This window comes from Excalfactoria chinensis, chromosome 22 (genome assembly GCF_039878825.1).
Source record: "Excalfactoria chinensis isolate bCotChi1 chromosome 22, bCotChi1.hap2, whole genome shotgun sequence".
Taxonomy (NCBI): Eukaryota; Metazoa; Chordata; class Aves; order Galliformes; family Phasianidae; genus Excalfactoria; species Excalfactoria chinensis.
Window position 1 is genome coordinate 1,376,230 of NC_092846.1, and position 242,344 is coordinate 1,618,573.

Here is a 242,344-nt window from a genome sequence, read left to right on the forward strand (position 1 = left end):
AACATCTCTGCCACGGGATTGCTGCTGGGTCTGGGGGTGCCATTGCTCAACTGAATCGTGCTTTGGGACTGACGTGTCTCATATCTGCACTTTGGAGCGGGTTCATACCAAGCAAATGGGCTCTGCAGCACCTCCAGGTATGGTGACTTAAAAGCTGCTCGAGCTTCATTGCCCCCATGCTCTCATTAATTAGCCTTGCACAGGCCTGTCCCATTACCACCACACTCAACACCGTCTCTCCCTCCCTCAGCTCTTCACCTCAACATTACGTGACTTCAGGGAAGAAGATGGAACCAGTCTTAGAAATACCAAATTGAAATGTTCTGAGCTTGTTGAATTATTACATGCGTTTAGGGAGGATGAGGGCAGCACCAGGCCCACCTCCTGGTGGAGTCTCCGAATCAAGCTCTATCAGACCAAGCCCAGCTCTCCTCATTCCCATTGAATTCCATCACACTCCATAAGCATCTTATCAAGAGCTACAGGAGGCCCTGACAGCTTGACATGACATTTCTCTAAGTGCTGCTTGCTCCAGAGCTGCAGGCACAAAGAGGAGCTGAATGCCTCCCAACCCCTCACCAAACACCATTCAGAGAGAAGGGCCACACCACTTTGCTTGAGTGCAGGTAGGAGTGATGCTCCATCGGGCTGCAAGGGACAAAGGAGCTCGTTATGGAGCAGAGCTCAGCGCTGCCCCAAGGGTTAATTAGCAGCATCCTTTGCCTTTGGAGGTGTTCATCTAAGTGCTTCCTTGGTGAGGGGCAGCCCGTCTTTGTTGCCTGGATACAGCCGTGCTGGGGGGGTTGGGGTTGGTACCTGGAGCTTCGTTAGGGAGGATGGCAGCAGGAGCTGAGATCTGACTGCGATGTAAATGATCACCCGGGGCAGCCCCGAGGCAGAGCGGCTGCCTGTTACCATCAGCCACACATCACATCCAAGAGCTGACAAGACAAATAAGGGTAATTGCCTCTCTCCCCTTAATCAGGGGGACGTGATTAGGTGGTGTGGGCCTCGGCCAGGTGCTCCCCAGCACTGCAGGGAGCAGAGAGTCCCTGCAGACCCAGGGGATGGAGGAGAGGATCCAACAGCCTTCAGCTGGAAGGGAGCAGCAAGCAGCACTCTGCCGTGCTTCAGAGGGATGGAGAATAGAGTCACAGAATGATAGAATCATGAGGGCTGGAGAAGACCTCTCAGATCCCGCAGTCCAACCCCAGCACAGCCCCACAGGACAACAGAGCAAAGCCTCGTGCCCTGCTCACCTCCTGCTCAGCATCTGACCTAAACTCAGACAAAACAATGCCTAGGAGAGCTGCCAGTGATGCAAACAACCCTCCTTGCTCTCTGCTCTGCTCCTTGCAGGAAGGAAACTGTGCACTGCAGCCTGACTTCGGTTGGAGGCTTCCAACAGGGGTGGGCAGGAAGCAGAGGCAGATAAAGCAACAACCCTTTAATTAAAAGGCAGAGCAGATGATTGTGATGGTGATACACATTTCCATTAGAAATGAGGATGTTGTGCAGCTCGTCCTGGCCTGGCCATGCAAACCCTTCCAGGTGCCAGCGAGGCAGTGGCACACCTTCCATGTCATCCCTTGCACAGCTGCAAGTCTTCATGCTGCCTTCTGCTGGTGGTGGCAACGCGCTTTAAGCAGGGACAACTTCTGCTATAAAAGTCCGAGATATTCCCCTGCAGATTATGGGACTTCTGAGCACTGGCCGAGCAAGCAGTGTGGTGATGGAGACTGATCGGCAGGGTTAGACTTGATTTAAGACATTTACCCTAACGTTTCTTTTTTCTACATTCTGTCCTCCCTCTTCTCTTTTCATGCTCTAATACAACTAATCTGCAAACCGATTGCCCTCAATTGTGTTTGTTGGGCAAGACAGAACTGAGGCAGCAGAGACAAATGAGCTCCATTATGGTCTTAATAGCAATGCGTGGTCTTAATATCAATGTGGACAACGTCTCCCTTGATGCTGCTGAGGCAGAGAAGGAGGGAAGAGCAAGATTCCCTTGGGGGTGGCATAGTCCATTAGGGCACAATCAAATAAGGCAGATTTCACCCCATCCAGACACTCCTCTGAGGGAAGAGTGGCCCACAACTTAGGAGTTCAAACCAATGACAAAGAGCAGGGATTTCTGCAATACCTGTTGGCAATGAGGCCAAGGCCACCACAGACCATTCCAAATCAATGTTTACTGCAGCTGTTGAGTACTGTTCATGAAGGTTCAGCTTACAAGAGTATGGAGAATGGACATGGCCCCTCCAATTCAATTGGATCACACACTAATGTGGGACCAGAGCAGCCATTCTCACAACCTGGTCAATAAAGAGAAGCAATGGATGGGGAGGCTATGCTGCAACAGTCTCATTGGGAGATGGAACGATGTGATTGCTCATTGTCACCACCAGCCAGCTCATCCTGGTTGTAAGCAGCCTCGTAATCACAGCATCCATTGGAACACACCTGGAAAGGTACGCCTGTGTTTAGAGAGAAATCCAAGAGGCAGATTTTGATTGCACCTTCACAGACATAATCGTTGAATACCATGATCTCATGAACTGTAACGAGTGCTTCCTCACCCATTTGTCCATAACTTCCCTCAGTGGGCGGCACAGTGCCTGCCCAGGAACCAGTCCCTCCATCCCATCCAGCAGCACATGTCTCAGAATGGCTCCAGCACCACCATGTGATGCAAACATGGCACCCTCTGTTATCTCTTCTCACCCAGATGAATGAACCCTGAATCAGACATCAAGAACTGCCTGACATTCCTGGAGATCTCTGCATGCTCGTGAGTTTATCTCCATACAATTTCCCTATTGAGAAAGCAACCGAGGGCTCCAGCAACAGCTGCTCCATGCAATAGGACATTGTGGTAGAGGTTGAGCAATCCAAGGAATGCTTGAAACTCCCACTTGAGTTTTGGCTCTGCAGCACCATCTTCTGCTGCTTCTTGGCTGGGTGCGTGCTTCAGCTTCTCACCTCCTGCCTCTTGGCATCACTTTTTGGCATCTCCTTCAGAAGCCCAGAGCTGTGTTTGAGGAGCAGAGTGCACAGCATGGAAGCAGATGGGCAGCAAACATGGGGATGCACATCACCAACTTGCAGTGGCCATGACACGAGTTGTAGTGGCCACGACATGAATCATAATGGCTGTGACATGAATTAAGTTGTTTGGGAACAAAACAGTTCCATGACAGCACCTCATCCCATACAGATCTGCATTCTGTCATGATAACTAACCCATTCCTTCTCAGCCATTTAAGACACTCAGAACATGTGGGCTTGGTGATCTGTGGCTTAAAGCATCGATTGTGCTTCTTTTAATGCCAGCAGTTCATTAAGGCCAGATGTTGGGAGCAGAAAGAGAGGGCACGCCTTGCAGCTTCTGCATCGGATCATAAGAAGGGTCCCATCCTAAGAAGTTTCATTCCTAACCCCGATCTTTCTGACAGCCATAAAACATGAACCTCATCTCTTTCTGAAATGCACTTTAATCTTCGAGGATAAAAATTTAGGAAGATTCATAGGAAGGACAGGAAACGTGTGTGCACGACTGCACTCCATTATCATAATGGGCAGGAAGGAATACGGAAGGGGTGTGCAAGGCTTAAGTCTATCTCATTTAAGCTGATCTTCAGAGATTAGACTGAGGCTTAATGCAGAAGGAAGTGTCCTGCACCTGCTCCTGCAGTGTTCTGCACCTTCTGGCCATCGTCACCTCAAGGAACAGGAGCCATGAAAGCATCAATGTAATGGCTCAGTCATTAGAGAGGGTCCAGCCTTCAGAGGATGGAGCCAACAGCATCACCAGTGGGAAGAGAAGGGGAAAAGGGGAGGGATAAGGGGAAGGGGAAGGGAAGGGGAAAGGAAATGGGAAGGGGTAGGGAGGGGTAGAGAAGAGAGGAGAGGAGAGGAGAGGAGAGGAGAGGAGAGGAGAGGAGAGGAGAGGAGAGGAGAGGAGAGGAGAGGAGAGGAGAGGAGAGGAGAGGAGAGGAGAGGAGAGGAGAGGAGAGGAGAGGAGAGGAGAGGAGAGGAGAGGAGAGGAGAGGAGAGGAGAGGAGAGGAGAGGAGAGGAGAGGAGAGGAGAGGAGAGGAGAGGAGAGGAGAGGAGAGGAGAGGAGAGGAGAGGAGAGGAGAGGAGAGGAGAGGAGAGGAGAGGAGAGGAGAGGAAAAGCTGATCAGGGAACTCAACAGATGGTGAGGGTACCATGAGAACAGAACTTCTCTAAGGAGGAGGAGGAGGGCAGAGGGCTGGCTGGAAAAACACAGGACGAGGTGATCTCATGGCTCTCCCTACAGCCTCATCTGGGTGGAAAGGAGTGTCCAACAGCCTGAGCTATGAGATGGTAAAGGTGGAATAAACGAGGACTAGCCTGGGCAAGCGGTGCCATTGGGGATGAGGGGGACACTGGCACTGAGCAGGGATATGGGCTGGCTACAGCAGGATCTGCTCCCCTCCAGCCCCACACTGTGGGTCAGGGAAGAGCAATTCTCAGAGCGAGGAGAGGCACCAGAGGTGACTGAACATGAATCATTCCCACACTCCTGTTTTTTCCTGCATTATTATCCTATTTAAAAATTAAAGATGGTAATAAGTTACTGTAGTTGAAAGTGAGATAATGGGAGATGTTAGGGAGATAAAATTCTAATGGTACCCAGGGAGTGAGAAGGGTAGGGAGAGAAAATTGAAAGGGATTCTTTATGCACATAGCCACACTTATCAATATTCCTCCAGGTTAGGACCTTACGGTGTTAATAATTAACCAGAATCTTATGAAGGCTAAAATAACTGCAACACGCACCAAGATCATCGCTTCAGTATTCAGCCTGTGCACAGCCCCTCAGTTACTGTGGCAACAGTGCATCTGCTTTCCACAGTATCCTTCATTAATCATTTACACGCAGGATAAAAAGAACATATCTGTATGTCCTGGAGGAATGATGCCCCACACGCTGCTTCTGCTCAGCTCCTGACAGAGCATGGGACCAACTCTGGGACCTCCCCTCTGTAGCCCAAATGCTGCCCCACGCAGCTCTGCAGCTTCATACATTTGCAGCCCTGGTGGGTTTGGGTTGTTGGGTTGTTGCTTGGATGAGCATCTCCCAGCTGCAGTCATGGGGATGGGGACTGTGCTCACCTTGATGCTCATCTCACTGCTCCCACAGCTTGGACTGGAGCAGCTGTGCTGAAGGCTGTAGATCAACTGTGTATAAAATGACTCATTTATAATCTTTCCTTGGTTATCCAAACTAATGGAAACTGCCTGTTCAATGTGTAATTGATACTGGAGCTTCATATGTACTTCCTATGTAAGAGTTCCGTGGTGTTTTCCAGTTCTGTCCAGCGAACCTCTTGGATCTGGGTGACTTTCATCTCCAAATTTATTGATGGAAAAAGCTCTTTCAGACACATTTCCCAGCCAAGGTCGGGCTGGAGGGGCTCTGAGCACCAGGTGGAGCTGTGGGGGTCCCTGTTTGTTGCAGGGGAGTTGGACCTGATGGCTGTTAAGGTCTCTTCCAACTCCAACCCATCTAACATGCCCTCGTTCTGGCAGCTTCAAGCTAGCTCAGTGCTGTTCTTTCCCATCTGCATTTCTTCCTGCTCCTTCGTGGATCCCATCACAACAGATGGGAGAGGACCTTTGGAGGCCTCCAGGCACCTCTCACTCAGAGCAGGACTTCTACAGCCACTCCATTTCTGCCCTATAGAGAGAGACATGCTCAGCACTGCTAGCAGATCAAGGGCCTGGTGGGATAAGGAAACTCTTTTGGCTACTGCCATACAACGGGCCCATGAGAGCTCTCTGCTATAAGCTGTGAAGCACTTGCCATTGACCAGAAGGTGAAGTTCCATATGCACAGTGCCATCCTTCTTTTCAGAAGCACTGCTCATCACAGCATCTCAGTCCCAGCCCATGGTAATGAGCAAATTAGACTTTAAGTAACCAGGATCCCTTCAGGAAAGAGTAAGATCCTCAGACGGCCTGATCTCCATTTAATCCCTGCAAACAGACACCTCTGATTAGGAGGACGGGTTTCCTCTGGTGGGGGTGGAGGGGGGTTGGCAGGTGGAGGGCTTTGCTGGGCAGCAGTAAGGCTGACATCTGCTTTGTTTGCAGACTCTGAGCCCCTGACTTCTGTCCCTGGCCAAGTTCTCAACCTTCTCACTTCTCCTTGTCATCTCAGCACCAACTCCTTCCCTTTGCATCCAACCTGCAGCTCCAGCGCCGGCGTTCCTCCATCCAACAGCTTCGTCTGCTAACGTAATTACAGAGCCACGTCACTGATGTGGAGGTCTTGGTTAATAAGCAAGGGCACTAATGAATCTGTGCGTTATCTCAATGCATCCTCTGCCTCTAGGACAGCCCTGGGGCACTTTGAGCAAACAGATGAAGGAAACGTGGCTAATAGGGCTTGTCATGCACCAGGGCCCCCCCTGGCTCAGCTGTGTCTCCAGCAGAGCAAAGCCCTGACAGAGCCCTGCTGTCCGAAAGTGACAGAGCACCTTTGCTTTACAAAGGAGCAGAGAGAATACCCCCAGGCAAGGAGGGCAGGGTCTCTAACCCTCTGGGAGGCAGGAGACCCACTGGTTTACCCACCAGCAGGTTGAGGGGAGGAACACATTGGGGTTTTTAGACATTTTCCTCCATCCTAACCCAAAAGAGTGGTTCTGAAGATGACCTTCCGGACTGGGCAGCAGAAGAGAGAAATGAAGGCATGCTAATGGGGCATGAGGCTGTGCTGGGTGCTGAGATATTTGGCAGTGGGGCAGGCTCAGGTGGGCACCTGGGCACAAGGGATACCTGGGTCTATACACAAGTCTAGGGTAGCACCTTTGCAATGGTTCATCTCCAAGGGGCTTTGCAAAGAGCAGGAGAACCAAAGTTGTGTGTCATGGGTGGAACCAGTGGGAGGTGATGTGACGAGTCCATTGGAGCTGCCACAGGACCCCATGGGAACAGACCTAAAGGTCTCACAGCCCACAGCCCAGCACTCACATCAAGCAGATGAACCAAGAGGTGAAAATCAGAGCTGTGGGAAACACCAGGGCCATTGGCAGAGCAGCACAGCTACAGGAACCCATGGTGAAAGAATAGAAGAGTAAGAACAGCATGACAATTGCATTCCAACCCTGGCAACACTGACAGGCTCTGCTTAAAGTGTTCCTTCTGTAGGGGAAGGAAGGACTGAGGTTTTGGCGTCTGGCATTTGTTCACCCCAGACAGGAAGCAACAGCTCATTTTCTGCCATTAAATGTTGCTCTAAGAAGGAGTTATGCTCTAGAATATCCTTTCTTCATGGAGCAAGTAGATAGATTAATTTATCACCCAGATGATGGACAGAAAAACAGGCCATCGTCCCCCAAGGTTGGGTGGAGATCAATGAGACGTGCTGTTGTAGCTATCTCATGTTTACCTCCATGCCGTGGGGCTCTCATGTCCTTTCTTATGACCATTTACACAGAATTGTCCATGTGCTGGTATCACATTCAATGGTGTTACCAACTGGTTGGAGTGGTTTTGAAGAGTTTCCTTCTCAGTGCCTCAGTGTCATAGAGAACCCCTGGCATAGATGGATGAGGTCCATCAAGATCAATGCTCTGGGGAAGGACAAGGACATCAGCAATGGCTGTTGGAAGCATAGTGTGCAACCAGCTCCCACCCCTCCACCACTGACCAGCTGCCCAGGAGGGGATTTATGGGACATGGTGTTATTTCAGGCACTGGATACAATGACCCAGGAGCCTCTCCCAGGTCTGTGTTCTTAATTAAATCCTTGTCAAGTTTAACACCTTCCAAACTGAAAGAGACATCTGCTATGTCCGCTTGTATCCAACAACGCAGAGAATGATGTGGATGGATATTAGCACTCTGGAATCCCCAAATGTGGGATGAAAAGTATGGGGCCAGGTCTGGAGCAGTGCCTCTGCCCACATCCCCCTGCCTGGCAGCCACGAGCTGTCTGTGTATGTTACACCTTTTGGGGGGTGGAAATAGCTCTAAACACCACGGAGGGGAATTAAAGTGTGTTTTAATGATATGTGTCTTATGTCTGAATGAGCATCTGGGATTATGGTATCGCCGGGGCACACGTGATGAGATCCAGCAGCGAGAAATCTCCCATCACTGCTATGCACATTAATACATGTACCGATGTGTTGGAGTTTAAAGCTAACAGTCACGTTCTTTCACAAGTAATTAAAGTAGGCTTCAAACGAGGAAATAACCTCATGTGCTCTCTGCCCCTTCAACCGCACATGGATATGAAAGGAAGAGGCTGGAGACACATCTATATGTGAAAAAATACATAGATATCAATTAATGAAATGCAGTTTTCCTTCCCTGCAGCCTCATTCAACCTTTACACCAGAGAAGAATGACGTGAAAGGCATCTGCGTTCATCTGTTAAAACAGATCCTCCGAACGCATTCCCATCGCCATTGCCGTGCAAGAAGTGACTTGGAGCAAAAGCAGAACAAAAAGCCTTCTGTGCAGGAATACAATGAGTAATGAACTTCAAGTCGTATCTGCACGAAGGATTGCCGAGATGGGTATTGTTTTTCCATATGACCTGTTTTTTCCTAATGATTGTGTTTCTCCTGGCTCTGATTCTATAAACAGCAGCACCTCTCCCCTTTGCTTGCTTAAGAGGAGGTTTGTTTAATCTTTGACATTTCCTATCTCTCAGGGTTCTTCGCAAGCGTCGCACAATAGAGCCTTGTTGGTCTCAGTTTAATTAAACACAATTACTTTGCTTTATGTAGCAGAGGAAGTGACACTTTAAAAAGTTCCAGCTCGGTCCCTTTTCTACTTGAGAAAGCAGCACAGCGTCAGTGAATAATTAAAACATACACGTCGTCAGAATTAATTAGTGTCTCAGTGCTTTCAAGTGCTTAAAAGTCTTCAGGATGTTTCGTTTGAAACGCATTTGGAGGCAGCTGGAATTTGCAGGCGGGTTTTGTGCTGTTCTCCAGGTCATGGATGGAGACCTCCACCTTCCCTAGCACTGTTAAAGCCCTTCTGTGTGCCACGAGGTCACCCATGCTACCAAATCCTCCACCCCCTTCCCTCTCTTTTACACAGTCAGGTGGAACTGGAGGAGCCAAGACTGGGAACCATTGGGCTCCACCACTCGGCAGCAGGATTCCATCCTGGCCACTTATTTCTATGCCATTCACACCTCACTTGAAGAGCAGCCATCTGCCAACACGCAGCACCATTCCCGTGCAGCAGCCCATCAATATTTATCACAATGATTCCCTCCCATCTGAATAACAAGAAGTGGGGATATAGAAGGTAATCATTGACAGTGACAGGGAGGAAATGGGGCACCGTGGTCTCAGCTGAGTGACTGCAAGAGGTGCTCTCTGCTTGAAACATAGCTCTGTGCCTTCCGTCCCATCACACCTACTTGCTCCAAACCAGCTCTTCTTCCTCTTCCTGAGCACACTTCACAGATGATAATGGGCTGGTAGCATGACCTTGCTGAAGCAGAGAGCCGTGCTAAAAATATTAATGCTTTTCATTTCTTCTTCCAAGTCCCAAATGGTTTTGCTGTTTTTTTCTCTGAACATTTCTAACATATTGATGTCATTAGAGAAATGAACTTGCCCCTGTCTGGATATAATATGATAATCCACAGCATATGCATGCAGATTTTGATATCGTAACAATTTGGGCTGTGTGGAGCCCAACCAATCCTTCTTCAGAAAGGCTGTGTCTTCATGCAGCAGATCTGGTTAGTTGCCATATCAATAATGGGCAATATTGGTGGTAGGTGGATGGCTGGACTAGATAATCTTAGCAGCCTTTGCCAACCTGAATGCTTCTGTGATGTGATTCTATCATAGAATCGTGGAACTGTAGAGTGGTTTGTGTTGGAAGGGACCTTTAAGATCACCTAGTTCCAACCCCCTGCTATAGGCAAGAACACCTCCCACTGTGTCCCACTTGGTCTCCACCCCACTCTAAGTGCACTCTCTACCCTTCACCATTGACTTCAGTCTTCACACACCAGCCTCATTTCTCGGGCAGACTTTCTGCCCCTTGTGATTCCTCAGTGCACCTGGAGCAGGGATATGACCCATTAGGAGATCAACACCGACCTGTACAGCAAGATAGAGAGAGAGCAGACCCCAGTAGTTCCAGTGTGTTCAATGGAAGTTTTGGCAAGGACATGGCTGATCTGGCCGAAAGGCTCATGGAGGATTGATGGGGTAGAGAGAACACACCAAGGACCTGCAGTGTGGGCTGTAGATGAGCAGTTCTCTGCTTCCTGCTATGGCAGAAAGCTTCCTGTGATGGCAAAAGCTCTGCAGACCCACCCCGAGATGTATTCTGCTCTAAGCATGGGAAGGAGCAGCTTTGCCAGGAGGGCTTTGTTCGCTGGGGTGGTGGCAGTGCAAGGGCTTTTCAGGTAGTGAAGGTGGACATCAGTGTCTCAGTCACCCCAGATGAAGTGGGAGATACAGAACAAACAATGAAGTCCTTGTCTACCACAGACACAGGCAAAGAGCTTTGAAAAGGGTGCAGTGTTCTCCCTAGCTGACTTGATAACGCTGTGCGTAACGCGCTGCCAATCCAATCCATAGCAGCTCTATGTCTCCAGCAGGTGTTTGTTTAAGAGAGATTTCACAGCACAGAGAGAGGTAAACAGCAGATCTCTTCCTTGAATGGGCCTCAGGCTCATTGAATGACATTTTTCTTTCTGGCATATAACATTTTTCTTCACTCAAAGGGATTCTCTCTGTCTTCAAGGGCACAATCTTCTCTTTGGTTGGCTGATGGGTTGGGAGCTGCACACCTGGGCACACCTAAGTTTTGTGGCTCAGCCAACAAATGAGTTTGTAAAGCTCTAATGGTCTGCATTCATACAAAGTCTTCGAGCCTGAGTGGTGGATGCACAGAGATCTCCTCCTCCTGAAATAGTTCCCATGAAATCGTCCTTGTTTGCTGTGATCCATGTGGGCAAGTCACACCACAAAGAGGGCTCACATCATGACCCAGCCCAAATGCTGGGAAATACCATTTGCTTACTGGAGGAAGCCCTACAAAGCAGGAACCCTCTGCTTTAGAGACATGAAGCCACCTGTGATCCAAACCCACCTCACCAGGAGATGTAGCCAAGGTGGGCTGTGGGGTTTGCAAGGCCAGCAATGGCTGTGGCAGCTCCAGAGGTTCAATGTCAGAGATCTCTTAGCAAGGCCATGACACAGACTGCAGACTGGCCATGTATTTTCCCATGCTTGCCCCTGCTTTTGTCAGGAAAGCACCACGAGGGTTCAGCTGCATCGAGGAAAAGCCCCAGCAGCAGAAAGATATTGCTCCACTTGGGAGTGCCTCTACTTTGGGAGGATATTACTTCATGGTTTCTCTGTACTCACCCACATCAGACCTCTGAATTTATAGGATGAAATACTCCAGTAACCAGGAACCACTTTAAATAGACACAAAATGTTGGAAGTGATGAAATCACGATGAGATACACAAGAACACACACTCTTAATGGTGCTCCCCACCCTGACCCCTGTGTCAGATAACTCAGAGGACCAACATGACCTCACTAGTCACGCAGTGCTCGGAGCATCCACAGGAGCTTCCGCAGCCCATATCAGCATCACCGCTTCTGCTTTTCTGATGGAGTTCCTGCTGGTAATGCAGGGAAGGCTGCACTGAGGCATTGGGTGTCTCCCTCCTGGACAGCCCGTTTTGGATATCTCCAGCAGCTTGGGGGATATTTGCAGGATGATCATGTTGAAATCTCCTGATGTAGTCATAGCTTGCAAGGCTAAAAGGGAGCGTTGGGCCCAGATGGCCTGACCCCTGCTGGCATTCACAGCATTGTCTCGAGTTATTTTAAGTAATCTAGAGAACTTCTGACACATGATTTACAGCTGAAGACCAGAGGTTCGGGGACCGTCTATTCTGAGTAACAACTTAGGGGTGAACCAGATGCAAACTCTACAGCAGGCACACAAACTGCTAAAACAGAGTGAGCTGTTTGAAGCTCTGAGGTTCAGTACAGCTGCTGGTCTCATTGTGAGGAGAAGGAGAAGGCGTTTGAGTTCAAACAGCACCTTCCTGCCTATGTGATGTCTTCAGCTTCCTACCAGGGGCAACCTTGGGAAAGCTTTAGATGCTTTGACATACAGACAACAGTGGAGAAATGGAATTGTAAAGTCTATTTGAAGTCTATTTGAAGAAGATATATGCTCTGAAGTCTCATGAGTCCTTTTTTTAGGTGGAAATCACTGAGTGGACGCTAGCAGAAGGAATTCGGTGACGTTTTGTTACAGCATCTGCATGATGGGAGCTGCTTTACCACCAAGCTGAGATAACAGACATGTCTGCTCCACCACTCAACCACAGAAGGTGTGAACCAAGGGGATGCTGTACGCTCACCTGCAAAGTGAGCTGTGGGTATTACAAGTGCAAGTAAACATGGGAGGGCTGAGCTTGCCCCATGGTGCTCCCTACAGTGGGAAGGATTGCAAGGCTGTATGAGGTGTACTTGACTGGTTGGGTTCAGGGGAAGAACTGGAAGGATCTGCGGGTTCCAGGCTGTCACATGAGCACCATGAGCCATCTCTTCTGGCCTTGGCATCCATGGGGATCTTCCAGAGCTGTTCTGCACTGAAAGGTTCATCAGATCTCCAACAGATCTGTTGCAGAATCTGAGAGCTGTTTGTGCTCCATATCCCAGTGCAGCACTACCTTTAAAAATACACAACCCAACCATCCTCTAAAGCTACATTCATTACGGCGACTTATCTTCAATCCACACAGAACCCACAAAAAAAATGAAGAGATCGTCACAAGCTGATGACACAATTTATTTCTTAGGAAGAAAAAGAAAACCCAAACAAATAGTTTGAACTGCTGAGAAATTAGAGAAGCAGTCATGGTTTCTGGTTGCTCCCAACTTACAGCCCCTTAGCAATGAAAGTGCTGCTAGTTCTGCATTCACTGGAAAATACCAACTCACAGAGCTCTACTTTCTTCTTGGAAATATCTCCGGCTGGGAAAGTTGACCTCTAAGATCACCCAGTCCAACCCAATGTGCCCACATCCTTCAGTGCCACATCCCCACAGCTCTGCATCACCTCCAGGGATGGAGACCCCACCACTCCCTGGGCAGTGTGTGCCAATGCATCACTACTCTTTCGGAGGAGAAATGTTTCCTAACATCCAACCTGACCCTCCTTTGGTGCAATGTGAGGCCATCACCTCTCCATGGGATTTCCAGGTCTGCGAGGCTGGTGGGCAGCATTTGGCCGCCTGGAAAGTTCTCCATTCAAAGAAAAAGCAATAAGTTTCATTTTCAGCCTGTTTCGGACTGAAACCAAATGTCAGCTGCCCCAAATACTCATTTTCTTGGAAATCTCACTTCCTGATCAAGCACTGAGTTCTTTTTCAGCTTGTCTCCCCAGCGGTCAGCATACACAGCTCTCCCAAAGTGGAGCTGCCCAGTGATGGGGACCATCTGGCTTTCTGAGCAGGTGAAACGTGGAGATATATTTGGATTCTTACAAGCGAGAAACAAAAGATTTGCATAAAATCCTCTTCTTCTACACCTGTGCTATTTCTGCCCTGAATGATGAAGCATTGCCCTGTTATTGTCACAACCAAAATGCTTAAATAAATGGTCCAGCACGGCTCAGGACTCAGAGCAGTTGTGACAGCGCTGCTAGAATCAGCAGGACGCATAAAGCCTTGGGGCTCGGAGAGGCCAAGCAAAGGGTTTCTCTATCTATGCATTCCTTTGTGTCTCCTGCTGTATTTCTGCACCATGAGAAATGCCACCTTCCTTCTCCAGGGTGACATCAGGGATCAGAAGCCAAATCAGCACAGGATCACATCACTGCTAGAATGGGAACTACGTTCAGCTCCAAGAAAAGGAAATAAAAAGAACAAAACCAGCAGCAAGAATGACACTGTCAGAGTGCAGAAACTCATCTCAGCTGTCAGTGTACAACACAGACTTCCACTTTCCATGTAGATGGGAAATGTCCCCAACAGAGATATCAGAATGACCCTTTGCTTCCTGGAGACCCTGCTTTGCTGGCCCCGAGTTGCCCCTTCTCAGAAATGCAATATAAGAATGTAAGAGGAACAACAGGAAAGGAAACAACGCTTTGCTGTAGCTGCTCTCAGCATTATAGATGGACAGCAAAATAGGAATGAAATGTGTTTATTGATATTGATATTGTGGCTCAACCAGCATGATGTTGATGATGCTGACCCTGGACAGTGCTGATTTTTACCCCTGATGCTCTGAGTTTGTATATCAGGGCAGCATATGGAAAAGACAGGGATCAAAAAGACCACAGGAGCAGGAAGCAAAGTCACTTGCAGGGCTCTGTGATCAGGACACAGAAGAGCTGGCATAGCAGCCAGGAGCAGGAGGTTGGGTGCTGCAGTTGCCAACCCCAGTGCTGCATGGCTGCAGCTGCAGCATTCTGTGCAATTGGGGCATGCAAGCTGTACTGCAACACGGAGGCACAAGAGGGCACAGCTATGGCTGTGTGTGCTGATAGCATTGGGGCTGCAACCCACACATGCTTTGATCCTAATTTCACTGTAGCAGACAGACGACACAGCATTTATCCTGATAATTACCTTCACATTTATCTCTCCAGTGTCCCAACTGAACACTCATGCTTCAACAGCTGTTAACACAGTCCTACTGAATACCTCCCAATGGCTAATTACATTTACTACTAAAGTCTGCACCTTGCTTTGGGTCTCAGTATGTTTAAACCCCCACTTTCTGCTGTTGAACCTTGCTGATTTATTACTTCTTTCTGGTCTATCAGTCTATTATTGATAATTGGTGCCTCCTGGGTCTGCTGGTCCCCAGCTGTGCAGTCAGCCCCATGAAGTCAGTTGTGACACCAGATCATAGTTAATACTGCCGATCACATTCCCAGTTTTGCAGCCCAGGTCACATCTTTTGCTTTTCCTGACACTGGAGATGAGCACAGCAAATGCTTAAACTCTTTGGAGTCGTGGGAACATGGATCATGGGACAGCTGATGTTGTATAGGACCTCATGAGGCTTTCAGATGAAAGGCAGCATTGCTGTAGGCAGAACTTCTGGGCACCTCTTTCTTTCCAAAGATTGGGACTTGAGATGCTGGGCTGTCAGAGTGAAGTAAATGGGTGGTGACAGGAGGTGAAGCTTTTGGAAACAGGTTACCTCCAACCTACTTTGGGTTTTTAGCAGCATATCCAAGCCTGAAATGCTGTCAATGGAAAAACAGTTTATGTCCTACCTCGTGTTTAACTGCTAGCATAAGGCTTCTGCCTCCCACAGAGCCTTGTGTTAAATAGAGGGGACAGACAAGCTGAGTGCTTGTAAATTAACTTTGGGGGGGGGGGGATACATCATCCCTTCCTTCCTTCCTTCCTTCCTTCCTTCCTTCCTTCCTTCCTTCCTTCCTTCCTTCCTTCCTTCCTTCCTTCCTTCCTTCCTTCCTTCCTTCCTTCCTTCCTTCCTTCCTTCCTTCCTTCCTTCCTTCCTTCCTTCCTCAATTTGGGAAAATTACAGTATTTAGAGTTTGGCTCTGCCCTGTTGTTTGTAAGGATGCAAATGGAACGCTGTTGAAGCTTGCCTGGTGCTGGAATACACCAAGCCTTTGTGATACGCCGATTTCTCACCCTCCTGCCAGGGATGGAGCTGCCACCTTGCTCTGTTCCCAGGCAGGTGGAGGGTGTGGTGCCACCAACATGTTTTTAGTGGCAAAGCCAGTCTAAGAAATTCGTGCCCCCACCCCTTCAGCTGTGTCAGTACAGCTGCTGGGGAGCTGCATGGCAATGGGGATGGCCAACATGGTCACATAAGAAGACCAGTTTGGGGGGAGTAACTTTTATACCTGTCTGATAGCACTGCTTTGCTCAGAACCATCTACAGGTGTGGGGGTACCAAGCACCAGCAGGAATAGGCAGATGAGATGGGGGAAATCCTTAATCCAACCTTGCCAGCAGGGAAAGCTCCATCAGTTCATGCATTGATGGATGCCCAAACTTCCATGGCATCATCAGCTCATGCATCAGTGGCATCCTAACCATGGCTTCCCAGTAACCTCTAGCTTATATATTAGTTGAGCATAACCTATTACAGGTTCAGGGTCCTCTCCAGAGAGTTGATCTCCACAAGGGAGCATTGGGATTGATATCAAAACTGGTGGTGTTATTGGAATGGATTTGGTATGTCCAAATGGAAGACAGGGAAAGGAGCTTGAAACCACAGTGCAGCCCAGCAGTTTGATGCCAGATGCTTGTGTCCAAAGGAGAATCAGCCACAACCATCACAAAGCAATAGGTCAAACAACTCATTGGTTTCTCCGTGGACAAAGGGAGCGGTGCCAGGAGATTTGAAATTAACACAGAAGATAAAATGGCTGAGATGAGTGAAGATGAGAGAATACAGCAGGCACAAAAGAAGCTTCTTCAAATGGGTCATCTTAAGCAACTACTTAAAGTGCAACTGAGATGCCTGTCAATGAGCTCGGGGCTTCTGCTGCTTGCTTAGAGAGTGGCTGATGAAAGTTTAGTGATGATTAATACTTCAGCAGCAATGCAAACCGGTTCCTTCCAGGGGAAGGCTGTGGCTGTATTTCCAGGATGCAGAGCAGCAGCCTTTCATTCTTAGCTGCCAAGAATCACCCCAACTGTCCTTGTTGAGCTCTGGGGACAGCAGTACCCCTAAGCAAGTCTCATTGCAAACTCAACCCATGTGACATTGCAATACACTTCAGCTTTTAGCAACCAAGTCTGAACTGAAACAAGTTCTTCTCAGTCTCCCACTGCTCCCAGGATGGGTGCTTCTGGTCATTAACATGACAAACCTTCCTGATTCTTCATGCTGATAGCTTTACTACCTATCATCTCCACACCCCACGGGCTGTATTTGTGCACCTGGAAATCAGTTTGAAGATGTCTGTTGTTGCAACCCCAGAGGAGAACCAAACGCTTTGCAGAACCTATTTTTGAGACTCAGAGATGGTGACCCTCAGCACCATCAGTCCTTCAGCAGGCCATGGGCCAGAGGGGGTCAGCAGAATGACATCCAGCAAGGAAACTGAATTAGAAGAGGTTTAGTATGAGACATCAGCAAGACCACACCTGCTTGAACTCCAGGGAGCTCCGGCACTGGAGGGCTGTGACTGCAGTGATGGGGATGAAACCCTTTCCATCGAGCAGGTGCTACACGGGGCTGACCTGTCTCACCTGGTAAGAAGACGATCACAAGGAACTGTGGATTTCTGGAGAACGTTACGTAGTCTGGAAGGGAAGAATTCAGATCACACATCAGCTGCTGAGCAGAAGAGGTTGTCAGCTGGGCACCACAGCCTTGCCAATGGATTTGCTGTGCCCATCTGCCTGGGATGAGCTGGCAGCTGATACCGAAATTCACTGTCCTTGGGGATTTCTGTCTTTCTCCATTGATTATGGAAGGACACAAGATAACGATCCTGGACCCACCGCCAGATGCCTTCACAGCTGGAGTCAGGTGAGCTGGATTTCCCCAGCGTGTGCTCTGCAGCACAGGTTGGTTTAACCCGTTTAACAGAACCACCCAGTGTGTCAGCGTTGGAACATGCAGGTGCATCCAGGCTGATAATAGCAGCAGGCAGGCAGAGGAAGCCAGGCAATGAGCCTTAATGGGATCTGGGTGCAACCACACCGCAGCACATCCCAGCCAGGCTGTGGAATCTGGCACGGGCAGTGCAGCAGCTCTCCAGGCTGCGTCCCGGCACACCCACAAGGGCACTCAAACAGCAAGCAGCTTTCTGAGCACTGAACATTATGGTGTGTGAGTATGAACGAGGAAGCCAAAACCCATCAGCAGCATGGAGTTGCACTGACTGCTCAAGAAACCCAAACCACGGAGGTATTGCTGTTTTGGGTTGTGTTTCCAATGTCTCGAATGCGAGTAACCCTCCAAATGTGTGTTGCAGCCACTAGATGTGCTCCGCTGCCCCAGCCTCCATGTCAGTATCTCTCAGCATCAGGCTAAGGCATGCCTGCTCTTGTTTGACCAGGAATCCTTCTGGGGCTTTGGCTGAGCTGAGATTTTACAATGAATGGATCCTTGCCAGCGTTCAGCCCATGAAGGATCTTTGCCCACCTTCAGCAGCACGCTGGTGTTTGCGATGGGAACCACTGTCAGGAGTGAGTTACATCTCCTGCCCTGAAGGGAGCAGGAAGAGATGAGGCAGGGAACATCCATCCAAACAAGTTTGTACACACAGAGGATTTTGTAACACGCTGCCTAGAAGAGACGTGAAGACATGGAGAAGAATATGGAGACTACTGTAAGGATCACAGCCCTGCCTTGCAGGAGGATGGGAAAGGCTGCACAATGCTTTGCCTAGGGATGGGAGCTGAGAGGTCATCTCTAAAAGAGATCTTCTACCACCAAAATTCCTGTTGATTTTATTTTATACCCTACTAATCCCAGGCCATAAGGGTAGGATGAGCTCAGAAAGAAATTCAGGGCATCCTTTCCATTTGATTGATAAGGAGAGACAGAGTGAGAGACTCTTCATCCCAGGGAGTGCATGACCAAGAGCAGCACGGAACAGGAGAGCTTCAACAGCTTGTGTGGGTTCAGAGAGGGGAGTGATCCACGATCCCACACATGCTGCACAGACACGAACCCCTCCTGGTGCAGACCCCAGATGAGCTGCCCTCTGCAGCAGCAAGCAGCTGCAGCACCAGCCCAGTTTGGACTGAATCTCCTCAGGAGCACAGGTTTGCACAGGGTCCCTCTGTGGTCCGGGTTTGCTGCTTGAGCCCCTTTCCCCAGAGGATCCTGACCTGGGGCAGGGATGTGAGGGCTGCCCAGTCTCACTGCGATGTTCCTTCTGCTGGTGAACCAGGTCTGACACTGCTGTGCCTGAAAGCAAACCTGCAGAAGAGCTTTTCATGTTGGATGCATCCCTTGAGCTCTCTTCCCTCTTCCTTCCCCAAACAAAATCTGTCCTCCTGCTCCCAAGCACTGCATGTCTCAGCACAACAGGGACCCGTGTCTGGCTGCGATCTCTGGCTCATAACAGCAGCAGGAGGGAGAGAGGATACAAATCCCCCCCTAAAGAGGACGTGGCTGAGCACCGCCAGCTTTCTGCACAGCCAGACTCTCAGGAGGAATGGGTGCAATGGGACTGGCAGCAGCACAATGATGGCCACAGGGCTGACATCCCCCCAGCTGTGATTTGCCCTATCCGGGACCGGGGGAAGGATCTGTTCTGCTGACAGAGACACATTCCTGAGCAGTTTCTGGCACACAGTGGTGCTTCCACTCCTTTCCACTCCTACTGGTGTAGAGTGGAGAAAATCAATGCCAAATCAGGTGTAAAACAGGAGGATCCAGCCCGGGCCATTTCATTCTCCTAGATTTAAGCAGGCTCCTAATCTTCATCAGTGTTGCTTCCTGCTTGAAATGCTTTTCATTAGCTGCTCATTCAGTGAACACAACCACTTCTGCTTCCTCAGCAAAACGCGCGCCGCACTTCTTGCTCTGCAGCAGAAGGAAAACATTTTATTGCATTTTAATCACCGGTGGTTTCAACATTTGCTTCCTGGCCTGTGTGTTTCTTCTGCCCATCCCACTGAGCAGCCCTTATAAGCTCTGATTGCAGAGATGTGTGTGACTCGAAGCTCCTCAGGCTCCTGGTAGCCACACAGGGCTGCAGGGTTTGTGTATCTCCAGGGGGAGAAGTTGGGGGCTGAGTGCTTGCTTAGCACAGTGGCCTCTGGTCCACTTGTGGAAGAAGTGGGATAACAGCACAGCTGCTTGGTTATACATATATATATGTGTGTGTATATATATACATATATATATATATGGACTCTTGCAGACTGAGCTGAGGAGTTTCATACAGCGATGTTCTCCTGACACTGATGAAGCCTGGAAGATGAGATAGTTGGGAAGAATGAATCGTTTCAAATGGGAAAGGGAAAATGGGAGAGGGAAAAGGGGGGAGGGAAAAGGGGGGAAAGAGCACAGCCTCACTGCTGTCCTCCCCCACCTCCCCCTTGAGAATAAGTGAGAGGATGGATCAGAGAGGCCTCAGGTTGCACTGGGATGGTGCTCAGTGTAACATCCAAAGCTCAGGATTTCCTTCATCCACCCTCAAGATCACACGGGGAGTTTTTGTGATCTGGAAGGAAATAGAATCACAGTGAGATGAAAATAGATCCTGATCTGCAGCCCCACTGCATGGATCACCCCATGCTGTCCTGCAGCATCGCTGCCTGCACCCACGATGCACTTCAGGGGCCATTATGAAAGGAATGGTGCATTCAGGTATTCTAAGAACGAGCTGAATCTTTTGTCCAGAGAAGAGCTGGGAAACCTGATGCCTTATTGCCTGCTCCTTAAGCGTGGGATTGTGCAACCCTGGCACACTGCAGGGCTCCTGCTGGCAGGTGATGAGGAGCTGGGCAGAAAGCAGCCTTTGAAAGGCACAGCTGGGGGGGGAAGGGCCTTTCTAGGCAGCTCTGACCCTCCCTCACCCCACTTGAAACCATACGGGAGATGCTCAGAGATTTACCAGCAGCCACAGCTTGAATTTGTGTCGGTGATTTAAACACGTCTGGAATTTTTTCTGGCCCTGAGGCCAATGGCACAGAGCAATCTATCTATGTAACTTCCTCATCTTCCAAGCCAGGATGGCTGCTCTCACATTGCTGCACACACAGCAGTGATCCCAGCAGTCCATGCTGCCCTTTTTTCCAGGAACTGTTTCAAAGAGCACTACCTGGCTTGGCCCAAGATCATATCAGGGTCCCATGCAACCCTATGAGACATGGGGATGTTAATGACAGCCTCCCAGCCCTCTGCCACCCCACCCCCAGTGTAGCTCAGGGCTCAGCAGGAGGGACGGCCCCACAGTGCCCTGCACATCCTCACCTGGGCAGAAGAGCAGCAGCCCCTGGCTGAGGTGTACACCAGCAACTCCATCCCCTCCTGAGCTCCCCCCACCACCAGCAGAGACCTGCAGCTTTCACTGCACCCGCTCAGCTTGCTGCTGCTGACACAGTCTTGTTAGGGACATGAGCAGCACGTGGCGTTTTCCCATCTGATGCTGTCACAGACACAGCTCATGTCCAGCTGCATAAGGAGGATTTGCTTTCAGTGTGTCTGTAGCTGTCCATAGCCACCAGAAAAAGCACCAGGGTGGGATGCAAAGCCTCTCCCCATCCCCTCTCCTCAGCCTTGGCTCTGCTTGCCTGGGAGGCTCTCACAGCAGATTTCATATGAAGGGATGAGGTTGAGGCACCTGCAGCATGGAAGCAAGGCTGCACACTTCCCTGATAATCCCTGCTACTTTTTGAAGCACTCTCCTTGACACCCATGGGTTTTTCCTGCCTCGTTTCCTAAGATCTATGCCACAAGAAACTGCAAGAAACCAGGACCAGTGTTGGAAAGATCACACTTCTTCCGGAGTGTTTTAAATGCTATTGTTAGCAGCAGTAATCCTACAGTAAGAGCACTGTCGGGGATTAGGAAGGAAGAGCATTTTCCATGCATTGCAGTGATTGCACAGTAAATTTCCACAGGTTGGACTGCACAGAGCTAAGGGTTGAATGAGAATTTAGCATTGAGCAGCAGCATCACCTGGAGCCCAGGTGAGACCGAGGGGGCAGCGCCTTCATTTGGGAGCAAAACCTACTGGGGAGGATGGCATTTTTGGGTTCTCTATCTCTTCCATAACAGACATTAGAAGTTCTCTGTCTTCACAAAGGAAAGGATGGGAGGAGATTCATGCATTTGCATCCATCCGATGCCATGGCATTTCTTCCCCTTCCATATGGGTGTCAACCTGGCCCAATCTCCTTCAGCATGACCAGAGCTGCTTATCATGATCTGCAGCACAGTGGGGCTGTGAGAGGCATGGCCACATGTGACAGACCGATTTAGGCCTGGGTGAGAGGATGTTTACAGAACTGGGACAGCAGCGACGTAATGCATGCAAGCAGGATGTCTTTGCTCCTATAACACTGTGGATCAGCTGAGCTTAACCTGTTTGCTCCTTCCATAGGTGTCCCAAAGTGCCCAGATCCTTTCCATCTGCTACTGCCACACACTGTACATGTACCTGTGGTTTCCTGTTCCATCCAGGTGCAGAATCCAGCACCTGCCCTTATTAAACTTCATGCACTTGGTGATCACCCAGCCCCTCCAGTTTGTCAAGGTCTCTCAGCGAGGTCTCTCTTTGATGGTGTCAAGGCACAAAAGGCAGGAAGTGGAAAAGTGCAAGACCTGTTACTGAGAGAAACACCCCTAAAAAGCCTGGCTCGTGCAAATGCTGAGGGTAATTCAGTGGGGATGCTCATCAGCACAAAAAGACAACAACTGCTCCACAGAAGGCAGAAGGGACGGCAGCCCACGGGGTGGGTGTGTAAAGGGAAACTGCAGCCTGACAAGTCTCATTAAGAAATGCAAAGAGACAAAAAGGTGAAGGTGAGCTGCGCTGAAGCAATAGAAGTCCTGCCGGCAAACAGAGACCAGACTGACAGAGCAAATGCTGATGCTCAGTGCCTTCCCTCAGCCTTGTTTTGTCCCTAACCCTCCATAAACAAGGAAGATGAGGTGTTCCTTGCAGACACTCAGTGCCAAACACCAGGCACTTCCCCTCTTACCTAAATATCAGTCTTATCATCCTTTCCAACACTGCCCTCTCCCACCAGGAACTGTTCTGGGCCCAGCAGGACCTGGGCAGTGGGAGCTGGGTCATAGTGAAGACCCACCAGGCTCCATCCCAGCCACAGCAAAGCAGAGGCAGCCATAGGCAAAACCAGCATGGAATGCACTCAGCCTGAAGGAGGCGAAGGCATTGACTGGGATGGTGTGCCATAAAAAGGCAAACAAACAATAAAATACAGGGCTGGAAGCACCACAAGGCGCCATTTAATGCCCTTCCAGCACAGCAGTGCTTCAGTCTTTTACAACAAGAATGAGTCTGACTTGGTTTTAAAATCCTCTCATCATCCTGTCTCATGCTGGAGACACGTTTTCCCTACAGCATTTCCCCAGCATTACTCTGCATTCGTAGTGAAAAGGTTTTCCACTTGTGTAAAACCAAAACGTCCTTTGCTATAGTTTCACTTCCCTTCTCTTTGCTCCTGTTTCTTGTCATCTTCGTGCAGATCCCTCACATGCAATTGCTTGTCAGCTGTATAAACTCTGTCTGCCGTTGTAAAAACATTGGTTTGGTAATGTGTATGTCAATGGTTTTCCAAAGGCTCCACCTACACGGGCTCATTCATGAGCGCACGCAGACATGCTTTCACATGCCAGCATACTCTTAATGTTGGCACGTGAAGACCTTTTGTTCCACATTGGGAGGACAAAACCTCTGGAAGCTAAAAAGGGAAAAGAAATTCCACCTAGGAATCAAAAACCAAAGCTCAGTCCTCCAAATAGGAAGAGCATGAGGAGCATACACAAATGCAATGACTGCACAAGCAGGGGCAGACTGAAGGCAGGCAAATGAAGGGGAATATCAAAGCCAAAAGCTCTTCTCAGTGTCTCCACGTGTCTCAGATCCACCCTTCTGCTGCACCTCACTGGTGAATGATCTGCTTGGTCCAAAAGTGAAGGGGGTACATTTGGAATAAATGAGTTGGAGCCCAAAGCTGAAGTGGGATGCATCTCACCTGTAAGGCAGCCCATGGGCAAGCAAATGTGACCTGAACAGATGTGGGGGACAAGAAGGAAAGTGAATCCAAATGGAGAAGCTCCAGTGCCAGAGCCCAGCTCTGAGCCATGAAAAGATGGGGGTCTTTCCATCTTGCAACTTAGAGAAAAAAATGATCTATTTCTCCTTTTTGCTCCTTGATTTCTCTTTCAGTGTAACCCATTCACATGGAGTTCAGCCACATGCCTTCAGAACACCATAGAATCACAGGAAGGTTTGGGTTGGAAGGGACCTGTAAGCTCACACAGGCTCTCAGAGCCAGATAATCTCATTTCATTTACTAATGAACTGGCTTAGCCCCATCCTGATTGGCAGGAAAAGCTTAGAAATGTGGATTAAGTCAGTTGTCTTAGGAAGCATGGCCCGGGCTCTTGCTTTTTTAGTGTCTCTGGGAAAGGGATGCCCTCCAGCATGATTGCAACTAGGCTTTTCCCAGTCAGTACAGCCCATGGGTGGGTATCTCTCCAGCATGATGCACTGGCCAGTGATATCCTGGAGGTCCCTTACCTCTCCCAAGGGGCTTATGGAGCTATCCTTCAGGCTTGCCTTGTGTGCACAAGGTGACACAGCAGATCCAACCTGTCTAATGGGACAGGTGTCTGCACTACAAGGAGTCCCAGAAGTAGTTTGGAAAAGCATCAGCTGGCCCAAGCAATCAGTGCCCACAGCAGCATGGGCTGCTCCTTAGCACTGCTCACTCAACCACCACAATGGTGCAGAAAGTGGGGTTGATCATTAACAGCAGCTCTTATTTCACACCAGCCTGCTGCAGCTTTTTGCAACGTGTGGGGCTTGATAATAAAAAAAGAAAGCCCACAGCAAACGTAGCCAGCAGATCTTCAAGTTGAACTGCCTGTCCCTTACAGTCGATGCACAGCACCATTTCCACACAGGGAAGCAGCCACCTGCTTGAAAAGGAGAAGGGGCAGCAGTAAAGAGATGCCATCTGCCACCGAGCTGACCCCGAGCCCCTCCACCAACAAAGTGACTCCAGTATCAACGGCAAAGCTCTGCTTCCAAGGTTGAAATGCAGAGCAGCTGACCTCCGGGTGACAGCTTATAGAATGCCAGCTCAAATGACACCGTGAGGAGGGGTGTGGGTGTTATAGAGGCACATGAGAGCGCCCACAAGCAGGAGAATAGCAAGATGTCCCCTGGGAGCAGTGATTCTCCTGACCCTCTGCTGGAGATGAGAGCCCATCTCCAGGATACCTGCATGTCTCATAAAAGGCAGATTGCCTTTTAACTCCTCTCCATTGCGTTATAGCAGTCCTACTTAGACCTAATGATGTGCAAAAGTTTACCAAGCATTTTCAGATGACCCGGAACAGCCTGCCAGCTTGTGAGCAGAGCAAATAGCTTAGCCAGGATAACAGAGAGGAAATCCATGAATAGCTCAAGTCATTAAGATGTTTGCCTTTGATGAGACAACAGCTACCAAGGGCTGGGGAGACACAAAGGAGCAGTGCTACTGCTGCAGGGTGCTGCCAGGCATGGCTGCCATGCACCCAGACAAGAGGTGTTGGGCTTCTGCCCTCTCCCAATGTGCCAGCACGATTGATCCCCTGCCCAGGATCTTGAATGGCTCCAAATTGATGCTCAGCATTCTGTAGGCATGCAAATAAATAACAAATTAACCACAAAGTGACCACATCTGCGTCCCTCCAAAGAGCTGTAGGGAGGGGGGGGTTAGGTTAAGGGCTGTGCTTCACTTGTGCTTGCTTAGGAAGACAAAATCAACTCGAAAGTGCAAAGTGGACTTAAAGATCTCTTCCCACCTGTCTATATTGTTGTTGTTTTCAGCTGTGTTTTACAACTGTAAGGAAACTCATCAACTTGCAGGCATAGGGCTGTGTTTCTTGTTCAGCCCTTTGCAGCACCCCAGCGTGGAAAGCAAAGCTGAGACAATCACAGAGATATTCACGCAGATGTAAAGGAGAATTTTATCTTTGTCATTCAGCCCCGGGGACAAACGCACACAGAGGCAGAAGGGATCAGCACTGCCAGTAAACACGAGCTGTTGTGCACTGATAGCCTCAGGAAGGGGGCTGGGGGTCAGGCACCCTCAGGCAGTGTGACATGATGACAAGGGCTCTGCTTGTGTCCCCATTCCATTGGAGAAGAGACCCATGATTACCATCAAGACTTCTGTCCCTTTGTTCCAGCACACCCAACTTTCCTCCTGCTCCATCTTCCAGTACTTTGCTTTCTCCCCCTGGACTCCAGGTTCTCAAACAGGAATAAAGGGCTGTGGGGAAGTGCTGGGAGATGCTGCTTTTGTCATACCCTGAACTGTCAGAACTCAGTTTGAGAACAAACTTGAGTTGAAGTAGTTGAGTTGAGTTGAGTTGAGTTGAGTTGAATTGAGTTGAGTTGAGTTGAGTTGAGTTGAGTTGAGTTGAGTTGAGTTGAGTTGAGTTGAGTTGAGTTGAGTTGAGAACCTGAGCTGTTATATGAGAACAAATCCAGATTAACTCCTTGCTTTTCCTCTTCAATTGCCTGTGGCATCTCATCATGTCCAAAGGGGGTATGTGGAGGGATAATGGAGAACACACATCACTCCAGCAGGATAATCAGTTGTTCTTAATTGGGTTCATTGGACGCTCACTCCATATGTGTCACTGCAACAGCTCTTGTGCCTCTAAAGAGAAATTAATGAACTGAGAGCAATTGCACACACATACAATCTTTCCTCAAGCCTCATTTTCCTTTGTTGGGGTCTCAACACCTCTGGATTTTGTATTACCAGACAAACACTGACAGCTGCAATTGTCTGCAGTAAAGAAACTGAAGGCAAATAGATTTCTGCACAAGGGCAGCTCTGCCCTTTGCAATGCCATTGCCCTCTGACATGACCCTCCTGTGATGCAGTAGAGGTGTTGTCCTGGGGCATCCGCTCCTTTGCTCTGCCAAGAGCTGTGCTCATCTCTTGTCTTTCTCATAGCAGGAGCACCGACCCAATCCTGGGCACCTTTGGCATGGCAGTTGCATGGAGATGGGTCCACTCCAGGATATTCCTGCAGCGTTTTGCCCCATAGCTTTGCTCACCAAGGGGGGCTGTGAGTGAGTCTGTGTTGAATATGATGGCAACAAATGAGACAGGTAAGATTTACCCAAAGCCTCCACGAGTCTCAGTCCTCTTTCCAGTGCTGATGTGAATGTTTGGCTTCAAGAACACAGATGAGCAACAGAAGTGACCCCAGATCCACAGAAAATGTTCACCTTTCTGCAGCTAGAAGGCGTGATGTTTCCAGACAGGCAGTCACTGTGAGTCTGCAAAAAGTGCATTAGGATCAGTTTCATGGGCACTTAGTGAGTGCTGGATTTGCACATATCCCCCCTCTCCCCATTCATAAATATATGCACAAGAATCTTTTTATTCACACGCATTTTGGCAAAAGGCCCATTGAATTCAGCAGAGAGAAGTCCATTGACTTTGGTAGACTTTGCACATTGTGGGTGAGAACAGATGGAGGCTCCATTCACCAGTTGCCACTCATTACTTAAAGCTTATTATTGTCAAAGAGTTTTGTTAATACATTCACAAATGAAGTGCAATCCAAGGGTCTACAGCAGAACGTGTAACCGCCGCCGAGTGCTGCTGAATGGCAGACACGCCATTCACTGCCAGACAAGGACGGAGTGAACAAAGGACACCTCTATAGACACAGAGCTCACAAACAGGAGGATATTGACCCGTATTATCTCCCTGCTTTCAGAAGGCAGCACACATGCATGTAGGTAGTGCCAATGGGAAGGTCCCCTGGGCTTCTGCAGGAGCTGTACTGAGCCTTTTCATAACCAACGGTTACCAGAGTGGGAACTCTCTTCTTGCATCTTAAAGTAATCATGTTTCTTAGCGCAGCAAAGGGAAAGGAAGTCTTCTAGAGCAAAAGATTTCCCTTCACATGGATCCTCCAGGGCTGCACAAAGCAGGTTTTAACTATACAGCAGCAGAGGTTAGCAACAGACAGGCTTGAGGACTCCTGCAACTGAAAACCAAACAGGTTTCCTGATTCTGTCATCCTTTGTGGGCTCACAGACATGTTGTAGGGCAACGAGATGGTGTGAAAGTATCTGGGCCCATCACAACCACTGAAAAGCTTCTTTCTAATCCTGGGAAACAGAAATCCTGCCTAAAATAACAACAACAAAAAAAGTTAATTTAGTTTTGCCCTTTGGTGGGCTTTCATTTCTTGTGTCTGTGGTTTGGGGTTTCCAAGATGGGGAGCTGCACAATCTCAGGCATTCACAGAACTGTATTCATTCTTCTGCTTTCCTTTAGAGAAATGACCTTCAGGGAAAGGTCTTCTCAAACCTCTTGCCAGGCTCCGCATCATTGCTCAGCACTGGAAAACCAGGCAAACAGAGACAGATGTCTGTGACACACAGGGTGCGACTTCCCTGAGAATAACCATCTGTAAGAGGCCATCAGGTGCACCAAGAGAAGTCTGCTTTTGTTCTGGTGTGCTGGTGACTCACTTTGAGCCAGCTAAGCCTTGGGATGGGACAGAACAAATAAACCCATTGAGAAATGGATGTATGGAGAAATGGAACCGTCCCTCGTATGCTATGAAACCATCGCAGTGCAGGCAGGAGCCACTTCCAGAGCATGACGAGTGCTTCAGATCTTCCTGTTGCTCCCAAAGAGTCTAGATGTGGTCTTGTGCCCCATCAGCTGTCAAGACTCATTTCTGTGTGAGCTGCAAGGACAGACAACAACCCAAGCAGCCCAGCACTTGGCATGTCTCATTTCCTTGATGGAGAACCCTTGGACAAAATTATTCTCCAAAGGAGCAGTGATGCAGTGGCACAGCTGCACAGGGAATGATGGGGTCACCATCCCTGGAGGTGGGGATGTGGCACTGAGGGATGTGCTCAGTGGGTATAGTGGGTATGGTAGGGTTGGACTGGGTGGTCTGAGAGGTCTTCTCCAGCCTTTGTGTTTCTATGATTCTATGGCACTGCAGGCCTACACAGTGACAAAGGACTCCATTCTGAAAACTGAACTTGCATGGGATTCTCTCAAGGCAGAGTCACAACGGGGTGACTCCAGCAGGCTCTGACCATGGAGGCTATATGGGAAATGCAAGCGTGTCTCCAGAGGACACAAGACACCCACAGTTTCCAAGCAGACAGTCTGAAGGATCGTCTGTTTGCAAACTTCCTCATGAGATTTGTCATCACGGACACAGCTGCTGCACACACATCAGTCTGGACCTGAGACGTGATAAATTCTGCATGAACACAACCATTTTCAGTACCATGAAGGAACACCGTGACTTCCTCAAAACAAGCCACAGGCTGCAGGGACCTTTTGTTTGAGAAGAGTTATCATCCAACTATATCACTTGGTTTTCAGTTGCTCTGTACACCAAGGCCAAACACTGCTCAGAAGCTGTCTGTGTCACATTTGTCTTGGCATGATCTCACATGATTTACCTGCCACCAGAACCAGACAAAACATCCTTTTCATATTGTTTTGAGCAATGGTAGGCCAAAAAATATGCCAAAGTAAAATGAGCTTTTGCAAAGACATTGCCATTGTTCCATCTCCCATCTAAATTTCACACCATTTCTGGTTTTTTAGGAGCAACAGATTAACAGATCTAACCTTTCAGGTGGTTGCTTTCTTCCATTACTCATGGGGAAATATTGTCCACATTTACATTTTCTTGGAAAGCTGAACATGGAGAGAAATTGGAGAGGTTGCAACTGGAATGACACAGATTATCTGTGAAGAACTGACCCATTAGACTGCCTCTACAAAGCTCAGAAGACCCAGCAGGAGCTTGTTCAGTGGTCCAGCTCATGGAATGGCGGCCCAGAGAGGCCATCTGTCCTTGAAGATTTGCAGACCTTGCTTGAACGAGACTCTAAGCAAACTAGTGTTGAAGTTGAGCCTGAGTCATAGAATCTTATCATAGAATCACAGAATGGCTTTGGTTGAAGGGGACCCTAAAGACCATCCTGTCCCAACCCCCTGCCATGAGCTGGGTGCCAACCAGCAGATCAGGCTGCCCAAGGCTTCATCCAGCCCAGCCTTGATTGCCTCCAGGGATGGGGCACAAATCATGCTGTAGGCTTTCAGTCCATATCCCAGCTGTGATGGAGGACATCAGGGATGATGTCCTTGTGTGGAGCAATGCCAGAGTCATGTCAGGTAAATAAAACCTGCTGCTTCTACACGTCTTAAAGTGATTCAAGGAAGAAGGTGAATGTGTATCAGTTACGGAGGAACTGAGCTCCTCCAGTCCCTTCTTTCTCTTTCTACTTCAGGTTTCTTTCCCAAGACTACAGCAGCAGCATCTCTTCAGTCAGAAAGTAGCTTGGCATTTTTGTTCCATCTCACGAATATCTTCCTAGGGCTGGACTGTTCTCATGGTGGTTTTAGCAGCAGTTATTGAGGACACTGCTGCAGAACCAATATGGGTGCAGTGTCCTTCATACAGTAACTGGTGGCTTGCCAGGAAAGGGAGATGTACGTGTCTCTCAGACAGACTGCAGCTAACCTCATTGCACAACACAAGGTCCATGTCCTAGACAGGTTGCCTACAGCTCAAGTCTCCTCATTGGCGAGTTATTTTTGCAGCACCTTTTCTTTAACCATTGGGGTCGACCACGTACCTGCTGCCTTCCTCTTTGTGCTAACCCACGCATCATGTTGCCCACAGAGACACATCTACACAGCATCTCGTTTCCCCATGCAGAACCACCCTGGGAGGTTGTGGAAGTCTCTCTCCTGCTTGTTTGACACCTGCGGGCAAGTCCAAATGGACTGAGCTCCTAGCTTTTCTTCTTCAGACTGCAAGACATGGCATCTCCCATGGCAAAGCTTTCCAGGAACATGGCTGCTCCAATCCAAGTGTCTGCAAGGCCATGCTTGGCCCAAGTCACATTGCTCTGCAGCCACTTGCGCTCTTCTGCACCCAGGGGAGCTACATAAAAACAGCAGTTCCTTCCACTCAAAAAGGAAGGGAAAGAGTGTTTCTTCTAAATTTCAAAGCTAATTCTTGAAAAATAAAACAAGGGAAAACTACAACCCTGGCTGCAGTCCCACCGGTCCAGGCAATGAGGTGTTTCTCTCCTCGGAGGCATCACTTTGACATGCTGAAATCCAAACAGTTCTCAAGCTGCTATGTTCAGTGGTTGGATGTTATAACTGGCACTGCCCTCCAGCTGCTCCCCTCCGTGGAGGTGCTGCTCTGTGCACCCAAGCCTGGACTTACACTGTGCTGGTGCTGGTGTTGCACAACAGCAACCCAGTGCTGAACGGCATCTTGGCTCTGTAGCTGGTATCAGTTAGTGTGTGCAGAGCCTAAAAATAGAGACCCTCCGCTCTCGCAATGACTCAGAGATGCAGAAGGGAAACCCGCAGGCTCTGTGCTTGGCTGTCCCTTGGGCTGATTGAAAAGTTGTCATCTCAAACTTTGTTTTGACACAAAACGGCTCTCTCTTTTTTTTTTCTTGCAAAACAAGCCAGCCAGAAAAACAAACCTCATCTCTCACCACCAAAGCTGCTGGGAAGGCTTCTCATTTTGTCTAAGTTTAGAAGACATCTTGGCCAAAAAATGTATGACATTACATTTCTTTTTTTCTCTTATTTAACTCAGTTGGCAACTCCGCCCAAACTATTTGCCTGCTAAGCTCTTTCTTAGGGACTTTCGTGAGCACACGGAATGGCAGCGACAGTGAGAGATGTGAAAGTCCCCCTAAACTTTCATGGGAAATACAGTATTCTTTCCAGGCAGCTCTAACTTCATCCCAGGAAGAAAATCTATCATCTGTTGGCCTTGATGAACACACATAGGTGTGATCCTTTGGTCCTGCAGAGTCAGGCAGGGACAATGTGGGGTCGTGAAAGTGGTGCTGAGCCCATTAGCTGAGCAGCAGAGGGGTCACAGCACCAGGCATTAACCCAGCCTTCTCTCCAGGCCTCCTCTGCTCTTTCAGTTCCAGCTGGACTCGTTTTGTCCTTCCTCGTTTGGAGGGGAGGGGAAGAGTGGCTGAGCTGAAATGCTCTTCACAGGAGTCACGGCTCCAGGACAAAAGCACCTTGTTCACAAGGCGTTCCCAAGCCACGCTGCCAACTCCACCTCTGCAGAGGGCTTGGGCACCAAGCCAGGCTCTTTCTTTCCATACCCAGTCCCCAGCAACTGAGATGGGACAGTCCATGTTGGACTGTGGCCATGAAAGTGCTTCCTCATTGCACGTACAGGGCTGTGAAGGTGCAACTCCACCAACTTGTGAAGGCTTGGATGCTGCACAGTGAGGAAGCCAAGCTCCAACTGAGAGCAAACAGAACTGCTGCCCGAGCTGGTTCACTTGGTGTTAGCAATCAAGCAAGCACTGATAGCATCCTGCACTGTGTGTACCCTGCCTTCTCTCCATGGGGTTGGAACTTCATGCTGGAAGCACAACCTGGAAGTCCCCTGCATGACAGCAGTCACTGCTCCCATGGCTTTGATATGGGCTTTGTCATCTTCTGCTGAGCTTTAGTAAGTACTTTGGGCTTGTCTGGGATAAACACTACCCAAATGGCAAGAAATAGTTCACTCCTAACTCAGACCCCAGGACTGTGTCCTAACCATTCATTCCTTGCCCTGTTGGACCACAACCCCACTGCCAGTGGACACTGTGGACTGACAAGTACTTCCTTATTCACAAAGCAGAGAGGACTGAGAGTCTCCCACCCCGCTGCTCTGCACACCCACAGCAGGACAAAGGCACTGCTCAGCTCTTCAGCCATGGGAATACGGCCCCCAAACATTTTTATTCAGAGCAAAAAGTCATGTCCCATTTCCTACAGTCACCTCTGGCATTTCCACCAATACCACATTCACTGTGAGAAAAGTCACTCTCTGTTAATACTGATACTTGAGTTGGTGGAAAACACTGGGAGTGAGGTTTTCCCCCATGAGATGTAACAGCTCTGTTTTGATCTGAATCAAGATTTTGATGTTATTCTGCAAGATATTGGAACCTTACCCTCCCAAATCTGGACTGCTTTCCCTTCCAACCTGCCATCTGCCCAGGTTCACTGTCTGAAAGCAGTACAAGGCAGGAAACACACTTGTGAAAGGTGAGAACACGATGCTAGCACAATGCTTTTCTCCCTCTGCAACCACCATGTGTTTTATTAACGATAACGGTGTTGAAATGAGGCTGTGTGCTCTGTTACTTTTTGGCTTTGTTGTTTTGGTGGAGGGGCTTCTGTTTGTTTCTTTCTTTGTAAATAAGTAACAATAGGAGCTTCCTATGGCTGCTCACCAGATCTGGAAGTGACCCCACATGCAGCATCCCCAGCAGGACCAGCAGATAGGCCCAATCCTTCTCCTAAAATTAGCCCAGGAAGCTCAGAAGCTCTGATTGGTGGCTCTGAAGTCATAGAATCATAGAATGGCTTGGGTTGGAAAGAACCTTAAGGATCATCAAGTTCCAACCACAGGTAGGGCCACCAACCTCTAGGTCTGGTACTAGACCAGGCTGCCCAGGGCCACATCCAACCTGGATGAACACCTCCAGGGATGGAGCAACCACGGCCTCTCTAGGCAGCCTGTTCCAGCACCTCATCACTCTCTCTGTGAAGAACTTCCCTTCTGTGCATGGCTTCCCCACTGGCCCATTGAGTTTACGACCATGAGAGCCTTTGAGTGCTGCTCAGCAATGCAGTAGTGCCAGTCTTCCATTCTACTCCTTCCATCCCAATGCCACAAGCAGAAAGGAAATATGACTGCATCAGCACGGAGAAGCTGAGATGAAGCAGTCTGTGGCCACACTAACTGGACAAGCAATGGTATTATTTGGCAAAGGTCACATTCTGGCACTGAGTTTTCCTGGCTCTGCCATTTCCAAGACCAACTCCTCCATCCATAGGCGACTCATGCATTTAGTAACTGCACTGGTGGCAAAGGCCCAACCTCCAGGATGTTGATTCAGACACCCAAACACTCAACCACTTCCTGTTTGGATGTGCTAAAATTATTTACATCGCTGTCAGAGTGGTGTTGGTTGAGGGAAACAAAGCATTACTGTAGAGGAGGCTGCATACCCATGCACAATGGAAAAAAAAAAGCAGAACAAACTGTCTGTACCTTCACATCCCAACAGCAGCACACACACACAGGGTACAGATCTCTGCCCTTAAGGCAGTGGGTAGTGAGTGTGTCTGAAAGCCGGGCTGAGTTCTTGTCTCATCACCTCTCTGTATGTAAAGTCTGGCCCTTAATGTGCAAAATCATCCCTTCCATCCACAAGACACGAATAGCTGATAACGCCCTTGATATCTGACTCAGTGCCCACACCTTCCCTAACCCCCAGAGTCACACCAAAAAGCCAGACCCACCCTTCCGTCTCATCAAGGACCGAGTTACCCCAGAAGCTTCACATCCCACCTCCAAATTATGAACAATTTGGCCTTTCTTCTGTTTTTTTTTTTTCCCTACCCTTATTCCCAATGTCTAGGAAGGCTGATGAGTCAAGAGCCTTTCCCCACAGTGTCTGAACCAGGGATGTTTATGACACAGCTGCTAGATGGATTTACCTCGACTGCCTTCTGTTATGCTGAGATGCCATTAGTCATGAAGACCAGGATCTGTGAAAGTGACTGGAAATCTTATTGCTTCGGCTTTTCATTCCCTCATCAACAAAAGAACAGCTGAGCACCTAAAAATGAAGGCAACCTCGTTTCTCTGCCCCTCTGAGTAAAACCTTTGCCAAAGGGCATTTTCCAAGCCCATGTCAGACCTGTGCACCACAGGAGTAAAGGCGGATCACAAACAGCAAATCAAAAAGGTAGGTTCTGAATCATCCCCAATAACAGAGGCTGTGCAATCAGAATTCAGATCACAACTACATTGCTTTTGTATGTGCAAGAATGTCATCTGGCGCCCACCTTGGTAGCTATGTTGAGTCAGCAAGGAAAACGAGTCAAAAATAGTCCAAATCTTGGGTTTTTTTCACTGCATTTAGTAGATCCATTTTGGGATATCTGTCATGGCAGAACAAGCTTGCAAAGCCACAAGGTAGGCATGGCTGCCCTACACTAAAGTTGCAAATTGATTCTTGCAACGTATTTTAAACCTCAGGTTCTCAGCATACGGCATCTCAGAGTACTCCGTGTTTGAATGTACTTTTTGGTTTTATCATCAGACAGCAACCTGCCAGGCCAACAGCAGTCATAAAGAAAACCCCATTTGGTGTTCCTGCAGAACTCCCATCTTCTCTGTTCACTTTGCTTGCTTGAGGTTGACACGCTTCCCTTCTGCCTGCAGGACAGTCACAGCATTTAGTAACCCTGAAGGAACCTGTATTGCCCTTCCCCACCTGCAGTGCTCTCCACAGCTCTTATCCACACCCACACAACAATATGAAGAGCAGCTCTCCCAGCCAAGAGCCTTTCTTGCAGCAATTTCCCCTTCGTTCCATCAGTCTGGGGGGCTGCACCATCCTGAGTGCATCACTACCCAGCAGGTTCAAAACCCAGGAGCCAGGTCAAGCAGTTAAGCCAGACATTGGCTGTGCAGTGCTCCTTTGCTCAAGGCAGCAAGAGAGAAGCCAACAGTGCCCACAGCTCCCCATGGTGTGCAAAAAACCCAGTTCTCCCATGAGAACACACCCAGAGGCCAATGCACCACCAGGCCTTGGCTCTGGCAGATATTGCAGCATTATCCCCCACTTGGCCAGAGCTGTGCAAGCTGTAGAGCATGGGCAGATTACCTGCTCCGGGGCCTGCCCGGTTAATCTGCTCTCAGTATCTTTATCCCTCCTGTCTAAAGATAACCTCCCTCCTGTTCACCTGCACCCACCAGCTGGGGAGCAGGAGGAGCCACCATGAGCCTTGGGCATCCCCACAGCCCTCTGTGAGCACCTCAGCCATGGGGCCTGGCTTTGTTAGTGTGTACAAAGGAGAGGGGCAGCGAGTGGCCCCCAGTCCTGATCCCATAGGGAGGGATTGCAGGCTCCTTCATGGAATCATAGAATGCTTTGTGTTGGAAGGGACCTTTAAGATCATCTGGTTCCAACCCACGGCTGTAGGCAGGGACACCTCTAATTAGCTCCCTGTCATGGCTGTATATTTTTGTTGAATTACCAATGACCTTTGAAGAGAAACACCTCAGTATGGTGGAGCTGAGATGGGTATGGGGCCATCCATACCTCCGGCATTGTATGGAAACCAGAGAGGAGACGAGGAAGCCAAGCTTAACATAATGGGGGAAGTCATCTCCAAATAAGAGCTCTGCTCCCAGGGTAGTGCCCACCTTCACTTCCATCATGGGAGGATTTCTTGCACTGTGGCCTTTTCTCTGTCTTTATGGAGCAGCCAGACAGACCTGCATGTAGGTCATTGCCTTTGTCACCCCTCCCACATGACATAAATGGCTTTGCTGACCCTAACGCTTCGGAGCTTATGGGTCCTGATCCCACTCATCCTGGGACAGCTGTCCTGCTCAGTTCCTGCTGGCAGGGTCAAGTTAGAAAAGCAACGTAGGAGTTCAGAGAGCAGAATGGCTCTATGGCCTTATCCTGGCTCCCATCTACCACAAGCAGAGCACAACAGGGTGGCTGTGACTCTTTCTGCAAGACACCATCTCTGCTTCCTCCCTGGCTTTTCTGGAAGCAGGAAAGTCACACACTGACCTGTGAGCAAGTGCTGGGTGAGGGCTGAGCAACACACACTGACTGTGTCTGCCTGGAAGCCAACAGGTAAGTCAAGAATTTCCTCTGAACATGCCTCACACCTCGGAGTGCAGCGAGCCACTGTGTTGCAACACCTCCTAAGAGCTCAGAAGACCATTTTAAAAGTTCTTAGGATAGAAGCACTTCTAGGCCTGTTGCATAATCCAGATAAGCAGATAAGCCTGCGGTATTTGCACAACATTGTGTCCCTTCTTTGGCCTTGTTACCGGTCTCATTTTGCAGGACTTAATTTGGAGGATCTGATAGATTGAGGACACCTTTCAGGTCATCTGTTCCCTGGGAGGCTGCTCTGACCCAACTCTAGTGTTAAAATGCTGGAGACACCTTGCTGACAGCTGTACATAATGCATTGCAAATCTGTCCCCAAAGACATTTATGAAATGGTGCTATGACACCTGCAGAAGGTACTTGGAGAGCTTTTCTTGGAAGGATGATGGCAATGCAATGCAACGCAATGCAAAACCACCGTGGGAAAAAGAATCAGGACCTGCCAGAGACAAAACAACCTTTGCACAAACACAGATGTATGTGGGTTGGGTACATTCTCAATCAACTCTTGACTTGACCCAAAGGCTGCATGATGTGGCGGCTGAGCAGTGGCAGGTCTCAAGTGTCAGGGAAATGGATGGGGTATAAGCAGACACAATTACTGAGCACAGACATGGTGTAGGATCTGCTCTGAAGTATCCTGCTGTGCTAATGGTCCTCTCTGATATTTTCCAGAAAGCCTGAAGGAAAGTCAGAGCACAATCTTCCCTGCAAATGAGTGGCATCAGCTGGTCCTTCCTTTTGGTGGGCACAGGATGCAGTCTGCCAGCGGGCAGCAGGGATGTCCCCATGCAGAGGGGACATTGCTTTGATTTGCTCCCAGGATGCAAACCTTTGGCTGTGTCCATTCAAAACTCCCCTCTGGGGTGTTCACAGCCAGTGTGGGACTTGTATGGAAAACATGCATCACTGGCAGGGACACAGGGTCAAGGGACAGCATGAGCAGAGCCAGCTCAGCCCTGCTCCCTGGGTGAGTCACTGCTGTGCTGTTTGTAGCAGCACTAAGAGGAAGAAGAGATGCCAGGACCCAGGGAAGGGTTTTCCCTGCTGTGCTGCGTGCTGCTGCCAGGGATGGGGACCTAATACCTGCCCATAAAGTCACATTTGTTGCCCTTTCCTCCTCTGTCTTAGCCATGAACCATTGCTTCTCATAGGCATAGTGTGATCCTGGAGAGATACTTTCTCCTCTTCACCCAGCCTAGGACAGGACCAGCAGGAACCCACAGGGATGAAGAAGGAAGGCAGGGCAGCCTGACTCATTGCTCAGGATGAGAGGAGGGAGCAAAACAAGAGCTACCTCATGTTATGGATGCAGATAGCTCCACATCTTCCCCAAAATCTCCTCCTCGGGGAGTAGCACCAAGCAGCCAAGCAAAGACTGGTCAGAGAAGAAAGGGAGGAGTTCCCTAAATGATGGTAAAAGTCTTTCCATTCGTTGCTCTTTTTCAAATCCATGCCTGGCTTATTTTATTCTCAAATGATAATTTTGAATCTCCAGTCTTGAGCTGTCCAAATAGGGCCGTGTTGGAATAGCAAAGACCATTTGTTCTCCTTGGGGGGGGGGGAATCTAGAAGCTCGTTTCAACATCAGAATGTCAGATCTTGTATTTTTGATTGGAGAAGACCAGGTGATTTTGTTGGATTGGAGGCAGCAGGGAAGTGTTTTCCCATTGCCTCCGTTGTATCAAAATGCTTAAACATCTTCTGCTTCATTCAAAGAGGGAAAAAATAATAAAGAAAGAAGGGAAAAAAACAGCAGGGAGAAAATATTCAGCCCCTGGAGTTTCAGTGCTCATCAGGGAGGGTCAGATGAAGCCCATATTCTGCATGTGGGTCTTAACAAGTCCTGCAGGAAAACCAAGAAATGTCAAATGTGACCTTCCTGTCAAACCAAATGTGAAAAACAAGGAAGCTCCGCTAGGCAGGCTTTTTAAGGAAGCAAAGAAGGACACAGCCCGTTTATTTTTCCTCTGCAGATCCTCTCTGAGGTCACTGTACTGTTGTAAACTATATCTCTGGCAGATAACAGAGTTTATTTCTGGCACTCTGCTGCATTAGCCCTGTGTAGGTCTAAATTCATCCACAGGAGGAGCAGAACCTTGGAAGACAAGCAGTGAACCTGCAGTTGGCCGTGATCTGAGCATTTAATCACAGCCACCTGGTCCCAGCACACCCAGACCCCAAAGGCACAGCATCCCTAGCAAACCCTGGGGGTGGAATCTAGATTAAAAAGCCCAAAGCTGTGCTCAAAGGAGCCAGAAATTTGTTATTGATCTCCTTTATGAGGATCAAGTTTCTAGCCCACAAGTGTAGAAGGGCACTAAGATAGTCTTGTGGCAATTGTTTGCATTGCCTCCCCTCTATGGGATGCTCCTTTCCAAAGCCCCTGTGGCACATGGGGAGGTGACCTAAAGTCTTCAAGGTTGGTGTCTGCATCTCAGAGGTTACTCAAAATCCAACAGTCAAAAGACAGCATGGGCTTTATGCACTGTTTGCCAGGCCAGAAAGACATATCTGGATAGAAGAGAGGGACTGTGTCCTGTTTGACCTACCTGTTGACCATGGCCACCTTTGTCTGCACTGTCATATTTGCCTTCATTTACCGTCTCGATTTCTCCAAGTTTTGGTCTCGTTTTCTCCAGCTTCTTAATTAAGAATATTTGTGAAGGCTAAACCTGGGACTCCTCCAGTTGGAGAGGTTTTTATGATAGACAAGCAGTAACAAGATACACATTGCCCATGTTGAGGTGCATGAAGCTTCACCATAGAAAGATTTGGATCCCCAAATGGGAAATAAATGACAGTTTTGTTGTCTGGGCTGATGCAGATGAAAACTGACCAAATGGAAGGAATAATAAAGCAGGGATAATGGTGCACTGAGGTTCAATAGGCAGCACCAAGGCTTGTCCTCAGATTATAGGGTAGCTCCATGTCTTCCTCCTGTGGCCACGGCCATGCTTTTCAGCAGGAGCCAGTTCATCATGAACCAAGCCAAACCAAGCCATGGCTCCCATACAACCAGAGGGGACATTCCTGCTGCCTGCAGAAGCTCAGCAACATGCTTTGCTCCTGTCACACTGCAGAGTGAAGAGTTAAATGCTCTTCCATGGAGCACAAGAGGCATCTCCCAGTTGCTGCCATCTGCTCTCATTTGGATGTGAGCTCTGTGCAGGCACTACTGAGTTCTCCATTTATTCCCTCTGACAACACCAGAATTGCTGAGATATTGTCTCTAATGAAGGAGATGAGTGGAGGAGCTGTGCTGGTGTGCACATGAAACTGGACTGGATGGAGCTCATGGTGAGGGAAAGCATCAGATCTGAAGAGAGGATCCTTCATCAGGAGGGTACAGAAGGAAACATCTTAGGAAGAGCCTCACTCAGCTGAACGTGGCTGCTGTACTCTCTGTAAACTGGAAGAGAACGTGGTGTTTGTAGGTTCTCCAAAAGAAATGTTGGATTCATTCAAACCAAGCATTTTTTCAATGGCCTCTTCCATGAAACTTTCAATCACTTTGTCCTGATTCAATCAGGAAGGGCTTCAGATGCTCACAACCCAATGGAATGGAAAGTGAGATCTAGTGAAAATCATCTGATAATTGCTCACCAAATCACTTGCCAAGTCCTCATGAAAAAAAAAAAAAAAAGAACCAAACAAGCCGTGCCAGAGAGAACCAAGAGGGGAAATGAAGCCAAACACATACCAGTGAACTCAGCCAGCACTGAACTGCCTGGTCGGCAAGGCCGGAGGCTTTCGTGAGTCATGGGCTTTTCTACAGGAGAGTGATGTTTCCTTCCTCATTTCCCCTTTTCTGGTTCATGCAAATACAGCTTTTGTGTCCTTCCCCTGCCTACAGCTTGTTTGCTGGAAGTCCTGGCTATTCAAACAGCTGCAGCTCCTCGCTGGGATGCATAGCACAGTGCAGAGCAGGAGCCCTTAGGGCAGGAGGTGGCATCAGGGACAGGTAAGGGTTAGGAAGGAAACAGGATGTGATGGGGGCAGGGGATGCTGCGTTGCTGCTTTTCCTCTGAGCTGACTGAGGCCCACCTCTCTCAGGCACTTGAGTTATAAGTAAAATCAACCACAGCAAGAGCTTGAAAGTGGTCTGAAATCATCTTGACTTAAGAGGGCCAGACTGCAGCCTTTTGAAGGACCACAAAGAGTGCTGGCATGGCGGCTGAGAGAGATGGAGATACACAAAGCCCCGAGGAGATGCTTCCTGCACTCCTCATGGTTTCAGCATTTTTCAGTTAGTTCTGGCAGCAGAGGGTACAAAACTGCAGGGACACGTAAAAATGAAACCAATCAACCATATGTTTTTAAAAAGGACGGTATAAACAGTGAGTGAAAACAAAAATAGCTTGCAACTCCTTTGAGGCTGAGGAGTCAATCTTTCAGTGCTGGCACCCAGGGAGAGAGCAGAGATAGATGCTGGCTGGCATCCAGCCACCCCCATGCTGGGGGATGCAGACCCAGACAACAAGCTCTCAAGGTCCCAACACAAAGACCCTGAGTGGTCCCAAACCATTCCCAGATGGGTGATGCTCACACAGCCCTCCAATGAGGGACTGTGAGCCATGACTTACCAGCTGCTATCTCACATAGCCAGCTCTGCTGGCCTGTTACCAGGGGTACCAGTGGACCACTTCTGGATGTGAGCAACTGATGGAGTTGTAGGTGTCCCTGTTCAGTGCAGGGGAGTCAGACTAGATGGCCTTTAAGGGTCCCTTCCAACTCAAACCATTCTATGATTGCATGGATGAAGATGTAGTCCTTTTTGTCTCAGACACGGGCCAAACAACTGCATTTTTCATTACCTGTGGCACCATCTCTCCCAGCTGATCCCCTGCACTGCTCTTGTTGATGGGATGGAAAGGATGCAGCCTCTTTTTCTGCACTGAGAAACCTTGGGTAGGGAACATCTGCCACCCTGGGTAGGTGAATGTCAGGACTACAAAGGCCATGACATCAGACCTAAGACAAAGAACCAACCAGTCATTCTTGGGGCTAAAAAACAACAACCTGGGTTTCAAACAGCTCCACAAACTCGTCTCTCCAAAAGGGACAGCCTGGCTCAGTGCTCCATCTCCTGCCCTTTCCTCTTTTTCAGATGTGGCATAAAACTCCAAAGATGAAGTAGATAATAAGGATAATAAAAGGAAGGTTTTGGTCACATGGAGAAGGCTGTGGGGCACAGCTGGTACCAGATATTTTTCTGTTGGGGCAGGTGTGCTTAGAAAAACAGAGCCCATGTTTGTGCACTCGTAAGATTGTCATCAAGCTGTGTTTAGGACCCAGCAGGAAACTGAAACTCTTTTTATGGTGTTGAGGCCACTAATGTGTAAGCAAATCACATTTTATCTAGCTAATAACAGCAGAGCCTGGCCAGAGACTGCAGGCAGCTCTGGGTTAAAGTTAAACAACTCAAACTGTAATATCCATATAATGACTATAACGTTTGCTAATGCCAAGGCAGCAAAAGGTGAGGAGAGGTCATGCATGGCTGAGGGCTGCACGGAGGTGGCTTGCAATGTATGCAAGTGCAGCCAGTGCCCCCCCAGCAGCCCAATTTAATCTCTATGCTCAAAGGGCTTTGGTCAGTGCCTCTAACCTGGGAGCTCTGGGGTTATGAGAAAACACCACCATTGCAAAAATCCTTTGCAACTGATCATGCCCCTGTAGGCTGCTAGAAGACGTGGATGTGGCTTGTGGCTGCACACATCCAGTCCAGCACTCAACAGAGCTGCCACTGGAAGGCATGGCAAACAAGGGAGAACAGCTCTCAGTCCCTCATCACCCTGCTGGGCTCTTCATTGCTGGTGGCTATGCCTTGGGGTTGGATGTGCCTTTGGAATCCCTCAGGAACTGAGAGCCATCGTGATCTTTTGCCTAGTGAGTCATTGGGAGCTGCTGATGTACCCAGGCTGGTTGGGCTCCTTTCTGGGTGTAATCTCTCCTTTGTTTTAGGCTGCCCTTTGTTGCACAGCCCCAGATGTCTAGAGAAGCTGCCTGTGGATTGCTCTGTTGCTGGAGATCTGCTGATCCAGCAAATCAGCACATGCCATTCTTTTAACCCTTCCCACTGCTTTCCCTGCTGTTTTCACATGCAGACATCACCATTCTGGACAGCTTTGAGTTCCTGCTCTACTGAGCTGAACTCCTAATCCCTGGCATCACATCACACCCTAAAAAGCACAGCGGGCTTGGGTTTGTCACTGCATCATTTAGCACAGAAATGACAACATCCTTCCCTCTTACAAGCAACTGGCATCAGCAATAAAGCTGGATTTAGCCATCAGTTCTCTCTGGAGACTGATGGAAAGCATCATGAGGTTATATCACACTTTAGTCTAGTTTGCCATCATGTCTCCTTAGAAATCCATCCTTTCTCCAGCTCAGTAGATCCCTGAAGGAATCCCACATCTGCTTTGTTAGTTTGTGGAGCCCTGCAGATTTTAGACCAGAGCTCTGTCACATCTGGTTGGATTCACACACAGACAGAAGATCTGGTTCATCTAAAGGAGATGAGGCTTAACTCAAGGTGCAGGGGGAGGTTCTGCAGGCTCATACGCAGCCATTGATTCGGTAGAGCTGGCAGTGGCACAACTCAGGGATGCTCTGTGTGAAACAGACAGCCAGGGAGCAGCAGAGCTGGCCCAGCAGGCCGGCCCAGGTTGCAAATCTGCATCTGACAGGACAAGCCCTGAGCAGCCAGTCCAGCATTGCCAGGTTGCAAGCACAGCCTGCGGCACCTTCCCGTGAGCTGTTCTCAAGGGGATTATGCTTGCAAATACACTCTGCCAGCCGGGATCCCAAAGCTGCACAGTACAGCTCTGGGACCATCACCTACTCCCATCCTACCACTCACAGCCTCAGGATGGTCCCACAGCCCCCCAGCCATTGCCCTCTAAGGGGGCTCATGGGTGCCATTCTCCTCCCTTGCCAAAGCTCTGCCAGGTGTTCACAGGGCTCAACTTGTTTCTTCTTTTATTAAATAAAAAAGAAGTATTTCCCTTTTTCCACTTAGAAGCTGCCTTGTTCCCACAGAGCTCACAGAAATGGCTCCAGCCCTTATCTGCAGCCATTAGCTGATAGCAGATGAACTCTGGCAGATCCTCCAGGAGGGTGTGTGTGCAAGGTGATTTCAGCCATAAAGCCCTCATGGGTGGGGGTGTCCTTTTCTTTTACCTTCCTCCTTCTCCACTTCAGCACTTGCACTGATTTACAGATTCCCATGGGCTCACATCTGCCTGGGTCTGGCTGCAAACGTGACTGCTGCACCCACGTGCAGGAGGGCTATCCTGGCAGCCTGGCAGCTCTGAGTCCAGACAGGCAGCCCAGAATGACACTGCAGTTTCTCTCCACACCCATGGGACGCTGCACCTGACCCTGACATGGGGACAAGGGCACCATCCCAGTGACATGGGACATCCCTGCTGGAGGCACTGAGCAAGCTGTGGGACTCAGAGGATGCAGCCCCAAGTGATTCAGGGTGTTGTGCCAAACATCCCAGGAGGACAGAGGCACCATCCCTTTGCTCCAAATACAGTTTCAATTAGACAAATAGCAGCATAATCCCAGCAAACAATCAGCTGGGAGCTGCCCATGCGAGGGGCAGGCACCAAAATGGGATCCTCTGGGTGGGCACCCCCTGTCTGCCCAATCCCCTCCACCAGAGACCATCTGCTGCCAGCTGCCCATAGCCAAGAAGGAGCAAACAAAGGCAGAGTGCATTGCTGGTGCTCTCGGACCAAGGGGATGAGGAAGAAGAGGGAGTGTGAGCTCTGGGCTGTCCCACATGCTCTGCTCCTCAGGGCAAGGGGTTTTGGGGGCACCAACATGGGGTAAGCACATTGTCCCCCCCCACACACCATGGGATTCCACCTCCAGTGGCAGCAGTGGGACGTGGGTCAGAGAGCTGTCATCTCTTCGATTCTCTCTGGGCTTTTGGAGGGAATTTCTTCTCACACTGAAATTCTCCCCAGTGCCAGAGGAGGCAATTTGGGGAAAGTCTTGAGAAACCCACATTGTGCAACCAGGAGTTTAAAGTGATTTTCAACCCACAAAGCAACTGACAACGTTTTTTTTACAGCAACTATTACTAAAACCCTCCAGCTTCGCTGTTACAGCAACCCCTGCCCTCTCTGTGCCCCTCCTCACACCATCATCTGCAGCCACCCCATGTCTGTCTCACTGGGTTTTTCAGTTGCTCCCCTGCCATTCAGGGCTGCCCACATGATTTCCAAATACCCACAGCTGGGCAGGGGTTGCACTGTAGGGCTTCACTCACTGCTCTGGGATAGCTGTGCTGAGCCAATGAGCACAAATCCCTCCAAACATAGGATCACAGAATCATTTGCTCAGGGATATGATTTAGCAGAGGGTTGTTAATAGGGTAGTACAGTTAGGTTATGTTTGGACTCAATGATCTTTAAGGTCTTTTCCAACCTGAGAAATTCTATGATTCTTTGGAGGGGAACTTTAAAGTCCATCTGGTCCAACTACCAGCAATGAGCACAGACACCCACAGCTCCATCAGTGCACAGAGCACCTTCAGCCTCACCTTGGGTGTCTGCAGGGATGGGGCACCACCAGCTCCCTAAGCGACCCATTCAGCATGAATCCATCCTCATGTCACTGCCATAAGGACAGATGGGAGAGGCGGCTCTGCGGCTGTGGCACATGAAGGAACAGGACCCAGGGCTGTCCAAGGGGCAGCTTGGCAAACCGTGCAGGGTGACAGCACTCATTTTCTTGCTAAAGTCAACAGCCCTGAGCCTGAATACACACAGCTGGGCACAAAGCGGCTGGAGATCACATCTGCTGAAGAAGAAGGGGTCATTGTTATGCTTTGTCACCCGTTTTAGAGCAGATAGCGCTTTAAAGCCATTTGGTTTTGCACTCTGAATAGTTAAAAAGGTCAGGCACTGAGCATGGGCAGTCGGGTGTTTTCCCAGCACTGGAGCGTGATGTGAATATTCCCAGGTGTGAATATTTGTCTGAACATCCGCTGCCTTCCCAGTCCCTCCACACGGCTTTGATCTGTCCCCAGCTGAGCCCGGTGCACGCTGTACTTTCCCTGTCCTCGTTCACCCTCCAACTTGTTGCTATGCACAGGGGTTAAAACCACAACGCCGCCAACAGCAGAGCTGGATGGGCTCGGGGAGGGCCCAAACCATAGGCTGACATTGCAAGCAACGCCTTCAGCTCACTGCTATTCTGAAGTCCAGCCAGGACACGCTGGTGAAACACTCATTACTGGTTGGCAGTGAAAGCGGCACTGCTTTCTCCTGCTGAGCTTTGTGTGTGCTGGGAGCACCCGGCTCCGCTCCCCACCACGCAGCTCCCACAGCGCGGTGACAAACCCAGACATCAATCGTGGTTAACCTTTGCTCTCTCTCATCTGTTTATCCAGAGGCTGCAGGAGCATTGCATGAGGCACGTGACAACATGGGGAAGCAACAATAACTTTTATTAGACTATCCCAGCATGGGAAGGGGGAGGGAATCTGGGGGAACTCCGTTCTTGTTGCAATAAAGGAAGGTATTGGGGAGAATAATGCAAACGAGGTATTGGTTATCAGCAGTTAGAGGGACGTGTTCAGGGCTGGAGAGGGACAGATACACACCCTGATGACTCACGTACAGTAGGGCTCTGTGCTCCGACTTTGACGTCTTGTTTGCTCTTTTCAGAACCAAAACAACTCACTTTCCCACAAGTTCAGCTCTTTCCAACCACCCCGACTTCAAAACTCTTCCATCTCTCCTCTCCCTGCTGCAAAAGGAAGATGAACAGACCCTCATTCCTTGTCATTCCTGATTGCCACGGGGACAAAAACCTCACGAAACCCCTTTTAAATTGCAACCGAGTTTAAATGACCAGGAAAACAAACACGTTGCCATGCTGAACGCAGAGCCAGTTAAGAGATGTTTGCATCGACCTGCAGATAGAGCCATCAACCAGCTGTGCGTGCAGTTGTGATGCTAAAAACTGGCGTCACAAAGGCTGATAATATTGGGAAAGAGCATTCCTGTAGCCATGAAAGGAGGAGGTGGCAGAAAAGCCCAGTGAATATCCAGGCTGAGCCTTCTGAAGACAAATCATCTATACTAAAGCATGCAAATATAGCCTCATGCATCTTTTGTATCCTCTTTGCACGAGCCTTGGACTGAATGAGTTTTAGTAGCACAAATGTTGGAGGGAAGTGAAGTTCAAAGCTGCACGCATGAGTAACCATGGAAACTGCATTTTAAATCTGCACATGCAAGTATTTGTATCCAAAGTACTTTGTACAGCCGGCCAATGCGGAAAGAGGGACACCACCATGTCACAAGTGGCCAATTGGAACTTGGGAACACAGCTTGAATTTCAAATATCACCTACTTACAGCAAACCTCCGTCCTCGGAGCAGAGAAAAAAAGGAACGTGAAAAAAAAAACCCCAACAACCTGCCTCGAATTGCCATCTGCTCGTGAATATTCCACAATTAGCGGGGATGGATTCATTGGATACATTATTCATCGTGGATTATTCGCTCCCGATCTAAACGGCAACAGAGCAGCGGGTATTTAAACATTGTAGCGAGGAACCTTTTCAGACATAGAAGGTGTATGTATGAATATGGATGTGCTGCTGTCCTGCAGGAATCTCTGGGAACAATAGCTGCGTGGCAATACCTTGTCCTCTGCAGAAAGCTCAGAGCTCCCTTATAGACTGCATTTCTGCTATCCCTTTTTCGTCTTTATTCGTCCCCTGCCCCGACCCCTCCTCCCTCATCTGGGCTGCCAGTGCACCCAGATCAGCTGCCATTTCAGCCACAAAGGCATTTGCTTTGTTCCCTTTGCTGAGGCTCAGGTAGTGGGAGAGGTGCAACGCTGTGTTTGTGAGCTCAGAGCATCGCACAGTCCCGGTTTGCAGATGGATCTGGGGGCCTTTCTGTTTGCTTTTGTTGCATAGATCCAATCTCTCCATGGCCAGACTGACCCTTGCAGTCTTGAATCCCAAAGTCATGATTAAGCAGACGGCCCAAGCTCCTTCAGTTGGAAACGACAACCAAAAGAAACAGCTCTGAGAAGTGAATGGGATTGGGGAGGATCATATTCAGGCATGAGACTGGGAGAGAGCCAACGTGTCCAGCCTGTGCTAGGGTTTCTTAAGTAGAAACAGCACAGAGAAAGAAAAGGGGAAAAATGATAAGGAAAAAAATATCCTAACAACAAAGGAAAGAGTCCAAAGTGGCACAGGATGGAGTTATGCAACTCCAATTTGTCCAGTGCTCTTCACAGACAAATACTCCCCCAAAGCAGCGTGGACTTGTGCAAGTGAGGGTTGTGCAATCCCAGCCTTGATGCCAGACATTGCCCAACTGTGCCGGAGAGCAATGCTGAGCTGCACAGAATGAGCCCTGCTCCTAACAACACTGCAGCAAGGCTCTGTGTGAGGTGCACACAGACCTGGGCCATGCTGGGCTGCAGCAAGGCAGTGCTCTGCCTTTCACTGGGGACCCAACAAAGCCAACCTGAAGTAGGGCACGGTCAAGGATGACTAGGAAAAGTTTTCTGCTCTTCTTATCCAGGGCAGCTCCCAGGTTGTTACTGATGTGGAAGATGAATGGGCTCTGCTGGGCCATCACACCCATGCAGAAAGCCTATGGATGACTTGGATGAGGGCATTGAGTGCTCCCTCAGTAAGTTCGCAGATGACACCAAATTGGCTGGGAGTGTCGATCTGCCTGAGGGTAGCGAGGCCCTACAGAGAGATCTGGACAGGCTGGAGAGCTGGGCCGAAGCCAACGGGATGAGGTTTAACAAGACCAAATGCCGGGTCCTGCACTTTGGCCACAACAACCCCAGGCAACGCTATAGGCTTGGGGCGGAGTGGCTGGAGGACTGTGTGGAGGAAACGGACCTGGGGGAACTGATTGATGCTCGGCTGAACATGAGCCGACAGTGTGCCCGGGTGGCCAAGAAGGCCAACGGCATCCTGGCTTGCATCAAAAACAGTGTTACTAGCAGGAACAGGGAGGTAATTGTCCCCCTGTACTCGGCATTGGTGCGGCCGCACCTTGAGTACTGTGTTCAGTTTTGGGCCCCTCACTGCAAGAAAGACATTGAGGTCCTGGAACATGTTCAGAGGAGGGCTACGAAGCTGGTGAGGGGTCTGGAGCACAGGCCTTGTGAGGAGAGGCTGAGGGAACTGGGATTGTTCAGCCTGGAGAAGAGGAGGCTCAGGGGAGACCTTATAGCTCTCTATAACTTCCTGAAGGCAGGTTGTGGTGAGCTGGGGGTTGGCCTCTTCTCTTGTGTAGACAGTGATAGAACTAGAGGGAATGGTTTCAAGCTGCGACAGGGGAGGTTCAGGCTGGACATTAGGAAGTATTTCTTCTCAGAAAGGGTAGTCAGGCATTGGAATGCACTGCCCAGGGAGGTGGTAGAGTCACCGACCATGGGAGTGTTCAAGAAACGTTTGGATGTTGCGTTGAGGAATATGGTTTAGCTGGGAAGTATTGGTGATGGTTGGACTAGATGATCTTCTAGGTCTTTTCCAACCTGAAAATTTCTGTGATTTTGTGATTCTGTGAAGCAGAAAGGTACAACAAATCACAGCTCATACGCTCTGAAACTCTGTGGCAGGCAAGGAGAGACTATTTAAATCCTGGATGAAGATTTGCCTGTTCTAATTGATGTGGGAAGAAAGCCTTTCCAAGCCTTGGGAAGCGCTGTCTCACTGATGGGTTCCCACCAACCCGCTTTCCTGGACGTTCCTCTTGATATTTCAAAGGTGACCTGCAGTGAACTCTGCGCTCTGTGCCTTGCTTTGTGAAGTCTTTCTTTTCCCCTGAGGATGTCTGTCAACTCACTGGTGCTCAATGGGCCCAGCAAACCCTAATGGGAATATACAAGGGAGGCCCAGCAATGCTGTCCCAGCACGGACTGAGAGCTCTGAGTGCCGACAAGCTTCTGCAGATCATTCACAGATCCTGGCTCCTTACAGAGTATTTCAGAGCTGTTCCCTATGGGTTGCATGGATGAAGGCACCCCATGTATGGATCCTGCTGCAATGCCCAGTTCTCCACTCTCAGACATAACACAGCTTGTCCTCCCAAAGCCCACACCTGGACCTGTGAGCATCCAGCACTAACCATGTGCCCTCTGGGACCAGCCTTGTCTTTTCAATTGTGTCTATACAGCACCTAGCACAACGACCTACTAATTATAACAGAGGCTAAATTACTGCTAAAATTAGGTGCTTATTAACATCGTAGCCTCTGGGCAGCACCACAACACTTAATGATTCTGCATCCTGACAGTAACTCAGGACCCATCATAATCTTCATGAAAAACTGTCCTTAGGGAGAGAGTTCTTGTACAAGGTCTTGGTTTTCCATTAGGTTGCATCTTTACACATGGAACAATAAAATCTCTTCAGATGCTCAAGGATTTCAATTCAGTTCAAGGCTTTCAGCTCCAAAATGGCGGTGTGGTTATGTTGCCATTTCTTAGCTTTACTTTTAGCACTGAGTCATAAACTTAGAAGTCATTGACACCCAGCATCTGCCTGGGGGCAAATCAACAGAGCAGAGCTTGTAGGAACAGGGATAGGGATAGGGACAGGGATAGGGATAGGGATAGGGATAGGGATGGGGATGAAGACAGGGATATGGGTGAGAAAGGAGGTGGGGATGAGGATGGGGACAGTCCAGAACATCCTGCACCAAACAGAGCAGCTCTCTCGCTCTTTGCCCCGGGTGAAGAAATCCCTTGTATGGCCCCCAATGAGCAGCCACAGGCGAGTCCCAGCAGCGTTAGAAGTCAGATAAAGCTATCGCACAGCACACCTCTGTTGCTGACTAATGGGGATGAAAAGGAAGAACTGGGTGGCTCCTCCAAGCCCTGCCCCTTATGCACACCCCCACAAGCACTCATATTATCTGTATCAAGCACATTTTTATGTAAATGCCCTAACCATCCCTTTCAGAGGTACAATGCCTCCCAGACTAAGCCCCTGAATGGCATCGGCACATTTCTCGTGCCTCAGCTGCTCACCCAGACAAACAGAAGCGTGGCTCTCCACAAAGGGCTATGGTAATGCCAAGCACTTGGAGAGCCGAGGGGCGGAGGCAAGCAGGGGCCAAGGCTATTTAAATAACAGAAGAAAAGCCGGGCTCCTGCTATCTGGATGAGTCCAGGCAGGGACAGGACCCACAGATGGAGTCACACAAGGCAGATGTGCAGACAGGAGAGGACGTTTCCCACATTCTCCATCAGGACACCTCATGGTCATCAAAGGTCCACCATACAGAATCATTGAACCATAGAATGGTTTAGGTTGGAGGGGACCTTAAAGATCATCGAGTTCCAACCCAACAATCAGGCTGCCCAGGATCCCACCCAGCACGGCTTTGAGTGCCTGGTCCAAGGCACATCTGGGACCTTCTTCCCTCATCTCTCCTAAGACAGGACTCTACAAGGCTCAGCACCATGGGCATAGAAGTTATGAACCAGGAAGGGTTTCAAGGCTTCCCAATGGCACCTTTCAAGGCTGGTGTGCCACAGAGTTGGCTGGCCAACACCACACCAGGTAGATGGGCTTTCTAGGTGTTCTCTGCAGATATTTGGCATGACAAAGTAAATGTATGTCCCTCATAGGTTGAATTTTCACAGCCAAAGATTAGAGAAACGGCCCCACAGTAGTCCCAAAGGGTTTGCCGGTGCTGTAGTTTATCCTGGCCTCATTTTTGTGCTGTCTGCCTTGTACTCAGAGGGGCAGAAGTGGGGCAAGCCAAGGTCATCCCTGGCTGTGTGTGGGATCCTGCTTCTGCTGGAGGGGTCTGGAGAGGAGGGAGGTGAGATTTGGTTTATGCAGTTGTGAGACATGGCAGGGAAAAGCCAGCAGGGCACTGAGAAAGTCTGTTTGGGGGGACAGGAAGCAGCACAGCATGGCTTCCCCAGTGTTACTGCAAGCCAGAACACTGAGCAAGCTTGACAAAAAGGTCAGAATCTATGCAGAAAGCCCAGGGCAGTATTTCCAGCTGCTCCTCACAGACAGAAATCCAGGAATCCAGGCTGCTCCAACACATGGCCATACTCTTGCTGCCAGCCAAGCCATGCACTCAGCACATTCGTCTCATGCAAAATCAGGCCAAGGGTACCCAGGCTTTCTCTCTATTAATGTTTTCACTCTGCTTTGATAATCCACCATTTAACTGCAAGTAAGTTTGCAGTGAAGGACACTAACTGCTCGGATAGTCATGGGACAAGCACTGGACTGGTTCCCTGTGTTAGGGAGGACATGCTGATGTGGCCAAGTGTCCCAGTCCCACTATATAGCAGTGCCCAGGTGAGGGTGGAGCAGAGGGAGATGGCTCTCAGAGGGGACCACGCACATGGCAAGTGACTGAGGCAGCCTGGGACACCAAGTCCAGCCAATGCCAGCTCATGGGTTGCAACGACCTTCCTGACTGCAGCTTGGCTTCTCCCTCACTCCTTCCCAATGCTGCTTTCTGGTGTTCCCATACCGAGGGCCCCATCCCACCCACCAGGCTGGGGGCTGCAAACCCAAACAAAGTACAGCTGGGGTTTGGGTCAGCTCAGCAGCTTTGTCCTGGAATGTGGGCTTTGCAACAAACAATTATGATAATTGCCAGTGACAATAACAGGCAGAACATATTTGTGTCATGGCAACATAGGAAACAAACTCCAAGCAAAGCCTGTGTCTATCAGCCATCCCTGCAGGGCAGCCCATGCTCACAAGGTTGCTGATGTCCCTGACTTCTGTAGCAGCCCAACTGCTGTGCTGAGCTCCAAAGTAAAACCAGTATAGGTTACCTGGACATGATCCCAGACCGCTCCTGACCTGGAGATGGTGGGTACAGGGACAGGTAGGACAAGTTTGTTCAGCCAGGGACCCCTGCAGCGCTCAGCCCAACAGGAGTCCCCACCCTACCTCTGCTCATCCCAAACAGGGATGCACAAGGCAGCTTCACAGTCAGTAGCTGCTTTGCAAAGGCCACTGCGGGTTGTTCACATCACAGCTCGCTCAGGCATCTCTCCAGCTCCTGGCACTGCTGCCCAGCCTGGGCGCTGCAAATGGGCTGCGTGCCATCCGCCTCAGAGCCTTGCAAAGGTCACAACATCCACAAGCAGAGGCCGTGCCTCATTATTCTGTATCTGGTTCTCCTACAATGGGCCGGTGGCAGAGCCAGCAGCCAGGGATGTCTGTGCTGACCACCCTGCTCCTGCTCGGAGCCATCACTTGGCATAACTCAGCCACGGCTAACGAGACTTCCCACCAATTTTCCAGTCAAAAGAAATAAATAAATCACGCCTGGACTCAGGCCAGTGGGAACAAAACTTTGCCTCCACAGGACAGTGACGCAGCAGTGTGTAGCTCGGGTTATAATTGAAGCTGCACTTAACATGGTTTGGATGCTGGCACAGCTCAGCCGGGAGCACCAAACCACAGCAGGTCAGGTAACAGGAAAGGGCAGGCCCAGCCCATTCCTTCCCCCTGAACTGCATCCCATTCCTTGCCAGCTCTGTGGGCTCCCCATCCTGCTCCTCATCCATCAGCAGCATCGCACTGACGTGCTCCAGGAGCTGTGGAAGGTTGGCTTTGGAGTCCCAGGCTGGGGAATGGAAAAGATGAAGTCCCAAGGTGCTGTCACCTCCAGAGTCACAAAGCCAGACATTGCTCCACTTTCTGTTTGCTTTACAGAAGGTTGGGCAAGCAGCTCTATTGCTGCTCACTGCCAGCTCTATTGCTGCTCACTGCCAGCAACTCCCGAAGCCCGGTGAAGTTTCCAAAGAGCAGCTGAAGTTCACTCTGGCCAAATGTTTATAAAGGGGAGGAATAATGACTCAGATGCCCTCACAGGCTCATCATTTGCCTGCGATCCCAGGCAGAGGAACAAGCAATGCACTGCTCTTTGCAAGGACTTAAAATAGAACAATATAATTAAGAGCAATTACAGGACTTTACAGAGATGGATTTTGCCAGACTAGTGCTCTGTTTCTTGAGATTATAAGATTGGGTGTTAATGGAGAAGCCCTCCCAGGTGAACTTCTGACAGAGGCATCTGCGTTCTTGCCATAGGACAGCTGTGGGATGATGGGCACAACCCATTCTGCACCCCACAAATGGGTGATCTCAGAACCAGGATGGAACCACTCTGCTGTTTTCCAGGCCAGGTTTCAGCTTTTCACATTTCTAAGTGATTTCCTGGAAATAATCAAATGTGGGATGTGGGAACACAGGGCTCTGCATGAAGACTTGGTGCCTGCTCTCCCCAAGTGCCTGGGCCAATAAAACAGCACTGGGTTCTTCAGTGGTGCAGGGACAAGGGGAGAAAAGCCACTCTTAGTGCTAACAGGAGGGTGAGACCTGTTAAGTTTTTATCAGGACACGAGGCTTGTTGCAGCAACTGAGCCACGAGTGGGGAGCATTTGTCATACAGGACCTGTGCAGTCACTGCGGACAATGCAGAATTCATGGTCTGGCTGCTCGGTGAAGCACACGTGTATCTGGACAGATGAGGAGCCCACAGAAACCACAAGGCACTGCTGATGTGCTGATAGGTGGGGAGCTCAGCCTTAGGCATGCTTAAAGTTTTCACTGGCAGCAGGACAAAGCAAAGCATGGAAGGAGGGTTTGGCAGAGGTTAGCAGCATTGCTTTCCTAGTGTTCATCTCCCAGCACAGAGAGCAGCACAACAAAAAGCCCAAAGCATGAAGGGCAGCTAAAGGAACCCAGTGCATGAATGACTGGCACTGGGAATGGACTCCAGCTGGTGTTAGGAAGAACCTGCAAGTAAGGCACTGCCTGGACAACAGGGGGCTAGGAGGATTTTTCACTTAGAAGGTGGTGACGCACTGGAACAGGTTGCCCAAGGAGGCTGTGGATGCCCCATCCCTGCAGGCATTCAAGGCCAGGCTGGATGTGGCTCTGGGCAGCCTGGGCTGCTGGTTGGTGACCTGCACACAGCAGGGGGTTGGAACTGGATGAGTATTGGGGTCCTTTTCAACTCAGGCCATTCTATGAGTCTATGATTGCTGGGACAATGCTGGTTCATCACAGGAAGGACTGAGGGTTGGTTCTTCTATTTCTTCTATTGCACCCAGCATCATGTGGGAGGTAATCTGAGTGCCTTGACCAAAGGAAGGAGACCTTTCCCTCATGGGACTTTCAGCAGGGCTTTGGCTTTTGCTATCTGTCCCTGTCAGCTCTGCTGGCTGCACAGCAGTGCATTTCCCAAGTCCTGCATATGTGTCATCCATTTCACCCTGTATCTGTACCCCATTGCAGTGAATCCTCACCACGTTCCTCAGATCTGGCTGCCCTAGAGAACCAGGAGCCATCAGGACTGCAGCCATCAGGTGTGTGCTTGCTTGGGTGGGCTGCAGGGATCCCCCAGGCTACACTTCCACCTGTCCTACACAGCTCAGCATCGGCCCCACACACAGCCCCACATGTAGCTCAGCTTTGCAAGGGGGGCAGCCAGAAAGCAGAGCACAAATGGCTCAGTCACAAGGAGATGGTCATCTCTGCGAGCATCAGGAGACTGTTCAAAAGGCAAGCAGCCCTTCGCCTTGTTCTCTGTCTTCCTCTCCATTTCAGCACACACACAAAGAAAAAGAAGAAGAAGAAAAGAAGGGGGAGGAAAGAAAAGAAAGGGGCGACTTCCAGCCAGGCAGTAAAATGCCATCTGTCCGCTGATGGCTCATGTGACACTGACAGACGTCCGCTGCAGCCGGAGCTGAAGGCACATGGCAGCTCTGCTCCCTGTCCCAGCAGCAGGGCAGCACTCTGTCCAGGCCTCCAATCTCACCCAGACAGGCCAAAAGTCTCCATCACACAAAGCTGTGATGCTGCTCCTCATTGCCCTTCCTGTAGGAAACGTGCCCAGGGCAGTGCTGGACTTCGGACTGCAGCCGTCCTGCAGCAGAGCTGCGTTCCCCTTCCATCCACCTGTTTCCCTTCAGCAAAACAAAGGAGCTGAACAGCAGGCTGCCCGCCTCCCCCACGCAGCCCAACTGCCTCATTGCCTCCAGGGAAGGAGCCTTGCTGACCCCAAGACCCTCCTGGACCGGAGGACCAGGCAAAAAGAGAGCTTTGTATGGGAACGAGCCAGCAGCCCGCCTGCTGCAGGCTGTCCCAACACACGGCCCACTGTGGGGCAGCCCTACAGACGCTGCCACAAAGAGGGGGTTGCAGCTCATTGCATCCCTGAAGCACAGATGTCTGCAGGTGATATAACAGCTTCCATGAAAGAACTGTGCCTGCATCTGCCCCGGAGGAGGCGGTGGGCATGTCCCTGTGTTCCCAGAGCAGGATGGTGAGACAGGTGGGATGGGAAAGGCTCTTTATGTGCTGTTTTCCCTGGGTTCCCAGCAGCAATGTCCACACTACCCAGCAGAGCAGCCCAGCACACGCCTGGACCCCATGCCAGTTACACCCCAGGGGTGGTCTGTCTGTCCTTCTGCAGCTGTTCCTCACCCCACACTCACCTCATGTGGCACCTTTGATGGCTCCTAGCCCTGCTCTGCTCCCTGCAGCGCTGCCCTAAGCTGGGGCAACAGGGAGAGCTGCAGCTACACGACGGGTCTGAGCCCAGACAGACGTCATCACAAGGTGCACAACACTCAAGAGAGACTCTGAAGGGTTTGCTACTGCAGCAGAGAGAAATGCTCTGAGTTTGTTGTGAAGTGCTGCTTCAGAATGGCTTGGATTCAGCCATGGGAGGGCTGGAAGCAAATGCTTCTGCATGTGGGGCTGGGAGCTGTTGCAGCCCTGCAGGAGCTGCCATCCAGCCCATGTAGAGAGAAACACTCTGAGGCAGCCTGGCCTTGCTGTGTTTAGCCTGGCTAATGATTATCTACATAGGACGTGGCCATTCAAGGGCACAGGGTGAAAACAGCCCTTCTGCCTTTGCTTACACAGCACACACAGCTGGGCCATTCCCACAGCCAACACCCAGACACAGCGAGAGCAACAGGAGAAATGCCAGCTCTGGAGCAGCATCCAAGGGCCTGGGCTGGGAGAGAGACCCAGTTGGTGCTGCCCAACTCAGCTCTGCTCAAAACTGACCTAAATTAAACAGCTGGGTCTCCCTGCAGAGACGTTTATGCAGCCAGAGGCTTTACCCATCATGGACCTGCAGACCTGCTGAGATGGTGCCTGGTTGGATGTGTCTGTGAGACCCATCATCAGAATGAGCTGGAAGGAGCAGTTTGCCTCTGGGGCCAGAAAAGGAAGGGATGTCCCCCATTATTTGGAGAATAACCACAGGACATGTTGTCTGTTTGGTACTCATCGCACTTAACGTGGATGTTGTAACCCCTGGGCAGGCACTCAGGGATGGGGTGGAATCTCCATCTTTGATGAATTTCAAAACCTGAGTAAATTGGCCCTGAGAAACCTGTTCCAGATTTTAGGCATATCCTGCACAGCTGTAAGTACAGTTGAGTTTAGAGTGTGGAGTTTGCTTTGTACAGCTCTGGGAAAGCCAAGGCTTTATGTGTGTCTCATATATTCCTCCCACTCAAGTTAACATTCTTCTTGTGTTGAGAGAAAACTGCTTAAAATTGCTCTCACAAGTGCTTCTCATCAGCATGAGTGAGCAGAAAGCGAATATGAACTGATCTTATTTAAATGAAGTCCACTTCAATTGTCAGCTGAAATTGTTCAAAGCCATTTAATTAATGCAGTTTGGCTTCACCTCCCCGTACAGATACGCTTCCACTGCTCAGCAATTGAACAGCACTACACAACCCAAAGGATATTTGAAGCCACACAGATCCTTGTGGACTTCACCTCAGACCAAAACCCTCCTCAGGTCCTCAAATTGCTTCCAGCATTTCCTTAGCTCTTCCCTCCACAGCCAGAAGACAGCATTAGCTGAAATGGTTCAGAAGCAGCAGGACACCCTTCCTTCCTTCCTTCCTTCCTTCCTTCCTTCCTTCCTTCCTTCCTTCCTTCCTTCCTTCCTTCCTTCCTTCCTTCCTTCCTTCCTTCCTTCCTTCCTTCCTTCCTTCCTTCCTTCCTTCCTTCCTTCCTTCCTTCCTTCCTTCCTTCCTTCCTTCCTTCCTTCCTTCCTTCCTTCCTTCCTTCCTTCCTTCCTCCCTCCCTCCCTCCCTCCCTCCCTCCCTCCCTCCCTCCCTCCCTCCCTCCCTCCCTCCCTCCCTCCCTCCCTCCCTCCCTCCCTCCCTCCCTCCCTTCCTTCCTTCCTTCCTTCCTTCCTTCCTTCCTTCCTTCCTTCCTTCCTTCCTTCCTTCCTTCCTTCCTTCCTTCCTTCCTTCCTCCCTCCCTTCCTTCCTTCCTTCCTTCCTTCCTTCCTTCCTTCCTTCCTTCCTTCCTCCCTTCCTTCCTTCCTTCCTTCCTTCCTTCCTTCCTTCCTTCCTTCCTTCCTTCCTTCCTTCCTTCCCTCTCTTTTTTCTTTCACTGTTTTCTTTATTTCTTTCCTTTTTTTCTTTCATTTTTCTTTCTTCCCTTCTTTTCTTTTCCTTCTTTCTTCCTTTCTTTTCTTCTTTCCTTCTTTCTTCCTTTCTTTTCTTCCCTCACTGCATTCATTTGAATGACAAAGGTTTCTGATTACAGTCCCTCTGGAGAGCAGAGCACCAAGGCTGCAGCTCGCTTACTGACTGGCAGATTAAGACAGATAAAGGGAGAGATTTGTATATTGACTCTGTGTTTATGTAACTCATGTGCAAGGCCTAGCCAGGAGCAAAGGGAGATCTGACCCACATAAATAATAACGAGCAGCATTTTTAAACTAAATCATCTGGAAAATTCACAGACGATTCCATCGGTTCTATTGTGTCACCGGAGGGTCATAAATAATTCAGCCTTGCTCAAATATTTATGGAAATCAATTTAGCCCTCAGTCCAACGTCACCTCCCTAAGAAAACATTTTCCCTTCGTATCTCAAGTGCAACCCAACTGCAAGGCTCCCCAGGGCTGAGGGCACCTGTAGGCTCCCAACAGCACACCTATGCCAGCTCTGGGGCCGCTGTTTCCAGTCTGTGCTGTGTTGGGAGCAGGGAAATCACCCGCAATGAGAATCCCTTGAGCATGCCATTGGCTCTGCTGGGAGCTCAGCATGGGTTATTCCAATCTCTTGATGTAAAACTTACTCCAAAGGAACTGTGAAAGTCTTCCGGCACCTTCCCAGCAAACAAAGAAGCAGGATAAATCCATGGAGGCAAAAGCTTGTCCCTTCTGCACATCACCCAGGCAGGAAGATCAAACCTCCTGCCAGCTCAGCCACCAGCACTGCTAGCTGGGGCAGCCATGTTCACCCCATGGAGAAGAAACACCTCCTATGACCTCTGTGATCCCTCACAGCTCCTATAAGGGTTACCTCTTGGTCTGGCCTCTCCCCAGATTTCTGCACCCATTTCTCTTCTCTGCCTGGAACAACACAGATGAGTTTCCAAGGGGCACGTTGGCAGGTGAGATGTTGATAGAAAAACCCCATGTAGGACCACATCTCTCCCAGCCAATGGTATAATAAGCACCCGGGATGGGAGGTGCTTTCCTGCTATGGGGAAGTTCAGGGCAGACTTTCCAGACTATGGCCACAGTTGTTGACAGCTACATGGTGGAACACGGATGTTCCCTGCAATATTCAAAGTGTTTCTGATCCCCAGTTGCCAACAGTAGGAAATTCATTGCGTTGCAGGATGAGGCAGAAGGAAGGTGTGGCTGGCAGCCTGAGCAGGTGTAGGCACTGGTATCACTGGTGGCCAATCTCTGCTTGGGCATGGGAGAGAAAGAGATAAAGACATGTGTAGCTGCTTCGAACACAAAGGAGATTCGTGGGAAATAATTAGCTCTTGTTAGGAGAAAATACAAGAGGAAAAGAATGAAAATAAAAAGGGAGATAGAGTCCTTGTTTGGTTGGTTGGTTTTATTTCCTCTTCCTGGCTGGAAGATTCTCTTGTCCCGCAGTTATGATCCGGGGCCTTTGGAAATGCACTTTTCTTTCTCTTGGCAGGTGACTCATAGAATGGCTTGGGTTGGACCTCAAGGATCACAAAGCTCCAACCCCCCTGATGCATGCAGGGCCACCAGCCTCCCCATTTAATACCAGCTCAGGCTGCCCAGGCCCCCATCCAGCCTGGCTTTGAGCACCTCCAGGGACAGGGCACCCACAACCTCTCTGGGCAGCTATTCCAGCACCTCACCACTCTCTCTGTAAAGATTCCTTCCAAACTGGGCTGAAATATGGATGTTCCTGGGCTGTGGGGTCTTGAGCTGCCCAATATTTGGGATGCCACCTAACATTGAGCCTTAATTCATAGCGCCATTGAAGAACTGCCTGGCTCCGCTCAGCACAGGTACATTGCCTGGTCTACCTGCAGAATTCCTTCCTGAATGGCTGTGCTTTTAGCTGAGTCTTATTCAGAAAGGGTTAATTTGTGCCCTCTTCTCCACTGAGCTCAGTAACACAATCAATCTCACAAGAGCGGCTTGGCTTTCCCTTCTCTTCTCCAGCCGTCACTTCTTGGCTTTTAATAAATTATTCAGCTTCCCTAAATATGCATAGGGGTCTCATTAACAACTAATTTTGCTTATTTAAAACAACTGCATAATCAGGCCGCTATAGTGTTTCGCCTTTCTTATAGCGATGAATTATTCATGCGCTGGGAATCTGCATATAAATGTATTGATTCTTAAAAGGATGCGTTATTATTCGCAGCCCGGGCAAGGAAAAAATAAATATAAAAACAAAAAAAAACATGGTTATTTTGGTTTATTCCCCATTTTAAAAAGTCATGTGGTGTTTTCCTCTGGGCAGAAAGCAGGCAATGCCATGGCATCATGGAATGCACCTGGAATTCCTGAGTGCAGCACAGTGAGGGCTTTCCATGTGGTAGTTCATCACTTGACTTACAGCCCGTCCCCAGAGTGCTGTTGCTGGACTGATGTTGCAGCATGTAATTGTGTGCTGGGTGCTGGGTGCCTTTTGGTGCTGCCAGTTGAACTCCTGAGCAAGGAAGGGACATAGAATTATTACATCTTGCAAGGGTGTGTGAAGCCATCAGTACCACTGGATTAAATCCGGGTTTATCCCACAACAAAAGCACACACAAACATGGGTTCAATAAGGAACATGCAGCAGTGCAGACAGTCGGCGTTCAGGCCTGCTCAGCTACCACCATAAAGGAACGCAGGGCATTTAGCACCCCACACACCCCCACACATGCACACCTATTGCTTCCTGTACTGGCTTGCTGCATTTTATCTCATTCCATAGATTTGCATACAGAGATCCATCCCACACCCACAGATCTCTGAGGAGCTGGTCCCATTCTGCTTAGGCTCACAGCACAGCAGAGTAATTCCAACCTGAAGGGACCTCTGGAGGTTTGTAGCTTCAGTTTGCCTTGTATCTCATCCTCTTGCCATGCACCACAACGGAGACCTCACGTCTGACTTTTTGACCAGCTCCTCTTTCCCAAAGCACTCCTGGTTGTCCTTTCTCAAGCCTCCAAGACCTGCCCCAACCTCAGGCTCTCAGGTCAGGTCTGTTCAAGGCCTGAGATCCATGGAGGTGCCAGCACACTGTGCCACAACAAGGTCACTTTGGAGCTGGCAGCGTTACACCGGTTATAATGCACTACTGTGAGTCACTTGTGGCTCTGCCAGATCTCCTCACATAGCACTTGGAGAAGGTAATTGCACTCAGGGTGACCTCCAGAGACCAAGGCACCAAGGAATGGGTTCTATCAGGCTGTTCTGGTTGTCTTCTCAGAACAGAGAGACTGCTCAGGTAGGGGCTGCAGCCCAACGGGATGGGTCACTAAGCAGAGCTCTGTCCTTGTGTGGGACAGATTGTATCTTGCTCCAGGAGTCACAGTTCTGTGTGTAAAGAGCCTCTGTGCAAAAAGGCCCCATTCACTGCCTTGCAGATTGGAATCTACCTCCCATGGCCCCGTTCCACCTTGAAAGGAAAGGACAGAGATACAAGCATGGTGGGTCCTCTTTAAGGTCAGCCTTCAGTCACAGTTTCTGTGCCTTTGCCTGTTCCTCTGTTACAGCCCCCTGCACTTTATGAGAGCTAACTGCATTCAGTGATTGCAGTGCAGAACTAGTAACCAGAGAAGGGGCCATCCTCAACTTGTTGCTGGGTGGGAATGAACCAGTCCCCTTCCTCCTTCGCACTTCCATTTTCCTTGCTGGTAAATGGAGATGGTTCTATTTACCCACGTTCATAAGTATGGCTTTATAGCCGAGGTTAGTGCTGAATTCCACGTGACTGCACTAATAACTCAGGCAGTCCTTAGCACCTGCTCAGTGCTTCCCCCTTTCCAAGTGCTTCACAGGTCAACTGCAAGCAACGCGTGCATCAAGAAGCTTACATTGAGGGTATCAAAGCTCAGCTCATTCTTGTAACAGCTGTTCATCCCCTGGGACAAACACAGCACCCAAGATGAGGTCTTTTATCCAACCTTTACCATGGAATCATAGAACCCTTCAGATTGGAAAGACCAATAAAGCCATACAGTCCATCCATCAGCCCATACCTGTGACTGCTGTAGATCACATCACTCAGTGTGACATCCACCCTGTGATGACCTGGCAGAGCCCAGCACACATGTACCCATTCCTCACCAACCCATGGCTTGGTACGACCAGATGGATGGTGCAAAGCCTGGCAATGTCATGAGAATAAATACACCAAGAGGTCGTTAATTGCTTTCATCTCTGCTGCATGTGTCTGAGCAGCTCCCTGCTGGGCCCAGCGGACCAGTACCCACCAGTACCATCTGCTCACAGCCTGCTGCCTGCCTGCATCCACCACTGCCCACCCCATGGAAACTGGGAAGGGCGGAGAACGTCTGGATTCCTTAAGAAGCTGAGATGCTCATCTAGACAGCATTAATCACAATGTTTAACATCTGATTATAGGTTCTCTGGGTTTCCGCTGTATATTTAAAGCTGAAAACCCTTGCTAATTGCATCCACGTCTCCATAGCTCAGATATGAACTCACACTCTAGTGATGGCGGAACCACTCTGCCCATTCCAGACCATCTCGTGATGTTAACAATCTACCACTCATTTACAGGCACCTAGAGAGAGCTGCAAGGAGGAGCTGGTAATTCCCCACTGACCTCAACCCCTGCTTACAACAGCATGTCCCAATAATGGCCTCAAGCAGTCAAGGACAAGGAGAATCTCCTTGAGATGATGGAAGAACAGACATCAATTGCAAAGCTGAACCTATGGGGGCCAATGGATGGAGGATGTAAGTGTCTGTGATGCAAGCAGTGTGGCTTTAGGCCTGGGAGGGCACACAGGGAGCAGCACCAAGAGAAAGGAACATCCTTGTTTCTGCATTAATCCCAACACTCTTCCAGGACCTGCAGATCCAAGCCAGCCTTTGGACTTGAAACGCCCGCCTGTGAATTAGAATCTACTATCTCTGCTGTGCAGAAAGCTGCTGCTTCCCCCAGCCAAATTAGGGATTGTGAAACCCAGGAAGAGAGCCCACAGTACGTGTTGTAAGGTTACCCATTTTCTCCTGCACATCCTCCCCCAGTGCTTGCCAAAGGGACAGGTCCAACTGGACACCAGACAACTGCTCCTTCCCAGAAGCAGGTGTGAGCAGTACCAACACACCCTCCCCAAACAGAGACAGGAGATCCCCTGCTTCCCAGCAGCCATAGTGGGGACAGGAACGTTGTGCCCATGGGAGCTCTGCTTCATCATGGCAAGGAACAATGAGCTGAGCCCAAGAACCTGAGGGCAGGGAGCAACCTAGCATTGGGCTAATGCTTGTCATCACTCATCTCACCTGGAGTAGCTCCCTGCTGTCTTTTCCCATGGATTATGCCAGTCCTGGCCATAGGGGAGCTGGAAATCTTCTGCCTTGTCACATTTTAATGGGGACAGCAGCAAAATAACCCTGGGGAAGCACAATTTGCAGACACAAAGCAATGCCTGAGAGTGTTGGTGCTCTCCGCTTGGCAGTGCAGTCCTGGCAGGTCAGAGCAGCTGTGTCACCATGAACCTTCTGCAGGCTGCCCTATAGAAGGACCCACAACAGCCCTACATCTCCTCACTCTGCAGGCAGCACCGGTGCTGCCAAATCTCTTCCAGCACCACTGGAAGGGAGGGAGGATTGTGGTGTTCATCTCAAGGAGCATTATCCCCTGGGGTTCTGGGACCTGCAATAGTTTGAAAGCCAGCACATCACAGAACCAGAGCTGCAGTGACAAATGTCTTCATTTCTGCAATGGAAGAATGAAAATATGCCCAGAATATGATAGAAATGGGACCGTTCCCTCCTGCTCTGTGCCCTGCTTGAACAAGAGAAACCTTACTGAATCCCTGCTGATTCTCCTGCTGTCCTTGTGCTCAGGCTAGCACTCTGTACACAGTGACGTCTGCATCAGCTTAATATCTGCAGCTAAACAGGGCTGGCCTCAGGAGAGCCAAGAAGGCTCTGGCTTTGCAAACTAAAATCATCCTTCCCACCACACAAGGGATTCAGCCTCTCTGAGATGCCCTGGGGATGAATCGCCACCACTGGGCTCAGCAGTGTTTGTGGGCAGGTAGGAATGCAAAGCAATGGTGGTCAATGTGGGCCCAGAGATTTTGGAAGTATGGGTTGATGGCTGGACTAGATGATCTTAGAGATCTTTTCCAACCTTATTGATTCTTCTCTTCTGTGGCCAGTAACACAGATGGTCCTGCAGTCCACCTACTGAGCTCACAGGGGACTACCTGGTCCACCTGATCACAGCACCTTTTCCCAGCCATTATCCCCCATCATAAGCATTAAACTCCTGCCTTGTGACTCAGCCTGTTCACACTCACTGTCACCACACCTTTCAAGCTGGCTTGTTACCTAACAGCACAGGAGATATTGCTTTGTATTCTAAATTGCAGGATGCTTTGCTAAGCAAGGTACCACAAGGACCTCTGTGGCCTTGGGAGGATCTGGATGAGTCCTCACCTGGCTGTTGTGTACCTACAAGCTCATTCTCTAGTTAGTCCCAAGGGTTTTCCTTCCCATTAAAGAGAATTACCACATTTTCTGTGTTTGCTACTGGCATCAGAATGAAACTTCTCAAATTCCATTTTAATGGGAAATTGCCCCTAAGGGACTAAAACCTTTCCTTCACAGCAGTCTCTATCTGAGCCACGCAAGCACTTGGAGCTCTTCCCAGTGTTTACTGGGAACCGCAAGTAGCTGCCATTCAGCTGAGCTGCAGGAATTTAAGGTAGAGGTTTCACCCTTACTAGAGATTTTGCCAGAACAGAAGCTGATCTCCTCTGGGTGGGCTCAGCCCCCTGCGTATCTCCATGCCCACCCCACCTGCCCAGTTTATGTCATAGAATCACAGAATGGTTGGGTTGGAAGTGAACTCAGAGCCCACCCAGCCCCAACCCCTGCCAACCCCACCAGGTTAGGCTGCCCAATGCCCATCCATGGCCTCAGGCACCCACAGCTCTGGGTAGCAGTATCAGTGCCTCATTGTCCCCTGAGTGAAGAATTTCCTCATCCCATCCAACCTAAATCTTCCCTTGACCAGAGAGTCCCTGCAGAGGATAAAGGATGTAGAGTCTTTGACACTATACATCTTAGACCTCTGCATTGCTTTGGCTTGAGGAAACTCCAGACCATTGAATTAGATGACACACACTACTGCAAGTGGTTTTCTAGAGTGATAAAAGGGAAAATTATGGGCACTGGTGTAATCCCAGTTGATCTGAATGCTGGAAAATGCAGGAGAGCATGTATTTCATCACTCACAGCTACAGGACAGAGTAATTGTGAATGGAGCTTACAAGATCACAGAGGAATAGGGCCAGAGCACCATGTGGTTGTGACAATGGAGAACTGTTCTTCATGGCCAACAATGCTGTCCTATAGATAGAGAAGCCCTCACAACAGTCCAGGGGCTGATGAAGCAGTGTGTGATCACTGGTCCAAGAGCAGAATCACAGGGTTGGAAGGTGTCAGGCACCTCCATCCAAGACAGAGCAAACTGGGAGTGCCCATGAAACTGGGACGGCTGGTCAAGGAGGGGCTGTAGCCTGCTCTGATCAGTGGTCCTGCTCCTGAGCAGGGGGCAATGCCACTCTTCCCCATTGCCTTGTAACCTTCCTCTGCCACAAGTCATTGCAGCATTACAGTTGGGAAAGACCTCCAAGATCACCCAGTCCAACCCCAGCTCACCCCCACTGTGCCCACTGCCCATGTTCCTCAGTGCCACATCCCCACAGTTCTGGAACACCTCCATGACCCCACCATGCCCTGGGCAGTGTGTGCCAATACATCACCACTGCTTCAGATTTTCCTAATACCCAAACTGACCATTCCCTGGTGCAACTCGAGGCCACGTGGTTTGGGTAGACCAGATCCATGCCTTGCTCTCCCCTTGCTCTCTCCCTGCTCACAGAAGGAGATTGGGCTGCAGGCAGTTGCTGAAGGAGCTGTGGTTCACTGCCACAATGCAGCACATCATCCTGATCTGGAAGGAGCCAGCACTTGTGGGAGGCTACAAGGAAAAGTCTCTTCTTGTCTCAGCCTGTGCATCCAGGGATAACACCTCTGGGGTGTGCTTGGCTGACTCAGTCTGTAATTGCAAGTTATCTCAGGGTCAGGGTGCAAGCTCCCCATGGAGCAGCAGAGAGTGGTGTAAAGGGCAGAGCAAAGGGACTGCCACTCAGTGCATCACCTCACATAGCTGCAGTTCCCTAAAGCCTGATGGAGAGACCACATTTCAAGAACGTTTTTCCATAAATAAGGGACCTGGCAACCACTGCTAGCCCTCCTCCTGCTTGTTAGAGCTGAGCCACCCCTTCCTATTCCCAATTAACACAAAGCTACAGCAGCGTCCCTTCTCTCTGGGCTGCACCGGATTGGTGCTGAGTGCTGCAGAGGAGCTTTGCTTTTGTTGATGAGCCGATTATAGTCTGTCAGCTTCCCCAACCACTTCCAGCAATTAGATGGAAGGACTTTCTTGCTAAATTTACAGAAATTGCTTCCTTCCCTCCTGTTCCTCGGAGTAGAATCAGCAAAGCTTGATCCCAGATCTACCCACTCGCATGGTCAGGACAAACAGTTCCCAACGCACCGGGGCCAAGCTGCAGATCCAGCCCTGCAAGCAGGAAGGCAGCCCCAAGGGCAGGAGCCACAGCGGGGTCACACAAACCTGAGCTCAGCCCCAGCCTGTGAGGTAGATGCATGAAAGCAGATCCTGTAATGGACAGTTCAACCTCTCTGCCTGCACTCTGTGTTCTCTCTTGTCACTCTTGTCCTTGGTATAACACAAACTGTACCTTTCAGAGGCAGGCACGTCGTTCTTTCCTCTTGTTTGGACAGCCCCGTGACACCGGGCAGGAGGCAGAATCTGCACCAGAGCCCTCATCTCCTGGGGGGGTCCATCTGAGCAGATAACCTGCAGAGCACTGCGATCCGCCAAGATGAGAGGACCTTCCAAAAGGACCCGTCACAGGGGCCCACAAAGCTGACACAAATGGCTGTGCAAGGTTTTGCATGTAGAGCTGGGCTACATCGACGTGTCATTGGGCTCAGTGGGAGAGCTGGCCAAGGAGAAGGCACTTTGTGGGGAGCAATTAGCTGACACGAAACAGCAGCTGAACAAGAGCTTGCATCTATAGCTGGCTGAGTACAGTATGCTGAGCAAGCACAGCCATTGCTTTCACAGGGATCCTGCAACTGTAACGTGTCCTAAGCTTGCAAGGACTACCATTACCTCAGCACCAATGTGAACTGTTATTTATGGAAGTAGATGGTTTGTCATTTTGCTTTCCAATGATACGAAAACATTTGCATTCATCCATGGGGCAGTACAAACTTCATCTCCAGGGGCTGCTGACCTGCACAGCTGTGAGCTCCCACATGTTCAGGCTGCTTCTCATGCATTCAACTCCATCGGGGTAGAAGATGGAGCAGAAGGAGGCACTGAGCTCTCTTGCAAGAGCCCAAACTGCTGGATTTTCCTGGGCTCATTAGCAGGGCTCTCCTGTGATTAATGTTTCAAGTTATTTCTTGACTATTGGGAAAATCGCATCCTCACATCCTCATTCCAAACAGCACAAGCCAGAAACTACAGGTTCTGCAAATACCTCATCACATCAGCATCCCCCACACAGCACGTGTCCTCATTCCCACTTTGGATTTGTCTTGCCTTTGGAAAGTCCCTCTCATCAGAGCTGACACACACAGCAGAGGTGTGAAAAGCTGCCTCTCTCTTGGCTGGCCCAGAAGTGGCTCTCAGAAGTTGGTGGCTGGTGCTGCTTCAGGTCAAAACCTGCTGTCCCATGTGGGGGTTTCCTCTGACATGTCCTGCCTCTTCTTACATCACCCAGGCAGCGCTCAGTGCTGGGGCTGCTCCCCCCAGGAAGATATCTGTGCTGCCCAATCAAGTTCTCTCTTGGCTCATCCTTTTTCTTGCACGATGATGGGGAACCCAGGGCTGAACTCCCATGGGCTGTTCTTCCAATTCTTAACCTGCAAAGAAGAGCCAGCAACTGAGCAGCCAAACAAAACTCTGCCGTATCAACAAATTGGCTTAGAGATCATTTTAATGATCACTTCAGGGCATGGTTATCAGAAATCATGAAGGGAAGCAGGTTGGTGTGCTTCTCGCTCTGAGTCTCAATGTGTTTCAGTCTGAGTGCCTCCACTCGAGACTCATTTTCCTCAGTGACAGCAAAGATTCTGCCTGGCACCTCCTGTGAATGGAGCTTCCTCTGGGACCAGAAATTGCACGAGTACCCATTTTGTTTTCAGTTTGAGCCCTGGGGCTTCCCAAATGCAAAACCTCAGGCAAGTTCCTCACAAAATGACATGCAACATCAGCTTGGTGCTTCCGTCTCATTCAGGCTCTGCCTTCCACAGCGAACCACAAACGAGAGTGCAGCAGTTGAATGATGCCCCATGGGCTGAGGGGAGTCAGACTGGAGAGTTCCTTTGCAAGGCTATACATCACCTAGTGCTCAGCACGACACAAAGCTTCCAGCCCTCCCCAAAGTGTAAGGAAGCAACACAGCCGTGTCCCTCATAGGTGCTGTCAGGTCCTGTTGGTTTCCCAACCTGCAGTGCTGCTCACTGGGGCCATATTGCAAAGGCAACAGGGAGTTTGGAAGAGTTCAAAGCCTGCACCTTTGAGCAGTGCCCACTCTTCATGCTCTGTGTTCAGCTCTTGGCAGTCACATCCTAATGCTGCAAATCATCTTTATGTGACCCAAATGCATTTCCTGGTGAATAAACCCTCCCCGGTCCCATCCAGGATCACTGGGAAGGTGTGGCCCATCCGCTGGGCGCAGCTCATTCCCTCCACTTCCCCAAAGGACGTTTATGTTCCTGCATCTCTCCCCACAGAAATAAACACAAAAAATAGCTCTGAAAAGAGAAGATATTTGGAATGGAGACTGACAAAGGAGACCCCATAGAGGGCCCAGAGGTTGGTTGGAGGTTTCATGCTTCTAGATAGCCCACAGGCCTTGCAGCAATCTTGGAGATCAGTGCATGAGGTGCTTGCAGGTGCCTCACCATCCCCTACCTGTGGGTCAGCCCCTGCACACCTCTCCTTCCACTCCAGGAGCTGGGTAGCAGAATGACAGTGGTATGAGAGGTCACCTTTTCCCCTTATCTCTCTTGAGATCCCAGTGGATGCAAACCCACCGGATCCACTCCAGAACTCCCTCTCCAGGACTGTCAGTGTCTGCATCAGCAAAAGCAGCACTTTAGAATATTCTCATGCAGCAGACCTCGTTCAGAAAGGAGCGATGGGATCTCACTCTCTTTGAATGCTTCTCACACTCCTCACCCTGCCCAGCATCCTGCCACATTCTCCCCACATCCTGCTTTCTAGAAACACCAAAGCTAAATCCAGCCTGATGCAGAGCAGCTGAGCTCCTCCTGAGCATCCCATCCCCAGCCCAGGAAGAAGGGTGCACGAGGAGGACCCCCTCCCCTATAACCCCAGCACACACAGCTGCCTGCACCCACGAGGACGCCCGCTGCCTCCTTCCCCTGCTGGGGAAGCAGCTTCCTCCTCGTAGAGCCGCACAGGAAGCACTGAGGTATTTATAGCTCTCTCTGAGAGCATCTTGCACAAACCTCGGGGAAAAAAACCTCCATTCGGTGAAAAACAACCTCAGGGCTGCACCAGGAGTGGGACATGAGCTCAGGCACATCCTGGGGGGAGGCTGTAGGACAACGTCCCCCATAGCAACGGGACTGGGATCCTTTCCCAGGATTACTGCTGTTCTGCTCCACGCTGCCTCTTCACTCGCCTCCTTCCATGTCCATCTCATGCATTCATGGGCCTCGATCCCATAATTTCTTGGTAGATATTTTGCTCAGGCTATAGAAGTCCTAGAGAAGTATTCCCAGCCAGTTCTGGCCCCAACATAAGGTCATTTCTGAGACCAGTAATGTTCACTTCCAGTTCAATTCCATCTGGCCTGGAGGCACAATCACCTGTAGCCATGTGCTGCAAGGGGAAAGGAAGGGAAGGGAAGAGAAGGGAAGGGAAGGGAAGGGAAGGGAAGGGAAGGGAAGGGAAGGGAAGGGAAGGGAAGGGAAGGGAAGGGAAGGGAAGGGAAGGGAAGGGAAGGGAAGGGAAGGGAAGGGAAGGGAAGGGAAGGGAAGGGAAGGGAAGGGAAGGGAAGGGAAGGGAAGGGAAGGGAAGGGAAGGGAAGGGAAGGGAAGGGAAGGGAAGGGAAGATCTGCCCGCAGTTATCTGCACTTCCTCCTCAGTTATTGTGAATGGTCATTGACTAAGAGTGGCCATTCATCTCTATGGGAGCACCCAGGGCTGTACACACACCTCTGGAAGCACAACCACAGGGAGCCCTGAGGGCTCAGCAGCTCCTCTTGCTTCAGGGAAAGGAGCCAATTGATGACTAAGTCCACCCGCTTGCTCTCCACTTACCTCAACCCTTCTCCCTTTCTATCTTGTGTCAGAGGCACCAATAAGGTAAGCTAGAAGAACTTACACCAAACAGCATTTTAATTTATAGGCACAACGGATGTAGTCCTTGTTAAAGCTGTGTATGTAAGACCTGTAACGAGCCAAGTCACAGCGCTCCATCAGAGAACATGGGAAAGGTTATTGCTGTGAAAGGATTCAAAGCTGGCATGGATTGGGCCATTTTGCTGGGGTCATTAAGCCTGCCATGGCCTCATTAAGCCTGCTGCCCCTCTCTCCATGCATTCCATGCTCCTTGAAGGATCCTGCCTGCATTTGGGAGCTGAAGAGGAAAGCCTGGAGCACAGGAGGCAGCTCTCTATGAGCTGGGACCATCTGCCCCTGTAAACCATTATCTCTGCATCCTCTCTGGGAAAGGCCCACACTGAGGCTGCATCTCAAAGATAGCTGCTAACATGGGAATCTTTATGCAGGTCTCTATGCTGGAGCCAGGCCAAGCTGCCTGTGGTTTGTGGCCCACAATAACAAACGTTACAGCAGAAGACAGTATTTGTTTAACTGCTTGTTCTGTCAATACTGTAGCTTGCAAAAGCCTGGAGTTTGCACAGCCAGAGCTGGTGACATTTTGGAAATCATCTGCTTTTGCACCAAGAGAAGGGTGTCCAGCCTCAGGGAGATCAGCTACCCTTGCACTGTCCTGTTTGGAAGCTGAAGGGCTGTCTCCAGACAGGAAGATCTTCCCTGGATCTAATAGGAAGCCTCCTTCCTGCAGCTGAAGCCTCTGGATCATCTGCTGGGCTCCACAGACCATTCTTAGCCAAACTTCCCCCCTCACATCTGTGGGGGTTCAGCATCACAACTCTGCTGGCCCTATTAGGCACAGCCCCATCTCCTACCACAGGGAAGGTGCAGCAGCACCAAAGTCCCAGTACAGATCTGGCCCAGTGGTCAATACCAGGAAGATATCCAGCACAGACTCCTGCATGCAGTTCAGCTCCTGATATCTTGTTGATATCTGGCCCCAGCCTGGTGACAAGAGCAGTATTGCTGCAGCCCAGGGCACTGAAAGGTCCCAAGTTGCACAGGCAGAGTCAATAATCTCCAGTGTGCATTCTGCAGCAGCAGCTCTAACAGGCAGCTGCATCTGTGGGCTTCTCCCAGGAGGGCAGGTTCCCTGGTGAAGCTCCTGATAAGCACAGCATGGAGTCAGCAGAAGCAGAGAAGGGAGGAAACCCTTCCAGGACCCACTTCCACTGCCCCTTTTACAGCCCAGCCCCACTTTCCTTTCCTGGCTGCGAAAGCGCAGCTTTCCTTCTGGAGTGCCTTGAGCTTCTTGTGAACTAGAACTGAAGTGCTGAGCTGGGAAAGCTGCTGGTTTCAGTGCTTCTCAGAATAGAAGCTCTATTTTTTTTCCTTTCTCCTTAAGCCTTATATATAAACTGCTGCTGTTGGGGGTTTTCATGACAAAGCCGGCGAGTCCAGGAAATCAGCAGTGGTTTCTGTTATCTGGAACACAACCACGTGAGAGAGGGAAAAGGGTGTCACACTCCAGGAGTCTGCTCATGGAAATTAGTATCTCACTGCTTTGCCCCTTGAGAGCTGGATATTTATAACCCCTCACATCTCCTCCTGCTCCTTCCTGACACCAGCTTCAAAACTCGCTCGTGCTGTTAACCCCGCAGCAGCAGCAAGCAGGGGACGGTCACACTTCTACCTTCCCCCATTTCCATGTGTAATGCTTTACTCAGCCAACACAAGGCCAAACACCACGGTTGCAGTAGCTCAGGGGTCTCCCACCTCCTGGCATGCTTTATCCTGCCCATATGGCTCTCAGAGAAGCAGCACTGTGCAAACTGCAATGCAAGAAAGATATGGGCTTGCTGGAGCAGGGCCATGGAAACGATGCAGGGAATGGAGCATTTTAGTTATGAGAAAGGCTGAGAGTTGGGGCCTTGGAGAAGAGAAAGCTGACACGGAGACACCTGTGTGTGTCAGAGCTGCTCTTCTTGTACCCCCACCCTCTTTTGCAGTGGACAAAGCCTTGATCTGAATGGTTTGAAGCAAGTTTCTTCTAACAGAGTGCTGTGACCAAAGCCCTGCAGCCCACTTAGGGATCAGACAGACTTCACCACTCCCCCAAGTGGAGCATCTCAATGCAGCTGCCCTGGAGGAAGCAGCAGAGTGGACACCATGCAAGAGCAGCAAAATATTCAGCTACCCCAATGGCTGCCACCACGGGGCCATTCACCTGCACTGCCTCCTCTTCTCTCATCACAAAGTAACCCGGCTGTCCTGCCACGGCCCCCTCCACACCCAAATCTCAGGGACCCAAACACTGCACAGGCAATACCTGCCACATTCCTGAGCTGTGACACTGTCTCGCCCCATCAAAGGCTTAAAAGCATTCCCCAGTGACCAAAAAAATGGAGGCTATGAAGCACACACCAAGATCTAGATGGAGCCATGGAACACGTGCATCGCTCGTGCTATCAGCAGTGAAGGGTGATCATTCCAGGAGTACCTGCAGTGTTTGCGTGCTTACTGTCACCTCCTCCTATAACTCAAGAAGCAAACAGCATTGCTCATAAAACACTGGGAAAGAAGAGCTTAACTGGGAATGCTGGGAAAATCTATGCAAAATGGATCAGCTCTTCACATGGGGGGATCAACAGCAGATTTGTGCTCCCACATGGTACTGTGAAAGCATCTTTCTAGCTGGCAATCTCCAGCTTCGGTGCCCAGAAGAGAGCCCAGGGATCACTGCCCTGGCTGCAGTTTGGCTCCTGTTGCTCATTCTCACCCTGCTCCCATCAGTGCTCCGCTCTGCTTAGTGCTCAAGGAGCTCAGCTCCTGGGCTCCCAGAGCAGGGCTCTTTGAACTTCTGCCTTGGGGTTTTGCTGGTTGAAGTATAGCTGTCACTTGGTTGTGAGTGCACTGATCCAAACTGGTCTCCAAAGCTGAGGGTGTATCTCATGCGATAGACTCATAGCCAAACTAATGCCGCATATCCACAGCAAGAAGGAAATCTTGCTTCCCATCTCAACCAATTTCCTTCCTGCTCACACAGTGCCATTTCCAGCACCCAGTGCACCCCTCCCTGAAGCAGCAGAGAACTGCCCCAGATGATTCAGCTGCCTCCAAAAATGCAGACACGGAGCACAACCCCCCTGGCCAAACAGGTCTCCCAGGCACAAGGTTTGCCACAAACTCTATCTCCCATTCTCCTTCCCTTCACCCCATTCTGTGACCCCTACTTCTGCATCCCGCATCAAAGCAGGAACCTCCTTGCACCCACCAGTACGGATTACCTGTGATACCTGTACCTATCTGCCTTTGCTGGGACCCAGATTGAGGGAACAGAGGACTCAAAGCTCCTCTCCAACGCACACAGCACAGCCTCCCTCCGCCTGGCACTCTGCTACTTTCACCAGCTTGTCCCTTACACAACAGATGCCTTCAGCAATCAGTGTTCCCAAAAAGGGCAATTGCATTTTAATCCCAACAACGGCAGCAGCGACTGTTTTCCTGACATCACATGTGCCAGCATCTCCCGTGGATTTCAATGGATTCTGGCCAAGAATCCGCATTTGAAGCTATAGCATCTTTTTCACTTATTCCCAATTAACTGATAAAACTCCCCTAAGCATCCAGCCCGCTTTCTTCATGTAAGCAAAAAATGCATCTACATGAACACCGAGCTTCCTCTGCAAACCCCCCCTGCTTGGGGTGACCTGGGGCAGCTGGCACACACCCACAGTACTGCTCAAATCTGCTGCCTCAGCCCTATTGCCGACACAGGATTGCTGAAACCCAGGTAGCAGCGCACCAGTGAGAGCTGGATAGTGGTGGTTCTTTCACCATAAATACCAATAGATGCATTCTGCTTTGTTTTTGATGGGGCTCCCTCTGAGCTCTTACCAGGACTATGAGAGAATTCTTTTCTTTCTTTCTTCAAAACAAAACAAACATGTTCATGTCCTGGCTTGGGAGGAGGCTGCTCTGAAAGCAGCTCCCCATTGCACAGCCCACAGTGCTGCTCCTGCAGTGCCATTGCTCTGCTGGTGGGCACGGCGAGGCTGGAATCCAGCTATGTAAACACGCAGCAGCTCCCACAGGACACAGCCACGCTCCGTCACCATGTGCTGCCAATCAGCTGACAACAACACCATTTGTTTTCAGGAATACTGAGCTGATGAGTAACAAAAATAGGAACCTGAGAAACAGGTCTCTGTGACCTGGATCCCAGGCAGCTCTCCCAGGACAGAACTTTCAGTGGCCCTTAGTCACGCACTCCTCCTCCCCAGCCACACCAAGCAGAGCAACCAGGCACCCAACCCACCCACAAGCTCACATCTTCCCAGGGCTTCTCCCTCCTCCCCCCAGCTTAGATTGCTTAGTAGACAAAAAGCATTCGGGCATCCTAATATCCTCCAGGGCATGAGAGGAGCAGAGGGAGGCAGGGAAGTATCATCATAGCCACGAGGGTCCAGAAATACACAGAGAAGCATCTGCTCCCAGCTCTGCTGTAGCCCACCCTGTGCCCCATGAGCACTGATTATGCCATCCTTTGCTGGGACCTGAACTGAGGGAACACAACGCAAAGGACTCAGAGCACCTCTCCAATGCACACAACACAGCGGGCGGTGGACAGGAGGCGGTTTCTCTTTCTCCCTCCAAAGCCACTTTGACCTGGGGAAAAACAGCCACTGCCTGTTGAAAAAGAGGTTGCATAACATGAAGAAAAGAGAAGGCAGATAAACAGCAACAGCTCTTTCTGGTGAGAGGGCAAGAAACTCCAGCCTAAGCCCCACAGAAAGCCACAACTATGGCCACAGCTGCCCCATGTCTCCAAATGCACAACAGCTTCAGTGGAGCAGAGAAACTACCAGCACAGTGCAGTGCCATATGGGCACCAAGAGACAATGAGAAATAACCTCCAGGTCTCTGACTGTTCCATGCAGAGTGAGGAGCACCCCAACCATTGGGAAAGGAAGCTGAGCTTCCACAGGCCAGATTCCAATAGGATGATGCTACAAGGAATGGGAAGAGGGGTCCCAAGACGTGGCCGTGCAATGGGAGCCCTTACTCAACAGGCTCAACGCCAGAGAAATTGCTGCTATGTGCTTCCAGCCCAGCCTGAGGGGGACCCCATTGACCAGGACACCCAGCAAGGTCCCGTGGCAGCACCCAGCAGCAGCCAGGTCTTGGGTTTCTTAAGCTGACATAGACCTACAGGTTCCGGGCATAAGAGGGGATCTCTCTTTTGGCTTGGCTTGTGCAGGGGAAGGGAATGCAGTTGGTAGTGGGCAGGATGATCATGGGGGGCAAAGAGGAGGCCATGCAAGAACAGCCCCATGTTATTACAGAAGGACAGTCTGTCTGTCACCAGAGCTGGCTTAGAGCACTGGGTTGCAGCCCATGGAGCAGACAGCAGGCTGAAAACCACAGGCACAGAGCAGGGAGAGAGGGGAGAGCAGGCAAGAGAAAGCAATGGGGGAAGCTCGTGTCTCAGTCGTGTGCGTCTCAACCAAAGTCCAAAGCAGGAGGCGCTTGCAAAGGACACTGGAAAGATTCCAGTGATGTTATCTGCCCCCACAGAACATGATTAGCCCAGAGGGAAGGGAAAAAAAATGTTGTTTACAAGCTGGGCCAGCAGCTCAGTGTCTGGAGCACACTGACACCAAGCTCAGCTGTTGGCCTGGCTACGTCTGCGCCTTTGGAACCTAATCCTAACCCTAACCCTAATCCTTCAGCATGTAGACACTGGGGAGAGGGAATTTGGGGTTCGTAGTATCGTAGAATCATAGATTCATAGAATGGCCTGGGTTGGAAGGGACCTCAAGGATCATCAAGCTCCAACCCCCCCACTGCAGTCAGGGGTGCCATCTCCACATTTAACACTAGACCAGGCTGCCCAGGGAGCTGCTGCAAGCCAAGAGAGTGCAAGGGGAGAGCCGTGCTGATGCCTGGCATCTTGTGCCCTTTAGGTAAAGCAGTGCTTCGGGAGTCCTTTGTGATTCAGACAAGGAGTTAAGCTGATGTCAAGGTGATTTATACACACTGCTGCCCCACATCTGCCCACAGCCACGGACCCATTGGCAGCTGTAGCTGATGAATCTCAACATAGGTCACAGCTCCGAGGACTTCCAGCCTTCCACTCCACATCTCTACTCTCAGCCTTTGTCCTTCAATGAGTGGGAAGCTGCAATGGGATTTGTGGGTGTCCATCCCTCAAAGACAAGCCTTTCCCTTAATAGGTGCTATTTCAAATGGCTTTAGTTTTAGAACTTGCAGGAGCTCTGCAGAGCCAAGCATGGAGTCAGACTCCAATCCAGGCAATTCTGAATCATGAGACTCCTCAGATCCTTCTGTTTACACCCAAATACGTGGCTCACGTGGCTACTCGAGTTGCTCTGCAGTCTCCCTGCAAAGGTGAATTACATCCCATAGCAGCTGGGTGGGTTTAAGATGAAGTGAATGGTGGGAACAGCTTGGTCAGAAGAATAACCCCTGCCTTGTCCCCATCCACCAGTACCTTTTACATCAGCTGTGTCTCTTGTCCCCATAGGTTTGGGAACATGCAGACTTTACTACAGTGATATCACTGGAGCTGTTCAGTCAGTTCATGATGGATAAAATATGAGGAGGGGAAACCTATATGCAAAAACACAAGTAACACAGTGTAAGTGTAGAGCAGGCTGCAGGCACCCTCCTAGGAGGGAAAAGGTTTGCAATGTCCTGCTGCTCAGGTTGCTGAGCTGATGAACCTACATGTGTGCCTTGACCCGGGACACAAATACAGGTGGTACTTCCAGATCCCAAAGTCATGCAGAGCCAAACCGGTGCCTCCAGAGCAGCAATCTCATTAATTCCCAGGCACGAAGCATGAAAATCCCCTCCCTCTTCACGCCAGCTAATCTCACTTCTCCTTTGGGAAGGAGAAACCAGATCAGCAACTCATCCAGCCTGAAAATAATTCAGCCAGAAACTGAGCTCTTCTGGCTGGGGTCAGCTCTCCAATCTGTCCTGTTATCTCCTGCATGTTGCAGCATTATCACCCCGCTCTTGAGAGCAGTGTTGATGGCACCAGAGCAGACAGACTGGGGAAGCCCCACATCAGGAAGCTGTGAATGACACCACATGCTCCTGGAGGTGGCCTCTGCGGTGACTTAAGGCAGAGGTGACCAACCAACAGCCCCCAGGGTCAGAGCTGATATGCAAACTGTTTATCTGCTTTCCCAGAAAGGCTCCGCTGTATCCACAGGCTGATTAATGGCTGTGTGGACCAATCTCCCTGCCCCTTACCCCTCCTTTTCCTGCATGTAATCAGTTCTCCAAACACTGCAGGTTATGCAGGTAAAACATGACAAGACGACGATCAAAGAGCTGACCCCGACCACGAGAGATCCATCCCTGGCTGGATGATGCTCAGGATGGATGAGATGCTGATCTGGCTTCTGCTTCCCAAAGGAGAAGGGAGATAAATTGGTGTGAAAAGGGAGGGGATTTTCTCTCTCATCTGCCGACTTGTTTGCAAAGTGAATGAGCCATTCACCACCCCGGGGGTCTTCTGCAGTTTAAACATGGAGAGCCCCTTCTATCTGCTGCACTCACTGAGGAGCTCCTGCCCTACACAGAACTCACACTGTGCTCTGGCACACTCTCCTCCAGGTGGTTATATGTGCAGAGCACGTGTTTGGGAGCCCTACAAAATGCATTGGGGAATATCTCCAGCGTTAAAAAAAAAACAACAATCATTATATAATTACATTAAACAATTAAACAACTGATTCATCGTTTAGAGGCTCACCAACAACACCTGAAACTCATCCAGGACACTTAACGAGGCAGAAGGTGACACAAACAAAAGCAGCTCTCAGAACATCCCGGAGGTCGATGCCCTGAGCTCTGTCCATGCCTTTCTGATGGGAAGGTGTTTTCTGCTCCTGGTTGCTCAGCCATGAGAGCAAACCTGCTGGTTTAAGGCGTTCCATAGGAGGAGCCCCTCAGGTCAGTGCTGTGTGATGAGGTGCTCCCTCGCTAAGTCTGTGCTGCCCAACTTCAGCCCCTTTGTAACAGTGGGCCTTATTTCTGAAGTAACGCAGTTAAACAACTTTAGCAACCTTTGAAACACACTGTAAAGCACTTCCTCCTCCTCAGCAGGGTCTGTGAGCACGAGGGTTATGCAGAAGACATGAATGCTGTCTAGTTCCATGCAACTGCCTGCTCTGAGTCTGCAGAAAAGAGCTGTTATTATCAGAGCCGTGATCTGTAATGCTGAAGTTAAAGGCCGCACAGGAAAGCACACATACAAAGGTGGAAAGGAGCTGGGGAAGCAAGTTTAGCTTTGCCATCACCTGCCTTCCAAGTGGGTAACCATGCAGCACTAATGCCTTCAGAAGGAAATCTCTGGGTTCCATCAGAACAAAAAAATAAAGGGGAAAAATCACCCCTGTGCTTTCACACACTGTGGGGAAGAATCAGGTCCTGCAGGGAGCACCAGTGTCTGCCCACGGTAACATTACCTGGCTAGCACAGCTCTGCAGAGAAGCAGTTGGGTTACATTGGGGCACAGTGAGCAAAACTGCATGCAGAGTAAACATGCTGCTGCAGGAAGAGTTATACCAGCAAATCTCTGCTGGGAACAGTCACCTCGCATGCACATCCTTCAGTGTGAGCAAGAAATCCAGCACAGCCACCACAGTGTGATGGGGTGCAAAGGCTTTGTCAGAGCAATAGTGGGGAAGAGGAAGACAAAGGTGGGTGACTCCTCCAGAGATCTGATGCTGTTTGCAGTATCAGGAGTGCATGACGTCCCTGCTCAGGAAGCAGGAGAGGGCTATACCAAACATAAGAGAAGATAATGTATGGAAGTGCAGTTCAAAATTAGTATTTCACATGAACGCACCACCATTCCCTGCTTGCATGGACTGGGAAATGGCCTGCCAGTATTTCTCCAGCATCCCAGGCCCACCCTTACATGAGCCCCTGAGTCCCAGGAGAGACTGCATGATGCAGGCTGCTGCAGGGCTGTTCTACCCCCCAAGCCTGCCCAAGGAGTCAGAGATCTCGGACCCGGGGGTGAACCTGGTGGGGATGTTCCAACTTCGTGCTGAAGGCAGCCGGCCCCCTTCACAGCGTAACTATGACACGTCGTGATAACAGAGAGCCCCACCAGCCGCCGCGTCGGGCCGTGCTGGGATAGAACCGCCAGGCTGGGCTTTGGGCAGGGCATTGTGCTGTCGGGGGCCGGGCAGCACCGCGCCGCGCCTCCAATGGGTGGTGGGGGGCCGGGCTGTGCATCCCGCCCCTGCCAGCTCCTCTATAAGTACAGGGAGCTGCGCGCCGTGCAAAAAGCTGTGCCGAGCAGTGAGGTGGTGTCGGTGCTCGGAGCCGGTGGAGCCCCGGATCGGTGCGTACCCGGGCGGGCACAGCCGGGCTCCCCTCTGCGGCCCCGGGGCGGTGCGGAGGGGCGCCGCGGTTCGAGTCGCGCTGGGCTTTAACCGGCTGCGGGCGGGCGGGCTGCAGCTCGGCTCCACGGCAGGGTGCAGCGCTGCGCCTTTCACCCGGGGCGAAGGTGGGGGTTGCTTCGGGAGCCTCGGTAGAAGTCGTCTCGGACGGGAGTGGGAAGCGGTGCTGTTTCCGGGAGCCTTTCGCTGAGCCGCGTGTCGCCTTGCAGGGGCCCGGAGCTATGGGTGAACACATGATGATGTCCATGAGCCACGGTGGCACCGGGCTGCAGAGCTACCGGATGGGTGTGAGTGGGCTGCAGGGACCACCGCAGCATGGGCAGCACGTGATGAGGACGCTACCTGCAGCGGGTCAGATGATGCCGTATGGAGGGGCCGGAATGGATGGTGCAATGAGGCCCAGACCCAACCTCAGCGGGCAGATGAGCCACCACCAGATGCAGAATGCCATGATGTTCAATGGCCCAAATCAGCAGCAGCAGCAGTACATGGGGCCAGTGGGCACCCAGCAGCTCATGGCTAGTATGCACCTACAAAAACTCAACACCCAGTACCAGGGGCACCCGCTGGGCATGAGCAACGGGCCCATGGGAGCTGGTGCTCAGCAGTACAGAGTGGGGCCGAGCCAGCACCCAGGCATGCAGCACATGCCCTCACCAGCTCTGACCTTGAACGTTATGGACACTGATCTCATAGACGAGGAGGTTTTGACATCCCTTGTCCTGGAACTGGGGTTGGACCGGATTCAGGAGCTGCCAGAGCTGTTCTTGGGACAGAACGAGTTCGACTTCATTTCAGACTTTGTTAGCAAACAGCAACCCAGTGCCATCAGCTGTTGAGGGGCTTTGAGCTCCTCCTTGTGTCTTAGTGGTTTTGAGTTTGTTTCTGACTTCCTTCTCCACCTGCAGTCCTCCTTCCTTCCCCTGCCTTACCCTGTCTGGATTCCTGACCTCCCTAAAGAGACAATCATCGGACACTGGCTTGCAATGGATTGCTTTTCTCTTCTGTGTGGTTTTTCACTTGGGAGTTCATGGGGTGGGGGGGGAAAGTGTGTACCCCAAACAGAGCAGATCAAGAGCTCTTGCTGTAGAGCTGCCTCTAAATAGCACTAACAGGATTTCTGGCTTAAATGGAAGTAATGGACTTACGACTTTCCACAACCAGGCTTTGAGCACAGGGAGCGGTGGGCAGCTGGCTGGATTTGCTCAAGGATTCTGCAGTGCCAGCAAAGTTAAAGGGTCCCCCGAGAGAGAGGATTGGTCTCCCCGCTGCATGGTTTGAACCAGTTTGCCCTTGCAGACATGGGTGGGGTTAGATTATTTCTTGGGACTTTCTGCTGTGACAATGAATAGGTTTCCAGCCGTGTCTGTTCAGCTCAGAAAGGGGCACTTCCCCTCCAGCAGGCTTTTTTTTTTACCCCCCCCCCCCCCTGAACTGAGTGAGCAAAATAAACTATGCCTTGGGGAAGGGTGTGCACAGGTGCCTAAATGTTCATCCCTGTGGAACTATGGGTCTCCAACATGTACAATTAGCAATCGACTGTAACAATTTACCCGCTGTTAGAGGCCGATTCAGGCACAAGGCTTAAAGCTGCAGTCTAGCTCCACTTTTTTTCCACCTCTGAAACCAAATAAAGACCGTGCAACTGTATATTCCAGAGCTAATCTTATTTATTTTTCCTATGATTATTTATTTGCAAAGGGCTCCTTTTGTTATTTGGCTTTGGGACTGCTGGGAAGGATGCGTGGAGAGCACTGCAGCTTTAAGATGCTGGTTTAAGGAAAAAAAGAAAGCCTGGGATAGTTTTCAAGCTGCGTTTCAGGTGGTCGATGCAACCCAAGGTCTTTGTGCTGAGCACACAGGGCGGTGTAAATCTAACACCCTCGGAAAGCGATAAAGATGACTCGATTCCTAATTCCCTGACTCGGGGAAGGTGAACTGTTAAAAGCCGGTGGGGTTTTGTTTCCTCCGCTGTCTCTCGTTTCCAGGCTCTATGGAAAGCTGCCGGTAACTCCTAGTTGCTGCTGCCCCCTGCTGCTGACAGCTCCTGACAACGGCCGAGAGGGAATGTAAGATGAACTTGCAAATAAAAGCTGAAACGTCTCTGGTGTTGCGTTTATGTAGTGCTGTCTCTTGCCATGGGTTGCAATGTGGAACGCTGGGAAGAAGTGCATTCGTTGCTGCTGTTAGTTGAATCCCAACACCACCAGCCTGACACCTGAATTGTAAGGGCTGTGTTTGGAGCTTAAAGATTGGAGGGAGTCGATCCTCATAGCGTGGCTGGGAAGGTGAGGTGCTCTCTGTATTGAGGTGGTGGCTGCTGCTGCCTGCTGACCCCATGGTGGTTGCACAGATGCATGGGGACTCCTTACTCTTCTTGCAGACCATGTGCAGCTCCATCAGCTGAGTTACTCGGAGGCCTCTGCTGCTTTCTATGCCATAAAGGTCCTAAAATTCAAGGTGGCCTTTGGGATTTCCTTCTCTCCCAGAGCTGAGTTTTTCCTTTCTATACAGTTCCTAACCAGTCCTCTTGCACTGCAGTTATATTCCCAAGTGTCTCCCTGCAGCAGTGGGGCTGTGGATGCTGCTGTTCAAGTGGCTGAATAACTTTGGCCACGATTTGAATCAGCTCTTGCTGTCCCCTGGTCTTGTTCCTTGTGCAGCTTTAGGGAAAGTGTGCAAGTGCTGTCCTTGCAGAAAGCCTTTGGTGCCTTTGCAATCCAGAGACCTGATCAAAAAGTGCACAGCATGGCTGGTGTTACAGAGGTGAGAGCTCCATTTGGGCTGTCTGCTTAGGGGCAGTGGGTTGTTAAAGACCTGCAAGATCATTGCTTCCACTGCAGAGGTTGTAGTTAAACAGCTAGAAGTTGACAGCTGGATTTGTTCCTCAGATTAGAAGAGCTGAACCTAAAATAAACAGGCATATTATAGGTTGTTGGTTGTGGCTGCGGGGGGAGCAGGCGGTGTGATGCTCCACTGTGGCCTGTAGTGTCACAGCTACAAAGCAGGGAACCACGTCCACCCTGCAGCTGAATGACAGTGCAATAACAGTTGGGGAGCCCCGAGGACAAAAGTAGCCTCTATGCAGGATGTGCTCTTCAAGCCTGGAGCGTGCTCCTCGCATGGTGCATCAAATGATGCTGGGAGGCACCTCTGCAGGAGTCCCTTGTCTTTGCTGGGGAGGAAGGAAGATTCTCCCATCCCACTGCCTGCTGCTGATGGGATGGCTGGGGCACTCCTGTCCTCTGTTATAATCCAAATAGGCTTTGTAATTACACTCATGAAGACCAGGCCTCGAGGCAGGGAGTGTGTGTGTGTGTAAGTACAGAAAGAAAAGGCCTTTCTTTACATCTCTGTCTCAGCCCACGTGTCTGCAGGACGATGAAGTTTGCAGATAACACTCAGTGATTCAGAGTAGCAGAGAACTGGGGAAGGATTTGTGAATAGTGAGTGATGGAATGAGCAACGACTGGGACATATCAGCTGGTAGCAATAGATTTGACCTTTCTGACTTCAGCTCTGCGCTGCCCTCTTCAAACCAGCTGCAGCCGCTCAGCAGAGATCCTCGTGTCATAATGAATATTTGCATGAGGAATCTGAGCTTGTTGTTCAGCAGATGACAGAAATAATACTTAGAGAAACTGCAGGAAAAGGGCAACGTGTGTGAAGCTGAGAAATGTTTATCAGAAGCAACCATAAACTAGATGGTGGCCCTCCAGTTGGGAGGACTCACTTTGTTTGGTGTCCCCTCATTCCCAATCACTGCATACTCATCTTCTCCACACCAGTAATGGTTTTATAGCTTCTGTGACGTCCCTCTGAGAGCTGCTCCCCATTCAAGAATCATTTCATCTTCTAGATTATCACCTTTTTCTGTCCTGTTTCTAGTTTTACAGGATGGGGGAAGAAGCAGCAGTACTTTAAGCCATGGATGTGTCATGTATTTCTCCAGTGCTATAATTAGGACTGGCTGTTCTATTTTCCACTTATTCATCACTGAACTATAGGAAGATTTTAACTGAAAGGGACCTTTGGAGGTCACTGTTCAATCTGCTCCAACCAGGACTGGCTTCAGAGATAGGGCAGATTGCTCAGGGCCTCATCCAGCCAAATTCTGAAAGCCTCACAGAATGGCATTAAAGCCTCACAGAATGCCATTACTCCACATCCTTGTTTCAGTGCTGCGCTGCCCTCGTTTCTTTCCCAGTTTCTCCCCTTTCAGTTGCTTGCTGGTTGACACAAGCACTGACATTCCAACCAGGACTTGGGATAAAGTAGGGTGCCTGCCATAGCTCATCTTCATGTCCATCTGGATCCGCAGGAGCCAGCCAGCACAGGTCAGCACATATGTACATGGAAACAGGTCTGAAAGCACCAGCTGCTGGCTTACTGACTCAGTGTATTCTCTCTCCTCTGGATCAGCAGCTTTGTGTACTCTCTGGATCGTGGGGAAGGGCATCACAGTCAAGAAGAGCAGCACAGAGAGGCTGTGCTGTGCAGCATGCATGGGGAATAGATCCACTTTTCTTTCACCAATTGAATCTTGGATTCCCAGGAGCTTCCACATGACTGGGAGTTAGGGAAAGCAGCTCTGCCAAATCCAAGTGATATTTCAGATCCAACAGACTAAGCCCATAGCCTTGCTAGCAGCTGCTTTTGCAAGCATCTAATCTCAGTCCGGCTCCTAATTCAGCCAATGTTCTGAAGGAGGGGGAGAGAAGAGGGTTTCTGCACTCAGGTCTCTGATCAAACACACTGGGTTACTCTGTGGTCCACCTCTCTGCAGCACTTGTAAGATGGAGGTCCCTTCTGGGGTACATAGTAGGTTATGGCACATTACAACACTCATAACTTTCAGATGCTGGTTTCAGACTGCCGTTAGGTTGCTTCATAATTGCTACACCAAGGTATGGACCAAGTCCTGCTTTTCCTGTTTCAACTGTAAATGCAAAAGACGGTTACGGGGCATTGTAGCAAACTGAGAGAAGTTATGGCAAGCCAGCCAAGTCCCATTGCTAGTTGTGTGTGTGTGTGTAGCTCAGAAGCACTGGGACCTTTCATTGCAAAGAGGGCCACGTTGCATCCTGCAGCCTCCGGATGGAAGATAATTTCCTTTCCACATTTGCCAGAAATATCCCTGAGTTCACATTTCCAGGGAATTCTACAAGTTCAGCCTGCTCTGAAAGCCTGTCTCTTATTCATGACCTGTGAAGCACAGCGTGGGTGAGGAGACCTCAGTTCAACAGCTTTCTTGTCTTCTCCCACTCCGTTCTGTGAGCAGTGCCAAGAGCAAGCTGTGTTTGCAAAGGGGTCACGGTTAGATCGGGGAAGGAGCATTAGTTTTAATAATTAAGCACAGTCTTCCTCAGTGTTTCTGATGCAAAGAAGAGGTTTGTGGTGTCCCCGAGGAAGAGGAGCTCAGCAGTGCCTCATAGAGCTGCTGGTCTGCTGGAGGGGCACAGGGAAAGGTAGGCAGTGTTTCCCTATTGGGTGAAATTAAGTTAAATCCTCAAAAAGGCATCTCACAGAGGTGAGATTTGAAGGTGCCTATTTGCCTCCTTTGATAGGAAAGCAAAGCAAGCTAAGCCTTGGGGGCAGACAAAAGCCACTCCATGTGTGCTGTGTGCATGCAGAGAATGCTGCATGCTGTTCAGTGGCCTGAAAAGAAACTGCTAAAAACCACTGCTGAATCCTGCCTGTACACCCTGGGGAGCGTGCCCTTGTGCAAACACAACTGTTGCACGCATTAGAGGCACGACTGCCACAAGTGCCTGATTTCTCCTGCAACGATCCAGGGCTGTGAACATCAACCGCACAGCTGATGTGTTTAAGGCTGCTTCAGATTGCAGGGTTGTATTTCCAAAGTGTTTTTAAAAGCTGGCGGTGCTGCAGGGTGTCCCAGCAGATGGGCTGCATGATCTGCTCTATTCACTTCTGTCTGAAGGACCTGGAGGTGAATTCAAGGCAAGGAAAGTCGAGCTGCCAGAGTCCCTGCCCCCTGGCTGTTTATAAATAGCACATCTCAGGAAAAGGCACTTTCCGTTACAAAGAATAAAGAACATTCAGAGCTGAAAAGGCCTTCCTCATCTTTTCAGCATGTAAACCTCTGCATCTGCTTCAGTATGCTCAGCTCCCATGGCCCAGCAGGATTGCAGGCAGGGGACACAGCTTCCTATCCTGCAGTTTGGCATGGCCAGCAGGCAGAGGGGAGGCTTCTTGACACACGATGCTCCTTGCAGGATGATGCTCCTTGCAGCACGATGCTCCATCAGCTCCTTCATTTCTTCACTGCTGATCAGGGTTACATGAGAACTCTGAAGAACTTGCGCATGCTGGAGGAGTGCTGTTGTGCAAGGGGATGGCCTTGCATTAAAAGACCTTCCCATGCTTTCACGGATCACTGGAGTGCAGGCTAAAATACACAGCATTGCAGGAGTAAGACAAAAGAAAGGAGAGGTAAATCCTCTGTCATGGTGTGAGAGTGGCAACAAGACAGCAACGAGAAAAGGGATGGACTCTGCAGCTCTTGCTCCAAGCAGAAAGCTCAGCCCAAGGGAACCACATGGGAACTTTAAGGATCCAATGTAAGCCCAGGCACCTTGCAGGCTTCTCTGTTAAAGAGGCAGTTTCTGAAGACCTTTCCCTTCCTGAAGGGCAGATCTGACACCCGGGGTCCCTCAGAACACCCACGGGGTGCTGCTGCCTCCCGGTGGCCCTGAGAGAGCAGCACAGCCCAGCAGCAGCTGCTGGTCCTTTCAGACAGACAAAGCGATGTGTAAATTATCAGGTTGACAGACACAGCTTTGTTAACTAAACAAACTGCAGGGCAGGGCTATCCATTGATGAGCACGAATAAGCTCAACGATGTTGTTACAACTGGTATCACTTCCATAGGAAAGATATATAATACAAGCTTTGCCAGTGTTGGTTCTTCCCTTTTGACCATATTTTCACACCCTGGCAGCAGTTTGCCCAGTTGGTGTATCTATCAGACACCCCATCAGTACAGATTACTGCAATTCAACAGCAATTCGGTGTCCCCATCCAGCGCCTGTGCTTTGTGAGGGGCCCCATCTGTCTTAATGTTGGGTCCATTGTGGATCCCCTTTATAGTGTTTATGGTAAAGCAACAGACATGCCAACATACCAACCCCATCTGTCCATGGTCTTAATGTTGGGTCCATTGTGGATCCCCTTTATAGTGCTTATGGTAAAGCAACGGACATGCCAACAGCTACACGCAGACGGCCCACATAAAGCACCGACCTGTACCGAATCAAAACTGAACAGCTTTATCGGAGTGCTGAAAGCCCCCGAATTGCTTCGAATTGTCCCCAAAATACCCTCCAAACCACCCGCAATCACAGCGCTTGTTGCGTCTACTGACAGCCTGGAAAACCAATAGCCGACAAGCTTTCGCTTTTAGCCTGCCGAGTGGCCAATGGGGAGAGCCAAACAGCGGCGAACCCGGCGTGAGGATCATTCCCCTTTTGAGCGGATTGTGTGAATCGAAACAGAAAGTGTCAGAGATGCTGCGGCGCCCCATGGAGCAGCCGCTGCTGCTGGCGGCTCCGGACGGGCCGGGGGGGGACATACGGCTCTCCCCCTGGGGTCTGGAGGCTCTGCGGGCTCTGTCCGCTCCATTGCACGTGGTGGCGGCGCTGGGGCCGCCCGACGGGGGCTCTGTGTTCCTCATGAACCAATTGGCAGGACCGGGCTGCAGTAAGGGAGCTGGGAGGAGGGGAGAGTGGGCACAGCGAGGCCGGCGGAGCTCTGACCACTCTTTCCCTGTCCCCCACTCTGCCCTACAGGCTTCTCCGGCAGCCCTGGGCTGTGGATGAGGAGATGCCCGCACCCGAAGTGGCCCGACCGTGAGCTGCTGCTGCTGCACGCCGGAGGATTCCTCGGGGGAGAGGATCCGGAGGTAACAAACGGGGTCCGAGGGGGGGGGAGGCTGTCCCGATCCCCCACTGAGCACCCCCCAATTCTCCCCCTTCCCTCCACCCTCAGGATGGCGCCGGGCTGCGGCTCTTCTTGCTGCAGCTACTGCTGGGCAGCGTGCTGGTGTATAGCAGTGGAGATGGCGGTGGTGACGCACAGGAGCAGCTGGAGCTTCTCGCGTATCCTCTGTGTTCAGGGTGTGGTCCTTCTTTCCCGTTTCGCTCTTGTTTGTTTGTTTTGCTCTTTTCCTTCACTGCGTAGCTATGCCCAGGAGCTGCCACGTCGTCTGCGCCTACTGGAGGAGAACGAGGGCGAGGATGAAGAAGATGAACGTCTGCTGAGCTTCGTGCTGCCGCCCTTCATCTGGAGCCTGCACAGCACAGCCCTGGCACCCGAGGAAGAGGATGTGTTGGAGGCTGAGGACCACAAGCTGGAGCCAGCACTGGGTGACCCCCAAGGTGCACTGCATCCCCAGTCATCATGTCCCCAGCCCCCCATGTCTCTGTATCCCTAGATTCTCACAGCCACCTGTTCCATTCCTGTCCCCGTGTCACCCAGCTGTGCCTCTGTCCCTACAGGCCCCGTAGCACGCTGTATCCTCACGCTGTTCCCTGAGCAGAAGCTGTTCCGTGTGGCTGACAGCAATGCTGAGGGCCTATCCCAGCTCTGCACCCACCTGCTGGACTGCAAACCCAAAACAGAACCTGAAGGGTCGCAGGTGGACGGTGTCTGTAAGTGGGGGGTCCTGAGGGTTGATGGGGGTGATGCTGTGGGGACCCCCTCTAAGGATGCTGTGTCCCCAGACCTGGCTGCGCTAGCAAAGCGAGTGGTGGATGCAATGCAAGGGGATGCAGTGCTGCGGATTGGGCGGCTCTGCCAGGAGGCCAAGGAGATGGCACAGCAGGTACGTGGGGGGCACACTGCGGTGTCCTCATATCCCCACACAGCATTGTCTCCATGTTCCCGTGTCCTGACACCATGCTGTCTCTGTGTTCCCACACTGTGCTGTCCCCACACAGGAAACTGGCAACAAGTGGCCCAAGAGGGGCACCAACTTTTGGCAAGATGGCACTTTCCTGGGGAGCAATGACACCAGTGATGCTATCCCACAATATGATGACATCCCCCAGGCCAGCACCTCCCCATGGCACACTGACACCGACGGTGACACCACCCTACAACAGGAGGATGTGGCACCATCCCCCTACCCACTGTTCCCGATGCCAGCCCCACTTTGCCTTGTGTACAACAGTGGCAGCAACCAACTGTCACTCAACCCCAAAGCACTGGCAGTGCTGCGTGGTATCACCCAGCCCATAGTGGTGGTGGCCATTGCTGGGCTCTGCCGCACCGGCAAGTCCTTCTTGATGAACCGGCTGGCAGAGCAGCGTACTGGTGAGCTGATGGGGGGGAACCACATCCATTTGGGGCATGTTTTGAGGAGTTTGGGGGATTTCTGATGGTTCTCTGCCCACAGGTTTCCCACTAGGCCCCACAGTGCGGGCAGTGACCAAGGGTATCTGGATGTGGTGCTTGCCACACCCACGCCAGGCTGGTGTGGCACTGGTGCTGCTGGACACCGAGGGGCTGGCAGACCCCAACAAGGTAGGTGCCAGAGGTAAGCAACCCCAGGCCCCCTCAGAGCTCCCTGGATCCTTGTAAACCCAACTGTATGTGCAGGGCGACAACAACAACGATGCCTGGATCTTCACACTGACACTGCTGTTCTCCAGCACTCTGGTGTACAACAGCATGCACACCATCAACCAGAAGGCGCTAGAAGATCTGCGGTATGGGGATGAGTGGGAGGGCGGTGACACAGTGACGTGTTCCCATGGTGGTGACAGCATTCACATGGTGACAATGCTGACGTGGGTCCTGCAGGCTGGTGTCAGAGCTGACGAAACACATACGTGTGCGGGTGGAGGATGCAGATCCAGCAGCTGAGTTCAGCCGCGTCTTCCCCAGCTTTGTCTGGACTGTGCGTGACTTCACACTGCAGCTAAAGGATGGTGAGCGACCGCTGACTGAGGATGAGTACCTGGAGGATGCGCTGCGCTTAAAGCCCGGTACGGCCATCACCGTGTGTCACCAAATGTCCCTATGGGTGGTGGCACCTTGCTGATGTTGGCATTGCAGGGCTCGGGCACAAGGTGCAGGAGTACAATGAGTTGCGGCGCTGCCTGCGTGATTTCTTCACGCACCGCAAGCTGTTTGTGCTGGAGAGGCCGACGTCTGAAGCAAACCTGGCACGGCTGGATGAGGTGCGGGAGGATGAACTGCAGCCACGCTTCCGACAACAGGCGGATGCCTTCTGCCAATACATCTGGGAGAAGGCGCCGGTGAAGGAGTTGCCAGGCGGGCGCCAGGTGACGGGCACCAGTGAGTGGTGGTGGAATGAGGATGGGGTGGCACGCGGGGTTGTGTGGGTGTGATGTGTCTCAGTGATGGTGTCTCCCACAGTGCTGGCTTCCTTGGCAGAGAAATACGTGGCTACCATTGCGAGAGGTGAAGTGCCTTGTGTGGAGAGCGCGGTGACAGCGCTGGCAAGGGCTGAAAACAATGCGGCAGTGGCAGCAGCAGTGGCTGAATACAAGAAGGGCATGGAGCAGGACCTGGTGCTGCCCACGGACTCGCGTGCCACACTGATGGATGTGCACCAGCGCTGGGAGCGCCATGCCATCACCCTCTTCTTGTCCCGTGCCTTTGCTGACAACGAGCGCACCTACCAGTGTCAGCTGATGGTGAGTCACTGTCACGCTGTGGGGTTCTGGGTGTGATTTCGGTTCGATTCAGACCTGTTTTGGTGGTGCAGCGAGACCTGGAGGCAGCCAAGGAGGAGTTCTGCTGGCGCAATGAGGAGGCATCAGAGAAGCGTTGCCAGGAGGCGCTGAGGAACCTGTGGCAGGACGTGGAGCTCCACCTGCAGACCGGGGACTACGCAGCACCGGGTGGTGCACAGCGGTTCCAGGATGATCTGTGCTGCGTGCTGGATGAGTACCGGCAGTGGCCTGAAAAAGGTGTTAAGGTGAGTGGGGTGTGATGGAGCCTGGTGTGGTGGTGCAGGCGGTGCCTTATAGCTGTACCATCAGGCAGATGCAGTGCTGGAGGTGTTCCTGCGGGAGAAGGAGCCGCTGGCACAGGCGCTGCATGCTACCGACGCGCGGCTGGTGATGATGGAGCAGCAGCGGGAGGCAGCTGCAGCCAAGGAGGCAGCAGCCAGGGAGGCAGAGATGGCGTGCCTGAAGGAGCAGCAGCGCAGCCTGGAGGAGCACTGCAGGCAGCTGGAGCAGCGACTGCTGGAGGATCAGCGCCTGCGGCTGAAGGAGCAGGACCGCATGCTGCAGCACCGCCTGAACGTGAGCACTGTGACAGTACTGCGTGGTGGAACCAGCACACTGTGGCTGTACGGTGTCGTGCAGTGGTACCAGCACTCTGTGGCTGCACTGTGGCATTGTGCAGCGGTACTAAAAGCACTCTCTGTCCCACAGGAACATCAGAGGCTGATGCAGGAGGGTTATGAGCGTGAGGCAAAGGCAGCACAGATGCAGATTGAGCGGCTGAAGGAGGAGAAGAATAGAATTGAGAAGCGCTCATGGGTCAGCTCGGCTGTGGGCCTCCTGGGCAATGTGGCTTCACTTTTCCTGCCTGGTGTGGCTGGCAAAGTAGTGGGCTTTGTCAGCAATGCGGTGCAGCGCCTGTTCTAGCCCAGCCGCCCGTCCCTGTGTCCTGGTTTCAGCTGTGATGGCATTGAATTTTCCTTCATTGCATTTGGTTTGATGTTATGCTTTGGCTTTAGGAGAAAAACAGTATTGATAACAAAGTGACATTTTTAGTTGCTGCCAAGCAGTTCTGTACAGAGCCAAGGACATTTCAGTTTCTCAGCTTCTCCTTCTGCCCTGCCAATGAGGAGGGCTGAGGGAGATGCAAGGAGAGGGGACAGAACTGAAATACCTAACCAACACTGGCCAAAGGAATATGCCATACCATGTGTTATGAGCTTGATAATTGCTAGTTATTGTGGTATTTTTTTGCACAGATATTGCAGTGTTTTTTTGGAACTACATCATTTAGCACTTTACTTGCTACTTATGTGTCTGTCGCATTGTTTACCATCTCTAGGAGTCAGATTGAAGATGTCATTTTGCTGTGCCTTATGATCTTGGCTTTCAATATGTTAAAAATGCTGATTGAGAAACTAACTTGGTGTCTGTGCTCGACATAGTAGTGATCTTTGTACTTTGAGACCTGTACCTTGGATGATATGAGTAATTACACTTTGCTCTGTCTCCTCGTGGCACCACCTTGTGGCACTTTCCACCCAGGAACCTAAGCTGACCAAAGGGATATTCCATACCATAGGACATCATACAGAAGGGCAGCTTGAAAAAGTGTGGGGTGTTTTGTCTCTACCCCACAGCACTACAGGAGGTGGTCCAGCCCCTGGTGGTGGTGGCCATTAGGAGCCCTATCACAGTGGCAAATCCTTCCTGATGAACCACCTGGCCAACCTCAACCAGGGCTCCCTATCCATTTTGGGAACCTGTGGGGGGCATTCTGGTGCAATTCTAATGGCAACAGCCACAAAAATGCCTGGATCTTCATGCTGGCACTTCTGCTCTCCAGCACCTGGTGTACCAAAGCCTGGGCATCATTGACCAGCAGGGGCAGGAGCAGCTGCAGTATCCTACAGGGGGTGGAGTGGAACTGGGGGAACTGTGGTGAAACTGGGAGATTTCTGGCAAAAGGGGGTTGAGTCAAAGCTGGGGGATTTGGGATGAAACGGGGATTTGGGGTGACAGGAAACTGGGCGCAAAGGTGGAGGATTCAGAGCAAGACTGGGATTTGGGCAATGCAGTTCTTGAGGTGAAGCTGTGGGATTTGGGCCTTGCAGGACTTGGGATGAAACTGGAAGAGTTGGGATAAAACTGAAGGATTGGGGCAATGTGAGACTTGGGGCGAAGCCATGGGATTTGGGTAATGCAGGACTCACAGCAAAGCTGTAGGATTTAGAACAACGTGGGACTTGAGTTGAAGCTGTGGGGTCTGGGGTGAAAGGGGGGTTTGAGGAAATGCTAGATTTGGGGTGAAGCTGCGGGATTTGAGCAAAATGGGATTTGGGGAATCTTGTATTTAAAGGTAACGCAGACTTGATGATGGGGTGATAGGGAATTTAGGGTGAAGCTGTGGGATCTGGGAGATGTTGAATTTGGGGGCAGGATGCAGAAAACTGGGGATGAAAGTGCGAAAGTGTGGGACAGTGTGAGACTTCACCCCAATCCCAAATGGAGCTGTCCCAATCTCACCCTGGGTTGATCTTATAATGACAGAAGGACAGGGCTGGGTCAGATTAGGCCCATGTTCTGGGCCTTTGACACAGTTTGAGGCCTCCATGCCTCCATCCCACTAGGCCGGGCGGGGCGGGCTCCCGTCACCATGGCAACCAGAGGCCTCGACCGCGCATGCGCAGGCATCGTCCCCTCGGTTTAGGGCGGGCGCTCTGTCAGCAGCGGTGGCGCATGCGCGGAGAGCGGCGGGGTGCTGGCAGCTGGGCCCGGAGGAGCCGTCACTCAGCCGGTCATGTCGTACGGACCGCTGGATCCCTACCGGGCCGGACCGACGGCCCCGCCGAGGGATTTTAGTGGTATCATTCAAACATGCAGCGCCAACGTGCAGCGTATCGCTCAATACAGTGAGTACCGGCGGGCTGGGCCTCCACGGTGGGAGCTGCTCTCAGGGCCCGGGGCGGGGCGGAGCTCCGTTGCCGCCTGTGACAGCGGCCGGGTCGTTGGAGGGATGGCTGCTGGGGAACCGGCATCTGTGCTGCTGAGAGGAGTTAATGGCATAAAGCAGTCGTTGGAGTCCTGCTATTGATCCCTGCTCTGCTGCTCGCTGAGGAAAGCGTTTCCAAGAGAGTGGTTGATCCCTTGGCAGAGATATTGCCTTTTGCTTGCCTTAGCCGCTTTCTCTTCCGTGTGTTTTCCGAGCTTCCTCCTCTAATTAGTTCAGCTCCTCTTCCTCTTAGGATAAGATTGCCTGGTCTCGTGACCAGCAGCTGCCCTTCCTCGGTGTGCTGCCAATTTCAGATGAAACAAATGTCTTACAGCTTCAATCAGGGTGGGTGGGAGCACGCAGAACAGCTGACTTACCATTACAGTAATTAACTGTACTCTGTATTTGATAAAGGGCCTGAGGAGAAGAGAAACTCAAGCACTTCCTTATTTCTTTTTCCCTGTAGAGACAAACAGCAAGCAAGCAGTAGAGATAGATGGGTTGTATTCATTTCTCTTAGAGAACTCTGCAGAACAAGCACTTCTCACAAGTGCCCAGAAGGCTGCTGGAGTGAGCTGGTAAAAGCTATTGCTTGCAAGGCCATTGTTTTACCTCAGCACCTACAGGGAGGTTATGATGTTGTTAGCAATCTGAAGTGCATAACTGTATGTGTGGAGTGCTTTACAGCCTGAAATTGAAAGGGTTTGTAGACTGAAAGCTGCTAGCTGAAGGGGCTGTCTATATTAATGTGTGTACACAATGTACAGCAATTACAGGTGAAGAGCTCCATCCTGTGTTGCTTTGTTGTCATTCTCTGTAGGTTCTGGGCATTACTGTGGGCTGAAATAAGCTAAGCATCAAAAACTGTGGGAACTGGCAAAGGCAAGAACAGAAAACACATTGCCTGGCATGGAAATAGGGCTTGTACTAGAATGTACCCTCAAAGGAGGGTAAAATATCTAGATGCATTACAAGCACCACTCGCTTGGTCCTTGATGTTCACACAGTGTATGATTGGTGTGTTGTCAGTTTAACTTGGCTGTCAACAATTTGGACCTGGATGTGGCTGATAGAGCTGTGAAATTAGTGCAGTCTTGCTCTCTAAAAGCAGCGTTCAGCTTGTTGTATTGGAAGTTGTTTAACAGCTCCTCACTGAATGAGCTAATAGAAGCCAAAAATGCCGAATTCTTGCCTCATTACTGTTTGAATCATACTGTAGCTGAACTGCTGTTACTGTAAGCAGTTACCCTTCACTTTAGAAGAGAGGTCTGTCATTGGAATCTGATGTTTCTTTAGCATCACATTTCATCAACTGAAGTGTCTTGCTCCGGGCTAAAAGCAGAAATTGCACCAGTAGGATCTCGCTGAACTGGTAGTATCTCTTGTTAAACTCACTGACACTCAGCTGCCTTTAGAACAATGTTAAGTGATCCTTCTTGGTCTTGCCTTGCTGCTTGAGGGAGCAGGTTTTGATTTCACATTTGCTAGGAGCCCACCAGGTGGACTTTTGTCCTACATGATGCTCTCAGCATCTCTTACTAATGCTGAGGAGCATGAAGCTGCAGAATACAGTAAGTCAGCTGGCTGATCTGTTCATACATACCCTTCTGAGGCTGAGAAGGGGTGGTTGCTTTGCAGGTATATTAACAGTTTGGTGGCTGTATGACAAGCAGTGCCTGCACTGTGGACATTCATAGGGGATGGGAGAGGAAGAAGGCTAGAACTTCTCTTTGGCTGATTCAGATTGATGTAAGCTAACACTGCCCTATCTGCTGTGCCTGAAAGACTTTGCCAGTACTGCAACAACTTCTGTCTACCAAGAGTAACAAAACATAGATTATTTAAAAACTAAACCAAATGAAGTAGCTCTGGCAGTGATGATCTAAGATGCAGAAATAGTGAGGTTAGTAGGAACAAACATTATTGTTGGTTTAGGAAAACTGAGGAAGAGGAGCATGCAAGCTTTTAGGTACAGAGAGTAGCCTACACATCCCAAGGCAAATCTGACATCTTCTTGTCTAAAAGTTAATCTGGTGAGCTAGAACATGGCTAAATGGGAATGTTTAAATGCAGAGCCTAAGTGTTGTGTTACCAGCTTGAGTTAAGCAAAATGCTGAGAGAGTTCCTTCACTGGAGAAACTTCGTAGCTTAAAGAAGGAATAAAATACACTAGAACTCCTCTTACTAATCTTGTGGTCTCTTTATCTTCAGCTGCTCAGATAAAGAATTTGATGAGCCAGCTGGGAACCAAGCAGGACTCCAGCAAGCTGCAGGAAAACTTGTACGTATTAACTGGATAAACATTGTTTAGACTCTTTTATTTTCACCTTTATTCTTAGAAGAAAGGAGTTACTTTGGAGAGATGCTTTACTGCATAAACTTAATATAAACTTAATTGTATGTAAATGGCTTCCTGTGTTGTGATGCTAATGAAAGTGCTGCTTCAGTAGATCCTTTGCACCAGCAGCTTTGAATCACAACCTTGTTGGAAGACATAAGAGCTGAAAGACTGGGAAATGCCTTGCATTTCCCAGAGCTGAATCTATATCATTCTTCTCTGTGAAATTTCATGGATCTGCAATAATTCAGTATCCGAGTTCTTAAAGATGTCTGAGCTCAGAAACCTTACTTGGTCTTTATTGCAAATATTGAAATGCTTGGGTTGCTTTTTGGAAGAAACCTGTGTAACTGTTTCTGAACTATTGTTTTAGACAACAGCTACAGCATTCTGCAAACAGCTTGGCCAAAGCGACCAATGAGTATCTCAAAGAACTGGGGTCTCTACCGCTTCCTCTGTCTGCTTCTGAACAGGTATGCAGGTAGAATTTTCTAGAGCTTTTTTTAGTTGCTTACTTGATAAGCTGGCTTAGAGTGCAATTTCACAGAGCTTAAATTGGCACAGCTGAAGAGACGGCAGCTTTCTGCAATGAAAGCAGTTGTTGAAGTGGGAAGACAAACTCAGCCAGCTACATCCTGACTGTATGACGCTGGGGGGGAACATTTTTCAGCAGCAAATAGCTTTAAAACTTGGGGAGAGCTGAGTATGTAGTTCTATTTCTGAAAAAATAATCTTGTTTACAGAGCAATCTGGTGATGCGAGACCATGTTTCAGGATAAAAACTCAGTGCAGGCTGAATGTTGAAGTGTAATTGCACCAAAAAACTTTTCCCTTCATGGGATTTATGGCCTGAACTGAAGCTGGGGGAGGGAAGGAGCTGACTCAGCTTGCTCACATTTAAAGAAATCTGCTGAGGCAATGCTTATGACTTTGTCTCTGACAAAACAGTCTTTCAGGGCATCCCTTCCTGTGGGGAAGGGAAGGGATGGTCCTCTGCTGTTGGAGTCTTCTTTCTCCACTTTAAATCACTGCCACAATACTGATTTATCTGCTCCTGTGATGCTGTTATGGGATGATCTGTGGATATGGGTCAGCAGATGTTGTCTTAGTAGATTCAATTCTCTATCTAAAGGTTTAAAAACCGGTTGTAAGTATGGCAGTGTTTTGTGTGTTTGTTCAGAAAGTGTTTTCAGATTATCTCGCTCTGGTAAGCAAAGTCCATGTTGCTGAATGTGGCAGTGACTTCTGTGAGTGAGTGAAGCTCACTGAAGCAGTCCAGTTGAAATCTGTAGGAGCAAAATCTCCCTGAAATTGTATATAGGATTTTTCTTCAACATATCTGTTGAATTGATACAGACTTCTTGAAAGTACTAGGGAACCTACGATTTGAGAGGGCTATTGGTAATTTCTGTAGTGAAAAATGTAAGAACCAGCTGTAGTACTGACTGTCCTTGGGTCAAGTCTTCTTCTCAGCTTCTTGTTTCCCATGCACTGGATGTCACAACCTTCAAAGGGGACATGCCAGGGAAACATGCACAGGACAGTTCCACAGTAGGTAGAGCATAGAGCATTTGGTATTGTCATGGTTTTGTATGTTATGATGTGGAATATTGACAGCAACATTACAAAACCATGACAGGTATAACGTGAAAGTATGATGGGCTTTTCGTTCTCCAGTTTCTGCCTCAGAATGTTAGGAAGTCCACTTGTATGTTTGCATTTACTTTTCATTTTATGATGTTTTGAAGAGTCTGATGGTTACAGTAACACAAATGGCAATATCTGAATATTTGTTTTTGTTTCTTTAGCGTCAACAGAGGCTTCAGAAAGAACGTTTAATGAATGATTTCTCCGCAGCCTTAAATAATTTCCAGGCAGTACAGAGGCAAGTGTCAGAGAAGGAAAAAGAGACTGTAGCAAGGGCAAGAGCTGGCTCCCGTATCTCTGTAAGTATCTGTAGGCATTCTGTTGTGATTTAGTGGACTACAAATCATTTCAGAGATCTTGTCTTTGCCCACTGACTTCATGGTTCTCTACTGATACATCACTGATCACAAATGAGGCTTCAATAGGTTGTTTTGCTGTTCCAGATGTTGTAACTAGCAGGCACACATATTGATATGCTGATGATACATCAGTGATCTGAGTAAAAAGACTCTCGTCTTTGCCTTTCAGTTGCCTTTGATTTGCTGAGACAGTCTGAATTTAAATCTGAAGATGAATCTGGTCTAAATTCCTTTAGGTTAAATCTGAAAGTTGAGGAGACAGTGCTGTCTCTGAACAGCATATGCCTTTTTCTTCATGACATTCCTGTTGATTTTGCTTGTTGGTAGTTTTGTTTATCTGAAATATTAACACCTCATTTATCTATTCCAGGCTGATGAACGGTTCAGAGAAGAACAGCTTGTTTCATTTGATAGGTAATGAATTGCATTCTTGCATTCTCGGGGCACACTCTTAGCTATGTGTAATTAAAATTGTTGTAGATATACTGTAGCTTGGACAACGCTTCTTTAGCTGAATGAAAAGCAGAAGGATGCTATGCAGTTATTACAGTGCTTCTAATACACAGCGTTTAGGAAAAAAAATGCATGACAGTATTTGACCCTTTTGAAATGTAGGCTGTTGATTACTGTCCCACTGGGAATAGTTCAGTCTCTGTTATATGATAATTGGCCCTCCTGCTGTTCTGGACTGTGAGCACAAGATTACCAGACGTGTTTTCTGTCACATAACTCTTTCCACAAGAAAAACTCTTTACTTCTTTTATGAGTTTGGGTGTTATCTATGAGCCCAGATGGAGCCATTGTAAAATAGTGGATGAGGCTGCTCTAAACTTGGAAGCCTTGGAGGTAATAACAAATTGATACCAGAACATGCATAGTCAACATCACTATAAAATATCAGACATGTGTATAGATTCTGCAGTAACTTTGTGTCTGCATAGCAGATGAGTTTGCAGAATGTTGCCTCAGCTCTATAGTGTGAGTCAAGTGAACTCAAGACACTGCGGAAGCATTTGTGATTACTGTGTCAGTTTCCACTATGCATGCCTGAGAAATAGAGGATGAATTATGTAGGCCCTATCTGTATAAACCCTGCCATGTTCTAACTCGAGGCACCTATCTTAAATGTCTCATCCATCCTCCCCTGATCAGCTGTTTGGTGTGTGTCCCCTTTTGTTAGGCCTGTGGTTGGTTCCATGTGCTGAGTCAGAAGTGAAAGCCCCATGTTGTTCAGTCGTACAGATGCTGTGATGAGTTTGAAGTCTTGCTCACTAATGCATGGGGTACCACATAAATACCTGTTCATGCAGAGACCCTCATCTCAGTGAGATGCAGTATCATGCAGCAACTACTCTGCATTTAAAATTGTTCTTATGTGCTATGCATCAAAATCTTTTGCCCTAAACACCTGAAGATTCTACTGTCGGCTCAGCTGAATTCCTGAATGTCTCTGCTGTATCCCATCTAGTCAAGTAGTTTACTGTCATTTCTTTTTGCACTTGGAGCCTTTGGAACTTACTACATAGAGTTATGTCACAACATGCCTGTTGGGTATATTACAGTGCTTTCAGATACGTTTGCCTCCGAGAAGAAGAGGGAGATATTACCCTAGAAGAACTCTTTTGTGCTGGACACATAGATGACTTTGTACTATTGGTACTGCCTTCACTGTAATCAGTGTGTGTAACTTACGTGGCAGTTGTGAAGTACTGTCATCAGGGTAGGTGTGCAGAGATTTTTCTAAACATCTCTCTTGATGTGTGACTTAATTTGTAGTTCTTGCTAAATTATTGAATTAACATACTAAACCCTTTCTTCGTATCCCCAAATGGCAGATAGCAAGTGAGAATCTTAGAACCAGGATGCTTGTCAGGTGTTCTTTTGATCTGATAATGTTGTGCTTGCAGGCTGCTCTCCATCAAGACTTTCACCCTGATTGATTCCCCCCTTTTTGTGGGGGATGGTGAGAGGAAAGGAAGGTACAGATATTTTTAAAAAACAAACTTAAAAAAAAAGCAACCTGAAATAAGGTCTGTTCTGTAATGCTATAGGTAATGGTCACATCCTAGCACAAACTATCCTATGCATGTACTGCTTTTCAGTTTCTTCACTTCTCTTGGTCTGTCCCCATTGCTGTTCTCATTTGTAATTGTTGTCATAAGCCTGTAGCTGCAAGACTGGTGTTCTGTAGGAATCTTTTCAGCTTTAACACGCTGGTGATTCAGTGTAATTATAGTGAGAAAATATGCCTGTGCTGAAAGAAACAGTGTTTTACTTTCCTTCCTTCTCTTCACAGTGGTGAAGACTGGAATCAAATGCAGTCTCAAGAAGAAGATGTGGCAATAACTGAACAGGATCTTGAACTTATTAAAGAAAGAGAAACGGCAATCAGGCAATTAGAGGTGAAGAGTAGATCCTGCGCTTATGTTAACATATAGTTAACAATATTAGGATAGAAACAAAAGAATTCATGCAGTGCTATCTAATGGGATGGGCTGAGGAGACTTGAAGGTGAAGGAACAGTTCCTCATAGAGAGGATTGATTCCAAGATAAATCTCCCTGCTCCAGTTTAAGGAGGCTAGGTATATTTTCCTTCAGTGTTCACTGGTGGTCCTTCAGAGATGGTAGGAGCAACTCGTGACAGTGTTCATCTCAGTTCCCTGCTCTGTTAATTGCTAGTGGCATGGAAAAAATAATGAGCAGTGAGAATATTGCAAGCTCTTATGTTAATCCCAAGTTCCATCAATAGCAACATCAAGTCACCTGAGTCAGTGAGTGATGGCATCTATTCAGTTATTTCTAGTGGTGTGTTCTGAAGAGGCACTAAGAATTAGGCTGCAGAAAAACTGTAACCAGTGTTTTGTATAACTTGTCAAACTTGTCTTCAGGCCGACATTTTGGATGTCAATCAGATATTTAAGGATTTAGCCATGATGATTCATGACCAAGGAGATATGATTGGTAAGTGTGTTTGGATAATAAGAAGCTTCTTTTCTACTTCAGCTGCACGTTCTGCCTGCGTAGTTCAATTTTTCTGATATTTTGTACAAAAAGGGTTGTATTCATTTTATTTTAAGCACCAGAATTCTGAATTCTTTTACAAGTTCTCTTGTTTTTCCACAGATAGCATAGAGGCAAATGTGGAAAGTGCAGAAGTTCATGTGGAAAGAGCCAGTGAGCAGTTACAGCGAGCTGCCTATTATCAGGTAAATTATGTATGCTTGCATTATTGTCAGTGTACAGGTGAGTACCAATAATGGTACAGGCATAACAAGACACTAAGGACTGCAGCACACTAAACAGGCCATCGAAAACAGATGGTGCAAGTTGTCACTCCCACAGTATTGTTCTGAAATGAATAGATAAAGCACTTGACTCAAGACCACTCTGTTGAAATTAGCCTTCTAATTTAGAGGTTATGTAGTCAGTCTGTTCCTCCATCTAGGTATTCTCAGTAGGTTTAAATGTTGCCTGGATGTGGTCCTTGGCTGTGTGCTCTGGGTGTCCCTCCTTGAGCAGTGCTTGGACTAGAGAGACCCAGAGGTGCCTTCCAACCTCATCCACCCTGTGGTTGTTGTGATTATTGCTTTAGGTTCTGTGTGGGAACAAAGGCCTTTTCCTTCACAAGATAAAAAATCAAGCACTGTTAAGGTTTTTCAGCATCTCAACACTTACGCTCCAGTGCTGTTTCTCTGCAAGGAGAAGAAAGTAGCTTTTGCCACCTGGCAGCAGGTAGTATTTATAGATGCTTTGAGTTGGCAGTAAATCCAAGTCAGGTATACTAGGTTTGTACTAGATGTGTCCCTACTGGACAGAGGAGGAAGTGGTTATATATAACTAACTTCAGAGCATTGTATGAAGTTAAAAATACTCAGTGTATGTGGACAGACTGTAGTTTCCTATGATGAAGAAAGCGATCAAGGCTGCAAAATCAAGTACAGTAACTGTGTGCTACATCATTTAAGCTGTAGAAATGCAGTACTATCTCTGCATCAATCTACGGGGGGATTGTATCACAGGAATGGCATTTTTGTTTGTTTTACCTGGAAAATCCAGATAGCTGGAGAGGTTTAGCTTTCCTTTGCAGCCTTGGTGGCAGACCTTAGTATGAAATGTATATTAGGTGTTGTCGACTTCCCTGTTTGTAGTTATCTTGACGTAAAGCTTTGAATTTGCTTTAAAGCTAACAGAATTTGTTATGTTTTGCCTTAATTGCATTTCTTAGACCCAAAGCTAAACGTTCAGTTGTGGCATGTGCTGTTTAAAGAACTTGTGAAACTGTGTACTTCGTAATTCCCTTGAATAATGACGGGCATTGAGTGCTCTGGTTCACCAAACTTAGTAACACAAGCTGGCAAACTTGCTTTTTCTTCCTCATCTGCTCATAGTATCAGTGGCTTTTTTTTCCTTCTTTCTTTAGAAGAAATCCCGTAAGAAGATCTGCATCCTGATTCTTGGTCTTGCTGTGGCTTCTATACTCGTAGGATTAATTATCTGGTGGGCAAGAGAGTGAAATCTTCACGTGGAACCTTGTCTCATTGCTGAGAATATTTTCCCCCAGCACGAAAAGGCAGACTAGTTTTGGAAATGAAACCACCCTGAGAGAGCACAAGCTGGAACTACTTCTAGTAATAGTTATTAGCAACTAATGTGCAGACAACTAGTATTTGGAATTAGTGAACCATGGAGACAGTATTTATCAGTTTATATACAAATAATATTGTTTTATGTAACTAACATCTTGTGGTTTTGCTTTCTGTAATGTATTATTCCCTGTCCCGACTGTATGCTGAAGTGTGATCGATAATTGGAGATGTCTTGTTTCACTTGACAAGTGGCAGACATTGAACTTTTTATATGTACAGGTAACTTTGTTGGACTGGAATAAGAACGACATTCAAAGAGGGCACAACACTAACTTTCATTACCTTAATCCAGCAGTTTCTCAAGTCTCTGGTATCTGCCCCATGGTTTTATTAGCCTCTGGGTGGTTCTGGTTCTAAATTCAATTGAAGAGAAAGATGCCACTGCAGATCTGAGAAGCAAGAAGTACGCATGGATGATAGTTGGAACAAGTGTGCTTAGGAACCGGTCAGTTTAGCCTTGAGACTCATTGCTTTTATTAATTTTTGTGCATGGTTGGGGGTTGTTTTGGTTTATTTTAATGCACCGGTTGAGTACTGTAAGTCTAAGGACACCCAATCTAGCAGTGCAATGTCATTGAAGAAACGAGCTGATGGTTCATCACTGGACAAATAAATCTCTTCCAATGCTGATTCTCAAAGCACTAAAACACAAAGCTGAGCTTCTGGCTCCTAATTGATTTGTTTTCAGGGAGAAAATAGTGCAAAAATGAGGAAGCAGGCAGCTGAGCTCACAGGCAAACAAGATAGATGGCTATTAGGAGAAATCCTGCTTCGAAGGACTCTAAGCTTATTGTAATGTATTAGTAAATTTCGCGTGGCTTCTGAATGTCTGTTATTCTCCATTCTGGAAACTGCTGGCCAGGACATGGCAGCCACTCTCCACTTTGTAGCCCTGAACTGACGTGCACTGAGGGATCAGTAATCTGTCCTAAGCCCAACGTTGTGATAAATGCATCATACTGACCCGTTTTGTATTTAACCCTTATTCCACGTCTCCTGTGTAATAAAGTACACGTGAAAGCTGGGAAGGGGGAGGGTGTTCTCCCAATAATTGCACATTGGTTTGCACTACTGCGCCATCATTCCATCTAATAACTATCAATAAACACTTTTAAAAGCCTTTCTCGGAGCTGCTTTCTCTTGCAAGCTTCCACCTGTGGCTGCAGGTTCCTCTGTGGGGCTCTCTCTGTGGAGCAGCGCGGCTCTGCTCGGCCCCGCCCCCTCTCGGCGCGGAGCACGCCGGGACCGCCTCCCGCCGCCCCTCCCGCTCCCGGCTGCCCCCGGCCCGCCTGAATGGGGCAGATGCAAGATGGCGGCGAACGCGAACTCGGCCGGAGGCGGAGGCGGCCTCTCGCTCTTCGAGTGTCCCAGCTGGTGAGCGGGACGCGGCCTCGCGGCTCTGCGGTGCTGCGGGCTCGCAGCGGGCCGCGACGGAGAGCGGCTGCACGGCCGGGTCGGGCCGGGCCCGGGGGAGTGGCGCTGGGGCGGGACGAACCGCGGGGCTGCGGCGCCTCACGGCCGGGGAGACGGAGCCGCACGGCCGAGCCAGAGCGGGCCGCGGGGAGCGGAGCGGCGTCGGGGTCGGGGGTCTGGGCCGGAGGGCGCCCGGCTCGGCGCCGCGGGGCCCGCTGGGGGCGGCTCGGGCCGGAGCAGCTGCGTGGGGCCGAGCTGCGGCGGGGCTGCGCCTCTTCCGAGCGGCGCTGGGGCGGCTGTGTCGGGATGGAGGCAGAGCGGGAAGCCGGAGCGGAGCGGTGTGATGTGCTGCAGGGGATGGGACGGGGGGTTGGCCGAGCCGGGCGTCTGCACAGCGCCGTGTCCGCAGCAGGGCCGGAGTGCGGCCTCCCCCGCTGCCCGGCCGGGCCTTGCTGCGCTGCTCGGGGGATGGAGCGGAGCTGAAAGGCGATGGCAGCGCGTTGGTTTGCAGGCCCTAATTGCACAGTCATCCGGCTGCAGGTGCGGGCTGTTGGTGCTGGATGGCAGTACTCAATGAGCGGGTGCGTGGCCAACGTGCTTTTCAGTTTTCGTTTGTTCTCTAAGCACCTGCTTTAAATTGTAAACCCACCTAAGCCTTAAATCCAAATAGCGTTTGAGCTGGGTATGGGCGATTTCAAACATTTCTGTGAGACAAGATGGTGATCTGCAGAACAGCGATGTGAGTTAGATCAAACCAGCAAACAGAAACACAGCGTGGTTGGGTTGGAAGGGACTTCCCAGATCATCCGGTTCTGCCATGGCAGGGCTGCCCATCCAGCACCAGGTCATGCTGCCCCATGTCCATCTATGGCCCTGAGCACCTCCAGGGATGGGGTACCTGCAGCTCTGGGCAGCAGTGCCAGCCCTACTGGAAGGCCTTAATGAGGTGTCCCTGGAGCATTCTCTTCTCCAGGCTGATCACCCCCAGCTCCATCAGCCTGTCTTTGCAGGAGGGGTGCTCCAGCCCTTTGAGCATCCTGGTGGCTCCGTGCTCGGCACCTTCTGGATATCCAACTTGAAATTTGGAAGCTGGATTGTTTTTCTTAGCATTTTTATACGACAGTGTTGAACAACTTGAGTTACATTTGGTGATAAATGCAAATGATTTCTGCCACTGAAAGCTGTAGATGGAACAGCTGGGAGAAGCATGGCTTACTCAGTGCTCAGTTTCAGTTGCTTAAATGCTGTTGCAGAACAGTTCCTAAAGAAATACCATATAGAGAGGAGGACTGTGCCTGTGAAGGGCCTCTTCAGCTCTATTGCTTTCTGGCTCTGCTGCAGGCAGGGCAGGGGCTCACAGCCAGGCAGCTTTCTGCACCGTGCTGCAGCTGACCTGACCCAGGTTTGAAGCACAATCCATTGCACTGGGATACGGTCCAAGCTGGGGTTTTCACACCCAGCAGTAAGAGGTCACCTCGGGAGACTGGGGCCCTGTTTCAGCCTAACAATTCCAGTCTTTTTTTCTTTCTTTCTTTCCCCTTCTGTCTGAATGATCTTTTACTATAATTTCCTGAAGCACTTCACAAGTAAACCAAGGCACTCCTTTTTGTGGGGGCTAACATGAAGTTCTTGGTTAGCACTTATTTTAAAGCAGGTGAGTAGTCTCATTATCCAAAGGAGTATAATTTGAAGCAGGAAGCCATTATAGATAGCTGCCAGCCACAGTGTTTGTGTCCTACAAAGAACTGAAAATGGAAACTTGGGCACTTAATTTGGTGCTGTTCCACTGCCTCATCCAGCAGGAGGGAGGATCTCTCCTTCCGTGCTGTCTTTATTTACTTCTGGTTTATTTTTCTAGTCTGGAAGGAGCAGAATGTATTTCCTGTTAAAGATTTCCATGACCTCCCTTAGGATCTACTGAATTACAGATTGTAGCTCACGATTTGAAAGTGCTTACTGTTTTGGGGCAAAGCAAAGAGCACACGGTTATGATATTCACTAAGTGATGAGTTCTTCGTGATCAGGGTTCTGTAGAGTGGGAATGGCTTGCAGTGGCAGAGTTGGACCAGTCTGAGGCTCTGAATTCCAGAGAATCTCAGTGTGTACGTAACCCAAACTTTGGTCTGGACAGCCAGGAAGATCTTGGCAGGGAGAGCTCTGGGTGTTGAGAAGTCATCACGTTCTGGGGAGTCTTCATGGTGAGTAGCAGCTTCTTCTGCAGGGAGTACCTCCCAATCTCATTAACTTGTGTTGGAACCAAAGCCACAGTCTTAACTTACCTGTTGGTTTCATTTCTGCCTCCACATGGAGCTGCTGTAAGGGCTACAAACACCTATCATATAAGAAATCTATCTTAACTGTCCAATATTGCTGGGTTTTTCCTTGTCTTTAAACTGTTGGTCATGCTTTTGAGCTCTGTTGCTGTGTCTATTCTTCCTTAACATGGATAATATTGTAGTATTCCATTTCCAGAAAAGAAGTTCAAGGGTTTCAGTGGCTTAAAGTCTGGGCTTTGGTTTAGTTCTCATGCTGGTATGGGTCACGTCTTCTGGCAGTGATTTTACACAGATCTCTGGAGATGGTGAGCTCTAGAGCTCTGCAAATTGTGCCTTGTCCTTGAAGTTCAGCATGAGGATGTGCATAGCAGTCACCTACACTGAGATTTTAGGAAGTGGCTAAATTAGTTTTCTGAGCCCACAATTAAAAACCTCAATAATTGACCTGATTTTAAACGAACACAGTAGAACTGAATGTGGCCTGTCTGCATCCTGAACAGCTAAAGCTCGAGATAACTCTTTGGGCTGGATAGGGCTTGCTTCAGTGAGGCTCTCCTTGTCAGCTGGTTGCAGCTTTGGTAACCCTGCTGTTATGTCAACACTGAATGTTGGTGCTGTCAAAAAGGTTCCATTATTTGATACTTTCCAGCTAACATCACATCCCAAAGCATTGGTGGCTTTATACTCTTTTGTTCTGAAACGTTTCCAGTTTATTGCCCCATGCAGGATTAAGCTCAGCTCTTCTACCTCTTCTTGTCCACTATCTGTGCCTATCATTTCCCATTACTGTATAGTTCTGCAATAAAAGGTTCGCCATCAAGGGTAGAAATCATCTATATAGATTCCTCACAGAATCTGGGTTGAAAAGGGACATAATGATCACCTAGTTTCATCTCAGCACAGCACAGAGAACGGTGTGATTCTGCCTTTGGAGCACGAGGTGAAAGAAACTGAAGAAACACATTTATTAGTTTCTAATACAGAAGAATCGAATCTTTGCCTCCTGTTGTTGAAGTGTTTCAAAAACCCAGTCTGGGTGTTGCTTCAGTTTGATGATGTCCCTCTGAAATACATCATTGCTAATCATTATTAAGCAGTTTTCCATTGGAATTGCTGTGGGAAGGCCTGGATTTCTCCATGTCCAACTGCCAGGCTGTATTTTGAGGGAATTAATTGAATCAGGGAGCAGATGCCATAGAACCTTTAGTTCTCTCTAATGGGGTATTTATGGCCCTTCTTTCAGAGGTTCTATATGCAGTTCTGTATGCAGTATGGAGACCTCATTCCCAAGTAGGTAACCAAGGGAACCTGAGTGAAGCAGTGCAGTCTGCGTGGAACTGTGCATTGTAACGAGGCAACAAACAGCGCTAAGGTGAAGTTCTACAATTGCTTTAATCCAAATGGAATGTTTTGTTCAGTTACAGCAGCCACAGTTCTCCTCAGAAGTCATCCAGAAAATAGAGCTCGTGGGGACCTGCTGTGGAGGGCAATTAAGAACGTGCTGATTGAAAGGCTTTTCCCAAAGGAATGAAGCTGCCTGGTGAATCTGCTTCATAGGATAAACAGGAGTGCAGCCATAGGGCAGGGGGAACTGAGCTGTTGGGAGGGTTTGGTAGAGGAGGACTGTACCGCTGTAGGGTCATGGTCCCCTTCCCATTGAATGCTGTCATTTCTTCCATGCTCTCTGTGTTGGCAGGGAAGTTTGATTAAATGGAAGAACGCTGGCTATTATTAATGTTTTTATATTACTCAGATATGCTTGGAATCCTTCAGATGTTTTTGACTATCATCAGTTCTGGGGGGGGGAGGATGGTAGAAGATCCTGTTCCTCTCAAGAGCTCAGAGTCTGGCTGTTCTTAAGGCAATGCGACAACAGAGCCCTGAGGAGGCCCTTACACTGACAGGTCCAATCTGTCCCTTTCTCTCCTTGTGGGCTTCCTGTTGGGAACTGCTCTGTTTGGTTTGTGAAGTCGCTGTCTTTTGGTTGGAACAATGAAGTTTGAAATGCCTTGTGTTCTGTTAGCTCAACTCATCGTAAACGTGTGGTTTATGTGTAGGCAAAAGGAATCTGCATGGAGCAAAAGGACAGTTTTTGGCTGTTTAATCTTTGTTTTCACCAAATAAATTTACTTCCATTTGTGTTGCGTTGGCCTGTAGACCTAATAGAGTATTAGCTCTACTACTAATGAACTTTTCACTAAATACTTTCATACTAGACTTAATTTTTCTTTGTTTTCCAGGGCAGGAAAACCTCCACCTGGCTTACATTTGGATGTAGTCAAAGGAGACAAACTCATTGAGGTACGAGAGCCGATTTTGTGTGTGCTGAGCGTCTCACATATATAAACACCAGTGGTAGAAAATCACATAGCACTTTCCGCACATACTCAGAAGTATTTCCCTTCTCTCTGATGTTTGTTATTTTCAGATCACTTTCTTTTACTCTGAAACTGCTGAATTAAGTGCAAGTTTTCCTTCACCTGTACTGTCTCATTCTGGGCAATGCTTCCATTTCTAGGTGCTGTGTTTGAAAGGATGCAAAACTGCAGTGATCAGTTTGCAAACAATGATACTTTGGTTCCTGAATACTGGACCTGTCCTGGTGTGAGAGAGAAAATGAGATGTTTGTAAGGGAAAGTCAGTGCTTGGCAGAGTCTTACTGCTTCCAAACGTGGTTTTGGACTAAGGCTGCAATTTTATTTCTTAGAATATAATTATACAGGAGGTATCAAACTGCAGCCAGAAAGCGCTGTGTCTTAGGGACTTCAGGAGCAGGAACTCAGATCACATGGGGAAAGCAACCAACACAACAAACCAGATGCTCTTAATGTTTTTGACAGAGAAGACTTAAGTCAGTGACCCTGTTTTAGCCAGAGGGAGACTCCTAACCTGCAATTGACTCAGACATGGATAGAAGTTTCCAGACAACAAAGTCAAGCTGACTTCTCTGAGCAGACATTTGGAAAACTAAGAACTCAAGTGTTAGATGAAGAAGGACTTAAGGAGTTTAGTCTTTGCTGACTTGTACTGTATGCTACCGCAAGCGCATCAGACATTAAGTGTTATTTCTGATGTCTTGCAGGAGATATTAACTGTTTAAAAACTGATTAAGATACCAGAATATGCTTTGCAAAGGAAAGAAAACAGATAATTTACAAATGAGCTTATATTTTCCCAGGCCAGAAGCCAGCAAAATGAGGCTTTATAGGGACAGTCCATAACTTGTTGATTTTCCAGGTTGTTCTAAGAGATTGCTCTTAGTCCACATTTGAAAGCACAGGTAGCTGGCAATGCCAGCATTGACTTGTGTGAGATCTTTGCTCGGCCTTTTGAAAGGAACTAGGTGTAATCATATGTTTAATCACATCTTCACTGTACTTCATTGCATCATGTAAGGTGTAGATGAGTTGGCTCTACCAGCTACTTGGGCTATATTCAGTGCAGCATCCTTCACTGGCTCTCCCTAGCCCACAATAGCTTTCAATCCCATTGCATTTTTTTGTCTTCAAACCATGATCCGTGTCTTTTTTTCAGTGTTGTTGTATGTTAGGAACTGCTTTAGATGTTTCAGAGGTCAGAGCTGAATTAGGACTGCTTGTCAGCTCAGCCATCCCACTGCCATCCTATCAGTAGCATCTGTGGTAAGGATTGTACGTGGCATCAGGCTTTCAAGTATTTCTTTCAGGCCATGTAAAGAGATGGTGAGCAAAGCCAGCTGGCAGTGCCTTTGTTTTTTTTCTGGATCTCTGGCAGGTGGCCTCACTGCAGCCCTCCCATCTGGGAGACTTATTCTACAAGACAAGGTTTTTCTTGTCATATTTCTTTTGGATTTTGGAGAATGAAAGAGCCTATATGGAGCTCTCTGCTAATTTAATCCACAGAGGCTATCAAGGGAGATCTGATCCAGACTGCAGGCAGCAGAATGCACTGCAGAAGCTGAGAATGCACCATGGCTTTAGACAATACAGAAGCAAATTCAGTGTTGGTAAACTGTCATGTAGGAATATCATCCTGGTCCTGTCAGATTCCAAGGATGGATGGTAAGGCTGTGCTACCCAAAGCTTTTGGGTCTGCAGAAGGCCAAGTTTGACTTTGTAAACCTGAGACCTGTGTCTGAATTGGAAAAGCAGATGGTGCAAGCATCCACATTCCCTTTTCCTACTATCACATGGTAATCCAGCAGTTCTTTTTGCTTACTCTTCACAGCCATTGCTAGCCTACTGTCCAAGTACTCAGAGGCTCAGTAGAAAATGTGATCATAGAGAGGTTAGGGAGTGACCATAGAATCCTACTTCATCTCTGGAGCATCTGATGTTGGTCATCAGCGTCAAAGCATCCCAGTGAGGGGCACTTTGCCATGCAGTGTATAATGTGCCAAGTGCTGCAGCACATGGTGACTGCTGGGTACAGGCATGTGTAGCCTGGAGGTCCTGCTTGCTGTAGTGGCTCCTTGAGCACTTGATACTAACCGAGCCATCTGTATCCCAGGTCTCTTCCAGAGGTCTGAGGAATACTTTGTGATTGCTGGGTCTGAAAAGTGCAACATGAAAACAAGCCCTGCAGTGTTTAAGCTCAGTGTGTAAAGGAAGACACTGGGTTATAGCTCAGAGGCACAGAAGATCTTAGAAACATTACAGTGAAGTGAAGGCAACAGTGATTTACTGCAGGACTTTCAGTCTTCACAAAACCTCTTGAAACACCATTTAATGAGTGTGAATGAAGACCTATTGGACCTTTGTTTTGGAGTAGATTTTGGACAAGAATGAGATATAACTGGGTCGATTTTTGTGGTCCTTGAAGTCATAAAACAGCCAAATTGTGAAATATGGAGTAAGAAGCAAGCTTTTAAAGATCCATTTATTTGTATGCCAGTTTTGTTTCGGTAACTTGTTTGAATATGCACAAATAGAATTTAGGGCTCACCTTTCTCACAAACTGAAACCACAGATTTCATGGGTACGGATGTATTGAACTTGCGGAGAGCATTCAGTGCTGTACTGAATGGGGACAATACTGTGTACTGCTCATCATAGAGCTGTTGGTGTGAAGTTGGATCCCCACAAAGGCCAGCTCACCTTTCTCAAAAGGTGCCTTATAACAAATGCTATTCGCAGTTCAATAGCTGGGTGAAACAACTATAATATTAAGGGGCAATAACTGTGGCAAGGGAGAACATGGGAATGTTAAATGTTGATTAGGGCTTGCAGGGGAAAAGGGGTGGTCTTGTGAAAACCAGTATTTGCAAAGAGACAGTGATAATGAAGTACCCAGATGATACAAGAATCTGGGAGACTCAGTGTATCAGTGTACTGTTCTAGTTTGAATTATAGTGAGTCTTCAAGGTATGCAGTTCTCCACCAGGCACAAGTAAGTTCAAAGAGACCTGCATGTGTCAGGTGTTCCAACAGGAAGAATGTAACTGTTCTCATTTTATTTGCACGTGGACCTCATTTGTCAACAGATACTCTGTTTGAAGGCGGATTTCTGATTAAACAGTGATTTTTGATGCATCAGGTGAGATGTTAGAGACAGGAATAACTGGGCATCTCCCATATTCAGCTGTTCTGAATTTAAAAAGAAAAAATGGAAATTTCTGTGTTAAATGGTGTCAAACACTGCTGACATATCAGTCAGTTTATGATGCTTTGTTTTGCATTTACTCTGTTTATTCACATTCTGGACTTATTACAGGAAGCTCCAAAAGATTCTAGGGGTCTAATATCCTCTTCTGTTTGATATTCTACCTCAGAAACTCATCATTGATGAGAAGAAATACTATCTCTTTGGGAGAAATCCTGATCTGTGTGATTTTACCATTGACCACCAGTCTTGCTCTCGGGTCCATGCTGCCTTGGTCTATCACAAACATCTCAAGAGGGTTTTCCTCATAGATCTAAACAGCAGTAAGTAGCAGAACATTTAATCCAACAGTGTTACTGTTTCGGTGCTTCAGTGCTTTTGAATGAGAGATGCTTTCCTTTTCTTTTTTGTTATTGTTTGCACTGTGTGGCCAGATGGCCATAATCTAAAATAGCATCTTAGTGAAAGATTGGCAGTGGTTAAGAGCAAGTGGGTGCTTGTTCCAGGCAGCTTACCTCTGCTTCCCCTCATGTTTAAAGTGGCATTTCTAGACTCTTAAGAGACGAAGAGAGTGAAAGAAAATCACTCAACCTTCAGCAATTGTAATGAAACTTCCTATTCTGGGGGTGAATTTCTAAGATCTGAAAGCTGAAATACTGTGTTTTCCACCAAGAGAATGATTCCAGACACGGTACATTGGGGCGTACAGGATCTTCTGCAGTCTGTCTTAGTTTGTGTGATGGTAGGTAAAATACACACAGCTAATGTTTTCAGCAGTGCTTCATTGGTTTGTATCTCTGGAAACCATGTACAGGTTTTGAACACACTGTGAGCTCAAGCAGATGACTTAACATTGTTTTCCATTGTGATGTTCTTCTCAGCACACGGCACGTTCTTGGGTCATATCCGTCTGGAAGCTCACAAACCCCAGCAGATACCCATTGATTCCACAGTTTCATTTGGTGCTTCTACGCGGGCATATACTCTGCGAGAGAAGCCTCAGACGCTGCCATCAGCAGTTAAAGGAGATGAGAAGATGAGTGGTGAAGATGAAGAGCTCAAGGGTTTACTGGGCCTGCCAGAAGAGGAGACAGAGCTTGACGTGAGTATGATGGTCCACTGTTCTTAGGTGGTGTGCCCATCTGCAACAGGTGGCGTTTTCTACTTGTTTGCTCGGTTCAGGTTCTTCATTTCTTGTTCATGAAGATGGTCTGAGGTGTCTTCTGCTGGCAGAAATGTACAGATCATCTAATTCTGCCATGATGGGGCATCTTCGTGCTTTTTCACAGAATCAGTACTCCAGTAATCCCACTATTCAAGTAGTCTTTTCGCAGTGGGATTGCAGGCCTTGCAAAGAGTTGTCTCTTGCCAACTAGGTCACCGGTGATTTCCCATGTTGTTCCCCATTGCCAAATAACAATGAATGGAGAGCTGGTGGAGAGTGGCAAAGCAGTTTGCATGGTATTCGCGGGATCATTGAGTTTGGAAAGGAGCTCTCAGGATCATTTGGTCCTACCCCTCTGTTTTTAGCATCCACAAAAACACTCAACAGCATTTCTAGATAATTTGTTCCAGCATCAAAACATTTTTTCTTCCTAGGGGTCTAGAGCTGAAGCTGTGACAATCTTTTGACATGCACAGCTGCTGATAAAAGCAGACTTCACACCTTTGTTGCTTAAAGTGTTTCTTCTCTAAATCTTTATTTTTAGAACCTGACAGAGTTTAATACAGCCCACAACAAAAGAATTTCCACACTAACCATAGAGGAAGGGAACTTGGATATTCAGAGACCAAAGAGAAAACGGAAGAATTCCAGAGTGACATTCAGTGATGATGATGAAATCATCAATCCAGGTAAGCAGTTCACTCTCTAGTTGATAATATTCAAGGCCCTTTTTCCAGTGTTCTCATAGAGATTCCTCATGGCTATATGTAGGTAAGAGAGCAGAAATTTGACAGGGAATATTTGAGATCTGCTGTTTCAGAGAAGCTGTCCTGTCTCACTTAAGTCTGTGATTTCTGCTTTTCTTCTCTCTGTAAAATTTCTGCGTGATTTTATGCAGGATGGAGATGTCACATTCAGCTTAATGGTTCCGTTTTAATCAGATGTTGGAAAGACCTCAACAGGTCCAAAAGAATGAAAGGTTTTGAATTCTTTGCCTTCTCTAGAATCCAAACGAAAATTGAACTTATTGTTTGTTTTTTTTTAATCAGAGCTTTAATGCTTTCCCTTCCTGTTACCTCATGGATTCAGTATCTATCTTAGCACAGCATTTTGCTACTTGTCTACTATCTAATTCAAAATGACACTTCTAGAGATGTATCTAATTCCTCTTTAGTCATTTGTCTTCCACAGCTGTTTTATGTTAATGACATCAATGGTATCTTATATGGCTAATGTTCGTAACGCAGCTTATTCATAAGTCTTGCCTTACTTTGGTGATGTATAACACCCAGAATAACCATTCTTATTCATAATGTAGCTCTCAGAACATCTTCATGTTTGATTTTTTTAGAGGCTGCATTGAGCTCTTCTGACTCCTTCAAGGCCTCCCAAGGCCTTTCAGGACCAGCTCTTGTGCCTTTGAGCATGCACAGTCCAGCAGCACCTTTCAGCCCACAATTCCTTTCTGTCTGAGCAATGTAAACTTGACTGTCCATTTCTCCCTCCTCCTAGATCACTTCCCCGTTTTCTATTTGAATGGAAGTTTTCCCTGCCAGAATAACTCATGAACCCTCCTTGAGACAAAACCACTAGGTGTCCCCACCTGCCACTTATCTCTTCTTTATTAAAGCATGCTTCTGCTTTCTGAAGGCTTCTAGAGTGCTGGCTTTTAGGAAAGCAGATGCATGTACCAATTCTTCATGTAGGTTCCTTCCTTGACAGATGTTCTGTTTTGTCTTCTGTTGATTCTGAAAGCTGCACTGTTCTTCCCTTTGCAGAGGATGTGGACCCTTCTGTTGGGCGTTTCAGGAACATGGTACAGACAGCAGTAGTCCCTGTTAAGGTACACAGTGACTTTCAACTCTCTAATCAATCCGCTATTACAGTGATTGACTCACCATGTGGGTTACACCTTAGAAATATAATGTGCTGTGGTGGAAGGGATTTTGTATCAAAAATTGTATAGCCATTTAGTTTAAGTAGCTTTCATGTTTCTTGTGTTTTGAACAACTGTTAAAATGCTTTCCTCTACAGAAAAAACGGTTGGACAATCCGGGCTCACTGACCACGGATGACTCCGCAACACGGCGTATGCAAAACTTTCCCTACAGTGGAGGATTATATGGTGGTTTGCCTCCAACTCACAATGAGGCAGGTTCCCAATCACACGGCATCCATGGGACAGCACTCATTGGTGGTCTGCCAATGCCCTACCCCAACCTTGCCCCGGATGTGGACTTGACTCCTGTTGTACCCTCAACAGTTAACATGAACCCAGCTCCAAATCCTGCTGTCTTTAATCCTGAAGCTGTGAATGAACCCAAGAAGAAGAAATATGCGAAGGAGGCATGGCCGGGCAAGAAGCCAACCCCTTCCCTACTGATCTGAGTTAGGTTTTGTTGAGGGAGGGTGGGAGTGATGAACTCCAGAAACTGTTCATGTGTGGTATTGTCCTTTTGAAATTTAATGTCCTAACCAGATGTAATACGGAGATTGGAGAAGTGAAATAATCCTTTAAAGATCTGTCTTCAAACATTTTTATAACTGTTTAAAAAAAAGACAACGACAATATAGCTACCATCTCCCTTTGAACCAAAATATATGGCAGCCTTTTCTTAGCCTCTATCCCCAGAGGTCTTTACTATGAATTTTGATCATATAAATTGAAGGGGCAGAATCACACAGTTTAGTTATCATTAATGGCATGACCCTGCAAATGTGTGTATTTAGGTGTTGTGCTTACTATGAGTAACGTCGTTCCTGCCAGGCTTGCTCATAGCAGGTCAGCTGTATCAGAAGTCGATATTCTCGGGGCCAGGCCTTCAGAAATCCCACTTTCCCGAGTTCTAAAACTTGCAAAACGCAGCTTTTATATTTTATCTTTTCAAAGCCTCACACACGTGGGGCATTTCTTTTTTATTTTTTTCCTACTTTGGCTACAACTTGTTTTAATTTCCACCTAAAACACTGCAGCATCACATGAGTTCGTGAGAACTTGGAGTTGAGATGGGTGAGGAATCTCTGGGCTTCTTGAGCCGTGGTCCAGTGTTGTACCACAGACTGTTATGTGGGTAGATAAAGGGGCACCCATGGATGGATCTGAGCTTGTGTCGGTGTTTGTGGCAGCAAACAAGCATGGCAAGCCTGGGAGCATTTGACTGGTGGCTGGAAACTACAGTGTACAAAGAATCAACAACAACACAGTAATAACTCAAGGTGGAGTTAACACAGAGGAAGGTACTTCTTTAAACTCGGAGGCCCTTTTAGCTTAAACAGTTTCATTTTTACTTGCAAACAGCATTTCTGAGCTTAGAATGTGCAGCAAGGCACAGGTAAACGTAAGCAGCCATCAGCAGGACTCATGTTTAACAGCTAAGACTGCAATCTACGCAGTATTTTGGCTGCTGCTAACAGAGCATAGGAATTACATGCAACCTAAAGCTAGAATACGAATTCTCAGTAGAGATTCTGCCTCACCCTGGATAAAGCAGTGCGCCAAGTTCAAGTTGCATTCACGACGTGAGCATTTCTCCTTTTGTTTTCTTAACTATTTCATCATTTTTTCCCCATTGAGTAAAGTGAGAGACGTGATTTGGGCTGTTGTCTGTAGCCCATGAGATCCTCCATTTTAGATTTGAAAATCTGATACAGATTTATTCGGATCGTTTGCCTTTATACAAGGTGAGGCCAGAGCCCTTTTGGGGTATTATTTTTTCCTTCTTAGGTTTATTTTTGATGTTAACACTATATATTGCAGTTCAGCTACATAGTCACATTCCTTTATTTGGGGGATTCCTCCAGGAAATGTGCACTAAAATGACAGTGGTACCCAGCTGTCCATTAGTGTGTTCAGTACTGTAGCTACCAGGCTAAGAATTCCTGTGAACATATGATGGCTTCTGAAGCAGTGCTATATTCTAGTGCCTCTCCTGTGCTGTAGGCAGACTTGATTTGGACAGATGCTTCAAAATCAGTGTGACTTCTGCATCTGCAGAGTGATTGCATCTATCATGGCGTCGAGGCAAATAGAGCTAGTGGCTACCCCACCCATAGGAGTGATGCCTTTAGAGACTGGTTTGTTCCCCCCTTCCCCCCCATGCCTTCGTATCTAGCTCAAACTATTACTCTGATGAACCTGGTAACTTCTCCATGATATAGCTGTGCCACTCTGTGCTTAGTTGCTATTGAAAATGAGACATCCTTCTTTCAGACACTCCGTATTCTCCCTATAAATCTCACACTTGATTTTCTTTTATTTCCAGGATGTAGAGTTTTCTGTTTCCAGCCAGTCTGTTTTCTGAAGGCAACTCTTGACAGTAAGACTAGTTAGAGCAAGTCAGCATTGAACAGGTCATCTTATTTTTATTTTTAATCTTTTTTTTTTAATTATTATTATTATTTTTCATGGTTCGTTTGGTTTTGCCAGTGGCTCTTTGCAAGATCTTTCTTGAAAAGGGAAGCTTTAACGCTTATTGGTTTTTAAAGCTCTTCTCCTCCCTGGGTTTGTACAAGCTCTCATTATTTCAGAGCTTAGCGGCCATAGCTGGCCAGTACAGGAGGGGACAGTATAACATCCAGGGGCTTTGTACAGAAGTTTGTACACTTGTGTAATATGTAATAGGCCTTTTCACACTTTCTGTTGAGCTTTTTACCTGTAACCTTTACTATGTTGTAAATTAAATGCAGATTTTGCCAGTTTGGAGAGCGTAGTGTGTTCGTTCCCAATCTACACTTCTTCTGCAGCGGAGATTGTACATTTGTTGTGGCCTATTAAAGGAGTTGTGCCACTGCAGCCTATTGCTGCAGGCTTGTTCTTAGTGGCTGGCTCAGGCTGCAGCTTTTAAAGCAGCTTCTTTACTTGTGGCTTGATGCTTTGTTGCCTTGTGCTGCAGCACGTCGCACTTGTGCACAAAATAGTGCCACTTAATGTTGGGTTTGTTGCTAAGTGGAGGTTCTGACAGGATCACCTCTACCAAAATTGAGCTTCAGAGCCCAGCTTAGCTCTGCTCATTGCCTTAGCTTGCTGGCTCTGGCCTGCAGACTCACCTTGGTTAGCCCAGATGTGCTGTCCTTTGTCACACTGTGTCTCTGCAGCTTGCCCTGGACTTTGGGGAGAGCTGTAATAAAGAGCAGTAAACTGAGGCTTGCTTAAAGATAACCTGCTGCGTACTGCTGGGGGGATCCTTAAGCTTTGTTGGATTTAGTGAGATTTAGGCTGAAAATCAGTAGTTCTTCTCAATGCAGGAATATTTAAGCATCTGAGACACTTGTGTCTTCATTCATCGAGGGAATGAAGGTCCTTGTTCATGCAAGCTCTGCAATGCTATTGGGCCTTGCCTGCATGGTGTCCAGCAATGTTAATGTGAGGTGGAGAGGGCGAACTAGGATTGTGCCCAGCTGAGAGCAGCCAGACCTGGTTTGGGTCATTTACTTAGAAATGAGCCTTTCCTGGCAGTCTTGTAACCCATAAGTGACACCTGACTCACTGGCATCAGGACAGTGCATATGACTGTAACTGTCCCTGTCTTCTTTTTGCTTCCTTCCTCAAAGCAGCCTGCACTTTCACACTGACCATCCAGCAGTTCTGATGGTTGCCTTGGTGTTGTGTTTTACTTCCTATGGATCTCCGAGAAACGCCGTCCTTTCCAGGAAACCTTTAAGCAGAGGAGAAGCTGCTGAAGAGCCCACATCCACATCACCACCTTCTCATGTATAACTGGATGCCATCTGGTACCATCCGGCACATCTTGGTCAATTCAGTTACGTTTGCAGAACATGTTTGAGGAGGCCTTAAATACCAAATACACTCTCCTTTATATGCAGCACTGCAGCTGATAGACCTTGGCCAGCTGGCTGGTGCCCACCAAACTGCTCTTTCACTTCTCTTCGTCAGCAGGAGAGAATACACAGGTGGAGATAAGGACAAGCTGTCATGAGGTAAATGGACCCAGCTTGGGTCAGTTCTTATATGAGTCTCGTAGTCATGAAGAGGAACACCCAGTATTGTTTATCACAGACAAGTGGGGTATCTGGAATTTAAAGCAGAACTTCGGCCTCGAGCAAATACCTCAACCAGACCGAAATATCAGAGTCATTTATGGACATCACTTTCCCCCTTTGGAAGTTTCAAATCCTTTATCTGAGGCTCCCATAACCTTCAGGCAGCATTTATTCCACTGCTGTCCGCTGGTTCTCTCAGCTCCCTGCTTCCATCAGCTCTGTTAGCCATACAATTAATACAGAAGTATTTCACTATTGGCCTGGACTTGAATGCGACGGTTCTGCTGAGGGTTAAAATTCCACCCAGAACTGGCTCTTTGCTCCATTTTGGTCTTGGTAAGCAAGTGGAGATGCTGATAAGATGCTGCAACTTCCTGAATCCTCGCATGCATTGCTCCCTCATTGGCACAGCAGCATTTCCCATCACGGTCAGGTGGAACTTCCTTCACCATTGCTTATAAAAGGGCTCCTTCTGCCCACTCTGACAGCAGCTGTGTGGGGCTGATGGGAACCCTCTGGCTGCTGCCAGTGTTAGCCAACAGCTTTTCCTGGGCTGATATTGCTGGGCCCATCTATCTGATAGGTGCTACGTCTTCCTCTTTTGATCACCCTGTGTTGGCTGCCCCACACGCAGATGACATGAAGGTGCTGCTGTCAGCTGCTTCTTGCTGAATGAAATCCTAGTCGAGAGCAACACTCATACCCAATTCAGCACCCGAATTCGTATAAACCATTTCCAGCATCCTTTTTTTTAGCCTCGTTCTATCAGTGATGACAACAAAAGGTGTTTTTTCTGTTCTGGAGGAAAAGAGCAATTGCATTCACCTTCCTGTCAGCAAGCTGAGCCTGGAGGATTGTGGCAACTTCCTCTGATGCAAGTGCTCTGCTCTGCCTGATGTCCATTTGCACCTTTAGAGCTTCAGGGGGATAGAAACCAAAAGGTGGCTGACCGTGCTCTGTGCCACGCTCCATGCATGGTGAGGAGCTCGTCTCCATGCTGCCATAGCTGACCTGTCTGCACACTGCTGGGCAGGACCCCTCCGTGCTGGGACTCAGGCTGAGATCAGAGGGGACACCCAGTGAGGGCTGCGTGCCTCAGGGCCCCGGGGGTGTCACATCCTTCAGCTGCAATGGGGAAGTGAGGGCTGAGCACGGATGGGAATAAGGCAGTTTCAGTGTGTGTGGAACCAGTGGTTGTTGGCCTCGTCCTCCTACAGACAGTGCTGGCAGGAGGAAGTGAAAACACTGGGAGTGATTCATTCCACTCATTTTCTCAGCCCAGGGCTTTGGCTTTTGGGCTGACGCAGCCCTGACAGCTGCTTGTTTCCTCCTGCAGCAGCTCTGTGGTTTCCTATGGGCATCCCAGCCCTCCTGGGTCCACCACCAAGTGCCCACGAGCAGAGCTGTGTAGTGCTGGGTTTCCTCTCTGCTGACTCTGCTTTATTGTTTGCATTTCACATCTGTGAATGGCAGCCTGAGCCAGAAGAGCAAGAACAGTCCTCAGAATCTCCTCCAACTGTGTTTGCTGCTCCTGAGCTTGGAAGCAGCCCCGTGGTGTTGGTTTAGCTGGCTTTACTAACGATCACTGTTCCCTTTAGGCCACTGTAGGTTTCTGACCATTGAATTTTCCTGTATAATCTTTTATATTTAAACACATTTTCCTCCCTTCTGACTCGTGACCTAATCCTTTCTGTTTCCAGCCCCCTTCCCCCTGGCTGCGCTGAACCCAGCATTGAACCCTGAGTTCAAGAGGGTTCATAGAGTTCATAGAGAAGATCCAACAAAGGGCAACTAATACGGCAGGGGGGCTGGGATTGCAACACAACAACGGCCGCATTGACAGCTTGGGATATGCAAGGCTGAGCAGTAGGGAAGCGTTCTGTTGGCTGGGGCTGCTGCACCCATGCATAGCATGGACCCACTGACCAGCAGTGCTGCGGTGGGTGCCAGGGTTGGGGTGTCAGCAGGACATCAGCCCTCACAGAGCAGAGAGCTGCGGGCAGAGAGGGGCTGTGGCCAGAGAGGGAACTACTGCAGTGAGAAGTGGAAGTGAAAACCATGCGGAAGTCAAAGCAGAGCCCAGAGCTGTTTCCTACATCATTCACTCCCTGCAGTGTCCCGCAGCACCCAGCAGTGCAGGCATGGAGCCCGTCTCCTTCCAGGAATACATCTGCTCCCTGGATCCCAGCACCCTTCCCCGCATCCTCAGGATCTGCTCTGGTGTCTACTTCCAAGGTGAGTACGGGGTGCCCCCATCCTCCAAGGCTCTGCCACCTCCCCACATCCCCTCTCAGTCTCCCTGCAGCCTGGGCTCTCCTGTCCTGCCCTGTAAAGAGTTCAGGTGTTCTAACACTGCTTCTCAGTAGCTCAGTTGGAGGCATGTTTAACCTTCCCAAAGGCTTCCCTTGTTAGGAGCTTTGCTTTTCCAATCTTCTTGATTCACCCAGGATCTCTCTAAGGTAACTGAGAACCTTCTCACTTTGCACTCATGAGTGCAGCCCAGGTGATGCTGGCTGCCCACCCCATAGAGCTGCCCTGAGCTCCACCATATTCAGCCCCCACTCATCCAGGTCAGCAGCAGATTGTGTAGCCTTGTGTGACCAATAACAATCTCTAATCAAAGCATCAGGGCTCAGAATGAGTCAGTTGGGCAGAAATAACCCCATTTCCAACCAGCCTGCAAACAGCTGTGGCTGGGATTGGTGCTGGCAGCTTCCTGTGCCTCTTCTGGGGTTCCCACACTGCTGGCTGAGAGCTCCCCATCCCCGTGCTCTGCTGGTAGCAGTGGAGCTCATGAATGGGCAGCACGGGGTGCAGATCCAGTTGATGTGACCAGGTCCAGTTAGTGACAGGTCCCTGCTCACCCCTCAGGGTCCGTATATGAGATCTCTGGCATCGAGTGCTGCCTGTCAACCGGTGACCTGCTGAAGGTGACGGCTGTGACGCTGCAGAAGGTTATTTGTGAGGATGTGCAGACGGGGCAGAAGTCAGACCTGCCGCCCACGTTTCAGGGTAAGCAGGGCTGTTCTGGTCTGTCCCACCACCATCACGCCCCACTTCTGCCCACGGGGCCTCCTCCCCAGGAGCCCTTTGTGGCTGCAGCTTTGCCGTCCCACAGGTCTTTTCCAGCCCTCTCCAGCTCCATCGTTGCATCCTACATCACAGGGACCCCCCGTGCAGGGCAATAGGCAGAAGGGCCTGACCCTGCACCAGGCTCTGGGACAGAGCGGAGGGCAGACGCAGCCCCTGCTGTGCCCCAGCATCAGCCCCCACACCTTGCTGCTGAGCCCCGTGTACGAGGTGCAGGCCATCATGCACTGTGAGTCCTGGGCTGGAGGTGCCAGGGGACGGTTCGGTGCTGGGATACAGGCAGCACAGGAGGCTGCGGGATGTGGGAAGGGCTTCTCTGCGTGTGGGGTGAGCACAAAATCAGGGCGGCTCCGCTCCCGCAGTGCGCAGGGAACAAGTGAAGATCCCCTCCACGCTGGAGGTGGACGTGGAGGACGTGACAGAGGAGTGTCAAGACGTGCACTTCGCGCGGCCGCTGCTGCTGAGCGAGCTGCTGGGGATGGAGGAGCTGCTGCCGGCCCAGGCCGAGATCCTGGAGGGTCCCCACGGCGCCGCCATCTTCCAGAGCTCCTGGGCCTCCCGCCTGCAGAAGGGGCAGCGGCTGCAGATCCACGGCTGCTCCCACACGTGGCGGGTCCTGGCCTCGGCCCGCAGCAGCACCCGCCGCTTCCTCCTCTCCGGCTCCTACCAGGGCCGGTTCCGCCTGAAGCCTCGGCAGTTTGCAGGGGTGCAGGAGCTGGCGGCCGGCCTGCAGCCAGGACAGCGGCTGCACGTGGTGGTGACGCAGGACTGCGAGGGCCGCGGGGACGACGTGCCTCCGCTCAGCGTGGGAGACCGGCTGGAGGCCCAGCGGCTGCTGCAGAACGCCGGCAGCACCAGGTTACTGTGCCGCCGCCACAGCGAGAGGGAGGATGGAGAGGATGAGGAGGGTGAGGAGCTGCTGTTGCCGCTGGACCTCGGGGGCGGCTTCGTGGAGGAGGTGGGCGACAGCAAGAAGTACAGGCTGGAGGAGCTGCTGGAGCAGCTGGCGCTGCCGTGCGATGTGCGGGTGGTGGCCACGGACCCGGCGCTGGAGCGGGACGTGTTGGGCTCCTTCTCTTCCCTGCGGCTGGAGGCGCGCATCTCCCAGCCCTTCCTGCTCAGCAGCTTCTGCGAGGAGCCGGATGAGGGCTTTGAGATCCCGCCACAGTGGTTGGATCTCTCCCTCGTCCTCACCGAGGAGCCCGTCGGCACACAGAGCCCGTCCACGCACCGCTCCCACGTGGAGGAGCTGACCGAGGCCTTCTACTACCAACTGCTGGCGCAGCTGCCGGGCGGTTCGGCCCCACCACCCCCACGGCCCCCCAAGCCGAAGGCACAGACACACACGGGCAGAAAGAACCAGGCACACCACAAAGGAAGGCGCCCTGCCGCCCCCCAGCACCCCGACAGCCCCCAGGCCCACCCGGCTCCTTCGTTGCCCCTGAAGGCAAAACAGCTCCCCCCCATCCAGCAGAGCACCCCCAACAAGTACAGCCCGTGTCCCCGCAGGCTGCCAGCCCCACAGACCCACGACGCTCCTGGAAACACAGGTGAGGGGAAGGGGAGCAGGTTGGGGCACCTGCGTGTAGGATTCCTGCCATGGTCCTGCTCCAGTTACACGCACTGTCTGTGCTATTCTCTTCCAGATGTGAAGAGCAGCAGTGATGAACACAATTACGAAGCCATCGAGAGCAGCATTCAGAAGACGATTCGCAAAGTGCAGACTATTCTTCCTTTTTAACCCCTCCGTTTTTGAAGCTGCCCAGACTCTGACTATTCTTAAACCTTGTATTAAATTAAAGCTATTAAACAAAGGCTGAATACAACCTTGGGGATCCACAGCATGACTTCTATCTGCCTCAATATGTGCTCGCTTTCCACAAATGCAAGCAGCTCACGTGCCTGAGGAACAGCCACACGTGCAGAATTAATCCTCCCTGCTGGGCTGTGGTGGGACATCATGTGGGTCGTGTCCTCAGCTGTTGCCTATGGGACTCTCCAGTTGCACCAGAGCAGCATACAGTGGGGCAGCCATCCTAGGAACTTCATAGAAGGCACCACCAGGAGCACCAACACAGGGTAATTTCCAGTCCCAGCTGCTTTAGGCCACGAGTAGGTACAAATCAGAGCTGGAAAATAAACTTTTGAGTTCCATTTATTAGCAAACTGCTCTTTGGGCTTTTACTTTCTCTCTCAGTGTGTGGTTTTCTGCTCTTGCCCAGTTTCTACCCTGGGATTTACACTCAGCATCTCTCGCAGAATGGCCAGGCAATTTTGGATGCTATAAAGAAACAGCAAAAGATGGAGCACAAAGAACTAAACTCCTCCCCAAGTTGAAGATGTTTTAACTCACTTGTCAGATCGTGTTCCTGTAGTCCTATGGCTCCTCCTGCTACACCCCACAGCATAGAAGCTCACCTGTTACACATCCATCCCACAACACAAGGACACCAAGGGCTACAACTGTGCCACTGCCTGAGCTTCAGCAGGATACAGAGCTTTTTTGCATGTCTGTTGCAGCCACGGTGTGCAGCTCTTGTGGAAGGTCACTCACCCAGCTGATAAGCAGGAGGCACAACCTTCCTCCAGTAGGTCCTGTGCTAAGGAGAAAATAGGACGCAGCTCTTAAGGAGCAGACCAGCACAGTGCAGCAAACAGGGCTCCCATCCCTGCCTCTTAGCAATGCTAAACACTCTTGCCACAGAAACCACACTATGGAGAACAGCTCGGCTCCTTACAGGGTCGTTAAGTGATTCTGACTATTTATGAAGCACACAAACGCTGTGGTTGACGATTCCCAGCAGGCAGCTTTCAGTTCTGCATTCTCTACTTCTTATCCTTTTGACCCCTTGAAACAACTCATCTCAAAAGCTTAAGAAAACATTAAGTACAGGTAACCCAACCTGCGACAGCACGGGCTGTGTTTGTACCCACACAGCTGAGTTCTAATGGCCAACGCTTTCCTTCCTTAGCAAGGAACAAAAGCCTCCAGAGCCACAGAAGCTTTAAACCACCCTAGTTTACATTTTATTGAAAATAGTATTCAAAAGCCTTAGTAACAAGACCACCCCATAGTACAAATATAGACTTAAATGCACAAACTAATTACAAATCTAGTCATGATTACTGTACATTAATAGAACATTTCTCTTGGCTACACTGTCCTTGAATTCCAGGGTGTGGGGAATCACTGAATAAGTGGGACTTGCACAGAAAGCAAAGATCACCTTCCAAGTTGCAAAGCTCAGCAGGTTAATGAGAGACACCGACAAGCACTTGGCTGGGAGCAAATCCAGGTGGAAAGAACTTCAGTCAGCATCCGTAGACTTATAGTGATCATCATCCACAGTAGAGTAGATGTGTCCCTCGCTGCTGAGGAATTCAACTGCTTGCCTTTGAAGTAAAGAAGTCCATTAATACCTGGCTCACATCAATGCCCTCCTCTCAACCCTCAACCATTTCCCACCTACAACCTGATGTCCCCAGAAACACCAGCTTCTACACACTTACTTGATTGTTGGTATGCTGACATTGTGGAGCTGAAGTTTCAGCTCTTGAAGACTCATCCCTTCTGGAGAATGGCAGTTTTTAATCAGGTTCAGCACCTGGAAGGACATGAACAACCATCAGCACACAGCTAAGCTCTATCAACAGCGAACAGTGGGGCCAAAAAAGGATTATCAGCCTTCCAAGAATAACTAAGCTTGTACTTCTTGGTCCTACATCACACCACAGCAGCACCCACAACAGCTGTGCTCCTGGAGAAGATGCTGGCACCCACCTGACTCTGATGTGCTGTGAGTCCATTGACAGGCAGGCTGCCTCCACCATAGCCCCCCATGTCACTCATTCCAGCAGAGGTAAATGACTGAGGTGCTCTTGATGCTAACTGCAATCACAAGAGTAAAAGAGCTGTGCTGCACAGGCTGCTGCAAGCACAAGGCGTGAAGGACTCGGCCTTCTTTCTGAGGTACAGTAATTAAAGACAGAAATCGAGTAAAACTGGCCACAATGAGAATGTCTCTCAATGGAAGTCAAGACTCTCATCACACCCCCACTGCAGCCCTTCAGCCCCACAACTTGCATAGGGTTTCCCACCGAACCCAGAGGTCCCTCCCTTTAGGAGATCACCAGTAATACCCAGTAACAGCTGTGATGGAACCACGACCTTCAACTACCCACCGTAAGGTTTTTCCTGAGGATCATATGTGCATTAACAGTCTCAAGTATGTGCGTGGTGAACTCGTTCATGTTTTCCAGAGGCATGATCTTAAACGCCACCAAACTTTTCTTGTTCTTCCAGAGAAAAAGACAACCAATACAATTAACAGGGTAGCAACAGGAGCACGCTTGCCATACAACTTAAGCACTCTAGTTAGGAACAGAAGCAGCAGCAGGTGGGGAGTCTGTCTGCCTTTAGTTAGCAAAGGTTTTGAACTTTAATGCCCCTGTCTGGGCAAGTTCTCTTTCGATCCAGCTGGCAATTGCTCTTTGCTTTAACACATATAGAATAATCTGAAGGATGGCTGCTATGAGGCGACTCCTATACAACACGCTGTGATTATTCTTCCTGCTTTGCCACATCACCAACAAACATCACCAACAAACCCCAGCCTTGTTTCTTGTGGAGTCACACACAACCTCACCTGAAAAGACCGAAGATGACCAGCGACTTTGACGTAAGTTCCTGGGGGTACCACGATATTCTCACTGCCCGCCTCCTTACAGAGAAGGAAAGGAGAAAGCAAGGAGCTGCTGATCCATCTCTCAATCATCACACTAAACAACTTTAGGACTCCTATCTCCAGCAAACACAAACGGCACGCACTCAATCAGTAAGAGCAGTTAGGTAAACGTAGCTACAAATGGGAAACGTTTATTTCAACGCACTGTGGGCTTGACAGCCATCAATGCCAGCTCTGTGAGCAGCCACGGAATCTTATGGCAAACCTGTAGATGAGCCAACGGAGAATCTCTTTAATTACTGCCAGGCTTGTTCAGCTGAATGCAGCCGTTCATCTCCAGCCATTTACCAGCAGCTGATCCCTGTTAGCACAGCACCCAGCCTGGCTCTCCCAGTCCCAGCTCTCACACTGCTCTATCCCCACAGCAGCACCTCAGAACGGTTCCATTGCTTACATCGGTGTCCACCCACTGCCGCACATCCATGGGTGCTGCCGTCATATCATCCACCTTGTACAGGATGTTGGTGGGCGCCTTCTCCGCATGCCGGACGATGCCCACCACGGTGACCTGCGGCGGGGGGGGGGGGCCATAATGGGGGGGGGTTGAGACATGGCGGCCCATCAGAGCCGGCCGTTTAACGGAGGCAGAGGGCGCCCACCTGCGAGATCTCCACGTCGTGGATCCGGAAGGCCTCGTCCACCTGCTCGGCCGCCAGCAGCTGCGACACGGTGCAGGGCACGATGCTCTGCGAGCGGCTGCGCTGCGGGGGGGGGGTGGGAGGTGAAGGGGGGCGCTATAGGCCCAGCCCGGCCCCACAGTCCGGCCTCACAGCCCGGCCCAGCCCGGCCCTACCTGCTTCTTCTCGGCCTGCCCGCCCATAGGGGAACTGAAGCCTCCCGGGGACTGCGTGTATCCGCCCGCAGGGCCGTAGCCGCCATCAAAGTTACCTGCGAAGGGAAAATTAGAGCCGTGAGGTGGGAAGACGCGCCCAACATCCCCCCACACCCCCCGACCACCCCGCTCCGCCCGCACCGTGTCCGCCCCACATGGCGGCTCAGCTCAACTGCGGCGCTGCCCGCTACTCCGGCACCGCGTCCCGCGCCCCGGCAGCGGGAGCCAATCACAGCCCTCCTTCTTCCAGCGGTAAGAGCCAGTCACATCCCTCCTTCTTCCTCCAGCTTCCGGCGGTGGTGATGCCGACGCCGCCATGTTGGCTGCTGGCGCTGCCCGGCCGCTCTGACGCGCTGGGGGCGGGGCGGGCAGGTGAAGGTGCCGTGATGGAGGAGGTGACGATGCGGGCGGCCGCGCTGCTCGTGCTGCTGTGCCCGGTCATGGCGGGGCGATTCTGGCACCTGACGGACCTGCACTGGGATCCCGGTTACGAGGCGGCGGCGGCTGCCGGGCAGCGCTGCCCGTCGGGGGGCTCGGGGCCGGCGGGGGCCGCGGGGCCGTGGGGCAGCTACGCGTGCGATGCGCCGTGGGGGCTGCTGAGCTCCGCCGTGTCCGCCATGCGCCGCCTGCTGCCGCGGCCCGACTTCGTGCTCTGGACCGGGTGAGAACAGCGGGGCTCCATCTCTGCTTTGCGTTGGTTTCGTGCTGCGCCCAAAGGCGATGTCTCCTTCTATTGCTGCGGGCTCGGCTGTAGCTGTGTTAAACCTTGCTGGGAGGCACGTACACACATTGAGTCCTTTTCACGTTATCCCGCTGTTCGCTTGGATGCAGACAACTTTTGCTTCCCTGCTGCTGTGTCCGCTTCCCACCCGAGGTTGCGATCTACTCTCTTGCACGGCGCCCCGTTCAGCTGCAGCAGCTCTTAAACCTGCTGCAATGGGATAAACGTGCTGCAATGGGATAAACGTGCTGCAATGGGACAAACCTGCGCCTTGTAGTGTTGTTATAGAGCCCAACGGAGCAGCTTTTCACCAGGAGCCATTTCCTCGTGCTTCTCAGCCAGTGATAGCAGTGCCAGCTCCTACCCCAACGCCTTTGACTTTATCCCCTATGAGATAAGAAGGAAAGCAGAGGGCTCAGCTTGCCTTGCTTTGATCGTGTGCCCTGCTATCGCCACCTGCAACGTCTGTGCTGTGTCTGCTTTGCCAGGGATGATACTCCTCACGTCCCCGATGAGCAGCTTGGAGAAGAAAAGGTTCTGCACATCATTGAAAACCTGACGTCTCTGATTAAACAGGTATTTCCAGGTAGGACGTGAGGGAGTGAGAATAAGAAGCAGCTGTTCTCAGCTGCTGTATGGGGTGAGGTGTGTCTGCATGGCGGTGTCTGACACACTGCTGTTATTCCTGCAGTCGTTGTGGCTGATACACCTTTACAAAGCTGCTGAACCACTGATGATGAGCAACCCCGAAACAAGTCCAGGCTTCTCCCTTCTGCCTTTTCTCTCTTCTTAGATACTAAAGTCTATGCAGCAATGGGGAATCACGACTTCCACCCCAAGAATCAGTTTCCAGGGAAGGAGAACAGGATCTACAACCAAACAGCAGAACTGTGGCGCTCCTGGTTGAATGAAGCTTCAGTTCCTCTGTTCAGAGCAGGTGTGGCACTGCTGGTGCACATTAGCAGCACGCCGGAGAGCTGGGGTTGGTCAGAAGAGTAACCACAAATAGTTTTCTGTGCTCTTATGCTCATTGCAACAGTATTTGCAGAGGAAATTTAATGCTAATTTACTGTGTTTTCCTGCATGCGAGAAATTCCTTGATGCTTTAGTCTCTCCTGCTTTCCCTGCTTGCCTTTTGCAGGAGCTTTCTACAGTGAGAAGCTGCCCAGTCCAAATACCAGGGGGAGAATGATTGTTCTCAATACCAACCTGTACTATGACCAGAACAGCCAGACAACGGGTGAGGAAGATCCTGGAGGGCAATTCCAATGGCTGGAGGAAACATTGACCAATGCTTCTAAAGCAGAAGAAATGGTATTAAAATAAGACTTAAAGTAGAAACTAAACGACTTTGTAGGGGGTTCAGTCCAAGTTTGGAAGCTCTTCTTGCTGTCGCTGCCAGCCAGTGCTCTATAGAAAGCACGGGCAGTGCATTCAGTGCAGCTCCTCGTCCTTGCAGGTCTATATTGTGGGTCACGTCCCTCCTGGTTTCTTTGAGAAGAAACGAGGCAAGCCGTGGTTCAGGAGGGATTTCAACGAACGATACTTGAAAATAGTGCAGAAGCACCACGGAGTGATCGCTGCCCAGTTCTTTGGGCACCATCACACAGACAGCTTCCGCATGTTCTACAGCGATACAGGTCTGACAGCGATACAGGTAGCAGGTCTGACTGCCCTCGTGTTTGCATGATATCTCTACCAGCCCCCAGAACATCACTGTCTATGAGAACATTCAGTGACTGAGAAAGCCCAAAGGGGCTTATTCTTATCTTGCTTTCTAAACTGGCTTGTAAAATACACAGCAGCAATCCCTGAGCCCAGCCTGTAGCTGCTGCCCTCCCTCCCTTCTTCCCCTCACATCATTTCCAGCCGTGCTGCTGCTCCTGCTCTGCACTGGTTGGCTTTGGACATGAGCTGAGCTGAAAGGGAACGATGACAAACCTTTCCCCTGGGGTTCTGTGTCGTGCCCTGGCTGTGCTTTGAGCACACGAGCCTTCTATAGCTCTAGAAAATCCCTTTTAAGCCACAGTCCGATGTTCAGTCCCTCGTGCTGGTCAACGTGATGATCTTTATAGCTGTACAGTTGGAATTAGAGCTGGCTGTTCGCAGTGATTTGCTTTTGAGACGCTCGCTGAAAGCTGCCATTCATGGTCGGTTTTGCCTTTTATTTCAGGTGCCCCAATCAATGTCATGTTCTTGGCCCCCAGAGTGACCCCCTGGAAAACAACGTTACCTGGAGTGACCAACGGAGCCAACAACCCCGGGATCCGAGTGGTTGATTACGATGCAGACACCCTGCAGGTGCAGGTGGGGGATCCCCTCGTGCTTTGCACTGCGGTTCTGTGGGAGTATTTTATTCCTCCATGGGCAGAGCTATGGGACACAGGAGGATGTGCAGGCATTGACCTGTGTCAGTCTCATAGTTAGCACAGGGATGTAGTAAGAGCATCCTGAAGGCACCAATCCCGAACAGACATTCCTCTCTAAGGGCCGATCCTTTCCTCATCTGGCTTTGCTTCCATTTCTCTCACCCTGCAGGACGTGGTGACTTATTACCTGAACTTAACTCATGCCAATCTGCTGGTCCCAACGTGGGAGGAGGAATACCGGCTGACCAGCGCCTTTCAGGTGTCTGATGGCTCCGCACGTTCCATGCAGACAGTGTTGGAAAGGATATCCAAGGATGCAAAGTACCTGCAGCAATACTATGAGTTTAACTCGGTCAGATACGATCTCACCCCGTGTGAGGAGACCTGCCGCGTCGACCACGTTTGTGCCATCAGGGAAATTGATTTCAGCAGATACGAGGAGTGCCTGGAAGCCAACGGCTCCGCTCCTGCCATCGTCAGCGTTTGCCTTTTCTTCCTCTCTTTGCTCTTAGGGATCTCTGGTCCCCAGCAAACACTGTAAGGACTGAGAGCACAGAGAGGAGGGCGGCTTTGTAGTGCGTGTGAATTGGCAGCTGTGAATGCTTTTGGAATCGGGAACTTATTGAGAACCGAGAAGTAATCAGTGCTTTGTAGTAAAAGCTCCGTGACGTTGATCTGAGCTCTTTTAGGGCAGCTCGATGCCTCAGAGGTGCTTGCAAAGTCTCGTGCCACACTGACCCACAGCAGGGAGCTTGTCTTCCTTCTGCTGCAGCTCCCGAGATGAAGATCTCGCTGTAGGTTGTAACTTACCCGTAGTTAAAAGCCAGCACAGCAGGTGACCCGCTCATACAAGACCGTGAACCGAACCCAAGTGACACCGTGGTGGACGAGGCAGCACAGAAAGCCTCGTGTTGAACCAGCGGGTTTGGAGGCAGCTCCGGAGCAGCGCAGCGTTGTGCGGGAGGAGGAGCGTTGTGTCTTCCGACGGGGGAACCCGAAGCCGGGGCGGGGAGCGGAGCTGCGGGGCGGGGCGGCGCTCGGGGCCGGGCGGGGCGCCCCGGGGATGGCGGCGCGGGGCCCGGCGCGGTTCGGGCCGTGGCAGTGGCTGCTGGCGGCGGCGGGCGCTGCGGCGGCGGCGTGGGATGCGGGAGCGGACGTGTGGGTGGCGGCGGGATACGCGCGGGGGGGGCGGCCGGGCAGCGCGGCGCTGTGTCTGGGGCTGTGGGCCGCGGGCTGCGCCGCCCGGCAGGCCTGCAGCTGGTTGTGGTTCCGCTCCGATCCGGCCCAGCTGCGGCCCGAGCTGCCGCATCGCCTCCTGGCCGCGTTGCACCTCCTGCAGCTCGGCTTCTTCTACAGGTAACGGCTCTCCCGAACTTCGGCGTTTCACCCCCCCCCCGTTCCCCAGCCGGGCTGCGGTTTCGGTCCCGCTCTTCCGCCGCATCCCCGTCGCTGGGCGCGGCGGTCCCGGGGCGCTGCCGTGTCCGCCCCGCTGAGCGCTCCGTGCTCCGGTAGGTGCTTCCGAGCGCTGCGGCTGGGCTGGAGGCTGTGCCGGACCGAGGCGACGGAGGAGGAGAGGAGCCACATGGCGTTCGTGATGCACGACATCAGCATGCTGCGCCTCTTCCAGACCTTCCTGGAGAACGCCCCGCAACTCGCGCTGCTCCTCTACAGCGTCCTGAGAACCAACAAGGCTGAGCCTTCCCAGGGTGCGGGGCCGGGGGTGGCTGCTGGGGTTGGGGGGGTCGGGGCTGCGCTGTGCTGCTGTGCTGTGCTGCGCTGTGCTGCGCTGTGCTGCGCTGTGCTGCGCTGTGCTGCGCTGTGCTGCGCTGTGCTGCGCTGTGCTGCGCTGTGCTGCGCTGTGCTGCTGTGCTGTGCTGCTGTGCTGCTGTGCTGTGATGCTGTGCTGTGCTGTGCTGTGCTGTGCTGTGCTGCTGTGCTGTGCTGTGCTGCTGTGCTGTGCTGTGCTGTGCTGTGCTGTGCTGCTGTGCTGTGCTGTGCTGCTGTGCTGTGCTGTGCTGCTGTGCTGTGCTGTGCTGCTGTGCTGTGCTGCTGTGCTGTGCTGCTGTGCTGTGTTGGAGCGGGACCGGCCCCATCCCGCTCTGTGTTCTCCATGGCTGCTGCTCTGTTTGCAGGGATGGGGATCTGCACGGCGTTCCTGTGTGTGACCTGGTCCCTGCTGGACTATCACCAGTCCCTGCGCTCCTTCCTGCAGGACAAGTACGAGATGGGCTGGGGCTCCTCCGTCATCTACTTCCTATGGAACCTCTTGCTCCTCTGTCCCCGCATCCTGGCGCTCGCCCTCTTTGCCCTGCTGTCGCCCTACGGTGTTGCCGTGCACTTCGCACTGGTGTGGCTGGCGATGTTCATCTGGGTCAGATGGCAGGGCACCGACTTCATGGAGTCGCCGGGCCCCGAGCAGCTGTACCGCGCCATGGTGGCCGTCATCCTCTACTTCAGCTGGTTCAACGTGGCCCAGGGGAGGACCCTGCACCGCAGCATCATCTATCACAGCTTCATGCTGGTGGACAGCACGCTGCTGAGCCTGGCCTGGCTCTGGGGCTGCCCCCCTGAGGAGCAGCACCCACACCTCATTCCGGCGCTGTACGCTGCGCTGTCCTGCTACCTCCTGGGGCTGCTGCTGCGTGTCTCCTATTACTGGTGGCTGCACCCCAATGTGAGAGCGCAGCCACAGAGCGGCGGCGACGAGGTGGATGCAGATGGAAGGGCTGATGGGGCGGTGGAGTTCCGCAGCATTTCAGAGCCTCGTGAGCTCCGTGGTGTCTCACAGCCGGACCTGGTGAACTCACGGCTGCGGTACCTCGCGAGGACACACTTCTCATTGTCTGCATTGGCAGAGCCACGTCTGCTGAATGGGGCGGCTGCTGTCTGAGGCTGCATCACTGCACTCCTTGGGATGGAATCGTGCCTTATCCGACTGGTTGGAGTTGGTGGGAGGTTCTGTTTGCTTCTTCCTGTGTGTGTTATGGAGTTTTGGCAGTTCATTGCCACAGCAGGGATGCAGGCAGGAAGGCTCAGTGCTGTGCCTTCTGTGTTAGGCCTGCACACTGTGAGTGCACTGTTGGTTCTTGTTATTTATTACTCACCTTTTCTATAACAAAAAGAAGTACCTGGTTGTCCGTGCTTTCCTGGTGCTGCTGCCGAGGTCACTCCTGGTGTGACATGGTGTGTGACAGCTCCCTGTCAGGTGTCTGTTTGCAGTCAGACTTTTCTGCCTCTGCTGTTTTAATGTTAAGACTTGAAGGCTGCACAGTGCTGAGATGTGGGGCAGGGAGGGGTGGGACTGGGGGGGTCCTGGTATGGACCTGAACAGCAGCCCAGGCACTGCAGGGTGACCTCCCCAGTGGGGATCCCCTATGGTTAAGCTGCACATCAGCTGCTCTGGGGCTGAAGGGGCAGCAGCTGTAGCATGGGCACCCAGTGCTGGGACTGTGTTGGTGCAGCAGCACCCAGTGCCACAGCACAGCAGTGGGGTGGTGGAGGATGTGCACAGTGCAAAGGGACGGCAGCACTGCAGGGTGGAGCTGTGCTGGAAGGAGGGGTAGCAGAAGAACACACCACTGCAGGCTCTGAAGGACCATGGGGCTGATGGTGGACAACAGGCAGAAACGGTGACTATAGAAAATAAAAGACTTTATTTTTCTTTCCAGTTCATAGGACAGTTCCCATTACACAGAGCACACGCGGCAGCACTGCAGGCAGCCTCAGGGTTCCCATGTGAGCACACAAGGGGCTCTGGGAGCTCCCACCACAGGATGAAGGGCAGCCCCAGGGCCTGCACGGTCAGTGATGTGGGAGCACAGTGAGGAGCCAGGAGGAGGCTGCTTCCATTTGGCATCTGTCAGCAGTTCAACTTGCAGCCGGGCTGGGAACAGCAAGGGGACACAGAAGCAAATGAATGCTCAGGTTAAAGGCGATGCCTCTGCTGGGTGAGGCAGGAAAATGCTGAAGAGCAGCCAGCAGAGGGACAGAATAAAACCACCGGGTCAGCCTTTATTAAACAAACACAGAAATGTACCACCAACCTCCTGTTATAAAAGTACTTTACATACATTCAAGGAGACGTCGTATAAATATCAGTATGAAATGCCACTGGCTGCAATAGGTCCACGCTCAGCGAAAGGTTTGTCACCGTCTTAAAATATTCCCTTAAAACATTTTAAAGTAAACAACCAAAGCAGGGTCTGCTGGCTGCAATGTGATCCGTGCCAAGAGAACGCAGCCTGGCAGCCCTGCATCCTCACCCTGGGCTGCAGGAGGCTGTGCTGGGAGGTGCTCAGGGCCAGGCAGGATGAGGCCCTGGGCAGCTGATGGAGGAGCAGCAACCAGCCCATAGCAGGGGTTGGGGGGGCTGTGAGGTGCCTTCAGCCCCAACCATTCTATGGCTCCAGCAGGAAACTACAGCCCTGCACCATCTCTACCCTCCTGCTCTGCACTCCTGAGGCAGAGGCTTCCTATGGAGATAACACGGCCCTGGAATGTCTGTGTGATCAAAGCACTTGGCATCTGCAGCTGAGCTGATGGGTAAAAGCAGAAGGGCTCCCACTCCTGCAGCCACCTCAGAGAAAGGCAAACTCCTCTGATTTGCATTTATCCCTACAGCCAAAACAGACCAGGATCCAAGCTACACCTTCAGCAGCCCCAGCAGTGGTGAGCAGAGCACAGGGACACACTTCACAGCAGTCCCTTGTAGGATGCATCCACGCATGTGCTGAGCCACCCCAGCACTGCTGGAAATGATTCCTCAGTAATTAATGCCATGAAAGGGATGCAGCAAACATCACCTGCTCCTGTGGGCACAACCTGTGCAGTCAACATCCTTCCTAAGTGACACTGCGCCTTTGAGACCGGTCCCCAGCGGACACAGCTGGGTGATGCTGAGCTGGAAACACAAACTGGAAGGGTTTGGGTGCAGCTGCATGTTTGGCTCAAAGCAGGCGTCCATCCTGTGTACAGAAACATCAGGCACCTGCTGGTTTGGTGCCATCAGGGGGCACAGCTGGGTGGCAGACACCACTGCCCACAGCCTGACCTGGCACAAAAGCAGCCCCCAGCCTCCAGCTGCCTTTCTGGCTAGCAGTGCTGCAGCTCATCAGCTCCAGCCTTATACTCTGAGATGGTAGCAAAAGAATCAAATCAAATCAGTCAGTGTATCCATCACTTCTGAGGCCAGCGTGCTGCAGGCTGGCAAGTCACAGTGTGTTACAGAATGAAGTACCTCCCGTCAAGGACTTTATTTTGTTTCTAACTATGTCGTTAGGCTAATGCAAAGAATACAAGACAATTTGAATCTGGTTCTACCAAAGGGAACATATTCTCACAAATGGAGGCAGAAAAGCAGAGGCAAAGATCACTTCCCATTATCCTTCCTTGTAACATTCGTGAGAATTTAGTTCTCTCTCGAATCACTTCTAGCCCAAACGAGGGCTCTGTTCAGATCTCAGCTCTCTCTCCAATAGTGCTGCGCTGTCTCTGAGGTTCATTGGCAGCTTCATTTTCACATCCAGGAACAATCTGTGGGATTTATGGTCATGGACAGCTGGAATCCAACCATCCCCTGCTCGTTAGCAGGGCTCAGTCACATGCGCTGTAGACACACTGCCTAGAAGCCAATGGGAACAACCAACAGCAGCACCTCCCTCTACAAGGAACCTCTTACATCCCAGAATGGGATCAATCCCACATTGAAGAAACAATGTAAGGATACCATAATAAATTAACTGCTTTTGGACACCCAGAGAAGGAGAGAGGACACGTTTGCACAGCAGAAGAGGTATTTCTGACATTTTCATTAATATTTCCCATGGAAAACAAACCAAACAAACCAAACCAAGAGCTCTTTTTGGCTTTGCAAAACAAGGGAGGTTCAGCTCTGCCATCGGTATTTTTCTATAAAAATAAGGTTTTCTGTTTACTTGGGTTCTATAACTAAGCTGAATAGAAAAGCACAAGTATCTGTAGGAGCCTTCTCAGCTGTGTTGCCCCCTCCCTCTGGAGACTACCTGGCAGAAGAATTCAGCTGGATCCCATCAGTCTCTTCGCCAGTCAAGCTCTAGCTCTGCTGAGTCTAGTGCTTCTCATAGGACACCTTTGGACTCGGCCGGGTCTGTGCTCCTGAGGAAATGGCCTGGAGCCTGCTGTACAGTTTGCATTAGGTACGTTTTCTTCATCAAGCTGAAAATTGAGTCCCCAGCTGTATGAGATCTTTGCCTCCCCAGTGATGGAGAGATTGCAGGAGCCGCAGTCACGCCTTCGCTCCGGCTTCTTACAGGAAGTCTAACTCGAGGGCTTGGTGAAGGGACACAAGGTCTGCGTGGTTTGTGATCCTCCAGAAAGGCATGTTGTGCTGTAATGAGAAGATAAGGTCAGTTTTATTGGGGTGATTTTACAGCAGTCAAGGTACACCTGCAGGGTTATGCAATACAGCATTTGTGACAGCACTGACAGAGTGCAGCACCTTCAGAAAGGATCTCAGCTACAGAGCACAGCGGTATCTGAAGGTTATCTTATCTGCACAGCTCTCTGTGACAGGCACTGACTGTCAGCTACACAGAGCAAAGCCTTCCCAGGACTGCAAGGGAATCCACACAGACAACAGCTCTGACACAGCATAAAGCCTGAGAGATGCTGTCCTGACAGCAATCCGTGCACTTCACCTTTAACTTCAAGTGGAGAGCCTGTCCAAATCAATCAAACTGGTCGTCTCTCCTTATCTGTGATTCAGACTTAACAGTAGATGCTGTGTATTGACCTGACTGCTGGCAACAAGGCCTGACTCCCACAGAGCTGCTGTGAAATTGCTTTCTCCATGCTGTGATCAAGGCATGCTACACCACAATGCTGTTACAGGGACAGTGTTCCACTAACAGATTGCAAATACACCACAACTGCAATGCTAAACAGGAGGAAAACAGGAAATTTAAAGCTGTGAGCCAGGTAACTCCTGTGTTAAATAGTGACAGATGTTGCGTTAAAGGCAAAGTGTTCCACTCACTGACCCTGGCCTGAAGAAGCAAGCCTTGGAAAAAGAGTCCTTGCAAAAGAGAGGGCTACTGTAGCTCCTCTTTGTATCAATACATATCTGTATTGATATCTGCAGAAACCCACCTGCTTAGCTGCAATCTCTTCATCACGCCCATCTCCGATTACCACATAGGTGACTTTCTTTCCAAATCGTGACACGATCCTCTCGAAGCAGCTCTCTTTGCCTGCCAAAACACAATCCCACCTTAATGAGCTTTAGGCAGAAACAGCCTGAACAAGCCCTGCTGTCCCAAAACAAACATACATTCCTGTCTTACTGGGATGGGGAGAATGCCCACTGTGGTTTCTAAGCCCTGAAGCCATCACTATGATGTGCTATCCAGCACAGCCCCTTACCTATTTTTGTTGCACTATAGATATTCTCAATGGGAAACACCTCTCCCAATCCATACAGGAGAACTTTGGCAAGAGCTGGCACCAGTTGGGTGGTGGTGATCAGGATGTTCACACAGTTTTTTCTGAAAGGAAGAAAACAAAGAAAACACTTTTAAAAGCATATCAGCAGCCTGTAGTGCTGAAGGCCACCATGGGCAGCTCGCTCAGCTTTCCAAAGGCACCATCAATTTTGCTGCCCAGCCTCTCTGAGGCTCAGATTTTGTTTTTCTTTGTTTATCTGTTTTGAACAGATGGTTCTTCTGCAGGAATGCAATTTTGTGAGCACAGTCTTACTAAAAGGACCTTCATAACAAAGGACTTTGTTGCATCAAGATCTCAAAGAGTGCTCAGCAGTGACGTTTCTGTGATAAGCAGCCCTAGGATTACATGTTGGCACTATTGTAACTGCACTAAGTGAGAACTGCTGAGAAAGCAACAGATATGTTTCCAGTTTCCATACCTGGACTGTATGAGTAGCAGGGACTTCAATGCAGTTTCCAGCCAAGAATCTGTTAACACTTCTATATCAGTTCTTAGCCGCTGCAGAGCTTCCCTCTTCTGTGGGCTGAGAAGGCCTGGAAAGCAACACAAATTCTCTCAGCTAAGTCTAACAGAGACAGAGCCACGGCTCAATTAACACTTGCCTATCCTGCCATAGCCAATATCATACTGAAGTCATCTGAAAGCTGAGACTATAACAGGACAACAGGGGACATCAGCTACCAGCGACACAATGGAGCCCTGTGCAGCCCTCAGGACACATGCAATAAAATGCCTTTCTCAAAACACAAAAGTAGGTGCTGTGTGATGTCACCATGTATTTTCAGATGGGTCCTGAAAAACTCCACATCTGGGTTTGTCACATATAAAAGATGCAAAAAAGTTTGCTCCCTACCAGAAATAAGGTAACAGTAGAGCACTGAAATGCATACTTATACTTCTGTGGCTGAAAGTTATAGTTTTGATCACCTGTTTTTCACTAAGTCCAAGAAAATGCTGTATTGAGTTTCTTTTGCACAGGCTAAGGGCACCCAAACCTGAAACCCAGCAGGCCAAGTCACCCATTGCTGCTCCGGTTTCTCAGGATGTCAGTGCCAAGATTCAAACTAAACAGAACTTTATTGGCATTTGCTATGAAATACAGTTGTGGTTTGCACTTTTATTACTGCTTTGGCTTTGGAAGGAAAGCCATTAATAGAAACATTTTAAGCAACTTTGTGAACAGACTTAGAGATGTCGTGTCAGACCGCAAGCACAGCAGCTAAAAGGGTGAACGTATAACTTGGTGACAATGGCATAGCAACAGACTTTATGAAGACACGTGTGAAAAGGCCTCCTAAGTGGAGTGATATGTGGGTCATTTAGGCCCGTTCTGTGCAGAAATAGGCAGCCTTTCATTCATTCAAAAGTAGCAATGGGACACAGAGCCAGACCTTTCTATGAGATATAGGATTGACTGACCTCTATCTACTACATGGTAACCTGGAGACTGCACTGCAATGCTGCTCAGTTTTGGGAGATGCACCCTCTTAGATTCCACAGAGACCTGATCCCAGAATGGTTACTTTTCATGTTCAAACATCTAGGAAAGCAAAAGCTACTGTATGGAACTGCTACCAAGAAAGACCAAGTCTGGTGTCACCAACTCTGCTCGGTGTCCCACATCCCGGTGCAGGGCAGCACTCACCTCCAACGTTTGTTTTGTACTTATCGTAGATCTCTCGTACCCTACGGTAACGGAAGGCCAATTTTCTCATCCAGTCTACTCCACCTTGGACACCAACTGATGAACTGTGGTTGGCATTGCTTCCTGAGCCACTGAAACCATCCGTGGAGAAATTGTAGTTGCTGTTAAAGAAAAACCGATCTGTTACGTGTGCCACAGTGTCAGAATCATGGTGACCTTTCCAGTTGGGTTGGAAATGCACCACACTGGGCAGTGTGCTCTAACACCCAGCTACACCTGCTGCCAGTCCTGAACTGTGTACTGAAATGCATTGATGCAACCCCTCTTGCTCACTCTCCAATACAAAACCTGCCTTTGCTCTTTGCTCTCTTCTCTTTGATATAAGCGTTCTTCCCACTAGACCCTCTTGTTCTGCAGTGATAAATCTGTGCTGTTTCTTTCTTCCTTACATCATACAGGCACTTCTCAGACCTCCCCCACGAGTCAGTTCAGCTCACTAATGCAACAGAATACTGATCCACTCTGCCTGTGTGTGTATACAGTCAGCTCACACAGGGGTGCAAAATGTAGGCAGACTCAAAGGTCAAAATCATCACATTTGGAGTGCTAGTTCCACTCATTTCACATGACTGAGGACACAGGTAATATTCAAGTTAGACAATATAGTTCACATTGTAATTCCTACAAGTCTAGTCTACCTTCTGTAGGTCTTAACCTGCCCCTCCACAACCCAACACAATAAACCACCCAGCAAATACAAACCACCTGCCAAATTTCAGCCCCTGCACAATGCTGACCTCCATTCCATAACCCCATTACAGTTTGGTCCCTTTCTGAAGCCCCACAAAATAAACCAGACTGCATCAGTTGCACGTTTCATGCACTGCTCAGTACACCACCTTAAATCCTGGCCGTTATCATCAGATGCCACATCTTCTATGTGTACCTGGTCGCACTCCTGTTTGAGACAGAAAAAAAGTCAAAAGCTGATCTTGTAACCCAAAAAGACACCAAAAGTTGCAGACTAAAAAAGAGAGATATACAACAATCCCCTCACATTTGCCAACAGCAACAAACCAAGCCATGCTGCCTCCACGAGCCCAGATACAGCTTCCATTTGCTCTGCCCTCCAGTACTGCCATTAGCTTTGTTTCACTTTGCACTGCCTACAGGCCCTTGTCAAAGGCTGGGATTTGATGGACCAGAGATACCCCAAAAAAGGACATTTTTACAACATTTTGTATTGTCAGCCAAGAAGAAACTTCAATGTTCGCTAAACAAGTTGTACTGAAAGCTCACTGCCAGTCTGGAAATCTATTTCTAAGCTCTCAATTCCAGACTATGGTATAATTTCACACCTCCCCATACAGCTCACAGTGCTCTCTTCACCACTACCTAATACCATAGCATAGGATACAGCCACGATGAAAGCAAAGACTTATATTCAACTTCTGTGAAAGTGGTGCAGAACAGAGAGATGTGTTTTATTTGGCAAAGACTGATGTGCACAAAAGAGAATGGAAGCAGAATAGAGGTCCCTTGAGAAGAAGAGGAAAGGGAGAGCAGTACCTATCTGCATGGAAGCACACCATTCATAGCTGTTACACAACCAGTGTGACACACTGGTAGGCTGGCTGAGACTGCATTGATTGTATTCTGTCCTTGGGTTAGACAATGCCCCAGATACTGTCTTATAGGTCACTTTTTTCTCCACATCTCCATTTCAAAGCAGGAACAGCGTAAGCAAAATGCTTCCTGCTTAGGATGAAACTGTAATACAAAGTAGGCATCACTCCTGATGCTTTAGGCACAAGTAGAAACCCGTAAGAGAGCTAGCAAAGCTCATGACACAGAAGTGTTCAGGATGCCTGCCTTGGATAAAAGAGAATACCCCTTTAATTTGGCCATGCTTAGAACCTATTCAGTTTTGGCAGATCCTTACATTTCAGTACTGACTTGATGAGAAGCAAATCTGCCCTCACAAACTCTGCAGTGTTTTGTGTTACAAAAACATTTGCCATGTACCTCCAAGTCATTGAAAAACAGGTGAGTATCAGCTACTTCAAAAATCATCTCCTCCATTGAGAGTCCTGAGCCAATCACCAGAGTTGGATCCTGGCAAAACAAAAGGAAATAACGTCAACTATTTCTTCTCCCCCAAACTGGCAACAAGTCAGAAGTATCGTGTTATACATTTAAAACAAACTATCATTTTTCTATTCATTTTACAGAAATTGGCATTTACTTCTGCAGAACAGATTCTTTTTCTTCCACACAAGAGGTGGTTATTACCTTGCCATATTTTTGAGCGTAAGACCCTGTGAGAAGTGAGTGGAAAATTATGATGGTCTCATCCAGGTCCCAGAGAAACACTCGCTGTGTAGAAAACAAAGGCAAGTTAGAGCTCTATATTCTAAGTATGGTCCTACAATAAAGCAAGCTTTAGGGTTCGTTTTGTGGGTAGTTGCAGATATGAACAACAGTATTCATCCCACAGGCTAAATGAGTTATTAAGCCAAACACACAGGGTAAGACCCTTGGTCACACTTTGCTCTAAGTTTCTCCTGCTTCTGCAGCTACAAAATGAGAAGAAAAAAAACCAAGCCCAAACTGATAATGAACTTCAAAGCATTGCTAGAGTAGAAATTTACTGCCTGTGATGTAGACAGCATCAGGTAAATGACCTTGGTGTTTATCAGAGACGTCTTTGTTAAGATAAATAACGAGGATTTGCTGTCATGACGAACAGTTTCAGTACAGATGGGCTCAGATTAACTTGAGAAGTTAAGCCAAGAGGAACTACAAGAGGCTGAATAACTGCAGATTCTGCATACGTGGTTGAATAACCCCTCATATAGGTCCAAGATGCAAAGTGCTGGATGGCTCAGTGGACACCAGGTGCAATATGACTTGCAGCACACTCTTCCTGTAGATAAGATGAACTACAAGGTGATGGAGGGAACATGGCACGATGTACGGCATCCCCTGAACAACTAAGCAGCCAGCAAAGGACTGCTAAGAAAGTCACCAGCTTAAAGGAGGCCTGAGGGATGCGTGATGGTTTAAAAACAAGAATGATTTGCTAACAGCCCACAACTACATGAAAGGGGAACTGCCAACATGATGGAGACAAGTTCTCCTCTGTAGTGCTGGATAGAAAACTGCAATGGAAAAAAGAAGGGGACAAATTGTAGCATGGGAGGTTCTGGTTGGAGAAAGAAAATTGCCTTCTGCAGGTGGGTGTGGTAGTCCCAGGACACATCAACAGGTAGATGCAGGATCTCCAACCTAGGAGATTCTCAACATTCGGCTGAACAATGCCAGTCACCCTGTACTATTGATGGGGACAGCCTTGTTCCAAGCAGGAGACTGTACTAGAAACACCCAGATGGCTGCTCCATTGAAACCACTATGATTCCAAGATATGCTTAAGTGAAGCTTGTCAAGAGCCACTGAAAAATTAATCTAAGGCAATTCCCAAATAACAAGTTATAGGAATTTCCTGGATTATCCCCTTTCATTTCCAAGGATACAGAAACAGAGGAGAACGTTTACCACCGCACCATTCTGCAACTCTGCCTGTAGAAAACATTCCCACTTACCTCCAGCTCACTGTCTTGTGAAGAAGAGGTGTCTGCTTTCCTTTTCCCTCTGTTCTTCCCAGGGATATTTTTTCTTGCCTGTTCATCTGACTCTTTACTTGCTGTTGCTCTCGACAATGAGGGACTTGTGGATGCATCTCCTGCAGAAAAAAATTCAAATAGCTCTCATCCCCTGCTTTATTATTCAGTAGCTTCTTTTAATGCTTCTTGATACAATATCAGAAGCTCTTCGTCTGAAATGGAACTACAAAGGTAAGGATTGAGTAATATCTGTCCATCCTAGATCTCCCAGGTTTGTCAAATGCCTTTTCTGTGTTGAGCAATCCCATACGAGACGTGCTGTTTTCACCGCTGCTGACACTACTCACTCCTGTTCCACCATAACTGTCTTGACCAACAGTTAAACAATATCCCGTGTACAGCCATCTGCAGTGTGTTCATCACACAAAAACCCACAGTATGCTAACTGTAAATCAAACATGCTTACCCTAGAGCTGCATTGCCATAGCCCCCACAGATCAATTACAGGAACATACTTGGCCCTGGAGACAAAGACGTAGCCAAGCAGCATGGCCATTACTGAAATATGAATAAACTACAAAGCCTATTCTGCAATTGGTAAGAACTGCTGCCACAGGAAAAGGACTCTAAAGTAAATGAATAAGTGTTTTGATGTACAGAGTACTATGATAACAATGGGAGATAATCCCTGAATCCTTACTAACAGTTCACTCAGAAGATTCAGCATCCCTGGTGTGTCCGTCTGACTAGTTGAGAAGTAGGATTAGAACTCTATCAGGAAAGCAGAAAGGCACAGAGTGAGCCATGCAGTTAGCAGTCAGATTACCCAGACCAGTTTCTGACCATGGAGCCAAGACAATCTGAAAGAGTTTGAATTCAGTCTGGGTCTCGAGCACGAAGTAATTCATGAAAATTGAGCGATACTCATGAAAATTCATGTAGGATGGTCAATTCAAGAGTGCTCCTGAACTTAGAAAATGTCACTGAGAACGTTAACAGCTGGACCTTCCATTGGCCAGTGCCTTGAGATAACAGGTCAGTTGCTTACAGCATTCACAATCAAGTAAAAACAAATTCAGGAGGGTAGGTCTCCTGGTGGTCACTCCAAATAGAGGACAAATACTTCTTGAAGACTTAAGGAACCAGGCCTCTTGATTTCCAACACCACTGTGTGCTGTTTGCCACCACCTGTCTAGAGCATTCCATACGGTAAACAAAAGAGCAGTTTTGAACACTACCAAGTTCAAGACCACTGACGTGTATGCTTTGCTCGCTGGCAGTCAGCTACCCTTGATTTCCATCTGCCTGAATGAATCTGAGGACTTGGTAGAGATCAGGTAGTACAGCTACCCTGTTAAAGATGCAACCATTACCAGAGGAATGTCTCTGCACCGTCCGTGTAGGCACCATGGCATTTGGTTTGTCAGATGGATACGTAGCTGTTGCTAATGCAGTACTCTCCGCGTTGCTGTCTGCTGGTGTTATGACTCCAAAGCCAGAACTTGGGTAACACGTCTGGTACTGACTCTGGCCAAGGATTGTGTACGTAGGATATTCCTATTAGAGGAAAGGATCAGTTACGATAGGATTCAGGCAGCATTATCTATGATGACTTTTATATTAGGTGATGTTTGTCAAAGAGATACGTCAGCAAGAGCACAATCTGACTTCATGTTATTTCCTTTTAAACACGTAGGAAATCCCCCAAAAGGATTGAGAGATACAACTTCCCAATGCCTACAAGGCAGGTAAGTTCTGCCCACAGAAGGCCAGTAAACACAGGGCTCTTCCTCTGCCTCTAGTTCCCTCAAGTATGGATTTATGTGAATGATGTGACAGTTACAGGGGAGTACCGAGTCCACTCTGTCTTCTAGAATTGGTTGCTTTGTCTTATGTTTTACTTACTGATATGAGATGTACTGACAATGACAGAGAGTGACCTTGGCAATGGATCAGCATGCAACCCCATCCTTTACTCATGTCCTGACTTCAGGAAGCAATTACACTGCACACCATGATGCAAAGCGTCCTTTTCTGGTGACAATTTACTCATTTAGAAGGTGGTCACTGAAATCAGTCCGGGCACCTGAACTCAAGCTATGCCACTCTCTTCTGGCACACTGTGCATTCCCAGCTCCCTCAGGAAACATCCTGGGTTTGTGAACTTACAACACAAATCTGCAGCACCACCCAGGAAAGCCTTTTCTTTAAAGTTCTAAGCAAATTCATGCTAATGAAAGAACCCTAAAAAGTAGCAGTGTAAGCACACAAGGATTTTGCTTCAACCCTTGGATTTCCCACAGCTCCTATATCCTCAGTCTGCAAAGCTGTGATTCTGAAGGGTTCATTCATCACACCATGCAGGATGCCAGTTAACTGCTGACTGGAAGGAGAATATAGTGCTGTGTCTTACAGCAGGTCATGGTGTGAAGGGGAAGGGCTTTGTTTTAGCTTCACACCTTCTTAATCTGGTTTAATTCTAAGCATCAGAATGCTTAACCCGCTCACTTTTTTGCTTATTTGTGCTTATTGTTTTCCTTCTCTTGCCGTGGGAAAACAAAGGCATTCAAAAGATGTCCAAACATAACCCTCCCTTAGTTTGGTTCTAATAATTGTTCCTTTGCTTCTTCTCCAGTGTCTCTCATGGAGGATCTCAGTGCTGTGCTTAAGGCTCCCACACAAACAGCAGATAAGGAAGCAGCTATGGACAGCTCAAGGAAGTTTGCTGCAAAGGCCACAGCAGCGTGGTCAAAGATACAGCAAAAGTAATCTTGCTGACTTTGAGTTCCAAACAGAACCCTGTAACTTTAATGCTCGTTGCGTTTCATTTAAAATGGTGTAAATATTTTGCCTTCTTATGTTAGTTTTGAACAATGTGTTGAGCAGAAGTGAACAAGATGTTGCACGTAAATATAACAAGGAGGAAATTTTACCTGTGAGATGCTGGCTACTGCTGATGTGGAAATATTGACAACAGTTGAGGATGTAGAGACTGGACTGGCATTGGTAGTTGATGCTGTAAAATTAAGAATTACTGCATATATATACGTTTATGATGAGTATGAGAGACAAGACCAATTTCAGGTGTAAAAGCAACTTTTTACAAGGTCTATATGCATGTATTTGTGCTTCTAGCAGACAAAATAAGTGTTGGGCTGTATCTAGAAACCAGCTATATTTCCATTGGGCTTAGAGAGGAGGAGAGTTGGCACACAGGGATCTTTAAAAACGTTTTTCTTCAGTGTTTCAGAACTTCATCCAAAGCTTCTAAATAGAAAACATTTTCTTTCCACACCTGCTATGCGACCGGAGTTCAATTAAATCAGCTTCATACCTTTAATTACAAGTTTTAAGAAGACAAAAATCACACCTTGATATTTAACTATCAGCAATTAGAAATGAATCAGAGTAGAACAGAGATACGAATGTGTTTAAATCAGTTCTGGTAACAGCGAAGTTTCTGTTTCCTCTGGAATTAATATCAAAACAACAGGGAAGGAGCAAAAGTATTTCAAATAATATAAAAAGAATGTTTCTCCCCATGCCCTGTGACACTACATCTAGTTTCTGGAAGAGAGTTCCTGAAAGAATTTCTCATGTAAGACAAATTGTTAGAGACATCGAGTTGTTAGTTCAATAGTCTTCACGTCAATGCATTCAGCTCTTCTAAAACACAGAGAGGCAGCCAGAGCACCTTCTGGGAACAAGAGTCATTTAGCAGGCTTCATGGTTTTGCAGCTGTAGAGCTATACCATTAAACATTGGTCCACACGGGGTTTCAGGAACCTCAAGGATTAGTGGAAAGAAATACTGAAATCAGCACAAACAAAGCCAGCATGTACTAAATCAAGGGTCACCAAGGAGTACTGTCTTGTGCTAAACCTTTCCCTGCACACAAACAAAACCAACAGTAGTTAGACACTTAGGGAAAGGCTTGCAGAAATCCACAGTATCACCTACTGTACTAGCACTACAGGACAAGCCTTCCTGCAAATCACATCCATGCAGAATTCAACCCGAGACTGAAGAACTCGAGATCCTGAAGGCTTCAGTCTTTCTATCCTAAGGAAGCTGCAAAGGGAAAAAGACCCCACCGCAAACTCTTAATCAATATACATTGCAGTATGGCAAACATGGGTACTACCTGGGGATCAGCTCCTGGAAAGAGGAACAGATCCAAAACATGGATCAAAATGGATGTAAAACAAAAGAAATGTATCTTAAAAGATACATTAAAATACAAAGTATGAGAGGAGGGAAAATAAAACGTATGAGAGGAGGTCTTTTCTGCAGAAGCAAAAATGAAGGCAAGCAATAAGGCCTTGGGAATCCCCTGATAGCGTTCAAAAACAGGTGGGAGAAAGTTTTGGAGGGTGAATATTTAGAAAAAGGGGAAAAGGTCACACTGAACAGCGATAATGGCAATGAAAACACTCAAGTGCAAACAGTAGCTATGCAGCTATCAGAAGCAGCAGTGGATACTCCTCATAAGCAGCTGCAGGAGAGCTTCCAAACTGCATGTGTTACTGAAACAATGAGAACCTTAAAAAAAAGGAGGGCACTGTGAAGAGCAGCCCTCCAGAAAAGCTCCTGCCAAACAGAGTGAGGCTGCCAGGAAGCTGGAGGAGATGAACTGCTAAGAAACCAGAATCATTCTAACCCTTTTCATCTATAGTGATCTGAGGAGGCTGCTTTGCCACAGAGATGGATCACCAAGGTATCATAGAAAGAGCTTCCAAGAGCTGGGACTCTGCTAAAACACAGCCTCCCCACAGTGAACTTTGTTGTTTACCTTATAAAGTCTGGTCTCACTCCAAGATTCCTTTTTGAATTATCCCTTATGTATACAACACGATACATCAGTTCTTTACAAACAGCTCTCACTACCCAAATCACACAATTCATTCTGTGCTGTGGGTCAGCCCCTTTACCTGCAAGTGGGCCAAAAACACAACAAGATGTTTGGCATGGATGTGCCAAAAGACCTATTCACAACCATTTCACAACCTCAGTTTTCATAGGTCTGCAAACACAAACCTGTGCCTTGAAGCTGCCACGTCTCTTCTTCTCTTTTTCTCCCCCACTTGCAGGGAAGGGAAATGGTGATTAATGCATTTTGCATTTCACTTGGCTGCTTTGTTCACATGGGAAGAAGAGGCCAGGGAAGCATGTCACCTCCAGCACTTCATGGAGCCTCTGCCACTACCACCACAGCCACAGCTTGTCCAGCTGCTACCAAAAGCAACATTCTTAGCCACTAAATGCACCTGAGGTATCACCAGGGTTTAAATATTATGTAAGTCCAGTCCAGAGTTAGTCTGCAGACTAAACCATACTGGTCATGCACTGTCAAACATTTCTGCTGGGCCGGCAGCACCACACAATAGTGCATCACCCTACTGCCTTGTTTGGAGAGAAACAATGAGAGCCTACCAACAAAACAACATGTAAAAAGTTGCTCTACTCCTGTTTACTCCATTTTTTCAAGAGCCTCCTCTTCTCCATGCTGAACACCCCCAGCTTCCTCAGCCTTTCTCCAAAGCAGAATAGCTCCTGCCATGTGAGCATCCTTATGGTCTCCTTTGGACCCTCTCCAACAGATCCACATCTTTCTTGTGCAGGAGGCCCCAGACCTGGATGCAGTATTCCAGCCAGATGGGCTCCCATGTAGACAGAGCAGAGGGTACAATCCCCCCCTGCCCACTGCCATCCCTCTGCTGATGCAGCCCAGGGTACAGTCGGCCTTCTGGGCTGCAAGAGCAAACTGCTGCTCAAGTCTTTCTCCACAGGGCAGCTCTTACTGAGCTCTTCTCCCAGTCCATACATATATCTGGGACTGCCCAGACCCAAGTGCAGCACCTTGCACCTGGCCATGTTGAACCTCATTACGTTTACAATGGCCCACCTTTCAAGCTTGGTCAGGTTCCTTCGAATGACATCCCTTTCTTCTTTCGTAACAACTGCACCACTCAACTTGGTGTCATCTGTTGTATTTCTAATCTTAAACCATAACTTTGAAAAGTAAATTAAGAATAAACATCACACTTGGGATATCTACTGTTGCAATGAGTCAAGGCTGAGAAGTACCACAACATTCTATGTCTTTTCTATTTTCAAAACCCATGCTAAAACCTCTTTATTACTTAACTACTCCCCTCTGCTTGGCACTCATTATACCACATCTGGATGTGATGTTCAGTTTGGGGCCTCAAGCAGATGACAAATGTTGATAAACTTGAGCAGGTCTGGCACAGAGCCACCAAAACGGTCAGGGAACTGAAGCACACACCCTGCAAGGGAAGGCTGTATGGCAGAATCAAGCTTGAAAGCCCCTAATGAAGTCAAGTAAATGGAACCAAATTCATACCGTGTTCATTAAGATCTATGTTAGGGGAACCCTTAAACCTAGAAGAGATTGGTAGGTTCAGCTGCAAGCTGGCTACAGAATTATTCCTTGCATTATATGGCTTCTCCTATACACATTCCTTAGTTCCTGCACTTGATGTTACCACACTGTTATGCTTCATTGTTGACCCAAACTTTCCTGAATACATCATTAATTGACCACAGTTCATTAAGCTCCTTCATAGCCAGAACAGGGCTATATGGAAAAGTAATAACATCATCTTCTGTGGGGGGATAAAGAGAAGTCTCTTTACTTCTGGGAAACCATCCTCAGGCAAGGCTGTTCATGTGCAGAGATGGTTTCAGTGGGGTCTGATATCAGCCCGCCATATCAAAAAGGAAGTTATCAAGAAGAAAGTCAGGTTCTTTATGTAGGTGCAGAGCAGGAGAAGAAGAGAAATGGTCACAACATGAAGGGAGAGATGCTCTGACCTGACAAAGGTAAAAATGTCACCATCATGATAGTCACTGGGGGAGATTTCATCGCCATCTGTTGGAGGTTTGTGAAACCTAAATGGAGAAAGCCCTGAGCAAGCTGCTCTGAATCCCGTGCCAGCTGTTCCTTGAGCAGGAGGATGAACCAAGGATCCCAGAAGTCCCAGAATCACACACATAAAATCACCAAGATTAAGAACTCTTGAACTGCTTCCTAAACACCATAGAGATGAATTTTCGTAATTCATCACCCATGCACAAGTGGCAAAAATTCAAGTCTAAAAGAAAAATCTCCTTGCATATATTTGCCACAAGCAACAAAATACAATTATCCAGTCAAATAGCCTATCTACACCTAAAAATTGCTTTGGAAGCTGGTGAAATTCAGCACATGGCTTCTTAGATATGACACATCTGGCACTGGCCAGTATCTGCAGGCCAGTTCTGTAACTACAAATTCACTTCCTAGCAGATCTACCACGCTGGAGGCCTCACACAGCAACACAAGCAATGTGTCTGTGTGAGGGTATAAGCTGTGTGTGTGTATGTATCGTACATGAGCCCTCTACTTCCAGACATAACAACAACAAAATCCAGTCTCAGTCAGTGTATTTACTGACTTCAAGCTAAAATCTACCAACAAAGAGCTGCAAGAACATTCCCAGTAAACACATGCAAAAGAACACAACATTTAGCCTCCTTTCCCCATCCCATTTGCTCTTCACCCTGTGAAGTCCATCAGCATGGCACCAACAAGCCAGCCTGGTGCATACAGAGGTACACAGCAAATACAAAACCAAACACAAACACACGCACAAATAGAAAAGAGACAAAGCATAAAGATGCATGCACAAACCAAGAACAAACGTGCAAGCCTCTCTATTTGTGGTACTCAATTAGGTGGAGAGAGATGCAGATAAAAACCATGCCAAGTTACCTTCAATGGAATAAGAATAATGTGCTGGGCTGGGCTGGCTTGTGGTTAACCCTGTAGTGCAGGTAAGAACACTGTGCTGACTTGTAGATGGAGTCTGAATTAAACCACTTTCAGGTTTCATACCTGGCCACAGTGCACCTGAATCAGATAAATTGGACCAGTTATAAATAAACATGCTGGGACCAAACAGCACACTGCTACCTCAGAGTAAGGCTTTGGCTTGTCACAAAAACAAGGAACAAATCATACATGAAAATGCTTAATTTCTGCAATAAAAAGTCTTGAATGCCAGGCAGCACACGGATTAGGGCTGCTGTCAAAACTTGCTGAAAAAAGAACATTAAAAACACCAACAAGACCAACTTCCAAAGCTTTCAAAGAAAAAAATCCATTAGTGTAACAGTAAGGCTCACTGCCACGTGGGTAGGAAGGCACTGCTGACCCCCAGCTGGAGTTGGAATTTTCTGAGTTCAACACTTGTACCCCTGCATTAAGTTTGGGGTCAAACACTTAAAAACAAGCTGAAAGTCGGTCCTTTTCATAGACTGAACACAAGGAAAAATAGAGCTCAAAGGAAAAAAAGACTGGAAAGTATCCTCTAGAGTTGCTGTTACTCTAGAATCATTCATGCCCATTGATACCAATACTGGCCAAAGGACATGCAGCAGTGTGATTTTTAATCCCTATGCACGTGGCACACACAGGCAGTGTGGTTTCAGTTCAGGTGCTGCATTAAGGTCCGTTCTGTTGTGCTGGCAGCAGTGACAACAGTGCCTGACCTCAGGAACTCACCAAGGCCTGATTCTTCAGGGCTCCTCAGGTTTGTTTTCTTTTAAACTATTTCTGAACTTAAAATTCTTTCTTTTTTTTGTTTGTTTGTTTCTTGCAATTAAAAGTCTTGGAGTCTGAAAGCTGACTGCTAAAGACTCAAGATGCTGCAACATTTCCCAGACAAAGATCTTCCAAGCTACCCTTGGAAATAGATATTCCACCTTCTGCAGTGGGTAGAAGAGAATTACATTCAGTCTTTTAACAGCAGACTGACAGAAGGGTGGTCATTTAACTGCATATATGACTCCAGTAACACAGCCAGCAGTTAAAGTTGCTGCAATCCCCACTGCAAGAAATCTAACCAGCTGGGGTTAATCTATACCTAGTTGAAGGCACTTCTTTCTGGCCTGCAGTAAAAAAGCAAGAATTAGTTGGGAAGATCTACTCAGAAACAAGAAGGAATGCACAGAGCAGAGGGAGAAAGGCCATCTGGAGCTAGACACAACATTCAGGGCTAGCAGAAAGATGACCTCCTAGCTCAAAACCTATTCAACCTCATGAGGGAGTGTAAAAAAATCAAACTGGCAGCCATGAGTCATATGAAATCACTCTTTCAGGGTTTCGATTCCTGTTTATTATGGTTTCAAACCTTGAAAGCCATAGTAATTAGCAAATAATAGCGAAAGAATGATTTAAGGAAGATTGCAGATATACTGTAGAAACTGCAGGGCAAATATATGGGAAACAGATCTCCTAAAAGAGAGCAGGTGTGGTAATTTTTAAGTAGCTTTTAGAGAGGACAGTAACCAGCATTTCCTTACAGTGCAAGATTGTGGGAAAGCAGCAGAGTACACCAAAATCAGACAGTCACAAAGCATACCAACATGCCTACCCACTGTGATGGTGAAACACAAACAACATCTGAACGCTGCAGGACGCTTATCGCACAAGGGGTGTAAAGCCAGATCAGATAAACATGTCAGAGGTGCCCACAGGGTTGGCTGGATGCAGGTACAACAGCTAACTCTTCCAGACCCAGCCTTGGTCAGTGATCACCCTGGCCCTGGTGACGTGTGTCCTTCCCTGCTGTTCTGCAGCAGCACAGCTTGAAGGATGACAGAGGATAATGGAGCACAAAACACCCCCACATCAGATGGCAGCACTGCAGCTGAGGCAAAGGAATGTCATAGGGCACACTTATGGAGACAGAAAGGCCCCTCACAGGACAGAACACCACTTGTATGTTCTCCTTGAGTCCATGTAAACCACTGTATCTAAAGTGCTTCTAACACAACTTAAAGCCACAAGGCTTATGTGTCATCACTCTTATTTTAATATTGATTTTCACATTATGTTCTGCATGTAACGGGGCACTAAGTGCCAAAAAAAGTATTATAACACAAGGAAAATTGTCAAATAAGCACACTAGATTATATATATATACACATATATACATATTCATATTTATATACATAGGCCTTCTCTTCTCTGAGAGCAGCACCCTGAACTGAGTGCTTGACAGCTGGCTTGAATTTCATACATAAAATACTTCTGCTTTGCTCCTAATCCATGATATCTTCTTTTTGGCATAGAATTAAACCCACAATAAGAAGAGATGCAAACGCTGGATCTGCTGGTAAAATATCTAATCCATCTAGTTGATCTATGCAAGTTCTCACATACCCAAAGAAATATTGCGAGTAGAAACAAAATTAGACTTCCCTTAGCACTGCACATGGTTGGTCCTGGATCATCCACCTGGATCTGTCCATCTTCCCAGTATGATGACACTCATACTACTCAAGTATGATGTCCACTACTGGAAATGTGACTTCTGACAATTCCATAACACTTAAATTTAGACTAAAAATTCAGCTACTTAGTAATAGTCCTCAAAATCCTTACCAGGACATTTCAGTAAGTGAATTGATTGCATTTCAGAAGAACTTTAACGGACAAGAGTTGCTATGGAGTCAATAGAAAAGGCTTATCTCTTGCCTAGGTCTCCAGAAGATATTGTGAATGCAACAGTAGAAATTGATAGTTAAACACCTAATTACAGGAAAAAAAAATTAAAAAAATTCACAGTAACTACAGCTACCATCACCAAAACATCACAAAGCCTAAAGGAAAAACCCTAAAAATACACAGCAAAAATCAAACAAAACAAAATCAGAGACACTTCTAAAATACCTTTATAAAATATCCTGACCTAAAGCTTCAAATGAGCATTTCCAGCATTTCCCACTGGAAAAGAACAACCACGCAGCACTGCCAAATGCCTATGAACCTTCAAAGTGGTCTCAGTGCACTGCCCACAGCAAACCAGTAAGCACCAACCCAGGGAAGGAAATGAAACCACAAGCCAGTGTTTGGATGCACTAAATAGACTGAAAGTGGAATGCAGGTATCAGGGATGAAACACGCTTTCCAATGTCTGTTATGGGCTGGATTGGGTACACTGTCAGCAGCCCATTTGGCACCACCCATGGCACAAAAAAGACAAGGAGGGTTTATAAAGATAGCAGACCAACTGCCCTAGCTACCCTACAAGTGACACCCTGCAAAGCTTCTTCCTTATGACATTCAAGCTGTTAGAATTAATACAGCATAAATTCAATTTGATAAGAATGAGTCCAGTTGAATTGGTTGTTCCACACCATCTTTGAAAAATAACACGACAAATTAATTGCTTCGTAATATATATACATATATATGATTCGGCTTAGGTCAGAAAGGCATTTAGTTCTCCAGCTAAGGAAAACTTATCCTTTTACAGTCTGATACCCTAAAATTTTAGCACTGCAGACAAACTGGCATGAGACTCTGTTAATTCACCCAGGCAGCATGACCACAAATCCCCATGACAAACATTTCATGGCTACGTCACAGCTGACAGCACCTTTTCCCTGTGTTACCTGCATAGAAGGGTGATGTTCTCTCCTCTCTCACAATAGAGCCAGGCACTGAGGAACTAAACCACCTCTGCCACCACACATACAAAGGAAGCACGTGGTGAACAGCTCAAACCTTGTCATCAAGCTTCAGATGTTCAGTTACAACAGGACTCTTACCCTGCAAGCTTTCAGCAAGCTGCATGGCTACATTCAAATTACTGTCCAGGAAAGCAGTTTTGTTAAAAAAAAAACAACAAAAAACCAAAAAAGGTCTTAAAAGATGAAGTTTCATCTAGAGATGACTCAAGTGAAAACACGGCTATTGCCATTTACACACATCTTTCCATCGCTTAGCATTGATCTACAATTTAAGCTAAGTGTGTGCTCTCCTCTCTGTGCTTCTCTCCAATACACCTAATCTTAATATTTGCTTTCTAATGAGTTGTGAGAAAATAACTGCAGGCACTGAGAAATCTTTGCAAATGTATTTCTTACCAAAAGGAGGTAGTCCATAGGTTTGGGTGGTCTGGGGGTAGATGGTGTAGGGCTGAGATTGCTGTAGTGCTTGGTACTGAGTCTGAGCAGGGTAAGGGCTCATTGTTTCCGATACAGGTACAGAAAGGATATGTGCATATGGCCTGATTGAAAAGGAAGAAAAGTTACAAACCAACCAACATACCTTTTCACATATGCAGTTTTCAGCCTCCAAACCACATTATTAAATTGATTGAGAAAGAAGAAACAATCCCCAACTACTGTGACTGTGAGGGCAGGGGGAGCAGGGCAGAAAGAACCCTGTCCCAACAGGCATGAGCAGTTAGTTTCACCTATGGTGCCTTACAGCAGCAAATCCTAAAGCTAGGAGAATACAGCAGTGTCAGAACTAATGGAACAAACAGGCTATACAAAAGCAAACATGGGAGATTCAGGCCTCCTGTACCACGCAATGAGAAAACATTTTATGATATTCAAATATGGTAACATCTTACACTCCTCTTATATGCCTGTTTCTCTCTCAAATACTATTCAACAAGATCACCATATTGTTAATTAATTGAAGAGATCTATTTACCCTTGGGATCATAAGACAATGGCCACTAAAGCCAAAGGATGACTTCTACTAGGCTCAGTGTGCACGGCAGTGAGTGCCTGCTGCCTAGCCTATCATACAGGGGAGTGTGGTCAGAGTAATTAAAGAAACATATAATGGTATTAAAAGATGACTTCAGAAAGAAGCTATTGAATTTTTAACAGTTGTTCAACTTACTTTGCAGAATACATCTGTGAGGTATAATCATTTGATGACCTTGGGATATAGTCAGTGCATGTCATAACTGGAAAAAGAATAGTTTATGTAGTTACACAGGAGATTTCTAAAACCAACAACTAAATTCACTTAACTACCTGCAGGCTCACATGACTTTCACCAACACAGGAAGGTTTTTTAGTACCTTGGATATCTGTTTTGAAGTAAATTCTCAAAACCCACAGCATTAAAACACATCAAAAATGTTCTTGCCAATTCACTGCATATAATGTGATGCTTGCATTTTTCTTTTTGAATAAATCCACAGCAATCACACTCTAGAACCGGTAAGAGAGAGTCACTCAGGCTGCACAACCTGAGTTCAAACTCATCTCAGATACAGGTCCCACTTACAGCATTGGGGTGCTTGAGCTGGTATATCTTTAACCCAGCAGCCATTGTAATATCCTGAATTCATATGAGCAGACCTGATAAATGATAGGCTGTCCATCAGACCAGGAAGGTGAGGTTATGCTGGACTTCCAGCACAGAACCTGTTATCATACAGGCCATTATGGCATGCCACCCCACAAGGAACCATGGTGTAGTGAACTCCAAGCCAAGCAATATGTCTGACTGTCAGTTTGCAGAGTACACGAGTTTATCAGTTCTGACCCTCAAGCACCATGCCCAAATTCTTAGCAAACACAGCTGTGCTGCTTATGGATCCATGCAACTTATACAATTTGCAAATGGCTTAGCCAGACAGGCAGCAGATTTTGCAGGCTAAAGTTCTTGGTAACTACTTCAAATGCATTGCAGTACACTGATTAAGGGGACAGTAATATAAAAGTAGATAGGGAATGTGATTTGCTTACCATCACACACACAGGCATTAATGCTTTGTAAGAACCACAGCAAACCTTCACCTTACAACTGACAGTATGGACAGGATTATAAAGAGGGGATGAAGTTTGCACTTGATGAATTACAAAAGTAATGAGATCAGTGGCAGAAACTAGGAGAACAGACACACAGGGAACAGAAGGATTCTGAAAGATACTTACTCTCAGTTGACATGGGAAGGTTTGAACCAAGGCTTGAAGATTCAGGTTTCTGATCGCTGACTTCTGTGTTGCTCACATGACTGCTAGAACAAACAAACTGTAATATCAGCACTATGAACCTCTGCATTAACATCCTTTGATATCTTCAGCCTTCTGCACTGAGAGAAACTGACTCTTATCAAAGTGTGCAGAGCTAGTTTTTGTTATCTCACAGAGAGGACCTAAGAGAGATTTGCAGCTCTGATTAGACATGAAACTGCCATCAGATTCAGCACGTTAACTCAGAAACTCAACTCTCCACATGAAGCTGCATCCCCAGCAGACTCAGCAGCTTGTCACTGCCATCTACAGCGTGAAGCATAAATTTCTTTCCTCCCACCTGGACACGGCCTCCTACTCCTCTGCAGCACCTCAGACACCCACCAGGCTCTTCCATGAAAGTTTAATTCGCTGAATGAGCAGAAAAAATGGTGGGGTTGCTTTTGCTTCATCCACCCACCTCCACCAGCCCTGATCCTCGCAGATGCTTTGAGGTGAAACCTTGGGGCAAGCAGGACAGTGCTGGGCAGGGTGAGGGAATGGAAAACCAGTGCAGTGAGTGCTGCAGATTTGCTCTCTTATGCATGTTGCTTTCCTTCCTATGGCTGGGGAGAAGGAATTAAGTTTGCTCAAAATGCATTAACTGGCATTTCTCCCCTCTGAAAACATGCATAACCAGACTGAAAATCTTTTTTCAATTCTAGTAGCTTTTGAGTTTTGCAATTAAAAACCCCACATTCCAGTGAAGACTCGGAGCATTCTTGCTGCTGTTCTTGGGGGAAAAAAGTCCTGTGATTTTGTGACACAGTTAACCTGTGGCAGTCAAATTGCATGCAGCTTGCAAGTAGGTTGAGAGCTGTACAGCTACTTCTAGTTATCACTTACTATGGAAAATGTGACAGTAGATGCAATTTCTGGTTATACTATAACAGCCATTGTTTCTCCTTGCATTCTCACTGTTGCCCCTCAACACACACACACCTGTGCTTTAGTACAAATTCATCCCAAGTGCTCTTATCCTCCATCACATACCACCTAGGAGAGCAGAGGCGCTCCTAGGCTGGGCTCCTCTCACCTTATTCAGGCTGGAAGTGCAGCTTCCAGCAGATTCTAACGTTTAGGTGGTGAATTTCACACTGTTTGCTCACTGCTTCTTGTCAAAGCATTCCCTTCATCATTAGTTTTTAATAATCATGTGACTACTAATATAACTCAGGGCTTCCATATACCACATTGGCACACTGTGCTTACTCCTCACTCACACTGAGATGTCAGAGGATCCAAAAAAAGATCTTTATTTAGTTTTTGCTATTACTCCCAAGACAATAATAATAATAAATAAAGCAATCCTCTATACGAAATCACAGTGATTAGCTCCTAAACCAAACATACATCAGACAACCTCTACTGAGCACAACTAGTACATCGTAGCAGCTTTAAACAAAAGCAACTGTCAGACTGAGAGCTTTTCATCTCTCAACGTCACCTGCACAGTTTTGCTCAGAATCATAGCAGAGGATTTAGTAAAACATTCTGAGTCTCATCAGGATGCACGTTACATGCACGTTACATACAGCCTCATAAGATTCTGAGGACAAAGATGCTGCTTGATGATGCAATAAAAACTCTACTTTTTTTTATAATGGTTTAATACCAAAGGGTTGCTTAATTTATTTTTCTTACAGCGAACACAAAACTGGGTTATATTTGCCCCATCTCTCTCACAAATATAGCAATATGCAGGCCATTAAAATGGAAGCTTATAATGGTATAAGAGCAGCAGTAATTGCTTCACACTAAAATAAAACTCAAAGTGACATACCTCAAGCTTTGCTCTCGGGATTCCTGCATCTTGGCTTTCTTCACCTGCAAGGACAGAAATGTTCAGAGGCACAACTAAAAAGAGTTGCCCTTGGCCGAATCAGCACACACAGACCTACAGCAGGACATCACCAGTGGTTACTTTAGAGTTTGCATTAATGTTGAAAAGAAAGCCTTGCATTGAACTGAGCAAATAGCCAACAAGTCTTAATTAGAAAACAAGTTTCAAAGGGGAAACGATGGAAAGGGAAAAGGGTGGAAAACACAGCTTCTGCCTCAGGTCAGATCACCTCCACTCAGACTAATATTCATAGATCAATTTCTGAGTTAAAAGCACACCCTCCAACCAACCAGGTGATGAATTGCTGAAGCAAACACAACCAAAGCAATGGTAGCATTACTGCCTGTGGCAACGTTGTGAAGAGAAGACTGTACACCAGTCAGGAATGTGGAGTTTAATCACCATCCCTGTGGCAATTTGAGTTGAGAAAAACCTTCAGCCCAAACACCTGACAGCCATTTTTCCTCTGTTCTTTTGGGTCTCCCTGGAGCCCTTCCCACCTCTGGGTTCTCCCCATTATTCGCATTTACTGCCCAATACGAGAACTCATTCCAAACAGAGATCAACTCTGTGGGTGTCTGCAATGCACATAACACAAGTTCACCTGCCCTTACAAAAAGACTTGTCACTTCCTGACTTCCAGGATTAAATAAAGTATCATAAGAATCAACTATATGTGTCCACAACGCATTCAACAAATAAGAGATTACTACAAGAATAACTACACTGATTAGTTTTACATGCCCACCTTCAGTATTATTTAAATGTACTTACTGGTTGCTCGGGTAAATCTTGTGGCTCTTCCATGGGTATTACTATTTTAATGCTTGAATGATTCAAATCGTGTCCTCCTCGGCAGTCTTCAAAGCCTGTCAAAAAAAGGTGTTCATAGCTTTATGTACTTTTGGGGGGACTTATCATTTAGGCTATCAGAGAATGGTAATTGTTATATATTCCACCCACAAGCTTTCTAAACTCGTGTTGCCATCTCCCAAGTAAGAGACAAAATTCATATACGGAAAGATTTCATAAACAAGGGATTTAGCTTTAAGCTTCAACTTACAGACATTTTTCATCACGTGGCACGTTTCTACATCATTTGCTTGTACCATACTGACCACAGAAGCTAACGTGTCAATCAGACACGTGCACCATGATTTTAAAGACACTTTAAATGATCGAGTCTGGTCTACTAGGTCAGTAAACAGAGTGATTCAATCTAACCTGTTTTAATTTAGAACATTTATATAACAAACACACACACACACACACACAAAATCAGGACAAGAGCGTACACCTCAATGAATTTACATACAGCACTGCTTACTGTCAAATTCACAAAGAAAGTCTATTATTCCAACTGCAGCCCTCAAAAAAGAGATGTTTGATGAGCACGTGCTTCCAAAAAGTTAACAGACAGTAACCCAGTCACATATTTAGCACAGAGTTCCTATGTACTGCACCAAAAAGTTGCCATAGACCAGCATTCATTGACCATATATTCTGACTTGGTCTTCCGGGATCCCCTCTTCCCAGAGCCCACTCAGCAAAGCCATCCCCTACATTGGCATTAAATGTGTTATGACACACAGAGCAAATCCTGCACAGGTTACAGCAGTTAAACCCTCAGTGGTTCACAGGAAATCAAATACATTAACAGCACCTGTACTTGGCTCTGCTGAGTTACGACCTCCACAGCCACAAAAACATAGCCATGTATCTCAGTGGGAACACAGAGGCTGTAATAAATCCATACTATCCATGGAAACACAGTGCATTTCTTTGCCCTTGCGAAAGGAAAAATAAAGGTCTTAAATGCCAGGCTAAAACTGCACTGAGGGTTTGAGTATTTTCTAAGGCCACCTCCTATAATTAAGGGCTACCTTAATAACCACCTTCACTGCCTTAACTGCAAAACAACTCAATTTGCACCAAAGCTTTTCAGTAACTCCATCTCATCTCCAGCTACACCATATGCCTACAAGATAGTATGCAAAACAAAGTGATATTGTCACTATTACAATTTTCACCCTCAGTTTTAAGTGTAAACTATTTGAAATATAAAAACCTACTTCCTTCTATTGTGTTTCTTTTTAATAGAGATAATACAGAAAACTCAAGACAGAAGAGAAGCTGTGGTGTTCAAAGGTTATAACTACAAGTGTGGGATACAAGTGCCAACAGCAGTGATGTTTGAATTTGCTGTCACTTCAGTCTGGTCCTGCCCCTTTGTCCTTTGATTTTACAGCTTCATTGCATACTTTCTTATTAAACTCCAAAACTGAACTCATCAGTATGGAAAAAAAATCACTGTCACACTGCCTTCTAGAGAATCTACAGCTCCAGAAACAGCAGGTAGGGCAGAAAACCTCTCAGTGTTTTCACAAGCAGAACAACTAGAAGCAGCATGCATTTCTGGGTGACAGGGATGTGCTTAAGCAGCACACCTGGACTTGCAAGGAGTGACAGGGCTGTTCTTTAGCAAAGGTTTCCTAAGCCACAATTTCAGCTGGAGCTGCTGAGGAAGGAAAAGCTCCTGCTTCTCCCTTACCTCCAGCAACCCACTCTTGCTTGCCTGATAACCTTCCTTTGTGCTGGGCACAGCAGCCATATGGCTGTGCAGCAGGCTAGATTTGATCTTGTGCTATGGAAAAAAAACAATAAAACAGAAAAAAACACACAGAAAAGAGCCACCAAAAAACAGCACTTCTGCTAAGATCCTTCCATGGGACTCAGCTCCAGCCTCACACAGACACATGTTTAGGGGAGCCAAAGGAGAGGGAAAAAGGCAAGAGAATGCAAGTGAGAGTACAGGATGTCCTTTGCCATTGACAGCCACTGTAATATTATGGCTTCATTTACTTTTTCCCTTATTTTTCACATTGCCAAAACTGGGGATGCACACTCAGCTGCGGCACATGTCTGACTCTGTGGCCTTTCATCCCAGATTGCCCACCCTGCCTGGGTGCAGAGAGCTGCTGTGCCCTGAGCTCATCCACCACTGCCTCCACAAGGACATGGGGGGCACGAAGGGAGGAACTGCACTCCATGCTTCTGGCAGGCATGGCTCACACTGCAGGCAGGCAGGGCACAGCTGCTGCCAGCTACAGCTGCACATGGGAGGAGGCTGCAGTGAGCACAGCTCTGTGCTGTTTCCATGCAGCAGGGCTAAATCCGCATCCCCAGCAGCCTGCTATGGGCACAGCACTATAGTGCTGAGCACTGTCAGACCCCTCCGAGCCTCCCAGCTGGGTGCAGTGCTTGGGTTTCCAAAAAAGCAACCCCAGCACCTTGCACCTGCTCAGCTTGAACCTGGTGGATCATCTGATCTGGCAAACAGCTGATTTTTGGTATTGTTTTTCGTGGTTTTTTTTCTTTATTTTTATCATCTCAAACTTCAGCATTAGATTTTTAACCTACATAAAACTCAAGGCAGCTGTGCTTTATTTAGATAAGCTTACCGCACGGCTTCTATTATCAAACATTTTTAAACCATCGGCAACCACATCAGAAGAGATACCAAAGCAGATCTGCAATAGCTTTGGTACCACACTCAGCCCATCTTGTGGCAGTTGTATGTGAGTGGAGGTGACCACGTCATCACCATGCAGAGAAACACCAACTGCCATCAGCCCTCCTCCCCTTCCCACACAAAACCACAGCTTCCCAACTGCTCGCTAACCTCAGAAAAGAAGAAATTGGAGACCAACAGTTTTGGGAGAGCTGGGTTTGGTCACTTTTCCTGTCTACATTTTGATTATACTTTTTGGGAGAGGGAGGTCTAGGAAGTTCATAGAATCATAGCATGGTTGGGTTGAAAAGGACCTCAATGATCATCTTGTTCCAACCCCCTGCTATGTGCAGGGTCTCCAACCAGCAGACCAGGTGGTCCAGAGCCACATCCAGCCTGGCCTTGAATGCCTGCAGGGATGGGGCATCCACAGCCTCCTTTGGGCAACCTGTTCCAGTGCATCACCATCCTCAGGGTGAAAAACTTCCAACCTAAACCTCCCCTGTCTCAGTTTAAATCCATTCCCCCTTGTCCTGTCACTGTCCACCCTCATAAACAGCCATTCCCCTCCTGTTTATACACCCCTTCCAAACGCTGGAAGCCACAGTGAGGTGTGATGGCCAGCATACTTCCATGGCGCACTGGGCTTATGAATGGAAAGGCTTTGACGAAACACAACCAGGTGTGCCACAAGCTATCCTGTGTTAGCACAGGGAAAGAAACAACCTGAAAACATGAAGAAGTCAAGACTTAGGCTCCAAAAAGCTGGAAACACACACTTCTTTCCTATATGGAATGTTTTTCATTATTTACCTGTAATATCTGAATTAAACAACACTTTTCAGTTTAAATTGGACTTGCTGAAAAGCCAAGCCAGCTAAATCCCAACTTGCCCAGCACACCACTGCTGTGCAATAGCCAGGAGAGGCGTTTTGCACGTCAGGTCATTTTGCATGCTCAATTTATTGAAACACATTACATAAATTTCAAAACAAGGCATTAAAGCATAGGTGTGGATTAGAGAATTACACAGATTAGTTGTCTGCTTTCTGTTCTGCATAACATCACAGTGCTAACTCCCTGCTGAAAGCCCAGGTATGGTTTCTTACAATAAATCCTATTTTTAAAATCCCCAAATGCAAAGCCTATATTGATCAAATTCTTTCAAATCTGACATGATATAATTTCCAAAAGCTACCAGCTATTAGCATCAGGCTGGACTGCTATTTAATTTTGTTCATTACAAGCCCATCTGCTTTGGCTTCAGATAAAGGAACAGTTCTTCTCTCAAGCTGCAAATAATTAAAGTCAAGGATAATGTGATAAAACCAATGAGCTGTAATTATACTGATTAGAAAGGAAAAAAAAGCTGCTTGAATATGGTTTTGTTTTACTTCAAAATAGCCACTGCTTCCTTTAGAAAAAAGCCCTAAGACGACCTAATGAAATTAAAACTATTTAATAGAATCTGAAACAAAATGCTTTGTTGGGATATGCGTAATCATGGGATCTATGTTATTTCCACTCCTCATTTACTCAAGGGCCAGAAGTTTACCATAAAGAGAAGTGGATCTAGGAATTAAGCAACAGAAGAAGATTCTACTCTTCTCATTTTTTCCAATGGAGCACGCCTCTGCACAGAACTTCCTTGTTCTACAGCAATATTTCTTCACTATTTTCTCCCTCCTCATATCCCCTCATACCCAACTGTGACACTATTTCATCAGTCAAGCTGTCAGAACACTTCTAACTCGACATCCCAAATAGCCAAACTTGCATTCTGCCTGCACTATGACAGCAAACCCAGCTCTCCTCCTAAGAGCTCCCATAAGAATGGAAGAACAGGCACTCATCACAGCTTATGCAGAATCTCCTGTTACGTTCTTGATTACAAGATGACAGGAATAACAGCACCATGCTGGCTGCTGGGTTGGGTAGTACAAAGAGATGGCTCCTTTGGAACAGTAAGGAATGGAATCCTGTGCTTTGTTTGCCCTTTCTTCAGACAAGAAGATAACAATGCTTTGTAACACTGTACCATCACAACAAAACAAACCAAGTGAATGAGTAAATAGACGCCTTGACCTGTAACACGGTTTGTCAAGTAAGTCTGAGTACAAATTCAACACAATCCAAAGAGGCTGAGAAGGAAAGGTGTGTAACACAACAGTGCAGCCACAGTGCCATGCAAGGACAGACAGCCATGAGCAGGAGCCCAGCTGGCTTTCCTCCTCCACTAAGTAACAAGGCATTTGCTTTCACTAGTAGACCTACCAGCAGCACCATGAATTCACAAATTAATTTACACACCGTATAATTGCTCAGGTTGGAAAAGACCTTCAAGATCATCAAGTCCAATCAAGTCCAACCTCAGCCTAATCATACTACACTAACTCTAACAACCCACTGTTAAATCACATCCCTGAGCACAACCAGAGGGTAACACCACACCTGGATGGTGACACACTAAGGCAAGCATTCAGTGCTGGACAGCCTGAAAAACACAAATGCAGTAAGAGGGAAAAGGAAGTGGGATTTCTAACTCCAAAACGTGAGAGCCCCAACTCCACTGAGCAATGCTGCCAGCATCCATCTCCTCAGACAGCAGTCTTTGCTCTCCAGAAATAAAACTGCTCCCAGATTCCATCTGTAAGGCAGTTTACAACATGTCAAGCTTTGGTTTGTTAAATCCACTGCTAAGTACAGTTCTCCAGTGGCACACAGCAGCCTGCTGATCCCCTACCTCCAACAGCTCAGCAAATCTCATGGCAAAGATTTCTGCTCGGCTGTTCTTTGCTTTTCCTCCATCCCCCCCCACACACACCCACACCCCACGGGGTTGCCCAAATATTGTGACAAACACCAGAGAACAAACCTTTGCTGTGAGACCTGCTGGGTTGTTTGCTGCTCTCTACGCTCGATCTCTCTCTCCGTCTTTATTAACTGGGGAAGACTCGGAATAAAAACCTGCAAAAGTTGTAGGGAAGACAGATTATGTGTCTCATCTGTGAGGGTACATGTGGCCACGACAAGCATGTAAACACAGATCTGGAGGACTTCAGGTTCATGGTTTGATCAAATGTTCACAATCTGAAAGCAAGGGGGGGAGCACAGTGTGGTATATAAAAGCGGAGGAATTCAATGCTGTAACACAAAGACATATTTAGCCTAAGCACTGCTCACTTCACTAGCAGGAACTTTCACATTGCTCTTCTCAAATCGCTGTAGCATCACTGATGTTAAGGCTGTCTGCAGCTCTGTTCAGTGACACACACACAGCCTGCCTGGCTCTTACACAACTCTTCAATTTGATTTTGAAACCCAACAGGGACATTTTTAAATGGGGAAACACACTGTGTTGGGTTTTTTTTTCTCCACAAAAAGAAAACTTGGAAATAACAACTTCATCTTTGAGCAAAACAGTTCCCACTGAGCCCAGAAAACGGGGCAATGATTTCTTCTAGATAGATCTTAACACACAGCTCACCAAAGTGCCATGCACCACCTTTAACTCACAAAGCACAGCACAATGAATTATAAACACATAAAGAAAGTAACAAAGCCAATTCACTCCATTCTTCACAAGAATTCAACTCGTACCACAACTGCACTGACTGCTTTTCTAAAACAGCGAACGAGAAAACAGCCTGCACTCATTTTAGTGGTTCAGGTCACTGATAACTGGGTTGTAAACTTCTGGAGCTGCAGCTTTGGAGCAAAACAAAAACGGCATCAAAAATGATGTTTGTCTGAAGAAGTTTTAAAAACAAACTTGTAAACAATAGATTATATTGTCTCCCATTTCCAGATGCTACTTTTAAACCCATTAAAACAGGTTTGGAAATTTCCAGAGCCTTTACCCACAAGAGACTGAAGATGGATCACCCAGAAAAAGAACCCAGCATCATATCAACTGTGGGACAAAAGGAATTATTGATGCTACGCAGCTGTAAGCTTTATTTTCACTGGGAGATTTCACTAACACAGCCACCACCAGACACTGCAAGGAAACCAAGCTACACTTCTCCTAGAGAGAAACTTTCAGCACTCAGCTGTCAGCATAATTACATGTAAAAGGTGGCACTGCAGTAAATTGACGTATTTCTCTTGTTATTTTGCAAGAGAGGCAGCCATGGTATTTATCACCCTGCAATCAGTCCTGGGGACATCTGTAACTATTTGTGTCTTAGCAACAACAGTCACTGAAGTAACCTGCTCAAAATAAAAAATCATTAAAGAATGAAGTACTGGATATTTCAGATATTTTACTCTGGAAAAAAGTTCAAATGACTGTGTTTGATGCTCAGCAACTGTCACTGTTTGTAACTAAGCACATTCATTATACCGCTCCCTCCCATGGCATCAGTGCTGCTGGCAGAGCAGTGGCAGCACCCCTACATCCTCCAGGTGCCACGCTGCCTGCAGACACAGCTGTGGGATCCCTGTGCACAAAGGACTGCTGAGGGGACATCCCTGCCTTGCCCTCTGTCTCCAACACCGACATGTTTCCTGTGAAGCACAGAATGGTTGGGTTGGAGGTGATCTCACAGCACACCCAGCCCTAACCTTAGCTGTGGGTTGGGTGTCCCCTACCTGATCAGGCTGCCCAGGGCCCACCCATGGCCTCGGGCACCTCCAGGGATGGGGCACCCATCTCTCTGTATTAGCTGCTGAGCAGGGCTGGTGATGGAGCAGTGAAGGCCACAGGTAAAGCTGAGACATTCAGTGCCTTTCTTACTTCAGGCTTTACTGTCAAGGCCTGCTCTCAGGTCTTCCAAGTCCTTGTGCTCAGTGACAGGGCTGGCAAGAAGAGAGCATCTATACAGACATTACAGCTGGTAACCCAGGGGCCAGCTCTCCCAGGAAGCTCTGCTGGAGGCTGCAGTGCAGTCGTTGCTTCCCACCCAGGGAGGGTATGTGAGCCAAGGCTCACACCCTGAGTGTCCACTGCGGGGTTGGGAATTATTACAAAGCTGCACACATCTGTGATAGGGAAGTAACAGTTTTGCAATCCAATCCGCCCCATAAACCAACAACACGCAGTTACCAAGGTGCCACAACTGCCACTGACGTTGCATGGAAGAGCTGAGATACAGGCAAAAGCCACAGAAGGACACTGTGCACTATTTCTAAGGGCTCGAGCACTGCCAGACCTTCACCTCAGCTGCCTTTTTAAAGGTTACAAGTGAGAATGCAGCTGTGTAATGTTGGTTGTGTGGTAAAAACTGCAGAACTGCAGAAGTACAAATTAACACCCAGTTTTAAAAACCCACAAAGGTTAACAGGTACACAGTTAGGTTTGTAGGTCCACAGCTCTGCAAACCAATACAACTAAATAACCTCTAGGCATTTTTTAAGCTGTTAATGATGAAAACAGTGACTTGAGGCATGCAAATTGCTGTGATTCTAACCAAAAGCCTATCTCATTTGGTACCATGAATTTAGGATAATCTGCAAAGAGTCATGGAACCAAATAACTGAGACAGATGACAACTGTACAAGTCTTATCCTAATAGCAAATATGACTGAGTTTTAATTGCTAGCTGGAAGTTAATAGACTATAGGCTACGTGCATCACAAAAATGGAAGTAGAGCTAGCTCCATACACTGCAGAGGAGCTGAACTAGGTAATGACCTTTAAAGAGCCTATCCAACTCAAACTTCGATGGTTCTACAAACCAGGAACATCAAGAAGAGCTGATCTGAGTCCAACGCAGCTATGAAGTCCAATTGATCACAGCACTGCCAAGCCCAAGCACATCCTCTTGGATATGTCTGTACAAGCTCTGGTGCAAGCCCATACCAAACCCATCCAGACAAAAACGTGCAGGTTTACAGATAACAGAATCATAGAATCACCAAGGTTGGAAAAGACCTAAAAGATCATCCAGTCCAACCGTTCACCTATTACCAATAGCTCCCACTAATAAGAATGTACCCCGACAACAAAGCTGGTAACAGGGCTGAAGACCTGACCTATGAGAGGCTGAGACTTGGGTTGTTCAGTTTGGAGGTGACAAGGCCAAGAGGTGGCCTCATTTCTCCCTGCGGCTTCCTGGGGAGAGGAGGTACAGAGGAAGATGTTGGTCTCATCAATCCACAACCAGTGGCAGGACGTGGGAAGAGCACAAAGCTGCACCAGGGGAAGTTCAAAATGGACATTAGGAGAAATTTCTTCTCTAAGAGACTGGTCACACACTGGGACCACCTTTCTAATGAGCTGGTTGATGTCCCTTGCCTGATGGTGTTCAAGATGCATTCGGATAACGCCCTTTAACTTTTGGTTAGCCCTGAAGTGGTTGGATGAGATGGTCTCTGGGGTGACCCCACTGCTACCTTCCAATATTTAAAGTATTTAAACACGATGGAGACTGACTTTTTACGTCACGACAGTGATAGCACAAGGTGGAACAGTTTTACATTTAAAGAGGTAAGATTTAGGTTAGTTATGAGGTGAAATGCTTTACTCAGAGGGCGGTGAGGCACTGACACTGCTGCCCAGTGCTGTGGGAGTCCCACTCCTGGTGTCCCAGGCCATGGATGGGCCCTCGGCAGACTGACCTATGGGGGCACCAAGCCCATGGCAGGGATTCGGCTGGGAGGTTTTGAGGTTCCCTCTATCCCAACTATTACGTGACTCTGTTATAAATACGGTCCCGTCCAAAGGAACTGTTCTATTCTCTGAACTGCCTCTTTGCAGAGTTCCCACAAGGCCGCCTGGAGCTCCACACCGACAGCCGTGCAGACGGTCCCCGAGGCCCAGTCGCCCCGCAGGCCGTGCTTCCCGGTTACCTCACACCACCGTTCCTCACTCCCGGGCTCAATGAGCCGGGCAGCCTCTTCCCGCAGCTCTCGGATGCTCCCAGCGCCCTCAGGAGACACCGGGACTCCCGGAGTACAACACCGGGCTGCACCGGCGGCGCTCCTGGCTCCAACCCGACGCCATCGCCCGAGCGGCCCGCGGCATCCCTTCGGGCCCACAGGAAAGGCGGTAACGGAGCCACGCGCTCCTCCCGTTCCCCCGAGCCGCGGCCCCTTTGGGCCTGAAGGACCGGAGAGGGGATGAACGGCGGAGGCTCCTCGGAGCGCAGCCCAGCCGCATTCAACGAGCTCTTACCGAGAAGCGGCCCCGCAGCCGCACCCGGGAACGCGACCCGCATCCGACATGGCAGCGGCGGCCCCACGGATCCGCTGCAGCAGCAGCAAGACCCGGAAGCAGAATGCGGCTACACCAGAAGTGACGTCAGCGTCACCCAGAAGGCGGGAGCCGTGTTCTGTGAGGGGGGGAGCAGGGAGCGGTGGGTCCGATGGGGCTGAGCGTGAAGGCCGCACTGCGGGGTGTGTGTGGAGAACGTGCCGTGTGTGTAAATACTGCACGGCGAGAAGAAGGGAGACCTTAAAGGAGACCTCTGAAAGGCAGTGCCTTCAGGAAACACGCTTTATTTAGAGGAACGCTTGAGGATCCCTTTCAACTGCAGATCAGAACCGCGTCCTGCAGCACTGAAGTACCGGGAGCAGAAGGTCAGGCTTGTTTTAAATGCCTTTTTGCTGACTAACTTATTGCAACATCGGCTCGTGAGGCGGCCTCGGAGCTCTTCCCTTGCCCTTCCCCTTAGAAACAAGTTTCCATTTGTTCCCTTGAGCTCTCACTTGCCTTACAGCTGGTTTCTGTGCAGTGTTTGCTTGCTTTAACCCTGCGTGTATTTAACGTGGCTGCAGGTTTCCCTGTAGTCTATAGAAAACCAACTTACGCCTTTCTACACCAAATAATCCCTTTCCGTTTCCTCCAAGAGCTGCCAAACTCAAGCTGTCGGGTGCTTTAGCAGCTGTGAAGCAAGTGAGATCTACCGTCTGGTGAGGAGAAAAGCTTTGCCAGCTGGAAGAGCATCTCGGCCAGAATGTGCCATCTGAGAAGGGCAAAAACACAGGAGCACGTTCCTCCAGCTCCCAGGATTCGGCCTTTAAGATGAAGTTGTTGTGATCCTCGCTGTGCACTGGGTGGGCTGCAGCTGTGGAGCAAAGCTTTGAACGTGGCCAGGGTCTGCCAAGAGATGTCAGCAGGTATTCTTGGTGAGTGACCATACTGGAGCAGAGTACAGAGCCAGGAGGGGACACATTTGGCTTATGGTCACATCCTGCTCTCTGCCTGGTACAGAATTGAGCGCACAGCTCAATTCAGAGACAGCATTTTAGTTCTTTTGCTCATTGGCACACATATCAGCACAAAAGCTGCTGCAGGAGATACAGCTGAAGGACACCCATCTCCACTGATACATAGACAGGTCTGATAGTAACGTTGGTCTTATCTTGGGAAAGACTCCAGCTCTTCTTTCACCTTCTCCTCATAACTGGTGGGCATATGAAGGCTGCTGAGAACACAAGTATTGCCACGTCAGATAGACTTTTCTTACATTACCAGCCAGACTCTCCCATGTAGTTTGAGGAACCAAAAAATGATTGTTAAAAACAAGTAGCTTCCCTTCCTTACCCTGCCCAATTTCCTGTGCTGGATTGAGTAATTACAGTCAGAAAAATAAACCTCAATTGTCTCATGACTTGTAACAGAAATAGGCACCCCTGGAAAATTGCCTTAGGGCCCTACTGGCTGCTGCCAGCCCTGAGTGAGGAGTCTCAAGTCTTTCCCAATTGCATGTATTTCATCGCTGCATCACTATGCATCACTGGTTTACTCAGACAGTGCTGTGACCCAACCTAATACTTCATTTGTGGTAGATTATCAAGAACCAGTCAGCAGAAATAAAAAGGCGAGAGGAAGGACAATGCACGGTTGATTTTTACAATCCTCATACAAATAAATAAGAATGAAGATAGAGAAGCATTTAAAGTTTTGTTATTTTTTGGTCTCCTAATAATGCCCATGCTGACAGCAATCTTCTGTTAACCAGGGCATCCAAAATGAGGTGGGATCTCCACAGGCCCTAAATTACCAGCCAGCCAAAAACTACCAATCTGAGTGCAAGAGGCCACTTACTTTCCAGTTCTGCAGTCATACAAGAAACCAGGGCAGACAGCAGCCCTCTTTGGGGAGCTGATTTGGGATGGGGACTGAGGCACTGCCCATTTCACTTCCTTGTGTTACCTTTGTCTGGTGACTTGTCTGATACAGAAGCAATACAGATACAAAGACAGTTCCTAACAGCTGCTCAGAATTGTTACTTGATTACGTTAGCAGCTCAGCACGTTCCACCAGGTTGTTTAGAAGTCTTACAGCTCTGATACTGGGCTTTTCCTGGAAGCTGAACAGGTGAAGGACCAGACACGGTGCTATCAGGGCTGACGTAATGGGTAATCTCAGTGTACTTTGCTCACTGCAGACACTCACCGCATTTCTTTCAGGTTAAAGCAGATTGCCTGAGCTGCTGTCAGTGCCCACAGCACAGACAGAAGATGCTTTTCTCATAGATTTTTACAAGCTTCAGTTCTGCTGGTTGAGAGCGATAGAAGAAATCACAGAATGACGGAGGTTGGAAGGGACTTTGAGTCCATTTGGTCCAACTCCTGCTTCAGCAGGGACACCCAGAGCCTCTTGCCCAGCACCACATCCAGGTGGCTTATGAAGATCTCCAAGGAGATTCTCTGGGCAATCTGTGGCAGTGCTCTGTCAGCCTCACATTAAAAAGTTCCTCCTGATGTTCAGGGGGAACCTCCTGCGTTCCAGTTTGTGCACGTTGCCTCTTGTCCTGTCACAAATGAGCATTCATTCCTCTAACAAGAAAAATGAAAAGTAATATCCTGCTCCTGTCACGTCCCTCTGTGCCTTTGTCTGTGAAATGATGAGTGACTCATTCGCACACCTCAGTCTCTGCAGTCAGAAGCAACTGACCTAGAACCCAACAGCATCCTCTTGGTGGATGGTGCCCTCAATCACCGTGTCTGTGGTTTGCTTGGAGCACTTGCGACTCCCTTTCATGCTCTTCAGATTTTGTGATACGTGCTTCTGGAACTTCTTGGTGAGGAAGCAGTAGATGACTGGGTCCAACACGCAGTTCATACTCAAGAGGCACAAAGTCACCTGGTGAGCATCATTGAGCTGCTGGCGCAATCGACAGTTTTCCTTCTCCCATTGCTCCAGAACAGTCAGTGTCCAGGGCAGGTCCACAATGTGATGAGGCACAAAGCTTATGATGAACACAACCAGCACAGTGCAAACCATCCAGAGCGCCCTTTGCTTAACGTGAGCGTTCTTCCGCTGCTGCCCTGATTTGGAGAACAGGGTCCTGATAATGATGATGTTCCAGGCCAGGATAAATAGGAAAATGATGTAGAAGAGGGTGCAGATGATGACGTGAATGACAAGAACAGGTGTAACATCGCCAGTAGAGTCATAGCGCTCAAAGCAACGTGTATAATTATTTGAGCCAATCTCCTCCACATTCGTGTTGTCATCAAAAATATAATACAAAGCACTGCCCACTGTTATGATCCAGATGGCTGCTGACAGAAAGATCCCCCTTCTCTGGGTGGTAAACTGAGCTGCTTTAATGGGATTCGTCACAGCTTGGTAACGGTTGTATGTAATGACCATCAGGAAGGCAACAGAAGCGTAGGTGTTCACAAAGAATAAACAGCCAGCCACGTTACAGAGGAACTTGGGCATGATCCAGTCCCCGTGGTGGTGATAGTAAACAATCCACAGTGGCATCGTGACCAGGAAGAGCAGGTCAGCTACTGTCAGGTTCAGCATAAATATCTTGATTTCATTGAGTTTCTTGGTGGGGTAAATACGGCTGAAAATCCAGAGCACGTAGCAGTTGGCAACAAAGCCCAGAATGAAAATGATGCTGTAGAAAACAGTGAAGAGGCTGTAGCGAAATTCAGAGTCTATTGGGCACATGCTGCCTGCAGCAGCATCTTTGCTCTCTCCAGACATCGTGCTGTTGAGTGGACACGTGTGAACCACAATTCCTGCTGTAGCTTTTCTCCTTACCTGAGAAGAAGAAGCATAAAATGAGCTGATTGGTGTTGTGCCATTGCTAAGCCAAAGCCCAGCTTTCAATTTCAGCTGTCTGGAACCATAGGAGTTTTTGCCAGTGCCCCAGTTTGAGGTTCAGGCACCTGCTCTGTCCCCTTGGGTCCTGTCATCCATCCCATTCCCACACCATAATGTCCTCTGGGCCTTCATCCAGTGTTTTTTGCTATGTTTCATATCTCAGATCACTAATCTCAAAAGACTTATGCACAAAGGTTCATATAACAGATAAAACCATCTCCTCCTCCCAGCTACGCTGACTGAGCTTCTTCATCTTTTGCTATTGGCAAACAGGGTTTTCTTCACTCTTAGTTCTCTTTCTTTAAAGCCTGCCTGTTTTCTGCTGTGCCCTCATTCTGAATTCAGGCTTCTCTCAAAATGACATGGCTCTTTCTCTTTGTTCTTCCCCCCGAAGTTCTGCATCAAATGCAATTGGAGCAGCAGCAGTTCTGTGCTTTCCGGTGAAAGTAACTGACAAACACAGTCACTAAAGAGATGCCTTCAGGATTTCAATGTTACCAGTCCCCACCTCACTTAGTAGTTCTTTAGACCTTACCTACAGCTTTGACATCAAATTCCTGCACCTTCAATACCATCCGTGTTCTCATCTCAGGTCTGGGTGGGATTCAGACTGATCCCTTGCATGCTCCAACCTGCTTATTTCACCATGCAGAGGACACAAGGCCTGCTCTTCTCTCTAGCACCAGTGCTCTGCGAGACACTGGACTCGCCTCTCCCAGTCCTGCAGATCTGCTGGTTTTTGCTCCCTTGGGAAGTCGGAGGGAGACGACCCACTATCACAGAGTGGCTATTTTGTGGTGGGGAGCCACCAAAAAGAGTGTGTGAGGCCACTCATTCACATCACACAGGGCCTGTAACAAATCCAAGCCAACACAGGGTTTGTAAAATGCAGAACGTGATGGTTTCCCGTGTGAACCTTGCCACCAGTCACACTGCCTAAACTTCTTGTGCAAATGATGAGGGCAAAGCCGAGTGCTGCACGTTGCAATGTGCTCGCTGTGCTCTGCAGCCCCACAGACAACAAGTGTCTTGCAGCAAGCTTCCTCCTGGGCAAGCACCACTCTGCCTCAAAACTGCATCTTCCCTAGCAGCGGGGGCACAAAACCCTTTCTGAGACACTTTTGTGCCCACATGCTGGTTGGTTCCTCATTTGCAGTGGTGCATTTTTCCTCTCCAAATAGGGAAGTCAGCTCTACCTCAAGAAAACTGCCCCTTTCCTCAGAAAACTCTGCAAACACCTTCATACTTCTTTGTACTTCCCAGCTGGGGGGAGAGGAAGGCAGCTGTCACCTTTCCCAGCCTGTCCCTCCTCACTCCTCATAGATGCTTATGGATGTGACAACTCTGGATGCACACAACCTGCCATGGGACCTTCTCATTGCTGCTGGATGCTCTGCTCCCTGTTCTGATTTATGCAGGGCTCAAGGCAAGTCCTCATGGCTCCATTTCTGCACCCTCATTTATAGATGAAAAGCGCTCAGTGGGGACTCACCCCAGGTAAAGACATGAGAGGGTTTGCATCCCTGGCTCATTGCATCCCTGGCTCAGGGGCAGCGGGCACAGAAGCTTCAGGGAAGGGGTGAAGAGAGACACGTGGGGAACTCTGCTTGATGCACTCTTCTAACAGCAGCATAAGAAGTAAAATGAAGTCCTAATTACCTAAGATCATTAGAGACCTCATAGCTGGTTCAAATCTGTTTCCTAAACTGACCATTCTGAGTGGCTGCCACCTCCAGCAGACAGTTCTGCTGTTTGGGGCTGGGATCTTTGATGTTACCCACAAAGTCAATTTGGGCTCTGCTTGCAGTGAAATCCCTCCATCCCTGCATGTCTGCTGCTGCATGCTGGGGCTCCATGAATTTCTGTCTTTTTCCAGACCTGCCCCCAGTTGCTGGATTGAGCAGGCAGGTGCTAAGGAAATTAAACCTGTGCATCTCCCACCTGCAAAGCCCTACACAGAAGGAAGACAGCTTTGGGCTAAGGAGCTGCAATCTGACTGGAGAGATGAATGCAAGGATGTGCTCTAAGTTGTTAACTATGCTCTGGCAGGGCTTGGTCAAACTCATCTACCTTGGTAGTAGTTGGCTGTGCAGTGCCAGTCATGCAACTAGAAGAGAGCTCCCCTCCAAACTTATTCAGACTTGTCTCAGCCACAGCGACCATACTGGTCATCTCACTCAGTCTCTCCTCTTGAGGCAGTTCCTCTTTGTATAAAACACAAACGTTCTCTGTGCCAGCAGGAGGGAAAAGTGGTGGTGGAGTTCAAGCTGGCAGCTATGGGTCCCATACCCAGTTGCACCAGGCTGCACCGCGTTACCACATCCCTGGTAGCTGTAGCCCAAAGCCACTGCCCAGTACATTCCCCAGAGCTTTCTATCATCAGCTTTACCATGTGCAGAACTAGGGCTGGAAGTCACCAGCTGCACAGTGGAGTGGCTGGGATAAACACAGACTCCGGTCCCAGTCTCTCCTATGGGCCATGCTCTCCCATTAAGGATTTACTGGCTGATGGCCACGACATCAGAAAAAAACATCTTTCAGCAGGAATAGCATCAATAAAACGTCTTTTGTGCTTACCACAAAGGGATTCAGTGCAATGTGCCCATCTTCTGCTTTAGTAGAGATTGCTCTTATTGAGTGTGCTCGGTCCTCTTCTAAGAGTTATTTGCTCTGACCGCGGTCTGAAAGGTCTCCACGAGGGCAACTCTCAAGGAGAGGACACCAGAATGGGAGCAACTGCAGCATGACTGCAGAGTCACTAGAGAAGAGGAAACGTGTGACATCAGCTCAAAGGAAATGAGAAATAAAATAGCCTTGTAGAGGAAAGACAATCAACCGCAGCAAAGATCTGGAAAGTCCTTAGAGCTGTTTCCTCAAAACATCTGATAATCCCAAAGGAAGGCAGGGTTGGAATTGTCCTTTAAGAGCAGGATAGGAATCCACTCCTTGTCCCTGGGATCAGGTAGCGTTTGAACATCCTTCTTCTAAATAGATAAAAGGCAGAAGCCAGAAGAGTTTTGACGCAGTAACTCCAAGGAAAGGAAGTACTCGTATACCTCCCAGATAGACTCATTCTTTAGCAGAATCTCCTTACATTTGTGTTCGGTACAAACAGACCCATGAGTACAGCTGTGTCACATCTGCTTTGATCTCAGGGACCTTCAGCAGGCACTGGGACACCACAGCATGGCAGATCTTCTCCTGGACCACTCGCCATCACATTCTGACCACCACGATTGGAGCAGCCTGAGGAGCACTCATCACAGGGATGCATATCGGTGTGGTGCTCAGGAGGATGCCAGTGACGAGCAAAGCTGCAGGTACAGCAAAACTGCAGGTACAGCCCCAGCTAGGCCAGCACATTCCAAACTGCAGCTCCCATGCTGGGGGTTAAGCTCCATGCAGGAGGCATTAGCAGCACTGCAAAGCTGAACCAAAGACCTCGGTCCTCCTCGAGTGGCCGGAGCCCCGTTTGTGCCCTGCCTGTGAGAGTGATTCTGGGAACTGACATTAAAAACAAATTAAAAGCACTCCAGGGAGGCTGGCTGGCAACTGGTCCGTGGCTTTGGACAGAGCAGCCGGTGAGGATGTCTTGTCACTGGAGGAAGGGGACCATTAGCAAAGGCTGCAGAGCTGCAAAACAACGTGTGCTGTCCTGAGCAGCCAAATTCTTAGAGGAAATGAAAGCCTGGAAGGTCTGGGGAGGAGTTCTGGTCAGAAATCACTCCCTGCTCTTCTGGGGCTGCGCTGCTGCTGTTTCCAAATGTACAACATTGAATCCAGCATTAAAACACATGGTGGTTTTGGGAGCCCGACTTACAGAGCAGTCCAGGTCTTCCAGCACACAAAGTCCACCTGCACTGAATGCCATCCTGAAGGAGCCTTTAGTTTTATTAAGAAAAGGGGGTAAAAGATACTTTTGCTTGCTGTATCTGGGATGCTGGATCCTGGAGGAGCAAATCCCTGGGGATTGAATTAGTGGAGAAAAGCTCAGCATGGAGTGCAAGCAGAGCAGCAGCAGTTAGCAGGTGGGCTCTGCACACACACAGCTGCTTTGTTCAGTGACAGGGGTAGCAAATAGGAACAACACGACGTGCCAGCGCTGAGCTGCTGCCAGCAGGATGGGAGCAATGAAGTGCTGTGTGCGGGACAAGGACACAGCTGGGTGTGAGCCCTGCCAGTCCCAGGCAATGGGGGAGCTCTGCAGATGTGCACTGCGTGGAGCCAGGCGGGCTCTGGATGGTTTTGTTACACGGAGCCCCCAGGCAAACAGCCACAGACTGCACTACCACCACATCCCCACTCTTCCACTGCTACTCTGTGGTTGTGAGCTCCCGGCTGGGCAAGAGCCGTGCCACCACTCAGGGCACAAACACACACATCTGCTGGGGGCACTCAGGCAGAGAGGGTGAGGGCAGCCTCGGGTCAGAGACACCAGGGGGATGCACAGCCCACATCCCACAGCAACGAGACAGAGCATAAGGAGCTCGGGAGGGAGGGAGGTGAGCAGAAGGGATGGGATGTCCTTACCTTGGGGCTGACCAGCTCAGCAGACGCTGGTCCTCTGTGAGCAGCAGCAGCAGTTGAGCCGGGCCTGAAGGAGCTCTACCAGGAGGAGCAGGGACAGGAAAGAAGGCGCTGGTTCGCAGGTGGGTGACTCACTTCCCTCTTGGCACTTGCAACATGGCTCGGATGTGCCCCGGCCACACCCTGGTGCACAGCACGGATCTCACAGGGAAATGGCTGTGCAGGACAGGGGCTCGCTGCTCCCTGCCATCATCCTGTGCCCTGGGATGGGGCAGCCCCACCTGCAGCAGCTCCATGCCAGGGATCCGGGCTCAGCATCATCCAGGCAACTTACTCCCTTCCAAGCATGGGTGGCAGCCAGAGCAGCACTCCGTGCTTGTTCCAACACCTCAGCAGCAGCAGCTGACTTACAGGGAGGCACTGTGTCAGGATCAGGCTGCTCAGTGTGGGAGTCCCAGGGGACGATGAGGAAACACTGGCCAGAAATCCACCCCAGGCTGCAGCATTAAGTTCCCTTACCATGGCAGCTCCCGTCCCACCGCTTTGGGAAGAAAGGGTGGATGGTTTGGATGGAACACCCTTTCTTTGGGGCTCGCTCACCCTCTGGCTTGCTGCCACAGTCCCAGGGCATTGCTCAGGTTTCATGTGGGGTTTCCCCAGGTGTGCACCGACATTGCACAGACTAGAGGCATAACACCGCCCTGAGTCACTTGTGCTGTAACGAGATTCCACATTTCCTGCTGCTGCCTGCATTCACCGCAGGCTGTTTAACAAGGAAATGCTGCTGGGTTTTCTTTCTCTTAACAAGAGCCAGTTTCTGCAAGGAAGGAGGCATGAGGATTCTGAGAGCTGGGACAGCCACAAAGGGCTGAACAACCACTGCTGGTAGGGGCACAGAATGCTGAAAGTGCATCGTATCCAACCTGGGCTGTTATCAGAACAGGCACAGCCCACAGTCACACAACTCCCCATCTAAGCCTGCTGGACACCCAACCGCCCTGTTTGAACCATAACAAGTGCACCGGGCCACATGCCAGCATGATTTTCCTTTACAAGTGCCCCTTTTCGTCATCAAAACACACTCACGTAAACTCCATCCCAGTCAATACAGCAAAGTGTCCAGGCAGGGTGTGCCTGCAGCTGAAAAGGATGTGCCCAATAATACAGATGACGGATAAATCCCACCCATCATCTTCAACTTGCATCCTTGCTTGCTTTGGTGAGAACATTGTTTTGCATGTGAGGCAAAAGCGAGGGACTCTGCACCTTAGTTTCATGTTAATATTAATGTGACTGGATCTGGATTTGGCAGGTCACCTGAGGTCACTGAGGGATGTGGGCATGGTGGGGGTGGGGATGGACCTTGGGGTTTTGGAGGTGTTTTCCAACCTTAATGATTCTATGACTTCTCTGCCACTGTAGGACACGCGGGTGTCTCAGATGGGAAACCTCAATGAAGCAGGCTGCCAGAGCCTGGCAATGTGAAGAGTCCATTTCAGTGGTATGGAAGAGGTCAAACTATAGATCTCCTGCTAGAAATGACTCAGCTCTCCCAAAGCGTGTAGCCGTTCTTGCCCAAGGAGTCTGAAAGCCTTTTTGTGCCCATATTGAGCACAACACCAAGTCCAAGCAGCAAAAGGCATTGCCAAAACAGCAGGAGCTGCCAGCAGCCAGAGGAGCACGGCACTGCAGCAGCAGAGCTCTGGGAAATGAGGAGAGATCTCAGCCCACAGCGCAGTCACACACGCTGTCAGGCCCTGGGGCAGCAGGTTGGTGCACAAGAGACAACACCCAGATCTCATTCCTGTGGGAATCGCAACTGCCCCAGCAGAGGAGGCCTTGCTGCTTCTACTTCTGTTTGTAAGGAGAAAAGGAAGCCATGACGGCCTGTGCGCTCCAGATAACAGCACTGCATGCAACAGCCCAACTCTTTGTGAAGGAAACTTGCTCTGCTGAAGCCCAACCTCTCAGTTTCATTTGCTTTGAGAGAGAGTAGCCTAGCACAAACCCCTCTGGTGGGCAGGAAGAGGAGAGCGCCTGCCCTTGATATCTCCCCCCTGGGTCCTTCTATCCAGCATTGCCATTCCTATAGGTAATCCCCCAGAGCTACAGTTATGCTCCTGAAATAGGCAGGGTAGGAGAAAGAGTGGTTCTCCATGCACTTACAAGGACAGGGCATCTCGGGGAAGAAGGCCAGAAGATAAAGCCACATACACAGCATAGGCAAGGTGGTGCTGGACCCAATGCAATTTCATACCACGTCCAGCAGCATGGAGCTGGAGATGATAAGCAGAAGAAAACATCTCCACCAGCATCTGCCAATACGTGGCAGAGACATCCTCAGCTAGCAGGAAACATTTCTTGCTCATTTCCCTCCATAACCTCTTGCTCTTGGGTTCAGGAAGAGAACAGCTTGTTGACTTAGTTTCCCTCTGTACCTCTGCTTGTTTTCATATACTCTTTATGAAGGCAATAGAGTAAAGCATGTCTAAAAACCAGGCATCTGTGTAATCTGTAAGGCACCACCACCACCAAAGGGCTTCACAGCAAGGAGGACTGTTTTCCACTTCATTCTGACTTTCCTAACAGAACTCTGATCTATTCACTACCAGGAATCCCGAGCAGCAGGAGTAAATGAGAGCACACCAGTGTGTGCTGCAACCTAAGCTGAATGTTAAGTCACACAATGGTTTATGCCTCTTCAAGAACAAGTTTCATCTCTGTCTTATCGCTCAGGTTTTCCACAGCTGTCATAACTTGATTTGCAAAGGGAAAGGCAACCTCCTGGCCTTAGGAGGGAACCAAATCCTTTTGGGATTCCTAGAGATCTCCTTACTTCCACTGATGTGTTTTCTTGTTTTATGTATCAAGGACAAATACTTCAGCCTACACACAGCTCTGACCAAACACAGCTCCAAAGAAGATCTGGGGGTTTCAGGATTTGCATCATCTCTACCTCTTGAAATTGAAGTGTTTCATTCAATCTATCCCACAGCCTTGTTGTGCGCTGCAGAGGTCAAGCAACAGCTCAGACTGCATCTGTTGGGTGCCTGCATTGTGCATTCACTTATTATCCATCCAAGCAATTCAAACAAGTTTGATTTTACAAAGCCTGAACAAAAGGATCAAAATTAACCTCCCAGGATCCCTTCAATACAGCAGGGAAATAGTCAGCAAAGGGCCAGGTATTCTGCTGTTGCTAAAGCCCACCCAGCTGATGAGAAGCTTCAAAGGACCTGGCTGATAAGGCAGGAGAAAAACTGAGTATTCAGACATACAAACATACAGGTGGGACAAGAAGAAAGGAAACAGGAGCAGCTAAACTGAAAGTGAACAACCTTATTTTGAAGACATTTTTGTGCCCCAGCCAAGGCACGCTCAGTGGAACAAATGACTTGAAGGAGCTCAAGGCTGCTCCCCTCAGGGTCAGTGCTATGTTGTTCCATCGGTCACACTCATAAACAGATGCATTTCTGAGAATCAGGAACTTCACATGGGTCATAAGAAACATCTCAAGTTCTAATAGGACTCATCCTGTTCTACTTGGGGGAAAAAAACAAGCATGAAAAGAAGATCTGAAAGGTCAATACCGTGTGTCAGCAAAGTGATTAAACCATGTGAAAGGAAATGCTACCAGCAAGACCAAGACTTCAAAATCAAAAGCAGTGACTGGGAGAAAAGTCACTGGGAGAGAACTCCAAGTGAGCAATACTTTGACGGGAACCAGAGCCAGCTGAGTGAAAGGAACAGTATCTTCTGGGTGAGAGACTCCAGCTGGATCTTCTGCACAAGAGCTCTACCCTCTGAGCTACTGCCCAGCACTGCTCGTCTCTTACAGCCCTTCATCCGGGAAGCAGAGGAGATGCATCTCAGAGATAACACCACTAACGTGAGCTAACGCTTTCCCCATGACTGAGTCTAACTGCTGCCTCAACAAAGCTGTGTCCCTCCAAAGCATTCCCAGTTGATGAAGGAACAAGCAATGCCAATAAAAAGGAATTTCACAGCAGTGCTGCACAGTTCAGTCTACCTTAGTTTTATAAGGAAGGCATGTTTGGGAGCTGCTTTTCCTGCAGAGAACTGTGTGCTAACACAGCTTGATCACGTCACCCTTCTTCTGCAACATGCAGAAAGAGGTCAACCATCAAAACCTATAGAACTTCATGGAAGCCTCTACCCACAAGCCCCAGGTATGAGGATTGCCATTAGGACAGAAGCTCAGACAGAGGTCTCCAGAGTCCACCAGGCACACTTGAATCAGTAACGCACTCCACTTTGTTTGCCTTTCAATAGCTGAGAATCTCTTTGAAACTTAAATAAGCACCTGAAGTTTTAAAAAACAAAACTCGCTATTTCAATCTGATTCCATAGCTCTGAGAAGTTACACCTCCTCCCCACCCCCAGGAGATTCCTCCCGTCCCGTCTATGCTCCCAACCCAAAGGCATGGCAGCAAGACCAGGGATAAGCTTGGACTATGGAACACCGCATCCAGAGTCTGCTCAGGCAGCATCCAGAGAAGAGATGTTTTCTCCCAGTCTTCCTTACTGCCACAATGGAGGACTGCTAACTCAAAATTCAAGTCACATCAGACTTTGGAACAACTACAAAACCTTACCAGGGCGAGTGTTACTGAGCAGCAGTACCAGCTCAGTGGCCAGCATTCAATTTGCAATTGTATCTTTGAATAATTCCTTGCCAAAAAAAAAAAAGAGGAAAAAAAAGGTAACGTGGGTAAAAATTTATTTTACATACGGACCATTGCAACTTAACTATTATTTGAGACGTTCTGTTATCTTTACAGAAAGTGACCAGCTGGTCTGAGATTAACAGAAGTGTGAGCTTGAGAGCTGGGATTTCAGAATGGAAATCAGATCAGAAGAGTCCTTCCAAACACCACGCAGTGCAGTGGGGAGCTGCAGGTCTCTTAACTGCAGCTCAGCTGCACTGAACGGTAATGGAAGCAGATCTCCAGAATCAGCTCAGACCTTTCTGAAGCTGAACTTGCTGAGAAAGATGATGCCTGGCACAGGCACGGATGCATTTCTGACACTTGGTTCAGCTCTCAAACTAGAAATGAATATAGTGAAACAGCACAATCTCTGTAAGGTACAAAACATCGAGTTACAGGGCAGCAGACAGACAGGACAGCAATAATGGGAGGACCCTCCTAAGCCACGTATTCTACATTTAGCGAGTTCCTGGCTGGGTTCAGACTATGGCCCTAGTTCAAATGAACTGAGTACAAAAAATACTTTGACCAATAATTAATTGAACTGGAAACAAACAGTCTACTAAAAAGCAATTCTTACTCTAGGTGACAATGAGTCCTTAAAAGCAGGGAGGGGACTGGGGAGCTGCTCTTTGGCAGTGCTGCCAAGATCATTCACGCTGCTCCATTTTTACTTTAGGAGGTCTCAGGAAGGTCCTGTTCTTCTTTTCTTTCTTGCCTTTTGTATTTGCCTGGAAATTTCTCCAGCTGTCCACACGACCATCCCGACTTTCCTGGAAACAAAAGAGAGAAAGAGAAAGGTTAACAACTGCAAGAGCCAGAGAAGAGATTCTGCATATTAGCTTTGAGAGATCGGTATCAATTTGCCCCTTATGCTGCACCCTGGCAGCCAGGACATGCACCTGCAAGGCTGGAGAACACGCTTGTAAGTGCAGAGGTTCAGCTGTTTAGGAGGAGTATCAATAGCTCTGCAGTTCTCCTTTTTGGTACATCGTTATTTGCTTGTAAAATGAGTTCACATTTCCTCAGCATCTATCCTTCCCTGCATCTGCAGAGCAACAACACCCAACTCCTCCAACCGCAACGACCACAGATCACAGAACTTCTGCCAGCAATGCTACCACAGCACATATTGCTCTACCTGGCAATACATGACCAAACTCCACTGTGCACTCAACACAGCAGCACTACACAAATGCAGTCAGTTCAGTGTTTTCCAGGATACCCAGCTTCCTGTATCCATATGGTACAGCATATGAACAGAGAAACTCTGCCCATTTAAGTCTCTGAAAAAAATCCCAGCTGTCTGCTTTCCAATGGGTGCCAGCCCAGCACACAGAACTCTCTGCCAGACACCTTGTTTTATAAAGGCCTCTCCAGCATAGTCTGGGATTAAGTTTGAGGGTCAATGAATAATCTAGCACATCCTTTCAGGAAGTCCTGCACGTGGCTATTAAATTCTTTCCTGCCCACCCAGCTCTCTATGCCATAGAACTTGCCCTCTAGATCAGATACTTTGGCAGACTGTATGTCTGTCACCTAGAATAGCAGCACAACCACAGAGCCACTTACAATGCTTCTAGACCTTCAGTGCAGACTAGAAGGAGCAAAGGGAATTAGCAATTATTTGGATCTTTGGTATTTGTAAGAAATAACGATTCCCTGAGCGCCAGCAATCTGCTTGATAAGTATCAACCCAGTTCAAACCAGCGGTTGAACAGCTATGATTACCATCAGTGACTCAGGTTAAGTAATTCCAATTGACAACTTGGGCTAAAAATAAGCCACTGACAGAGCTGAAAAGACATACTGTCACTTCATTTACAACACACCTGTTTCGAGAGAAGTGATATCAAAGCTCTATCAGGTTTATGCCAAACCATTTCACTACGCATTTATCTAAATCAGCTTGAGCACCTGCCAACAGAAACTCTCTCTTTTCACAGAGAGATTTCCAGCAGCGTGGCGAAGAATTGCTGAGGCCCATCCCATACGTGGCATTCAGTTAAGCTGCTGATTACCTCAAAGTTCTTCTGCCATTCTCGTTCTCGTTTAGCCTTCTCCTGGGCTTCAATTTCTTCTTCTCTCTGTCGTTTCCTGGAAGGGAAGCCACAATGAAGTTGTGAACCACAAGCACCTACATTAAAGAAACAAAGTGACACTTTCAACATCTCTCTGAAAGCTCTTCCAATTTCTTGGTAAGTGACAATTCAATCAGTAATTACGCACACCTGTGGCTGCACAGCAAAAAACAATTGGTTTCAAAACTAGAGCAAGCAGAGATGACAGCATGGCACCACTGACACGTTTAATCAGTGAGTCATCTCTTGTAAAGCAAGTTGGAATCCTTCATAACTCTAGTGATAACTATCTACAACTGCTCAGGGTACACGTTTTGAGGAGTTAATAAACACATGAATGTGCAAGTAAGAAGGAGAAGGTTTTTCCCTTAATTTTTATCTCTGCTCTGTGAAGTGCATCTACAGCAACTACTCAGGCAACAGGCGATTGATTACAATCACAAGTGCCACAAGATATTTCTGGCAATTAGTTAAAATTAGAAATCAACTGTTTGCATGCAAACAACACTTAAAACCATTTCATTTTGTCGGCCTTTACAGAGTATTTAAGCATAGTAAATGTATCTTAAGAATAGGAGGGAAAGCTTCCTATTTGCATTCTTCAAGCACAGACATCTATACTCAACAAAGAAAAATGGAATCTACATCATTAGAGGTATTCAAGCTTCATTTTGACAGGATCCTTGTTAATCTAATCCAAGGTTGTGCTTTCAGCAGGAGGTTGGACCAGATGACTCCCAAAGGTCAGTTCAAACATTTCCTTTCCTCAGATTCTCTAACTTGTAATCTTTTGCTAGGAAGTGTGAAGGGCAAAGCAGAGCCTGAGCTGCACAAGCAGAATGCTGTTTGTACCTTTCATGCATTTCTTTAGCTTCTCTTTCTTTCCTCTTAATTTCCAGTTCAGCAAAGAGCTTCATTGTCTGTTTGTACACAGCCTGTTTGAACTGTAAAACACACATTTGGTCTTAAAGCAATGCACGTTAACACAGTTAGAAAAATCTGTTCTACAGAAGAATGTGAGAAGCATAAAAAGACAGTAAAGCATGCATGTGCCCACACAGCCTCATGTCCTGCACTGAGCTCAGGCCATAGCAGAGTCATAGGAAACAGTACAGAACACTGCTGGTTATATTCTAGCCCTAACGTAACCAGGAAGCAGCTACTTAATGGCCTAATAATATTTCATTTTCATTTGTATTCATGAAGCTGTGCCTAAACTGATCTTCATTTCAAGCTCTCTTATTCTGTCCATTGAGTTCTGCAATACCGCAATATTTGACATATTAAAAGAAGGTTAAATGGTCGCGGTATAGATGGTGAATTCCCAGCTGACCTCCTTGATGTGTTGTAACAATTTAGCCCTGGCTTTGCAGTGGAAAATATCTCTGTAATTAAAACAAACTTCATTATTAAATAACTGCAAAAGACCTCCGAAAATCAATGCAAAATAAGACCATTATGAAGTTGCTGGGATGGCACCAAGAGGAAAAAGGACACTTTGTAGGAAAAAAATGATGAATTTGTAAGATCAACTTGTTTGAGAACAGCAGATCTATCCTCAAAACAGCAACTCTATCCTCAAATGCAATATGCAAGAAACAACCCAAACAACCCTTCCTACAACATGTCCCTCAAAGCACATTTTAGACATGCTGCAATGGGTTCTCTCTGCTGACAGTAAGATTCCAGCATTCAGAACACAAAATGAAATTCAAGTCAAACAAGAATGTTTGATGGACAAGCAATAATGCCTTACTCCTAGGAAAGAACTGGATATTTTGATCTATGTAACATCATAATGCTTTTCCTCTTTACACTACAGTCAAACTACTTCCAGGATGGATATTACTCAGTGCATGGTACAGTCATTTACAACTTATTCTTCTGTAAGAAGAAGGGTTTACAACACTCAAACAGACAAAGAAACGTCTGCATACTGGTGTGGATTCCCATTCCTTAAAATACATTCTGTACTCCTCAGTCACTCTGAAGGACACAACTTACAACTTCAGGATCATCTTCTTCTACATTGGGAGGTTTTCCATCCTTCTTTAATTGCTTCTTTTTTTCTTTCACCTAAAGATTAAGAATGAAAGTAATAGCCTACAAAGCTTTATAAGGATCCCCCAACTGTATCTAAATAGCATTGTGTTCTATTTGAAGAACTGTTAGTCTGGATGACTGTAAGTTCTTGATTTAGATCTATGTTTTATTTTACATCAAAATCTCCTGGCTTTCAGCCCAAATATACACACGATCGCTGTCATGTGAACTGCAGTCATTAAAAATAACATGTTAGATACTATTCATCCAACATAATCCCCTTCTCTTTTCTTTGTTAGTTTGTTTTTAAGGTACATTTACATCCAACATGTACCATCCAAACTAGCAGGAAGCTTATTTTGCATTGCAATACTTGAAATATTAACAATAACAAGCAGAACATAAAGTGTTCCTTGATTTAAAGCATCTGATTTCTCCCATATCAGCTTGTTATGTATAGTCTGCTCATATTACTCAACTAACTTCTTGACCGTTGCAATCCAAGCTCCTTATCTTATAGGTCAAGATTTTCCCCAAAACTTCCCAGTCTTCAGCTTTCACCACCTATTATCTTCCACCTACACAGACCTGAACTGCATCATTCATTCACAGACTGAAAAAAAAACAACAACTATTTAGGTCAGATCTTGTGGTTTGACCTAATTACTTCAGGGACCAAATTTCACTGAGTTATCCAGTACTGAGCTCAAACACAGCCTCAAAGCACAGCTGTTCATGCCTTGAGAAGCTCAGTTCACCTGCACAGCTGCATCACGAGTTTTGTTCAGTTCACCTTTTAACAACCAGGAGAAACAAAAAAAAAATCAAAGTAAGAACAGTTTATGGGATACTCACAGTATGTTCCACATATTCTTTTCCTGCCTGTATCACATCCAAGGCCCTCTTCTTTTGCTCCTGATCTAGCAGCAGCTTGTATGCTTTATCTACAGCTAAAAAACAAGTACCAACATTTATAGTAGTCACAATCTAAAGGCATCACGAGATTGCTACTTTGTAGGGTTTTGAGGGGTTTTTGTGCTTTTTTTTTTTCCCTATTACATCCAGGTAAGTGATTTCATGATCAGTCAAACGAAATGTGGGGCGTGGTATTGTCAGAGACTGTCAGATGCCTCTGAACATTATAGGGTTAAAGCATCGATCCTATCAAGTGATTTAGTTACAAGGTATAAAGTTTACCTTGAGGTTGGCAGTGCCTCTGAAACCATTTTATTACTGTTACACACTCTTTGAATAAAATCTAATGCACAGAATAAACAGTTTTTCTTGGAACTATCCTGAAGCCCAATGGATGAGTTCGTCCTACTGCGAACTAACAATACCATTACTGCCACCTAGTGAAATGCTGCTGCTGAAATGCCAACCAGATGCCAACATCTGCTTCTCCTTCATCTAAAACACCTCTGCAGCAATTCTGTCCTTTAGCAGGGTCTTACAAGCATTTAAAACAGCTCCAGAAAAAACAGTAGTCCAACTGCTAGGACACTCCAGCTCAGCCAAGGGTGAGAGTCACTTACCTTCAAATGCCTTCTGAGCTCTATCTGCATCATCTTGGTTTTTGTCTGGATGTACCAATATTGACAGCTGCAAAAGAAACAATCTTGCCATCAAGATGCTTTTGAAAAAGAATAGACTACTGCAGTGGTTTCTGTGAGAGAACAGCTCAGACAGGAGGAATCAGAGGGGATGACACGAGTCATTCTTTTTCCATACCTTTTACTTCTGTCACTGTTAGCCAGACTCTCTAGTTTATCTACATCTTTCCTGTGATGCTGAAAACCAGTGCCAGTACACTGGTGAAAATAAAACAGTCACTTCCTGACTTTTACCCATGACGCCTGCTGGTTCATAGGAAACAGGCTTTCTTCCTGTCCCCAGTAACAGCACGGTGCTCATTTACCCTGTGACTTGCAATAGCCAGGTATCTTTTTCCTTCTACTGACTGTTCCACATTCTGCAATTAGACATTCGATTTCTTCAGTTAATAATTCCACACACCGATTTCATTCCATCACTTTGACTTCAAAACACTTCTCTGCAGTATTCTATTAGCATAAAGCTAAGACAGCCGTGTTCATTAATAAGCAAAGTTGAGAACTCAACATCAGACTGAAACATCATCCTTCAGTGCCTCATGCATAAGCATAGAAGAGGAGCCATTGAGCAGGGCTGCTGCTCTCTCAGGTAGCCCGACCACAAAAAACAATCAGTGAAATTCTTAAAGAAATCTGGATCAAAGATAATGTATTTAAGAGAAAGGCAGATGTCAAATGTTGACCTCCTCTTTGGACTAAGCTTCAATACACTGCTTATATGTGGGCATTTCAGTTCACACTGGCTCAGTCACACGTTTTACCAAGCAGCATACCATGCACGGACCAGCTTTCCCCTCATGGATACAAAGATTGTTCTACACATTTCTTCACAAAACAGCTGCTTGTCTCTACCCAGACACAGCTTTTCCACTGCTTTCCCCATTCTCAAGCACAGCTGCACAATTTCTGCAGGGCTTCTTGTTTCATTTCAGAAGCTTCAAATGCAAAAGTCAAATACCTGTCGGAACCTTTTCTTTATTTCTTCATCTGTGGCTTCAGGATCCATCTGCAGAACCTAAAAAAGACCACGGCAACAGAGAAAACTCAACAGTATGCCCCACGTTTCAGGATCCTGGCAGCAAGCTCTGAATACTTGGTTCAACAGCATACAGGCACATCAGAAAGCTCACCCCAATGGGGAGCTGCTTCAGGATATGAGTTATCACCTAGTAAAATGGAAACGTTTTAAGGGACACCATGATTGGGACATTGTACTTTGAGCAATGCTATGTTTCTTTGAGCATGCCAATGTAATTTGGCAGAAAATAAACTCCATTGCATTTCAGGTTGTCCTCAGATATCAGAGAGGCTGGGAACAGCTGAACATAGATTCTGAGCAATGCCCAACCCAGTGCTTTAAGTCTGGTCACAGAACTTCCATAGTTATGGATTCTCAGTGTACTGCTCAAGTCCCCAATCCAACACTGCTCTTTCTAGGAGTCAGTATGTCAGTTTCTCCTGATGCTGCCAACATCTAATGTTGCCCAGGGAACCACTATGGATCATAGAACTTGGCTGCAGGGTCTGCAATTCACTCCAATCTCTCTACTGTTTAATGGACTCCTTCAATGCCAGCTGCACTCTGCTTCTGGACCCCTGTGAACAATGCTGTACCTTAGTTTGCAAGTCACCTATTGCAATAGTTTCACATCATGGCAGAGGGTTGGAACTGAGTGGGTTTTTAAGGCCCCTTCCAACCCAAGCCAATCTGTGATTGTACAAATACCCAGAACACCACCACGATGTGCTCCCTTCAATGCTTTCCTTTTAAGATTTTAACTGATTGCAACTGGAGCAACACAATCCAACGTGCAATGGAGATATGCAGTTCCCAGCGACTCCTCCAGGATTGCTCTCTGCTATAACAAGTGAGTCTCTCAATCCTTCTATGCACAGTGGGATGAACACCCAAAATAAAGGACAATCAGAAACCCTGAGTCAACAGTGGTCAGAAGGGAACCTGACAGTGTGCCACCTGCTACGTTATCATTCACAAAGCATTTAGTGTTACTCTGCCAAATCTCCCAGAGCTGTTAAACAAGAGAAGCATGCCAACAGAACACAATTCTACCCTGCCATAAAGAAATCAAGCACATATAGATCATCTTGTCTCCTGCACTGTAATTCATGTCTAGAAATCTGTACCTTTCTAATTCTGACCTCTTTCCAGAAAGAAATACTCCGTAAATCTAGAATTGGGTTTGCTAAGTCAGACAGGAGAACATGATCAGACTAACCTCGAAAGGATTCAAGTTGAAATAGGAAGATCCAGGTCGGGTCAGCCTGTCAATTTGGTTTTTTGATGTTAGAACAGAATCTCGTTTTTCAATTTGTTTTACCTGCGGAACAAAAGACACTCATTAACCAACCATAACAACACGCTTACCTGCTTTCCTACGTGACGGCTACACCAACTGTTACCATTCTGTGCTCTAACTCACAACACCTCTTGCTCATCTCAAGCCTGCAGTTATTCAAGCATTAGCAGGGCACATTTTTCAGCATTTTCTACAGCATGACAGCACTGTCAGCATCATCTTCCAGCTATAAAAGAAATCCAGAAAACACTTCTGCCTTTGTCTTCCACGGCTTGCTCAGCAACTGTGCCTTTTTGCCCTCACTTCACTCCTACACTTTACCAGTACCGTCATCCCGATACCTTGGATACCAGCTGCAAGGCTGCTTTTAACCCAGTACTGCCAGGAGAGCCCACTGAACGCCATCACATCACCGTAAGCAAGCAAACACCTTTCACTCTGACCATTCACTTCTATCCATCCAAACCAAACCACGGACTGGCGTTCACTATTCATCACTAGGGAAAGGAACACGCAGCCGTTCACTCAGCAGGGCTGTTAACCAACCTGAGGGACACACATACGGGATCCACCTCCAGCTCTTTCGGCCACACAGTAACAACAGCGCAGCACCGGGCTGAGCTCGGAGCTGACAGCAGAGCCCACAGAGCAGAGCAGAGCAAAGCAGAGCACAGAGCAAAGCAGAGCACAGAGCAAAGCAGAGCACAGAGCAAAGCAGAGCACAGAGCAAAGCAGAGCACAGAGCAAAGCAGAGCACAGAGCAAAGCAGAGCACAGAGCAAAGCAGAGCACAGAGCAAAGCAGAGCACAGAGCAGAACAGAGCCCACAGAGCAGAGCTCACAGAGCACAGAGCCCGCAGTGCCGCTCACAGCCCCACACGGCTGCAGGGCTCACCCGGCCGGGCCCCTCCGCGCCGCCCCCTCCCGCCCCCACACAGGCTCCGCTCCGCCCGCCAGGCCCCAACACCGCCGTGTAGGCCGCGGCGAACCGGAGGCGGGCAGACGGGTCTCGGGATGGCGGGGCCGGGCTCACCCCCCCCGCCGCCGCCGCGCTCGGCCGCCGGTACCTCGCTGTAGAAGGTGAGGAACGCCTCCTCGGCGGCGCCCCCCGCCCCGCGCTCCTCCGGAGCCGCCATCGCCAGCACCGCGTGACGCTACGCGCATGCGCCAGCGCGACGCTGCAAACCAAGAGGGAGAGCGGCGATCCTCCGGCACGTGACCGCAGCGGAGCGTCGTGGTAACGGGGGCGGAGGAGGAGGAAAGAAGCGCATGCGCGGTCGAGCCCATCCCGCTCGGCCCGGTTGGGCGCGGTGCCGGCCCCGCCCCTCGCGGCCCGTCCGCGCGGCTCCAAGGGCAGGCGGACATGGCGGCCGTGCTGGCGCTGCGGGGCGGCCTGCGCGGGGCCATCCTGGCGCAGCAGCAGCAGCGGGCCTGGAGCTCGGGCTCCGGCGCCGACCAGGTGAGTGCGGGGCGGTGCGGGGAGGACACGTGGGGGTGCGGACACGGTGCGGACACGGTGCGGAGCTCACCGCCTGGTTTCCGTGCAGCTGGGTGAGCTGGGCAAAGGAGCCGGGAAAGGCGGAGGTGGCGGCGGCTCCATCCGCGAGGCCGGAGGAGCGTTCGGCAAGAAGCAGGCGGCCGAGGAGGAGCGCTACTTCAGGTGAGCGGGGAGGCCTCGATCTCAGCCTCCTGCCCCACAGCGGGATCCCGTGTGCGGGGCCCACCCCGCGCTGTGCTCTGTTATAGGGAGAAGGAGCGGGAGCAGCTGGCGGCCTTAAGGAAACACCACGAGGAGGAGATCGATCACCATCAGAAGGAGATCCAGCGGCTGCAGAAGGAGATCGAGCGCCACAAGCACAAGATCAAGCAGCTGAAGGACGATGACTAAGCTGGGTGGTGGTTGCCGCTGGTGTAAAACAGCCGTGCAGACTGTATGCTTTGGCCAAAGTGATCCACGTGTGTTGTGTTACGGTGTGGTCGGCAGCAATGTCAAATAAACTGCTCGGCGTCTCTATTCTGTTCAGTAACTGTTTAATGAGGGGGCAAAAATAAATCTGCTGTCTGCTTGTAAGCATTATAGACTCATAGTATGGCCTGGGTTGAAAAGGGCCACAATGATCACCCAGTTCCAACCCCCTGCTGTGTGCAGGTCACCAACCAGCAGCCCAGGCTGCCCAGAGCCACATCCAGCCTGGCCTTGAATGCCTGCAGGGATGGGGCATCCACAGCCTCCTTGGGCAACCTGTTCCAGTGCGTCACCACCCTCTGGGTGAAAAATCCTCCTAATATCAACCTAAACCTGCCCTGTCTCAGTTTAAAACCATTCCCCCTTGTGCTATCGCTGACCACCCTTGTAAACAGCCATTCCCCATCCTGTTTATATGCCCATTGGTTTTCCTCCCAGGCTGTGGAGTCAAATGCAGAACAGTTTCTTGGCATTGTGGCTACAGTGAGCAATGGAATAGCTGCAGGAAGCACTAGGACAGCGTTACACTAAAATCTGAGCAGATTCCATTCTGACATCCCAGACAGGTGAAGACTGTAAACTATGCTGAAGTGCTAAAGATGTATTGGAGGTGTGATGGGAAACACTATGTGGGATCAGCGGGATGGTCTGGATTCATTGCTGCTTTACCACTGAAGTGCTGCTGTGCCTTGTAAATATCACCTGGGTCAGCAGCAAAGCCCCTGCCCAGGTGCATTTTGTGGTAGAGGGGATTTGCTAGGAGGTGTTATGAGTGTTCTGATGTGGATCCCTATCGCCTACCATGCCTTTGGGACATGTTACAAACTCAGGTCCCCTGGAACAGTAGCGATACCAGATCTGTTGATGAAGCTTAAGGGAATTGGCTTTAATGTTTTCAGGCAATTCTGATGCTGAGTGGCCAACAGCTGCAGCCTGAGACCTGAAAGCTGCAAGGATGGTTCTGGATGGCCTCCATACTGCAAACATGCAACAGGCCATCAAAGGGCTTTTGTTCCAGGCTTCCTCTATTGCTCTGGGATAGCCAATGGCACCAATAGCCATCCCTTCTGTACAGAAAGGAGGGGATTCTTCTCCCCTTCCTGCCAGCACTGGCACATCCTTGTTATTCTACTGACCCTCCGGGTTGGACTGATCCTTCTTATAATACCCTAATGCTCAGAAGGCACCTACAGCAAACATTCATTAGAAAAAAAAACCCTGTTTGTCCCGATTAAACCAGGTCTTGTACACCAGTAGTTTACATTCCATATTACAGAGAAAAAGCAATAGTGCCAGACCCTATAAAGGAATGCATGGTGGTCATCTGGTAGCTTAAAAGTGAATCCATGTTTAATGCCAAACTCTGCCTTACAAACACCAGCTTGCTAATGGTATATATATAACTCCCAGCCTGCTACTGCTCACAGCTGTCGACATAGAATTAATTGCCCAAGAGGGACTTAGGAAATAGCAGTGCAGAACGGATGAGAAAGTGTTAGCAATGCCTTCAAGGCTTTGATTTGTGACAATCAGCACATTAGGAATGTTCCTGCTGTAAGATATAGCAGTGCTCAATGACTGACGTTGTCAAAAAGCACCCCTTTTCTCAGTGCTGTAGTCTTATGTTCAGTCACCTGCTATAAGGGTATGTTGGTGGAAGAGCTTTGCAGGATTAAGCAGCAGAGCAGAGTCGGATGTTCAGATCCCTCAGTTCCCCTTTATGTTTGTGCTGTGACAATTCCTTAAGCGTATCACTGACTCCCAGTCAGGTGAACTGCTGACCAACACAACAGGATGAGGTAATTGTACCCCTTACAGCTCTATGCCAGGAGAGACCCCGCAGTCAATGGGAGATACAGAGCAGCACAGAGTTCACATGCAAAGCTGCAGCTCCGCCCATGAGCACCAAGCAGGCTCAGCAGGGCACAGAACTGTAGGGGTGGGAAATGACACTTAGAGATCATCAAGTCCAACTAAAGCAGGTTCCCTACAGTAGGTCACATGGATGGGCATCCAGACGGGTCTTGAATACATCCAGTGAAGGACACTGCTCCACTGCAGCTCTCTGGTGCATGCAGAGCAACACTTTACTGTTGGAAGGAGCACTGGGAGTGCAGAACTGCTCTCCTTACAGCTCTAGGATGAGAGAAAGCCCAATAGTCAGCGCTGCTGCACCCAGCCTGCACCTACCCGTGCCTGACCAAGCAAATAAGGCACGGCAGGCAAACCCTGTTTAACCACAGGTTAATTAGCTAATAACTGCACAGCTGGGCAGCAGAAGCCCAGCTAATGTCCTTCAGAGGAGGCCCCACACGGAGCCCTTCCGGCAGCGCCTCAGAGCCGACAGCCCCGCTCGGGGCCGGCTCCCTTACAAGGCCAAAGCCGCCCAAGGCCGCACTCCGGATTAAGAGACACCAGCTCCGGCAGCGCCCACCGGGACCCCAACAGGCTCCAGCTCCGGGCCGGGCCGCAGGGCGGAGCTCAGCCGCCACCGCCCGCCCTCACGCCGCACGTTGGGGGCGGAGCGACGCGGCGCTCCCCGCGCTCTCTTTGTTCCGCAGCTGCGGGCGGCGCTGCCCCTTTAAAAGCCCCAGCTCCGGCCCTGCCGGCGCGCCGGGTTGAAGGCGCCGCGCGATTGGTTACAGAGCTTTCCTCTGATTGGTCTCCGTGAGTCACGGTTGGTTCCGCCTCCCGCTTCCTATAGGTGGGGCCGACTGCTCGTCTAGAGCGGGAGGCTCTGAGTGGGCGAAGCGACGGTCCCTGGAAACAGTTCCGGGAAACCCCGCGTGTTGCCGGGGTCGCACCGCCGTCCATGAGGAGAAGGAGGAGCGCGCGCCATTTGCCGTCGCTGCTTGGGCCCGAGCTGCGCCGCGCAGGCCGTGCTCCGGTGAGTCCCCGGGAGGCGCCGGGGGCGCCGGGAAGTCCCCAAGCGCGGTGAGGGCGCTCCGCGGCCGGGGGCGAGCGCTCCCGGGTAGGCCCTGCGGCGGGGAGGGCCGCCGTGCGCTCGGGATAGGCCCGGCGCGGGCGGAGGCGGGCCCGAGGCGCTGGCGCCGCGTCGGGGTCGGGGGCGTCGCGGGGCGCGGCTCGGCCGCTCGGAGGGCGGTGGGAGGCGGGAGGCGGGAGGGCCGCGCGCGGGAGCCGGGCCGGGAGCGGCCTGGGGGCGGGTCCTGCGGCCCAGCGGGGGCGGGAGGCCGACACGGAGCGGGCCCTGCGCGGGGAGGGCGGCGCGGCCGCGGGATGCCCCGCCGCTCCCGGGATGCCCCGCTCCTGATCCTCCCGTGCGGCTGAACGGGAACCGCGCGGGGCCGTAGATGGCTGTAGCGGCTCCTTCCCGGCCCTTCTGGTCGCCGCGGGGTGGCGGAGGTGCCGGAGCGGCGGTGTGGGGGGGGGCTGCCGAGGGCTCGGGCGGAAAAGCCGTCGCAGCGCTGTGTAAAGCCCGGCGCGGTACGGGGCAGCTGCAGGGAGACGTTCTCCAGAGCGCTCTGCTGGGACGTCGCTTCACTTCAGGGTATTTTCTGACGTAAGGCCGTCACCAAAACGTTCCGAGTTCGTCTTCACCGCGTATTATTACCTTTATTTTGGAAACGAGGCTCGAGTTACTGAGCCTTAACGGCACTCTGAACGCGCCCCATCACGTGCGGTGAGCGGTGCTGCAGCAAGTTGCTCGGATCTCCCTCCCCCCACTCGCAGCACACGAGGACCCCCCCCAAGCAGCGATGCTTTTCTGCATCATTTCTGTTCATGTTCCTGGAGCTGGGTTTTGTTTTGTTTTGTTTTTCTTTAATTTGAGATTGTTTTGTGTGACTCTGAATTTTCGGACGTATCTTTCTAAAGTAAAGGTCGCCTGGAGTCCTGTATCTTAGTGTCGTTTTGACTTATCTATGCAAGTCAAGTCTGCTTGATGAGTTCATATCCTAGAAGCTGTATTTCTGTCTCAATGCAATTGCTGTTGGTGCAACGTTTGAGCTTCTTGTTAACACTGAACTTTTGTCAGAAAACAAAACCCACAAAAAGTGAATCGAAATTCCTTTAGGATAAACTCATCGGCACGATGCTTGTTTGTATTGAAGCACAGCTTTGAGTTGGAGTGTTGTGAGCGTTGTTCTGTACGACCCAGCCAAGCAAGATGAGCTAGAAATGGCCAACTCCAGTTAGGAAGGAGAATGTTCAGACTTTGTACTTAAGTTAGTAGAGCCCAGTAGTTACTGATGTAGCTGTATTGTATTGAATCAAATGTGCATCTTGCTAACCTGCATGCGAGTCACTTGGTGGGGAGGCTGTGCTAGGCTTAGCATCGTGATGGGGGTTCTCAGATGTTAGATGATGGTTTGGGAAAGGCTGAGAGCTCAGTGCTGGCAAGTGGGATAATTCATGTCTGTTGTTCAGGGTGTGATAACTTCCAAACAAGTCTTCCCACAATTCATACTAATAAATAATGTATCATAATGAAGCTATTAAAATGTGCTTTCTGTGATGGTGGTACAAAGGGAATAGCAGTAATGCATTCACATAAAAAATCAAGGGGTGTAGCAGTAATCTTATGAGCAGGTGAGGTTTTAATAAGCTCCCCATTCAGACTTGCAGTGTGAGTTCCTATCTCCTTGTGCATGTGCTTCTTTCTGCTTAGATAAGGATCTTTTTGAAGTGTAACTCATCACTTCATAGGGACTGTGTTTGTTTTTTTTGTGGTTCATTTGACAAAGTTTCTTAAAGCAATAAGGTCATAGCTTAATGCTATCTTAATCTGATTAAACTCCTGTGGATAATAGGGACCTACAGATAACGAACTCAATAGGAGGAATAGCAATGTAAGCAGTCAGAAATTACTTGGATGCTATTTTAATGCACGAGTTTAGTAATGCTTCCAGTGCACCTGAGCTAAATAAGTTGTTTAGTTACTACATAGCAAAGCAGCAAACAGTGCTGATAGATGATGAATGTAAGTTGGCTATTGTAGTTCACAGTGTTGTTTTCCCTCTACCAGAAGTTGCCATTTCTGCTCCTTGAAGCTGTTATTAAGCATGTTTTCAGTTAACTAGACTGTGAATGTGTAATTAAGTGGTTAGTACTTCGTTTGTGGGTGGCAACCTCTGTTGGAGTATCAGTGTAACATAGAAGGGATGGTCACCTCGTGGCTGTTCAGTGATTGTCAGAGTAAGGCTGAGATGAAGTTTCTGTCTCCCCATTACCATGCACTGTCAGGTGCTGATGTGTGTTGCAGGCTTTTTTGTCCCCGGGAAAAATACTGAGAGCCATTTGAGTTATTAAGAATGAAAAAGAAACTCATTTCTGACTAATTCAAAAGCATCCGTAATTTTTGACCATCTACTTGTCAAAAAAGAAAGAGACAAGTCACTTGGCAAGTCCAGCTTTTGGGATGCAGGAATTCCAGGTGAAAGACAGTGGATGGCTTACAAGTATGTCTGGTATGACCGAGTATCCCTGGCCTTCAGAAGGAGCACTGTTAACAGCTGGGTGAATTTCCAAACAAAACCACCCCCCACTCCCTCCCGTTGTATGCAGCCCTGCAGCTGTGAGGTGCTGGAGGTAGGCAGCGTTTCAGGTACCAATGGAGCCCTCCCTGGCTGTGTAAAGTTGCCCCCAATGTGTATTTACTGCTGCTCGCTCGGTAAGCACGTTTTTTTATATGCTGTTTTAAATTCATCCATTTCTGCATGTAATAAAAGCAAATGCATATCCCAGCACATTCTAATATGAACCTTTGCTTATAATCGACACCAAAAGTCTTTGCTATTCAACCAGTCTCCCTCTTTGTAGATAGTTACTGTATAGGAGACTCTGGAGCACAGTATTTAGAGCTTTACCCACATGCTTGTGCTTTTCTTTGTGGCCTGTCACAGGCTGAGCCACACGCACACACTGTGTGCAAATGCAGTTTCACTCCTCATTAACGCACTTCTAAACTTTAGAGGAGAATAGAAGACATTCATGAAATCATTTTTTCTTACTTCTGTGTTGTCTTAATGGCTGCATTAGCAGATGTTGAGAGGGTTTTTTTTCTTCAGTGATGGCTTTCACTCATGCATGTGTGCTGAATGCAGGCTGAGGATTTCAGTGCTGTACGAGATGCAGTTTCTCTTGTCGGTGATCATTCAGGAAAGGAAAATCCATCTGATCTCAGACTTGAGGCTGAGCTTTCAAAGCCAAAGTAGCATCTATGACTGAAATGAGTGAAGAGAAATATATTTCTTGTGGATGCTGTTGGGATTTGGATGTTCTGACAGCTGTATCGTTTTAAAAACTTCTCAGAGTATCTTTCTAGTTAAGATTATGGGACAGGAAATAGCTGAAATTTCATCAGCCACACACAGCTTTCATGATTGGTGGACACAGACAGCATTTGACTTTAGTTTTTTTTTGAGGCTGATAGTTATTAAAGGATGATGAATTGTACGGCTAATGATTAAAGTGCTGGGACTTAATTGGAATTGTCTGAAAGCCTACTTTCTGAAAGCCTTTGGTCAGCTGTGGCTCTGTGTAGTAATGTGATATTTAGCTGGTAGGTAGAGCTCCACACACTGATGTATGTGTGTGAAGGCCTCAGTGCTGTTGGGCTGCAGATCTTGTATGGGTCTGGCTTATTGGAGTTGAGGTGTTTCTAACTGACACAGAATAGTGGTCAGCTTTTTGTTCAGTTATACCCAAGTCCAAGAATGTGCTCAGCAGTGCTAAATGTATTAGAATCTGATACTTGTAAACCAATTTGGTTTCACAGAAGAAAAAGGAAAAGTAAATGCTCAGGGAGCGTTGCTATAAACCTTCCAAACCTCGTTGGCCCTTGTGATTGTTTTAAATAGCTTTCTGTATTAATGACTTGGATTAGCCTCCTAGGTTTTTGTTTCTGTATGGAGAAGATGTGTGTAAGTAATGGATTCTATAAAGCAGTAAGGAGGTGAAAAGAAGCCAAAAATTCACTGATCTTTTGTGTATCTTTTTTTCTCTGTAACATCTTAGGCATTTTTGATATATATAGTCAAGGCATTTTCGCTGTAACTGAGCCCTTTGTCCTGCACTGTTTCAAGTTAGAGGTGTTGCAGATGCAGTCTGGCTGCAGACATCAGCCTGGCTTTCATTTTCCATGATTTTTTGTATCCATACCTGTGGAATCCTGACGTTCAGTTAGTGGTTTGAATGCTCAGTTAATTCTGTATTGAGAGGTAAGCGTTACTGTAGTCCTAAGGTATCAGTTTTTTCTTCTGTATTTGGGCTAAAGTCACGTTTGCTTTTAAGAAATGAAGTTTCTGTTTTGGAGTAAACTGATAGAAAGTGATTTCTGAGTCAAGAAACGGAATGTATGTATGTATAAATGCCATGTAGCTATGGAAGGCTTCACCTCTTTTCCTCTCTGATTGCATAAGGAAATGACAGCTGATAGAGAAATAACATGAGGCTGTGTTCCATCTCTAAGATTGCCCTTCAAGTCAAGGCAGTTGTAGTAAAAATAAGAAAAACTTTTTTGGCTCAAGAATGTAAAAAATAGTCTATTTTCCAGAAAGGTGCAGTCTAGAAGGGATGGATGTACAGGGGGTTGATTTAGATGTGGTTATCTTTGGACACTTGTTTTTTCAGCACAGTAAATAGCTTGAGGTTTCAGAGTCTTAAAAATGAAAACTGAGCTTGTTCTTGAGTCTTCTTCGTATCTGTGTTCCAGTACTTAATTGCATTGCTCTTGCCATGCTGCGTATGTCTATCTGGTTATCATTTCACTGCTGATCGTCGACTTCTTCCCTCTCTTTTAAAGCCTGAGGCTCATTTCATTTCTGAACTCAAAAACTGATCATCCTAATGTTCTCTGCTGGGTAGTTGATTTGTCCTTTGTCAGCCTCTGTATTTGAGAGCACCAAGTATCAGCTGGCTGGCTAATTGAGAAATGGAAACGGTTTTTAATGAATTGGGCAAAGCCCGCTGAAATTGTCTGAGAAGATAGTTGTGCATTTCTCAGCGCACGTGTTTGCAATCAGTTAATCCTGAAAGCAAGCCTTTAACTGAAGACGCTGCAGTCATGGCTTCCTTTTAAACCAGTAAGTTGTTAAAAAAGCAGTTTGATTTGTAGAGCTGGTATCTGAGTAAAAACAGAACGCCTGGAAACTGCTCAGTTGCAGCTTGCAATTTTACTGTGCTCGTGAGTGCAATTTTTCTCTTCCTATCCTTAATGAGTTTTGTTAGTGTTATGAGAAAGTGTTTGGCTAGTCTCGTGCAGTACATTGGGTTTGAAGGAAGGCATGGCAACAAGCCAAGAAAGTGCAAATTAGCAAACAAGTATTGACATTTTTGTACGTTAAGCTACCCTGCAGGGTTATGTGTTGCCTGAATTTTAACCGATTGTTTTCAAAGTGGAGGAATGGGAAATGGAAATAGCAACTAGCTCTTCTGATTCTTCTTTGAAGGATGTTATTATCGTATCCCAGTGCATTCTAGCTGCTATGGTAACCAGTTAACTTGCTGACAATCTAAAGTTTAGACATCATTCTGTACATGAAGTACACTTGAGGAGGAGAAAAAAAAAGTAAATTCTTCCATGTACATTTTCTGCAGTATTAAGGGTTGTACTTTCTTTTGAAACTTAGATCAGCTGCATCCAAAAGATATTAAATAAAACTTCTGATACAGGTCATTTGCAGCATGTATACAACTTAGTTTAGATAAATCATGCATTGTCCTACAAACTAGTTTTTTCTGGCTTATTGTAATATAGCTCCTGAATTTTTTCCAGCAGCATAATAAAATGGCTAATCAGGTGAATGGTAATGCGGTACAGTTAAAAGAAGAGGAAGAACCAATGGATACTTCCAGTGTAACTCACACAGAACACTACAAGACACTGATAGAGGCAGGCCTCCCACAGAAGGTGGCAGAGAGACTTGATGAAATATTTCAGACAGGTATAATATGCATTTCTTGTTTCTGATTGGTTATGAAAGTGAGGGCATACCATTTTCAAATTTTTATAGATTAAGGTTTAAAAATACATTGTTTTTGATCTGTGTAGCTCTAAATGTTTTGCTACTTTGACTTCCCTAAAGGCAAATTGGGTTTGACATTGACTGAATATTTGACACGTCCTTAGTGTTGTATGTGTTATCTTAGTTGCTTTAGGGCACGGAGCACTAGTTTCTTAGTTGTCAAATAAAGATGTGTTTGAGCATACTAAACTGTACATTTTTTTTTTTTTCCTTCAATCCAAATCATCATTTTGCTTTTACTTTTCTACTGTCAACTCCTCACAGTGGTTCTTAAACACTCAAGGGCTGGACAGATGACCTAGAGAGGGAAATAACTAGCTTGTCTTGCCTGGGACTACATTTGAATTGAGTCTGCCTGTGGATTTTGTGTTCTCTCTAGTTCTGAGTGGACAGTTTAATCCATGTCTGTTAGTCCACTGAGAAGTTCAGTTTGATACTAACTGCTTTTTTAACAAATGAGGACTAAGCTATCTAGCAAATGGAGTAATATTTTGCTGGTAGCAGTTGCAGAGACCACTTGCTAGAGGAAAGGTTTCTTTATATACCAAGGTTTCTCTATTTGATTTTTATAACATCCCATCCTCCCGTATTATTTTGTCCTTAGACAGAAGCTTCTTTTTTCTCTTTAGAGTGTGTTCCGTGAACAAACGTATAAGAAGCAGTAGAACTGCTTTATGTGCTTATCTTCAATGCCTTGGTGGCAAGATGACAGTTTTTGTTGAAAAGAGTCAAAATTCCACTGATGAAACGAAGGCAGTTCAAAAACAGTACATTATCCCTTCATCACTATGACATTCTGGGTCATGTGAATGATGCCTTTTGAAAGTCATTCACAGTGAGCTTTCATCAAGCCTTGACAAGCTTTTATTGGCATAGCCATGCACTTTCTAACTGTGGGTCATGATGATGTACACTGGATGGTTTGAGAGAAGGAGTAAATGCCTGGGCAGAGGAACTTGTGGGGTCTAACCTGTGTGGTAGTTAGGTTGTGTCGTGAGGAGTTCTCCAGAGAGTTAAAAGCTTTTCAGCCCAGAACCTAACTACCTAGTATAATTCTATTGCATGAGTAACCTGACAACATTTATTTGCATTTCCTTAAAGCCACCGCAGATATTCACATTGTGCAGGGGTTTGTCAGTGAAACATTCTGCTTCTGAGACCAGAGCTAAATTGGAAGTTGAAGTTTGGGTTTTTTAATCTGCTGAGGTCTCATCTGAAAGATACAGGTGCCTTCCAATATGCAGGATCACTTCTGAAATGTAGTCCTTGGGCTTGGCACTACTTTGCATTTTTGAAAGCAAGTAGCAGTTAAATCATCTGCTTTCTGGAAATCAAGCTGTTGCAAAGCATGTGGAGTTATTGGTTCTAATTTTCCCTGTGTGGTTTAAATAGCTCAGATGTTAATAACCCAAAGTGCTCATACTCCACAGCTTATGCAAGTGCATTGCAAAAGGGGAAAACAAAAAAAACCCACAAACCTGTTAATGATCCTGAAACAGAAAGAAGTGCTTCAGAACTGGTCCAGTGTTTTTTGGGGGAGTCTGTACCTGTAAAATTAACATTAGCCTTTTCGGGTACATTGATAGGGCTCAAAACAGTACCTTTTTGAATTCTGGCTCTCGAACTGCATAGAGCAACAAAACAAGTGAAATTAAATCAATTTTTAGGCATAAGCAGTTTACTGATTTTTGCTTTTTGAAGTAAGGAGGAAAGAGTGAACAAACCATTCTATTTAATATTTTGTAGTGCTTTGTGAGTGTTTGATCTGCAGTTAGAAAGTTCCTTTTTCATGTACATTAGGTTACATGTAATGTTCAGATGTCAGCTTACTTTAGAACAGCTCCATTCAGGAGAATGAAGTGTGAAACTTAAGAGTCAAACAAAACCCAAATTGTTAGAAGAGAGCCAGAGTTCTCTGTTGGATTTCCGAATGTTAGAAAGCTGTTACACATGGGGTGTAATCTTGCACTTCAGTTAATGCTTAGGTATATACATTTTAATTTAACTTTTTTCATTGTTGTACTCATATTTTTTCATATACTTGTGTAGGAATATGTAATTATATTAAATATATAATTCTGTTATGGACTTTAAAAGCAAACTGCATAGTTCTTAGCTTGCATGACATTTAATAGAAATCTGTAACTTCTTTATCTTTAACTTTTAGGGTTGGTAGCTTATGTCGATCTTGATGAAAGAGCAATTGATGCTCTTAGGGAATTTAATGAAGAAGGAGCCCTCTCTGTATTACAGCAGTTTAAAGAAAGTGACCTGTCGCATGTACAGGTAAGGTGAGAGCTCCAGAAGTGTGAGCACATAAGTGTAAATAGTGTGCACTGTTGGCAGGAGAGCTGAAACGTAGAAACTCTTTTCATGTTCTGTATGTTTCAAACCCAGATCACGGGCCTGTTTAAAAGTTTCCCTAAATGTTGTGGGTATTTGCGTGCAAAACTAAAGCTCCCAGATAATAACAATGAGTGCTTTTGAGAACATAAGGTAAAAATATAGCTTGAAATTCCATGCCTAGAAGTTTGATCAATTAATTGTTGTATTTTTCAAGAGGATTCTTTTGGTACCTGGCATTGTCTTATCTAGTGACTTCACAGTATGGATTTGGTGTATTCCCAGAGCTTTTCATACCCCCGATTTAATTATTTTATAAATTGTATCTACAGAACAAAAGTGCATTTTTATGTGGAGTTATGAAGACCTACAGGCAAAGAGAGAAACAAGGCAGCAAAGTACAGGAATCAACAAAGGGACCAGATGAAGCAAAGATCAAGGTAACGTGTAGAAAACACTGATTGTTTTGTACTACCTGTCTACAGACTGAAGTAATTTCAGTGCTTCATGCTTGGAAGGCATCAGTATTGCTTGGATAAGAGCATCCACACGTTAAAGGAATGTATGCAAGATAAAGATTGAAAAGTGAGAATACTTGCTTGAAATGTAGATGTACCTGATTGCACAATTACCAAAAGGCATGAAATTCACAAAGAATAATAATTTGTTTCAGAGTTATCTTGTCTTTTTACACTGGTTTGTACAAGCTGATAAAATTGAGACTAATTGGGCATTCCAACAAGACCGAGTCTTGGAGTTGGTGAATATGTTAAGACATAGTCTTTCTGTTGTTCAAAACTGACTTAGAAAGCTAGTGAGAACTTCTGGAGTTCCTTGGCCACTACGTAAGATACTGCAAACAGAAAACAAGGGTTGCAGTAACCTCAGAAACAGATTTTGTTGTTTGTGGCTCCTTCCCTCCTCTGCGTAACTATTGTGAATACTTTTCCTTTTTTTTTTTTTTTCAGGCTTTGCTAGAGAGGACTGGTTACACTTTGGATGTAACTACAGGACAGAGAAAATATGGGGGCCCTCCTCCAGATACTGTGTATTCTGGTGTTCAGCCTGGTATTGGAACAGAGGTTAGTATGTACAGACTAACACCATTATTTTGTGTGTTTGTGGAAAGTCATTTGTTAGAAAGACTGGCAAATAAATGATACTGTGAGGGAACATATAAAATACTGCAGAGGAAAGCTTGCATCTCTGTTTTCCTTCTTCAGTCTTAGCCCTCAGTATTCTGCAGGAAAAAAGCATCATTGTTTGAGAAGAAAGCAGGTGGATATAACGAGAAGATTCAGTAAGCAGTAACAAATATTTCCATGCATTGTTTTGGAAGCAGGTAAAGACTTGAGTGTATTGTATTAGGATACTTTCTGCAGAGTTTTGAAGAGGTCAGCTTAGATTGCAGTGACAGTAAATAATTTGTTAATAGTCACCAGTCTTTACGAAACATCTTCAGTGCTGTCATGATCTGATAGTGAAACCGCTACACTGAGAGGATCATATCTTGTTTGTTTTTGAAATGTTTTTCATGTCTTATTCATGAAGGTGGTTTAGAAGTCTGTTTTGCCAACATATGGTGATATGATGCACAATGATATGAAGTGTTACTTTGCACGGTGCCTGCAGACTGAAAATACTTGAAAACTCAAGTATTTTGTGCTGTTGGTGATGATTAGTCTCTGTAGGAGGTCAGAAGAAAGCTGTAAAGTTGGCTTTGGCTGTGTTTAATTGTATTGAGGGTATGTTTTTGTACTCAAAAGATTCTGGAAGCTTTTAGAATGGGTGACTTCTGGAAACACCCTTAAGAACATAAATGCTTCTCCTATGAATCAGGGTTAGAGGTTGTAACAAAGCCCAGCTAACGAGTTACAAAAATCCTACCTCAGCTGAACCAGCGCTGGCATTTAGTAGCAGTTCAAGCCTGATTACTGCTCTGTTTGGTTGAGATGCTGATCATCTTACCTTAATAAAGCATCCAGAAGTTTTTTTTCAGCCCTTAGCTGTAGCTGTTAAGCTCAGAGAAATAGTAATCAAGATTTAAAACACAATCTTATGTTTTGGTGGGTGTTACAGACCATATTTTACCCCAGAGACTTGGTACCTTGTTATGTTTTTTTTCCTATAGCAAAGTGTGAAGTGTTGTATATTTGTTCTTGATGTTTTTTTTCTAAGTTCTGCTTGTATGGTAGTGCAAAAACCTCTCTTCTAATATTGTGTTTAGAAGTATGTAGAGATGAAAGATGTATCCCTTGTGTCAGCTGAGGTGTTGATGCCAGAGCTGTCACTGATGCCAGCAATGGCAAACTTCTGCACCACTCATCATGTGCTACTTAGGTGCACCTTCTCCATTCGAGTTACAGTTTATCATCTTACTAAAGTGTATATACAAGCACTGCTGAGAAATAAGATTTTTATTTTTTTTTTTAGTAATCTTAAAGTAATTTTGTATAAATAATAAGAATTTAAGTTGACTTAGTGGCAGCTCAAAGTACCTAAAAAGCAGTGGTCAAGCAAAATAAGAGGATGTGAAGACAGTAGTAATTTGTACATAGTGATTTCAAAATTATGTGCAGAGAAGAAAAGCAAATGTTATAAATATTTCATTAATTTCCATCACAGCAAGGAATACTTCAGTTAAGTGGATGAGGGATGAAAAGAATTGGGTTGTAAGCCCATTACTAGTCAGGTGATGGCCCACATGTGTTCGCTCTTAAAACTGGCATTTAGAAGGTTGACTGCAAAGTGCATCAAGAGTGCTATGACGTGCAGATGATGTTTTGAAGAAGCTCTTGAGATGCTGATGTTAACCCTAATGCTTCTTTGTTAGTGAGAATAGAAGAGGCTTGGTTGTGGAAATAACTGAAGGATGCATCCTGTAGAGCATAGAAGTGAACTGCAGCCCTAAGTAATGCTTTAAGTTGCCTTGTGACACTGAAATTTTTCTTCGTGAAAAGATTCTTCATGATTGATCTTTTGAAGAAACAGTAAGAGAAGTAGAATTGAGCACTCTGTACAGGTCCCTCTGCAAGCAAAACTGGAAGAGGTGATCTCAGCAAGGGCACAGCAACAATGCAGCTTAATCCTATTTAGATTGATTCTCCCATGTTCTGTCACTGATAATGCCAGTTTCTGATTCTTTATAGTAATAGTCTCATGGAACCGAAATATGAAGCAAGACATGGTACTTATATTCTGTAGTATTTCAGAATCTTTTCAAGCTTATCGATCTACCTAAAATAATAACAAAACAGGCTGCTGTAGATGTTTCATCTAAGTCTTTCAAGATGTTCATCTGGTATTTCTCATGTCTGCTGTTGATCTTATTTGTTCGTGTATTCAGATGTACAGGCTCTAAGCCAAATTCACTTAGATGTATCATTATTCCCATAGAGATGTTTAGTCTTCCTGGTCTGTATGTGAAGTCGCTCTAGAATGTAGGTCATGGGTGAATGTGTTAGAATGAAATCCTTAATTCTGTTGCTCGTTTTAATCTGTGGCGTATATTCCCTGTTGTAGCAATCTTGTGGAAGTCACGGTAGTCAGAAGTTTGTATATAGGAATTAAGAGACTTAGTCAAAGATACTAGAAGAAACCTGCAGGAAGGGGAAGCCCTCAGTGTAGAAAAATCAGGTAGTTCTTCAGCTGATGGTTTCCCTTTCTTAATAGCAAGCTGGAGTTCCTATCGTGTGCATTACCATTATGCTATCATTTTTTGTCTTTGAAAACTCGACGTGGGTTTTGGAGTGAAATGCTGTAGGCAGCACAGATGGATACAGCTATTGCAGGGATTTTTGAGCTTTTCTGAAAAGTAGACCTGGTAGGCTCTGGTATTAAATCTGTGATCAGTAACAATCAATCTGTTTCTTTTTTTGTTCACACTGAATGAAAGAGTCTAAGCTACATTAAGTAAACATTCTGGAAGCTGTATTTTAGGAATATCTGTGTAATATAAAGAAACGTGTAAAAGATCTGATTTCCCTTTGGATTAAAATGATTGGTGCTCCACATTTCTTGAATCAATCATCAAGCCCCCCCAGCCATGCTGTCAATGCTTATGTGGGTATTCTGCATGTCCTTCAGTGCTGGAATTATCTGCTAAGCTGATGTGCAGGGAGTTGCAAGAGAGGCTCTTTTAATTTGAAAGGTGAAGAGCTGACTAATACTTAGTTGTAGTTAAAACCAAATTATGCCAATATAACATCAAAGTGTGCCTAGCATTGGTGAGCTGTAATGAGTTTAATAGTCTGTGTGTGAGAAAGAAGAATGAGATTTCCAGGTTTTCTTAGGCAAATATTGATGTAGTGTAATCGGAAACAAAAACAGAAGAGAAATAAGATATGTTAATAGTGAAAATGTGCATTAGGGCAACTTATTAAGGATTTCTAGTGTTTTGTGTTGTTATTTTTTTCCTCTCTGTATCTTTCTAATCAAGATTGGACTAGGGAATGATATGAAAATACTGCAAGAGTAAGGAAGTGCTTGGTCTGGAATATTGCAGGATTCCTGCCTAGGTAGCCTGTAAGGTCTTGTGACCAGGTAAGAAGTATTTACCTCTTCAGTGGTGGAAAGGTACAGTCTCTTAGATATGAATTACAAACCAAGGTTTGTATATGCAAAATCTAGTACTAATGTTGGGATTTTAGAAGGCTTTAAAAGTAGATAAAATAATGTAATTACTAGCGAAGGCTACAGCGTTTCTGTTGTGGTTGTTTCTGATACAGATTGCTTCCCTTCCTACAACTTTGAAGTACTAAAAGTAAGTTTAGATTTTTGAAGAATCTTTGGTTAAGTGTCCACTTCGTTTATAGGTTTTTGTTGGTAAGATTCCCCGGGACTTGTATGAAGATGAATTGGTACCACTCTTTGAGAAAGCTGGTGCAATTTGGGATCTCCGCCTCATGATGGATCCTCTTTCTGGTCAAAACAGAGGTTATGCTTTCATTACCTTTTGTAGCAAAGATGCAGCTCAGGAAGCAGTCAAACTGGTGAGTAATGATATGTCTCTGGTGAAGGACTGGCCTCTTTTCCCTGGGTGTTGGACCAACTAAGTGAATTTGTGTCAATGTATTCCTTATGTCTTGTATCTGATTCCCTTCTCTCACTCATCCTCTACTTTGCCATTATCTGGAGAAGTCAGACTTGTATCTAGGTGAATTATTTTTCCACAGACTACTGGAGGAAAGGAAAATGAGACATGCTAAATTTTTAGCTAATCACTCTTAATAGAAAAAAGAAGGTTCTTTTAGTGCTGCTGATAAGTGTGAATTTCTCAAGTTGAGATTCTTCTGCATGAGGGGTTTCTGCTGCTTCTGCTGCACAGGTACCAGTGGGAACTGGGGCTGATGTTTAGGTAAAGCAGCTTTAGAAGATAAACTTCTTGCTCAACTGCTATGACATTAATCTGAATCTGTTTTGCAAAGTTATCTTATGTATGAATCACTGTTTTACCTAAGGTAAAAACTGGCAAAGTTCTGTATAATTCTTAGATGTGAACAAGGTTACTGAAGTTGTTGCACTGCTGATTATATGTATATATGTATATGCATATAGTCACAGCTAGGTGGCTGAAAGCTTTTACAGAATTAAATGAGACTTTCAGAAGCTGTCCATCATTTGAACGTGAGTCCCCACTGCGTCCTGTTTGAAAGTCCTCCTTAAAAACAAAGATATCTTCAATTTGTTTTAAGGTTGAAGTCTCCTGCCTTTAAAGATGTGTTAGGGTTGTTGTTCAGAGTAATTTCTGTGGGTACAGTTGTGCTAAGGAAGTACAAGAAGCTTTTATGGGAAGCTTTTTAAAAAATAAAAAATAAAATAAACTTACAAAATAAAAGAATACAGAGTCCTGGCATTTAAAGGGCCCAAAAAGTCTGTGCCGTAAGAGAGGGAAAGGTTAAAAACCAGGCACATTTTAGGATCTTTTAGAAAACGTGCCTGATGTTAAAAAGCAACTGAAGTAGAAACCATGGTGCATCTGAAGCAGATGATATTAAGATTGTGGAGATCTTTTCAACCATATTGTACTGGATAATGCAAGTGAATGGCTTCGTATTTTCTCAGTGTGACAACTACGAAATCCGTCCTGGGAAGCACCTTGGAGTATGCATCTCTGTGGCAAACAACAGGTTATTTGTTGGGTCAATTCCAAAGAACAAGACAAAGGAAAACATATTGGAAGAGTTTAATAAAGTCACAGGTAAACACCTTCATAATGATTTTTGTCATGATTGCAAAATACCATTCGGCTTCTTTCATAGCTGTAGTAACGTGACTGATGCTTTCAGATCTTATTTAAATTATTTTCAAATTTTATTCCATATTTTCATTTATGAAATATACTTTATGGTAGACCATAAAATCATGGACTCATAGAACAGCCTGGGTTGAAAAGAAATATAATAATCATCTAACTTCATCCCCCCTGCTATGTGCAGCATCACCAACCAGCAGACCAGGCTGCCCAGAGCCACATCCAGCCTGGCCTTGAATGCCTGCAGGGATGGGGCTTCCACAGCCTCCTTGGGCAACCTGTTCCAGTGCGTCACCACCCTCTGGGGGAAAAGCTTCCTCCTAATATCTAACCTGAACCTCCCGTCTTAGTTTAAATCTATTCCCCCTTGTCCTATCTCTATCCACCCTCTTAAACAGCCATTTCCCCTCCTGTTTATATGCTCCCTTTAAGTATTGGGAAGCCACATTGAGGTTTCCCCAGAACCTTCTCTTTTCTGAGCTAAACAAGCCCAGTTCCCTCAACCTTTCCTCACAGGAGAGCTGCTGCAGCCCTCTGACCATCTTAGTGACCTCTTCTGGGTCTGTTCGAAGAGCTCCATGTCTTCCTTGTGCCAGGGGCTCCAGGCCTGGATGCAGTACTGCAGATGGGGTCTCACAAGAGCTGATGGAGGCAATCACCTCCTTCTCTCTGCTGGCCACTCCTCTTTTAATGCTGTCCAGGATGCAGTTGGCCTTTTGGGCTGCAAGCGCACACTGCTGGCTTGTGTCCAGCTTCTCTTCCACCAGGAAAAAAGGACCAATACCTGCTTTAATGCTTGTTAAATGATTGATGTTGTAAGATGATTTGCAATGGAAACGGCACAAATGAACTCAGAAAAACAGTGGAGGTCCCAATTCTGTCATCCATTCTAGGTTAATGTTGAAGGCTCTGTATTTGTAATGAACTACAGTAGGTTCAACTTTCACACCTGAGAGGCATTTGTGAGAGTCTCAAACAATGTGTTGTTGAGGAGTGGCAGGAAAAAGGGAACAGTGAATTATTTTAGGGGGAATGGTGCTGTAGAAATAGTAGTGACAGATTTTCTGTCCTAGTTCTTTGTTGTTCACCAGAATGTACAGCAAGCAGGAAGAAAAGAAATTGGCACATCACTGAAAGGATGCTTCTGCTTTATGAGAAGCTGAAGTCTTGATCTGCTTTTGTCCTGTAGGGGAGTTTTAACTTACTGCTTCTTTTTTTAGGATTGCTATTTATTAGTACTGCAGGGAAGTGGGGAAAATGGAAGGTGAATGCTTATTTAGTTGTCTCTCCTCTTTTATTTATTTATTTATGAGAGATGTCAGTGAAATTCCATCAGCTTCCCCTGAAGGCCTAGGGGATGCTGTGTATTAATTCTGATGGTTTTTCGCTAATGTAAAAATGGTCAAACAACATGGAAAACTGACTTTGTTTGAACTGTTCACAGTGATGTTCTGCAGGGCCTAGTTTTGCGGTAAGTTTGCTCTGGAGAATTTCACCATGTAGGTAACCTGTTTCTGGATAAATTGGATATATGTTTTTGTTTTGTTTTATTGTGCCTTTGCCCCAATCCTTTCAGAATGTGATACGTGGCCTCTAAACTTAACAAAAGAAAATTGAAGGCATTTTATAGTAGACTTCAGATTATTTATTTCCCTCTTAAAGCCCAATACTAAAGACATGTTTTTCAGAGGGTTTGGTGGATGTAATCTTATATCATCAACCTGATGATAAAAAGAAGAATCGAGGATTTTGTTTCTTGGAATATGAAGATCACAAGTCGGCAGCACAAGCTCGACGTCGCTTGATGAGTGGAAAAGTAAAAGTCTGGGGAAATGTTGTGACAGTGGAATGGGCTGATCCAGTAGAGGAACCTGATCCAGAAGTCATGGCAAAGGTAAGTGAAAACTGAATGTGGATGCTCTTGTGTTTTGGGAGGAATTTCTTTCTGAGTAATTAACTTGATTTAGCTGAGTGTTGCTACTAGTTTGAGGGCATGGAGAGAAAGTCACAGGATATTTTTGTAGTAAACCATCCAAAATGTTATGGGTTGAGCACTGTGAACTAGGTGGCTGTGTAACACATGAGGAACTTGTTCAGTTTGTTCACATTTAAATTAATAACGTACAGGTTTATCCTCCTGGATTGGCACACCAGTCTGTCTTATTACCATTCTGCGTGTGTTGATGCACACTGGGTAGGTAACTTATAAAACTTTTCCAGAGTGAGATGAAGATGAAATGCAGCATAGAGAATGATATTGTGATTTTATCTCTGAGTTTTTCTAATAAATCTTTGCTACCCTTGAGATCAATTACTAAAGTTTTACTGGGACTTGTAGTATCCCAGGAGCAGAAAATCAATGTTGGATATTCTTCTGGTCTTGGAGGGGGAAGTATGGAAGGAGATAAATTGTAGGAATTGTATACAGGTAACTGGTTTTTCTAATGGATATGGAATTTATAAGGTTAGCCAAAAATTCTTCATGCATAGAAGAGTGGAATAACGTAAGTGAACGTTCATTTTCTTTGATGTTTGACTTCTAAAGACTTCTATTTTCACTAATCATCAGGTGAAAGTTTTATTTGTAAGAAACTTGGCCACTACTGTGACAGAAGAAATTCTTGAGAAATCCTTCTCTGAATTTGGAAAGCTGGAGAGAGTTAAGAAACTAAAGGATTATGCTTTTGTTCATTTTGAGGACAGAGGTGCAGCGGTGAAGGTGGGTTGTTTATTCTTGCCTATCTAGATCGGATGTGAGGAGCTCTCTGTGAAGATGCTTTTAGAAATTCCTGAACAGTGAATATCTTATGTCAATTTCTAGAGCACGTATAACAGGGCTCCTTTTGTGAAAATTCTATTACTAATAATTTTGTTCCTATGATTTCAGTAGCTAGGAGGATGTGAAACTTGCAAGGAACAAAACTGTTCCAAGTTAACAAGTAGACTGGAAAAGAGGTATAGACCAATGCAGCAGAGTCTAGAGAAGAGGAGGAAAAAATAATCAACCTAGACAGTTTTTCTGAGGAAACGACAGAAGGTATCAGTTGTCTCTCAAAGACCCTTATTTAAAGACTGTGTGTAGTTTTTGGAATGGCAGAAATATTGTGTAGGTATTGCAGGGTTGTAGAAGTTACTCCTTATTTATAAAAAGTATTTGAAAGCAGTTGTGCGTGGGGGCAGGAAGGTGGTGGAGGAAATGTTTTATGCCATGGAGTCTCTTAAGCAGTGTAGCGTATGGGGTTACATAGCTCAAAGGGTCTTTCATTTTCAAACTTAAGGTAGCATGCAGCAGTATATCTGCCCTGTCTTGACTCCTCTTTATGGCTGCTGAATTGGTTTGTGAATTTTGTGCGTTAGTTCTGTGTATGTTTGTGCTGTTTGTTTTTAACGAAAGCATTATTTTGATATGGATTGCATGGAACTCATTAATTCATTCCAGTGGCTGTTGTACTCTCTGAGCTTCTTTCAAATAAACCATTATTGTTAAAGTTTTTGAAGATAGAGCTGTGCAGACATATGGAGCCTTTTATTAATTCATGTATTTGTACCCAGAAACGGTCAGTGCAGGGCAGTAACTCCAGGTAGAGAACAGGGAGGTGTAGTCCTAATTGTACTTTGTGTATGTAGATCAAGTTCTATTTGTGCATACACTTGATAATTACAGATTACACATTGTCTGTTACTTGAGGATTGCTGTATTACTTCACGAAGTTGCCAAGATTCAACTTTTGTTGTTCTTTTTTGCCCCCTTAAGTATGTGTCCTTCCTTGTTCAGAGTCAGCTATGTGTAAAAATACTTGCTGTCCTCTGAGATACTCTTTCAGTGCATTCCGATAGTTGGGAAGTCCAAATATAAAAATGCTGTCTCTCATGTGTGCATTCTGCCTTGCTCGCAAGTACACGGAGTGTTCATGTCAGTGTGTGTAGTGAGAACTCTTTGGACTATTTCTAGGGAGTACAGGAACATAAAAATCAGATGTAGCACTGTAACTTTTTGAAATATAATGCTCCATATGGTTTGAGATTCTTTTACCTTATGATACAAAGAAAATGTGTTTTTTTTTAACGTGGCCTCATTTTAACTGTTGAACAATGAGGGGCTTGAAAGAATAACCTGGAAGAATCCTCTTCAAGACATCCAAAGCAGCAGCCCAACCAACTTTTTTTCCCCCCCAAGTTCTGGTTTCCTCTTGGCTGAAAATGAGTTTTCCTTGTTTCTCTTCTAATTTTTGTACAGGCTATGAATGAAATGAATGGAAAAGAGATAGAAGGGGAAGAAATTGAAATAGTGTTAGCAAAGCCACCGGATAAGAAAAGGAAAGAACGTCAGGCTGCCAGGCAGGCCTCCAGAAGTACTGCGTGAGTGTTCATTCTTGAAATACTACTATACTGCAAAGTTAAATTCTGCTGTAAAATACAGGATAGTTTAGAAGAAACTGAACCCCTTTTTTTTCTTTTTTTCATCCGTGATGTATGTTGGTAATTAACAAGGGGAAGTTTATACTTTTTTCTGGGAGAGTTTTCAAGATAAATTAATGTGTGTTTCTTTTTCTTAATAGGTATGAAGACTATTATTACTACCCTCCGCCTCGCATGCCACCTCCTATTAGAGGCAGAGGCCGTGGAGGGAGAGGTGGATATGGCTATCCCCCAGATTACTATGGCTATGAAGATTATTACGATGATTATTATGGTTATGACTATCATGACTACCGTGGTGGCTATGAAGATCCCTATTACGGCTATGATGATGGCTATGCTATAAGAGGAAGAGGAGGAGGAGGAAGGGGTGGGAGAGGTGCACCTCCACCACCTAGGGGGCGGGGAGCACCACCACCAAGAGGTAGAGCTGGCTATTCACAGAGGGGGGCACCCATGGGACCGCCAAGAGGAGCCAGGGGTGGGAGAGGGGGTCCTGCACAGCAGCAGAGAGGACGCGGTGCTCGTGGAGCCAGGGGCAACCGTGGGGGCAACGTAGGAGGCAAGAGAAAGGCAGATGGGTACAACCAGCCTGATTCCAAGCGCCGTCAGACCAACAACCAGCAGAACTGGGGCTCCCAACCCATCGCTCAGCAGCCGCTCCAACAAGGTGGTGACTATGCCGGTAACTATGGTTACAATAATGACAACCAGGAATTTTATCAGGATACTTATGGGCAACAGTGGAAGTAGACAAGTGAGGAGGGATCGAGAATTTTGGAAACATAGAATTGGCTCTAGCTCTACATACTACAAAACAAAATTGGCTTAATGTTTCATCCTTCAGTAGCAATTGGCTACCATTTGTATTGGGCTGAAGAATCACTCTATTGTGTATATACTCGAGTCTCTTAGTTTTCTTTTTTTTTTTCTTTTTTTTGTTTTTTTTTTTTTTCTTTTTTTGTTTTTTTCATAAATGCACTTGGACATTACTGGGCTTGCAGAATTCCTGAACTCCGTATGGGGTTTCAATGCTTTTATCATTTTAGGCTTCATTTTAGCAGTTTAAAAGCAGGAATGGCACACTGTTCAATCATGATTTTGCAGAACCTCTGGTTTTTGGACAGTTTTTTTTTTGGATTTGGGATAGACTACATAGGAGTATGCTGTACATAAAAGTAAAAGCTAGTGCTTTGTCTTAGTAGTTTTAAGAAATTACAACAAATTAAGTTTTCTTGTATTGAAAATAACATGATTGTATGTTTTGCATTCCTAGAAGTAGGTTAACTGTGTTTTTAAATTGTTATAACTTCACACCTTTTTGAAAATCTGCCCTACAAAATTTGTTTGGCTTAAAACGTCAAAGCCGTGGCAATTTGTTCCTTGATGTGATTGTATTTCCAATTTCTTGTTCATGTAAGATTTCAATAAAACTCAAAAATCTATTCAAAACATTACCTATTTCAAATTCAATTGTGTCCTAAAACATTATTTCATTGGTAATTCTTGCGAAAAACATTGTTTTCAAAGTATAACTGCCTATGTGAGTGATCAAATTCATGCAAAATTTCTCGTGCTTTCCAACATGTAGCACTGTGGACATCAGACTGAAAACTAGGAGAAATTACCAATAGCCTGAAGGGCACCCATTGTTTAATTGCTGTTCAGTAACTTACCAGCATCTAATTTTGCAACTTTTTATTTTGTTTTGTTTTAAGTGTCGAACTGTACCCAAACATTCCTGGAAATCTGATTCAAACGTAATTCTCTAATGTGGAGAAGGAAGCAGAGCCTACAATGGTGTTAATTTTGTTCCTTTTTGTTATGTACTGTCAAGTCCCTCTAGAGGCAATGATGTTAGGATCCAACCATATTGTATTCAGTGTACAAACACACACAAATGGTTTCGATCTCGATCATCTCAATTTAATTAAAGATAATATTTGAGTAGGGATGAGAATTGATAAGTTAGGTGCTGTGGCACAACAAACTTAACTTTTTGCTACAGATAACACAAACATACTCTCCATGTTCTCCATGATTCTATCTTGACGTTTTAATTTGATGTTCTGCCATGATGAACAATTTGCCTTAGAATTTTCATGCCTTGTAATAAAGGCTGTTTAAAAATTACATCTTATCCTTTGGGGAGATTCCTAGCTATGTTATTGGGGTATTATGTGTTGCTTTTATTGACCCTTGTCTTGGACGTTCCCAGATGTCAATTTTAACTGGCAAGTCATGACATTCTTCCGTTGCATCTGAGCCATTCTGTACCCCAATGAAGAATATTTGCTTCTCAAGAAAGAGAAACAAAAGGATTTAATCTTTCTCTAAAGAAAACTATTGCCGGACCTCTAAATATCCAAATCAAATACGTTGCTCATACTCGATTACAGCATTATAAGCAGACTATTGGGCAAGTTAAGCTGCAGTGGTCATACTCCTCCCTTTGTCTTCTATTCCTGTCTGGTGTCTTTGAATTGTATTTGGTCAGAATGTTAACAGAAGGATGAGCCTTCCCACGCTTTATTTGTTGTGGGACTGGTATGTAATTGCATGGTTTGACTTGAGTTTTAATTGAAGCGAGGATGTATGTCTGGTTCGCAAATATGGGTTTGCCCCTTTGTCAGGCTCTCCCTTTCCAATTAATGTAATTGGTTGTTAATTTAAAAAAAAAAAAAAAGCTTTCCAAAATTAGTATTTCACTATGTTAAAGCCTTTTTTTTTTCTTTGTGTTCTTGTTTTTTACTTCATAAAGTTAATGGGGCCAAATCCTGTCCTCTCTGTTCCTTACTTGAGCAGTGAAGTCAGAGGGGTATTGCCTGGGTATGCGTTTCAGGCTTTTGCTTGTGGTAAGGATATGGCTTGTAATTTTGTTTTAATACAAGGCAATCTGTTCCATTAGTATGACTTTATAGCAATTACCTAGGCTTTGCAATATTGATCAGAACCCTGTAGTCTTAATAGGTGTTTATATTGCATTAATCATTGTGAAGGGGATCTGATTTAGGGCAATTTAATTGGAATCAAAGTTAAGTACTGTCCATCCTGGAAGAGAGGTAGCAGCTCATACAGTGGATTTCCAGTGTTAGCCCAAGAGAGATGAAGCCCCAGTGCCTGTTTATGGGGGGAGGGAGGTGTGGGGAAGTGAAACACTTCAATTCTAATGTTTACAAGGCACTTAAGTAACAAAAATTGTCTTCCTCAAGAACTGTAAAGCTACATCTTGTATTTGTTTCTGCCAAAATTGCTAATTATCCAAATATTTTTATTGAATATGACAATTGAGCTATACATTTTTATAACTGAAAATGCAAATCCGTAAGAGTTTATATTTATAGCATTACCAAGTTTTGCAGTTTATGTGATTGATGGATACTTAAGTTCACCTTTCAAATTTGCAACAGCACCCCACTGAATCCATAGAGATCACGTGTACTACAGCTTAGTCCAGTATTGATGTACATTGAACTCGAACTTATCTAACGAAATTATTGGAATAAAAAAAAAAATGGGACCAAAATACTGTAGCACAGTGGGAAAATCTACTGTACGTGATGAGAGACACTCAAGGGAAGAATCTTAGCACAATTCTGATATATAGTCAAAGGAAAATAAATTTACTCTCATGCATCTGCTTCGATCTTTTCTTCAGTGTAACTTAGCAAAATTCCTCTTCTAAAGTATGTTGAAAATGGATTTCAATTTGTAAGCCAATATTAAACTTCTATCAGTGTCCTGCTGGTTTTGGAGGAGGAGGAGCCATGAAATGGGATTGTAGTCATCATTTGATCACTCATTTATAGCAGTTGCTTAAATGTCTGTATTGGTGTTTGATTATAAGTAATAAAAAAGTAGGTTGCTAGATTTATAGCAATTCCAAAATTCTTGTGCAAAAGATTTTACAGCTGTTATGTTGTTATAGGCTTACTTGCACATTCTTAATCAATTTACTAAATTCAGTTTTTACTTTTACTAATTCATTAAGCTTTAACCTGCGTTTTCCAAAGTATTAAAAAGGTTTGTTAACTTTTTTTGTAGCAACTGTTTACTTTCAGGACTCATCATCTATAGTGTAATCATTAGAAAGAATGACAACTGCATTGCTTAAAGCTTTTTCTAAATAAACTCTCGAGTCAAAGTAGAAGTTCACCATTAAATATTGGTGACTGTTACAAAAAAACCTGACCATTTTTTGACCTCTCTGCATTTGGACATGAAGCCCATTTCTGTATTTTGAACTACACAGAAAAAAATACAGAAGACACTCTTATTATAAGGCTAGCAGGAAAATTGATTTGAGGTATTGAGCAAAAAGTCTTAGAAGTGTGTGGCACCAAGGCCTGCAGACCCCAATGCAGATGTGTTAGTTCTCATCAAAGCTTAATAGTTGTTCAGGAATTATGAGCCTGGCTCATGCGTTGAACAACAAGAGCCCACTTCTGTGTATTTTTCCCATGCAGTCTTTGATATTATGCGAGTGCTGATGTGATGAAGGATTATTTGCATATTGAAAGTATGCCAGATTAGATTATTGACTAAGATAGCTCAGAGCCTTATAGAAAGAGTGTACTGAGTTGTGTTTTTTGTTTATCAAAAACAAACGAGACAGACAAAAGTCCCCAGGAACTCTGAGCTTCTGTTAACTTAGTATTGGAAGGAAGTTGTTTGGATGCAGTATTTTGGCTTGAAACATTTTGAAACCAAGTGTCTAAGTTTGATGTAATTTAGTTGATGAAAACTGTAGAGAAGGAATGAAAATTCATTTTAAGGGGATCTTTGGTTCTGAATCAAAACAGTTGAGGTATATCTGCAGGTGTTTGGTTATTGATCAGGAACTCTTGAAATTTTAGAACAGAATAATCCCACTGAAGAAGTTTTAAAACGATCTGGAGGGTTACCAGAAGCTCTGAAAGACAGTTCAGAATATATTGCATCACATTTTCTGATGTCCAGAAATGTGCAAGTGTCAATTTTGTATTTTAACTCCTTCCTTTTACCTGACTATCAGGGAAGCGTGATTGAGGCTGACCTGACATGTCATGATGTCGACTTGCTAGGTGGGGTTCGCAAGGGACATTAACCTTGGAGTTATCGGTAAGACAACTTTCTTTCTAATTTACTTTGGTAAGGTTAAAGGGCTTGGGGTGGGAGGGGTTGGGCTGGGGGTGGGGGGAGGAGGTAATTTCCACAGCCCTGATCACTGGAATATGGTTGAAAATCTACTGCTGCCATGGAGAGATTCCAAGCACTGAAAATAAAGGTGACGGGTGCTTCAAGAGAAAAATGGATGATGATCTTTTAGAGATGCTGGAAGCGTAAATGGTTTTGAATGCTTATTTTTCTTTCTACTGTAATCAAAGCCAGATGTATATATATACTTTTTTTTTCCTATCATGAAAAAGCAAAGAAATTAGAGCACACTTCTTCGAAGTCTAAGAATGCTGTAAAAATGTGTCCGAGTAGATCTTTGCAATAAAATTTTATCTTGAAAATGAGAACCAAAACTGGCATATCATGAGTTTGGATCATTTACCTTCTAGATATGACAATCCGATCATGTAGTAGTTGTGAAAGAATCTGTGATTAACTGAGGGGCACTTAGAGCTGGTCCCAGTAGAAAAGAACAGGAGAACAGGACTTAAATTACAATAGGTTTGTTGTTTTTTTTCTGGGTAAGGCATGTTATGTGTATTACAGACAAATAGCAACAGCTGAAGATGGATTTTGGAAGCCTTGCAGATGAAACTTTAAAATCCTTGGGCATCTTGATAGAAGGAATCCCTCATGGCACCTGCTCACCTTGCACATTTCCTTCCTCCGCCAGCAGAGTCGAGACCTTTCTTTTTTGAGTCCGCAATACAGTACTTTGAAAGGAGCAGAGAAGTCAAAAGAGCTTAGTGGGCTGTAGGTGGATTCCCAGTTTAGTCACTCATTGCCAAGAAGTTGAAGAGCACGTTCAATGCAGGAGAAATGTAGATGCTTAAGTAGAGGTATTTGTAATGATTTCTGGTATCAAAATACATTCAGTTATTCCAAGTGTATCTTACTTGGAATACCTTGCTTTGAAAGTGCTCAACTGCACCCAACCTCAACTGCAGACTGAGAGAAGCTATTATGACCCATTTTAATTCCAAGTAACGAATGTCAAATGCACCAGTACCTCCTTACTTGACATTATTCCAGCATACCTTGAGGCATTTATATGTGAGCACTCAGCGAATGCATACCTAACCTGAATTTTAACAGGATGTGGAAGTAACACATTTTGTGACAGGAAAGAAGACTTGATTTGGGAGAACATTCAGCTTAACGATGAACGGCCTCTAAGTTCCCTGCTGTACTTACGCTTGTGCAGGAGTTGCAGCAGTGAAACACTGCACAAACTAGAAGTGCTGTGTTTAAAATAGTTCGGGTGTGTAATTAAGAGAGAATCATAATGCATGCACTCAGAAGAGCTTTTGATATTTTGAAGATATTTTGATGTTTCCTATGTTTGCTTTCTTTAGGCAGTTCCTGGATGCGTTGTTGGTTTGCTCATTGTTAGGTTTGATCTCTAGCTTGAATTAATCAGTTTTCAAATACAGTGTATTGATGAGTGAGCAAAAAAGTTAGTGCAGCTCAATGATGGCTGCACCTGAAGAGCAAGCACCAACGTGTATAAGAATGCTGTTTTACATTTCATATCTGTTTTATAAGACCACAGATCTTAAACTCATCCTTACATGTTTTCACTCAAAACCAATTGCACTTACATTGTTCTTTCTGTTGATTTGGATGCTCTTCATCCTCATTTTTGTTCTGTTCAGTGCTTGGGGTAACACCTTATCTGCAAGCATTTAACACTCCATTTTGTTGAAATACTGTTGATCTCAGCAGCCAAATCATTTCAGTTAATGCAATTTTCCCAGGGATCTTGGATGAGGATATTTGTTCAGTGTGGAGTATTCTGCTTTGAACAGTTGGAAGAGTTTATAAGCAACCAAAAGGAACCCCGTAAGTTATGCTTAACAAAATATATTTTCATTGCCATCGACTTAGTTATTTTCACCTTCACTTACCCAGCAAAACCAGGATAAATGATTCTTCCTGTGAGACAGCAGATGAAGCCTGTTTATATTCATCACTTTATTTTTCCTCTTGCCAGACACAAGGCATGAAATGCATCCTAATCCTCCTGTGATTCCTGTTTTCATTGTTTCTGCTTGGATTCTTGCCTGTTACCGTGCATCTCAGCTATTAAGGTTGTTTTGGAGGCGAAGGAGCAGAAAAATATTTCCTGCTTTTTTTGGTTGTTTTGAACATGTTGGAGAAAGAAGAGGTTCAGGCCTTCTGGAAAAGTAGAGAGCTACGGTGCTGAGGAAGTTTGAGCCTGCAGCTCATATCAGAAGCTGTGAGAGGTCTTATTGGAGAAGATCCTCTTGTTTGCCTTCAATATAAACCTTAGCAGAAGAGCTGCTTGCAGTGGGCTGGTCTTCCTCATCAGGTCTGTGTCCCAGAGCTCTTCTCTGGTCTTTCTTTGAGTGCGAATGTACTAGAAACCTGTTCTGGACATCAGGATGCACTCCCTGAGGTGGATCTTTGGAGCGCTAAGGAATAAAATACGGTCAAATCAAACTGTTCCTTTGGATGTTTTCAGAGGGGCTCTGAATATTGTACATCAGATGAGGATAACTGCGAGGCTTCTTTCAGCCAGCTGCTGGCCTCTTAGGCAATTCCACATTTCCTTTCAAGGCTCAACTCAATTGTTTGATCCAGATGTTCTAAGCTAGAGAATCATTTGTGTAGAAGAGGCTTTAACATCTTTCTAATATGCTAATGTAAGTAAACTTACAGATTAAATAAAATCACTGAGCAAAGATATGTGCAGAGGAAACTACACCTCCCAGATTTCACGAGGCTTTTTAGGTGTGAAAGGCAATTATGAAGAATAGATCCCCTCCTTCCACAATTTCATTGGAAATGGCGTCAAGTATCCTTATAGCAACTGGGCTCAAGCTTAAGGGAGAAGCAGCAAAATGACTGGCCATATAGATAGGTATTGCTGAAATGAGATACAAACATGTTAGCACTTGAGTACCTAGAGTGATCTCATAGTATATTACAAGATCTTAGTGTCTCCCTCTCTTTTTTCTTGAGTCTTAGATTTTCTAAAGATGATACTTAAGGCCAAAGGAGCAGCAGTGTTTGGGTAGGGAGAAGATAGCCGGATAAAGCTGCGCGTTGTCTTAGGACTTCTTAAGAATTACTTTTAATGAGTACTTAACGTGAACTTCATCTTTCTGTTGTAATCTCTTCCTCTGTTGTTATAAACTGCTGTTCAGGCATAGTGGAAATCTTGCCTAGTGTCAAATCTGAACTTTCAAAAGCGAGAAGTTGCTCCTAGACTTGGTAACCAGCAGTGGTAGCAAGTAACTGTAAGTTAGGTCCGTGCTGCCTTCTGTGGCCGTGTGCCTTTCAGCTTGAGATCCTGCGTGCTTGAAATGCTAACAAGTTACGTGCTTCATATCTGTTATTTCTTAAGAAGCTCCAAACCATGAGTAAAAAAAAATACAGCACAGGGCAAAAATATACTTTAACTGTTTTATATATTAAAATATGTATCATTCAGATACTGAACAGGATCTAACCCTGGATACAGCTGTGTCTTGAGACTGAGCTTTGCTCTTGAATAGGGATATGGAATAATAATTCACATGGGTTCTCTGTTGGCAGTTGCTGCATTAGTTGGTAGGTGACGATGTGGGGATATTTGAATCTGCTGTGCAGTAGAGACTGCAGCATAAAAATATGTGCTAGGACCTCCAGGGGGAAGCACAGGACTGCAAAGACCACACTGGCTTCTAGCAGAGACAGACTGTGGGAAACACGGAGCTTTTGCTTGTGTTAGCAGCAAATCTTTTCTGTACCAAATTGAGACTACAGAATATTCATCTTGAAGAATAACGCTGTCGGGTTTAATACCGAAAGATTGGAAAAGGCTCGTTAATCATGAAGATGAGACTACCTGATGGAAAACGAGATGCAGCATGTGATTAAGCGCTCAGACCCTCTGCTAATTACAGTCCTGGTTCAGTTCTGTCATTACAGCAATTCAGTGCAGGTGTGTGCTGTCTGGAAGGAGCAATGATAGAATTGAAAGAAAGCAAAAGTCCAGAGCTGTGTAAAATTCTTTTTTTGGTAAATTGCATAAATAAAACATCTCAGAAATGATGTTTGTCTGCACAGCAAGTGGAAATCAAGCTCAAAAAAAGAAAGATTAAAACTTCTTTTTGATACCTTCAGTATGTAAGTGCCTGGTCCCTTTCATCAACTAATAATGTTTTAGCTTCTATTCTCATCTTGTCTCATGTTACCCCAGGAGAATGTTCATGGCGCCGCATGAACTGAGCAAGATGGTAAGTTCATTGTCTTTATACTTCAGAAGTTTGACAACAGGTTTTTTTGGATGCATTTCATTCCTAGTATGGGAATGGCAGAGTTCTGTACTGTGCCACAGCATCGAGTGAGATGCATCCCGGAAATGTTCTTGAATGCATGAAGAAATGAGAAGGAACGTGTTTCCCTGTGGGTGAATCCCAGCTTGCAGGAATGCTGTGGGTGATATTGAAGAGCTCAGGCAGGCCTGCAGCGTGGAGCTGCTCCTCAGCTTCAGACTGATGCATCTCATCAACTGGTATTGTACAGAGCAATAAACAGGACAGAAAGGGCTTATGAGAGCACAGATATTGGTCACATCGCAGCTTGTGCTGTGTACCACATTCTTAACCTTATTAGAATAATACCCAGTGTAATCAAACTATACTTCTCCAGTTACATCAAGGCTAATTTCGGCCAGTGCTTTCTGCATTAGAGTAGCTCAGGCAGATTTCTTGATGGAAGTATTTTTAATTGCTTTTTACAGTTCTGCACACAAATTTCAGCTGTATCCCGATGTAAGAAGCTTCAGCACCCCAGCACTGTGCTATAGCACGGGGGTGGCTGAGGATGGCTTCTCAATGTTTGCAGACTGCATGGGGAAAAAGAGCAATGAAAAGGATCTGTCAAGTGGAGAAATGAGGGCACAGGTCATAGGAATCTCGAGTTTCTTTTCAATATTATCATTATATTTTTAAATACACTTTTCTTGAGTGTTTTCTAGGTTTTCTGGTCACAGACTCCATCCCTATCAACCCCTCATCTGGTTTGTCACGCGCTGCAGTCAGAAGGCTCAACTTGCATTTATCTTTTGGCTTAGGGCTAGTTCTCCATGCCAACATTCACAACAACAGAACTGAACAAGGAAGTGAATATTGCACTTTTTCTTGAGTTTCAATTGAAGTGTTCAGGAAGTTGGACCTTAATGAGCTTTTGGTAGAGCTGAAATAGAGGAGCAGTTCTGTAACTGCCCATCTGTGAGGAAACACCTTCGTTTGGTGACATCTGAGTCACTTCAGTGCCTTCTCAGGGGTACCTGCTGCTTTGCAGGGCTCATGTGGAGTAATTGGGAGACATAACACCTGCAGCTCCTGTTTCATTTGCAGATGTGCAAAGCCCGTTACATGTGTGGCCTTTCCAGTTTCTCTCGTGAGCTCAGTGAAAGGCTATTTCCTGTTCTTACCAAAACCCTAACAAACCAAGAAATCAGCAGCCAAAATCCTTACCAATTTGAGTCGTGACCCTTCCTTTTTGGAATGGGCCTTCCAGCCTCCTACTCATGTTGACAAGAGGTGAAGGTATGACAGTCCTTTCATTCCTTGCAGTGGGTTTCTGATCACAAAAGCTGGAAACAACCACCTCACTTGGCCTTGAGGTGGGGATGCCTGGCACAGCTTTGAGGTATTGCTTCAGTGACTCCTGATAGCTCCTGCTCTGCTCAGGTCTTCACACTAATGGAGTGCAACCTTTAATGCTCCTGGTGAGAGCTTCATCTTCCAGAATGGTGCAAGAGACAGCAGAGGAGATGGTATCAAAGCTTTACTGGCACTGGGGTATTGGACACGTGTCTGGTTTGTAGATATGGTATCAGTTTTTTTTCTAATGCAGACTTCACTTCCTGTGATCCAAGGGTTCATTTAGTCTCATATTTCAGCTTGTTTTGAGCAAGCTTTACAGCTTTACAGGCTGATGGTAGAAGTCCATCAACCATTGCTTCATCTTGGAACGTTGGTCAGATCCACTTGAGACGAGAGCTTTTCTTCTAAACTTCTTAACCTCTGCTGAGCCTTTGTAGCCTGGTGGGTTGTTCTTCCTGTGAGTGCACTGCATTCATTCACATCTTTGCCTGTTCTTAGTAGATTGATCTTTTTTTCCTGTGCTTCAGAGAAATTCACGATGTATAATAGGAGAAACTGTTAAAAAGAAAGCTGAAAGCTTTGCCACTGAAACTGAAGGATGGGTTTATTTATTTACTTAGCTGGACCAAGTCGCAGACAAACTGGTGTCCAAGGACTGAAGTGTAAAATAGCCTAAATAGCTTTGGCTAGAATATCCCATTTCTATTAGCGAGCTGAAGCAGTAACTTGGGCTACCACTGCCTGCCTTGTTTCCAGACTTAATCCTGCATTTTAGTTTATAGGTGTTTGTGCAAATGGAGACAGTTTATTTTGAAGAGCTGCTCGAGATCTTTCCAAGTATAACCCAGTAATTCAGGATATTTGATGGCTGTTGTGCTTCATTTCAATTACCTTGGGCTTTGTTCTCCCAGAGAGGCAGGAGAATAATCTTACACTTTGCTCTAGTTGCAATTTCCTTAAACTGCTTGTGTATTTGACAGTTGATTAGCTATTTATATAACAGTATTACTGGCAGTCTCCATAAAACTCGCATCACATTAATGATGAGGACAGCGTGGTCTTTGCTGGGATTTTTGAGTCTGTTTTACACACTTTGTTTTTAATGAGAGATCACATTTCTGCATTCCTATCTGCTAACCTCCCACTTCTTTTCCTTGGTGTAGGACTAGAAGGCCTGAGCTCTGCTACAGCAATTTTCTCCTGTTTAAAGTGTAACGATCTCAACTCTGGTCTGTTTTTAGATGCTGAAGGACAGAGGCTGTGATGAGCACTAACAGTGATGTGCAACGTGAACTGATGGCAGGTATCCATATCTAGTCCTCGTAGTCTGACGTAAATATGGAAGCCATAGGTGCGGTGTGACTTCTGGCTGTGGATTCCTCTGTTCTTGATGAATAGTTCCATGTTGGTAGAAACATTTGTTTTCATAGCATGTCCAAGAGCCGTTCTGCAGCGGGAAGGTAAGTCCAGAGGTGTGGGCAGGGGGTGGACAACCTTTAATCTGTTCTTTTTTTGTCCTTTAACCCAGTCCTTAGAGTTGTATGGACACATGTTGGACTGATCAGACAGCTGCTGAAACCGTGAAGAATCGGGGCATGTTTTTATTACCGGGGAGAAAAAAGAGAGGTTTAAGATTTTTAGCCTTTTCACAGTGTTCTCAGATGCACGGTTGGATTTTAGGGTGTTTCTGTATGGATCCAGGTTGCGATATGCTGTAAAACTACATTGGTTGTCTTTTGTAACACAGATTGCAGTTCAGTGTCATTCTCTATTCATTTTCTGATTGACAATTGCTGTCTCTGCAGTGCTTGTTGCTGGAAACTATTTAGTTGCTGGTGTTTCTGTCTTCCGAGTTCAGCTGAGTCCTCTTTGCTTTATGGTGAGGGGCTGCTGCTGGCTCTTAGCTGTGCTTTAAAGACAAATATTCCTATTTCCATTCAAGTTCAGGTTGTGTTTGCTCTGAAACCCAATGGAGGTGTTAGCTGTATCTCAGTTCCCTCATTCGGGTTGATAGGACTTGCCTGTGAGTCTTGTTCTGACAGATGATTGACCTCCCTGCGCTCCTTCCTAAGGTAACTTAGAGTCCCAGGTATGCTTTACAAGGGAGAACCATGTGTAGACAACGGGGTTTTGTTGTTCGCGAGGGGGGCTGGGGGGAAATACATGGAAACAGGAAACCTGAACCACCTTAAATTTAAAAATCTAGGGGTTAAAGTATCTCAATACTGTAAGTTGGAAGAATGTTGGGGAAGTTCTTGAATCTGAGATTTATTGATTTTTTTCTTTAACTGTCAATAAAATTGTGTGCAATCTGTGCTCTTGCAGTAAATGTAAGTGTACCCTGGATTAGCTTATCTTCAGAACCCCAGTGTCTGTCTGCTGCGGCGAGTGATCTGAGGAGCTCCAGGTGGGTGTGCTACATGTATATCAAGTCTTCCCTCTAGACAGTGTACCCTATGAACTGCACGTGCATTGTATAACTTGTTTCCTACCTGGTCCTTTTGTAATGTCTTTTGTTTTCAAATAAATATCTTTTGAAGTCATTACTTTGTGGGTGTTTTCCAGGGGTCCAAGTGTTCTCTTGTGTTGCTGGTCCTCACTGATGTATTTTATTCTCTTTGGATCATGTGGGGAAAAAAGGAGCAGAGAAAGTCATCATTGCTTCCGTTGGGTGCAGATTTTAAGCCGCCATGGTGAAATGCAAACCCTTATTTTCTGTTTTGAGTATTTCCTTGGAGAGCCCTTAGCAGAGGGAAAAGAATGGCACAAAATTTATCCTGAACATACATTTGGAAAGCAGTGAGTTTAGCATCTTGTGATTTCACTCTCCTGTGAAATACTGAATCCTGTGGGAACCTTCAGCAGTATGAAGAGTAGCCTTGCACTTGCATGAAAAATAAAGGTTTGGCTTAATCTTGGCTTGTTTGATCCCCCTCACCCCATTGGAATGAGAAGAGCAGAACACACTCAGTGGTCTTTAACATGCAACACCTCACTGCCTTTGAAGTCTTCCCCTTTAATTTTTGAGGGGTAAGGCACCCTATGTGCTGCCATAGGTGGTAATCTGTGCGTGCATGTATGTATGTACAAAAGAATTCCTTTCTTCTAGGACAGTATTCTGGCATGTCATGTTGTTCAGTCTGGCTTCATTTTTCCTTTCATCTGTGCAGGCATTTCCAGAATCACTCTGATGCTCTTTTTCCCCCCTATGCTTATTCCTTTTCTCATGCCATGTGCCAGTCCTGCTGAGCAGCAGCAGGAGCGAGTGCTTCCTAAAAACAGCTACCAACAGATTCTGGCACAAAGACTGTTTTGAAGACTTGACCATGAAAGCAGAATTGCAGTCAATCCTGTACCAAACGTGTTAAGCAAATGAAATAAAAACCCACATGTTCTGAACTTTTGGCTCAGCTCTGTCTTCAAACCTTTGTGGCCACCTGGATTGGGCACGAGGTGACCTGATGTTTGCATGCAACTGTTGGTGGGGGGGGAGGGTGAGGTTGGTATTTATATTCAGCCCAAATGAAGTGACCAGTTACTGAAACGATTTAGGTTGTATCTTGTTACCATCCTGTGAATGTCTTTTAGGGTCTTTGAAGGTCTGAGGGTTCACTAGTGAAGCACAGATGAGGAGCCATCCGCTGCCCTTTGAGCCCGCAGCAGTATGAATGAGCACAGCGTGAATTCCTGCTCTTTGCAGAGTGACCCATGAACTGGAAGTAAATCTCACGAGTAAAGTGCTTTCCAAGAAGAGGCTGAGTGAATGCATTCGGTGTGCAACTCCTCACTTAGTTTTGTTGCACTGCAGCAACAAGAGAGCTGGGAGTGATTCTCAGCGCTGTGGACCATGGGCTGATGGTGGTGAAGTTACCACCACGTTTTGAGGAATGGAGGTACCAACCCTGTGCTGCTGGACAGGCTTTAATGTATGTGATCTTGTACTTTTTTTCTGGCAGTTTATCAGAACGTAGCCAACATTCCTAATGATGCATAGCTCTCACTTCTGGAAAGCCATGCAACTTTTCAGTCTGTTTCTTCCAGCTCTTTGCAGGACCTCTTGCATCCATCTGCTGCATTAAATGCAATGTGCTTTCTGTCATACCTTCACGTATTTGCTTCGCTGAAATGTGTGTTGGCGAGGGCATTTGTGTTGAAGATGTGCATAAGGAAACACGGATTCATTGATCTGCCCTTTTCCAAGCACTGATAAGGTCCAATCATTTCCTTTTTAGGATCTGAACCCAAGGCAGAGCACAGAAGCCAAGTATTTGTCAGCTTTCTTTCTAAGGAGGAGGATTCCACTTTGACAATATAAAAAAGAAGATGAAATGTGAGGAAGCGTGGGAGTCTCAGTGCTGTGCAGATGACACCCAGGCAGGGTACAGCTCGTTCTGCAGGGTGTGCAAGGAGAAATGGGGCAGTGAGCGCTCAGGTCACCCTGGCAGCATCCTGAGGGCAATGTCTGAGGTTCTGCTCCTTTTCACATAGGAGAGGATTTGACAAAAGAGCTTGTGGCTGGATTATTGTGGCTGTGCTGAGCTGCACTGATGGTGTGTGGATGTGACCTGTTGTTGTACATCCTATAATTGCCCTCGTTTCAGACTTTACTGTTTCTGCTTTCTGGTACCTGTTGCTTTTTCTTGTACTCTTGCCCTTCTGTAACTTTTCTGCCTTGTGACGTAGCTCTTTCCAAGCTGTTTTCTGAGCTAGATGCAGTTTTCCTTCAGAATACTGGTATAAAATGATGGCAGTGATAACAAAATCTCTTATATCATGACCTTCCTGGACATACAAAACAGAACCATAGAATAGGTTGGAAGGGGTCTTAAAGATTGAGTTCCAGCACCCTGCTGTGGGCTGGGTGTCCCTACCAAGTCATGTTGCTCAGGTACCTCCAGGGTTGGGGCAGCCACAGCTGATTCTTTGACCTCAGATATCAGCAAAAGGGAATTCTGGAGCTGTAGGTTCTGCCCTGCCTTCTTGTTGCACAAAGTGATGCACAAGGTTTTGAAAGTGGAGGGTTATAAACAGGGTGCCTCATCCTTGAAGACATTCAAGGTCAGGCTGGACCAGTCTCTGAGCACCTGGTTGAGGTGTGAGTGTCCTGCTTCATTGCAGGCAAGTTGGATCGGATGGATTGTGTGCACCCTCGGCCCTGTGTGGATAACACCAAGCTGTGTGGTGTGGTTGACGTGCCCGAGGGACAAGATACCATCCAGAGAGACCCAGACAGGCTGAGCAATGAGCCATGGAGAATACCGAGGGTCAACAAGGCCAAGTGTGGGTGAGAACTGGGCTGAAGGCTTTGGGATTTGGGGGTCTGGGCAACAAAAAGGAGTTGTCAGACAGGAAAACCAGCTCTGACTTGATATATGAGACGGCAGGGATGATACAGGCTGTTGTTGGTCAGCACTGAGAGCTTGCAGCTGAGCAAATGTACCTGTGTGGAAGCAGACCTCTGTTTGCCCGCCTTGTAAATAGGTTCAGAACAGCTGCAAAGACAAACACGCTTGTTCTTGATTGCGCCTGGTGCGTGGAGTTCACTGCAGCTGTAATTCCCCTGATTAAATGGAAGCTAACTGTTAATGTCTGGATGCTGACACCGTAATGGACACATCTGGTGGTGTGTGCAGAGAGGTTGCTGTATGCATGCAGAAACTGAAGCGTGCTGCTTGGTCTTCAGCAAGCTCTGCTGTTCCCTTTGTGCAGCCATCCATGTCTGGGTGACAGCTCCTCTACCCGGGCGTTATCTGCCGTGATGATCTGTCTGGCATGGCTGCTCTAATTGCCTCCCACACTTCAGTTCTTCTCCCCGACTCCCTCCTACTCCGATGCCTGCAGTGCCTTTGAGGCAGAAGGTCCTGACACTAAAGTTCTATGAAAATCTGCTTGCTGTACCCTGATAGCACCCCGTGGCACTGCCTGCCTTTGGCTTCCCCACTCCAGTGTGTGTTGGGGCTCTTTGTACCCCTATGCAAACTGGGGGTACCTCCTGCAGGATGCTGAGTGGCTCACATTAGAAATCCATGGGTCATCTTGAATGCGTTGAAATATTTGAGGGTTAGAATGGCTTTGGTCTGAAGGGATCTTAAACATCACATAGTTCCAACCCCTCTGCTGTGGGCTGGGTGCTCCCCACCAGCTCCAACTGCCCAGGGCTACATCCATGGCCATGAGCACCTCCAGGGATGGGGCACCCCCAGTTCTCTGGGCAATAGGAGTAACCCAATGCTGGAACTGCAGTTTTCCATGTCTTGGCAGGCTGCTGTCATTCAGGACCTGACTTGGCCACAGCTGTGCTGGGCTTGGTGCTGTTTCCCAAGGCAATGAGGTGCAGTGGTGAGGAGGGGCTGCAGGCTGGGCTCCTGTGTGCTGCTGCTGCTGCTAAGAGGGCAGTAGCTTTGGAAACTCCCTGAAGCAAACACACACACAGAGACATAGAAAGAGAGATACATATAGATAAATATCTCTTTATCCCACTTTTTATTGCACAAGGGAGTTGTAAAATAAAGTATGAGGATTGTTTGCTTTCTCTTTCTGTGTGTCTCTGCTTCTCCAGGTGGTTTGGGATGAAGCAAGCTGGGAAAAGAATTGTGTTACAGGGGAGAGGTTCAGAGGAGGCTGTACATTAGAGAGGAGGAACTGGATTATTCTGAGGTCTGCAGGAATAGAAGTTAGGACAAATGTGAATGTGCTGAGTGGGAATAGATGATCCCTTCTGTGAGGATAGGGAGACTGCATCACCCTCAGCATGGGATGTGCTGCTTCCCGGGAGCTGCTTCTGAAAGCAGTTATAAAAAGCACTTCCCTGCGGGGCTGCAGTTAGAGCATCTTTTTGTGAGCCTGTGTGCTTGTTTCTGGAGCCTGCAGCCACACTCAGGAAACAACTGAGGAGCTCACAGGAAGGTTTAGATGGTGAATGTTCCTGAATCAGCATTGGCAGACGCTCTGCTCGAGCAGTTTCTTATCTGCTATGAAAGCAAATCTGGCTCGTGGTGCAGAGGGTACCTGAGCTGATTGGAAAGGCTGAGTAACCCTTTCCCATGCAGTGATGCTGTTGCTGAGATAAAACCTGGCAGGCTGAAGAAAAAGCCTCAGAATTAGTGTGGAAAGCAAGAAGCAGCAGTCAGCTGCAGATATATCACGTGAAAAATACTTCCCACTGCATCCAAAGGAAAGCTGAGATATGGGACAGAGTGAAATAGGAGCAGGATAAAGGCACAAGGAATGGCCAGAAGGTTGTGTGCAGAGTTGGGGTGGATAGTGCACACAAAACCCTCTGCTACGCCTCTGAGTACGTGGTTGCAGGACCATTAAATATAGAGATGGAGCTGACTCCACAGCCCACACCTTCTGAATGGCGCACTGATATGGAGAAAGGCATTAACAAAATGTGTCCTGGTGGGCACTGGGAGGACTTCCAGCATCTGAGCACCGAGGCATTCCAACTGGTGCTGCTCATCTCAAGCAGGTGCTTGTAGCTCTGTCTGCTGTGTTTGATGTTGCAGTGCTGACTCTTGCTAATTGTTGCACTGAAAGCTGCAGGTGTTGGGAGATAAAAGCACTGATGGAGCAGCATTAGCTGTGATTTCCTGCACTGGAGGAATGAAAGGATGGTTGTAGAGAGGAGATCTCCTGCTGCTTATGCTGCAGAAATTGGATCTGCATGAGGAAGGGAAGAGTGGGGGGGATCAGGAGGCCACGGGCATCATAGAGACACATTGGGAAGGCTGAGAGGAGAAAAGGGGAAGCACGCAAAAGCCTGGGTGAATTTTGTCCCTTATTTTGCTCTTGTGAGTAACAATTGGCATGATGGCATATAGAGCAGACAGAGATTTGACAAATACATGAAGGTAGGAGGAGCCTTAAGAGACAAGCTGAACATTCAGGCTTACCTGATCAAACTGGAGATTTATCTGGAAGCAATAGGATGCTGCTTAGCACAGATACTGCGTGTTATCATCTCCCAGCACTGGAATAATCACTGCACATAGGCAAAATAGGAAGCATTCCTTAAAGCATCCCCCAGCACAATCTCAGGCTTAGAAAGAAATGAAGAATTCAGGAGTTTGGCTGAGAAAGGAGGTCAGTCTGTTTTTCCGCTTGACCAATTTCATGTTGCAAAGAAGTTGGGGTTGCCTCAGGTGCTGTCTGGTGTCTGATTGCTTCTGAGATAGGAGCAGACACTTCCACTCAGGGGCCCAAGTGTAGCATTTAGAATGGGAAATTATCATCTTGGAGAGGTCGGGAATGAGAGGCAATGAAGTGAAGGAGCCCTGAATGGGGTAGCTCAGATGTAGTTTGCCCTAAGCAAGGCCTGACTAAACTGGGACAAAACAATTCCCAGGGGGTGATGGATATGATGGGATGCTTGGAGCAGTGTGGGTGCCCAGGGCCATGGATGGGGCACAGAGCAGGGAGTTGGGCTGGGTGTCTCGGAGGCCGCTTCCAACAGAGCCATTCTGTGGTTCTAGCAAGGTCAGGCTTGGGGTTAGGCAGTAAGATCCTGTATATGGGGTGGGGCTGCTTTTAGCCAGGGGCCAACACCATCTGCTGAGATGTGAACGCATGTTATTGCCCGGCAGTGAGGGTGTCAGCATCTTCCCTGCAGAAGAAGGCAGAAACTGGTTCATTTGCTATATCTAGCTAGGGGCTCTGCAAGCTCAGAGCACTTGGCTCCTGCCATGTGCTGACATTGCTACCTGTTACAGCAGATACGTTGGCATGTTTTTTGTGCTTCCTGCACCTGGGAGGTGGCAGGAATTTAACGGTGTTGCTGCTTGGGGGCCCTTTTATTTTCCAGGTGATGCCCTGGGCTTTTTGCCACGCAGGAGGTGGCTGCTGCTCTCCTGGTCAGGTTCCTGAGCGCTGGGGTCAGGCTATTAGCAGAAAGCACGCAGCTCTGCTGTTGCAGTTATGGCTGTGCCAGATGTTGTGGCAGTGCTGACTCTACAGACAGCACTAAAGGAAGAGGGAAGACCTGAGCAGCTTGCAGGAGGGGCCCAGTGGCAGGTTCATGTGGTTCAGTTTGAGCAGGTTCTTCTTAATGGCTGTTTGGAGAGCAAAAGGATCGCTTCAGTGCAGAGTCAGATGCACAGTCACAGTGGGTGGGTGCAGTGGAGCCCCATAATGGGCCAACCTGCCCCAGCTGCTGAGTGAGCAGTTGAAGAAACAGTGTTGGTTGTTGTGATATCAAAACTGTTTGAAGCCATGAGTGCAAAGCACAGCAGTACGTGGGCTGCTGTGGGGAAAGGCAACTCCATCCCAGACAGACTCAGCACAGCCACAACTGTCCCAGCAAAGCATATTGCCCTGCACAGCCATGAGATGCTTGTGTCATGCTGGGGTCGTGCTGGGATAGCCCACCCAGCAGTGCTGGTGTGGTCAGGGAGCACGCAGCCATGGAGCTCCACTAGTGATGCTGCTGCATCAGCTCTGCCACCGCAGGGTGCCTCAAGTCCTATCAAAACACTGAGTGTGACATGGTGAGGCACAGACACTTTGAATCACCTTCCTAAGCAATAAAACCAAGGGCAGGACACAACCAGAATGTCAACATGTATTCTTAGGTCTTTTTGTTCATTCTGAAGTGACTTCAAATGCAGGCGCCCAACGATGGATACCTTTGGGGGATTGGATGTGACAGCATGATGCTATGCTCAATGTCTGCACTGTCAGATGTCACCAATGGCAAGGAAATGTCCATGGTGGTTTTCTTAGACTGAGGTACTGCAGTTTCCCTCTATCACACATGAATGGACAAAGCAAGGTCTTTGGGCAGGAACCACACCAGCAGAGGGAGGAGGGCTTAAAACGCATCCCTTTGGCCATGGTTGCAACATACCTGTTGTTTCCCTTCATCCCTCTGATTGCTGAGGGAAATACAGGATGTACAAAATCAGGTATAGGTTTTTCAGCACCGATGGACAGAGTAAGCAACTGGCAGCAGAAATAGCACGCTGCTTAAGAAAATCTTCCTTAGTTGAATAGGAGATCCGATTCGTTACACTTGAAACTCGCAAACAATAAATATCTAGAGATGGTATTTTTGTCATTCATTTGCATGTAATCTCTATTATTACAGTCCCACGGCTCTCCAATTGACCTCAGCATCTTCCAGGGAAAATGCTGTAGAAAGAGCCAGAATATCTAATGAGAGAACAAGCAGAAAATGTATTGATTTTATTAATTGTTTCAGGCCATCTTTAAAAACAGGGTAGAGCGGAAATTCAGCTCTTCCTTCTGCATTTCATTAGTAAATGAAATGAGTGAAGTATTTAAAGATGCTGGAACAGTCATTTCTATGGCAAGACGCAGTTTTATCGTTGTAACAGGTTTCCAGACCAACCAGACGCCCCTAAAGCCCACACTTTTTTAATGATAACATACGTGCAGTTTCCAGGGGCTCACACTGAGCTGCTGGTGGTTTTAATTCTCACCTATAAATCCTCTGAAATTGAGAGATGTTGAATTATCGGCAGGGAAGGAGCAGAGGTTGGGCAGCTGCAGCTCCTCCACATGCAGCTCCTCTGGGTTAATCTCCAATCTGGTCTCACCCTCAGAGCAGATATTTCCTATATTTCCTATAGACTCTCCTCACCTCTGCATATCACAGACGGTCCCCCGCCAGCCAAGAGTCAAGAAGGAGAAGGATAAGATGGGATGGGGTACAGTAGGATAGGATACAATAGTTCAGTTGGAGAGGACCTTCAAAGATTATCAATTCCAATGGCCTGACAGCAGTTAAAGTTCATCATAGAGGGCATTATCCAAATGCCTCTTGAACACCAGCAGGCTTAGGACATCTACCACCTCGCTAGGAAGCCTGTCCCAGTGTTTGAGCAGCCTCCTGGTGAAGAAATTTCTCCTTATGTCCCTTCTGAACTTCCCCTGGTGCAGCTTTGTGATCTTCTCATCTGTCCCAACATCAGTTATATGGAGCAGAGACCAACACCTTCCTGTGCACCTCCTCACTAAGTTAGAGAGAGCAATGAGGCCACCCCTCTTCCAGACTGAACAAGCCAAGTGTTCTCAGCCTCTCTATGTGCCTTCAACCCTGTTTCCATCTTTGTTCTGCTCCTCTGAATGCTGTCAAAAACCTTTGCGTTTGTAGCAGAGATGTTAAGTCACGGCTTGAAGCAGTGATTGAACACCTGGTGGGAAGGCAGGGCCAATCCAGCGGAGCACAGGTGCATGCAATTGACCTAAGCCAGGATCTACCTCTTCTGAGTCCTCATTTAGGGGTTGGCAGAGGAGCTAAGGGTGTCTTGCTGGAGATCCCTGTGTACCTGGAACCTTCTGGAGGTAAGAAGCTTCTTTCCTTTGTTTTTGTGTCTACAGCTGTTGCATTTGAGCATATTTTTGCTTAGTGCAGCTTGAGTCTTTGCTCCTCTGCCATCTTTGCTGCACTTTCCATTATATTATGGTGTCTTTTTTGTATTGTGAAGAGAGCTGCATACAATACTCAGCATGAGGCTGTGCCAGCTCCAGCTTATTTACATCTCTCTGCAAGTCCCCTCATCCCTCTGGAGACACAACAGCATCTCCCAGTTGAGCACTATACACAGACCTGGTAAGGATGTGCCCCTTTCCCACATCCAGGTCATTGGTGAAAGTCTTGAACAGGGCTGGCCCCAGAACTGAGCTGTGGGGGGCACTGCCAATGCTTGGCCACCAGCAGATGCAGCCCCACTCACTGCAACTGTGGAGGTTAAGGAAGGGTTCTGCATCAGAGGGCACAGCACCAAGCTGGATGGAGTTGGAAAAGGGTCTTGGACATATGGTTTAATTTTTACATGGTCCTTTGCAGAGCCAGAGGTTGGACTCAGTGATCCTACAAAACCCTTCCAAATGGGGGTATTCTAAGCCATGTCATTTAGTACAATTCAAGAAGTGGTGCAGCCAGATGTGGGGACAACAGAGGAAAGGAAAATGGTAACAAAGATGCAGTGATAATACTGGATAATGACTGGTGTGGTGCTGTGTTGGGGTTTGCTTCTGTGGGATGTTATTGAGACCGCAAAGCTCAACAGTAAAGTCATTGAGGAGAGACAGCAATCTGAGAGGGGATACAGGGCTCAAGTCTGAGCTGTGCACCAAGGTTTGGGTGACATCTTAAGTCTTCTGACATATATAGAGGAATTTCATGGGTAGTTTTCCATGGAAGGGTCTCCTGGTTACCTTAAACAAATGCCACCACATGTGGCACCTCCACAGCCATACGAACCCTATTCCTGACAGCTCCGTGGTAGTGCTTAGCAAGCCAGATGTCTCCTGGCACCAGTGCTGCAGTTTGCTCTGGATTTGGCTCCAAATTCCTTGCTGTTTTCTCAGCAAGAGAGAACAAGAGATCAGCCCTCTTCACAGCACATCATGAGACTCGCCCACCTGTGTAAAGGCGTTTTGGACTCTCTGTACTCACAGCACTCCTTCTAGTAATTAATGAATGAGCCTTACAGTCAGTGAGAGTGTTTCAGTCCATGTGAGAGCACCAGTTTTCTCTTCTGTTGTTCAGACAAAATGATTTTATCAATGCAGCTCTATATGTTCACTGGGTTCACTGGAACTCCCAAGGTGAGAAGAAATAAGGGGCCCTAGAAATCTGCAGGAGATCAGTGTTAAGAATCAGGAATGCGCTGTTTTGGGGACAGTTCTTGAGGTTTCAGGTTAATTCAAGACGGATATTTAGGACACTGCATTCAAATTAGAGCTTAGTTTATTTATGTTCTCCTTGGTAAAGCTGTAGGGCGGAAAGTCATCATAGAGGTTCATCCAAATGGATGATAGAGATGAAGTGAACTCTGTAGAATCTATCTATATACTTTACACTTGACCAGAAACAAATGCTTGATTTTGGAATATTTGTAACTGATTTGAAAGCAATGGTGTTTAATTGATAAACCAGCTCTCAGAAGAGATTGGTGGCCCATAGAGAGCTCAGGGCTGGCACCAAATGAGTGATGAGCATCTCGCATCAGAGTTAATGTAAATCATGGAGTTTGGAGTCAGCCAAACAACCCAAGCAAAGATTCCATTTGTTTAACAAATCCTGTAGGAAGGAAACGTTCGTGAAGTCCAGTGAGATCTCAGAGGGACAGGCTCCATTTTGGGTCGAAAGCAAGCCAGGTATAGCTCATGGAGACATAAAGTGAAGGATAGAATCTCTTACAGCAGCTAACAGAGGCATTTCTGTCAGTATTTTTCCCATTATAGACACCTTCATGGCTGTCCTCATCACCAACACAGGAAAAGCAAGATGAGAAGTGGGTTCTCATCTTGTAGTAGAAGTGATTTCCAGGGTATCTGGTATCTTTCTTGCTGCAGCTCTATGATATCAGCCTATTCAAGCTGACCCACAAGAAGTTTCCCAAACATCCACCAGCATCTTTCAAGGGTACTTATGAAATCTGGGCTATCATGTCTCCAATCAGAAGCAATGTGTTAAGAGATCTCTGTGACCAACCACTCAGTACTAGAGCTCACAGCTGATCAGAGTCACATCATCCTATTCATCAAACCCTTGATCCAGCAGTGCTAATTACTCCTGACAGTCCTATGGTGAGGCTGTTTGGGGCATTCACTGATCTCATGGTAGTACAAATCTGATTTCCCAAGTGAATCTATCTATGAGCTACAAATCTATTTGGTTTGAGTCATCCTTTGCCTTCCAGGTTAGCTAGCTCAGCCTTTCTCTGCCATCATAATGTACCCAAAAGAAGAGCTGTGATCAGCTGCTGCTCTCTCCCTTTTCAGGTTCAGGGGCACGATGCTCCTAGGATTGTGACTGCTCTTTCAAAACACAAGAGGCACAAGGGAGTGCTGGCTGTTTGCTAATTGCTGGCTCTGCTGCAGTCTCTGCACAGGACATTCGTGGTTACATCTTGTCTTTGATCTTGTTCATGGTCTGGCCTTCATCTTTCTGCCTCCAAATGTTCTCTTTCATTTCCTGTTGGAGGAAGAGACTAAGTCCATTCCTGCTGGTGGAAGGATCAGATATAATTTTATTGAATCCTGTTTGCCCACAGAATGCCAGCAAGGCAGATCATAAGGAGGAAAGAAGCGCCCAGTGTTTCAGCCAAAAGCCTTGCCTCCATGCAGGTGGTAAAAGCCAGGGTTGGAGATGCTGTCGGACTAATTAAAAGTCTCCAGTATCTTCTACCCCTGTACTCTGTGATGTGCCTGTTCATTTAGTTCAGCACAGCTTTGTGATCTGCTGCCAGACTGGAGGAAGATAGTTCATTATGACTGGATGATGGCTCGATAGTTTGTCTTCAAGACAGCCTGAAGTGACTTGCCAAGGCTGCCCTGCAGCAAACACCCTTCTAGCATTTCAGCCAGCACCTCGCTCTTCCACTCATACAACACAGCAGGGCATAGAAAACACAATGCATTTCTCAGAAGACCTGCCTTGCAAGCTCTAGAGGGCTATGACTTGGAAGACACAGTGGGCAGATGCACATTGACCTGCTCAGCTGAGTCCCACTTGGATTCTGCTCATTTTTGGTATTTCCTGCTGGGATTGCCCTTTGGTTGTTTGTCTGCATTGGTGGCAATGTTAGCAGGTCTGTGCTGTACTCTATGAGCACGTGGCTCTTCTTTGGAATCTTCTTGCATCTTTACCAGCAAAGGAGCTGCTCCATCACTCTTTTTTTGTCTGCTTGAGTTGCTTTCCTGATGATCACATCGAATGTGGTTCCTTGCAGGTTCCTGCAAGAGTTAGTCTTTGCATCTATCCCGAGGAAGGAAAGGTGACTTGGAAGATGAAGAATGCCATCTGTGTTGGCACATGAGATTTGCTGCCTCCCACCTGGCTGTGATGCATGGAAGTGCACAAGTTGGACACCTGGATAACTGGTGCCCAACAACCTTCTTCCCACCCGGGAAGAAGAGGGGCTACTTCAGTGCCCAGCAGCAAGAAGATGAAAGGGGCATTGAGGTCTACTAGCTAATAAACCATCTTTGGAAGAGAAAAGCATCTTATAGGTAGGGAAGAAGCACAAGAAACAGAGCACAGGGAGAGTAATCTCATCCTTATATCCTCTCCACGCTTCTGGCAGTCAGCGCTTCAAGAACGAGGACCAGATTCAGCCATAGCATTGCATAAGCATCAGCAACCATTAGCATCCAGTGGATGCTTTTTCCATTGATCCTATAATACCTTTCTCTGGGGTGATAAGTTCTACACCTAAATTGGCAAAGCACTCTGTTTCTGATTTTAAGCTCGTTACTAAACAACATTACTGAGAAGCCTCTAGTCTGTGAATTGCAAGGAGGGAACTAATTGGTTCTGTGATTCTAAGGTCTGATGTCTTCTCTCACTGCAAACCTTCCCCTTAACGGATCATTCCATGCTCTTCCTTTCAAAGACCTTTCATCCATTTCAAGTAGTTGTTCCAGAACTCCACCCAGCAAAGGTGTGTGCACATGCATGTAGTGGTTATCTGTTCCTGCTAGCAAGTCCGACATTTGAACTTGAGCTGCAGCTCAAAGACATTATTTTTGCAGCAAACTGCCCCCACCCCCTCCTGCTCCATGTAAATAATTGCAATCCATTGCAGATCTTCAGAACTGTCACTTCTGCATCTGTTGCCAATTAAATTCAACCGGTGTTTCCATCAGCTGTCACTGTGTGTTGCGATGTGCTCTGGCAGTGTTTCTCAGCATGTCTCCCTGGAATCGCTGTCAGTGGTTCTGCGTCACCAGTGACTCCTCTCACCCTGTTTGTGAGACCACCCCTTGTCAGAAGCCCACAGTGTGGTAACCTTGATGTGATGCCGATGGGGAAGAGACCCAAGGAGCAGCAGGAAAACTGCTGGGTTTCTTTTTTTGTGCTCAGGAAAGTTATTGGAAACGACTCTTTCAAGCCAAGGTGAAGGCAATAAAAATGGTGTAAGACACAAGTTGGGGACTACAGGCTGCAGAGCAAGTTGACTGAATGGGTCTCAGAGGCTTTTCTGCTCCTACTAAGGGCCCAAGTGAGGTATTTCATTAGGGGTGATGGTGTAGATGCACTGATTTCTTGGTGGTTCATCAGGGATAATGATACGAGGAGTCACATTACTTAACAAGAGCATTTCCTTACCGTGTCCTCATCTTCTGAGAAGTGACAGCAGCTCCAGAGCTGATCAGGGCAGTTCTGAAGGGATTCAGGTCCTGGTCCGTGATCCTCACTGAGACACACTCTCCTCTCTTTCACATGTGGGGCAGCAGAGGTCTCTCCCCATCAGCTGCCAGTAGTTGGTTCAATTGGTTTCTCCTTTTCCTGACAATATCTATTATTACTCAGGTAGGATTTCAGGGTGAAATCGATTAGCAATGAAGCCTTTATGGAAGCATTTGACTGAGGGATGTACCAAGGCTTTGAAGTGCTGGGATCTGTGATGTGATTCACCTCTCAAGCTCCCAGTGAGAGGTGTGAATCTCCTTTGTGTCAGTGCAGATGGAGGCAGCACCTTGGGTAGAGGCTGTCCTGTCTGAAGCATCACATGTTGCTCTTAGCCCAAGGGCCAGGGTTGCCTCAAGGATAAGTAATAAGAGGTCCAGAAATGCTGACAGTGTGCTGTTGCTCCAGTTGCATGGAAAACGCTGTGTAAGA

The 242,344-nt window shown here is 47.4% G+C and overlaps 13 protein-coding genes, 2 long non-coding RNA genes and 1 other non-coding gene across 33 annotated transcripts; 12 read left to right on the forward strand and 4 right to left on the reverse strand.

The window, feature by feature from the left end:
- The first annotated feature begins 79,733 nt into the window (after window positions 1-79,733).
- Window positions 79,734-81,956, forward strand: CITED4 (Cbp/p300 interacting transactivator with Glu/Asp rich carboxy-terminal domain 4). Its single transcript, XM_072355445.1, has 2 exons — window positions 79,734-79,795; window positions 80,063-81,956. The coding sequence occupies exon 2, from the start codon at window positions 80,075-80,077 to the stop codon at window positions 80,690-80,692; it is 618 nt and encodes a 205-aa protein (XP_072211546.1). The 5' UTR covers window positions 79,734-79,795; window positions 80,063-80,074; the 3' UTR covers window positions 80,693-81,956.
- A 5,417-nt stretch (window positions 81,957-87,373) lies between these two features.
- LOC140261700 (guanylate-binding protein 1-like) lies at window positions 87,374-92,093 on the forward strand. Its single transcript, XM_072355436.1, has 15 exons — window positions 87,374-87,575; window positions 87,665-87,777; window positions 87,864-87,973; window positions 88,056-88,252; window positions 88,373-88,525; window positions 88,598-88,698; window positions 88,814-89,189; window positions 89,272-89,399; window positions 89,475-89,584; window positions 89,679-89,863; window positions 89,934-90,176; window positions 90,258-90,538; window positions 90,610-90,822; window positions 90,887-91,153; window positions 91,286-92,093. The coding sequence occupies exons 1-15, from the start codon at window positions 87,383-87,385 to the stop codon at window positions 91,499-91,501; spliced, it is 2,886 nt and encodes a 961-aa protein (XP_072211537.1). The 5' UTR covers window positions 87,374-87,382; the 3' UTR covers window positions 91,502-92,093.
- Window positions 92,094-93,274: 1,181 nt separating this feature from the next.
- On the forward strand, window positions 93,275-103,677 carry STX12 (syntaxin 12). 2 transcript variants are annotated; one of them, XM_072355237.1, is made up of 10 exons: window positions 93,275-93,486; window positions 95,778-95,847; window positions 96,278-96,377; window positions 97,713-97,850; window positions 98,281-98,324; window positions 99,818-99,889; window positions 100,207-100,312; window positions 100,800-100,872; window positions 101,035-101,117; window positions 102,332-103,677. In XM_072355237.1, exons 1-10 carry the CDS (start codon window positions 93,375-93,377, stop codon window positions 102,422-102,424), a joined length of 891 nt encoding a protein of 296 aa, XP_072211338.1. In that variant the 5' UTR covers window positions 93,275-93,374; the 3' UTR covers window positions 102,425-103,677. The 2 variants fall into 2 exon arrangements, with proteins under 2 accessions (XP_072211338.1, XP_072211339.1); XM_072355238.1 differs by lacking the exon at window positions 99,818-99,889 and having other exon boundaries at window positions 93,278-93,486.
- Window positions 103,678-103,824: 147 nt separating this feature from the next.
- PPP1R8 (protein phosphatase 1 regulatory subunit 8) lies at window positions 103,825-117,693 on the forward strand. Its single transcript, XM_072355236.1, has 7 exons — window positions 103,825-103,931; window positions 108,487-108,547; window positions 111,996-112,149; window positions 112,708-112,928; window positions 113,536-113,680; window positions 114,770-114,834; window positions 115,026-117,693. Exons 1-7 carry the CDS (start codon window positions 103,867-103,869, stop codon window positions 115,377-115,379), a joined length of 1,065 nt encoding a protein of 354 aa, XP_072211337.1. The 5' UTR covers window positions 103,825-103,866; the 3' UTR covers window positions 115,380-117,693.
- On the forward strand, window positions 110,699-110,864 carry LOC140261872 (small Cajal body-specific RNA 1). Its single transcript, XR_011905785.1, has one exon.
- Window positions 117,694-121,045: 3,352 nt separating the features above from the next.
- On the forward strand, window positions 121,046-124,129 carry THEMIS2 (thymocyte selection associated family member 2). The gene is made up of 5 exons (XM_072355634.1): window positions 121,046-121,226; window positions 121,863-122,003; window positions 122,110-122,310; window positions 122,444-123,631; window positions 123,728-124,129. Exons 1-5 carry the CDS (start codon window positions 121,133-121,135, stop codon window positions 123,820-123,822), a joined length of 1,719 nt encoding a protein of 572 aa, XP_072211735.1. The 5' UTR covers window positions 121,046-121,132; the 3' UTR covers window positions 123,823-124,129.
- An 83-nt stretch (window positions 124,130-124,212) lies between these two features.
- RPA2 (replication protein A2) lies at window positions 124,213-127,921 on the reverse strand. Its single transcript, XM_072355314.1, has 9 exons — window positions 127,800-127,921; window positions 127,620-127,714; window positions 127,426-127,527; window positions 127,221-127,334; window positions 126,728-126,802; window positions 126,264-126,377; window positions 125,863-125,970; window positions 125,592-125,686; window positions 124,213-125,474 (listed from the first exon to the last, which is right to left on the reverse strand). The coding sequence occupies exons 1-9, from the start codon at window positions 127,813-127,815 to the stop codon at window positions 125,390-125,392; spliced, it is 804 nt and encodes a 267-aa protein (XP_072211415.1). The 5' UTR covers window positions 127,816-127,921; the 3' UTR covers window positions 124,213-125,389.
- On the forward strand, window positions 127,882-131,308 carry SMPDL3B (sphingomyelin phosphodiesterase acid like 3B). 2 transcript variants are annotated; one of them, XM_072355310.1, is made up of 7 exons: window positions 127,882-128,319; window positions 128,868-128,965; window positions 129,173-129,316; window positions 129,521-129,693; window positions 129,839-130,043; window positions 130,553-130,686; window positions 130,918-131,308. In XM_072355310.1, the coding sequence occupies exons 1-7, from the start codon at window positions 127,961-127,963 to the stop codon at window positions 131,287-131,289; spliced, it is 1,485 nt and encodes a 494-aa protein (XP_072211411.1). In that variant the 5' UTR covers window positions 127,882-127,960; the 3' UTR covers window positions 131,290-131,308. The 2 variants fall into 2 exon arrangements, with proteins under 2 accessions (XP_072211411.1, XP_072211412.1); XM_072355311.1 differs by having other exon boundaries at window positions 127,884-128,319; window positions 129,839-130,019.
- Window positions 131,309-131,771: 463 nt separating this feature from the next.
- Window positions 131,772-134,273, forward strand: XKR8 (XK related 8). Its single transcript, XM_072355312.1, has 3 exons — window positions 131,772-132,104; window positions 132,261-132,454; window positions 132,881-134,273. Exons 1-3 carry the CDS (start codon window positions 131,812-131,814, stop codon window positions 133,636-133,638), a joined length of 1,245 nt encoding a protein of 414 aa, XP_072211413.1. The 5' UTR covers window positions 131,772-131,811; the 3' UTR covers window positions 133,639-134,273.
- A 109-nt stretch (window positions 134,274-134,382) lies between these two features.
- EYA3 (EYA transcriptional coactivator and phosphatase 3) lies at window positions 134,383-169,881 on the reverse strand. Of its 13 annotated transcripts, none has more exons than XM_072355297.1 (18): window positions 169,803-169,881; window positions 159,949-160,043; window positions 159,115-159,158; window positions 157,254-157,333; window positions 156,208-156,274; window positions 155,436-155,578; window positions 151,273-151,410; window positions 146,429-146,511; window positions 144,869-145,052; window positions 143,475-143,614; window positions 142,165-142,248; window positions 141,898-141,987; window positions 140,772-140,830; window positions 139,873-140,033; window positions 138,646-138,760; window positions 138,147-138,268; window positions 137,874-137,974; window positions 134,383-137,112 (listed from the first exon to the last, which is right to left on the reverse strand). In XM_072355297.1, exons 1-18 carry the CDS (start codon window positions 169,843-169,845, stop codon window positions 137,032-137,034), a joined length of 1,830 nt encoding a protein of 609 aa, XP_072211398.1. In that variant the 5' UTR covers window positions 169,846-169,881; the 3' UTR covers window positions 134,383-137,031. The 13 variants fall into 13 exon arrangements, with proteins under 13 accessions (XP_072211398.1, XP_072211397.1, XP_072211403.1 ...); XM_072355296.1 differs by having other exon boundaries at window positions 157,254-157,336; XM_072355302.1 differs by lacking the exon at window positions 169,803-169,881 and adding an exon at window positions 165,561-165,593.
- Window positions 169,882-170,073: 192 nt separating this feature from the next.
- Window positions 170,074-179,781, forward strand: LOC140261656 (uncharacterized). The gene is made up of 4 exons (XR_011905757.1): window positions 170,074-170,206; window positions 170,477-170,755; window positions 176,852-177,016; window positions 179,646-179,781. It is a non-coding gene; the product is annotated as an uncharacterized lncRNA (long non-coding RNA).
- Window positions 170,097-176,416, reverse strand: PTAFR (platelet activating factor receptor). Its single transcript, XM_072355313.1, has 2 exons — window positions 176,274-176,416; window positions 170,097-173,633 (listed from the first exon to the last, which is right to left on the reverse strand). The coding sequence occupies exon 2, from the start codon at window positions 173,574-173,576 to the stop codon at window positions 172,530-172,532; it is 1,047 nt and encodes a 348-aa protein (XP_072211414.1). The 5' UTR covers window positions 173,577-173,633; window positions 176,274-176,416; the 3' UTR covers window positions 170,097-172,529.
- A 3,812-nt stretch (window positions 179,782-183,593) lies between the features above and the next one.
- DNAJC8 (DnaJ heat shock protein family (Hsp40) member C8) lies at window positions 183,594-192,277 on the reverse strand. Of its 2 annotated transcripts, none has more exons than XM_072355315.1 (9): window positions 192,075-192,277; window positions 190,928-191,029; window positions 189,649-189,705; window positions 188,613-188,679; window positions 187,933-188,027; window positions 187,039-187,110; window positions 185,887-185,978; window positions 184,975-185,050; window positions 183,594-183,726 (listed from the first exon to the last, which is right to left on the reverse strand). In XM_072355315.1, exons 1-9 carry the CDS (start codon window positions 192,141-192,143, stop codon window positions 183,604-183,606), a joined length of 753 nt encoding a protein of 250 aa, XP_072211416.1. In that variant the 5' UTR covers window positions 192,144-192,277; the 3' UTR covers window positions 183,594-183,603. The 2 variants fall into 2 exon arrangements, with proteins under 2 accessions (XP_072211416.1, XP_072211417.1); XM_072355316.1 differs by lacking the exon at window positions 192,075-192,277 and adding an exon at window positions 191,555-191,910.
- Window positions 192,278-192,353: 76 nt separating this feature from the next.
- Window positions 192,354-193,021, forward strand: ATP5IF1 (ATP synthase inhibitory factor subunit 1). The gene is made up of 3 exons (XM_072355317.1): window positions 192,354-192,466; window positions 192,555-192,667; window positions 192,754-193,021. The coding sequence occupies exons 1-3, from the start codon at window positions 192,371-192,373 to the stop codon at window positions 192,893-192,895; spliced, it is 351 nt and encodes a 116-aa protein (XP_072211418.1). The 5' UTR covers window positions 192,354-192,370; the 3' UTR covers window positions 192,896-193,021.
- Window positions 193,022-195,516: 2,495 nt separating this feature from the next.
- On the forward strand, window positions 195,517-216,429 carry HNRNPR (heterogeneous nuclear ribonucleoprotein R). 3 transcript variants are annotated; one of them, XM_072355143.1, is made up of 11 exons: window positions 195,706-195,860; window positions 201,711-201,876; window positions 204,125-204,243; window positions 204,633-204,740; window positions 205,269-205,382; window positions 209,115-209,291; window positions 210,364-210,499; window positions 212,242-212,447; window positions 213,123-213,272; window positions 214,791-214,912; window positions 215,113-216,429. In XM_072355143.1, exons 1-11 carry the CDS (start codon window positions 195,786-195,788, stop codon window positions 215,723-215,725), a joined length of 1,986 nt encoding a protein of 661 aa, XP_072211244.1. In that variant the 5' UTR covers window positions 195,706-195,785; the 3' UTR covers window positions 215,726-216,429. The 3 variants fall into 3 exon arrangements, with proteins under 3 accessions (XP_072211245.1, XP_072211244.1, XP_072211243.1); XM_072355142.1 differs by having other exon boundaries at window positions 195,724-195,860; window positions 201,708-201,876; XM_072355144.1 differs by lacking the exon at window positions 201,711-201,876 and having other exon boundaries at window positions 195,517-195,860.
- Window positions 216,430-217,698: 1,269 nt separating this feature from the next.
- Window positions 217,699-227,107, forward strand: LOC140261581 (uncharacterized). Its single transcript, XR_011905750.1, has 3 exons — window positions 217,699-217,827; window positions 219,987-220,072; window positions 226,992-227,107. It is a non-coding gene; the product is annotated as an uncharacterized lncRNA (long non-coding RNA).
- The last annotated feature ends 15,237 nt before the right edge of the window (window positions 227,108-242,344 follow it).

Coding starts and splice junctions, on each gene's coding strand:
- CITED4 (XM_072355445.1), top strand. CDS start 80,075: ATGGGTGAACACATGATGATGTCCATGAGCCACGGTGGCACCGGGCTG.
- LOC140261700 (XM_072355436.1), top strand. CDS start 87,383: ATGCTGCGGCGCCCCATGGAGCAGCCGCTGCTGCTGGCGGCTCCGGAC. Junction 88,699..88,813: donor CCAAGGAGATGGCACAGCAG/GTACGTGGGGGG, acceptor GTCCCCACACAG/GAAACTGGCAACAAGTGGCC. Junction 89,585..89,678: donor AAGGCGCTAGAAGATCTGCG/GTATGGGGATGA, acceptor TGGGTCCTGCAG/GCTGGTGTCAGAGCTGACGA.
- STX12 (XM_072355237.1), top strand. CDS start 93,375: ATGTCGTACGGACCGCTGGATCCCTACCGGGCCGGACCGACGGCCCCG. Junction 93,487..95,777: donor GCAGCGTATCGCTCAATACA/GTGAGTACCGGC, acceptor CTTTATCTTCAG/CTGCTCAGATAAAGAATTTG. Junction 101,118..102,331: donor AGCGAGCTGCCTATTATCAG/GTAAATTATGTA, acceptor TTCTTTCTTTAG/AAGAAATCCCGTAAGAAGAT.
- PPP1R8 (XM_072355236.1), top strand. CDS start 103,867: ATGGCGGCGAACGCGAACTCGGCCGGAGGCGGAGGCGGCCTCTCGCTC. Junction 112,929..113,535: donor AAGAGGAGACAGAGCTTGAC/GTGAGTATGATG, acceptor CTTTATTTTTAG/AACCTGACAGAGTTTAATAC. Junction 113,681..114,769: donor TGATGAAATCATCAATCCAG/GTAAGCAGTTCA, acceptor TTCCCTTTGCAG/AGGATGTGGACCCTTCTGTT.
- THEMIS2 (XM_072355634.1), top strand. CDS start 121,133: ATGGAGCCCGTCTCCTTCCAGGAATACATCTGCTCCCTGGATCCCAGC. Junction 121,227..121,862: donor CTCTGGTGTCTACTTCCAAG/GTGAGTACGGGG, acceptor CTCACCCCTCAG/GGTCCGTATATGAGATCTCT. Junction 122,004..122,109: donor CCTGCCGCCCACGTTTCAGG/GTAAGCAGGGCT, acceptor GCCGTCCCACAG/GTCTTTTCCAGCCCTCTCCA.
- RPA2 (XM_072355314.1), bottom strand. Junction 125,971..126,263: donor TCCTCAGGAAAAACCTTACG/GTGGGTAGTTGA, acceptor TTGTGATTGCAG/TTAGCATCAAGAGCACCTCA. Junction 125,687..125,862: donor TCACAGCACATCAGAGTCAG/GTGGGTGCCAGC, acceptor ATGTCCTTCCAG/GTGCTGAACCTGATTAAAAA.
- SMPDL3B (XM_072355310.1), top strand. CDS start 127,961: ATGCCGACGCCGCCATGTTGGCTGCTGGCGCTGCCCGGCCGCTCTGAC. Junction 128,320..128,867: donor GACTTCGTGCTCTGGACCGG/GTGAGAACAGCG, acceptor CTGCTTTGCCAG/GGATGATACTCCTCACGTCC. Junction 130,687..130,917: donor CAGACACCCTGCAGGTGCAG/GTGGGGGATCCC, acceptor CTCACCCTGCAG/GACGTGGTGACTTATTACCT.
- XKR8 (XM_072355312.1), top strand. CDS start 131,812: ATGGCGGCGCGGGGCCCGGCGCGGTTCGGGCCGTGGCAGTGGCTGCTG. Junction 132,105..132,260: donor CAGCTCGGCTTCTTCTACAG/GTAACGGCTCTC, acceptor GTGCTCCGGTAG/GTGCTTCCGAGCGCTGCGGC. Junction 132,455..132,880: donor CAAGGCTGAGCCTTCCCAGG/GTGCGGGGCCGG, acceptor CTCTGTTTGCAG/GGATGGGGATCTGCACGGCG.
- EYA3 (XM_072355296.1), bottom strand. CDS start 169,845: ATGCGGGTCGCGTTCCCGGGTGCGGCTGCGGGGCCGCTTCTCG. Junction 155,579..156,207: donor TCACAGATGTATTCTGCAAA/GTAAGTTGAACA, acceptor CTTTTCAATCAG/GCCATATGCACATATCCTTT. Junction 146,512..151,272: donor TTATTCTTATTCCATTGAAG/GTAACTTGGCAT, acceptor TTAATTTTACAG/CATCAACTACCAATGCCAGT.
- PTAFR (XM_072355313.1), bottom strand. CDS start 173,576: ATGTCTGGAGAGAGCAAAGATGCTGCTGCAGGCAGCATGTGCCCAATA.
- DNAJC8 (XM_072355315.1), bottom strand. CDS start 192,143: ATGGCGGCTCCGGAGGAGCGCGGGGCGGGGGGCGCCGCCGAGGAGGCG. Junction 187,111..187,932: donor AAGAATATGTGGAACATACT/GTGAGTATCCCA, acceptor CTTAATCTTTAG/GTGAAAGAAAAAAAGAAGCA. Junction 185,051..185,886: donor GCTAAAGAAATGCATGAAAG/GTACAAACAGCA, acceptor CTTCCCTTCCAG/GAAACGACAGAGAGAAGAAG.
- ATP5IF1 (XM_072355317.1), top strand. CDS start 192,371: ATGGCGGCCGTGCTGGCGCTGCGGGGCGGCCTGCGCGGGGCCATCCTG. Junction 192,467..192,554: donor CGGGCTCCGGCGCCGACCAG/GTGAGTGCGGGG, acceptor GTTTCCGTGCAG/CTGGGTGAGCTGGGCAAAGG. Junction 192,668..192,753: donor GAGGAGGAGCGCTACTTCAG/GTGAGCGGGGAG, acceptor GCTCTGTTATAG/GGAGAAGGAGCGGGAGCAGC.
- HNRNPR (XM_072355142.1), top strand. CDS start 195,786: ATGAGGAGAAGGAGGAGCGCGCGCCATTTGCCGTCGCTGCTTGGGCCC. Junction 212,448..213,122: donor ATCCAGAAGTCATGGCAAAG/GTAAGTGAAAAC, acceptor ACTAATCATCAG/GTGAAAGTTTTATTTGTAAG. Junction 214,913..215,112: donor CAGGCCTCCAGAAGTACTGC/GTGAGTGTTCAT, acceptor TTTTCTTAATAG/GTATGAAGACTATTATTACT.